General features: G+C 35.9%; 1 protein-coding gene and 1 pseudogene across 9 annotated transcripts; both read left to right on the top strand.

Annotated features, from left to right (window-relative positions):
* Positions 1-72802: 72802 nt before the first annotated feature.
* Positions 72803-213302, top strand: DMXL1 (Dmx like 1). 9 transcript variants are annotated; one of them, XM_057736948.1, is made up of 46 exons: positions 72803-73327; positions 90150-90275; positions 93459-93530; positions 94689-94767; positions 99195-99327; positions 104003-104069; positions 105544-105722; positions 109653-109842; positions 111144-111312; positions 114799-115011; positions 117126-117379; positions 117491-118175; positions 118266-118387; positions 121621-121710; positions 121791-121893; positions 123497-123616; positions 123910-124131; positions 126254-127939; positions 129186-129293; positions 135838-136007; positions 136500-136597; positions 137615-137780; positions 138593-138854; positions 140349-141442; positions 141910-142101; positions 144720-144796; positions 147346-147473; positions 147986-148234; positions 148619-148732; positions 154141-154319; positions 158919-159049; positions 165246-165331; positions 166488-166689; positions 167943-168060; positions 171193-171255; positions 182945-183031; positions 186355-186476; positions 187933-188074; positions 191046-191096; positions 191354-191414; positions 194566-194693; positions 198650-198742; positions 201136-201227; positions 206043-206095; positions 209093-209310; positions 211023-213302. In XM_057736948.1, the coding sequence occupies exons 1-46, from the start codon at positions 73241-73243 to the stop codon at positions 211245-211247; spliced, it is 9306 nt and encodes a 3101-aa protein (XP_057592931.1). In that variant the 5' UTR covers positions 72803-73240; the 3' UTR covers positions 211248-213302. The 9 variants fall into 9 exon arrangements, 7 of the variants coding, with proteins under 7 accessions (XP_057592931.1, XP_057592891.1, XP_057592904.1 ...); XM_057736908.1 differs by lacking the exon at positions 148619-148732; XM_057736921.1 differs by lacking the exons at positions 148619-148732; positions 171193-171255.
* A 2912-nt stretch (positions 213303-216214) lies between these two features.
* Positions 216215-217130, top strand: LOC130830958 (60S ribosomal protein L5-like; annotated as a pseudogene).
* The last annotated feature ends 5479 nt before the right edge of the window (positions 217131-222609 follow it).

The following is a 222609-nucleotide window of genomic DNA, read 5'->3' as shown; positions in this document are numbered from 1 at the left end:
TTGCTTTCCATGGCTTTAATCATACACAATGGCCTGCCTCAGGGAACCCTACCCACCTCTGAAATTAACTCATCCCTTCCCCAAGACTAGTCATTCTAGGAGATGTTTTGCAAGGCTGATAACACTTTTTACTTTACTTCCCCGCCTTTCCCCCTCTGATTCTATAAAAAAAACTGGCATCCAGACCCCGATAAGATGTTTTTTAGGAGACACTAGTCTGCCATCTTCTCAGTGTGCCGGCTTTCCAAATAAAGTCACAGTTCCTTGCCTCAGCACCTCCTCTCCGATCCATTGGCCTGTCGTGAGGTGAGCAGAGTGAGCTTGGACTTGGTAACAAATTTGGCTTAGCCAGCCAGAAGCCTTGCTGCTCCTGGCTAGCCAGCCCTGGTCAGGGAATATGGGGGCAAGGCCCTAGCAACTGCCAGGACCATTTGTCCTGAGGGTCTTCCCTTCAAAGTTCCCTGAAGCGGTACCGGCTACCCCAGTACTTGGCAATTGAAGCAAGGAATCAACTAACTTCTGTGAATTCATGGATGTGATTTTGTATGGTGAGTCTACCTAGTTCAGTAACCAGAACTTTGGTTACATTTAGGGAACTCTGGTTCCATCTGGGAACTTCAGTTCCACTTGGGGAACTTCGGTTCCATCTGAGGCTGTGAGTTGATGGACTCTATTAAATTCTGGAGGGTAAGTTACTCTGGTGTGCACACCAGGAACATAATCCCCCCCAATCTGAGTTTTTCTTTTACATGACAAGCCAATTTGGTTGGGGTACCCTTTTGGAGGTGTGAATTGTTGTTGGACTCTACCTGATTTGGTGAACCAGTTCGTTGGGAGCTCGTCGTTGGTTTTTTGGTTTGTTTTTTCTTTAAGAACTTTTATTGAGATACAATTGACATACAATAAACTGCATATATTTAAAGTGTACAATTTGATATTTTTTCTTATTAGTAATGTATATATATCAATCTGAGTTTGTTGGGTTTTGTAGGGTAAGTCTACCTGAGTTGGGAACTAGTTCATTGGTTTTCATCTTGGTTTTGTCTTGGTTTTGTGTGCATCGATGCTAAAATTTGTGCCTTTGTATTGGAATTTGTCTGCATCTTTTGTGTTCTGGTGTTATCAAACTTATAAAAATGGGAAATACTCCATCAATCCCAGAGAGCCCTTTAGGGCATATGTTAGGTAAATGGATATAACATAGCCATGAGCCTGTGACTAAGAAACATATAAATAGGGTGCGAGTCCAATATAGGTTAGAGGATCAGAAGAAAGATGGCCCCCAAATGGCTCACTAAATTGTTATACCATCTCACAGTTAAAAGTGTTTTGCAAAAGGACAGGGAAAAGAGATGAGATTCTGTATATAGGAACATTTATGCTATTCCATCAGGAGGATAAGGAATCAGAGGGCTTCCACCTTATGGTGCAGTGGTCTGAAAAGAAATCTAAGGGGAAACCTGTTCTACAAGGGAAGGGGGGAAAAATGAGAATGGGGACAAGTTATTTCGAAACTTTAATCCCCCATCAGCCTATTCCAGCTCCCTCAATGGCCAAGCAGGCTGCTCCGGCAGTTTTTCCAACTGCCCCCTCCATGCCGTCAGCATGTTCACCTCCTCCTGTTTCCCCTGCATGTGGGAATCAAATAGAGGTTTCTGTGTTAACCTTGGGGCACAGGGACTTGGTTTGGTATCACCATCTAAGACTGGGGAACAAGTTGACTGACTTTCTAATAGATACGGGTGCCACATATTCTGTGGTAAACACCAAGGTGACGCAGAAAACATCTCCGTCTATCCCAGTCATGGGAGTTTTTGGAGAAGTACAAAACTGTTTGTTCTTATAACCTCTAGAAGGCCAAACTAGGGGACCTCACCCTACAGGGCCATGAACCCCAAATGAATGTGGATCCCTCCTCCCCTGAGGGACAGGCCCTTTGGGCTAGGCAGTTCATAGTCCAGTATGCCCCAGACATCAGGCACAAAATTCAGAAAACAATTGCTGATCCTCAGATTCCAATGTTCTATCTGCTCTTCTCAGAAACCTTTATCTGCCATCTTTTTAAAATGCAAATTTTGGGGCTTTCCTGGTGGCACAGTAGTTAAGAATCCACCTGCCAATGCAGGGGACACGGGTTAAGCCCTGGTGTGGGAGGATGCCACATGCCGTGGAGCAACTAAGCCCATGCACCACAACTATTGAGCCCATGCGCTGCAGCTACTGAAGCCCCGCTTGCCTAGAGTCTGTGCCCCATGCTCCTGCAACAAGAGAAGCCACCACAAGAAGAAGCCCGTACACTGCAATGAAGAGTTGCCCCTGCTCTCTGCAACTACAGAAAGCCTGTGCACAGCAATGAAGACCCAATGCAGCCAATAAATAAAAAATAAAATAAATGAATAAATTTAATAAATAAATAAATAAAATGCAAATTTTGGAAAAGAGGGTACATTAATTTAGAACTTGATTTGTTTTCCATAGGTATTAGTAAAAAGGGTTTAGCTATCTAGACAAGTGAGCTTGATTTGTTTCATCTATCAAAACCCAATTTTAATCCAACCTTTTGTAAACTGATGAGTTTTTACATTGCTGCACCTGACTCAGGGCTAAAATTTTGATATGAGAACTGTGAGGTCTCCCTGTTTGTTTGTTTGTATGTGTATTTGTCTTTGGATAACACTGTTGAGGTTAATTTGTAAATGAACTCAATTTAATTGGCTTAAACAAAAGTAAGTGCTTACAAACCAAATAATTCTAAATACAAGAGAAATTAATTGAGCTTCTGGTTCACGTGAACTGGGAAATAGTATTAAATTAACACCTAATAATAATGTTTGTTTGTTGATCTAATTGTGGCTCCAAAGATAATCCAAAGCTCTCCAATTCTTTTACCACTCCCAAAACGTTCTCTGTGTATCTTAAGAGGCTTATAAGTATTAAACAAAGGGGAAACAAAGTCATCTAGGGAGGACCTTGCTTGTACCCTTGAGATGCAAGTGTCCTATCTGGTGTCTCAGGAACTCTTATCTCTGCTATCTTTTTAAATGCAAATTTGAAAAAAAAGAGGTAAATTAATTTAGAACTTGACTTGTCTAGGATAAATAGAAATCCTAAATGTCCTTTTTGTAAACAGTAGTAAAAAGGGTTTAGCCATCTACATAGGTAACCTGGATTTGTTCCATCTGTTAGAAGCCCAGTTTAAACCCAACCCCTTATAACTGATGGCTTTCGTGTTGTACCTGATTCAGTACTAAAATTTTGGAATGGGAGCTATGAGGCCTCTGTGTTTGTGTGTTCATATGTCTCTATATGTGTGTTGTAGGTGTATGGTATTGCCAAAAACGAATTCATGAAAGAGCTCTACTTAATCAGCTTTAAAAAAATTAATTAACCTCATATAAATACTCAGAAATAGAAAATAATCTGGCCAGAATGAGTTTCGGGTTTATGTCATCTGGAAAATGTTCAGTACTAAACTGATATCTGGTATTGAAGGTGGCTTAAGCTTGTTGGTTTGATTAATATAGACATGTTTTAGAGTCAGCAACATTAAGTGTAATACTTTTATTGTGCCTAGGTGTAATATAAGCTAAATAAAATCTTATGTCTGTTGCAAATTTATCAGCAAGAAAAATAACTTGATATGATGAAACTTTAAAGTAAATATAAGTGAGTTAGGAGCTTTTAGGTAAACTATAAGAATAATTATGTTTAAAAAATATCATCTAAAATAGTTTTTTTAGATTTTGGTAACTATTACTTGTCTCTCAGTTTTCACTAGAAATTAAGCTATTTTTAAGAGTCAGGGTCTAATTTAAATACATAATTAAAGCTACTGAAAATAATAAAACATTTCAGTATGGTAGAATGTGTGATTTCTGTGAGCCCAGCCTCTTGAATCTTACCATACGTAGAAAAATGCTAAATTCTTTAACTTGAGATGTAGCCTCCTGGGCTTGAAGCCCTCAAAATTCCTGATAACCCTCATCTTCTAGGTCGTGAATATTTTCAAATCTGCAGGTGGAAAGTAGACACTTCCAAAGTAGAACGAAAGACAAATCTCAACATTTGGAACACGGACACTGATGGCGGACACTCCCAGAAAGATCCATTAGAATGGATGTCACCTCCTTTTCCACAAGATTGTGGAATAGACATTGACAGTGGGAAATATTGTAACCGGGAAGAGCTAAATTGGACTCCGTGTTGGATCTGTTTCTTTGACTTTAACCTTTGCTTTACATGGCTTTAATCATACACAATGGCCTGCCTCAGGGAACCCTACCCACCTCTGAAATTAACTCATCCCTTCCCCAAGGCTAGTCATTCTAGGAGATGTTTTGCAAGGCTGATAACACTTTTTACTTTACTTCCCCACCTTTCCCCCTCTGATTCTATAAAAGAAACTGGCATCCAGACCCCATAAGATGTTTTTTAGGAGACACTAGTCTGCCATCTTCTCAGTTTGCCGGCTTTCCAAATAGTCATATTCCTTGCCTCAACACCTCGTCTCTGATCCATTGGCCTGTCGTGAGGTGAGTAGAGCGAGCTTGGGCTCGGTAACACATTTACCAAGGTGCATCTGGTGGCCAGTCAAATACACTGGGGTTCTGAGGCATGTAGTAACAAGCAGCACTCTCTTTGTCCGGCTGTGCCAGGTCTCAGAGGAGTTTGTCATAAGGAGCCCCAGTCCAAAAGCGGCCTTTGTCCTCTCAATTTTCATTGCTTGAAAAGTCCTATTCCAGTAGCGCCTGTCCGGTGCCATAAATTAGTGGGTTTATGACTGGAGGTGCATCATATTTTTTTGGGAAACCGAAGTCACCATTTTCACTACACCATTCTTACCACCTGTAGCAACAAAAGGCTTTTACTTCCATAGAATAACTCTAGGAATGAACTTTCTGAATCTTATTAAACTCTTTTGTGAGATGCCTCTCGAATCATTAGTTAAGAAGCCATAATAAAATGCTTACTGGTTTGAGTCACTATTTGAAATTAATAAAGGATTCTACTCGTCAATGGCCAGGTGATGGATCCTTTAAATTGACTGTCTTTTAAAAAGAAAAAAAAATTTTGAGAACTCTCATCATAAACAGCTGTCTCGTTGGTACTTATGGGAGAATCAAAAGGAAAAAAGATATAATGACTAGCCTTAAAGAATCTCCTATTAAGGTGAAAGAACAGAAATTAGACTTGAAACAAAAATCCAACATAAATTTCCCTTTTTTAAAAATTGCCCCATCTCCTCAGCAATTCTCCAGATCCTCCTACAAATAATCAGGAAATAAATCAGCTGGAGGCCAATATTCAAGGGCTAGTAGAAACAACTGTCTAAGACAGTTAGAATGGTAAAAGGAAGAAAGGAAGGACGAAAGGAAGCAAGCAAGCAAGAAAGCAAGGAAGGAAGGAAAGAAAGGAAGAAAGAACAAACGAACAAATGAAAGAAAGAGAAAGAAAGAAAGAAACAACTGTCTATGTCTTGTAAATATCTACAAAACCAGAAGTAAAACTCTAGAAGCAAGTCAAGGCCTACGTATCTTTATTCTTCCTAAGACCTCCCCTATTCCTCTTAAAATGCTTATAGACATTATAAAAGATGAGAATATTGGAGCCAAATTGTCCTGTACATAAGAAAAAAATTTTAACATGAGGGTAAGTCAAAAATTATCCACACTCCAATTATATTAAAACTTGTATAAATTCTACAGCCCTACTGTGGATAATTTTTTACTCTCCCTCATAATAATTACGCTAGGACTTATGATAATAGACAAATATACTCCAAAGGATTATAGGAGAAAAGGGATAATTGAAACAAGCAGGGCCTTATGGAGCCCTCCCGGGTACAAAAGCCTTTCCATGTCCCCTGTTTCTCTAATACTCCTCAGTCTCGTGGGAAACAGGTGTTGGACAAGACAGGGAAGAACTTTTTGGATAGAGAGGTAAAACAGAAACTCAGCAAAGGAACTTGGTTTTGGGGGACTCAGTTCCAAGACTAAGTATGTTGGGCTTTATTAGTAAATATATCTTGTGCTTTATGGAAAGATTGTACAATGAAGTAGCATATGTTTCTTTTTTTGTTGTTTGTTTTTTTGTTTTTTTGTTTTTTATTTTTATTTAGCATATGTTTCTAAAAATTAAAATGTAAGTTTGCCAAGCCACAAATGTATTCAGCTCACACGTGTTTACTTCTTTATTTTCACTTTAAAAATTAAGATTTCAAAGGATTAATAATTCTAATTAATATGTGTGGTTAAAGCTACCAGATATAATAATAGAAATAGGATGTGTTTGGGAGTCAGAAAATGTATAAGGTACGGAAATGTTTTTCTAAAGGAAAAAAAAGTAATTTTGTCTTAGTGCGATTATTTCTAAATGGGAAAGAAAACAAGAGACTAAAATGGACATAGAACATTTTAAAACATTTGTAAATAAAGGGATCTTTGGAAAGAAATTCTATATGTGGCAAGGACTGGATAAGATTGGAATGAATTTAATTAAGTAAATGTTTTTTAATAACAAAAGTAAATTGGTACAAAATTGGAATTTGGTTTTCTCTCTCTGTTAAAAAGACAAAGATTTTTCCCCCCATTGGTCTTATCTTGATACTAATAAGAGATTATGAAAGGTTTTTCATTACCTTTAAGTAATCTGCTTAGGAAAAAAATTGATCTTATGTCTTGTCAAAATAATCACTTATGTTCTGTGGTGTCTTTTTCAGGTCTTTGATTACTTAAGTATACCTAGTCCTCTCAATATTAAAAGGGCTAAGTTCTGCTCAGAACTATATAACCTTCTAAATTTGCCTATGAAATCTTTAATTCTTATTTTGGTTAAATGGATAACTAAGCATTGTTTCACAGAGGCCTGTCTGACTAAGCATATTAAAATATTTTTGATATTTTTGACAAACTTCCCAAAAATCAAATTCTAAATGAAGTCTTTTTGACTTAGAACTAACTTTGGAATATGAAATATTTTATAGGGCCCCTCAAATATCTCAAAAATTTGTTCTCTCTCCTTATAAGAAGAGAGGGATTAAACTAATTAGGTGTATTTGATATGGTAAATGACGTAGGAAGAGTGGTCAGATAAAAAGTAACATGAAGCCTTTTTTATGTTGTGTCTGTATAGATACGAATTAGAAGAGTTCCAAAAATCATGTGAAATTCCTGGAAGTTGTCTATGTCCTGGCATAAAATGTTGTCTGTCATCAAAATTGAGGCTCACACCAGCGGGACTGAACCCGGGTATCAGAGAAATGCCCTAACTGACTTTCACTCGAAGGCAGCGACGCTAGAATCTGTGAAGACTGTGACACATGTGAATGAAGTCAATTGTGCTTCTGGGAAAAAAAAAAATTGGCTGCTTATTGCCAGACTTTTGCCATGTTGATATCCTTGTACCATAGCAACAGTCTGCTCCTGAATCCGAGAAATTAAGATGGGTAAACAATAGCTATAAATTAAACAGAGTTGCATTATGGGAAACCCAAGACAGCCACTTGATTTTTCCTGGCTCCCTGGCAAACCTCAATTTTTTTTCTTGCATTTCTCACTCACCACAGTTCATTTAAAATGACCCAAATTGTAAATAGACATTGGTAGGAAGATTTCCATAAAACTGCAAAAACAGGGACTTCCCTGGCAGTCCAGTGGTTGAAACTGCGCTTCCACTGCTGGGGGCATGGTTTCAATCCCTGGTCAGGAAACTAAGATCCTGCATGTGGTGTGGTGGGGCCCAAAAACCAAAAATGGTCATTATAATAAGTAAAAAAGGTTTACACATAATATGTGAGAACTTGCAAAAATAATTTTTTTTAAATTCAAATAAAATTGCGAAAACAGTCTACCAGCAATGTCTGACAAGTTAGATCCCATAACCCTAGGAAAAACTATTTTTGTCCCCAGAGACCTCAGACCTCCTTTCTCTGGACATTTTGAACACCTACAACTGGACTTCATTCTGCCACTTCATATGGTTATCAAAATGTTCTTTTTACTATATGCATGTTTTCCCAATAGGTTGAAGACGTCCCTTGCTGCAAGGCTGATGCCCTCACATTGGCAAATAGACAGTTAAAAAGAAGAGTGTTTTCCACTTGGTGTTTTCCGCAGTCTCCAGTAATCAAGGTACCCACTTCAGTGGACAAATCACACAAGCCTTAACGAAAACCTGGCAAACTTCTTGGAATTATCACTGTCGCTGTCACTCTCAATGATCAGGCAACGACAACAGAACAAATGGAAAAACTGGACTCAAATAACAAGAATTAACTACATGGGATTGAATGAGCTCATGAATACAGTTACAACTTTTGTGACTTTTTGTCTAAAATATTACTGATTTTTAAGTCTTTTGTTTTCCAGATACAACGAATTGGGTTTTTTAAAGGTTTATAGTGGGACTTCCCCGGTGGCGCAGTGGTTAAGAATCCGCCTGCCAATGCAGGGGACCCGGGTTCGAGCCCTGCTCCAGAAAGATCCCACATGCTATGGAGCAACTAAGCCCGTGCACCACAAGTACTGAAGCCTATGTGCCTACAGCCCATGCTCTGCAACAAGAGAAGCCACAGCAATGAGAAGCCCACACACCACAATGAAGAGTAGCCCCCGCTCACCACAACTAGAGAAAACCAACATGCAGCAACAGACACAACGCAGCCAGTAAATAAGTAAACAAATTAATAATAATAAAAAAAAAGTTTATGGCAGTTTGGTAAATTATACCTTTGTAAGCAGAATTGAAACATTTATCTTTTTCTCTCTACCTGATCCCTCCAGAATTCAGAAACTCTCAGTGAGTATTCTTTCCTCCTGTTTTTAAGTGTCTTTTTTTTTTTAATTAATTGATTGATTGATTTTGGGCTGCATTGGGTCTTTGTTGCTGCACAAGGGCTTTCTCTAGTTGTGGCAAGTGGGGTCTACTCTTCATTGCAGTGTGCAGGCTTCTCAGTGTGGTGGCTTCTACCTGTTGCAGAGCATGGGATCTAGGCACACAGGCTTCAGTAGTTGTGGCTCACGGGCTCTAGAGAGTAGCCTCAGCAATTGTGGAGCACAGGCTTAGTTCAATAAGAATCTGTTCCGGGACTTCCCTGGTGGTACAGTGGTTAAGACTCCATGCTCCCAGTGCAGGGAGCCCAGGTTCGATCCCTAGTCAGGAAACTAGATCCCACATGTATGCCACAACTAAGGAGCCCACCTGTGGCAGCTAAAGAGCCCACATGCCGAAACTAAGGAGCCTGCAAGCTGCGATTAAGGAGCCCACCTGCCACAACAAAGATCCGGTGCAACCAAATAAATAAATTAAAAAAAAAAAAAAGAAACTGTTCTCCTTATAACAGAACACAATTGGAAATGTTGATTATATTACCAAGGCTTTGACTAGAATTTTTTTTTTTTTTTTGCCACAACTTGGAACTTGCAGGATCTTGGTTCCCCAACCACGGATCAAACCCAGGGCCCTGGCAGTGAGAGCTCAGAGTCCTAAGCACTGGACAACCAGGGAATTCCTAAGAATGGTCATATTTGAGAGAGACCCAAGTAGATTCAGATATGACCAGACAACTTAAAGGAACTAAAGTTAACTTTATGGAGCCAATAAAGCCCTTGTAAAAACAACCTTAATACCTTGCTTACAGGGGTCCCAGCAGCCTTACCAGGTGGCTGAGGAAGGTCACATCCTGGCAGGTGCAGGAAACTCAGGATATTGGGGGGACCTCAAGAAGGGAGGAATTCACTCAAATCTATAGATCTTACAGGCAAGTCTGATAAGCAAGTCTTTGGTGTGGCTTCCTAGCCTTGAAAGGCATTTAAAAGTTCAATCTGGAGATTCCTTATAAAAGTACAAGTAAAACAGATTTAAAGGATCCTACATGGTTAGTCACTATTCTTGCTAGACATATAAATAATCAGGTCAAGTTTATTAAATCTAGACTTACTTCGCAAACTAGTTTTAATTTAGCTATCTTTGGTAGAAGTTAGAGGGAGCGTTTAGAGAGAAAAGTTGTGTTTCAATTAAATTATAATACATACTTGTAGACACCAGATTTTTATTGCTATTAATTTTCCTTGAGGTTTTGTAATTTACCTAAAAACTAGACTGAATTTTTCAAGTTTCCTCCTGTATGTGGCTACAACTTTCTAAACTAACTTTTCCAGTTTCCTCCCATCATTTTGACTTGGAATCATTGAGACCTAAAACTTTTCCTGAAGCCCTGCAAACTGAAACTAAATGACTTGATATAAACTTTAGAGAAATTGCCACAACAGCTTGTATTTAAATAATACTTGTGCCTGTATAATTTACTCAGAAAGTTTACCTGAACACCCAATGACATTATCAGAGACATTTCACACTGCAAAAAATGCTTGGACACTGATATCTAGTAATCCTCTTGACTGTGCCCCCTGGGCTCAAAAACTGGTTTATAATCTAATCCAATTCTTAACCTTTTTTTTTCTTTTGTTTCCATAGAAGTGCCTCTTATTAAATAACTGCTTGCACCGTAGACCTAGCTTTGGGAGCCCATCTGCATCACTGCCTCCTGAAATGAGATACAACTGTTTAAATGAGCTGACCTCTTCTCAGAACTTAGAAACTGGTTCAATGAAATGGACCAGTTTCTAACCTGTTCTCTCTCTGCACAGTCACCAGCTCAGCTTTGACTATGAAACTTCCAGGGAAGTTTCAGAGGAGGGAACTGTTGGAGCCCAGAGTAGGCTGTCCAAAGTGTGCCTCAGTGACATATTGATTACTTTGAATTTAAGTTACTTAAGAAACAGCCAACACAAAAGGGACACTCTGACCTTCCTTTCTGTCTCCCTGAAAGCAGAAAATCAGTCTTTCATGTGAAAGGTGCACTCCCTGCATCTGGATGTAGAACCATACCCTGTCACCAAAGATAAGGAATTCCAACCTAAAAGCCTATATAAGCAAACATTGTAACTTCTTTAATTTGCTTCCTTGTGGGAAGACATTCAGAAGTCTTTCTGAAACCTTGTAAATGCTACTAAAAGTAATTAAAGTATGTGGGCCGAGTGACTGGATGCAGGATGTCCTGCTTGAGCAGTGGAGGAGCTAAGGGTGCTGGGCGTGGAGACCATGGGGGCATAGGCTACCGTGGAAACAGAACATTGACCCTCTCTGGGGGCGCAGCCCCTTTCTCTCTTGCACACCTCATATCACCCTGTTAGGCCCCGGAGGATGGCTGGTTAGCCAAAGACCGGTAAGATTCCTCAAGGGAGGAACAACCTAAGACAGGCACAGTGGCAGAGGGGCCAACAGGGGTGGGGCACAGACCCCTAATCCATCTGAGAGAGGTCTCCTGCCCCCAGGGCTGCTTTGCTCTCCACGCCCAGCTCAAATCCACACCCAGCTCAAATCGGACCCAGGAGGCAAACAAAGATCATTGCCCCCAGTCACGTGAGGCCTTTGTTTGTTTACTTCAAAGATAACTTTGTTTGTGGGACTAAAGTGGGAGTGTTAGACCCTTAGGCTATGCCAAGAACTCAATAAAAGCAACGTGGGATGAATCAGCGATGCTCTTGATCCTAGAGGTCTTGAGCCCCCCACCCCGGTCCCATCTTTCTCTTCAGTCTGTGTCTGTGTTTTCTTCAGTCTGTGTCTGTGTTTTCTTCAAGCTTGCGACACCCGTCACTCACCTCGAGTCGCCGAGCTGGTTGCGGCACTTCCTCAAGCCCAATTTCTGTTTAGATTCTTCACTAATTGGGCACCCAAAACCTACATTTCATTGTCCTGACAATTCCTCACATATTCACCTAACAATTGTAAAAAATTCCTGCTTTGGCCACTTCCTAGATCTCGTTTCTATGGGACCTCCATGAACATGAATTAAAATTGTTTCTTCTTCTCTGTAATCTGTCTGTGTCAATTTTATTATTAGTCCAGTCACAAAAATTCAAGAGGGATAGAAGGGGGAATATCCCCCTCCCCAACTGGTGCTTTTTGGCTGGGCCTGAGAATTAAATCAACATAAGACAGATCAAAATGAGAAAAGAATACAAATATATTTAATACAAGCTTTTTTATCATACGACACCCTGAATAAGGAATAAAGATCCAAATATATTGTGACACCAACTTGTTTTTATATTAGGTTGAACAAAGAGGCAGTTGTGCAGCATTTTTCACAGAACTAGAACAAGAAATCTTATGATTTGTATGGAAACGCAAAAGACCCCAAATAGCCAAAGCAATCTTGAGAAAGAAAGATGGAATTGGTGGAATTAGGCTTCCTGACTTCAAACTATACTACAATGTCACAGTGATCAAGACAGTATGGTACTGGCACAAAAATAGAAAGGAAGATCAATGGAACAGAACAGAGAACCCAGCAGTAAACCCACACACATATGGGCACCTTATCTTTGACAAAAAGGCAAGAATATACAATGGAAAAAAAGACAGCCTCTACAATAGGTGATGCTGGGAAAATTGGACAGCAACATGTAAAAGAATGAAATTAGAACACTTCCTAACACCATACCCAAAAACAAACTCAAAATGGATTAAACACCTAAATGTAAGGCCAGACACTATAAAACTCCTAGAGGAAAACATAGGCAGAACATTCTATGACATACAGCAAAGCAAGATCCTTTTTGACCCACCTCTTAGAATAATGGAAATAAAATCAAGAATAAACAAATAGGACCTAACGAGACTTAAAAGCTTTTGCACAGTGAAAGAAACCATAAATAAGACAAGAAGACAACCCTCAGAATGGGAGAAAATACTTGCCAACAAAGCAATGGACAAAGGATTAATCTCCAAAATATATAAGCAGCTCATGCAGCTTAATACCAAAAAAGCAAATAACCCAATCCACAAATGGGCAGAAGACCTAAATAGACATTTCTCCAGAGAAGACATGCAGATGGCCGACAGACACATGAAACGATGCTCAACATCACTAATCATCAGAGAAACACAAGTCAAAGCCACAATGAGGTATCACCTCACACCGGTCAGAATAGCTATCATCAAAACATCTGGCAAGAATAAATGTTGGCGAGGGTGTGGAGAAAAGGGAACTCTCCTGCACTATTGGTGGGAATGTAAGTTGGTATAGCCACTATGGAAAACAGTTTGGAGGTTCCTTAAAAAACTAAAAATAGGACTACCATATGATCCAGTAATCCCACTCCCAGGCATATACCCAGAGAAAACCATAATCCAAAAAGAAACATGTACCATAATGTTCACTGCAGCACTGTTTCCAATAGCCAGGACATGGAAGCAGCCTAAATGTCCATCAAGATATGAATGGATAAAGAAGATGTGGCACATATATACAATGGAATATTACTCAGCCATAAAAAGGAATGAAATGGAGCTATATGTAATGAGGTGGATAGACCTAGAGACTGTCATACAGAGCGAAGTGAGCCACAAAGAGAAAAACAAATACCATATATGCTAACTCATATATATGGAATCTAAAAAGATGGTATGGACGAACCCAGTGACAGGGCAAGAATAAGGATACAGATGCAGAGAATGGACTGGAGGACATGCAGTTGGGGTGCAGGGGGCAAAGGGGAAGCTGGGATGAAGTGAGAGAGTAGCATAGACATGTATACACTACCAACTGTAAGATAGATAGCTAGTGGGAAGTTGCTGTATAACAAAGGGAGATCAACTCGATGATGGGTAATGCCTTAGAGGGCCAGGACAGGGAGAGTGGGAGGGAGTTGCAGGAGGGAGGGGATATGGGGATATATGTATAAATACAGCTGATTGACTTTGGTGTACCTCAAAAACTGGTACAAGAGTGTAAATCAATTATATTCCAATAAAGAGCTTAAAAAAAAAAGAGGCAGTTGTGGAAAAGTGACTCACCTATGAGGGCAAGCTAAAGGAGAAGATAGGAATTATTTTAACAAGATCTGTTTGTATAGCATTCTCTTGATCTCAACTTCCTGTCCTTGATTAGAATGTACCTTCCTTCTGGTATAGGGAGGATATCTTTCATATAGGAATTTCAATTCCTGCTTTTAGGAAAAAAAATAAGTAAAAGTAAGTGTGGTTTTCTTTTATCTGCTGTTTTTCACTTGGCTTTAACTCAAAAGAGTGAGTATGCCAGAGAGGCATATATTTGGGGCAGAATGTTCTGAACTCATCCCCTTCTTCTATCTGCAAAGCCAGTAATGGCAGGTTTTAAGTCCCTTTCAGGAATTTGACTCTCTCCTGACTCTTATTCCATAGTCACATCTCTCTGACTCATTCTCTGCCTTCCTTTTCCACTTCCTTTTCCACCCAGAGAATGCACGATAATCTCCCTATTTAAAGTCAACTGATTAACTACTTAATTCCATCTGCAACCTTAATTCCCTTTTGCTGTGTAAAGTAACAGTTACAGACATAACACCAGGCAGTGCAGATCTTGAGGGCCAAAATCTTGCCTTCCATATTTGTACATCTAAATTTGTGCATGCAATTCCTGCAAACTTCACACAAAGAAGAAAAAGGAAATATATATACCAAAAGTATTATTGATATTTACATCAAGGTGCTGGGATTAGAGGTCTCTGTGTGTGTTTTTCCTCTATCTTACAAATGTTCTGCACAATGACCATGTAAACCGCATTTTTAGAAAGAAGAATTCAGAACATTAACAAGTAGATATCAGAATGTTAAATGCTATGATTAATGTCAAAGATGAATAGAAGTGGAAGATGGTTTATATTAATTCCATTCCTTGTGTTCCTTAGGTTACCTTTCCTTAAGAATGTATTTTGGGGTCTTTTTATGTGAATTAGTAGTGAGTCTAGTGATTCTTTTATTTAATGCAAGTTCCCTAAGAACACCTGTCATGATTATTTTGACATAAATTGTTCTTAAGTGACTCAGTTGATGATAGGGAGGTAATTGCCTTTCTCTCTGCCCCCAAGTTGCTGGATCCTTTGTTGCTCCCTCTAACTCCAGTGAAGGGGTTGAGATTCTTTTTTTTTTTAAGCTCTTTATTGGAATATAATTGATATAATTGCTTTACACTCTTGTACCAGCTTTTGAGGTACTCCAAAGTCAATCAGCTGTGTTTATACATATATCCCCATATTCCCTCCCTCCCGTGACTCCCTCCCACCCTCCCTGTCCTGGCCCTCTAAGGCATCACTCATCATTCAGTTGATCTCCCTTTGTTGTACAGCAACTTCCCACTAGCTATCTATCTTACAGTTGGTAGTGTATATATGTCTATGCTACTCTCTCACTTCATCCCAGCTTCCCCTTCACCGCGCCCCCCCCAACCGCATGTCCCCCAGTCCATTCTCTGCATCTGCATCCTTATTCTTGCCCTGTCAGTGGGTTTATCAGTACCATGAGATTCTTTTTCTCAGGGCAAGGACTTCCTTCACAGCTTCATACCTTTAACCCAGCTTCTCTCCCAGACCTCCTGCACCATGTCTTTATTAGTTGCGTCATTGGTATAATGCTTGTCTTTTTCCTTCTGTAATTTTCATGACTACAACTCTATATAAAGATATGCTTGTTTTTCTACCTGGTTTTCCTCAAAGATCTACTCTAATTTTTATATTTCCTGACTGTGCAGTTTTGTTTTCATATTTTCTAAAAATTCTAGGTTTAATTAACTTGGAAATTTATTATCCCTTATCTACACATATAATTTTGATCCTCTGCTCACAGTATTGTTTTTTAAAAGCATCTCATTTGCTTAGATCTGTTTGTTTTACCAATTAGTTTTGGAGACACTCATTTTTGCATTTTGAATTAAATATGCCTCCATAGAGTTAAGTGATTAAAATTTAAAGATCCAATTTAGATGACTGGCAAATTTTTTAATTTAACTATTTTTTATGACCAAGAATTACCTCTATTATTAGAAACTACTGAGTTTAGAGCAGGAAGAGAATTTGAAGATCATCTGACACAGTGCTTCTCCAGCCTGTCTTATATGAGAATCAGAAGAAGAGCCCCACCCTAAGCCAATTAAATCAGAACCTGGAGAGAAAGGGAACCCCAGGCATCAATAATCTTCTTGTAGCTTGAATTGAAAACCACTAATCCTAATATTCTACTCTTTACAGATGAGGAAGCTGAGGCCCAAAGAGAGGAAATGATCAGGTAGAAAATTTAAGATTCCTGACTTCGAACCTAGTGAGTTTTCCACTGCCCTTGTTCTCTATATTTGGGGTATCAGGGAGCAGAATTTGCCACCCTAAAATGTTTCTTTAGCATGCAGATTATTTCAAACTATAAAAATGATCCTCTGTGTCCCATTGACTCTGCATGGCCCAGCAAACATTTGTTTACCAAACATTTGCTTTTCTACCTAGAAGTCAATTGCCTTCCTCCCCTTTGAAACCCCAAACTACTATCTCCATTGTGTTTAGCTGAAAATGGTACTTAAGGTGAGGGTTTCGGCCATTAAGGCAAGTTACTCAGTTTTCCTGAGTCTCTCTCATGTATGCATGTTATTAAACTTTTGTTTGAGTTTTCTCCTATTAGAGTATTCATGTCAATTCTTAGATCAGCCAGAAGAACCTAGAAGGGTAGAGGAAAATCTCTTCCTCCCAGATAAGGATGACTAAAATTCTCTTTGAGGATTCATAATTACATGATAAAGCCCAAGTTTCTACCTCCAACCTAATGAAGCAGAATCTGTCATTCACTAGGTAGTCCAGATGAGCACCAAAGTTGCATTTTACCTAACACAGTGATTTTTCTCATAAGAAAGGAATAAAATGTAATCATGATTTTGAAATAGGAGGGAAGGGGGGCAGGGCACAACCTTTAAAAGAGTGACATAGCCATAGGACAGGACAACAACTGGTTAGAACCAGCTAGGTCCAAGATGGCAGAAGATTTGAATTCCAGTGGACCTTGAGCCTCATTATACACTCATTGTAATACATTAGCATAAGCTAAGTGACACACCAACCAGCACCATGACAGTTTCAAGGTTGACCATTAAAGATCAAAAAGTGGGCAGTAGACTGATTCCTGGAAATCTCAGCCCCTTCCCCAAAATAGTTGGAATAATCTTTCCCCTCATTAACCTATGAAATTACCCAGCCTATAAAAACTAACGATGCCATATTTCTGGGCCTCTTGCCTTGTGAGATGGCCCACACTCTATCTGTGGAGTGTGTTTCTCTCTAAATAAATCTGCTTCTTACCTATTACTTTGTCTCTCACTGAATTCTTTCTGCAATGAGATATCAAGAACCTGAGCTTCATTAAATCCTGAGACCAGGTATGTGATCTCAGTTAAAAGACCATGGGTTCAAGTCTCAATGTGCGTTTTGGCTGGGCTTGAGTTCCTGCTCATGGGTTTGAGTTCCTGCTCATGGGTTCAAGTTCCAGTCTGAGTTGTATGGTTTCAATTTATCTCCTCTATCTTTTAAAATCATCAGTCTTTACTTGTGTTGGCAGATATAGCTTTTTTTTTTTTTTCTTTTCTTTTTTTAAGTGTACTACAATCCTATTTAAGGGTACATTTTCACCACAGCAATAATTTGTTACTTCTGTCAGGGAGGGAGAAATTTTCTCTACCCTTCTTGAGTTCTTGTGGCTGGACTAATAATAAAATTGACACAAAACAGGCTAACAGGAGAAAAAGAAACAATTTTAATTAATGCACATGGAGGTCTTATTGAAATGGAACCTGGGTAGTGCCCAAAGCACACAGCTTTTATGCTTGTTAGATGAAGAAACAATAGATTTGTGAAGAATTGACAGAGTAAAGAAACTTAGGCTTTGGGTGCTTAATTAGTGAAGAACCTAAACAGTTTGGGCTTGGGGTAGTAAATTAAAGAAGTAACAGTGTTTGTTTATATAGGCTTCTGCACCTTGAATTCCCTATCTCTGATGATAAGCATGTCTTTCTACCTTCAGATTCAGGGAATGCACCTTCCGTATGAGAAATTTATTCTCTGTCTTCAGGGAGACATCCTGTATGTTAAACAATCTCACTAAGGGGATAAAATTCTCAACCTTGAAATTTCTTTAGGAAAAACACCTCCCTCCTTCCTGATAACTGAGCTGCAGGGCATCTTAATCTAACAACTCAGCTGGCAATTCTTCATTTGAGCCAATAACTAAAAGGCATATGCCCCAACCCTAGCTGTCCTTTTCATTCTCCCTGTCTTGAATTGAAGTATAGAGGGAAATATGAACTTTGCCTAAAAGCAACCTAGCAGTTATATTTCACTCTTCATCCTCAAATATCATCGAGGGAAAGTGTTGCAAAAGTAATTATTAAGTAACTTTTAGTTTTCAAAGTTGAAGTTCCAAAACCAGAATATAGAGTCACAATCCTTGAGCAGAGAGAGGGGAACCAGTTTCGCTCTCCTTCTTTACCCAAAGTGGCAACCCTGTATGTGCGACCCTATGGTAACCTACTAGGACCTTAAACTCAACAACTGTGCCTTTCATCACCCTATCCCTGATGTAGTGAGCCCATCCATTAACAAGGAACTTCAAAATTGTGCTAGAATTCATTCTGAGGTAAAAATATGGAAACATAAATCATCATAGAATTATGAAACTCTAGAGCTGCTGAGCTCCTTGGAGGTAATCATCTATAACCTATTTATTTTATAGCTAAGAAAACTGAGGACCATACATTTTAAGTTACCAATGAAAGATCTGACAGCAAGGCAATACTAGAGAGAGCCAAGTCCCTACTTCCTCTTTCATGTGTTTTCTTAAAGGTACTGTAGGGGAACAAAATATGGCACTCCAAGATGTCTCTTTGGCATGTGGATTATTTCCAAGCTGAAAACAATGAAAACCCAAAAGACTCAGGAAAAAATTTTGACCTTCCCCTTAACTGCCTAAAGAATGTATAGAACCTGTTCCAGGAAGGAAGCTATCATCATAGATAACTATAGTGTGAACTAGGTGTAGTAGACAGAGAGGAACCTAGCAAAGCCTAGTTATTAAATTTCCTCTCTGTGCTATCATCAAAAGACCACAAATAACAAATGTTGGCGAGGATGTGGAGAAAAGGGAACATTTTTACACTGTTGGTGGGAATGTAAATTGATGCAGCCACTATGAAAAACAGTCTGGAGGTTCCTCAAAAAACTAAAAATAGAGCTACCATATGATCCAGCAATCCCAGTCCTGGGTATCTACCCAAAGAAAAGGAAAACATCAATTTGAAAAGATATATGCACCCCAATGCTCATAGCAGCATTATTTACAATTTACAATTGCCAAGATACAGAAGCAACCTAAGTGTCCGTCAACAGATGAACATATAAAGATGTGGTACACACACACACACACACCCACATACACACACACGAATACTATTCAGCCATAAAAAAGAATGCAATTTTGCCTTTTGCAACAACATAGGTGTACTTGGAGGGCATTATGTTTAGTGAAATAAGTCAGAGAAAGACAAATAATCTATGATACCACTTATATGTGGAGTCTAAAAAATAAAACAAACTCACACACAAAAAAACAGCCTCACAGACATAGAAAACAAACTAGTGGTTATCCATGGGGAGAGAGAAGGGGGGAGTAGAAAGATAAGGGTAGGGGATTAAGAGGTACAAACTACTATGTATAAAATAAATAAGCTACAAGGATACACTCTACAGCACAGGGAATTTGGCCATATTTTATAATAACTATAAATAGAGCACAACCTTTAAAAATTGTGAATCATTATGCTGTACACCTGAAACTTATAAGACATTTTAAATGAACTATATGCCAATTTTTTTAAAAAAATTAAAATACTTCAAGACCTTAGAAAGTGCACACACACACACACACACACACACAAACAAATTCCTCTGTGTCGCACTGTCTCTGCATGGCCCAGCAAACATGTGGGGGGTTATTGATGGGAGTAACTGGGTGATAACGATGTCATCAATTGAGATAAGGAAGATTGAGGTGATGAACATGTTTGGGGTGAGATGGATACCAAAACAAGGTGCCAAGAATTCTGTTTTGTCCATGCCATGTTTCAAGTACCAACATTGAAATTAATATAGATATATCAAGTATGCAGTTGGGCATAAGAAACTGAACTGTGAGGGAGAAGACAGGGATAGAAACATTAAATGTGCTTTTTTTTTCCTTCCAGTTTTATTGAGATATAATTGACATACAGCACTGTGTAAGTAAGGTATACAGCATAATGAATTGACTTACATTATGAAATGATTATCATGATAAGTTTAGTGAACATTCATCATCTCAAATATATATTAAACTAAACAAATAGAAAAAAATTATTTTCTTGTGATGAGAACTCAGGATTTAGTCTCTTAACAATTGTTATATACAACATACAGCAGTGTTAACTATATTTATCATGTTATCAAATGTGCTTTTGATTAAAAAAAGAACAAACAGAGATTCATCCATACCCTAGAAATACCAGGGGTTTGTCTGATTTGAGAGGGGGCAGCAAATAAAACAAGCCATCACTGTACTATGTGTAACTTTTACTACAGCCAGCTCCATAGATCTTTTGCAGTCCCTTTGACTATATTATACATTTTCAAGAGGTCTGAAACATGAAGGTGACCATTTATGCTTCTATATATGTTTTTAGTTTATTGTTCATGGGAGTAGGACTGGTAGTAAAAGGGATGGAGAACACGTGAACAGGGGAAAATCTAATATTTCTCAAAACAAATATAAATCATTGAAATAGCATATATATGATTAAACAGAATGGAATTCTAAAATAAATATCTTTTGAATTTCATTATAATACCAACCTCAAAATTCCTGCAAAGATGAACATGATATAGCCTTGCCACTGACATAACCCTTTGAACAGTTTCAAATAGAGCAGCATTACATTGAATTGCATGCTGAAGCAGATGGTACTATAGCAAAGCCCTGGTGTTACTTCTGAAATTATAACTTACATTTATATACCACTTTACAATTTATAAAACTTTTTTGACCATCATTATTTCATTTTGTTTTTCCCTACAGCCTTACAGAATAATAAGATATTTACTATTATTTCTACTTGACAGATAATGAAAAATGACAGCATCTGAAAATGAAAAGTCTTGTCTATATTAAAATAGCTATTTTAAGTGACAAGACTGTGTTCAAAAACCAGATCTAACTGTGGGGCTGTTTCTTTCTGTGATACCATAAAACTTCTTTAATTTTTTCCATACTAAGTGGATATTTATTAATAGTTTCCCCAATTTCACAATAAACAAAATTGAGAAATGCTTTGACACCATGAAATTATATCAGAATTTATGTTTCCTAAATTGCTGTTTCTTAACGAATCCATTAAACATTCACTGATGGATTCAGCTAGAGATGTTTACCCCTGCAAATCATTTCTATTATGTAAATACCTTGAGCTAAAACCTACGAGCAGAATATACCTGGTATCAATTCTCTTAAGAATGCTTATAATTCAATATGTTACCACTTTTACTACATTTTTTTCAAGTTTTCAAAGGGATAATTCATGTTTTTAAAAGTCTCTTGCAGAAGGAAGTTTAAAAATCACAAAATTGCTGAAGCAGATGTGTCTATTGCCAAAAAAAAAAAAAAAAAGAGGAAGTTTAAAGAAAAACTAAATATACAAATAATGTTAGAATATCAGATGTTAGAATGATTTTTTGTTGTTTATTTTAGAAGAGATGTGAGTGCAGTTTAAGACGAGCCCAGAGAGTTACAAGTTGAAATTTTCTCCTCTAAGTATCATGTTTCTCTTCTAAAATCTCTCTTTTTTTCTTTTTTGGTACAAAATCATTGTCTTGCTTTCAGATAATAGCTTTTGAATACAAACTTCAGAATTAGAATTCAATACAGTAACATATCAGTTGACAATAATTAATTTTGATCTGAGTATATAATTATAGTCTCAATGACTTGTTACTTGCCCTGGAAGTACTCATACTAAAAACACATACATTGACCCATACCTATTACATAAAACAAGCCAATAGTTAAAGACCAAAAATGATTCATACTCTTCTATAAGTATATTTAGCCAAACCAAAATTATTCTAAGACAATATAATTCGATGATGTGAAGCATCAGTGGTGTATATAATCCAAAATAGTCCACAGTCTCCAAAAAAGAATTTAGGACATGCATTTTAGTAAGATATGAATATTTGCCCCTGAGAATTCACAACTCCTTAAAAAGGTTAAGTTATATTATGAATACTGAAAATCTAACGAGGCAGGAACTAGGATTTTTTGGGTTTTGGTTTTTTAATTTTTTTGGCCACATGCCATGCAGGGTCTTAGCTCTCCAGTTCCCCCGCCAGGGATCAAAGCCATGTCCCCTGCAGTGGAAGCATGGAGTCTTAATCACCAGGAAGTTCCAGAAGCCAGGTCTTATATTCTGGATCTTAATTACAATATTTTCAAACCAAAAATCATGATGAACTATCTGAAATAGTCTGAAATCAGTCCTGCTCTGATAACAGACGAAGGCTGGCCAGCCCATTTGTAACTCTTTACCCAGTTACCTGCCTCCATATCCCGCCTCCATATCCCAAAGTCCTCTTCCTAAACACAGAAACTCTTGATTCCCTGCCTGGCCCCATGCTTTGGAAACAGTGCTGCCTTCAGTGGGACAGTACAAAAGTTCTTCTTCATTGTGCTTTTCTGTATTTTCTAAATTCTCTATATAAGCAATTGAAAAAATCATTTCTTAAGAAGCAATAAAAATATTTTTAAGGGATTTGAGGATTACTAGTTCAACATGCAGGTGATTCAGTAGTAAGTGATACCTGGTCTTGCCATTTGTTGCATTCTAGTTCTGACTCCCAGTAATGGTAATCATTCTCGGACCCTAGGCCTTCCTGGTTGGGAGCTCTGTTTTGTTCCCTCCACTATCACAGAGGGCTTAGAGACCTTCACGGAGCCTACCTCTTGCCACTCTCATTCCTGAAACCTTTTAACTGCTGGCTTATTTTCCTCATACTGCTTGCCCTAACATCACTTTCAGGTCACTCCTTTTACATCTGGTTAAGCCTTCCTGATGGTGACCACATTTCTGACTCACCACAATTATCTGTTGTCACATCTCCTAGAGACTAAGTTCTGTAAGTCTTGGGTAGGTAACAAGGTGATGGTTCCTAGGACAAACATGGCCCACTAACGGTTGGTTTGGCATTATCAGTATTTGAAATTTTAAAAAGTGAATATCTTTAGGTCAAAAATATGTTCTCCAGTTTGCCACAGTCTCCAGCACTCCACTCCCCTTTATTAATTTGCTTATCTGCCTGAGACTTGAAGCCATTTGAGTTAGACCTCTAGAGAGAGAGCCACTCCAACAACCTAACAGAAATCTCATCATCATCCCAGATGGGTTCTATTGACCCAGTACCTCAACAGAATGTCTAATTACAAGTCTCAGTTTCTCTTAGTCGTTCTGGCTCCACTGATTCAGCAAATCCATTGTGTGAAATGACAACACCATCTCAGATGCCAAGAAAGTAGGGGATGGAAGGGGTATTATTTGAATGCTACTCTGGAATTAGACTTGTTTACTACTTGTTTACTTTGTAATCCCTCCAAAATACAGAAGCACTCTGGAAAAAAAAAAAAAAAAAAAACTAAAAAGAAACAGCAGAAGAAGGAAGCAAAGAACAGCCCAGATATCCATGAAAATGAAAATTCTCGCTACTGATGTGAGAATTAACTGCACTTTTTGGTGAGCTAAAAATGACTGTCACAGAGATGGAAGTCCGTTTGCTCAGCTCCTGCATGTGTAGTAGATCATGGGTCCCTCGAGAAGGTGCCCTCAGACCTATGCCCACATCAGCTAAGGATTCATGCCTGCATTCCATGCAGCATATTAGGAATTTGTGGAATGTGGAAAAGCATTTCGTATCAATCTGGGGGAGACTTGGAGGGGGAAAGAGTCAAGATAAGTGGAACAGAGGAGAAGTTGGAATGGCATAAGAAATAAGCAAGCATGTGTGGAAGTAAGGAGGAAGGGAGAAAGGGAGGCAGGGAAGCAGGAGGGTAAATTAACAATTTATTGAGCATGGACTAGGTACCAAGTGTGCTCAATCCTTTTATACACATCATATTTAATATTCACTCCCCCTTAAGTTCAGAGAGTTAAGGTCTTATTCAAGGTCACAAGGGCACAAAACAACAAAGTTAGAATATAAACCCAATTCTGACTCAAAAGTCCACTCCCTCTTCATGACACCACAACTCTCTCAATGGTGATTTGTTTTAATCAGTGCAGCAAGTGTTAAAAAATAAAATTCAACTGAATAAATTTGAAGATCTAATTGGCTTTATTAGGCCACTTAGCAATTGGGCAACATTCCATCTAGCAGCTAGAAGGGAGCTTGGAGGGTTGTATAGATGGGGCAAGGAAGCTATTAGCAAAAGAAAGAATTATTTTGGGGCCAGGACATCTTTTGGTGGGGGTGGGGGGAGAAGGGAAAGGCAAGAGCTTTATCATGCAAATTGCCTATTTCCCTAGGGGAGTGGCAAGGGGGATAAAGAGGTCTCATGTGGCAGATTACTTCATTGGTGCTAACCAGAAAATTCCAGATTGGTTTGTTCAGATTACATTTCTGGTGAAGGCTGAAACTGCAGTTAGGTTAGGTATTAAATCTAGGTTTGGTATCATGGGCTTTAGTACTAGTGACGCCATTTGGGGCCTGTGGTTTTTCTCTTTAACAAGAGCTAACTCAGTAGTGTTTTGGGAATGAGTTGAAAGACTAGATAAATTTAACTTTCAAAACAATCCTGTGAGATAAGTATTGTTTTTTCCTTTTTTCACAGATACGGAAACTAAAGGTCAAAGAAGTAAAATATCATCCCAAAGGCCAACCACTTTTGCAAACATCAGCAGTATCACTGGGTGTATGCCTTAGGCAGAAGGGTCCCCCGTTTTCTGTGCATCTTGCAAAGTGGTGAGATAGGTAGGGCCAGGGTGAAACCAGATGCACAACAGGACTGTGCTTCACGAGTGGGATCCCACCCCCTGTTGCTCTCTCTTTTATAGGGCAGGATGTGAGTGGACTTAGAAGCAAGGGACATAAAGTCTGGACTTGGGCACTAAATGGTCTGAGCTTAGGTGCCAGTTGTCTTTGAATGCTAGCTGCCAGCTCCTGTGGGAAGTTGGCTTGTGGTGCAGCTCTTCCCATGGGGAGGATGGAAACCACTGATGCCACAAGAAGTTGTTTCAGGCATAGCCCCTTCCACTGGTGAGAGCGGGGTCCCCTTCCCCAGCTAGTTCATCCAGACCACCCAGAGAGAACTTCTATGGTCATTTATTGGACAACCCAACTTCTCTACTCATTCACCAAAAATGGTGGCAGAGCAAAGACTTGAATCACGTTCTTCTGTTTTTAGAATCCAGGTAGAAGTTGGAAAGCTAAGCCTGATCCAGTGGCTATGGTAAGCTCAGAACCGTTTCACGACTTATTTGAGATTTCAGCTGTTCAAATGGCAGATGATAGTCAAATAGGTAAATGCCAGCATTCTGGTTCCGAGTGACGAAATCACTCATAACATCCTAGACATAGCTAAGAACTTGAGGAGGAAGATGTCTCCAACTGGACAAGAAAGGGCACCTCATTGACTGACAAAGAAGTCATAAGAAACTATTTCCATTAAACTCATTCATTGAATTAGAGCACAGCCTTATAAATAACTGTACTCTCTGTTCTTCCCACAAAGGCACTTTATGATAAAATTTTCTGTATAAACAAAATACAGAAGATCAAAGGACGTTTCTACTTTACAAGGGTTGGCTCTTTCCCACTAATTTATAATATCATTTTTGTTAGTAAAATGAAGTAGATTGTATATGAGTCCTTCTGTGAATATTTTTGTGAATAACTACCCCACAATTTGTTTAAATTTCCAATTCATTTTTTAACTATAATTAATTTTTCAATATAGTTTTCCTTATACTGAGTTTAGTTTTCTCTATTAGTTTTAATTTTATCTCTACAGTCGATTTAGAGTGAAAGACTTGCATTTTTCTTTATTCTCTATAAGGTTGTGAGATGTTTTGTTATATCATGTGAAGAACCATTCTTATTAAGCAAGTACTGTTCTGAGAATGCACCTGTGTTTATTCCTTTTTATTCTAAAACTGAACCAGAGATGACAGGCAAAAATAAGAGGGTTTTTTTTTTTTAAGTGAAGGTTTTTTTCCTTTTAACAAGTAGCTCATTGATGAAGTGATATTACCTCCTTTTTGTCTGAGATCAAAATTGGGGCTTCAGAGAACAAATTAGTGGTTACCAGGAGGAGAGGAAAGGGGGGAGGGGCAATCAATGTATGGGCAGGCGATTAATAAGTACAAACTATTCTGTATAAAATAAGCTACAAGGATATATTATATAGCAGAGGGAATATAGCCAATATTTTATAATAACTGTAAAGGGAGTATAACTTCTAAAGTTGTGAATCACTGTATTGTACACCTGTAGTATATATAATATTGTACATCAATTATACTTCAATAAAAACATTTTAAAATCAGGGTTTCAGTGTTCATTTACTCCTACACTTCTCCTTGGAGGCATGGATCTGTGGGTCAAATGACACATTGCTAATGTACATGATTCACAAAGGTCATTTAAAGATAGAACATTCACCTCGTAGATAGATTTTTTTTTCTCTTTTCCTGTCCTTTATTTCCTTCCTTCTTCCTTGTTAGCTTTCTTCCTTTTTCCCCCTCTTTATTTTAGCCTGTAAGTTAAATAAACCTAATATGAATAGTAAAATTCTATCTTATGATAAAAAGAAAGAACTGAGTGTTTAAACATAAATATGAGAAAGTAAAATTTTTCTTAATGAACATTTTACAAGATTTTACTTTCTACATACTGTTAACCGTATTATTAATGTAATACTGTGCTTTGAACCTATATACTGGTAGTTTTTGCAAGACCATTTCTTGGTACTTGGGTCAGTGGGTAGGTGGGTGGGGTGTGCCTCCAACTGGGTTTCCTCAGAGCAGAGCCTGAGACAAGGATTTAAGTGCACGTAGTTTACTTGGGAGGTGAATCTCAGGAGCACCAGTAGAGGAATGGGGAAGTAAGTCAGGGAAAGGGAAAAAGAGCAGTGAAAATTATTATTATTATTAAACAGATTACAACTGTGGGCAACTGAGACTCAGTCCTGCTGGATGACTCTGGCAGATAGGTAGAAATTGCTATTGAGTCATACCACTGAGAGCCGGGGCTCTCCCTGAGGGAAAAAGGAGATAGAAACATGGAATGAGGGAAGATAAGAAAGATCAGGTGACATTTAATTGGAACTATCAGTATTAGTAGAAACTCACTTTTTAGAAAGCATATGTAGGTGTGTGTGTATATGTACACATACACACAGAGTGATGGCATATGTAGTGGGAGAGTGAGGTTCTGTCTATAGGTTGACGAAACATTTTAAGAGAAAGAACCCATTCCTAAGGGAGATAAGACAAGTCCTAGTGACCTGAAATGATGTGAGAAATTCCCTAAGGGGAAACCCAGAGGGAAAGAATTTTCCCTTTCTTTTTGGACAGTATCCTTTTAAATTTCTTCTCTGCTATAAACTGGGCATATTTTGCATTTTTATTTAGTAAGGAAGTTGCTTCTTAGAAGTCGCTTTTCCCTTAAGCAGCTCAAGAAAGCTTTTCCCTTAAGCAGCTCAAGAAAGTAGGATAACATTTGCCATAAAATAAGCTTTTCTTCATTTTTATAAAATAAGCATAAGGGACTAAGTAGGCAAACTCAAAATTTGATACAAAAGGGTTGTAGAAGTAAGAGGAATAGCATTAAGTAAAAGATTAGATGCTTTGTTTAAAAAAGAGTGAGGTAGCTGATTCATAGTGGGAGATAAGGTAGTTCCCTTGGGCCTTTTTGCTGAGGACAACTACACCTGTGCAAGAAATAGAAAACATCTGTTCATGGACATCCGTGAGCTAACAAGTCAATAAAGAGGTACTGGGTCAAGATGCAGGCTAAGACGGAACTACAGGAAATGAATCTGAAATTTGGGAACACTTCTATTCTGGGTGTGTTTATCAGTTCCTGAAAGAAGTAGCTTGGAGTCTGAATATATTGGTATTCCTAAACATATACTTGCTCTCCTTTCTCCTCTTACCTTCTTAAAAATATATTAAAATTACATAAATTAATAATTATAACAATGTGTTGTGGTTTTTTGACACTTATAGATGTATAGATGAAATATGTGTAACAATAATAACACAAAAATGGGCAAGTGGAATAAACCTATGAAGAAATAACGTTTCTACATCTCACTGAAATTAAGTTAGTGTATGTCTGAAGCTGATTGATGCTGATAAATTAAGATGAACATGGTAAGCCCCGGAGTAACCACTAAGGAAACAGCAACCAAAATAGTGGAAAAAAATCATTAATGAAATTCAAATGCTACATTAGAAAATATTCACTTAATGAAAAGAAAGGAGAAATAGAGGAACAAATCAACATGATATATAGAAAACAAAAAATCAAATGGCAGATGTAAATCCAGCTATATCAATAGAGGCATTAAATGTGCATGGATTAAACAATCTAATCACATGTAGAGATTGTCAGACTGAATTTAAAAAAAAACAAGATCCAATTATATGATGACTACAGGAGATATACTTGGATTCAAATACACAAATAAGATTGAAAGTAAAAGGACAGCTACAGCTAGATGTTTAAATACTTCCACCTATGTTCAAAGTGATTCTCAAAACCCATGCTAGGCCCCTGAAAAAATTTTGGAACAAACATGTTTTGCCTATGGAAATTCTGATCATTCTTCAAAGTTCAGTTCAAGTTCAACCTCTTCTGTAAAGACTTCCTGACCACTTCCAGAGCCTTCTCCCACATTTATGAACATATTCAGTGAATATTCATATAGCATTTTTAGTAAAGAGTATTTCCAATGCATAAACTAGGATCCAAAAATAAACAAACAAAATTAACTTCCTTTATCTTTCTTGGTGTTCTACCCATATTTCAGATCATCCTTTGCTGGTTCTGTATACCAGCCCTCTTTCCCCTTCCACAATGCTTTTAACTGACCAGCACCTGCAGCACCTTTACCTCAATTTTTACTACAGTGTCTTAAGTTACTTCCCCTTTTTGCACACAAACTGAAAAATTATTTCCTTTGGGACATATAACAAGGCCTACTAAGCTTTATAAATATCATACTAGTTTATTCTAAGAGTAGTTCACTACCTCAATTTATTTTAAGTACTTAAAGTAAACTTAATAGTATTAAGTCTATGATTATGTATATGTGATTTGAGTTTCTTTTTAATCTTGGTAAGAAAAAATGATCAGACAATGCAGTAGATACTTTGGTGCCGCACCTAGATCTCCCCACAGGACCAAGGCACTCATTCCCCCAGCTGCGAGGTATGTGAGCTACTGATGGCTCACAGCTGAGTCCCTCGCTGGGAATTGTCTTCAGCTGAACAGACCTGGCTTGCCCAAGGTTTGATGCCCTCCATAGGGATGAGCAACTTCCAGTGAGCTGTCCATATGGGGATGCAAAGGCCCTGGCCCCAAACTCAGTTTAGCACAACTCAGAAGAACCATCCCAGACCCAGTTTCCCATAAATTCCATAGGAGGACTCTGTTGCAACTACAACAAAGTTCACCTTTTCTCACTGCCCAATCCTGCTCCAGTGTTTTTCCCAAGAGCATTCCTGATAGACCTCTTGAATGCAAATCTTTGTCTCAGAGTCTGTATCCCAAAGAACTGTCCTAAAACAAAAAAGGCATGCTTGGCATACATACCAGTTTCCTAGGGCTGCCAGAACAAAGTACCAGAAACTGAGTGCCTGAAACAACAGAAATTCATGATTTCACAGTTATGCAGCTAGAAGTCTGAGATCAGGCATTGGTAGGGCCCTGCTCCCTCTAAAAGCGCTAGGAAAAGATCTATTCCAGGCCTCTCTCCCAGCTTCCACTGGTTCTTTGTGGCAGCGTAACTCCAGTCTTCACCTGGCATTCTCTCTGTGTCTCTGTCTCTGTGTCCAAATTTCCCCTTGTTATAAGGCCACAATCATAATGGATTAGGGGTCACCCTAACGTGTTCATCTTACCTTGATCATCTGCAAAGACCCTATTTCCAAATAAAAGCATGTTCACAGATACTAGGGGTAAAGGTTTTAACATCTTTTGGGGAATATATAATTCAACCCACAGCAGCATATTATAAGACTTAACATGTAAAACATCCTTTTTAAATCGAAGGGCCTTTTAAAAACATAAAACATAAAAACTTACATAATCTATGCAGTTTCATCCTCATCAGCCTGGGGCTAACTGAGGGTCACAGTGCAACAACAGTACTTCTCTGTTTTGGCTCAAACAACTTTGAAGAACTCCAGTTCCTCAAGGAGTTCCCAGACCGTTTTGAGGTCCTCAGAGGGTGACTTTTTTGCACCCTGTGGACTACTCTGCTTGTTTTGTATGCACAATAGTATCCATTATTCTTCTGAATTACTGCTTCGGCTGCCTGAGATCATGTAATCTGCCCTTGCTGATACCCAAAGCTCCTGCCACTTTTCTCCTCAAAGTGTCAGCACTGCTAGTGGATATTGAATCCATCCTTGTTTACACAAACTACATAGTCTTAACAAATGCAGCTTTGTAATAAGTCTTACTACGTGATAGGGCAAAGTGCTTTCACAACAACTTACTTCTTTTTTTTCCACTTCTTCCTCAGGAATGTCTTGGCTGATCTTGGACCTTTGCTCTTCTTTATTACATATTGATGTATGTTAGAATTAGCTTGTCAGTTACAAGAAAAAAAAGGGTTATATTGAGGTTTGGATTAGAATGTCATTGAATCTATTGACTTTTCCATATACTGAATCTTCCTGCCATGTGGGAAATTACCTTGATGCAATGGTGGCTTCCAAGCATACTCCCTGGCAAGCTATCCCAGACATCATAGGATAGAAAGGCTCAAGGCTGAATTAAAATGCTCAAATCACATGGTTTTTTAAGCCACTTTAACACACAATGAGAAACAGGAGAAAGAGAGGAGTAAGTTAACACACCTAGGACAGGATCCAAGCTGGGTAGAAGGGCTGCAGTACCTGGCTCTGTTTCTCTCTCTATCACTGAAGGTGTGGTTACAAGACCCAGCGTTGAGGTCTGAGCCAAGCAGCCCAGACATAAGATGCCGTGGACCAATGATACATAATTACCCTATTGGAGAGACTCAGGGGCAAATATACTTGGTCACAGCTGTACCTTGACCTGTTGAACAATCTTGGATTTTACTTGTGTTCACTGTGTAGAGGATATATGGGGCCAGAATGGGCATCAAAAATGGATGGAAGTTGAATTAAGACCTCATGAATATTGAGTGCTCTCATATACTATGTATACTTAGTGTATCCTAAATATTAAGTGCCTCTTGCATATTTAGTATATCATGAATATTTAGGTATTTAGTGATTCATGAGAATTAAGTATCTCTTGGTCCTTCCATCCTACTGCGTACTAACTTCTTACCTATACTTAACATATCTAAAGGTTTTATTGATCTCATTTGTTTTCATTTCTTTTGTAGCAGAATTTAATATTCTCAAACAATACAATACACTAACTATCCAAGAACATTGTACATTTCATATGGTTTAATTTATTTAAATTTCCTTCAGTAGCTTTCAATAGTTTTCTTCCCCTCCTTAAAGGACTTATACAACATTTTTAAATGATTTATTCCAAAGTACCTTATATCTTTTGTAGATATTATAAATGGATCTTATAAATCTTTAATAACACCCCTACTGACATTCTCTCTATTCAGGCAAAGCGCTATAGTTGCAAGAGGATGATCTTTAGAGTCAGATACTTACTAGCTATGTGATCTTGGGTTTCACAACCTCTTAGAAGGTCAGTTTTCTGATTTATAAAATAAGGGTAAAAATACCTAACCGACAGACATTATAAATTTTGAGATGTTTTGTCATGTGCAGCTGTCCTGTGCATTGTAGGAAATTTAGTGGCATCCCTAACTTTTATTCACTGATACCAACAGCATATACCACTCCCTGCCCCATTAAAAAAAAAAATGAGAAAATGTATACAATGTACATAGAACTAGTAAGTTCTCAAACACTGGTATTTATTATTAATGAGCCATACTGGGCATCTAGATAACTGAGTTTTTATTTTTCACAAACCTAGAATCTTTTATTTTAATCAGATTTGACAAATATATTTCCAATATGTATTAAATATCTGCTTTCAAACAGAAAACACAGAACTAAATTTAACATTTTATTGATGTCTCGTTATGAATTATTGCAATTTCAGTAAAGGGGGAAGAAATATGACTTGAATGCTTGCAGTGCTATAGGCAATTTATGTCCATCATAAAATTTAATCCCCATAATAGCTCTTAGAAGCAGGTACTGTAATCCCTGTTTTATAAAGGAGGAAGTTGAATTGCAGAGAAGTTAATTTCTCTCATGTCAAATCACTGCTAAGTGACCAAGCCTGTTTGTTTTCAAAGTCCATGTCCTATTTGGTACCCCAGACAGCCACTTAATAAATCTCTCAAAATGAATAATGAATGTGGGGCTATTTGTCATTACATGAAATAGCCCAGGTCACTGTGCTTTTTGAGTTTGTGTCTTGTTTTGCTCTGCCATAGAACTGTGTATTAGGGCACAGTTGATTTTGATTTCCTAGGCCATCTTCTCTGCTGCCACCCTTCTCTATAGCCTACACCCCAGATTTGGTCCTTGCTAAGAGAACCCCTGCTTCCTCGGGTCTAGGGTAGCCTTGAGATTTAGGGCAGACTAGACCCCTCCCAGTGTTCTTAATTGGTGCCAGTTATTGTTGTTCCATTCCTATTGCCAACAACAGGTTTAGGCACGGGTGTGTGAAGCAATTTTAGCCAATGAGACATGACAGAAAGCCTACTAGGGGGTGTACAGCAGAGGTTTCTCCTGGCTGATAATAACAGACCCAAGGAAGAAAATGAGTCCTCTTCTTCAACTTGATGACATACGGGGACGTGCCTCAGAGCAAGAACCAACATGCCAAAGATGACAGAGTGAAAAACAGAAAAAGCCTGAGCCTTTAGTGATACCATGGAAATTAATACGTTGTACATTCCAACAAGGTAGAGCCTAGGTATGCAGCTGGTGTTTTTGTTTTGTTTTGAAGTTTAATATGCTGAACATCAGGTAATATCTCCTTTCTTATGTGCCTTCTTTCTAATAGATGAAAAACATTTGAAAAATAAAAATCAAAGTTAAGAAGGTAACAAAATGATTGAGAGAACCCTGCACCCTTTTCTTTGTTTTTACTCTGTAGTTATTTAGGAAATAGTCCTATCTCAAGACTATTCTAGACTTAAAAATGTTAGGGCTGACTTCTTCACTTCTATGGGAAAAACAGCAAGAAATGAGATAAGATGTCAGGTGTTTATTATTGTGCCAATTTTGTAGAACACTGAAAAACCATTTCCTTGTCCTTAAAGGAGAGTGTCACACAGGAGGCAGGTGGCAAAAATGTTTATCACGCTTTTAAATCTTTCCTGCAGTTCTGCCTATGTGGTACTTCAGAGGTATCACTATAATCAAGTCGAGTGGCCAAGCTGTCTTAAGCATTTTGGGTGCAGGATAACTTTACCACTACTGGTCATATTATTTTTCCTTTTCTCTCTTCTTCACCTTCTCTTGGGGACTCCTCAAAGCATTATTTTGTCTAAAAGTATGTTAATATGAGGCATTGTGAGAACTTTTGGCCTAGCTGTAATAGTTTGGGGTCTATTCATGGGTAACATAGAAGGACCTGTCCACTCTTACATTCTATTTATTTGTGCTCATACATTGGCATAGATACTCAACAAATTATGGTATAAGTGAATAAATGGATGCTAGTATAAAATAAATGTAAATAAATTTTGATTAATGAATTCATTCATTCTCCTTGCTGTTGTAAAGTTTTTATATAGTCATAACAAAGTAAACGGATAATTATAACAAAGAATCATAGGTATTATGCTAGAGGTATGCATAGGGTACCAGGAGTGAACAGAAGTGTGGCTTTCTAAAGCTGAGTATTTCAAGCAGAGAGAGCAGCACGTTCAAATGGACAGAGACTTGTACATTGTCTGTCGTGGCCATAGTGAAGAGCTGATGATGGCTGCTCACACCTCTCCTACTGACATTATTCCCAGATCTGCTATCTTGGTTATGTCAATCTTTGTGCCTTTGAAGTCTGCATTAGGCAATTTAGCTCCAGGAGCAAAATCAGAAAGATCATAAAGTAGAAAGATGATAAGATAGATGGGTAATAATGAACCATGAGTGAGCTGAAATGTTAACTTAATCTTTGGGGTAAAGAAAATATATGGGCGGAAAAGAGAAAAGAGTATGTGAAGCAGTTGGTAAGTGAAGGAGAAGCAAATAGACATCCTGAAACATTCAAAGAAAGTAGTAGAGATATGTTAAGAGGGAGCCCATAATAGTTCTAGACTTGAATTCCTGTGGTATCACTCTTTTCCTTATTGATAACTACCATCTTAAGAAAGTTAGTCTGAGTGAGTTTCTCTGTTCTTTACAACTCAGAGCACCTAATGAAAACCAACCCCTCCACTATGGATTCTCTCTGTTTATGTTAACTAGGATTCTTCCTTCATTTTTCCCACGAATATATCACTTTATTCTTGCCTGTCTTCCATCTTTTATGTCATTTACCTTAGATGAAGTTTATTATCTTTTCTCTAACTAGTCGTTCAGCTGACATTTTGAGCCTAAACAAAGTGCAAGACACTTTGCTAGATGCTGGGGCTACAGAGATAACTCACACATGGTCCTTACCTTCAAAGTTGGGAACAACCTAAATGCCCAAAGAGTCACAGTTAAAGTAACTATGGTATGCCTGACAAAACACACCACTCAACACCCCTTAAAATCATTCTACGAAGAACACTTAGTGACTTGGAGAAATTCACAAAATCTAACGGCAAATGACAAAGCAAGTCAGGGTAATAGTAGAGAATATAGGCTACAGGCTTTATTTTAGGCTTCATAGTCAGATCAGCCTACATTCTAGAGTTGGCTCAAATACTTTCTAAATGTATGATCTTGAACATGTTACTAAACATTTCTGAGCTTCAGTTTCCTTATCTATAAAATGGGGATAATTAATAGCATATATTTTCATAAGGGCCTGGTGATGATTAAACGAGATAATATGTGGTAAAGTACTTAGCATGGTGCCAGCTCATAGTAAGTGTTCAATAAATTCTACCCACTATTAGTATATCATAGTATGCTAAAAAAAAACCACATTAAATGTATGCATAAGAAAATGGACGGAAATGTTGTAAAATGTAAATATTGATATTATATCTGTCATATGACTACAGATGATTTTTGTTTTCTTCTTTATGCTTTTATGTGTTTTCTATATTTTCTACAATGGCAATGTTTTACCTTATAATAATAAAAAAGTTATTTGAAACAATTATTAATGTTCTTTAAAACATGTTAAATAGTTTCTAATTTGATATTTTTAAACAAGTCAAGTATTACAAATTTTTAATTAGTAAAATTAGAGTTAGATTCTATTACAGCTTAAATTGTCATATTTCCCTAAACAATATGCTTTTGTGTACATTAATTCTATTTTATGATTTAAGAAATAGCAGAAGTTAATGAAGGACACTGAACTTCCCTTAGAAAATAAAATACATGAAACATTGACTTAGATAGAAAGCCCTGCTTTAAATGAACAGTTTTAGATTTAAATTTGCTGAAATTATAGTGTGTGTGTATCACCATAGCAGCAGAAGCTGACTTAGCAAAATAAAACAAAATAAAAATAAAATGATATCAATGTTGTAAACACTGTACAAGAAGAGTCAGGAGAAAAAATATTGCTAGTCTTTTGGGCCAATGCCTCAGTATAGGCATTGATGGGTGCCTGTACTGAGGAATCACATGCTAACTATTCACAACTGAAGCATGGACTCAAAGATAAAAAGATATAGCCTCAGGAAATGTGGAATACCTAAACTATCCATGAATCTGGAGGCATCACACTTCCTGATTTCTTTTGGTTTTTTGTTTTTTTGTTTTTTTTGGCCATGCTGTGCTGCTTGCAGGATCTTAGTTCCCTGATCAGGGATTGAACCCAGGCCCACAGCAATGAACACACAGAGTCCTAACCACTGGATAGTGAGGAAATTCCCACACACTTCCTGATTTCAAACTATATTTTAAACTTACAGTAATCAAAACAGTATGGCGTTAGCATAAAAACAGATACATAGATCAATGGAGCAGAATGCAAATGAATGAAACTGGACTACTATGTTACAGCATACATAAAAATCAACTCAAGATGGATTCAAGACTTGAATGTAAGGTGAAAAACCTTAAAATTCCTAGAGGAAATTATAGGCAGTGAGCTCCTTGATATCAGTCTTGGCAATGTTTTTTTATTTTTATTTTTTAATTTTTTTTGGATTTGACAACAAAAGCAAAGGCAACAAAAACTAAAATAATCAAATGGGACTACATCAAACTAAAGCTTCTGCACAGCAAAGAAAACCATCAACAAAATGAAAAGGCAACCTTCAGAAGAGGAGAAAATATTTCACATCATACATCTGATAAGGGGTTAATATCTAAAATATATAAAGTATTCATATATCTCACAGACAAAAAGCATACCATTTGGCTAAAAAGTAAGCAGAAATGAATAGACATTTTTCCAAAGAGGACATATATATATAGCCAACAGGCATACGAAAAGGCATTCAACATCACTAATCATTAGAGAAATGCAAATTAAAACCACAATGAGTTATCACCTCACATCTGTTAGAATGGCTATCATCAAAAAGGCAAGCAATAAGTGTGGTGAGGATGTAGAGAAAGGGAATATCCTCACACACTTTTGGTGGGAATGTCAATTGGTGTAGCCACTATGGAAAACAGCATGCAGGCTCCACCAAAAATTAAAAATAGAACTATCATATGATCCAGCATTTCCATTTCTGTGTATGTACACAAAAGAAGTGAAAACAGGACGTCGAATAGATATCTGAATTCCCATGTTCATTGTAGCATTATTCACAATAGCCAAAAAAGGGAAACAACCTTAAGTGTCCATCAATGGGTGAGTGAATAAAGAAGATCTGATATGTATGTGTGCAATGCAATATTACTTAGCCATATTAAAGAAGGAAATCCTACCGTATGCAACAACAGGGGTGGACCTTAAGGTCATTGTGCTAAGTCAAATAAGCCAGACAGAGAAAGACAAATACTGCATGATATTATTTACATGTGGAACCTAAAAAAAAAAAAGGTCAAATTCATAAAAGTAAAGAGAGGAAAAGTGCTTGCCAGGGGGTTGACGGTGGGGGAAATAAGAAGAGGTTAGTAAGATGAATAAGGTCTGAGGATCTAATATAAAACATGGTGACCATAGTTGATAACAGTGTATTATATAATTGAAATTGCTAAGAGAGAAGAACTTAAGTGTTCTTACAAAGAAAAAAAATAAATAAATATGTGAGGTGATGGATGTGTTAATTAGCTAGATGGGGGAATCCTTTTATAATGTATCTGTGTATCAAATCACCACAATGTACAATTTAGGTAAAAAAAAACAAACAACCAAAATATGAATTTTACAATTCACTGACTATTATTAAATGATACAGGAAACTGCCTTAAAGATTTATACTTTTAAAATAAATGACTACTATATGCTATCTTTCAAAAGGGGATATATTACAGGAAATGAGTACAAAAATAAGAAACAGAAAGTGGAGGTGGTTTGCAATGGCTTCAATTTTGCTGCTTGCTTTCATACAGACAGAAACACCTGCAGAGAGCTTCAAATACTATGCATGTGCTGATGATTCCCAAATTTACAAATCCTGAAAAATTCTTTTCTTCTCTTCATCCTGCACCTCCTCTTGCTTGTTCTTCAGATATCAGCCTAAATGTCAATTTCCAGAGCTCCTTTTCCTGACTAAGACTAGGTCAATTTTCTCCAAGAGAGGAGTTTTTAATCCTTATGACTTTGACCCACAGTAAGAAATATGTTTCATCTAATAATCTGGTGCACGTATAGGGAACTACTCATTCTTGGATATCTCTATGTGCCAATCACTATAAAGCACTAGGGATACAGAGTGAATAAGACTATTAAAAACTCTTGCCCTGACAGAGCTTACATTCTCGTGTTCCTGCTTCTGCATTTGCCTCCCTTAAAAGTTTTTTCAACCTAGCCGCCAGAGTGATCCTATGAAAACATAAGTCAGGCCATGTTACTCTGTCGCTCCGCATCATCCAAAGGCTTCCCATATCACTCAGAGTCAAAACCAAAGACCCTTCTACGACTACAGGCCTTACGTGCTCCAGAAGCCTCACTGGCTCTTTTCCCTCATTGCCTGCTATGTCTCCCATTCACTCCCCTTTACTCAGTTTGGCCTTGCTTTTCTTCAGACTCAAATAGGCCAGGCACAATCAGCACCTTTGCACTGGCTATTCCTTCTGCCTGGAATGTTCCTCCTCCAAATATCCATATGACTTACTCCCCCAGTTCTTTGAGGTCTTTACCCAAAAGGTACCTTCCCATGGAAGTCTTCCTTGGCTACTGTTTCTAAAATTTCAACCCATACCCCTGACATTTTATATACCCCCTCTTGCCTTTTGTTTTTCAGTTTCATCACCTTCTAATATATTCTATACCTTACTACTTTATCTTATTATCTATCTTTCTCCTAGAAATCACACTCCCCATGGTTCTGGATTTTTGTCTGTTTACTCACTGACAATATAAACCGAAACAAAAAATTCACAAAATAATACTTATCTTATGTGTGACTTAATCTGATATTTTCTGTTATTTCCTTTGTTAAAATTACTGGTCTTAAACCACTATATTGGTTCATGAACCCCTCATGGGTCATGACCCACAGTTTATATTACTGGATACTGCCTTCATGTATGCTCTCATTGCATCATGTATGTTTGTTTCAAAACATATCTCCTCTTCCTCTTTCTCTCTCCCCTCCCATCCTCCGACTACTAGTCCCTGCCATACTGTGAGTCCCATGAGGGTCAGGGCTGTCTTACTCACTACCATATTTCCAGTACCTAGCGTAGTACTGTAACAAGTCCAAGTCACGCGCAAACAGAAAAGGAGCAGAAACCGTAAGCAGAAGTTAGCCACCAGGCAGATAATGAGCAGAAACAAAGAGGGAAGTAGAAACGATGAGCCATGAGAGAGAGACAGAGCTGTTCTAAGTCTGTAAGTATCTTTATAGCAAACTTCTTAACCCTCTTTCTTAATTAGGGTATGTTTTTTGTCTTTTATAAATAATGCTCCATAAATATCAGATGAATGAAACATCCTGATCGGAGCAAACAATCCAAACACTTTAATAAAAAAACATATCAATCATTTCTAAATTTCAGATGGGTGTTAATGGATAAACGAAAGAATTACTTTAAAGCCTGGAGATGAGAAAGGCAGGATAGTATGTTTGCTTCAGTCAGCCTCCATGTCCTTTTATTCCTTAGCCAACTTCCTTCTTTGCTCTGCTGCGTGGCTGTGCCCTGGCTGATCCCCTGCCCAGTAGAAGGATAAACGTTCTAGATTGTATGAGGAAGACACTTTCAAAGGTAAATAGAGTTTACAGGAGTAATCTCTCTCTGGGTATCCTCTCTTCTTAGAGGTTTAGGTGAAGCAGGCCTGATCCCCACCAGGGAAAGTATCCAGGTTAATAATTCAGGCCTGCTCAAGTGTATGTTCTCTGTCTTGCTCTTTTGTATTCTAGCACATTTCATTACTCCCCACTTCATTTTATACATGAGTTATGAAAGCTGAGTTTCAACTTTCACCATTTAAATGGTCCACTTAAACTCACTAGATTCTACCTTGAAGAAAGGAGATAAAATCCCAGACAGAAATAGTGTTCCTATGGCAGTGCTGTTTTTGGTTTTACACACACACACACACACACACTTTTTTGGAGTGGTATCTATTTCGAGATATATACATATGAATTTCCTTGGCAATGACAGATTTAACCATGAAATTAACAAAGCTTAAGCTTCAGTGCTTCTCATTTGCATGGGCCCCTTCTAAGAAATGAAGCTAATTTTGTCTATTCTTTTTAAGAGGGCCTTCAGAAATGTATCATTTTCATGCCCTATTAAAATCTGGATCTGCCTGTGCCTTCAGGAATGTTACTGGTAGTATAGACTGATTAAGGGTTGAGCTGTGTGTTTTAGGAATTGAGGTCTGCTCAGTAGTCCCGGCTCTCATGAGCCCCAACAGCAGTGTGCCAAGTTGAGGAGCTGCTGTGACGTTAAAAGAAAGGGAAAAAAAATATGGAGCAATTTTTGGTTTCTTCTTAGCCACTGAGGTCAGTAACTCAGGTCTTGTAGGAAAATATAAACAGAGATGAGAGACTGTAGCTTAGCAAATGAGTGTAGAAAGAAGTGCCAATAGCACAAGTACATTCTGAATAAGAAATATACTTTATAATCTTTATTTGTCTGTGATTAAAATGGATCTTTAGTTAATCTTGGTTGGAAAGGTTAAACTGGAGTTCTGGATAGAGAGGTATGAGATAAAGCTGGATATTCACATAGTTTTCAAGTATTGTTATAAAAGATGACATCAGAGGGACTTCCCCAGTGGTGCAGTGGTTAAGAATCCACCTGCCAATGCAGGGCACACGGGTTCGATCCCTGGTCCAGGAAGATCCCATGTGCAGCGGAGTAACTAAGCCCATGTGCCACAACTACTGAGCCTGTGATCCGCAACAAGAGAAGTCACTACAATGAAAGCCTGCACACCATAACGAAGAGTAGCCCCTGTGAGCAGCAACGAAGACCCAATACAGCGAAAAATAAACAAATCTATTAAAAAAAAAAAGATGACATGAGAAACATTTTTTAAAAGCAAAGGTGATTCTGGAGAGAGGAGGAAAACATCTTTCATAACTCCTTCCCTTTTAACCATGAGGCAAAGGAAATATCCCCAAAGGATTTGGGACCTACACAGGAGAACTGTTGGAGAGAGTTCGATTCTAATATGCCCTCAGGAATCAAATAGGATTGTCACTCCAAACCCACTGTATTTAACTGCTCCATAGGGTGGAAAATTGATTAGGATCAATTTTGACTGGAGAGAATCAGGCCTGAAAGGATTCTTAGAAACCTTAATCCTCTTTATTATATAAGGGTTTTCTTTAAAAGATCATTTGCCTGAAGTCACAAAACTAAGACTGAACCCCAGGACTTGTAATTCTCGGCCCAATGCACTTGGTAGGATATCTTACTGCTGCTCCATTTCAGAAAATCAAAATCCTCATGCATTAATTCTACTTGCCTGAAGCTTTTTACTTCCCAATTTAGAAGTCAATTTACTTTGCCTGAGGAAAAACAATCTCATTCCTCTTTTAGGAGTGTTAAGTGTGGCTGGTTGATGCTTTCATGTGACATTTGATTTAGTAATAATAAAAGTGTAAAGAGAAATACTAATTATTACTATAATTAAAATTGCCAAAAATTCCACAAGAGAGATGAAGTATTTTAAAATCTTCAGCATCTATACAACAATTTTTACTTTTTAAATGTTTACAGTTATTATATAACACATACAACTTATCTGGTCAGGCAAATGAAGGCTATCATACAATTCTTCTAGTCATTCTGAAATATAACATACTTTTAAAAAATTATCTTTTAGGGGAATACCCTAGTGGTCCAGTGGTTAGGACTCTGCGCTTTCACAGCCACGAACTAAGATCCTGCAAGCCACATTGCACGGCCAAAACAAAAAAAAAAAAAGAAACAAATAAATAAAAATACTTTCTGTTATTATTTCTTTCCATTTTTTCTTTTGCTTGCTTTTTTGGTCTCTTGTTTGATTTCCTTTAGTAATGACCTGATTTCTTTTAGAATTTCTTTGAGGATGTAGGCAGAGTACAGTTCAGTGTTTCTCAAACTTTATTCATTCACATTCATGATTTCTTCCACATTCTCATACCACCCACTTCAGTACTCAATTAATATTTTTATTTATATTGACTCGCTTTTATATTCAATGCCTAGTATACTCTCATCCTGAAATAATATCCATGATATCATAAGCTTGAGATGCTATTTGTATTTTTACATATTCAAATATTTGAAAAGTATTAATCTGTTTGCTACTTAAAATCTCCTCATTGTGGGAAACACTGATATAGTTCATGGAAAGAGTACTGAATTTGGAATAACAACAAAAAAATTCAGTTCTGATGTTTTTTTCTTTTGAATTTCTTTACTACTCTGAGCCTCTCTCCTAATATGTAAAATGAAAGATACCCATTCTGCTTTGCTCCTTGGGTTATTGTGAAGTGTAAATTGTATAAAGGCCATAACACTTTAAACTGTGAAAAACAGTTAAGAGACAAGAATAATTTTATATAGGATGTATATAAGAAATATAAAACAAAATATATAGGACAATAATAAAGTCAACTAATTTTATGCTTAATGTATTTAAATTCAGTTACTTTTTTTAAAAGTTAATTATTTATTTATTTTTGGCTACATTGCATCTTCATTGCTGTGCACAGGCTTTCTCTAGTTGAGGCGAGCGGGAGCTACTCTCCTTTGCGGTTCATGGGTTTCTCATTGTGGTAGATTCTCTTGTTGTGGATGGAGCATGGGCTCTAGGCACACGGGCTTCAGTAGTTGCAGCATGCGGGCTCAGTAATTGTGGCTCACGGGCTCTAGAGCGCAGGCTCAGTAGTTGTGGTGCACAGGCTTAGTTGCTACACGGCATGTGGGATCTTCCCGGACCAGGGATTGAACCCTTGTCCCCTGCATTCGTAGGAGGATTCTTAACCACTGAGCCACCAGGAAAGCCCAATACAGTTACTTTTTAATCTACAAGACTCTATCTTTCTTTATGAAAGCAAAAATTGGGGTATGATATAAGGTTGCTATCTATCCCATCAACAAAAAAATAGAGGGGGTGAGAAATCCTTGCCTTTTTCAGGAACAGAACCATTCTGTTCATTTGTTTGCTTTTAGCCACTGAAATCCTGTAGCCTTGTAAGGCGATCTGCAGGGAACAGCCCAGAAGAAGGCTGAGCAGTGTGTGACTCTAACAATGCACATAAATTGACATGAATGGTCACTGCAGAGCCAAAATAAGCCATGCTTTTTTATCAGTCAGTAAAACTTAAACAGTGGATTCTTACACTCTCTTGCTACCAGGAGTCAGCAGAAGAACTGCTCTCAGGCTTCACTCAGGGTCACCTAGGGACCCAGCAGCCTCTAGGAATCACTGACATCTGAACATCAAAGGGACCTGTCCAGGCCACATTCAGCCTTCTGAAGTCACATTAGGTATCCTTGAGAAAATAAAACATCTGTAGGCTAGCATGTGTCACAAGGCTTCACATTTATCTCTGGCCCTCCTTAGCCTGAATATTAAGGTTCAAACAAACATGTCAGCACTATGCTACATACTTTTGCTTGTATTAATACATTTAATATTGATTAATCTTGTCATTCGAGAGAACTCTAATGTTATCTTTGTTCTAAGTTATGAACGTGACTTATAGCCTAACAAATGTTCTGATTTACCCACATTCTTATAAACAAATTATTCAGCTTCCTTGGGTAAAATTCCAGTTATCTATGATGGTTGGACATTTGACTGTTTTATATATGATATCTGAACTGTTAATTTAAAAAAGATAGAATATCATAAACAGCATTAAAATCATTCTTAATACATTTAAATCTTAATCATCACTATAAATTCTATTATAATTATAATGCTATGTTACAGCTATAAAATTACAGAAAACAAAATCAAACTCATACTAACCTCACGATTAATTTCTTGTAATCTTAAATGCATGAAAAAATAGTTATTTGTAGTCTCTGACAGTTTGGCTGAGAGATAAATAAGAATTTATTATAATTGTCAATTGTCCTAATTAGCAAGAAATTCAAATATAGTTTTTTTAAGTTGTCAGCTATGCCCAGATAGGACCAGATCATCTCGTAGTGCCAGAAAGTAAGGAAATGCTAAAACAAACAAACAAAAAGCAATGATGTAGTGTATCAAAGCAACACAGGACCAGCTGAAAGAACTCCCAATGGCAAAAAGCTGGAACAATTTGAGCCACAAAATAAAGTAGCATGGGATTATAAACCAACATATAAAGTAAAAATCCATGAGTACATACTAATATAACAAATGATTAAATAATTAAATAAATGGGGGAGGAAAGACGAATCTTCTATGCAAAAGAATTAAGAAATAATTTATGTAGATACTCTACCCTGAAGGAGAGAGAGAGAGCGTAAGTCCTGACTTACAGAGTTAAGGGAACTTCATAAGTGTGGTCTGTGAATAGTGTCTTCCTTCCAAAGAGTACGATATGGGAAGGTGGGAAAAAGAATGAGAAACACTATATCAGCCAGGTGATCAAAGTCAACATCAACCGTGATCAATCAGGTAGACATATGTAGCCTTAATATGATGTGATGAAAATGGCGCTTCACCACTGTGATATTCTCCCCCAAACGCATAGGCCCAGTCTAATACTGAGATAAAAATCAGACAAATCCCAACAGAGGAACATCTTAACAAACTACTTGACTGGGAGTCCTCAAAACTTTCAAAGTCATCAAAAATTAAGAAATGTCTGAGAAAGTGTCACAGCCAAGAGAAGCCTAAGGACATAATGACTAAATGTAATGTGGTATCGTAATAGGATCTGGGACAGAAACAGGGCATTGGGTAAAATTAAGAAATCTAAGTAAACCACAGACTTTAATTAATAATAATATGTGTCAATATTAGTTCCTTAGTTATAGCAGGTGTACCATAATAATGCAAGATGTTGAAAATAGGGGAAACTAGGTACGAGATATATGGGAACTCTCTAAACTATCTTCTCAATTTTTCCATAAATCTAAAACTGTTCTAAAAAATGAAGCCTATTATAAAAAAAATGTTATTCTAATAAAAGCATATCATTTATATATTACATTGTACTTTTTGTTTAATGGTAATAGTATTAGGAGAATGACATTTGCTAATTTTTTAAAAATTATGCTGCAGACAGGTTTAATTCTACTTAACCAAAGTGTAATAAGCAACTGATTTAATTAATTTAATTTATGATAGGCTCTGAACATTGTGTGGATTTTTAAACTTAATTAGAAACATTTAAAATTAAATCCAGTACTGAATGTTTGTTTCTTTCAATTTATTTTATTTAACCTAATGACCAGAATCATAGAGAAGCTATAAAACTTTTAATGAGATATTTCATTTGGTGGGGAGGTGGGTTTTTTCCCCCCACATAAATAGGTTATCCCAGAACTGATCTCCAATGAAACTAAAACCTCTGTTTGAAGTTTTATAAAACTATATTTAAAAATAAGACTCTAACATTGTAATTTGCTACCACCTTTTATATGTGTATTCAAGCATTTCACAAGCACCTTATGGTACATTTATAGTGACATTTCCTAACTGAGAGAAGCAGATGGGTCAAATGACTTATACCAGACTCTGCATGAGTCAGAGGTGGAACTGTTTCATTGAGTCATTACCTGTCAGTCCTAAAGTAATTTTCAGGAGAGTTATTTAAACATAAACCATATGAAATCATAATAAGGAAATAAAATAAAAGCCACCTTCCTACTAGTTTTCAACAGTAGGTTGTTTGAGAACAAATTTGGGGGGTTCGAATATCTAAAGATACCACTCAACTGAAATACAAAGACACTGTTCTCACCTTTTAAAAAAACTTTACACTAATATCTGTTGCATTTATGCTAACCTTAGGGACAAATAGCCTAAGCCACCTAGAGCTTAAATCCTATTCTAAGGCCCTTTCTTTCTATTATAGTGTGTAAATAAGAAGTACATTAGACAAGTCAACAGCTGTCTATTAACCCTGTCATTACTATCTCAGTGTCCTGGCTTCTGAGCTAACCACCTTACAAGTAATGTAACTAATAACATTGTATCAGGAAACATAACTATGAAATTTTTGGATGCCATAAACGGGGTATCTGACCACAGAGCTGTCACTGCTCCTTCCTTTAGTGATGAAGATTCTTACGAGAATATATACCAGAAATAAAACATCAATATTTTATGTACATTTCTGAATTCTTATTAAAATTAGCTCTCACTGATACCTCAAAATAGTTTGGGCCCAGGTAAGCTTGTTTTCAACCTATCGTGTGCAAGCCTGTGCTGGTAAGAAACTGTATTTCAGGTAATCCATTTAAAGCAGTATGGTTTTTTTAAATGAGTATTAAGTAGAAAAATACTCAATCTGAAGCGCACTGGGAAAAAATATGTTAACAGAGATGATCTAATAATTCTTGAACTGCTTGCCATTGTCATAGGAGTCTCTAACCTTGTTGGTGGAAGCCTTGAGGGCAACGAGACCTGTTGTGTCACGCAAACAGCAGATTCTAATCAAATTCTTGGTTGCCTAGTTACAGTACTTGATAATGAAAAAATAAAAACACTGTTCCTGTCAGTTAGTACATGTTCTCTTAGTATAAATATACGGTGACATAACTAGTAAAATGCTGGGACCTTACCCAAAGTGTGTATATAGTTTTGTACAATATAAGGCCTTGTTGAATTCTAGGGAAGTAGGAATAATACCAAGAAATACCACAGAGCTCTCGTTAGAAAATCATCTATTGTGGACTCATAATATGTGCCCTGAGGAGACTGCTTTGCCTTATATCTTCATCATAATACCCTTCCCAGGACCCGGGATAGAGGACTCCTTTATGAGTGGGACCATATACCTCCCTTCATGATCACCTCATAAATAATTTCCTCCAGTGGAGTCTAATACAGACCTGTGTCATCAAGGAAAGTCCTATTTCACTAAATACCTGTTTAACTCAAACTCCTGTTTAATGAACCAATTCCCATATCCAAGCAAATGACTCATTAATAGTAAGGCAGGGGGTATAGTTCAACAAATTGCATTGAACAGAAAGCCCCACATAGAAATGCTGTTCCCAAACATGGGTATATCCAACCTGACTATTTTAGCATTAATTCTTTACCCTATAACTATTTTTACATGCTGGAACTTTGATGGTCTGCAGGAGAAAGGAGAAGGACAGGGAAGTGAAGCAAACATGGAGAGACCCACTGGGCAGCTCTAAAAAGGTGTAAAACTCAAATGTTGGCAGAGTAGAGGAGGGAGGCTAAGGACAAGTTTATCACGGAGGAAGAGGTAGAGATAAAACAGGGACACTGTAGTACTGGATTTGAAGCCTAACTTGACATTCTCCCACATGATACGATTCAACAACAACAAGAACAACAAAGAGTTCCCTAATATACAAGTCATCCACTTAACTGACAGGCAAACCCAAGAAAAGACACTAGTTTATTTTTTTTTAAAGGTCCATCTAGACTTTGTAACACTTGGTTTTCTTTAAAACATTCTTTAAATTAAACCCAGCAATTGTGACATTCTACGAAGTTCATTCAAATGGGAGTTTAATCAAACTGAATGTTATCATTTTGTGAATCAATTTATAGTAAAGGGCCAGCAGGGAGAAACGACTATTTGATGTTTAGAGGCTGAGCCAAACAGGTGCTTAGATTAAATGAGATGTGTCAAAATCAGTATGAGAATATGTCCGGAAGAGTACCCAAAACACAGTGATTACTTCCAGGAACGGGGTGGCCGGGAGACAAGGGCAGCAGAGGGACATCTAACTATATACCCTTTTGCACTGTCTATTCAAAGAAGGAAATACAATATTTTAAAAGTTAAATTAATGTGTTTCTCCTAAAATATTGAGAAGACCAATGACAACATAATCTATCAGGAAAACTGTATTCTTGAAACAGTAAGATATACAGCAAATGCCATTCTATCCCTCAGCTTAATGAGCTGTGCTGTCTTGTAATCATAAAGAATGCACTCAATCAAGTCTTTTGGTGTCAAAGAGCAGTACTCCCAAAAGCCATTTAAACAATTGTATTTCACTGAGTGTCATTATACATTATTTAATATACTCTTTAGGGCAAAAAATAAATGTGATTCCAAATTAATACTTTTAGCTCCTATAGATAAAAGAGAAAGTGTAGAGGGAAAGCAATGTTTAGTTTCTTTTCTTTTCTTTTCTTTTTTTTTTTGTCTCAGAAGCTTTTACTGATCCCAGGGCTGACAGAAACATAAATCAAACTTTGAAAAAGGATTATGGACAAGACCATAAATGATAGCTCTGTGAATTATTCAGCATAGCTCATGTTATATCCTATAATAAAAATATTTCTAATCAACTATATTATTACTGCTGATGGGTATTAAAATTACTGAATCCATTTGTGACAACAAAGAAAAGATCTTGGAATTACTTCTCTTTAAGGTTAGAATCATCGAGAAATTGAATAGAGACAGAAAAGAGCAGCCAACAGAATGGTATACAGAAGATGGGAGAGCATAATGGCAACAGTGTTTTCCTAGACCCACTTCCCTAACTCTAGCTCCATACTTGTACCCCTTCCTTCCTTCCCTCCCTCCCTCCTTCCCTCCTTTCCTCCTTCTTCCCAACAAGACATTATCCCAGGCAGCAGGAATTCTGAGAAGAAGCTTTTAGATGTATACACAAACAATAAAAAAAAAAAAATCACATACAGCCAATAAATGACTAATGCCATAAGCAGAGCTATGAACATACAAGAAGGTGCAGATTCTGGTATATTCTAACCTGGCCACATTCTAGCACCATGAGTCCCAGTGTTGCCACAACAACATTTTTGCAGATGAAGATAAAGTTTGGATTAAGAGCTGTGATAAGGGAAAGAGAATTTAATAAACCTATTGAACATATACTAATAGGTACACTCAACCCTGTGTCTTCTTGGCAATTATAGGCAGATATATTTCTGCTAAAATTTTTAACTAATTATTAAATTTTTTAAATGCTTATTTAAATGATCAATGGCAGTGCTTAGAATATTTGACAGCAACTCATAAGGTAAAACTTCTATTTTGCCTCTGAATGCATTTGAGGAAAAGTGGAGGTAAAGGTTTACCTTTCTTATTACATTTTGCTTGAGCTAATGTTAAAATTAATTTTAGTCTGTTAGGACAATAATGAGCTTTAAGCAGAGTAAACTGGATGAGGGCAAATGGTAACTAAAATTTTGCCAGAGTTAGTCCATAGAAAAGGTAATCCAAACTTCAATATACATGCAAGACATTTAAATCCAAGGAAATACTGACCGATTCTTTTCCTATTACTCTTATTTTATTATTTTTTTTTTTTTTTTTTGGCACACGGGCTTAGTTGCTCCGTGGCATGTGGGATCTTCCTGGAGCTGGGATCGAACCCGTGACCTCTGCATTGTCAGGCAAGTTCTTAACCACTGCGCCACCTAGGAAGCCCTTCCTATTACTCTTTAAAAATGTTTCTCCAAGCTCTTCATACGTTTCAGCTAATGCCAACTGGCTATGGCTTCTTTTAGCTGCTTCTAACAGATTCAGATCAAGACTAGATTAGATACTGCAAGGCTTAGTGATGGCATAAACAATCTCCTTCAGCTAAACTGACCTGAAATAGAAAGGTAAGACCAAGCAAAAATCTTAGCGACTGAGATGTGAGGTTCACAGAGGAAAGGAAAACATTCAGTGTACTCACAGGGCATTCATTTCATTTAACAGTATTTATATACATGTCTACCCTGGCCCAGACATGGGATTATTCTCAAATTGTTTCTATGTGTCTAAATCTACAGTGAGAACCTCACTTCTGAACACATTTAAATTTGTGATAATCACAGTTGAAACTAGGAATATCAGAAGGGGCTTATATGCATTATTATTTTATTTAAAACAGCAATAACCACCATGAACATTTATTATAAATGACATATTAAGTATTTACTGTTTGTCAAAACTATGCTAATCACTCTACTTGCATTATCTCATCTAAACCTCACAACCACTCTGTGCAGAAGATGCTATTTTAAACCATTTTACAGATTGGGAAATCAAGGTAACTGACACACAGTAAATGTCATGACTGACTTAAAAGCCCATATATATTATCCTCTGTGCTATACTAACTTTTGGAATTTTAGCAATGAGGAGAAAAGAACTGGCATTATTTATGTCACCACAAAGTGATTCACATTGGTATCTTGATGGTAACTGCTCATATATAAGTTATTTCAATTTAAGCCAACTTCATCCTCTAATTTTACTTTTTAGGTGAACCACATTCCAGTTAGGCATACAGTTTTGGCTATAAAACTAATTAGCTAATATTAATAGAGCCTTCAGTATGGTCCAGGTGCTGATTTGAGATAGGTGTTATTTTTGTCTTCCCTACTAAAGCCCTAAGGGGTTAAGTTTACACTGCTAGTGAGCACGAGGGCTAGGATTCAAACACATGCATTCTGACTCAAAGGCTCCAAGTCACCGCTCTATACAGCCCTTCAGTTAAAACAAGCTAATGAGCCAATAATGATAATGAATCTTGTGCCTTGAGATGTGAGGGTCAGAGCAGAGTACCTTAGGGGGCCCAGGAGTTCCAACATTTTACAGCATAACCTTTCCTCCTTTGGAGCTAAATCTAATGTCAGAATTAGGCATCGGAGAGGAGAGGAAGGGCCATAGCTATTCAAGTGGCCTAGGGACCCACAGGATCAGCTCCCACTTAGTGCCACCCACTTCCTAACAGAGCAGCTGGTAAGGTTCACTGAGGGCTTATTATTCACAGTTTGGGGATAAACATGAAAATGTTCAGGATTATAAACATAACTACAGATTTTAATGAGGTGGCATAAGTTATTAACATCTATTTAGTGCTTTAAATTTTCACAATCTTGATTACAATGCACAATTTGCAATGTCATTTCCATTTCTTAGTTGCAGAAGCAGAGTAACAGTTTGGCAAAGTGACTGCAGTATACCGATAGTGGATATTTCTAGCCTGGATAGCTCTGACCAAAAGTTCTTATGACACTGGTGATATAATAACAGTAGCAAAAACGTAACGAGCACCTTAACATGTACCAGATGCTATGCTAAGCACTCTAAGTACATAATCCAGTTCTCACAACAATCCTATGAGGAGGTTATTATTATTCCCATTTTACAGATGAAAAAATGGAGTCTCAGAGAGGTGAAATCATTTACCCAAGATTGCATGCTCATTAAGTGGCAAAGAATCAGGATCCAAACTCTAGTCTCTCTGACTCCTAGGACTTCCCTCTAAACCCTGGGGAATAAGAGTACATGTGTAGGGCTTCCTAGGTGGCACAGTGGTTGAGAATCCGCCTGCCAATGCAGGGGACACGGGTTCGATCCTTGCTCTAGGAAGATCCTGCATCTCACGGAGCAACTAAGCCTGTGCGTTACAACTATTGAGCCTGCGCTTTAGAGCCCGTGAGCCACAACTATTGAGCCCATGTGCTGAAGCCCACGTGCCTAGAGTCCATGCTCTGCAACAAGAGAAGCCACGGCAATGAGGAGCCTGTGCACCACAACGAAGAGTAGCCCCCACTCACCGCAACTAAAAAGAAAGCCCGTGCACAGCAAAAAAGACCCAACACAACCAATAAGATAAAATAAAATAAATAAATAAATTTATTAAAAAAAAGAGTACATGTGTAAAATATTCCCCTTACCTAAAATTTTTTAAAAAGTGAGAGGATAGTAGGAAGGGTTGCACATCTGTGCCATGAACAAGAAAGTATGGTTATTACCTTAATCCTGTAAACCTAAGGTCCAAAAAAGAAGAAAAGAAAACAAAGATATAACATGTTCCTGTGTCTATCATTAGGTTCTACTCTGCTTATGTTCTAAACAGAAACCTGCTGGGTTAAGGGCATTGAATTGTGGTTCAGCTGGTTTACTGTACACTCCATGTACTGTATTTACTAACAACAATGCTACACAGCAGTAATAATTAGGAAACCATTAAGTGACAACAAGTAAAGTCTATTTCAGGTTGTAAAATCGGAAATGATACTTGTGGGTACACACATACAGATATATGCACATATCAGACACACAAATGTATATTTGTTATTCACTTATAAGAATATTGTCCATGTCTAAAAACTGCTTTATGCCCTTGAATATCAGAATATGACTGCTTTGCAAATTGAATAACATCTGGTTAAAAGTAGGTACATTTTCACGAATGTGTGCTTATCCAGAATGAGGTTTCAAAAATTTGCAGCAACTAGATTGTGGTAAGAGAAGGTATATCAACAGAATTGAACATGTCACATAATTCTTTTCTTAATGCTAAGTCTTAGGGCAGTTAAAAAATATGTAAGACTATTAGGATCAAGATATATTTGTAATAGTGAAAACAGAGACTTTTCAGGTAAAACACCCAATTAATTAATCAAGAATTATGCCTTTACCAAATTACTTCCTTTCCTTTAAATTGCTTTCTTTGAGACAGGGATCAAGGTAACCACATGTCCCATGATAAACTCATCTCTTATTTGTCACCTAATTTTTCTAGCCACCTAAAATGCAAGTCCTGGGTAACAGGGAAGAGCCAAATCTGACTACATGTTAGATCTGTTTCTTTTACTTTAACCGTTACTTTTGTTCACTAAAAGGATACTGTTTATACACAATGGCCTGCCTCAGGGAACCCTGCTCCTCTGCCTGAATGTTAAACTAAAGTGCCTTTGTTCAGGGAAACATCCTGACCCTGTCCACCTGTGAATGGCTGCAAGAAAGAAGAAATTAACACATCCCTTTCCCGAGGCTGGCCATTCCAGGGGACCTTTGCAAATCTTATGGCCTTTTACTTCACTTCCTCATCTCCTCCCCCTCTCTATTCTATAGAAAAACTGGAATCCAAATCCTGATAAAATGGTTATTTTGAGACTGTAGTCTGCCATCTTATCCGTCTGCCAGCTTTCTGAATAAAGTTCTATTCCTTGCCTCAATACCTCGTCTCCAATTTATTGCCCTGTCGTGTGGTGGCAGAGTGAGCTTGGACCCGGTAACACTTGGACTGGTTAAGCTGTTTCATAACCTTTGCTTGAGCCCTTTTCCCTGCTCACCTTCACATTCCAAAGACTTACGTCCAAGATACCTTCCCCTAAGAAACTGTTCTAGATCCATTACTGCTCTCTTTCCCTGTTTAAGAAGTGACAGTTTCCTCCATATGGCACCTCCCTACATATTCCCCTTCGTTATTGTATTTACTACCTTACATGCTTCTCTCATCTGGCTAGATTGTAAACTCTGTTGAAAGCTGCCATTCTATAATAGACTCTGTGAACCCTTCCAAAGGTTTAGTTTTTTGACGTATCATGGAGTCTAGGACCTTAGTCGAGTGCCAGAGCATTTCCTTCAGCATTTTGTATGAGTTTCTACTTTTAAAATAGCTACCTCCTTAGGAAACAGAATATTCAAAATTCTTTAATTTGTCGGCCATGCTTAATTGGGTTTCTCCTGAGGTCAAGAAACCTCCTTGTCTCCAGAGCACTTCAACTTCACTGAACACCCCCCAAAGCATACCTGTTACCCCTGTGAATGTTAATGCTCTTATTTAGCTAACAATCTCTAGTGAACACAGTGAGTTCTGCCATCTGAGCAGATTTTTCCTTCTGCAAAGTGTTATATTCTAGGGGTGAAGTGAATTTTCTTAAACCTACTTTTAAAATTTTACCTATTTTCTGTTTTTGTTCTAAAATATGACCCATCAAGAAACAACATTAAGTCTGCATTTTCTAATGAGATTTTTAAAAAATCTATTTAGGGCCTGGATTTTATACAAGCAGAGGTTTAGAGTCATGAGTTTTCTTTTCTTCAGGAAGTAGAAGGAATGTTGCAGGATTTAAAGTATATATTATAACAATGATCAGAACTATGTAACAGAAAAGGTAATAAGATTCACAGAAGGTAAGTTTATTTACAGAGCTATGGTGTTTTCACATATATGTTTTCAGTGAAAATCAAAGATTTTACAGTATGAAGGAACATCAGATTTAAAGGAGGTCCCTCAAACAAGTTGTTGATGTTTCTACTAGCTTAGTTGCTGAGACTATTGTTGTTAGACAAATCACAGTGTGAACCTGATTATAACTCACAAAAGGCCTGTTCACGTTTAGGTTTCAAAAGAAGAGATTTCCTTACCAAAGACTTAGTTCATAAAGCTGCTTTTAACAGAACCTATGCAAAGATATTATTATTTCAGAAGAGTTGGGAATCCACTTTCTGAAAAAGTCAGTGCCATCTAGGACTCTTCTTCATTGTGTCTTAGTTACTGGCCTGGCAAAATTTTGAATAGCCTATAGTCTGTCAGAAGTAAAGGATTTATCTCCTCAGGATATGTGATGTCCAAGCTAATGAACTTTGTTAAAATTATAAATGCTCTTTGGGAAACCTATGGCCATTCTGAGCTAAAACAGTAAGTAGAGAGAATCAGTCTTAGGACTTAGGTCATCTTTAGAACACAACAAAAGGTCATCCACATTTTGGTTGCAGATAGAATAACTGAGAAATTTTCAGTCTATGAGGTCGTGGTTGTGGAATTGTGAAAAGCAAAGAGCATGCCTCTGAGGGCTTCCCTGGTGGTGCAGTGGTTGAGAATTCACCTGTCAATTCATGGGACATGGGTCAGAGTCCTGGTCCAGGAAGATCCCACATGCCATGGAGCGACTAAGCCCATGAGCTGCAACTACTGAGCTCACGTGCCGCAACTACTGAAGCTCACGTGCCTAGAGCCTGTGCTCTGCAACAAGAGAAGCCACTGCAATAAGAAGCCTGCGCACTGCAGAGTGGCCCCCACTCTCTGCAACTAGAGAAAGCCCATGTGCAGCAATGAAGACCCAACACAGCCAGTAAATAAAAAAAAAGAGTGTACCTCTGAAATTCTAAGCATAACTGTCCAGGATAATTATTGATTTTCCCAGGAAAAGGCAAACAAGCATTAACTATTTGATCTAGAGGAAAATGTCGAATGGTGGAATTTCCTGGGAGAACCATCAGCTCTTCAATAGAAGGTATCAAACAGCGGTTGCTGCGTCCACTAAGTCTAAAATATAACATCCATGTAATTCATATAGTGACCCACACAAAATCCCAATCAACACTCCTCCCACCTAGAGTTAAAACACCTGCCTGGAACCAAACTTCAAAATCTCAGTAAATATCCCAACTTTGTCCTTCTCACTCTGAGACACCATCAAGACACTTTTGTGGTAGTGTTCTCTCTTACCACAGTAAACAATAAACTCAGCTTTGTCTTATCCACACGTTTAGTTGGTGTCGGGGAGCCAGCATTTGACGGTCCCTGGAGATTAGGGATTATGTCTTATTTATTTCTGGTTTTTTACAATAGCTAATGAAGCTTAAGATATCTAGTAAACACTTTGAAATGTTGCATATCAATATTTGCTGAATGAATGAATGATTGCAAGATTTTTGAACTCTTGAATGTTAGGCAAGTTGGCAAGGCCCTTTCTGAGAGGAAGTAGTTCCCATGAGTGGTGGAACCACCTCTCTAAAGAGCCGTTGGGTTAGGATTGCCAGATTAAGTGTTTAAAAATACAGGGATTCTTTTGCTGTGCAAAAGCTTTTAAGTTTCATGAGGTCCCATTCGTTTATTCTTGATTTTATTTCCATGATTCTAGGAGGTGGGTCAAAAAGGATGTTGCTTTGATGGATGTCATAGAGTGTTCTGCCTATGTTTTCCTCTAGGAGTTTGATAGTGTCTGGCCTTACATGTAGGTCTTTAATCCATTTGTAGTTTATTTTTGTGTATGGTGTTAGGAAGTGTTCTAATTTCATTCTTTTACATGTTGCTGTCCAATTTTCCCAGCACCACTTATTGAAGAGGCTGTCTTTTTTCCATTGTATACTCGTGCCTCCTTTGTCAAAGATAAGGTGCCCATATGTGTTTGGGCTTACTTCTGAGTTCTCTATTCTGTTCCATTGATCTTCCTTTCTATTTTTGTGCCAGTACCATACTGTCTTGATCACTATGGCCTTGTAGTATAGTTTGAAGTCAGGAAGCCTGATTCCACCAACTCCATTTTTCCTTCTCAAGATGGCTTTGGCTATTCGGGGTCTTTTGCGTTTCCATACAAATCGTAAGATTTCTTGCTCTAGTTCTGTGAAAAATGCCATTGGTAATTTGATCGGGATTGCATTAAATCTGTAAATTGCTTTGGGTAGTACAGTCATTTTCACGATGTTGATTCTTCCAATCCAGGAACAGCAAAAGAAACCATAAACAAGACTAAAAGGCAACCCTCAGAATGGGAAAAAATAATTGCCTATGAAACAACGGACAAAGGATTAACCTCCAAAATATACAAGCAGCTCATGCAGCTTCATACCAAAAAAGCAAATAACCCAATCCACAAATGGGCAGAAGACCTAAATAGACATTTCTCCAAAGAAGACATACAGATGGCCAACAAACACATGAAAAGATGCTCAACATCACTCATCATCAGAGAAATGCAAGTCAAAGCCACAATGAGGTATCACCTCACACCAAACAGAATGGCCATCATCACAAAGTCTGGAAACAACAAATGTTGGAGAGGGTGTGGAGAAAAGGGAACTCTCCTGCACTGTTGGTGGGACTGTAAGTTGGTACAGCCACTATGGAAAACAATTTGGAGGTTCCTTAAAAAACTACAAATAGAACTACCATATGATCCAGTCATCCCACTCCTGGGCATATACCCAAAGAAAACCATAATCCCAAAAGAAACTTGTACCATAATGTTTATTGCAGCACTCTTTACAATAGCCAGGACATGGAAGCAACCTAAATGCCCAACAACAAATGAATGGATACAGAAGATGTGGCATATATATACAATGGAATATTACTCAGCTCTAAAAAGGGATGAGGTGGAGCTATATGTAATGAGGTGGATAGAACTACAATCTGTCATACAGAGTGAAGTAAGTCAGAAAGAGAAAGACAAATATTGTATGCTAACTCACATATACGGAATCTAAAAATGGTACTGATGAACTCAGTGACAAGAACAGGGAAGCAGATACAGAGAATGGACTGGAGAACTCGAGGTATGGGAGGGGGCGGGGGGTGAAGGGGAAACTGAGAAGAAGCGGGAGAGTAGCACAGACATATATATACTACCAAGTGTAAAATAGTCAGTGGGAAGTTGCTGTATAACAAAGGGAGTCCAACTCGAGGATGGAAGATGCCTTAGAGGACTGGGGCAGGGAGGGTGGGGGGGACTCGAGGGGGGGGGCGTCAAGGAAGGGAGGGAATATGGGGATATGTGTATAAAAACAGTTGATTGAACCTGGTATACCCCCCAAAAAAATAAAATAAAATAATTAAAAAAAAAAAAATACAGGGAGCTGGAGCACAGAGGTTTTTATGGCAATAAAACTACTCTGTAAGTTATTGTACTACTCAATACACGTCATTATATATTTGTCCAAATCCATAAAATGTGCAACCCCAAGAGTGAATGGTAATGTAAACTATGGTCTTGAAGTGATAATGATGTGTCAATGGAGGTACAGCAGTTGTAGGAAATGTAACTTTCTAGTAGGAGACATTGATAATGGGGAGGCTATGTATATGTGGAGGATGAGCACATATGGGAAATCTCTGTACTTCCCTCTTAATTTTGCTGTGTACCTAAAAGTGCTCTACAAGAAAAAAGTCTCTTAAAAAAAATACAGGAAGTCCAGTTAAATCTGAATTTCAGACAAGATCGGGCATGTTCAGGGTGGTATGGCCATAGACAAATCTGAATTTCAGACAAACAATAAATTAGTTTTAGTATAAGTGTATCCCATATAATATTTGGAACATTTATGTAAAAATAATTCTGAAGTGATATGAAATCCAAATGTTATCTGACAATCCTATTTAGGATATGTATAGGGTACGTTTAGTTGACACGTGAGCTGGAGGGGAGTGGGGTATCTGAGCACTGTTGGCAGAGGCCAAGAACACTTAATGTCCTGAAATTATGGTACAGTTCCTGGCAACAAAAAACTGCCCCACCAAATAGCAAGCACCATTTGTGAAAACTGGCAGACTTATTGGGCAGGAAAAAAACTTTTCCTCTACCCTCTTCTCCACATGGTTGGGGGCCTGCAAATTAAAGTGATAAAAAACAGATTAACAGGAGAAAAACAGTTTATTTGTATGCATAAGGGAACTAACAAAAGAAGTAGCCAGCTCATTAAATGGTTAAAGTTAGAGGTTTATATACCTGACTCAGTAAGGGAAGAGGAGAGAGGAGAAAAGACCTCTCTTGGGAAGAATTATAAGTTTATTTAAGAGAGACAACTGGGTTTTAGGGGAACAAAGGAGAGATAAAAATTTGTGATAATGTTTGCCTAAGTAGGTACTGGTGGTCTTTCCTCTTCAAGGTTATAAATTTCTCCAGAGAGGGGATTTATGATATACTTACGCTTGGCTTCCCTCCTGGGAGTAAAAACTGCCAGAAGAGGGAATTTATGGCAACCTCATTTCCCAAAAGTTTCTGCTTTTAATAAAGGAAGCTCCAAGGCAGCTTCTTTCTACATCTGTTGAATTCCAAATGTCTTTATACAGACTCTGGGGTTCTGAGTGGACCCCCATAGACTCGTATTTGTGAATTTTCTTTCTTCTTTAATATCTTTTGTGTACTATCTTTGGAAAGAATATTCTTAATGATAAGCAGAATTTGGTAATAATTTTTTTCTATTTATCCTTAGAGGGAGTCAGCTGTGACACACTGGAAAAGGCAGAAGTTGAAGCCTAAGTTTTGAATGTGTCTGAATAACTTCTTTTCTTCTATACTATAGACTCTCATAATAGTGCATAGGGTACTCTTTTTAATTAGTTCTGTATTTCCTTTTTTAAAAATAAAAATCTAAGGGTCAACGTAGTCAAAGTTGTTAAAGCTAGAATGTATGAACAATTTCTTCATTTATTAATAACATTGAAAAACCACTGTGATTCCGTTTCTCAATTTGTATAATAAAAAGGAACTATCAACTGAAAAATATTATACAACCTAAAACTTGAAAAAAATTATGTTTTATTTGGCAGACACTGAGGACTTAAGCCCGGAAGACACGCTCTCAGATGTATTTAAGGGACTGTTACAAAGAGGTAAGGGAGAAATCAGGCGATATATGAGTTTTGAGAAAAAAAAAAAATCAGAAAACAAAACACCAAAACAAATAGTTGGAACATGAAAAGATTACTGCTAATTAAAGAAAACCAGACATCTCAAGTTAATGAATTCAGCAATTTTCTATGTATGGGAAGATACAAGAGTCTGGGCTTATTGAAATTGTTCCTTTGAGATACACCTTAACTATCTAGGGCCAGTATCCTGTTTTTCTGCATCCTGAATGCCCTCAGGGTGCACAGTCAGGGGCACCTACAGTGGCTGATGCCTCAATGGCGCAACATCCTTTATTTACTGATATGGCAGACCCTCATCCACAGTACAATGGATATTCTTTGAGTTGAGAAGTTACTAATCAATAGAATTCCTTCACAACATATGACATGGCTGCATTCTGAACAGAAAACAGTTGTTTTGTTTTTCTAAGTTTTTGACTTTTGTAGGGATCCAAGGTCTAAAAATTTAGGTTGCATTTTTCCAAATGTCAGCACTTTTCTCCATCTTCTAGTACCGTATTTAGGATATGTAGTGTTTTACTTAAAACCTCATTGAGAAGTATAGAGACGCTAAATGTGACCCAATTCAAAATTGAATGAAAAGAAAAACAAATACCATAATTAGGAGTAGTTGTTAGAAACGTTCTCAGCTAACTTATTTGAGATAGAAACATCCTATGTTCCCCTAGGTATATATCGGGGGGTCACACAGGAGAATCCAGGAAAAGTTAGCTGGTACTACAAGAAATCTGTAGTGCTCCCAAACTGACTGGAATTCAAAACACAAAGCTATCTTAATCAGTTTCATTTTCATAACATATTTTCGTATGCTCATGTTTTGGTTTTTGAAGTTTTGTTTGCTATTCAAGCGTGCGATTTTTCTCAAATCTTAGTCCTCAGTTTTTGAGTTTTACCTCAGTTCAAATGAAATCTGCTTATATTGGAAGTTCCTCAAGCAAGTATTTTTTGGTTGTATTATGCTTTTTGCCAGGGAATTATGCAGCAGACCATTTGGTAGCCTACCTAAAAGCCATTTCTAGTCCCCTCCTTTCTTGTACTTCTTTTTCTAAGGCTAAAAAGCCAGCTATTCATTCACTTCTCCAGCCTCCCTTGAAGCTAGGTGTTTGCAATGTGACCAGTTTTGACCATGGAGACCCAGAAAGATTTTCCTCCCCTGTAAGAGAAAAGTAGAAAGTGAGGACAATGCCTCTTTCCTTCCCGATCTTTCCTGCTCTCCTACCTATTTTCTGGTGGGGAAAAATCTGGAGCTGCTATAGTCAATGTGTGCCCATCAGGAGAAATCCCACACTTTGTTGCTGCGCCATCCTGGAACTACTTTTATTGTATGACACACTCATATGTCTTTATTATTTAAGCCACCACTGGCTGCATAGTCTGTTAATGTATAACCTAAAACAGACTATATAAGAATTACTTATGTATTAGAATATTTACTATATCTGTCATGTTTACATTTGTTGATTAGGGAACATGTGGTTATGTTCCATTTGTTTCCCCCTGGAATGACTGCCAGAAAGTTGAAAAGGTTCTGTGGAAATCTTTGGAGCCAGCTAATATTTCAAAGAGAAAGGAAGAGAGAAACATACAGACAATTGCAATCACTCTATATAGAAACATCATTAAAGGGATCCATAACTAGAAACTGCCATGTTAATATGAATATGACTTTTAAAACTCAATACTTCTCTAATTCTATCCCATCTCATACATGCACTTCTTTTTTTAATAGCTTTATTGAGACACAATTCACATACTTTAAAATTCATACTCCCTCTTTGGAAAGGATTTGCATCTTACTTTGCAGAAAATATGAAGATTATTATGTTGAACCTTTCTTGCCCCATTTCTGTCCTCCCTAACCAAAGGTCTCTATTTCTACACTTACCATTGAGAAGTTCACTCCCTCCACCCTGGATTCCTTATAACCTTGGTTTTTAATTCCATCAAGTATGTTTAATGTCTTTCCATTTGTGTAAGGAGGTAGCTCTTAGATGGGCCTTTCCAAAGTAGGCATAAGCAGTAGGGTGTGGTCCAAATGGGGTTAGCTAACCAGTGTGGTCAGACACCAAGAGGCCTGGGCAGGGCAAGGTTGTTGACTAGACTGAGGCAGCAGGGCTTGGCAAGTTTAGGAGACTCGACAGGTTTTAAGACCTCTTCTAAAGGTAGCAATCAAGGTCAGAGAAGCAAACTAATTAGACTCTTCAGGACAGTGGTCCAGAGCCAGTGCTAGAAAGAACTTGTTCTCTGACTGAAGCCTAGGAAACCATTGCCCTTTTATCTATTGTAGTCTAAGTGTTCTCCGATCAGCAACTTTCCATGTCAGAGCCTTCTAGATATTGGGGAAATCCAAAACAAAATTTAAACAAAAATTAAAACAAAAAGATTTAAAAAAGAAGTATGGGGGGAAGGAAAGAAGGAAGGAAAGAAAAAAAAAAAGATATTGTCTTCATCTATTCTAGAGCTCTCAGTGTCCAAATCAGATTCAAGGCTTGGCTGGAGGACTGAGTCCCTCATGGTGGGCTGATTCTTCAGAGCCTTGAAATTTTCTTCATAGTTTCCCTTTCAGTACCCGCCTTGAGGAAAGAACAATGAATGAGTACAAAGGTAAAGGCAATTTATAGATACTGTTGCCAGTTGATGCCTCTTTATGGCCTTTTTGTGCATTTAGAAGGTCACCAGTGATCTAAAATCTTAAATTCAATGCTCTCTTCTTAGACTTTAATTATTTTCACACTCTCAGAAGCATACATTTTTCCCCCCAAGCAACATGCTTCTTAAAGTCCCTGCTACATTTCCTCAGTGCCTCTCCCATCCGCCTGACTACATCAGAGGAGCTGACTCCTGATTACTACTATTGGGTAGTCGCTAAGCTTTAGTTCTTGGTTCTTCATTCCTTGCTTTCTTCGCCTTCTCTCCTTAGGAACCAACTTTATTCCTGAGGGTCAACTCCTGATATGTTTAATGGCTTTCTCTTGGCTTTGTATTACTAGCTCTGTAATCATTTCTGAGCTCCAATCCTGTTTCTCCAACTATCTTCTACCATGAATGTCCTATGATGACTTCAAACTCAAACACTGAAATCAGTCTTAGCCGTTGCCTACCTTAAATAGTGTGTCCTGCTATGGTCTTACTCTTCACACATTAGTAAAATGCCAGTCATCTAATGCTGTCAGTGAGCAGCCTGTCTCCATTCCTAGCCTTCCATGAGAAACTTTCAAAATCTTATCCTCCTTCTTTTCCAGGATAAAACTTTCTAGGAAGAATATTAAGGAAACAAACGTACCATGTTAGACACCATATGTCATTATCAACAAGGGAAAGCTAGAAACAGGTAAAAAATAACATCTTATATATTTTTTTAATTTCATTTTTGAAAAACACAAACTTGAGGATGAGATGTTTTTTCAGAAATAAATACTGTTAAAGTGACTTTTTCATGTATAGCACAAGGGTGTTTCTTTTATCTACCTCTGGCTCTTAAGATTTAGAAAGCAAAAGAGTCCTATTTACTAAAAATCCATTATTAGTTCAGATAGAAGTGCTTTAATTGAAGCACTATTTACGACCCGGAACTCTCTCTCTATAGATGCATTTGATCCAGAAACTATAATTAAAAGCCTCTTCACTGAGCATATGACAATGTTCTTCAAGAACACAGGAAAACTGTGGCCATTTGAATTCCTAGCAATTTCTGCTACAGAAATAAGTTTTTTTAAGAAAGCTGCTTACTGAATTTCCCTCTTAAAAAGGTTCTCCTTTTCTTTCCTCTCTTGTATGGAAAAGAAAAATCAGCAGGTAAAATCAGAATAAGTAATTTATTCATTCTTCAACTCTGCCCTCTTTTACTTGCTCAGAGCTCTATTATATGTTTTCTGTGGAATTAGTTTTCTACATGGTGTCTATACTTTTATTTTCAAGAATTCTGCAGCAATTGAACCAAGTTATGTTGAATTATGTAAAAAGCACTTTTCAGCAATGGTATTCCTGCCTTTCTCCCACATCTAATGCTCTTCCCTCTGCTACTTCACATGCTAATATTTCCCAAAGATTCAGGAAAATTGGAACTCTCATGCTGGTTGGACTATAAGATACCATGTATTAGTCCTGTTATTGGAAGTGACAGAAACAGAATTAAAACACTAATTTAAGGGGGTGGACAATGAGGTATCACCTCACACCAGTCAGAATGGACATCATCAAAATATCTAGAAACAATAAATGTTGAAGAGGGTGTGGAAAAAAGGGAACTCTCCTGCACTGTTGGTGGGAATGTAAGCTGGTACAGCCACATGGAAAACAGTTTGGCGGTTCCTTAAAAAACTAAAAATGGAACTACCATATGACCCAGTAATCCCACTCCTGGGCATATACCCAGAGAAAACCATAATCCAAAAAGAAACATGTAGCATAATGTTCATTGCAGCACTATTTACAATAGCCAGGACATGGAAACAACCTAAATGCCCATCAACAGATGAACGGATAAAGAAGATGTGGCACGTATATACAATGGAATATTACTCAGCCATAAAAAGGAATGAAATGGAGCTATATGTAATGAGGTGGATAGACCTAGAGTCTGTCATACAGAGTGAAGTAAGCCAGAAAGAGAAAAACAAATACCGTATGCTAACACATATATATGGAATTTGAAGAAATGGTACTGATGAGCCCAGTGACAGGCAAGAGTGGAGATGCAGATGTAGAGAATGGACTTGAGGACATGGGGCTGGGGTGGGGGGCGAAGGGGAAGCTGGGACGAAGTGAGAGAGTAGCATAGACATATTTACACTACAAGCTGTAAAATAGCTAGCTAGTGGCAAGTTGCTGTATAACAAAAGGAGATCAACTTGATGATGAGAGATGCCTTAGAGGGCCAGGACAAGGAGGGTGGGAGGGAGTCGCGGGAGGGAGGGAATATAGGGATATATGTATAAATACAGCTGATTCACTTTGGTGTACCTCAAAAACTGGTACAAGAATGTAAAGCAAATATATCCAATAAAGAGCTTAAAAAAAATTTAAGGGGGTGAGGGAAGCAGGTGGGAAAGATTTTGGCCTCACAGAATTTGGTAAGGTGGACATTACACAAGACTGGACCAAAGGTTCAGGTGAGGTTGTTGTGATGTCCGCTTATTCCCAATCAAAAATGAACTTTACTTTTCTCTCTTTGTTCTTTCCTAAAACACTCAGACATCATCTATGTTCAGAGATGAGGGTCCTTTATTCCAAAAATGTAAGCATTCCCTACTAGCTACAGCAGAAAACCCCAGAGAAGGGTTCTGATTGACCCAGGGGCCCATCTCTGAGTCAGTTACTGTGGCCAGGGAACCTAAAATGAGCATATAGCCTAGAGGTTAAAAGCATGTACTCTGATGGAATTTTGTAGATTTATGTAATCTCCTTTTAATGTACTCTCTGATACTTGGCAGGCTCATGATCCCGTTTTCATGGGAATGACCACAGCCATTTTCCCAGTTCAGTGTAGAGCCTTGGAGCCTAAGCACTGACCAGTGAAAGGCAGCCCAGGTTGTGGTTGTTCATTTCTCTTTTCATCCATCCCTATATAGCAGCTATTTTCACTTCCCTAGGTAGAAGAGGAAAAAATTAAGCATATAGTCTCAGCCCACTTCTCTGTAAATTTGGGATTATTTGTGAGAATTCTAATGATTTTTAACTTTCAAGGATTGCTTCTGGGAAATACAAGTAGAGCCACACTAAGCTTCAGTAGAATCTTCCACTTGTGTATTGGCTATAACTTTTTCTGGTTTATCTCTGTTCCTTTCCTAACATGGTTGTTACTGACAAAATTTTGCTGGTAAAATATAATAATAATAAATATTTATTTATATATATTTTATTTTTATATAAATATATTTATATATATTACATATTATAAAATATATTTAATATATACAATAATATATATATTTATATATGTAATTTATAGAGAGTGTTACCTAGTTAGATATTGGTGGACAGGGTGTGTGACTCAACTCCACTCTCCCATCTTCATGCAGAATTAGCCTCGGCTTATACTGCATAATTAAAGGAGCTACTCAGGTGACTCTTACCTAGACATAGATCGCTTCAAGGGCACTTGCTATGTTGTCCTAGGCAGAAGAAAGCCTGGCAGTTTCTTTTGTTGGAAAATTTTGTGTTCTGCCTCATCAGTTATTCTATAATACATACACAAGTGAGTGCAAGCATAGTTCTGATAAGCTTTGTTTATAACCTAATTGGGTAAAAAACCTTTTTCCGCCTGCACATCCTTCTGTTTTCTTTGCTTTCAGAATATATCATTCTTTTGTAATTATTCCTTCCCATGCTCGAGAAACGTTCCCAAAATTTCTGTTCATTAATTTACCTCCCTATCTCATCTCACCATTTCAGCTAGGGGGAAGTGGTAGGCTCTGATGACTTACCAAATCACCGTCCCACTTTTTTTTTTTTTTAAGATTTTTTTTAGAGAAGTTTTAGGTTCACAAAAAAATTAAGAGGAAGAAGCAGAGATTTCCCAAGTACTCCTGTCCTCACACATGCATAGCCTCCCCTACTATCGACATCCCTAAACAGAGCAGTGCATTTGTTACAACCGAGGGACATACACTGACACATCATAATCACCTAAGTTCATGGTTTGGACAAATGGATAATGACATGTATCCATTTTGATAGTACAGAGTATTTTCACATCCTTTTAAAAAGCCTCCGTGCTCCACCTAGTCATCTCCCACCATCAACCCCTGGCAATGACTGATCTCTTTACTGTCTCCACAGCTTTGCTTCTATCAGAATGTCACACAGTTGGAATCATACAGTACGTAGCCTTTTCAGATTGATTTCTTTCACTTAATAATATGCATTTAAGTTTCCTCCATGACTCATCATGGTTTAACAGCTCATTTCTTTTTAGCAGTGAATGATATTCCATAGTCGTGATGTACCACAGTTTATTTACCCATTAACCTACTAACAGACATAGTGTTTACTTCTAAGTTTTGGCAAGCGTAAATAAAGCTGTTGTAAACATTTGTCTGCAGGTTTTTTTGTGGAAACAGTTTTCAACTCCTTTGGGTAAATTCTGAGGGGCATGATTGCTGGATCGTATGGTAAGTGTATACTTAGTTTTGTAAGAAACTGCCAAACTGTCTTCCAATGTGACTGTATCATTTTGTGTTCTCACCAGCAATGAATGAGAGTTCCTGTTGCTCCACATCCTCTCCAGCATCTGGTGTTGCCAGTGTTCCAGATTTTGGCCATTCTAATAGATACGTAGTAGTATCTCATTGCTGTTTTGTTTTGCATTGCCTCATGACATATGATGTGGAACATTTTTCATATGCTTATTTGACATATACATCTTCTTTGGTGAGGTGTCTGTTAAGGTCTTTGGCTCATTTTTTAATCAGGCTGTTTGTTTTCTTATTGTTGAGTTTTAAGTGTTCTTTGTGTATTTGTGATAACAATCATTTATTAGAAGTATCTTTTGCAAATATTTTTTTTCCGGTCTGTGATTTGTCTTCTCATTGTCTTGACATTGTCTTTCGCAGACCAGAAGTTTTTTATTTTACTGAAATTCAGCTCATCCATTATTTCCTTCATGGATCATGCCTTTGGTATTGTATCTAAGAAGTTGTCATCAGTCCAAAGGTCATCTACGTTTCTCCTCTGGTATCTGCTAGGAGTTTTATGGTTTTGTGTTTTAATTTTGGGTCTGTGGATCCATTTTAAGTTAGATTTTGTGACGGGTGTAAGGTCTGTGTCTAGATTAATTTTTTTTTGCACGTAGTTGTCCAGTTTTTCCAGCACCATCTTTGTTGCATTGTATTGCCTTTGCTCCTTTGTCAAAAATCAGTTGACTATAGATCAGGGTCTATTTCTGCATTCTCTATCCTGTTCCATTGATCTATTTGTCTGTTCTTTCACCAAAACCACACTGTCTTGATTACGGTAGCTTTGCAGTAAGTCTTGAAATTGGATAGCATCAGTCCTTCAACTTTGTTTTTCTCCTTCCATATCGTTTTGGCTATTCTGGGTATTTTGCTTCCCATAAAAATTTAGAGTCAACTTGTCAATATCCACAGAATAACTTGCTGGGATTTTGATTAGAATAGTCCCTCCACTTCATTACTGTCTCAGAGCCCAATGCTCTCAAGTTGCTCCTGGCTAAATAAAACTGCATGCTGCTGTCTTCCACATGGCCTCTCCTTTCGCTTTCAAAATTACATCTCTTGACTTCTGCTTCCCTTCCAATGAAAACTCTAATAGGTGTTAGAAGAGCCACAATCTGATGTATGTGACATAGGTAGTTCCAAAATATTCCTAGAAGTATTTGCCTTTAACCAAGTGAATAGCTATAATTGGCTGTATATCGGGGAGTTTTCTGGTTGGAGATGTTTACCTTTTTAATAAAAGCTGGTCTTTATAGTCTAGGTCTGGGTCAAGGTAAGGAGGTAAGTTTTCCTTCCATCTTGGGGAAGGGAAGGAGAAAAATGTTTGGGGAAGATGGTTCTTTTTACCAGAGAATCGCTGAAGACCCAACTTAAAGAAGTCCTGTCTCTTCTCACCTTGACACCTAAGGAGTAAATAGCAGGCCCTGATTGAATTTGCTTGGGATTCAGGGGGCTTCGGAGAACACTTAGAGGGCCTTTGCAGCCCAAAAGATCTGAGTTCAACTCTTTGGGTGGCAATATGACCTAAAACTAATATGACCGTGGGCAAGGTGTTTAATTTCTTTGAGTTTAGGTTTCTTAATTTGTAAAACAGAGATATTACCCTTAGGGGGCTGTTGAGATTTAAATGAGATAAACAAAATACCTATTACAGTGTAGAGTGGGTGTTTAATAAACAGTAGCTTTTATAAATAATTGCCCTTTAAATGTTTATGGGTGGAAAACCCTCCAGTTGAGCAAGTGAGGGTGAGCCAATAGTATTTAATGGCAATCTTAGAGGTATTGGAATTAATTTTTCTATAGTAACAATAATAATATTGTTATTATTATTATTAAAAATGATGGGGCTAGAGTCCTATCTCATTGCTCAAATATCTATTTAACCTATAATATTCCTAATGGATTTTTCTATAGTAAGGTTGCTGTTGGCAATACAGATAGGTTTCTGGGGCAGTCAATATCTTGGATGCACAGAGACCCTCTTTTTTTTTGGCTGCTTTGGGTCTTCATTGCTGCACATGGGCTTTTCTAGTTGTGGCTACTCTTTGTTGCAGTGTGCTGGCTTCTCAGTGCAGTGGCTTCTCTTGTGCAGCACCGGCTCTAGGTGCGTGGGCTTCAGCAGTTGCGGCGCGTGAGCTCAATAGTTGTAGGACGTGGGCTCTGTTGCTCCATGGCATGTGAGATCATCCCACACCAGGGCTCAAACCTGAGTCCCCTGCATTAGCATTGGCAGGTGGATTCTTAACCCACTGCACCACCAGGGAAGTCCCCCTTATATTATTTTTACAAGATAATGAGTTCAGAATGCTTATGTGAAATTCCAGCAACATAGTCCCCCTCATTCAGCCTTTGTTATAGGATTAGGCGCTCTTTTCTTCTAATCTCCCTCATCTATTGGATGTTGGCTGTGGGGATGGAAGCCCCTCTTGCTGGCTCACTGGGCACAGGCCCTAGGAGGAAAGGGATTTACATTAATGAGTTTAGGATAAGGGTGGCAGGAAGGAGGGTAATGACAGGGATTTTGGAAAATAAGCTAGTGAGAAAGAGGCATGATTACGTCTTCATCTGAGCTGACTTCCTATATGCTCCCCCCTCACCAAGAATCTCAGAGTTTAGCCTGTTTGCTTTTCTTTACACTGTCACCACCCCTCAAGTCTGATAAAAGTCCTCCTTCCCTTTAAGACTACCACTGAAGAGAGCATAAACTTCTCTTTGGCCTACCAGTCCCCAAAACCACACTACTTTGGTTTTCTAAGAGATTTTGCTGCTAGCCATAAGGCAAAATATACGGAATTTTAGTTTAAAAAAAGACTTCCTTTTTCAGAGTCATCCTTCCTCCTTTATTTCTCAGAAATAAAACTGAAGAAAAAAAACTAAAGAAATTACAGGGAAAAAAAGAATGAAAGAAACTAAAGGGAAAAAACCACAAAGGCACACACAGCCTTTGAGCATTCAAAGGACAGAATGACAAAATTCAATTATAGTTCAGGGAATAATTAGATTCATGAATTCTCCTGGACTTTTTGTGTTAGGAGGTGTATTTGTGGCCTCTGGGCAGAAGGGGACAGGGGAGGGAGCATGAAAGGCAGACGTACAATTTACCTTCATGGCCTTCATTTCCTTATCTTACTAATTTTACCACAAGGTCAGAGTTATGCCCAAGTTTCACAAGAAGTCAGAAATGGACTTAGGGTTGAATAGAACTTTGTTAATGGGAGATGAGTGACATTACAGGGTGATCTATGAAGAGCAGCAGTTTGAAAGCAAAGGGATTGTCTACAGCCACTTCTCCAAGGTAGTTCTTCAGGGACCCTTTATATATATATGTAAGTCAGGTCCTGTCTATATTCATTCTTCAGTTCAACTATTAGTATCTACTCTGTGCTATGATAAATACTGGGGAATCAGGGACACAGTAGATGCTTGTATAATCATCAACATGAAATGTTTTACTAATTAAGCTGAGTGGTCATGCAGTACAACCACTATTCTGCACAGTGAAAACTATTTCATAGATCATAGAGCAGTAGAAGATCCTTCCTATACATTAGGGGTCAGCAAACTTTTTCTCTAACGGGCCAAACAGTAAATATTTTGCTTTGCAGGATATACGGTCTCTGTTGAAACTACTCAACTCTGCAGTTGTAGTGTAAAAGCAGCCATAGACAATACCTAAATATCTATGCATTGCAGTGTTCCAATAAAATTTTAATTATGGACATAGGAATTTCATATAATTTTCACGTATCATGAAATATTTTTCTTCTATTGATTTTTTTCAACCATTTAAAAATGTAAAAATTATTCTCAAGGACTATATAAAACCAGACAGCAGGCTGTAGTTGTAATGGAATAAACAGATACAGTACAAGAATTTAGTTGTTTCATTGAAACAGTTCATCTGCTAAACATCAAAGATAGGTTAACAGGCAATTTTTTTTGGAATAAGAGGCAAAGGAATGCCCCTGCTTTTCATTAGTTGTTGTACTGTAGTTCCATAGCTTTGGATACAGACCAGGATGGCCTCAGAGCATCTGTGGCATCTCAACCATCACTGGAAAATTTGATATGGACTGAGGTTTAATACGATATGGAAAATTTTAGAAAGAATATGTCAAAGATTAGGTTTAATTTAATAATAATAGTAATAATGAGTAACTAATATCTATAGAATTCTGACTTTGCGCTAAACACTGTGCTCATTTAATCTTCATGATAATTGTATGAAAACAGTCTATTACTATTGCTACTTTATAGATAAGGAAAGTAAAGCACAGAGAGATTAAGTAACTTGTCTAAATGACTAATTAGGCCAGGAGTCAAACTCTGTCTATTTCAAGGATGAAAGAATTTAACAAAAACTAACGGATGTTTATCAGGAATAAAAATGCCAAGCAAAATGTTGTTGATAATCAGGTTAAACTTGTTAATTTTACAGATGAGGAAAACAGTCTTAAAGTTAACGAGACATTTTCCATGGTCATACAGCAAATGAGAGATCAGGAGTAGATCTCAGATTTCCCAATGACTAGGTCCCTTAGTTTCTTTTATTCTGCTATACAGTATGCCCTTCAAAACCAAAAGATAAGCAGAATAGAATCAGTAAACATGTTAAACTTTGGGCTAGATGCAGAATTTATGTGAAACACAGATAAATTTTGATTTAAGATCTAAAATATAAAATTAACTTAGTCATTTAAAGTAAAATCTGAATTAATAACTAAAACACAAGTTAAACCGTAAGTATGCTAGACCTCAGTAAAATAGTTTTTTTAAAGACAAGTTTTATATCCCTCATTTTTATGAGGAAACTGGGATAAATAATGGAATTCATTTACATCTTTCAAATTAAAAAAAGGGAGATGGCTCGAATTTATTTTAAAAAATTTTTATTAGCATATAGCTGTTTTACAATGCTGCATTAGTTTCTGCTGTACAGCAAAGTATATCAGTTATACATATACATATATCCACTCTTTTTTAGATTTTATTTATTTATTTATTGGCTTTTTCTAATTGCGGCAAGCAGGGGCTACTCTTCATTGTGGGTGCATGGATTCTCACTGCGGTGGCTTCTCTTCTTGCGGAGCATGGGCTCTAGGTGAGCTGGCTTCAGTAGTTGTGGCTCAAGGGCTCAACAGTGGCGGCTCACAGGCTCTAGAGCACAGGCTCAGTATTTGTGGCACACTAGGGCTTAGTTGCTCTGGGGCATAGGGGATCTTCCTGGAACAGGGATCAAACCCATGTCCCCTGCACTGGCAGGCAGATTCTTAACAACTGTGCCACTGGGGAAGTCCCTAGATTCTTTTCTTAAGCTTATTTTTAAAGTAGCTTTTTAAAAATTTGTATTGCAAAACAAAATATACATACATTGCAAAAAACTTAGGAATAGCACAAGGAAATAAAATTACTGGTACTCCTCCCATCCAAGTAATAGTGTGAAGGCTTTTTGGGGGGTTTTTTGTTTGTTTGATTTTTGGTTTTACAAGAAATGAGTATAAAATCAAAATGTTTAGTAATTTTTTAAAAAACTACTCTTTTTTTGGTGGTGAGCTCCTATTTACATTCACTCACTGAACACCTAGATTGGAAAGTGCACTGCGCTATACACTTGGGATACAAGACAGCTTGTCCCCGAGAGGGTACACGGGAGGAGACATAAACAGATGTTTATCAATAATAATACAAAACTTGTGTCAAAATACAAAGAGTTGAATCTCACAGTTGAGACTGCCACTAATCATTTTTGAATTCTAAGGTTTTTTCAAAACACCAGCTCAACGCAGGGCTGGTACAGTATTATTATCAGCACTACTTCAAAACGAATGTTAAGTTAAACTTTGGTGAAAACACTTCATTTTAGTACTTGTCAAATGTTCAGACCTTTCAGAAATTTCCTTTTTTGCGAACTGGAAACCCGCGTCCTCACAGAGTAACCGCTACGCGGGGACAGAGACGCCGCAGCGTCCACATTCTCTTGGAGTATTCACGGGCCGCCTACGGGAGCGGTGCTTGCTGGGACTTGTAGTCTCTACCAGGTCCGAGGTCTTCCCCCCCCCCCCCCGCCCCGCCCCGCCCCACTGCATTTATTGTGCAATGCACTTCTCGCTTTTAAGCTTTCTGGCCCAACAGCCAGATTAAGCCCTAACCTAAAGCATAATTTGACAACCCTCGCTTCATCCAAGGCTCTTTGTATGTTTTTATTAGGCTCCTTAAGTTCAACATTCAAATACACAGCTTCCCTCACAAGCCTCAAAGAGATTGGGCCGTCCTCAACAGTGGGCGGAGCCTCAGGTGGACTGGAACTCGGGATTGGCTAATATCTCACTCGAAGGGGCGTTTTTCATTTGCCTTTCTGTACACTGTGGTAAAAAAGGGAATCCTTTGCCGCAGTATTCCTTTCCGCCGCGAGAATCTCGCGATATTTCGGCCAAAGCGACCTAGCGACGCGTAGAGAGCCGCCGAGGGCAGTGGGGGTGGCAGGCACCGGAGCCGGGAAGGGCCAGGTCAGGTGGGGAGGGCGAGCGCGTGCTGCTTGCGCCGCTGGGGCTCGGTCGGGCCGGCCACCCAGAGCCCAAAGGAAGTGTTGCGGACGGCGTGGCCCTCCTGGCCGGTGAGTCGGCCCGGGGTTGACCCCGAGCTTCACCTGGGCCCGCCCGGGCTGTGACAGGTGCGCGGACGATCGCGGCGCTCCGCCCGCTCGCCGGCCCGCCCCTCCGGGCCTCGCCCGCGGGGGCTCGGGATGAGCTGCGGGCCGCAGCAGAGCGGCTCCAGCTCCTGGCTCCTGTCGCTGCCGCCGTCTCCTCCTAAGAGCGGCCGCCGCCCGTGAGGGAAGGAGGGAGGGACGCGGCCGCTGACCCCGGGCATGAGCCGGACGCGACGTCCGTTGCTGGACTGAGGCGCCGACATGAACCTGCACCAGGTGCTGACCGGGGCTGTGAACCCCGGCGACCACTGCTTCTCCGTGGGAAGCGTCGGCGACCAGCGCTTCACGGTGAGTGAGGGAGGCTCCCGTGTCGCCCGTGGCGAGTCCGCGCCCCTGAGTCAGCCGGGCTTGGCCCCGAGTGACGGGCAGAAGCCAGGAAAGCCTCGTCGCCCTCGCGGGGGTCCGCACGACCCCCGCGGAGGTCCCCGCCCCTTAGGGCCGGCGGACCTAGCCTTTGAGAACCAAGGAGGCAGTACGCTTCGGTCATCTGGGTACTCAGTGTACAAAGGCTGAACTCGGAAGTTAGAATGTTTTGTAAGGATTTTTAAAGTTTCTAATCCGACGTCCTTGGGCTGGGGAGGTTTACCAGAGTCGTTTATGCGAGAATCGTTGCTGTGTCATGTGTGTGTGGGCTTTTTATTGCCCTACTCCATAGGCTCTGATTATCAAGTTTAGGAATAGTTGGGATTGGTGTCGTTTCTTCCTCAAAGTTTAGGTCAAATATCTTTGTACTTAAAAAGAGGGGGTGTCTTAAAAACAATTAAAACAGTTACTGATTGCTGTCAACAACCAGCGCTGAGTAAAAATAGAGTGAAAACAGTGCTTTTCATTTATTTTTCTTTAAATTAACTGGGAATAACTTTGGAAAGAAAAAGCTATTTTTCATAAATGGTTCACTCCTGCCATCCTTTGAATTCCATATGTAACAGTTTAGTAGTCCTGGGAGACTTTCATTTATTTTAGACTGTTCACATTAATTACTGAAAGTTGCATGACTGTTTTTAAAGTAAAACTCCTCTTTGCTCTGTAGTGGTAATTCCAGGTTAAAGCTTAAATGAAAGTGTCTTTTGTTTTCCATTTGTTTTCCCCAGATAGTGAAAGGAGGAGGGCCCCCAATTTTTGCTCTTTACCAGTATATTGACATTTTCTGCATTAACTATAGGTTTTTTTTTTTTAGAATTAACTCTAGCTTTTATAATTTCAAGCTATAAGTCAGTATTGCACGATAGCCTATATCTGAATATATGTATAGTGTTCATGCTTTTTGCTACAACTTGAATAGCTATCTCTTAGTGTGACTGAACGTAAAGCTTAGTCTCTGTAAAAAAGTGAAACAAGATAAACAGCTTAATAGGTGCCCCAGGGTTTCCTCTCATCCACTTTTGACTTTTTTTTGGTCGTCTTTATCAGTTGGAATAAATAATAGAAAAAAATAATAGTCATTATTTAACATGGCGTCGGCATTTAATACCTGAATTGTGCTTTTAGATCTGTGCCAGCCAAGTACTTTGCTTTCGAATAGAGTCTGTACCTCCCCTGTAGAGTGACTTATACACACTTTAACTTGCACTTGATACTAGCAGTTTTAGAGATTCTAATTCTAAATGTTAACCTCACCTCAGGGCTCCAAGAGGAGAGTGAACTCTGAGGGTCTCAGTAGGCAAGTGTAGTCTCCCCACAGTTGAACATTGCTCACTGTCTTGCTATTTAGAAAGTAAAGATAATCCTAAAGAGATTTTGCTAGTGGGAGATTATAGGATGGTAACATTACATTCTCTGCCTTCTCCTAAAATTGTATGAGTGCTTCCTCCGATGTAAATTCTAACAACTTTTTCTGAGAAGGCATTCAGAATCTATGTAAACAGTGATGTGAACTTCAAAGCATATACAATATGCTGGCCTATTTATACACCTAGATGACTCTTCTAAGTGTATATAAAATCTTGGTGAATGCGTCTGTTATTTTAAAGGAGAGGTGAGTTATTGTGTCAAAGATAAGGGTATCCTACGCCATCATGTAGCTTGTTGCTCAGTTCTACTGAATTTTAAAGTCTGTTTCCACAGACCAGGCTTTAATCATCTCCCACCAAGCTACTGCAGATTACTCCCAGATCTCAAGAATCAGTCCAGTAAATAAGGTAAAAATGAACATTTTGTTATTGTTTTTTACTGTAAAGAGATCTCAGACCCCTATAATTTTCGTGGTAGTTGATTAATAATCATCTTGTTTCCTTTGCAGCTAATCCATCCCTGACTTTTTAAATAGTTCCGTTATAAACTAAATTTCTTGCCCTCAGTCTGCTGGACACTATATACATGTTAAATTTATCTCTCTTAAAGGTACCCTCTTTTCTAAAAAAGTAGAATCTGTTGTTTTACTTCTTGAATTTTGTTTTTAACCTCTTTTGATTTTGGCTTCTTTTTCTTTTCATAGGAAGAGAGCAGACATTAATGGTACATGGTATGTGCAGACTAAAAAACTCTAAATTCCAGTTTTACCTGAGCTAGAGACATGAAATCTTCCTCTTGCAGGCCCACTTGAAGAATTATTTTGTTTCTCCTGTTACATTATGCCTTCCTTAAAGACAGACTTACGATTGTAATTCCTGTCTCTAAATAAGATAACTTATTCTTGTTTTGAAAGATTACAAGAGATGAGATCCTGTTTTCTGAATACAGTCTGACAGGTTTTAAATTGAAATGAAATTGAGTGTCATTTCTCATGGATTCTAGATTTTAAAATATGAAATTACTAATATAGTTAGTATATGTATTAGATACTTTTTTACTACTTAAACTGGCATCAAACTATTTTGACTTTTCTCTTAATAAGAAAGCTTCTACTAGGCAGTGACCTTGTCTCTTATACTTTCAAAGCACTTTATTTGCACTTTCATTATTTTAGTAACCTGTTTTGCCTTGTGTATGTCTTCCACAGTTTCATTGTGAGTGCCTGGAACAGTGATTGAAGTACTGGTGTCACCTAACACAAGAGTCATTACCTGAATTTGATTCCAACCTAGTCCTTATAGTTTAGTTAGATATCCATGGGCAAGTTCTTTTATATCCTTTGAATTTCTTTTTTTCTCATCTGTAAAGTGGGGCTAAAGAAGAACTTATTCGTAAGGTTGTTACATGAAAAAGTGCTAAGTTCATTGCTTCGTACCTGTAAAACCCTTAAAAATGTGAATTATTATAAAGGCTAAACTCATTATTATGCCTAGCACATAAAAAGTGCTTGATAAATACTGGTTGAATTGATGAATAATAGATAAAGTCATCTTATTGCTATATAATTAAAAATTGTGGTTTTAAAAAATTTTTTAGTAATTTAGATTTGAGTCCAAATAAAATACCTCAATTAAAATTAAAAAATTTTTTTTCAAAGTCAGTTATTTACACATTTTACCATAAATATCAGATGAGTAACCAGGAGAGAGTTCAGGTGTACCAAGCAAAAGTTCTTTAATTTTTCTTTCTTTACATGAATTCTTCCCTCACTCCTTTTCCTTATTAATTTCATACTGTCTTTAGAGTGTAAGTATATGAGCAACCTGGTCCTGATCTGTTGACAACTTTTGTTTTTAGAATAAAAAATATTTTCTATATAAAACACAAATATAAGTTAAAAACAGGCATAGTTAGAATCTAGATTTTCTAGTATTTCTGTGCATGCTGGTGACTTGTGTTTTAAAAACAATAGATTATCCATACTTAGTGTTGACATTGTGTTTTTACTGAAATGGAAAGGGAGATAATTTCCAAGAGACAGGTTGTATTAATATTTAGGACTTCCTGTCTCTAGTATGGAATTTGAATGCCTTTGCTATACGAGGAACAGCAAACATGTAATAGCTCCACACTCCCTCTTGTATTAGACAATTCAGTGTTCCCAGCCAGGGGGACCCAGATTAGAAGTCAAAAGACCGACTGCAGCTCTCTGGGCGTTGGTAGAGATATGGAGGCTGAATTAGCATTCTCCTTCTTTCTGTAATAGTAAGCATCCTTCAGTTTAACTTTTTGTTTCGTTCACTGTAGGGAAGGCTTTATAGGAGGTTCTTTTTTTGGAGAAGCACGTTAATGTTTGTGGATGGAGAGAATACAAGAGGGGAAAGTTCGATATTGTTTGTTTGTAGAGAAAGAGAATGATTTTCGTGGTGCTCATATGACATTACGAGTACAAATTGGACTTCTTTTTAAATATTTGGCCTATTCTAAAATATTATGCTTTAAATAGTATTAAGGTATCTTTAAAATTATTGAATAGGAATTCTTAACATTGTGTTTTAAAAAAATGAGAATAATGTTAATTGCAACGTGCCAAACATAACTCATTTAACCAGGAAGTACACCAGGAAGAAATTCTTTGGGATATTTACCTGGTATAGTTGGTTAAAATGAAAGAGTGAAAACAGGAAATCTTAGTGTTGTACAGAAATCACAGGATTTCCAAATTAGAATGCTGACTATTGCAACCTTGGGTAATTTTTGAAATTTAGAATATTTGAAAAGGTCTGCCAAATTTAGAGTTAAAAATTATATTACAGTTATATGCTTCATAGCACACATATGAACTCAGTTCTTTCTTGCGCCTTGTTTAGTCTCAAAGTTAGTAATCTGAATATTACATATGCCTTATAAAAGGATTTTCATTTGTCAGTTTAATTTTCATTGCTTAGTAATAGGTTATTCTGATTACAGATCTTTTGGCAGAAGCAGCTAGTGTACCAGTTGCAATATATGCATATTAATTTTGAAATTTATGTAGCATGGCAAATTATTTGATAAACCAGTGCTGTTCTTATTGTTTTGATAATAACAAGGCACCTTGAAATGAATTTTTCAGAACAATTTATTTTGGGAAAAAATCTAAAATTCTGGTTTTAGATTTTGGTTTATAATGTTATGTATAGTATTACACCTTAGGTTTTTATTTAAAACCAGATAGATGAGTTATTTTTATTTAAGAATTTAGTAGAGATGGATTATTTAAAAATCATACACAGCCCATTTTATTTGTTTTTTCTTCCTTATTTTGTAATTCACATTAGTGTAAATTATGTTGATCGACTTTTTAAAATTGAAGTATAGTTGATTTACAATATTGTGTTAGTTTCAGGTGTACTGCAAAGTGATTTGGAGATATATATATGTGTGTGTGTATATATATGATTGTTTTCCATTGTAGGTTATTACAAGAATATTGTTCCCTGTATTATATAGTAAATCTGTGTTGCTTATCTGTTTTATGTCGTACTTTGTATCTTTAATCCCATACTTGTAATTTACCACTTGTATATAGATTCCACATATCAGTAATATCATATGATGTTTGTCTTTCTGTCCCTGACTTCACTTATTGTGATATTCTCTAGGTCCATTCATATTGCTGCAAATGGCAATATTTCATTCTCTTTTTATGGCCGAGTAATATTCCATTGTATATACGTACCACATCTTGTTTATCCATTCATCTGTCAATGGGCATTTAGGTTGCTTCCATGTCTTGGCTGTTGTAAATAGTGCTGCTATGAACTTTGGGTGCAGAGACCATTTTAAAGTTTGTTTTTCCGGTTTGGTTTGGTGTACTTCCATGCTTATTAACTCATCACGTTGTATAAACTCTAGAGATTTAATTAATTTTAATAATCTATTAAAAATATCCATAAGAAGATATGTCTGTTTCAAGTGATTTTTGCATGGTATCCAGTTTAGAATATCTGTACGGATTCATCTTTCTCTGCCCCCCCCCCCCCCCGCCAAACTTTATTGAGTTACAATTGACATTAATATTGTGTAAGTTTTAGGTGTACAGTCTGATGATTTGATACACATATATATTGTGAAATCTTTACCACAATAAGGTTAGTTAGTGTAGCAGTCCCCAGCCTTTTTGGCACTGGGGACTGGTTTCACGGAAGACAGTTTTTCCATGGACGGGCGTGTGAGTGTTGGTGGGGGGTGTTCAGGCCGTAATGCGAGCTGTGGGGAGCGATGGGGAGCGACAGATGAAACTTCACTTGCTTGCCCACCGCTCACCTCCTGCTGAGTGGCCTGGTTCCTAACAGGCAATAGACTGGTATGGTCCACAGCCCTGGGGCTTGGGGACCCCTGAGGTAAGGTACCCTTTAACTCACATAATTACCATTTTGTTGTTGTTATGATGAGAACATTAAAGCTTTCTTCTAATAGCAACTTTCAACTGTATAATACAATACTGTTAACTATAGTCACCATGCCCATACCTTAGATCCCTGGAACTCATTCATATTGTAACTGAAAGTTTGTATCCTTGACCAACATCTCCCATTTCCCCCACCCATAGCCCCTGGCAACCACCATTCTATTCTGTTAGTACAATGTTTCTATTAGTTCAGTTTTTAAAAAAATTTATTATTTATTTATTTATTGGCTGAGTTGGGTCTCCGTTGCTGTGCACGGGCTTTCTGTAGTTGCAGACAGGCAGTGGGGTGGGAGGGCTACTCTTCGTTGCGTTGCACCAGCTTCTCATTGAGGTGGCTTCTCTTGCTGCAGAGCACAGGCTCTAGGTGCTTGGGCTTCAGTAGTTGTGGCATGTGGGCTCAATAGTTGTAGCTCATGGGCTCCAGAGCACAGGCTCAGTAATTGTGGCACATGGGCTTAGTTGCTCTGTGGCATGTGGGATCTTCCCAGCCCAGGGATTGAACCTGTGTCCCCTGCTTTGGCAGGCAGATTCTTAACCACTGCACTACCAGGGAAGTCCTAGTTCAATGTTTTTATACTCCACATATAAGTGGAATACATATGTACAGTATTTGTCTTTCTCTGTCTGACAGCATAATGCCCTCAAAGTTGTCATAAGTGGCAGGATTTTCTTCTTTTTTATGACTGAATAATATTCTTTTGTGTTTGTGTTTGTACATGTGTATAAAACACTTTATCCATTCATTCACTGATGGACACTTAGGTTGCTTCCATATCTTGGCTATTGTGAACAATGCTGAAATGAATATGAGAGTGCAGATATTTCTTATACTGATTGCGTCATCTTTGGATATAATCCTAGAAGTTGGATCGGTGGAACATATGGTAGTTCTGCTTTTAATTTTTTCAGGACTCTTCTGTACTATTTTTCACAGTAGCTGTGCCAGTTTACATTCCCACCAAGAGTGTACAAGCATTCCCTTTCTTTACATCTTCACCAACACTTATCTTTTATTTTTCTGATGATAGCATCCTAATGGGTGTGAAGTGATATCTCATCTAGCTTTGATTGGCATTTCCCTGATGATTAACAATGTTGAACATCTGTTCATGTACCTGTTGGCTATTTGTACGTCTTCTTTGGAAAAATGTCTGTTTGAGTCTTTTGCTCTTTTATTTTTTTCCCTTGACTGTGTTGGGTCTTCATTGCTGTGTGTGGGCTTTCTCTAGTTGCAGCAAGCGGGGGCTACTCTTCTTTGCAGTATGTGGGCTTATCAGTGCAATGGCTTCTCTTGTTGTGGAGCATGGGCTCTAGGTGCGTGGGCTTCAGTATTTGCAGCACGAAGGCTCAGTAGTTGTAGCACGAGGGCCCTAGAGCACGAAGGCTTAAGTAGTTGTGGTGCGTGGGCTCAGTAGTTGTGGCTCGTAGGCTCTAGGGTGCATGCTTAGTAGTTGTAGCACGCGGGCTTAGTTGCTCAAAAGCATGTGAGATCTTCCTGGACCAGGGATCGAACCTATGTCCCCTACATTGGCAGGCAGATTCTTAACCACTGTGCCACCAGGGAAGTCCCTCTTCTGCCCATTTTTAATTGGATTGTTCTTTTTTGTTGCTGTAGAGTTATATGAGTTCCTTATATATTTTATTTTTTAATTTTTTAAAAATTTATTTATTTGCTGTGTTGGGTGTTCGTTGCTGTGTGCAGGCTTCCTCTAATTGCGATGAGTGAGGGCTACTCTTCTTTGTGGTGTGTGGGCTCCTCATTGCAGTGGCTTCCCTTGTTGCAGAGCATGGGCTCTAGGAGTGTGGGCTTCAGTAGTTGCAGCACAAGGGCTCAATAGTTGTGGCTTGCAGGCTCTAGAGTGCAGACTCAGTAGTTGTTGGCACACGGGCTTAGTTGCTCCTCGGCATGTGGGGTCTTCCTGGAGTGGGGATTGAACCCATGTCCCCTGCATTGGCAGGTAGATTCTTAACTGCTGTGCCACCAGGGAAGTCCCCTTATATATCAGATAAGGTTTGCAAATATTTTCTCCCATTTTGTAGGTTGCTTTTTCATTTTGTTGGTGGTTTCTTTTCTTGTGCAGAAGCTTTTCAGTTTAATGTAGTGTTACTTATTTATTACTGCCTTTGTTGCTTGTGCTTTTGGTATCCAAAAAATCATCACTAATTGTCAAGGGGCTTTTCCCTTATGTTTTCTTCTTCTTCTTCTTCTTCTTCTTTTTTTTTTTTTTTGTGGTTTCAGATTTTATGTTTAAGTTTTTAATCTGTTTTTGAGTTGATTTTTGTGTGTGATGTAAGACAAGGTTCCAGTTTCATTCTTTTGCATGTGGGTGGCCAGTTTTCCCAGGATCAATTTATTGAAGAAACTGTCTTTTCTCTGTTGTATATTCTTAGTGCCTTTGTCAAAGATTAGTTCACTCTATATGTGTAGGTTATGTCTGGGCTCATGATTCTGTTCTTTGGTCTATGTGTCTGCTTTTATGCCAGTACCATACTGTTTTGATTGTTACAGCTTTGTAAATATAGTTTCAAGTCATGAAATGTGACAGTTCTAGCTTAGTTCTTCCTTAAGATTGCTTTGGCTATTTGTGGTCTTTTGTGGTTCCATGTGAATTTTAGGATTTTTTTTTCCCCATGTGAAAAATGCCACTGAAATTTTGATAGACATTGCATTCAACCTGTAAATGGTCTTGTGTAGTATGGACATTTTAACAATATTATTCTTCCAGTCCAAGAACAGAAGATGTCTTTTCATTTTTTTGTGTCGTCTTCAGTTTTTTAAATCAATATCTTATAGTTTTTGGTATGCAAGACTTTTCACCTTGGTTACATTTGTTCTTGAGTATTTTATTCTTTTTGATGCTATTGTAAATTGGATTGTTTTCTTAATTTATTTTTCGAATAGTTTATTGTTAGTATATAAAAATACAGTTGATTTTTGTATGTTGATTTTGTATTCTGTAACTTTGCTGAGTTCATTTATTAGTTCTAACACTTTTTTGATGAAGTCTTTAGGGTTTCTATATATAATATCTTGTCTTCTGCAAACAGACAATTTTACATCTTCCTTTCTGATTCAAATACCTTTTATTTCTTTTTCTTGCCTAATTGCTCTGGCTAGGACTTCCACTATTATGTTGAATAAAATCAGTGAGAGGGTGTTCCTGATCTTAGAGGAAGGCTTTTAGCTTTTTATCATTATTAGCTGTAAGCTTATCATATATGGCCTTTATGGAACTATCCTTGCATCCCAGGGATAAATCCCACTTGATTATGGTGTATGATCTTTTTAATGTGCTGTTGAAATCAGTTTGCTAGTATTTTGTTGAAGATTTTGCATGTATATTCATCAGGGAAATTGGCCTGTAGTTTTCTTTTCTTGTGTCCTTTTGTAGCTTTGGTATCAGGGTAACGCTGGCCTTGTTAAATGGCCTCTTCAGTTTTTTTTGGAAGAGTTTGAGAAGGATTGGTGTTAATCATTCTTTAAATGATTGGTAGAATTTACTGGTAAAGACAATTGGTCCTGGGCTTTTATTTGTTGGAAAGTTTTGATTACTTAATCAATTGGTGTATTATATTTTCTAAGTTTTGTAAAAGCGTAAATATTGATAGTGATAACCCACACAAACTAAAGCTCTTCGGGGCGGGGAACCTGGAGTGATTATTCTCAATATTTTCTTAAGTGTGCAAAAGATTCCTGAGACCAGAGAGTTTGGGAACCATTGCTTTATAGTATTCCATTGTATGATTATACTATTTTTTTAAACTTTTTATTTTATATTGGAGTACACTTGATTAACAGTGTTGTGTTAGTTTCAGGTGTACAACAAAGTGATTCAGTTATACATGTATATGTATCTATTCTTTTTGTAATTCTTTTACCAATTAGGTTGTTACAGAATATTGAGCAGAGTTCCATGCACTATACAGTAGGTCCTTGTTGGTTATCCATTTTAAATATACATACTAGAGTTTATGTATACATTCCTTTATCTGTTTGAGTTGGTTCTACTTTGGAGCTTTTATGAATAGCTATGAATGTTCTTGTACATGTCTTTAGGTGTACATATGGACACATTTCTGTTGGGTATAAACTTAGAGGTAGAATTGCTGGATCATTGAGTGTGCCTGTGTTTAGCTTTCCAAAGTAGTGGTATACCATTTTATTTTACATTCATATCAGCAGTTTTAGGAATTCTGATTGCTTCACATCCAAAGAAGTCATTTTTAATTATACAAAGAAATTAGAGGACAGTTATTAAATTCATATCATGTTTGTTTATAAGGCATTGTATGGCAGCACAGCAGAAGGAGTAAGAGCATGTTCTTTCCCATTAGTTATAACTTGCTTTCAGTCTCATTTGTGTCTCATATTAGCTCTGAGACTTGAGCCAATTACTCAATCTAAGTTTGAGTTTCCTTATCAGTAAAATGGATTGATTATAGTAAATATCTCACAGGATTTGTTGTGAGGATTAAATGGGATTCCAATGAAAAGTACTTAGCATTTAGCCCTGCCAAAGAGAAAAAATAGGCTCAGATGACTACAGTAAATGAAAGATAGAGGAAAGCAGAAAAAAGTGACAACATTTTTTAACTTTTTGAAATAATTATTTGGGTTTGAGATGTTTTTCATTGCTACATGGAAAATATTTAAAAATAATTTCGTACCTAGAAAAAGTTGAAAAATGAAAATAGTATGAGAACATCTATATTCTCTTTACCTAGATTTAGCTATTGTTAATAGTTTACTCCCATTTTCTTTATCATTTGTGCACATTGTATGTGTGTGTGTCTACATATATTTTTTTAATGAACCACTTGAGGAAAAGTTCTGTGTGTCATGACTTTTTACCTTTAAATACTTTAGTTTATGTTTCATGGTAATAGGAATATCCTCTTACATAATCACAGTACAGTTATCAACTTCGTAACTCTGCATTACCGCTTTTATCTAATGTATTATCTGTGTTATCTATGTTCCAGTTTTACTAATTGATATAGCAACGTTCACTATAGCATTTTTACCCCTTCTAGTACAGGATTCAGTCCATGGGCAGATATTACATTTAGTTATCATGTCTCTTCAGCATGATTTTTCTTTATTCATTTTGACATTGACTTTTGAAGAATATAGTTGCCCCCTTCCTTTTAAAAAGCAAACATTTTTCTCATTTTGCATTTGTCTGATGTTTCCTTTAGATTAGGTTGAGGTTGTGCATTCTTGGCCAGAATTCTACATAGATGATGTTGTGTCCTTCTCTAGGTTTCACATGTGGAGGCACATGATATCTGTCATTAGTGATGTTAATTTTGATGACCCATCATGGTGTTGTCCAGTTTCTCCACTGTATAACTGTTTGTTTCTCCCCCTCCTTGCAACTAATAAGCAGTGTGTAAGAGACATTTTAACACCATGCAAATATTTTGATCCTCATCAAAATTTCCTTCTGAATTGAGCATCCACGGATGATGATTCTTGTCTGACATTTTTTTCTCTTTCCTTTTTTCTTTTTTTAAAGCACCTCATTTCTTTTTTTTTCTTTTTAATAAATAAATTTATAAAAAAATAAATATTTCTCCTTTGCCAGTTTGCATGATGCTAGGCTTCATCACTAGAGGGCCATGGAGAACCTTTGCAGGAGAAAGGGGGTTTCCTTCCTAGTTCTAGTGTCTCGCTCTTGGCAGACTCCTACAGCTTCCCAGCTCCTGGCTTCTGCAAGCATGGGCAGTTCCGGTGCGTGACACTCAGCAGCACCCAGCGGCCTTTCTCAGCACTCCTCTCAGGAAGTTTCATAGTGGGCTGTCCCGAGTGACATACCTCCTCATGCATGGCTTCCCCGGGCATCCTGGTTTCAGGACTTAATGAAGTTCAGGTTCTTGATGTCTCATTGCAGAGAGAATTCAGTGAGAGACAAAGTGATAGATAAGAAGTGGATTTATTCAGAGAGAAACACACTCCACAGAGTGTGGGCCATCTCAGAAGGTGAGAAAGGCTAGTACCTCATCTCTTCTTGGCATAACAAAGTGTTCTAGACTCTTATTGTAACTATCCTGCTTGGCCCTGAAATTAGCCATTTTTTTTGCAGAGCCCTGGGTTCTTTTCATAAGGAGTGATGTTAGAGACCAAGGTCTAGATGCTAAGTGATCTCATTGCTACTGGAGTATGTTCATTTCTTGGCCCTTTCAGTGGACAAAACTAGCAAATACACACATGTATATGCATATAACATACACATACATACACATATGCAAACATGTTTACATGTGTACGTGAAAATAGGTATACTTTGGAAAGCATGATTTTGTGCTAATATTTCTGATTCCAGTTCAACTTTACCTGATGTACTGTGTCTTCCCCATTTTACATCTCTTTCTTACACAGTGAGAGCCTTGACTTATTTGCTCATTCCTATAATGCATGTAAAATAGTTTCAGAATTGCATTGTCCATACAACTACAACTTAAAAAAAACCTACGAGAGAGTTCAGGATTTGTTTCTATTTCTTTTCTTCACCCTGCTGGGGAGATAGTAGAAAATATATGTATTGGTCTCAACCCCCCACCCGCATTTCTGCCACGGAGCTTCTGAAACCCTTGTAAATTCCCAAGTGATAGGGGCTGGAGGAGCACCTTTTGTTCTAGTGAGGCAACTCTGGGTGGGCTCCTGGATGTCAGCTGGTCACCAGAAAGGCCCAGCCATGATTAGAAACTTGGAATTTTTAGCCCCACCACCCATTCTCCAGAGGGGAGAACAGCTGGAAATGGAGTTAACAATTAATCATACCTCCATGAGGAAATCCTCATCAAATCCCAACAGTAAGGGCTTCGGGGAGCTTCCAGGTTGGTGAACACATCTGCGTGCCAGGAGGGTGTGCACCCCAATGCTGTGGGGACAGAAGCTCCTGCACTTGGGACCTCCCACACCTCACCTCATGTATCTCCTTATCTGGCTGTTTATCTGTACCCTTTATCATATCCTTTAGTAAGCTGGCAAACTTAAGTGTTTCCCTGAATTCTTCACACTGTTTTAGCAAATAATCAAATCCAAGAGGAAAGTGGTCATAGGAACCTTTGATTTATACGTAAGTTGTGGGTAATCTGGGGACCTACTACTTGTGATTAACATCTGAAATATGTGAAGCAGAGGGCAGTCTCAGTTAAGACTGAGCCTTAAATTGTAGGATCTGATGGTATCTCCAAGTAGATAGTGTCAGGACTGAGTTAAATTGTAGGACAGTCAGTTGGTGTCATAGAATTGCTTGGTGTGGTTAAAACCCTCACACATACGTTGTCAAAAGTGTTGTGGATGTGGTAATAATGTGAGAGTAAAGGAGAAACATGGGAGGAAGACTAGTTTTTTCCTTTTCATTTTCCAAGGGTGAAAATAGGTAGTCAAATTCTGTGTTCATAAGTTACTTAGTTCCTTCTTGCCTTCTTTCTTTCAGTGTACATATAGTATTTGTTTGAAATGCAGTTAGTTCCTTTGTTTCACCTCCTCCCCATTCTGTTTGATTTAATTTAATTTTTTGAATATGTATGGTGTTAATGTGCCTCAAACATTATAACCAGCATCCACTGGTAGATGAATGGATAAAGAAGATGTGTATGCATACACACACACACACACACACACACACACACACACACACACACAGAGGAATATTACACAGCCATAAAAAAAGAATGAATTCTTGCCATTTGTGGCAATATGCATGGACCTGGAGGTTATTATGCTAAGTGAAATAAGTTGGATAAAAATAAATATCATATGATTTCACTTATGTGTGGAATCTAAAAAACAAAACAGATGAACAAATGTAGCAAAACAGTAACAGACTGGTAGATACAGAGAACAAATGTGATTTCCAGAGGGGAGGGAGGTGGGGGAGATGAGTGAAATAGGTCTTCCTTAATCTCTCTTAAGGGAGATTAAGAAATAGAAACTTCCAGTTACAAGATACGTGAATCATGGGGATTAAATGTACAGCATGGGGAATATAGTCAATAATATTGTAATATGTTTGTGTGGTGACACATTATAATGTCTGGAAATATAGGATCATAGTGTTGTGCACCTGGAACTAACAGTGTTGTAGGTCAATTATACTGTACTTAAATTTAAAAAAGAAATCATAATTATATAAAAAGTTATACTTAGAAGTGTTATTCTTTGCTTCCACTCCATCTTCTCCCCCTTTGTAGGTAACCAACTTTATTTTTCCCTAGTTTTATTTTCCCTTTGTTCCTTTCTGTAGTAAGCCAAGTACATGTGTTTTCTTACTTTCCTTGTTCCTAACACACAAAAAATTGCCATATGTGCCCTTTTCTACTGTTTTTTTTTTCACTTTATGATAACCCCTAGAAATCACTCCAAGTCAATTCATAGATTTCTTCCTCATTCTTTTTTAGCTGTTTAATACTCTACTGTAGCTATGTACCATACTTTTATTCAACCAGTATTCTGTGCAGAGCAGGATTTTTAAGGATATATTTACATATTCTTGAAAATGGTTACGAAATGGAACAAAATGCAAATATAATTTGTCTTTAATGTATTTTATATTTAATTAATTATGCAATCAAATAAACTAAAAATTAAAATTCTATAGTCAAGGAGACCAGATTTTTTTATTGTAAGTCCCAAGGATAATGGTCAGCTCATGAAGTGTGAACTGCAGTTGGTTATAGTCTTTTTTTTTTTTTCCCATTTACCAGTTAATTGCCATCCATTAGTTATAACTCTGAAAGAAGAAAGTGAGGACTGAATGAGAGATATATTCCAGATGAAGATCAATAATTTTTATTTGATTTAAAGTTTACCAAAGCTAGGAATAGATAGCTTTGTACCTTCTAGTACTGTCACTAGGGAAAAATTAACTGACAGGCAGTGATAGTATAATACAGCAGCCGCAAATGAACAAGGGTAATCTAGAACTATTTAAGTCTTTGAATAATCAAGGTTTAATTGTATTATAAATTGGCATCTTTCTCTCTATAGGGTAGGTGTTTATTTCTGAGATAACTTTGCATTTATCAAGTCTGTAAATGTCTAATACTTGTATTAAATAGTTATTTTGTGAGGTGCTTCAGGATTAATGTAGACAATTCAGGAAAATTTAGAGTCGTGATTGACAAAAATAGGTGCAACACAGTATCTGAAGTAGATAATTGCAATTGCAGGTAAACAGAAAGAAGGCAAAGTTATGAACACATTTGTGTGTATATATAATATATATATATTCTAGTTAATTGGAACTGAAAACATTTTGTTTAGTGAGTAGGAAATCTAAATTGTAAACATTCTAAATTTAATACAGTGTTTTGGTAAACAGTGACAATCAATATTTTATCAAAATTTAGTATTCAGGAGAAGATCATGTTTCTAAAATATTAAGGTATTTTAGAGAATTGTTATGAAAGTTTTCTTAAAATAAATTATTTTTTGGAATTTTTTCTTGCTGTTAGTCTTGTGACAAAGCCTTATGATCCTATCATGGATATTTACACATAGGTGAGCAGACCATCATGAAGATTTTTTTGTTTGCTTACTGAGCCAATTTTTTCCACTATGTGGCACTAGTAGAACCAGACTTGATTTCCCCTAATTCCTTTTAGGAAAATTCCAGGCAAGCATGCTTACCTAGGGAATTTCCTGTGCTACCATCGAAATAGCACTAGATCAAAAATCGAGAGATCAGAGTTCTCAAGCCCATTCTGTCACTAAGAAGTTGTCAGCCAATTTGGGCCTCATTTTCTTGTTGATAATGTGAGGGCATTTATTTGTATGTTCTCTCAAGTCCCTTTTTAAATATTTTTTTGGAAGCTTGTACAGAACCATATTGGCTTTGGTAGGAATTATAGTTATAAAGTATATATTAAGTATAATATTTTTTACATTAAGTAAGGTGTATGTATGTGTGCAAAAGTGATGAGAAAGTAAAGAATCATTAAAATTTTGAGAACTTACCAGGATGGAAAATGGTCTATGATAGATATTTTATTTTCAGAATTATGCTGCAAGTAAATTCTAGGACGATAGCCATGTACTCTTAAATGGAAGGAACTCCTGTGATCTAAGAGCAGAGAACAAGATAAACTTGAACCCTATCTTTTTATCTTGGACCTTAACTTGAAGTAATGGAAATGGATAACAAGCAAGATATTTACAAATTGTGGTAAATGCTATGAAGAAGAAAAAGAGTAGTGTGATGGAAAGTAATCAGAGAGGGGAGGGGGGAAGAATATTGATCAGTATGACTATATTCAGGAACTGAGACATGAATGTTGAAAAGAAGCTAGTTAGACAAAGAGCAGGCAGATAAAAGGAAGGTAAACCACCTTGAGGTGGAAGAAGATTGATATGCCCAAGGAACAGAAAGAAGGGCAATGTAGGGGCAGGAGCCAATTGAGGGAATGAAAGAGTAGCTTGAAATGAATTTGGGGAATTAGGACAATCATTTAGGGCCTTGACATTGGTAAGAAGTTGGGATTTTATTCCAAGTGCAATGAGGAAACTATTGAAGGGACTTAAACAGGGAAAATTACTTGGTGTAATAGATATTTTTAAAAGATCACTCTTGTCTGTGTGTGGAAAGGAATTAGAGGGAAGCCAGAATGGAAGCAGTCAGAGTATAACCAATAATGCTGGAGAGAGATTATGGTAGTTTAGATAAGGGCAGTAGCATTCAGTGGAGATGGAAGAAGTGAAAGGAATTGGTATATATTTTGCAGATAGGACTGACTAATGGGACTATACATGGGAGGTAAGGGAAATATTCTCAAATAATAAAGATATATTTTAAAAAGAATATTTAAAATTAGTCTGTTAAAACATAATATTTAATGCCGGTGTTCTACATGATAAATATTTTCTTGACAGTTTTGTTGTTGTTATTTTACTTTTGTTTTGTTTTGTTTTGTTTCTAGGCTTATGCATCTGGATGTGACATTGTTATACTGGGAAGTGATTTTGAAAGACTGCAGATAATCCCAGGAGCTAAACATGGAAATATTCAAGTAGGATGTGTAGATTGTTCAATGCAACAAGGCAAGGTTTGTAATCTTGTGGTAATATGAGATTTGTTTTGAATATGGTTTTTGTCAGTGTGGTCTCTGAAGTATCTATTTCCTATAGAATTAGAGACTTGCTGTGTTTGCAAGACAATGCAGCTACAGATTTCTTTGGCTCTTTAAGATGCACTCTAGAGAACAAAATTCCTAACTTAGATATATCTTAGAGATTGTCAGGAATTCTGTTCTGATGTAATCTTGAAATATAGCGTAATTTTCTTCATGAATTGACAAACAAATGTAATATTTATTATCTGTAGAATAGGTGTAAAGCTTACTTACTTAAAAATGGATTGGATTGAGGGAAAGCAATGACAATAAGCTTCAGTCTATTTAGAAATAAACCCTGCAAAGAAATTATTGTTAGAGTCCTATTTTGTCTGTAAACAGGTAGTTATGTCCTTGTAACTTCTGGATAAATTTTGTACAAAAATGAACATAAACTCTATAAGTTTTTAAATAATTTATTCCAAGTCTGTAAGAAAAATGAAAAATTTAATCTGAACTTCTGTTTACACATGAAAAGCAAAAAAGTTACCTTGAAATTTAAAAAGCAACAAAAACAAAAGAAATAGGGCCTATGATTTTACATCAGGTTAAATACAGTACCAAAGTTGGGAGAGTTATAACTTATAGGCAGTATAGTATATAGCTTAATATAGCACTGTATAGGTGTAGATGATCAGGCCTAGGTACAGTTGTAGTTAGACTAGGCTGATCTTTGCAAATTTAATTTCTTTTTGCTAGGTATTTAGTAAAAGTATATTGTTTGACCCTGTGATTCCACCAGAACATTTTGTGCGAGAAATCAAAATGGACCCAACCTTATTTTAATCTAATCATTCCTAATAAACCCGCCATTCTGAAAAGTTACTTCTTGGGACCTAGTTTAAAGATACTCATGGTAAAGCAGTTTTAACTCTTGTAGTCTTTTCCTATTTTTTGGACTACTGTTCTTTTTGTTATTCCTGTGTTCCTTCATTTCAGTAGAGTTACAGGGATCTCATCTGTCTTGCTTTTGTTCATGCCTTTCATTCTCACTGTACTACAAAAATGATTTTTATTATGGAACGCTGAAAATCCTTGAGACTTTTTTTCCTTTCTCTTCATGTTTGTTTTATCTCCTAGCTCTGTAGTTCTGTAATTTTGATTGTTATAAAAACTCATTTGTACCATCTAGATTCACACAGGGATGGTTAATGTTGGAAATCTAATTTTAGTAATTTGCAATGTGATTTATCTTTTTGTGATAAGCTATATTACATGAAATCCAGGTTAGAATGAAGAGGTCATTTTGTTTTGTTTTGTTTTGTTTTTTAAAGCTCTTTATTGGAATATAATTGCTTTACCCTGTTGTGCCAGTTTTTGAGGTACACCAAAGTGAATCAGCTGTATTTATACATATATCCTCATATCCTCACCCTCCCACGACTCCCTTTTCATTTGGTTTTATAATCATTCTAATAAAGGATAAATTTCTTTGTTTCACAAATATCAGTATAATCAAATGATTCGTTAAGGTATCAAGATGAAAATTTGTAGGTTTTGGTACTCAGGACTTCTGTTTATCTTTTCAAAGGAAACGCTTCATGATACCATAGGCATCAATATTTTATCATTACTGTTTTTTTTCTTTCTAGTACTACTAGGTTAATTTTCTCAAGAAAATTCATCTGCATTTGACTTGTTATTCATTTGCTTAAAACCATTTTTAGTTTCCCATTACCTTAGAAGAGTTCAAATTGTTCACTTTGGTTTGAGACCTTATTTAACCCACTCACACCTGTCTTTTTGGCCTCATGTCCATTATTTTCTCTTCTAGCTGATCTGGTGGTCAGTCACCTCCCAATATGCTTCACCTCTTTTAATATTTACACTTGTGGGGACTTCCCTGGTGGTCCAGTGGTTAAGACTCTGCTCCCAATGCAGGGGTCCCGAGTTCAATCCCTGGCCAGGGAACTAGATCCTGCATGCTGCAACTAAAGATCCCGCATGCCACAACAAAGGTCCAGTGTGCTACAACTAAGACCTAATGCAGCCAAATAAATAAATAAATGCATACATACATGCATGCATATTTTAAAGTCTTTATTGAATTTGTTACAATATTGCTTCCGTTTTTATGTTTTGGTTTTTTGGCCATGAGGCATGTAGGATCTTAGCTTCCCAACCAGGGATTGAATCCTCACCCTCTGCATTGGAAGGCGAAATAGTTATTTTTAAAAAATATTTGCACTTCTGTTCATACTGTATCCTGTTTCTAAAATTGAACACTCACTGCAGTTTGAAATCTTATCCACACTTGAAGGCACAAACTAAACACTCCCAGATGAACTCAGTGCAGATGATTTCTACATTATGAGAACTCCTCAGAACACTTTAAAATATCCATTGAAAGTTTTTTTTTCCCATATGTATGTTATATCCTCATTTCTTTCCCTGTCTTCACTAGATTATATGTTCTTATGTTTATCCTTGATCATTCATTCTATCTGTATATCTATCTGATTTCTGATATTTTAATATTCTTCACTTGTGGCTCACTAAAGCTGTAGTAGTAGCTACCTAATAAAACATAGCCAGCATGGGATATGCTTCATTGATTTAAGAGTAATTTGAAAGATATTCAAATAAAATAGAATGTTGAAAAAATATACTCCTTAGAGAGTTCACAAAGGAATAGATCTAAGGTTTATTTCTAAAAAGTTAAATATACACTGACAGAACTGTGAACTTTGAGGACAGATAACCTAAAAACTGATTTTTAAGTCATGCCAGATTCTGTAGTTGACAGGGAATATGTCAATACATTTTTTTCTGTGAGGAAGGGAATTCATATTTACTGTGCATCTTATATAGATAATTCTTTACCAGACTCTTTACAGTTATTATCTCAACCCTCAAAATAATCCTACTAGGAAGAAAGAATTACACATATTGTAAATATAAATAGAGAAATTAAGGTTCAGAGAGATTAATTTGCCGGTACACAGTAAGTGACTACTGAAATTCTGAACCAGATATGGTAGTATCTGACATTCTTAAGTAGTGGTGAAAGGAATTTTGTGTTGGGTATGTTTTAAGTTATACTCATTTCTCTTGTTCTTTTGATTCATAAGTAAGTTAACATATCCATAAATTTTCTTTCTTTTTTCTTTTTAAAAGATTGCAGCATCCTATGGAAACGTTATCTCTGTTTTTGAACCAGTTAACCTACCGAAGCAAAAGAAAAATTTGGTCAGTAATTTATCTTTTTCTTTTAGAAATGGAAATATGTTGTGTATTAAAAGATACCATTTTTAGGAGTACAAAATTAGGAGCTTCGCTGGTGGCGCAGTGGTTAAGAATCTGCCTGCCAATGCTGGGGACACAGGTTTGATCCCTCGTCCCAGAAGATCCCCCATGCCGAGGAGCAACTATGCCCGTGTGCCACAACTACTAAGCCTGCGCTCTAATGCCTGCGAGCCACAACTACTGAGTCCACATGCCACAACTACTGAAGCCCACACGCCTAGAGCCCATGCTCCACAACAAGAGAAGCTACCACAATGAGGAGCCTGCGCACCACAAAGAAGAGTAGCCCCTGCTTGTTGCAGCTAGAGAAAAGCCCACACAGAGCAACGAAGACCCAACTCAGCCAATAAATTAATTAATTAAAAAAAAAGAGTGTTTATGGATCTCAATCTTTTAGAGGTTACAGAAGTCAACTTAGGAGGCCACAACCTGAATCTAGAAGAAAATGAAATAGAATAGAAAATGTTAGAGTGCATCACATGTAATAAGAGTAAACTTAGATTGCATTTGTGTGCGTGTGCGTGTGTTCTGGGATACAGTGCAACATGTATTTCTTACTGGTTTACAGATTGAAAAAATTTGAAAAGTATTGCTTTAAGGAATGAAAAGCCCTTAAATTATGTAATATAAGGGAAGTGTTAGCATCTTTTGTTCTGAATTTTCATGCATACCATATGCCTGCAGGTGAAGATGAAATATTAAAAGAGGAGGAATCCTCAAATAGTAGAGACACAGACACATTTAAAATTAAACCATTGTTAACTATAAGAATAATAAAAGTAATAATTATAACTTTCGAAGTCTGAGGTTAATACATATGTTGTCCTAGTTGGCAGATACTTGTTGGTTGTTTAAATATACTAAAGACAGACTTTCGGACTTCTGGGAATGGATATTCTTTCACTGATCTCCTCTATCACACATTCCTTATTTATCTTGACTAGACTGAACATTGTATTCTCTTTAAATATGACTGCATGGTCAATTATACCTAAAAAGAAATGAGTATATGTATTATTAAAAATGATTAGTATCAGTATATACATTTGACAGAAAAGATGCCAATAATAATTGACTGAATGACTTTTTTTTTAATTTTAGGAATTTTATAGTCAATGGCAGAAAAGTGGGCAATTTTTTCTGGACTCAATAGCACACAATATAACTTGGGATCCTACAGGTAAGAATATAAGAAGGATTAAGTGAAGTGAAATAACACTTGTCTAGTTTATTGCTTTTTTTTTTTTTTTTTTTTTTTTGCTTTCATGTATTTAAGTTCTGCTTTGTGTGAAATGGTGAACACAAAAGTAAGTAAAACAGGTTGTGCTATTTTAGAGCTTATACTGAAATGAGGAAAATATGCGCTATTATAGTGTCCAGCTATTGTAGGAATACCTTTTGTTTTGGGAAGGAGACACTAGTTCTCTCTGGAGAATCAAAGTTTCATTGAAGAGAAGCCTTTTGACATGAGAGTAGATAGATTTTGACAGTGAGGATGCGGGTAGGTTGAGAAGAGGTTAAGGGGTAGGTTAAGAAGAGATAACGTGTATGTGTATCATTTACCTATTTCTGCGTTGAAAAATCATCCTAAAGCCATTTTTACCAATCTACCAGAGTGAGCAAGGGAACAAAGAAAGAAAGCATAAGATATATTCTAATAATGGTTAGTACTTCATTGAGACTGGAGTGAATCTGGTGATGACATAAGAATATAACATATGGAAAACCTTTCCAGTCATGTACAGAATTAAATAATTTTAATTTAATTCTTTTTAATTGCATCAAATGTATAGGTTTTTGAAAATGCCTAGTGACAAGCTAACATTTATGGTTTTGCCACATTTTTCTAATAGCAGTAACTTAGAATGATCAGAGACAAGAACAGGAAGATAAATACTATATTGTCTATAATTACCTTTGGAAAGTATGCATTCACAGTAGTCTTAAGGAGAAATAAGAACTTGTTTCAGTGCTTTTATCTTAGGTGCTCAGTTAATATCGAGTGACTAATGAAAAGAATACATGGGTATGAAATGCATTTAGGTAGTCGAATTGACATCACTTGACAACTGGATTTCAGATTATTTCAGACAATTGTGTATTCAGATTTGAGAATATCTTTGATCACAAGAAGAAGAGTGATATGTAGTAGTAGAGATAGTGGAACAGAAGTTTTATTTGGATGTATGGAATTTGAGATGCATGTGTATCATATAGCAGTATTCACTATATCATTAAAAATTTGAATATAAATTTATGAAGTTATCTTTGGAACATAGAAGTCATCAATTAAGATAGATAAGATAAATTTTAGTATAGTAGATAAAATGGCTGAGGAAAAAATATTAATTTAGAACACAAAATTCAGAACCTTGGGAAATTATTTTAGAAGATAAAAGATTAGATTAAAAAAAGTCACATAATGTTTTAAAATTTTTTTCTCATGATATTGATGCTTACTAGCTGGTATCCTACATGTATATTTTATGCATAGAGTGAAAAGAGTGAAAATTTGACCTGGGTTCAAATTTGGCATTTAATACAGCTCTAGATAGGGTGTCTCATGTCCAGTTTACGCCTATTGTCCTCGTATGATTATTAGTAATGTCATCTTTTACTTTCACAAGTGTTCCTATTTGGATGATAAATTACATGGCTACTTTGTGATAGCACTACAATTTATTTATTTTTTTTTAGACGAGGGCCTGGATTCTATTTTATTCGGTATTTTATTTATCTTTAGGGGCCCATCATATATTACGCTCTCAATAAATGTTTACATATATAACTACAAGTTTTGTGATCAAGAGCAGATTACTTAACATCAAGAATTGTTAACTTAATTTAAATTAAGGTAATATCTACTTCACAAGATAGTTTTTTAATCAGATATGGTAGTATATATGAAAGTACTTGGTACTTTCTGTAAAAGGTATTTATATAGGTACTTACCTATAAAAATATTGTTAGCAAGTGTACTGGCTACTTGAAGTCTCATATGAATAACTGTAATAAAAAATTTATTATTTGACTTGAATGATATTTCTTTAGTAATGATATAGTAATTGGTTGGAATTTTTGTACCTGTGGTCTGTAAGTACTAATTCTTCAGAATTAGTAGTGTTGATGTTGTTATTGATATCAATAGTATTTTAGTTCCTCTAACATCATCATTACAGAGTAGTATTGAAAATAACTACTTATTTTCTAAACATGTCTAGTAGTGACTTGCCAATAGTTCATGACAATTATCTTCTAAATCATTATGTAGTTAAAATTCACATAAAAGTTTATTTTTCCTTTTTATAATCAAAAAGTTTAAAATTTAATGGTTTGGTTGAGAAATGGGTTATAACTGTAATTTATATTTGGGAGCTATTATTACTTTTGCAAAATGAACTTTGTAATTATTTACATAAACAGATTTGGAATATATTAAGTGAAATATTAGTATTTTGGTTTTAATGACTATTTACTAATTAGTATATGCCAGGTATTGGGATATAAAGAATATTTTTCAGATGGTGCTAGTAAACTGACTATAGTGCCTTTGTGTTGTCTCCAAACCCACTATTTCGTCTTGCTTAAATCATAAGATTTAGTATTTTGGCCTTAATGCTTTTTTTTCCTGCTTTAATATCCATACCTCTGCCTTTCTGTTCAAATCAATGTATTACTGCCATACTTTACTTACTTTTGTTTCATTCCATAACTGGGATGAATTATTTTGTGTTCTGTATTAATTTCTTAATCCTTCATGGGGTACCTTAGTTTCAACCTTAGCTTATGTTAAGGAAAAGAAAACTTGCCAAAACTGAACTCATGTATACAGAGAACAGATTGGTGGTTGTCAGAGGCAGTGAGGTGGAGTAGGATGGGGTGGGGTTGGGGAGAGTTGATGAAATAGGTGAAGGTATAAACTTTCATTTATGAAATAAATCTTGGGATGTAATGTATGACAGTGACTATGGTTAATAATTCTGTATTGTGTATTTGAAAGTTGCTAAGAGAGAGAGTAGATCTTAAAAGTTCTCATCACAGGAAAAAAATTGTAACCATGTGTGGTGATGAGTATTAACTAGACTTATTGTGGTGGTCATTTCACACCATATACAAATATTGAATCATTATTTTGTAACCTGAAACTAATATAATGGTACATGTCAATTATATCTCAGTAAAAAAAAGAAAATGTGTATGTTGATAAGCTAAACAGTGGAATAATAACCATATTTAAATGGAATGTCTCATTAGTATCAATACTTTCTGGGCTGTTTTCAATCTGTCTGTAAGACTTTCCACCTGGTTTGCTACTATTTATTGAGCTTCTGCTAAGTGCCTAGCCTGTGCTAGATACATTATATATATTATAGCTAATCCTTACAACTCTACACAAATTTCTCATTTTATAGGTGAGAAAATTGAGGCTCAGAGGTTGCCCAACTCGATCGAATTCACATAGCTAACTGAGTAACTTATTTGGGATTCAGACACAGAGATTTCTGATCTAAAAGTCAGTGTTTTGCCAAAGACTCAGTTTTTACATAAAGTGATCTTTCCAGAGAGATACAAATCCATAGTCTTTAATTGCCAAGGTGAATGTCTTTTATTGTCAACTTTTTGGCTGGGACAGTATTTTATTTTCTTTGTTTGATAGCACAATCTTCTACTCAGTTACCCAAGTCATAAAGTTGGAATCTGTCCTTGAAACCTCTTGTATCTCTGTTTTTCACTTGGTGTCACACCTTGAAAATTCTGGTTTTTTGAAATAGCTTTCAAATATGTGCTTATTACTTTAATATTTGATTCAGATCCTCATGATTTCCTATCTGTTTTTCCTGATTTTGTCTATCTTTACCCTTCTTTGTGTAGTGGAGTTTTTGAAAGTATGGTGATAATTATGGGTTATCTCTCTAGAAAAATGCACATAGTATACCTATAAACTTTTGCATATATGTCATTGGAAGGAGGATTATGGGTCTCTTCATGTCCATCTGTTCACACCCCCCTCCCAGTTGAGACCCCTTGTTCTAAAATAGAGATCCACTTATGTAAACTACACACCCCCAAATAAAACCTTTTAACTTCCAACTACCTATAACAAAGTCTAAACTCTTTATGAACCTCAAAAATGCTTCACAATATGATCCCTTTTTTTCCAACCTTATTTCTTTTTCTAGCTCTAGTATGCACCTTATCCCTTAACCATAATGAGATTATGATGCATTCTCTGGAATATATTTGAACTCGCATGTTTTCATGCTTCTGTTCATAATATTTCTCTACTGGAATGTGAACCCATTGTGAAAAGGGACAGTGTTTCATTTGTCATTGTATTGCCAGTGCCTAGCATGGTGCCTGTTACAAAAGAAGATGCTCATTAAATGTTTGTTGAATGAGGGATAAGATCTGTTCCCTTTTTTTCTAAGCTTCTTCAACAAAGTTAAAATATAGCCTTACTCCCCCATACCCTAAGTCTCTTTTTGTTATTTGACTTTAAGAAAAAACGTATTATCTTTATAGTATTATATGCAGCTCTTGAGCATGTACTTAACTCACTAATTAAATACCTAAATAATAATTGGTGAATGATATATATATTTTTAGGCAATCGTCTTTTAACTGGTTCTAGCTGTTTGCAACTCTGGTCCAGTGCTAACTTGGAGAAGCCAGCTGAAGATGAAAATCCAGATAAAACAGATCTTAACTTTGGGGATTGGAGATGCATTTGGCATTGCAAGTAAGCAATTAATTAGGGGGTTAATAATAACCAATAAACCTGTTCCCTGTGGTCTTATAAATGCATTTTAGTTTGTGTAAAGCCATACTAACGTAAAAAGTATTAATTTTTTTATTATGACATTCTTTTCTTATATACAGAGGATTCACCATTTCCCATGTTCTGCAGATCCCTTTCCTTTTTTTAAATGTTGAATAAAATAACTACGAAGAAACATAGAAATGTGTAAGGCCTATATGAGGATAATTAAAGAAGAACTTGCTAAATTATACAAAACGAGACAGAGACACCTTTCATGCTTTTGAATGAAAGCTTTCCTATTATGAAGTATATTTTTCCTGAATTAATCTGTATGTTGAACATCATCCTTATCAAAGTCTCATTGGAATTTCTACTTTGAACATAGTTCAGAAATTTATTTAAAAAGACAAATGTGGGCATAAAAACAGATGATTGAATTTGGTGTACCCCCAAAAATATAATAAATAAAAAAAAAAAGACAAATGTGGGAAAATCTGGAAAATTCAAGAAAGGAATGAAGATACACAGTATAGTAAAATGAATTCTAAAGCTACAATTGGTCAAGCAGTTTGTTGTTGTTACAGGAACAAATAGATTAGGGTCCAGGGTTAGATCCAATTATACATAGAGATTCAGTGTATAAGGTGGCATTTTACATCAGTGGGGCAACTTGCTAGTTCTGTGGAGGAGAAAACGAAGTTAGAATCCCTTTCAGGAGTTCCCTGGTGGCGCAGTGGTTAAGAATCCGCCTGCCAATGCAGGGGACCCGGGTTCAATCCCTGGTCCCAGAAGATCCCACATGCCGAGGAGCAACTAAGTCCATGTGCCACAACTACTGAGCCTGCGCTCTAGAGCCTGTGAACCACAACTTCTGAGCCTGTGTGCCACAACTACTGAAACCTGCATGCCTGGAGCCTGTGCTCCACAACAGGAGAAGCCACTGCAATGCGAAGCCTGTGCACCGCAGTGAGGAGTAGCCCCTGCTCGCCATAACTAGAGAAAGCCCATGTGCAGCAACGAAAACCCAACACAGCCAATAAAGAAATTAATTATTTTTAAAAGAGCAATAGCAACAGCCGTAAAAGACATTAAAAAAAAAAAATCTCTTTTATACTTGGCACCAAAATAAATTTCAAAGGAAAAGAAAGCAATATCTATACAATGAAAAAATTTTAGAAGAAAATATCAGTAAATTTTCATATTTTAATACTACCATGTCCAGTATGATAGCAACTAGTCATATTTCACTTGAGCACTTGAAATATGGCTAGACTGGATTGAGATGTCCTAAAAATGATATATTGGATTAAATAAAAATATAATTATTTCACCTGTTTCTTTTTACCTTTTTAAATGTTGCTACTAGGGAATTAAAAATTACATATTGGGCTAACATTTGTCATTTGTGTTCTATCACTGCTGGATAAGAAGTGCTGCTTTAAAGTTATGGAAAAAATTTTTAAGTATGATACCAAAACTAGAAACTGGAAGGAAAGAAAAAAAATTAATAGTTTTGTGTATCAATAAAAATTTTGTGTAAAGCAAAAAGACCGTAAGGTGGACTTCCCTGGTGGCACAGTGGTTGAGAATCCACCTGCCAATTCAGGGGACACAGGTTCGAGTCCTGGACTGGGAAGATCCCACATGCCGCGGAGCAACTAAGCCTGTGTGCCACAACTACTGAGCCCATGTGCTGCAACTGTTGAAGCCTGCTCACCTAGAGCCCGTGCTCTGGAACAAGGGAAGCCACCGCAATGAGAAACCCACGCACTGCAACGAAGAGTAGCCTCCGCTCGCCACAACTGGAGAAAGACTGCGCACAGCAACAAAGACCCAATGCAGCCAATAAATAAATACATTTCTTAAAAAAAAAAAAAAAAGACCATAAGGAAAAGAACCAAAACTTGATGGGAAATATGTGCAATTTGGGGTTAATGCCTTTTTTAAAAGGAAGTCTTAAAAATTAATTAGAAAATAACAGATATCTCAAAAGTAAACAAAAATGGACAATGAAGAGAAAATTTTTTTTGAGAAAGTTTTTAAACAGTAGTGCATATGAGCAATGAGTGTATTAAGAGTTAATTGATCTTACTCAAAATCAAGAAGTGTGAAATATCCATAAAGAAGAGAATGAATAATACCTATTACTAGTGAGTGAGTGGAGAAAAGGTATTCTTATACACTGTTAATAAGGGCATACAGTTGGTTTAGTCTTTCTAGAGAGCAATTTGGAAGTATGAATCAACAGGCTTAATTTTTCTTATGCCCTTTAGATAGCAAGTTTCATTCATTCAACAAATACTTGTTGAGTGCTAATCGTGTTCCAGGAAGTGGTAAAAGTGCTTAGAATATAGCTGTAAACAGATAAGGGGAGATAGTATACCAGTAAATCATTATGACAGCATGTTAGGAATGGCATTCTTCCTGAGTCAGTTTTATATGAATCAGTAATAGGGTATAAATCAGATACCAAAGTCAGAGTAAGGCAGACCTCCTGTTTATAGAATTTACAAAGGAGATTTCAAAGGAGCTGGTTCCATGTTTTTTTGCACCTCTCAGCCAGATAATGGCTTTAAAAAAGGTTTACATGTAGAGAGGAAATAGGATTTTGAAAAGATAGTTCTTTAGAAAGAGCTATGGCTTTGCTTTTGAGTCTTTCGTATAAGATTGGGGAGAGAAAAGCAAAGAAGTACTATAGTGCCTTCACTGCAGATCTAGTAACGGGCTACTTTGGGTTGAACTGAGAATCTGAAATGTGTTTCTTGCATTTGGGAGTGGGGAAGAATCTTAATTTAAATCATAATCAGAGTTATACAGTGGTAACTTGGACTAGACATACTAATTATTTATGTGACATGGTTTTGTTATTTAAGTAAGCAATAAAGCTTTGGACTAGAAACTGCAAGTTTTATTTTATGATCAACTGAAGATTACATTATTTGGAATACATTTAAAAGTTGAGTTAGATCATAGTCCATTTGTGGTGCATTTGAAACACTGCTCATACCTGAAGCAGTAGGTATGATAGAGAATAAGTAAATAGGGTAGGGGGAAGAAGAGGGAGTATGGACCTGAAGGAAGTGGGTAAGCCATGTGTGCGTATCTTTCGGAGAAGAGTGTTGTAGGAGGAGGGAACTAGTGCAAGACTGTGAGGTAAAAGTGTATGTTACCTTGTGCCTGGAGTAAAGTGAACAAAGTGAGGAGTGATAGGGGCAATGATCAGAGTCAGGAGTCAGCTTATGGGTTGCTGTGAGGCTTTTGCCTTTTATTTTGACTGACTTGGGAAGCTGTTGGGGGTTTTAAGCAGAGGGTGTGTTGAGATCTAATTCCCTTTTAAAAGAACTGCTTTAGCTCCTGTTTTAAGAAAAGACTGTAGGGGCAACAAGGTCACAGTCATGGAGACCAGGCACTTTTAATTATTTGTTTTATGATATCCTTAGGATTAACTAAATGCATAAAAATGTGTGTGCAAAATGTTCATTGTACTACTTAATGTTCATGACATATTTTAAAATAAATATTAGAGAGCAAATTGTAAATGTGACATCAGTTTCCATCTCCTTCCCCACACCCTCCCACAGGAAGTAGATGGAGAGGGAGAGTAGAAAGAGGTCTGAAAATTAGTGTATTAAAATGTTAACAGGGACTTTCCTGGTGCTCCAGTGGGTGGGAATCCATGCATCCAATGCAGGAGGCCCGGGTTTGATCCCTGGTTGGGGAATTAGATCCCATTGACATGCCGCAACTGTGTGTCCACATGCCGCAACTAAGAGTCCGCATGCTGCAACTAAGAAGCCCATATGCCACAGCTAAAGATTCCCATGCCGCAACTAAACATGCTACAAGGAAGATCTGCAACTAAGACCCGGCGCAGCCAAATAAAAAATTAAATAAATATTTTTTTTAAAAATCAGGGGAAAAAAGTTATTTTCATTTGGAATGAACTGTGACAGAATTCCTCTTTGGCCTGTTTTACAAATAAATTTAGGATGAATCTACTTAAGCATGAACTTGGGTAAAGAAAAGGAAAGCAGTGATAGTGAGAAGTGTCTTGAGATCGGTATATTCAGGTAGCCAGAAGGGAAGGTGATGAAGGGAAATGAGCCAAAGCTCCTTGGAGAAGAAAAGACAAGTATGCACCAAGTGTGTTGGTGAACCTGGAAGGCCAAATCCATGATGGTTCCAAGTCTCCCATTAAACCATACATAATCTTTAATTATGCAAATGCTGCCTTAAGGCAGAATTCATTTTAAAATACTGATTTATTGTCCTTGTAAGTGTATGTTGGAATATAAATATCTATGGCTCTGGAAATTAGATTTTCAGATTAAAAAAATGAAACCTATTGTTCTTACATCCTAAGGGAATGAGACCTATAACTCTTATGTCTTAACGATTTAAAGACTGACAAGTCATTCCTTACATGATTCTTATGCATAGATATTTTTACATAAAAATAATTTTTATATTTAATATTAAGTTTTCTGTTTTTAAATTTATTTTATATTTATGAGATATACTTAAAAGTGAATGTGAAACTTGTGTTATCACAAAGTTTTCTATTTGAAATGAACTGCTGAATATAGTTTAGAGAAGTAATGTTGCATTCTCTCATTTACTTTTCCTTGAAAATTACTCTTTGTTTAATTTACAGAACTGCTTCCCAAGTTCATTTAATGAAATTTTCACCAGATGGAGAATTTTTTGCTACTGCTGGGAAGGTAATTTGTGAAAATATTATTGTGAAGTTGTGTTATGGTGTATTTTGAAATGTCAGAAAAAATTAACTGGCTTCATTATTTAAGTTGAAAACATTTTATGTTAAAAATATTCAGTAGCAAAAATTGGCTAAATATTATTATGTTAAAAGGCAATGTGGTATAATTGAAACAGCATAGATCAAAGGTAGATCTGGGTATAAATTTGCCATTTACCAACTTTTTGATCTTGGGCAAGTAGTTAATCTCTTTGAGCCTTGGTTTTCTCATGTATAAATTGAGGATGATAATACCTGCCTCATAGGTCATTGATCATCAGATTAGACAATGTATGTAAAGTGACTGGCGTAGAGTCTTGGATGTAGCATACTGTCAGTAATCAACTATAACTACTATTTATGTTATCTTTTAGCTGACAGCTATATTAGGCTGTATTTATAGTAAAAGAATTTACAGACTTTCTAGAAGGACATATGTAACTTTTCTTTGTTAGCTCCTGTTGATTTCAGAATGATGTATTCCCTTGAATTTATTTTATTTTTAATCATTGGTTCGCAGAGTACTTTACATACAACTAATAGTCTGAAGTTATTGTCCCCATGGCTCAAAACCTGCAGATTAAGAATATGAGATATACCTTAAATCCTCAGTGAGGTTTTTTTAGGAGAAAAGTAGAGCTGTTTAATTCAGGGATCCCTAACCCCCGGGCTGCAGACTGGTACCAGTCCACGGCCTGTTAGGAACCGGACCACACAGCAGGAGGTGAGCTGTAGGCAAGCTAGTGAAGCTTCATCTGCCACTCCCCACGGCTTGAGTTACCACCTGAACCATTCACTTCCGTGAAACCGGTCCCTGGTGCCAAAAAAGTTGGGGACCACTGATCTAATTGATTTTACAGTCAGCATTGGAAATGCAATTAATAGCTTAAGAACAGTGTCTCTTCTTGCTTTCCTTCTCAAATTAGGGGATGCAGTTTTGATTGTGCATAGAATATTTTATATAGTAGTAGTTGCTAACTAGTTATCAACATTTTCTTTGAACATTTACATGATAATTTACTGTGTTTGTTTTCAAAAATTAAGTCTTTCGAAGTCTGTTAATGGTAACGCTTTCTTATTTGGTATTTGGCTAAGTGGGCAAATGAACCCTTAACTTCATCTTTAGGTCTTTCCTGAATGACTTTATTTTCCATACCAAATGGTAACTAACATTTTCCTTGAACCAACCCTTGTAAAATACACACATTCATGCACCTTAATTCTCAAAGAACAGTTAAGGAATGTTAGTAGAAAAGTATCAGAATGAGAGATTTTCTTCTTAACTTCTCCATGCCCAACCCCTCCTCACATCCCTAAGTTCCTTTAATTGGGGAAAAGAATCTTACTTTTGGTATTTGACTTAATCTTTAATTTAATTCTCATCTGGATGTTTTTTGTTTTTTGTTGTTTTTTGTTTTTGTTTTTGTTTTTCCCCTTAGGATGACTGTCTTTTAAAGGTATGGTATAATGTAGAAAACTGGCGGACATCTGTTACCTCTCCAGATAAAAGTTCAGAAAAACAATCCCATGGAGAAATTGACTTTTCTTTTGTATATCTGGCCCATCCTCGAGCTGTAAATGGATTTTCCTGGCGTAAAACAAGCAAATATATGCCTAGGTCAGTGGACTAGTCGTTTTTTCCATGTATTAAGAGAACATCATCCTTGTGACTTTGACTGCCTTTCTCACCTTGAGAATCATTGGTATAGGATTTTTGTCTATGGAGATTCAAGAAATACTAGATAGTTCTTGGACTGCAGACCTCTGGCCACGGGTCAGCTATGGTTGATGATTAAGAGGAGAGCCATGTGAAGGGATAATTTACCTCTAGATCAGATATCTTTAAGTGACAGAGTTGTGCATCTTTTTCTTCTCTATGTTATGTATCCAATTCTTCTTTTAATCATTCTCCAAGTTGCTATTTGCATCAACTTTTTCACATTTCTTTCCCTTATCTTGTCCCTTCTGTATCTCCTCTGGTTTCCTTTTTTTAAAAAATTAATTTTATTTATTTTTAAAAATTAATTTATTAATTTTAAAATTTCATTTATTAAGAGTGTATACCATAAGGCATCAAATATTTCTTTAACTGCACCGAACATCTTTGATGAAAAGTGCATGGGTTAATACATTATGATGCCCTAAACTAGGTATTAGTTTAACCTGCACATGCATGCACAAACACACCTGTTAGTAATTCTTTTCTTTCCTGTAGTCCTTGCAAGACTTGATATCCTGTAGAATTTTTGCCTATACTTAGTAAGTTACAGAGCTATTGTTTTACTTAAGTATAGGTAGAAATCCCTTTTTGTTCCACATGGCCATTTTCAGTTTGGCCACACTATGGATCAGTAGTTTTTCCTTTATCTTTTTGTCATCTGAGATGTCTTAAGTTGATCCATGGTAGCATACCTGGATCATTTGTTGATTTTAGCTTTGCTCTTCTGAGCCAGCAGAGTGTACCTAGATTTTAAAGAAATTAATTTATATTAGACAATTTTTAGAGCAGTTTAAGATTCACAGCAAAATTGAGGGGAAGGTACAGAGATTTCTCATACAACCCTTTCCCCCACATATGCACAGCCTCTTCCATTATCAACATCCTCCATCAGAGTGGTACATTTGTTACAGTTTACATCGAATCATTATTTTCACCTAAAGTTCATAGTTTACATTTTGGTTCACTCTTGGTGATATGCATTCTCTGGGTTTGGACAAGTGTAGAATGACTTATATCCATCATTGTTATACCTAGATTTTTTGAGCTACTTTGTAGTGCAGTAGTTACCATTCTTCCTACCTCAGTCCTCCAGTCTAACAAAGCATAGGAGTAAGACACTCTAGGTACAGTGATGGTTCTTTTGTCAGAAGTATGTTTCACAGTTTTTGGGCTAAGGGAGAGTGGTGTGGACAATCTATATTGTTAGCAAAAGCACCCTTACTGTAGCTTCACTTTGAGAACTGTTGCTCTAGTACCTCTGAGACAATTGCCCACACGTTTAAAAGCATGATTAGACTAGAATGAGCTATGACATATATAAAGTAAAAATAGCTGTCATCACAAACTGTTAACCTTTTAGAACTATCAGAAGATTACATTATTTCGAAGGCTGATTTCTTTTGATATTCCAGGTATTTTCATAAGCAGCCAGTTAGACCACCACAATGTTAAAGAAGAGACTTAAGAAATATTGTATCTTTTGAGAGAGGACGGTCACATCTGCTCCTACCTAGTTAACTTAGTGTTGGCAAAAGTGATCACAGTGTAGGCAGAGGCAGGTTCCTTAAACTGGGCATTATGAATGCCTGATGACAGCAAAACGGCATATTAGCTTTTATTTCCCCCCTGCTTATTTTATCTCTTATCAGCTAAATTCTACAACATAGAGAATTGTGATATAGAACTAGACTTTTCTGTTAGTTATGGCATCTTTTCAAGGTTTCCAGAATTTTACTTTTGGATCCATTTCATTAAAGAACCAGCTAATCTCCCTTAGTTCTTTTAGTTTTCATTTTTGTTTCACCAGCTGTCTGCAGATACATAGTAGAAAGGCTTACCTTTTCTCATGAGAGGGAAAGAGATCCCATCAAAGACCATTGTCTTTTCTGATATGGAATCTTAAAATTAAGATGCTCAACCAAATGGTAGTACTTTATACAAAGGGCCTGCTGACTTGAGAGAGAAGAGTGGGCAAGTGTCTGTAATGAACATGTACTTCTTTACAAATGAAAATTGATAAATGTAGGACAGGTTGAGAGGTTTGGTTATATCCCCCCCAAACCTCCAAAAGTTGGTTCTACATAGCTAGTTTTAAAACCATCTTAACCTGTTGTTGTATCAAGATAGGACAGCTGTTGCAGACACTTATCCATCACATGGTTGCCCTATATAAGGTCATTCATTTATATATATATATATTTTTGGGGTGGTGGGGGAGGGCTCAGACAGTACCTCAAATGTATCAAGGTATTTCTTCTATGCCATGCTTATATTACTGCCAGCTGTTTACACTCTTTGTGAGGCGTGGTGTCCTAAAGAGAGTCATGTGGGGTTGAAGCCCTGTCCATGCTTCTGAGTTGTGCACCTTTCTAGCTCGCTTTGTTGGTCTTGCCTAAGTTCTGTGCCTCTCCTCATTGCTATCTGTTCAGCCCTTTAATTTCCTATCTTCTGCTTTTTTATAAGCCTTCCCATTCTGCCATTTACTAATTGGCAGTATGAACCTTGAACTTTTCATATTGCCTTTTTGTATTTTATTTTGTTCCTGTTTACTTTTAATCTCATTGCCACTGACTGTGTGTATGTAAATGTACTAGAGAGAAACTAAGAGAAGGAAGGAGGGTAGGAAAAGTTCAGAGGGAGGTAGAGGAAAAAAAGAGGGAGAAAAATGAAGGAGGAAGAGGTGGGAGAGGCATAAGGATGGGGAAAGGAAGGAGAAACAGAAGGTTTGGAAAGGTAAGAAGAAGGAGGGGCCGTAGAAGGGGGATAGCAGTGAGAGGTAGGAGAGGTGGAAAGGGAGGGTGTCTTGGAGAGGCTGTGAAGCAGAGAATTGTAGGAGAAGGCAGAGGGAGGGAAGCCCAGAGAGTGGATGAAAAGGGAAGAAAGGTAGGGGAGTTGACAAGAGGGAGAGGGAAAGGGAGGGAGGTGTTAGAACAGAGGAGGGAACCTGAAGGAGAGAGCTACCAAGACAAAACATGCTGTTCTCCCTTTTCTTCCCCATTGCTATTGTTCTTTTAAAATCAGGTAGATAATGTTAGTTTTTAAAAGTGACTAATACAGAATATTGTTTATCAGTTATATATGTTTGAATACGTCTCTGTTACAGGATATTGCAACTTTTGTTTTTTAATTTGCTGAGTTATCCAATAGAAAGGTAGTCTTTGTTAATCGGATTTCAGCCTTTGAGCTCTTGATGCTTATGGGGTTTATTGACATGTATGTAATTGCTTTGTTATTATTTTGTGGGGTGGCAAGACAGTAAATTCACTGAAAGTCAAAAATGGCTAAGGAAGGAGGTGGCTAATACTTATCATGAATTTTTCTATTCTTGCACTTGACTGCTTTGTATATGTTAGGCAAAGAGAGAGTACACTTATTAGTGTACTAGTTACTGTAACTTATGTGACAATTGTGCATATACCTTTACAGAAAGTAAAAATGAAGCATTGTGAAATAATTAAAATAAGCATCCACTGAATAAATCGGGAAATTTTAATAGAATATGTCAGTTTTTTTCCTTGTTTGTTAACTGAAGGAGTGTGGTATGATCTCAGTTTCTGTTCCTTAGATATAGGAAGAATCTTAGATTACTGAAACAGGAACTACTGGGTTCTAGGCAGAAAAGAGATAGGTTAGCAAGCATTTGCTGTGATGACATCAAATACTGAACTCAGTTGTAATGGTTTTGACTAAATACATTGCATAAATGTATATTGACATTTTCTGCATTGATACCTTAGTTGTGTGCATTTAAATAATTATAGAAACATTGTAGAATGTGATACTGTGGGAACTTTATATTTTGGCCTCTAAAATCTTTTTATTCCCTAGGGCTTCTGTATGTAATGTACTGTTGACTTGCTGCAAAGATAACATATGTCGTCTTTGGGTAGAGACATTTTTACCAAATGATTGTTTGCTCTATGGAGGTGACTGCAGCCATTGGACAGAACCAATTACTTTAACAAATAACTTCAAGAGAAATGCTTCCAGTAAAGAACGAGTTCAAAATGCTTTAGATGTGAGTGTTTTTATTAGATGTTATTTCCTACAAGTTTTAAAATCTTTTATACATGGCCTTTTTTGCAACATTCATCTTAATTAATATTCAAAGTCATGGATAGTTAGGAAAAAATATACATGTCTTTGGAAAACAGTTCTCAGAAAATTTTCAGTTTTTTGGGGGTTCAGCAAGTATTCTTAAGAATTTTGTCTAGCATAAAACTGCCTATAATTACAGAGTTAACCTTAGGTTAACTGATGATAACAAAAGGATGATTATACTTATCTAAAATAACATAAAGGAAATTAAGATCTGAAAATGCAAAGATTTGACTGTAAAGATAATTTGTTATTTTTCTTTCTTTAGAGCTTGGGGTGTTTTTGTCATAATTGTAAGAATGACTGAAGTAGTTTATCAGATTCTGTTCTACACTTGTTATCTTTAAAATCTCCAAGAACTCAAATTATTTACCTTACTAATTACTATGGTATGGAAAGTAAAAGTCAGTTTTTGATGTTGGGGCTAATTAAACATAGACTTATAGCACGGATTCTTATGATTATTTTCTTCATATTGAAAACAAGAAAGTGACCTAAAAATGATTTATCTTTGAATGTTTTGTATCATTATGGAACCACTATTTCTCAAATGTAGATAGTATTCTAGTGGCACAGAATATAATTAAGTATATATTGTACAGAGACTCAACCACTGATAGAATGGTTATGTGTAATAATACTGGAAAGAAGTCCTTGACTAGGAATCTGAAGATTTTTGTTCCACTTTTAGGTGACCTTCGTTGGGTTCTGTATAAACTGTTTTATCATATGAAAGATGAGAATAACAGTATTTGCATTGTCTGCTTTATGGATCAAATGAGATGTTCTCTGTGAAAGTGCTTTGTAACTATGAAGTTATCATCCTAATGTATGATGGTAATTTTATTCAGTGCTTTGTGGTCATAGGAAGTCAGCTGAGGATACAAAGAGAACAGTATGCATAGGGACATCTTTTTTCACAGACACATTGTAAACTTTTTAAGTTCAGGAAATTAATCCTCAGAAAATATTAAATAGAAATTTAAAGTATTGTGTGATGGTTAAAAGAAGAGTCAGGCAGTTTAAATTCCATGCTTATTTTAGGTTTCAAGATTGCTGTACAAAAATACTGCAAGATACTTGTACATATAAACTCATCTGAAATAGAATATATATACTGTCTAACAATCATTATGTAACCTATACATTCATTTCTTGTGACAATATAAACATTAGTTTTACTTTATTTTGCACTATTTGACTTTGTTTTTGTTCTCACAGGTAAATCTGAAACATTTTCGTAGAGGTCGGAGGAGATCACTTGCACTTGTAGCACATACTGGATACCTGCCACATCAGCAAGATCCTCATCACGTTCACAGGAACACTCCACTGCATGCCAATGCACTTTGCCACTTTCATATTGCAGCCAGCATCAATCCAGCCACGGGTAATAAAGTACTGTTTAGCAAATGTTTTTCAAATTGAGTATTTTGATTTTTATAACCAATAAGTTATACTTTTACTTTTTGAGTAAGTAAAAACTTGTAGGTGACTTTCTTAGCTAACTTTTCATTTTAGCCAGCTCACTGATTATAGAAAAAGAAGTTTTTGTTTACTTGTTTACTTCTTAAGGCTGTGATTTGGTCTGTAATTTTAGATCTTGATAAGTCATTGAGATTCTGTATTAGTTTATTCAGAAGTTGAGATTTGAGCTAATACTTAACAAAGAGGTTTACACCTCAGGGTAGTATTTTATTTTTAGTGGTATTGTTTCATACTTGACCTTTGGAGCCGTTTCAGAAATAGGGCAGACATAAAAAGGAATGAAACTGAACTATATGTAATTAAGTGGATAGACCTAGAGACTGTCATACAGAGTGAAGTAAGCCAGAAAGAGAAAAATAAATACCGTATGCTAACTAATATATATGGAATCTAAAAAAATTGTACTGATGAACCCAGTGACAGGGCAAGAATAAAGATGTAGATGTGGAGAATGGACTTGAGGACACGGGGTTGGGGGTGGGGGGTGAAAGGGAAGCTAGGACAAAGTCAGAGAGTAGTGTAGACATAGATACACTACCAAATGTAAAATAGATAGCTAGTGGGAAGTTGCTGTATAACAAAGGGAGATCAACTCACTGATGGGTGGTGCTTTAGAAGGCCAGGACAGGGAGGGTGGGGGGGGAGTCGCGGGAGGGAGGGGATTTGGGGATATATGTATAAATACAGCTGATTCACTTTGGTGTACCTCAAAAACTGGTACAAGAGTGTAAAGCAATTATATTCCAATAAAGAGCTTAAAAAAAGAGAAAGAAATAGGGCAGAAATATGTAGCAGTTATAACTGAAAGAATTAAACTTATCCCTGTAGTCAAATATGTACTATGAGACAGAGTGAAAGATCTAGAATACCTGAATTTATCTATGAATTTGAAGACTGAAATGTTTATCATTTTCGTGAATATTTTCTGTGAGTTTAAAAACCAGGTGATCACAGTTGGGGCACTTAAAATGGAACCTTAGAATATTACTGGGAAAAAAGTTAAAAATAATAAATATTTATACATAAGTGCCACCTGTACAGGAAGTGTAAAGTAAAATCCTCCTTTCACCTGTATTCTACCCTGTTCTTCCTCCCCAGAAGATAACCATTATTGATGAGTTTTTATGTATTTTGAGATATTCTTAAACATAAATTAAGCATAATCTATTTCCATATAACTCGCTGGATTTGCAGTATTGCATTCTTCAAGAAACATAGCAATAAATACAGTCCATTAGTTACTTGAATCAAAGTGAGAAGTACTTTGATAAGTTAAAGTGCCGAGATCCCTGTGGTAGAAATAGAGAATATTTGCTGATTTTTTTAGTTTTATTTGGTTAACAACAGTCCCAGCTCTAAAAGAATCCATAATCCATGAGCCAAGAAGATGTAAATGGGAGAATATTGAATTATTTTTATTAAAAAATTATATTATTACCTTATCAAAAAACATACATTGTCAGTGCTTATAGTATCCAGAGGCAACTCTAAGGTCAGTGGAATAATTTTGAAAGTCTTTGCTGAATGAAGGACAATATTTTGAGAGTAAAGAAAGCTTGAATACTCATTTTAATGGAAAAGGCTGAGGTTTTATGGAAAAAGAAACCCTGAGTTCCAATGTAGCAGCTCCTTGACTATTTTCCACTAAGGAAAACTAAAACCTTTCTTTAGATTGTAGGTCCCTAAGAAAAATTCATACATGTAGGGCAAATCACAGTATTAGATCCTGTGGAGAATTCCTTTTCTTAAATTAGGTCTGTTAAAATGACTTTTCTGCAAGGCCAGAACTCAGATTTGACTTCACTTATTTGTCCATCAATAGAAATTGATGCAGGAGAGGAGTGCATTTTGGCATGTTTTCTTAGTTCTAGTTCTTATACCCTTTCCATGAAGATTTCTTATAAAAATGAATTTATCAAATTGTTTGAGTGAGGTCAGGAGGCAAAGGAAATGTGAGTTTCTTTTCAGCCACAATGCTTCTGCTAAAAGTCAGCATAAGGCCCTCCTTTTTGTGTACTTAACAGCTAGGCCTGTGATCTACTTCAGGCATTGCTTATCTCTTCTGGGTTCGTTGTAAATTGAAAATCAGAAAATCCTACCCATTTAGTTTCTTGGGGACACTCTTTCAATCCCTGACACTGTTGTGTATGCACCTAAAAACAGTGGGATTGGTGGTTCAGCCCCTCAAGGCTTTTATTGAGTGCTTAGTCTGTGCCAGTATTGGAACTGGAGATAAAGTAGTGATCAAAACAGTGTGATCCTTGAGCTTATGAAGCATATAACCAGGTAGGGGATAGATAAATGTTAATCAAATAATTATACTAATGAATATATAGTTATAAACAGAGCTCTTGGATTAGATAATAGCCATCAACTCTTAGAACCCACCTCCAATAGAAGGGACAGAAAAAAGATTCTTCTATCCATTCCTTTATCAGTCATCCCCTATAGTACTATTTCTGTTGGTGTCCAGCAATAGACAGTGTTTGAACAAATAATTCAAATTATTTATATTTTCTTTTTTAAAAAAATCAGATTTGCTCTGGAGAAAATTGTTTACCTTCCCTGAATCAGTTCAGCAGACTGTAGCATGATCCAGATTTGGATTTTATTTAATAATAATAGACAGATTTTTCTTTACCTGTATTAAGAATTGTCATTTTTCACAGTTTACTCTGAATTTGTACTTTAATATACTTAGCAGTGATTTCAAATGTAATACCAAGGAACAGGTTTTTTTTTTTTTTCTTAGCTGAGTTGGCTTGTCTTGAATGCTTTTCTTGAATATAAGAAGGAACCTCAGTTTCATACTTCCTAACTTCAATCTTGTTGCTAATAAATAAGCAGTATCTATCTTAGAATTAGGTAGGTAGGTCATGAAAAAAAGTAATGTCAGTCTGTTAAGTAAAAGAAAGTTGTTCTTGAGATAAACATATCACTGGTTCCTTTTACAACTTGATGGTGGCATTTTTAATGGTAGATCAGGTTAAAATAGGTTTCTAAAAATTACACAGTTTCTATACAAATTAAGAAGACTATCCCATTAACATGTCTACAAATTATAGACATATTTCTTAATGAGAATATTTTTTAGAATTATAAGAAAAATATATGTATTTGTCTGTGTAAATAAGTTATGGTATATGACCTAGAATGTATAATTTTATCTCCTTTACAGTAAGTATATTAAATTTACCATTTAAGTCTGTTTCCATTAATAATAATTGTGTGAACCACTGTATTGTGAGTCTTATTTATAGGTTAAATAAAATGTATGGCAGAGGTTTAAAGATAAATGTAAGAGTCAAGAATAAAAATAAAAGGTTTGGGTGTTTTGTATGCTAGCATGATAGATATTTTAATTTTGTTTTTTTGTTGTTCTTTATAGACATTCCACTTCTTCCTTCTATTACATCTCTGAGTCTAAGTGAAAATGAAGAGAAGAGTGGACCTTTTGTGGTACACTGGCTAAACAATAAAGAGTTGCATTTTTCTTTGTCCATGGAAGTCTTTTTACAACAACTTAGAAAAAGTTTTGAGCAACCATCTTCTGAGACCAGTGTAGAAGACTCTAATCAGGCAGATGTAAAATCTGATGAAGGTAAAACTTTAAGAAGGATAAAAATTACAAAGTTTTGTTTAAAATAACAAAGATTTTTATATTAGGGTACCACCAACTACTGTTAGAAATAACCTCCAAGTTGCAGTGGCATAATACAAATTTGGACTAGCTCATTTAATAATCTAGTGTAGATGTTCTTGTTCCAGATGGCTTTCTTCCTGATGATAATACAGGGACTTAGAATTCTCCATACTTATGCTTCTGTCAGCCACTAGAGTCTTGCTACTTTGAAGATTATCTGCAGACCAGTAGCATTAGCATTATTAGGAATGCACAGTCTCAGGCTCCACCTAGAGCTACTAAACAAGAATCTGCAATTTAATGAAATTCCCAGATAAGTTGTATGTATATTAAAGTTTGAGAAGCAGTACACTAGGGCCTTAAGCTCTGCATTCAGCCTCTATTCATTCAGCCTCAGTCAAGTAGAGAGAGAGAGAAATCAAAAATGTTTTTGTTTGTTTTAATTACAAGATTGCACATTCCCCTTAAAAAAAAAACAGTACAGGTATGTATAAAGTTTCCATATTTTTGAGTTTGATGAGTATCCTTCCAGATTTATCCTTTTCTGTGCTCACACAAATATATGTATAAAGGTAGTTTTTTTTTAAAGTTGTACTATGGGAGTTCATTTTTAATTTTTTTTTTTTTTTGGCACACGGGCTTAGTTACTCCATGGCATGTGGGATCTTCCTGGAGCAGGGATCGAACCCATGTCCTCTGCATTGGCAGGTGGATTCTTAACCACTGCGCCACCTAGGAAGCCCTTGGAGTTCATTTTTAAACGAAAATAGTGTGCTGGCAGCTTGCTTTTTAAATTCAGTAATGGGCACTTTTCTTTCTCATTATTTTTAACAGCTCCTGAGTCAAAAGGCTCGAGAAATTAAGCGTTTTCTCTATTGCTAGCCATTTAAATTGATTTAAATTGTTTTTCACTATATACTGATAATGGTACAATAACACAACTCTTCATCTTTGTGTGAATTTTTCTGTAAGGTAGGTTCTTAGGTAGGGAATTAGCATAGTTTATAAGCATTTTTAAATTTCAATAACTTCTTCCAAATTGCCCTGCAGTAGTGTTTAACCAGCTTATGCTCCTTCCAAGTGTATTCAGATCCTTTTTTCACAACCTTGCCAACACTGGATTTTTTATTATATTGCTTTTTAGCCAGTTGATATGGGCAGAATGTCGTCTTGTTTTACTTTGAATTTTCTTGAGTTAAATTGAACAGAATTTTGTTAGCGCTGTGGTTTGCCACTTTGTGCCTTTCGCCTAATTTTCTGTTATTTTTCTTTTTCTTAATGATTTGTATATCTTGACTAATTTTTAAAATCTGTAAACAGACCAACATTTTTTGAGAGTATCTTAAAAAAGGCTCTATATTCCTAACCAGGAATAGAGGCTGGGATATAGAGGCTGGAATGTACATATTTACCTGTATTAATAAGTTGGCATGCTGGTTTTTTTTTTTTTTTTAATTTAATTTTTTTTTTTGGGGGGGTACACCAAGTTCAATCATCTGTTTTCTGGTTTATTTTTAATTACCTATGTGTTGAAGGAAATCTGGAAATCAAGCACTATAAAATGTATTTCTTTAAAATAGTTTCTTTAAGATGTCTTATCAGTTATAAATGCTTACACCTAGAGGATAGCTAGTGTGGTAGACTTCGGTTTTATGAATCTGACATGAAGAAAGTACAAATTACATTCCAATAATATATTTTAAAAATTCAGCCTAATTTCAACTCCCTCATGTTAACATGAGCAAAACAGAGGTCCAGAGAAGTACTGTGTCTTACTTCTAAGTAGTTAATTGTGGTACATCTGGGTTTAGAAACCAGTTTACCTATTTTCCAGTCTAGTATTGGTCCTTCTACTAATAATCCACTGAATCAACCTTATAGGCTTTCTGATTACTGAGTTAATCCAGTGGCCTTATATTCCTGGAGCAAAGTTATTTTTTAAAGGGAACCCCATTTCTTGTTTATATGAAAACCTGTGTTTTTTATTTTGAAGGCATTTGTAAAGATCATTTCTTAATTTATAGTAGTAGCTTGATTATATTTATTTGGTTCATGAACCCTTTTGCTTATAGAGATCGATGATGGTGTTGATGATCTGAAAATAAATCATGAAAAGAAGGAATTGGGCGGTGATAAATTGGCACCAAATTCGAGTTTTGTACCATTACCATCAGCTACCATTGATCATCAGATTGAAGTACTTCTGTCTGAGTGGAGTAAAAATGCAGACATGCTATTCAGTATTCATCCCATGGATGGTTCTTTGCTGGTTTGGCATGTGGATTGGCTGGATGAATACCAGCCTGGTATGTTTCGTCAAGTACAGGTATTATTTTTATGATATCTGGAGAGCTACTTCTTGTTAAATGTAGGTACTGTTTTATAAAACCTCTTTATATAATTTCATGCATTCTAATGCTCACTTTCTTAATTCTAGGTGTCCTTTGTTTCCAGAATTCCTGTAGCTTTCCCCACAGGTGATGCAAACTCTCTCTGTAAAAGCATAGTGATGTATGCCTGTACCAAGAATGTTGACTTGGCTATTCAGCAAGGGAAACAAAAACCTTCCAGCCTGACACGTTCCACGTCCATGCTTATCTCTTCTGGTCACAGTAAATCAACTAATAGTTTAAAATTAAGTATTTTTACCCCTAATGTTATGATGATTTCAAAGCATGCTGATGGCTCCCTGAATCAATGGCTGGTCAGTTTTGCCGAGGAATCTGCCTTTTCTACAGTTCTCAGTATTTCCCACAAATCCAGATATTGTGGTCATCGCTTTCATCTTAATGATTTAGCTTGTCACTCAGTATTACCATTATTGCTGACAACATCACACCATAACGCATTAAGGACGCCAGATGTTGATAACCGAAAGCAACCTTATGATGCTGTGAATATTGAAGAATGTTCTTTGGCACAACAGAATAAAAGCACTATTGACATGGCCTGTCAGGATCCCAATGCAGTTTACAGTGAGCTTATTCTTTGGAGAGTTGATCCAGTTGGGCCATTGTCTTTTTCTGGAGGTGTTTCTGAGCTTGCCCGGATTAATTCTCTTCATGTTTCTGCATTTTCCAATGTGGCATGGCTGCCCACTCTTATACCCAGTTATTGTCTAGGTAAGCATTCTGATTTTTATTTAAAAACTTTAGATTTTCTGACATTATTGCTTGAGGGTTAAATTTCAAATGTTTTTAAAATACATCTAGGTGCATACTGCAACTCTCCTAGTGCATGCTTTGTAGCAAGTGATGGACAATATCTGAGATTATATGAAGCAGTTATTGATGCCAAGAAACTTCTGTATGAGCTTTCTAATCCTGAAATTTCTGTAAGTAAATGGCTTTTAAAACTAAGAATATAGTATATTGTTAGATACTTAATTTATACTTTTGAGCATGTACTAGAATTGTGACATACAATTTGTAATAAAATTTGTATATTTTTTAGTTTTTTTTTCACATTTGCATTATACTTTTACAGTGATTCTAACCTCATTTACAAAGAAACCATATCTTTCATTCATTCCAAAATTAGAGTCTAGTGTCCTACAATATGTGTTTCTGAGGTACTTCTTTGCTCAGAGATAAATGGGGACTACTGGCAGTACAATTTGGAATCATTTTGGTTCATCTGCAAGGTTTTTTCTAGGCAAGGGATGCTGAAATAACAGGAGTGGAATTTTAATCTTAACCGAGAGAAAAAAGCTTTCAGCTTGATTGCACTACTGGCAGTTCTTTCAACACCATTGCAAAGCTTTTGTTTTACGACAGAGGGCACCTTTCCTGTGCCCAACCAATAGCATCCCACCATCTGCATTGTCTCAGCACCTCCAGCAAGCCATTATTTCCATCTTTTTGATTTTGGTGTTTTTAAATATGCCCTGAGGTGATTTTCAGCCATACTGAACTTCCTGTTTAGGAGGTTCAAGCCATCTCCTCAACCATCAATTAGTGTCTTTGTTAATGCACTAGTTAAGGAAGGAATTGCTCCAATCTTGTTTTTTCTGTTATTTTTATTGCATGGTTTTACAGAATGCAAAGTTTTTCAAAGCATACATAATGTTACAGTGTTACTAAGTCCAGGGTTTCTCTGCTCGCCACAGGACAGGCCAGTGAATTGGGAGACTGAGATTTTGAGTCAAGGAATAGCAACTGTATTTGGAAAGCCTGCAGACTGAGAAGATGGTAGACTAATGTCTCAAAAAGACCATCTTATCAGGGTCTGAATACCAGTTTCTTTTATAGCAGCAGTCCCCAACCTTTTTAGCACCAGGGACTGGTTTCGTGGAAGACAATTTTTCCATGGACTTGGGGGAAGGAGGGGAGAGGTGGGATGTTTTCAAGATGATTCAAGAGCATTACATTTAATTGCACTTCATTTCTATTATTATTACATTGTAATATATAATGAAATAATTATACAACTCACCATAATGCTGACAGGAGGTGGAGCTCAGGCAGTAATGCGAGCTGTGGGGAGTGGCTGTAAATACAGATGAAGCTTCACTTACTCACCCACTGCTCACCTCCTGCTATGCAGCCCGGTTCCTAACAGGCCACGGACCAGTAGTGGTTTGGGGACCCCTGTTTTATAGAACAGAGAGGGTTTGGGTACCCCAGTTTTATAGGAGGAGGAGGTGAGGAAGTAAAGTAAAAAGACCATAAATTTTGCCCATATCTCCTGGAATGGCCAGCCTCGGGGAGGTGATGTGTTAATTTCTTCTTTCTTGCAGCCATTCACAGGTGGACAGGGTCAGGATGTTTCCCTGACAAAGGCACTTTGGTTTAACATTCTGGCAGAGGGGCAGGGTTCCCCAAGGCAGCCCATTATGTATAGACAGTATCCTTTTAGTGAACAAAAGCAATGGGAAGCAGAGGTTAAAGTAAAAGAAACAGATCCAACATGTAGTCAGATTTTTTTTCTCCTGTAACAACATAGAAACGTGTATTTCTTGAGGGCCTTCTACTTTTTAGGAATTGTTTTAAGTGCTGGGAATTTATATGTGAGCAAAACAGACAAAAATCTAAGCTTACATTCTAGTGAAAGAATATAGAAAAAAGGTAAAAATATATTAATAAATACTTTGGAGAGAAACGATGTTGCAGAAGTAGTAGGGAGTGCCAAATAAAGTGCTGGTCAGGGAAAGCCTCACACAAGTGGTGCTATTTGAGTTGAAGACCTGAAGGAGATGAAGGAGCTACCTATGTGGATATTTCGAGGGAAGAGTATTTCAGGAAGAGCCAGTGCAAAGATCCTGAGGCCGGAGCATGTCTGGTATGTAAGGAGCATCAAGGAAGCCATTGTAGCTGGTGCAGAATAAGTGAGGTGGAGAGTAGTCAAAAATAAAGTCAGAAAGCTAACCTGGCCAGATCATAAAAGGCCTCATAGGCCATTGTATTGATAATAACTTTGACTTTTTACTCTGAATGACATAGAAACTAGTGAAGAGAATGACAGTGATATAATCTGACTTAGGTTTTAAAAGGATCACTCTGGTTATTATATAGATTAGACATGGGAAGCAGAAGTGTTATCAGAGAGACCAATTCAGGAAGCTATTACAGTAGTCTAAGAAAGAATCAAAGGGGTTTAGAATGGTACCACGTGGTGGTGATAAAGATGATAAGAATTAGTCAAATCTGGATGTGTTTGAACACTGAATAGTAAGGATGGACTGGATGTGGGGGTTTGTGTGAGAAAGAGGATGACTCCCAAGGTTTGCCTTGAGATGAGAAGAATGCATAAATAGCATATTTTGAGGGGCAGGGGGATTCAAGAGCCTGGCTTTGGAAATGTTAACTTTGAAATGCCTGTTTGATATCCAAGAGATCTAGTAGGCTTGTCTCTGGAGTTTAGAGGGAGGCCTGGTCTGAAGATAGAAAATAAGTTGTTGTCAGAATATAAAGTTGTGTTGCTGAATGAGTTCATTGAGGGAGAGGCTATAGTTGGAAAGTAGAAATGATAGAAGGATTGAACCCTGGGGCATTCCATTGTTAAAAGTGGGGTGAGTGTGGTGTATCATGGAAGCCAAAATGAAGAAAATTATTTCCAGGAGGAAGGAGTAACCAAGAGAATCAAATGCTGCTGATAGATCAAGTATGATGAAGATTGAATTTAACAAGGTGACCTTGACTAGAGCAGTCAGGAGATAAGTGGCTCAAGAAATCAGCATGTGTAAATAGTATGTTAACTTGTTTCTTTAGCTTTGTTTGTCAAAACTAATGCTTAAAATTAAAAAGCCTTGATTCTTAAAACATTTCCATGAGATTGCGGTCAGTCTTTCACACTTAAAAATATAAAGTACTTTTTTTCCCCTTAACAATCACCAAGCATTGCTTTTGTTTTTCTCTGCATCAAGTGAGCTGTAACTGTGTTCATTCATGTGTAATTGCCTAGTAAAATCCTCGAATGTTTATAATGGAAGGGTCTTGTGAACTTATTTATTTAGTCTCACCTGAACTTATGTATTATTTGTCTGTTATGCCTGAAATTTTATGTCATTTGTTATTATTTTTTAATTTAAGTGTTTAATAAAGGAGCTATCCATTTTTTCAAAAACAGAAATATGTTGGTGAAGTGTTTAACATCGTAAGTCAACAGTCAACAGCCAGGCCAGGATGCATTATTGCATTAGATCCCATTACCAAACTTGTAAGTATTATTTTTCTGGCCACTTAGCATTAGATAAATAATATGTATGTCAACTTACGCTGGTATTTATCTACATTCAGCAAGGCAGAAAAACCCAGCTGCTTCATGTTTTTCAAGAAGAGTTCATTTTGAATAACCTTGAGAAGAAAAGACTGGGAAAAGACAGAGTATTATCTGATGCAGGTAAAGAAGAATTTTTTATGTAATGAGAAAATGCAGAGTATGTTAGCCAGTTAAAGGTAAATTTTTTTTATTTTTGGCAAATAGCAAGTCATAAGATTTTTTAAAATAATTTTATTTCTTTCTTTCTTTATTTATTGGCTTTGTTGAGTCTTCGTTGCTGCACGTGGGCTTTCTCTAGTTGTGTCAAGCAGGGGCTACTCTTCATTGCAGTGCTCTGGCTTCTCATTGCGATGGCTTCTTTTGTTGTGGAGCATGGGCTCTAGGCTCATGGCCTTCAGTAGTTGCAGCACGCGGGCTCAGCAGTTGTGGCTTGTGGGCTCTAACGTGCAGGCTCAGTAGTTGTGGCACATGGGCTTAGTTGCTCCTCGGCATGTGGGATCTTCCCGGACCAGGGATCGAACCCGTGTCCCCTGCATTGGCAGGCGGATTCTTAATCACTGTGCCACCAGGGAAGTCCCCAGTTAAAGATAAATTATTATAATGTTTCATATCTATTTGAGGTTAAAATTACCTTATGTACATTTGTGATAATATGTATCATAAATATCAGTACCTTTTTATTCTTAACAAAGCAATAACAATAAAAAAAATTAGCGGGGTTTGTTAGTTAAGTTAAATATTTAAAATATTTAATTAAATTAACTAATTTATTATTTATTTATTTTTGGCCACACTGCGCAGCATGCAAGATCTTAGTTCCCCAACTAGGGATCAAACCCAGGCCCTTGCAGTGAGAGCCCAGAGTCCTAACCACTGGACTGCCAGGGAATTCCCATCAATTATGTAGGCGTGTGCTTTATCATTAATGTGTGAGTGCTCCTTGCATGGGAGCTGTTCCTGCCCAACAATTTGGATAATATGAACACCTGACCTTTTAAAAATCTACAGTTTAAAGCATTAGCTTCAGACCTAAAGTTATAAAGGCTGAGTGTCTTAATTAATACTTTTATAATTAAACAGTTTTTAAAATATTAAACTCCTTTACCCATTATTAACTGTTATTTTGAATAAAGAAAAACAGCAAAATAAAAATCTTGGTTATCAGTTTCAGTTACAGAGCCAAACCAAACTCAAAAACAACTTTACTTACCAAGGAACTGCGCAGTGTGTGCCTGTTGCTTTAAAGTAACAAGCCTCAAGTTATAATAAATAATATCTGCATTCTGTGTTTGTTCCAGATGATTTTTCTTTTCTTGTACATTGTTTCTTTACTCCACCTTTTTTCCCATTTTTCTTCTCCTTTGAGAAGTACTTTTTTTGAGTTTGGCATTTTTATATTGAATATCTAATTTCTTACCACGGCTTTCTTAGTCTTCTATCATTTTCCCTCAGAATTCATGAACTGTGCCCAAAAGTGCTTGTAGTGCTTTTGTAACCTCTAAATACAGTGATGGAAAGATGCTAAAAATGAGAAATAAAGATGTCAGGTACAGGATAAAGGGTTGTTTATATCAACAAAATTCTTGATTTTTTCTTTCCTATATTAAAATATTAATAAGAATTCAATATTGTTAACAACCCAAATCTCTTGAAGACTTATTATATTTAATAAGTTATCTCAGTTATCCATGTTAATAGTGAAATATATCATTAATACCAACAGGCATCTCACCTAATGGATTTTCTGAAAAATTCTACCTAATTGTAATAGAGTACACCCAAGACAACCGTTCATTGTTACACATGTGGAATTTGCATTTAAAGTCCATTCCTGTCTCATTGGGTGAGTTTTTGTTTTTTTGTTTTGTTTTTTTTTTTAACTTGAAGTAGTCTTAGATTAACAAATTATATATGGTTAGGTAGTTCAGTGGATATTTTTTGAAGCTGTTTTTATTGAGACAGGATGATTGTAGTTTATTCTGTTTAGAAAAAAACAATTCTCTGATTTTCTTGCCATAAAGAATCATATTAATGTGTTTACTTTTTTTTATCTTTTATAAGGCAGTTTTGGATTATAAAATGTAGCAATTGTAAAGGGTTTCTCTCTCAGTTTGTGGTTCTTTTTTTGTTTTATAGATGAAAAGGTAGATACAAAAATATCTGAAGCAGTTTGGCAGCCAGAAGAACATTATTCTTCTTCTCCAGAGAAGATCCTATCCCCTTTTTCACAGAAGTATCAGGCTTGCAGAGCAAATCTCCAGAGCACCAGCAAGTTGACCCTGTCTTCAGAAATGGTTTATAGCCAAGAGTTGCATTTGCCAGAAGGAGTTGAGATAATAAGTGTTAAGCCATCAGCAGGTTTGTAAATTTTGTAAAAAGAGGCTAATCAAAGTTTATAATGCATGAGTGTTTACTGTGCTTTTTAAAAATAGGTGCATCTCCCACTTTTTAAATCGATACAGACGCAGAAGTGGAAAGAATATCTTTAAGTACCCTAAACTAAAAATTTTAATTCCTACTTATGTTTTCAGATTACTCTGACATTTGTCAGCCAGTTGTGGTTTTAAATATTGATTTCCAAAACAAATTTTTATTATCGTTTTGTGAAGACAAAGCGAAAGTTTCCAGGGCAGAGATAATAATGAGGTTGCACCTTACTTGCCAACTTTGATAATATTGGTAGTAGCTGCCTGGAGCTCTGTGCTGTGAAGGATTCTAAGTGTGTAGTTCCTGATACATATTTTTCATCCTTATCCTTAGGGCAGTGGTTCTTAAAATGTGGTCCCCAGACCAACAGCATCAGCATTGTTTAGGAAGTTGTTAGAAATAAAAATTCTTGGGCCACACCCTAGATTTACTGAATCACAAACTCTGGGGTGAGATCCAGCAGTCTTGTTTTGACAAGCCTTCCAGGTGATTCCAACGTACATAAAAGATCAGGGTATCAAGGGTATCATGAAAACCAAGACAAAAATCTATCTTTTTATCACCTAGTTCTTTCATTTTCATAGTCACAGTGTGAGTTTTTGTTCTTCTTGTCTATCACTTTTGACTAATTACTTTGAATGCTTTTCAGTTTGCCATTTTATCAGGTCCTTAATCTTTTCTAATTGGTGAAGTTAGCAGGAGTATTAACAGTGTCCTGATAACTTTTACATTCTGGGTTTTTTTTGTATATTTTAGTAAAAGAGGCATCAATGCAAGGAAAATTAAAGTTTGAAAAAAAATGACTTTTGTAGAGCTGTTATCCTTAACCAGAGCAGCATAATCTTCACTACTGAATTCTAATAAAAAAAATTATATGGCAGACGTAAGAGAAACCATGTTTCTAGAAGTAAATCCTTGGTGCAAGTAGAGTTTGGAAGAAAGAAGTCCTAGGGCAAGAGAAGAAATTTGTTTTGTTTGGCAAAAAGAGTAGCATATGATAAAAGCTTTTTTCCTAGTCTTGAGAATTTTTTTTTTTTTAAACAAGACTTTTGGGAAGGGTAAACTCTTTATTCTCATTAGAGAAACTAATGGATAATGTTAATTGTGTCTTTATGCAGTACTGCTAAGTCCTTGAGGACTTTAAAAAAAAACTTACTAAAATTATGTTGAAATATGCTTTTAAAATATAATAAATGTTCTGTATAACATTTCTATATTATGATTAGCAGCTTATGTTTAATAGTTTAGGATAGGGATTGGCAAACTATGGGTCACCTACCTGTTTTGTAAATAAGTTTGATTGGAACACAGCCACACCTATTTATTTACTTATGTGTATGCTTGCTTTTGTTCTTCGGTGGCCATGTTGAGTAGTTGCAACAGCTACTCTATGGCTGGCAAAGCCTAGTTATTACTTGTTGGCCCTTTAAGAAAAAGTTTGCCAACCCCTGATTTAGGAAATTAAGAGTATGTAATTACATTAAGCCCAAGCAAACATTACCTCCCACTTAGGAATCTGCTCAGCATCATTTATATGAAATACACTTCAATCGTGGAGGACCCTTTTAGTACTTAGGTAAGTGTGAGCCATTCACAAAATTGTATTAAAAATATCACAGAGAAGTAGCCAGTGAATATTGAAAAGTTTTTAAAAATGTATTGATATCTTAATAATGTATTGATATAATAATATATAATGCTAGCAAAGAGTTATGAAAAGAATGCTGGGTTGAAAACCAGGACTAGAATTTAATTCTGCCTTAGTATCTAGCTATTTGATTCAGGCATAAGATACTTACACATTTAGTCAAGAGTCATTATATATAAATTATCTCGGAGTTATCTTTCAGCTCTAGGTTTTGGTAATAATGTCCTTTTTATATACCTTTTTGATGTCATTAAAAGCTTCTTACTGATCTTGTTGATCCTTAAGCTAAATATTGACTGTCATGTTGTTAACACTAGTTCATGTAAAAGACTAAAACCTTTAGTACAAGAAAACATATATTTAAGCAAATTTGACATTTTGTCAATGGATTATTTTTTCTTCTAGGACATCTGAGTTCTTCTTCCATATATCCCGTATGCAGTGCTCCTTACTTACTGGCAACGTCATGCTCAGATGAGAAAGTAAGATTCTGGAGATGTAGAGTAACAGATGGAGAATCTGCCACATCAGAGAATGGAGAAATGGATCTTAAATACATTTGGGAAGAATGGCCGTTACTTATTGAAGATGGACTGCAGAACAATAGTAGTATAAATATACCTGGTAGGCCTATAGAAGTCAGCTGTGCACACACAAATCGTTTAGCAGTAGCGTATAAGCAGCCTACGTCTAATAGTAGATCTTCTCAGGACTTTGTGATGCATGTAAGTATTTTTGAATGTGAGTCTACAGGAGGTTCATGTTGGGTCCTTGAGCAGACAATTCATTTAGATGAGTTAAATACAGTGTTGGATTCTGGAATTAGTATTGATAGCAATTTAGTGGCCTATAATAAACAAGAGGTATATTTATCCAGTAAAGAGAGTGTCACATCAAACACAAAGCATTTAGTTCACTTAGATTGGATGTCTAGAGAAGATGGTTCTCATATTCTGACTGTAGGAATTGGATCAAAACTTTTTATGTATGGACCCCTGGCTGGCAAAGTACAAGAACAGACTGGGAAGGAAAGCCTGGCATTTCCTCTCTGGGAAAGTACTAAAGTTGTGTCTCTTTCTAAATTTGTACTGTTACGAAGTGTGGACTTGGTTTCTTCTGTAGAAGGCTCTCCACCTTTTCCTGTTTCTTTATCATGGGTCCGGGATGGCATTCTGGTGGTAGGAATGGATTGTGAAATGCATGTATATTCCCAATGGCAGCCATCTTCTAAACAAGAACCTGTTACAACAGATTCATACAGTGGGAGCACTCCATCTATAATAAGTTTAATAAAACAGAGTAACTCATCAAGTTCTGGATTACATCCTCCAAAGAAAACTCTGACTCGATCCATGACCAGTCTTGCCCAGAAAATCTGTGGAAAGAAAACTGCGCTTGATCCTTCTGTGGATATGGAAGATTCGGGTCTTTTTGAAGCTGCTCATGTTCTTTCCCCAACTTTACCTCAGTACCATCCTTTGCAGCTTTTGGAACTCATGGATCTTGGCAAAGTTCGGAGAGCAAAGGCCATCCTGTCACATCTTGTCAAGTGCATTGCTGGGGAAGTTGTGGCTCTGAATGAAGCTGAATCTAATCATGATCGCCGGCTTAGGTCTCTCACCATCAGTGCTAGTGGAAGTACTACTAGAGACCCCCAGGCATTCAACAAGAGTGAAAATACAGATTACACAGAAATCGATTCTGTCCCTCCACTTCCTTTATATGCCTTACTTGCAGCAGATGATGATAGCTGTTACTCATCCTTGGAGAAATCTAGTAATCAGAGTACCTTAAATAACTCAAACCAATTGTCAAAAGAAAGTTATGATGAGCTTTTTCAGATCTCAGCTTTAATGACTGATACTCATGTGTTAGAGACAGATGAAGAAAATACAAAGCCCAGGGTTATTGACCTTTCACAATACAGTCCAACTTACTTTGGTCCTGAGCATGCTCAGGTTCTTTCTGGCCACTTACTTCATTCTAGTTTACCAGGACTCAGCCGCATGGAGCAGATGTCTTTGATGGCTTTAGCAGATACAATTGCAACTACCAGCACAGATATTGGAGAAAGCAGAGACAGAAGCCAAGGTAAAACTAAATTGGGTTATAGGATTAGAGGGAAAATTGATGATAATATTTTTACTTATTTTTTCACAGAAAATAATCTTAAATATTTTTTGTAAGAATGATAGCCATGAAGTTTTTTAAATCATCATTGTTGCCTTCACAATAGTTTTAACTTGAATATATGTTATTTATCCCATAAATCATAGTACTCTGGCAAAGTGCACAAAGATTCATTATGCCAAGTCATTTTTACCTGTCTACTTAATAATGTTAAAAATCCAACTAATTGCTTTTGAGTTTAGCAAAAGTTAACTTTCTTAGTAAATAATTACTTTAGAAACCCCAAAATAAAAGGTGCTTTCTCCTTTATTTATTTTTCACATTGTAGTAATTCACTGTTAATTTGGGCTTTTGCATATTGAGGTTTTTAAAAAATTAACATTAATGTATACTCCTTGTTAGAAATAGCAGCAAACAAGCCTAATAAAATTAGGTCTTTTCCTCACCCAGAAAGCATTTTTGTCTTTAATCTCCTGAGTTATGAATAAATTTGTAGAATTCCCATCAGATTTCAAGTAGGGTCTGAAATTAAGTCTAGCCTTGTGCATCAGATATAGGTTAGTGGGATGTACCCCTTGAACTATGCTTGAAAGGAAAATGTGGGGTAAATTTAAGAAAAAAGAATAACAATAATAAAAATTAAAACTTTAAGAAAAAATACATTGGTCATGAATTGTGACATGAAATATTACTAGTAGATATTATTTTTTGATGTGGCTATAAGTGTTTTATGTTTTTATTCATTTAAATTAAAAATCAGTCCCCCCTACCATATAGCCATTTCTTCCAGTGTTAGCAGTTATTGGAATGGGTGTGTGACTTGAATCACTATGGAAAATATCATAACATACCACAGAGAAGGTTAAACTATTTTAAAATTCAGTCACATTTTAATTTAAATATTCATGTTACAGGAGATTATATTATTTAAAAAATGTCAGAGACCCTGAGTCAATTTATTCTCTTCTTTATTATTTTTTAAATTAAGTATACAGCTTTCTTCTGTAATGTATAATTGTATAGAAAAAAGAAACATTAGGTAATATTTAGACTGATAACATTTGTCAGTTTCACATTTTGTCTCTATAACCCTGTAATTGGTGCTGTGACATACCCTGCTTGCTAGAATTATTAGCATTTACTTGTATTTTGCTTATGAAATGGATTTTTACAAGTAAAAATGCTTTTTTTTTTTTCTTTTTTATAGGCGGAGAAACTCTCGATGAATGCGGCTTAAAATTTCTTTTGGCTGTTCGACTTCATACTTTTCTTACAACTTCTCTTCCAGCTTATCGAGCTCAGCTCCTTCACCAAGGTGATTTTGGTAGTAATCTATCTAGTAAAAGGAAGTAGGGCGAGTAGAAGAGAGGCTTAAGAACATTTAAGTTTGTTTTTGCCCTTATATGATAATGATGACAAGTTTGACACATTCTGAATTTCTTTAATTTATGTTAAAAATGTTTGCTTTCATCTCATCTTCTTTGCTTAAAAATACTGGAATTTTTTTTTTGGTAGGTGGAAAGAGCTAATGAAGAAATGGAAATTGGGCAACTGGGTATTATGTGCTTTGTTTTCAAATACATTATACATTAATGACCAATTAGTATTTATTGTTTCATTCTCTTTAATTTCTTTAAATTTTCTTTTTTCTCCTTTTTGATTGACATCTATCTAAATTCATTTCCCCCTCCCAATTTTTTTTTTAATTAGGGTATAGTTTTATAGTGTTGTTAGTTTCTACTCTACAGTGGAGTTCCCTGTGCTGTACAGCACGTTCTTATTAGTTATCTGTTTTATACATATTAATGTATGTATGTCAATCCCAGGCTCCCAATTCATCGTGTGCCCACTGCCCCCACCTCCCACTTTACCCCTTGGTGTCCATACCTTTGTTCTGTACATCTGTGTCTCTGTTTCTGCCTTGCAAACTGGTTCATCTGTACCATTTTTTTGGATTCCGCATATATGCATTTATATATGATATTTGTTTTTCTCTTTCTGACTTACTTCACACTGTATGACAGTCTGTAGGTCCATCCATGTCTCTACAAATGACCCAATTTTGCTCCGTTTTATAGCAGAGTAATATTCCATTGTATATATGTACCACATCTTCTTTATCCATTCATCTGTTGATGGACGTTTAGGACGTTCTGTGACCTGGCTATTGTAAGTAGGAATGCAGTGAACATTGGGGTGCATGTGCCTTTTTGAATTATGGTTTTCCCTGGGTATATGCCCAGTAGTGGGATTTTTGGGTCACATGATAATTCTGTTTTTATTTTTTTTAGGAACCTCCATAGTGTTCTCCATAGTGGCTGTATAAATTTACATTCCCACCAACAGTGAAAGGGGGTTTACTTTTCCCCACACCCTCTCCAGCATTTATTGTTTGTAGATTTTCTGGTGATGCCCATTCTGACTGATGTGAGGTGATACCTCATTGTAGTTTTGATTTACATTTCTCTAATAATGATATTAAGCAGCTTTTCATGTGCCTTTTGGCCATCTGTATGTCTTCTTTGAAGAAATGTCTATTTAGGTCTTCCGCCCATTTTCTAATTGGGTTGTTTTTTATTGTTTGATATTTAGCTGCATGAACTATTTGTATATTTCAGGGATTAATCCTTTGTCTGTTGATTCATTTGCAAAAATTTTCTCCCATTCTGAGGGTTGTCTTTTTGTCTTGTTTATGAATTCCTTTGCTGTGCAAAAACTTTTAAGTTTAATTAGGTCTCATTTGTTTGTTTATGTTTTTATTTCCTTTACTCTAGGAGGTGGGTCAAAATAGATCTTGCAGTGATTTATGTCAAAGAGTGTTCTTCCTATGTTTTCCTTTAAGAGTTTTATAGTATCTGGTTTTACATTTAGGTCTTAAATCCATTTCGAGTTTATTTTTATGTATGGTGTGTTAGGTAGTGTTCTAATTTCATTCTTTTACATATAGCTGTCCAGTTTTCCCAGCACCACTTATTGAAGAGACTGTCTTTTCTCCATTATATATCCTTGCCTCCTTTGTCATAGATTAGTTGACCATAGGTGTCTGCTGGGTTTATCTCTGGGCTTTCTGTCCTGTTGCATTGATCTGTATTTCTGTTTTTGTCTTGATTACTGTGGCTTTGTAGTATAGTCTGAAGCCAGTGCATCTGATTCCTCGAGCTCTGTTTTTTTTTCCCTCAAGATTGTTTTGGCTATTCAGGGTCTTTTGTGTCTCCATACAAATTTTAAGATTTTTTTCTTCTAGTTCTGTAAAAAATGCCGTTGGTAATTTGACAGGGATTGCATTGAATCTGTAGATTGCTTTGGGTAGGATAATCATTGTCACAATATTGATTCTTCCAATGCAAGAACATGGTATATCACTTCATTTGTTTGTGTCATCTTTGATTTCTTTTTTTTTTAATTTATTTATTTTATTTATTTATTATTTTTATCTATTTTTGGCTGCATTGGGTCTTCATTGCTGTGCACAGGCTTTCTCCAGTTGCGGCAAATGGGGGCCACTATTCATCGCAGTGCGTAGGCTTCTCAGTGTGGTGGTTTCTCTTGTTGCAGAGTGTGGGCTCTAGGCATACAAGCTTCAGTAGTTGCAGCGTACAGGCTCAGTAGTTGTAGAATATGGGCCCTAGAGCACATGGGCTTCAGTAGTTGTGGCCCAAGGGCTCTAGAGTGCAGGCTTAGTAGTTGTGGTGCACGGGCTTAGCTGCTCCAGGCATGTGGGATCTTCCCGGACCAGGGCTTGAACCTGTGTCCCCTGCATTGGCAGGCAGATTCTTAAACACTGTGCCACCAGGGAAGTCCCTCATCTTTGATTTCTCTCATCAGTGTCTCATAGTTTTCTGCGTACAGGTCTTCTACCTTCTGAGGTATGTTTATTCCTAGGTATTTTATTCTTTTTTTGCAATGGTGAATGAGATTGTTTTCTTAATTTCTTTCTGATCTTTCATTGTTAGTGTTTAGGAATGCAGGAGATTTCTGTGCATTAATTTTGTATCCTGCAACTTTACCAAATTCATTGATTAGCTCTGGTAGTTTTCGGGTGGCATCTTTAGGGTTATCTATGTAAAGTATCATGTCATCTGCAAACAGTGACAGTTTTACTTCTTTTCCAATTTGTATTCCTTTTATTTCTTTTTCTTTTCTGATTGCTGTGGCTAGGACTTCCAAAACTATGTTGAATAATAGTGGTGAGAGTGGACATCCTTGTCTTGTTCCTGATCTTAGAGGAAATGCTTTCAGTTTTTCACCATTGAGAATGATGTTTGCTGTGGGTTTGTCATATATGGCCTTATTATGTTGAGGTAGATTCCTTCTATGCCCACTTTTTGGAGAGTTTTTATTGTAAATCAGTGTTGAATTTGGTTTCAATCTATTGAGATGATCATATGGTTTTTGTTCTTCAGTTTGTTAATATAGTGTATCACATCGAAGAATTTAAGCATCCTTGCATCCCTGGGATAAATCCCACTTGATCGTGGTGTATTCTCCTTTTAATGTGTTGTTGGATTCTGTTTGCTAGTATTTTGTTGAGGATTTTTGCATCTTTATTCATCAGTGATACTGGTCTGTGATTTTCTTTTTTTGTAGTATCTTTGTCTGGTTTTGGTATCAGGGTGATGGTGGCCTCATAGAATGAGTTTGGGAGTGTTCCTTCCTCTGCAATTTTTTGGAAGAGTTTGAGAAGCACGGGTGTTAACTCTTCTCTGAATGTTTGATATAATTCACCTGTGAAGCCATCTGGTCCTGGACTTTTTTTGTTGGGAGATTTTTAATCACAGTGTCAATTTCATTCATTGTGATTGGTCTGTTCATATTTTCTATTTCTTCCTGGTTCAATCGTAGAAGGTTATACCTTTCTAAGAATTTGCCCATTTCTTCCGGGTTGTCCATTTTATTGGCATATATTTTGCTTGTAGTAGTTGCTTATGATGCTTTGTATTTCTGCGGTGTCCATTGTAACTTATCCTTTTTCATTTCTAATTTTATTGATTTTAGTCCTCTCTCTCTTTTTCTTGATGAGTCTGGCTAAAGATTATCAATTTTGTTTATCTTCTTAAAGAACCAGCTTTTAGTTTTATTGACCTTTGCTGTTGTTTTCTTTGTTCCTGTTTCATTTATTTCTGCTCTGATTTTTATGATTTCTTTCCTTCTACTAACTTTGGGTTTTGTTTGTTCATCTCTCTCTAGTTCCTTTAGGTGTAAGGTTAAATTGTTTATTTGAGATTTTTCTTGTTTCTTGAGGTAGGATTGTATTGCTATAAACTTCCCTCTTAGAACTGCTTTTTCTGCATCCCGTGGGTTTCGAATCATCATATTTTCTTTGTCATTTGTCTCTAGGTATTTTTTGATTTCCTCTTTGATTTTTTCAGTGTTCACTTGGTTATTTAGTACCGAATTGTTTAGCCTCTAGGTGTTTGTGTTTTTTACGTTTTTTTTTTTCCCATAATTGATTTTTAATCTCATAGCATTGTGATTGAACAAGATGCTTGTCACGATTTCAGTTTTCTTAAATTTACCGAGGCTTGATTTGTGATCCAAGATGTGATCTATCCTGGAGAATGTTCCATGTGCACTTGAGAAGAAAGTGTAATCTGCTGTTTTTGGGTGGAATGTCCTATAAATATCAATTAAATCTATCTGGTTTATTGTGTCATTTAAAACTTGTGTTTCCTTATTAATTTTCTATCTAGATAATCTCTCCATTGGTGTAAGTGAGGTGTTAAAGTTCCCTACTATTTATTGTGTTACTGTCGATTTCCTCTTTTAAAGCTGTTAGCATTTGCCTTATGTGTTAAGGTGCTCCTATGTTGGGTGTGTATCCCTAGATCGTTATGCAGTGTCCTTTCTTATCTCTTATAACATTCTTTATTTTAAAGTCTATTTTATCTGATATGAGTATTGCTACTCCAGGTTTCTTTTGATTTCCATTTGCATGGAATATCATTTTCCATCCCCTCCCCAAAATTTGAATACAATTTTTGTTATAGAAATAATACATACTCAATTTTGTTGTACAAAAACAGAGTACAGAACATAGAAAATAAAAATCCACCCTCCCCCAAAACTGCTGTAAACATTAATGTATATTTCAGATATCAGTTTAATAACATTTCAAGTTGTTTTATATTGTTAGTCAGAACTCCCAAAGTAATAGAAATACTTTACTTAAATTTAAGATAATTTAAGCAAAACAAGATATTTATTGGCTGAGTCCCCCCCAAGTTTAAGAGATAGAGCTCACTTCCAAGATTATTGGATTTAAAGGTTTAAACAGTGTTGTTGGGGGGACTCTACAGGTTAACCTCTGCTCATTAGTCTCTGTCTCTTTTCTCTGTTTCTATTTCGGCTTCCTCCTTCCTTTTATTTTGCATTTAGCTTTGGAAAAGAGATGCTAAAATTCTAAGTAAGATTATTTATTTATTTATTTATGAAAAATTATTAAACTTGGTTTAGAGATAATAGGAATCTAAAAATAATTTAGAATAACAGTTCATTCAACAGTGTAGTAGTTTGTTTTTTAATTACGGTTTATTTCCAAAGACTTTGGTATAATGGGCATTTCAGATTCCTTGGCACTGTATATTACGTTAAAAATTTGAGTTTGTATGTTCATATAAGTGAAAGCCACATCTTATAATTAATCATTTACTTAATTTGGTACTACTAAACAAAATGTAATATGAAGAGAGAAAATAGAAGCTGAACGATAAACACCACCACATGTGGGCCAGTAGGTTGAGAGACTTGCTGATGTGAGTGATGCTTTATAAATATAAAAGTATCTTATTAATATGGTGATTTGGGGGTAATAAAAGTTATTATGTGCTAGATACTATCCCAAATGCTTTGACTATATTATTTCTTCAATCCTTACAACAGTGTAATGAGGTAGCTGCCATGATCATTCACTTTTTGTAATATAAGGAAATTGAGGTATCAAGAGACTAAGTGACTTAGCCAGAATTATATAGTTAGTTAGGTTGGAGCTGGAATTTAATTTATACATTCTGATTCCAGAGTTTTTGCAGTCTTAAATTCTATTAAGTACCAGCTGGTACTGTCTCCCTGATGCTTTTTTAATTCCATGGAATTAGATCCACACAACAGATGTTGACCAGAGGAGGTCAGACATATTAGAGACTAGAAAGACTCAGCACAGTGGCATTTGCCCATAAGCATTTTTTTTCTTATCTTTTTTAAAAAATGTATTTTAATTGTAGAAAATATTTATGTGATCAAGTTATTTGGAGAAGCAAGGAAAAAAAACAACCCATATTCCCTTCAACCCCACACATTTACAACTCTGTGTGTCTTGTATAAACTTTTAGGCATTTTTATTGGAAATATGGAACACATTTCTGATCGTCATTATATGATCATATTTATATATATTTTTTAAAATTTGATATCCATTTTATTTTTTTTGACTTTTTTTTAAAGCTTTTTATTGGAATATAATTGCTTTACACTGTTCTGCCAGTTTTTGCTGTACATCAAAGTGAATCAGCTGTATTTATACATATATCCTCATATCCCCTCCCTCCCTTGACTCCCTCCTACCCTCCCTATCTCAGCCCTCTAAGTCATCACCCATCATCGAGTTGATTTCCCTGTGTTATACAGCAGCTTCCCACTAGCTATCTGTTTTACACTTGGTTGTGTATATATGTCAGTGCTATTCTCTCACTTCATCCCAGCTTCCCCTTCGCCCCCCACCCCATGTCCTCAAGTCTGTTCTCTACATCCGCATCTTTATTCTTGCCCTGTCACTAGGTTCATCAGTACCCTTTTTTTTAGATTCCATATATATGAGGTAGCATACGGTACTTGTTTTAACATTATTTTTGATATTTCTTTAGGCCTGTCTACTAGTCATTTTGCCTGGGCGTTTCATTCAGTAGCAGAAGAAGAGCTGCTGAACATGTTGCCAGCAATGCAGAAAGACAATCCCACATGGTCTGAACTTAGAGCTATGGGCATTGGATGGTGGGTCCGGAATACCCGCGTCTTACGAAAATGCATAGAAAAGGTGAGTGTTTTATTTTGGTGTAAAAATGAATTAATATGTATTGCATGTTTATTTAAATGGTATTCCATGTTTCCTTTCCTGTTACTCACTAAAATGCTTTTAAATATTCTTTATATTTCAAAATAGCATGTTAATATAATTTTTTAAATGCATATTCTAATTCTTAAATTGCTAGTTGATATATTTGTTTAGTAGTATATGTCTGGTTTTTACAAAATAATATATATGCATTTAGACAATACAGAAGAGCTTGTAATGAAAAGCATGGTCCTGTTTCCACATCTTTGTAATCTTGCAGGTCACCACAATGATTACTTTTGTAATTATAAAATAAATGAATAAATTAATAAATTTACATATACATGCATACATTCATGCACAGTTTTTTTAATTTATTGAACATTAGAGAATGTATGACAGTTGTGTATATGAAGAAAAGTGTTTACTTAAAACTGTTTCTGTGAAATTTTGACCAATATTTTCTAATTATAGGTGGCCAAAGCAGCCTTTTATAAAAAGAATGATCCTTTAGATGCTGCTATTTTTTACCTTGCAATGAAAAAGAAAGCTGTGATTTGGGGATTATATAGGTAGGTAAAAAAACTGCTTCAAAATGAAAAACTTTCTATAAAGAGTATGAAGTAAAGATTGGTTGTTCTTGTTAGTATGATTTATGTAGATTGTTAGTTATTTTTGTATTTAAGAGATTTCATGTGAAAGAAACCCAGGTGTCTTTCAGAGCAGAAGCATCTTGATGAGGTCACATTAGTTTTTTTAGGTTTATCAGTCCAGAAAAACATTTTTATTTTTTGCTTATTTTAATAACTTCTCATGACAGTCCTATAGGACAAAGAACTAAACCGGAAACTTTATCTGGAGTGGGGAAGAAGATGAATTGGTAGAGTTTTGAAAATGCATCTACCCTTTGTCCTATCAGGAGCTCTTGGACCAGGCTATCCTTCCAAACCACCCTCTTCCTAAGGATCCTGACCCCATTCTTGAGCTAGGGTCATTTAGAATTTGTCTCTTTTACTTGTCCTCTGCTAGATTTGGTGAATGTGATTGTCATAATTAGTTCACTATTCATCAGCTATTTGTTAGGGGTTCAGTTCTAGATATATCCATGTGAATAGCAACCTTTGGGGGAAAATCATGGTATCAGTCAGTTTTCTAAGAGACTAATTAAATCTTTTAGGATTGTTTTACTTGAGGACAAATTCCTTGGATTTTTATCATCAAAATCATCCTCAGGTGGCCAGGGGTGTTAAAGGTGATTAAGTTTAAATGGTAAGATAGCATAGAAGTTAATATAAATTATATATTTTGTATAGGTTTAAAAATAATTTCTCACAGTGCTGCTAATGCAGTTTTCTTTGTATTGATAGTTTGAAAGAATTTTTTTCAATAATCTCTGAAATTTATATGGAAAAGTACATGTTTACCATAAATGTTCTTTTCGCTCAGAAAAGAAGCAAATATATAGTAATTTATGAACTGGAAAATGTTTTCTTTTGAGTCTTAAGTTTTAACTGGCTAACTTCATAAAATTGGTTATGATGTAGAAACATTATGTTCCACAATTTTCATACTGTCTTTTTTCTTTATAGATCCCAAAATGATTCCAAGATGACACAGTTTTTTGGACACAATTTTGAGGATGAGAGATGGCGTAAAGCAGCTTTAAAGAATGCTTTTTCTTTGTTAGGAAAACAGAGATTTGAACATTCGGCAGCATTTTTTCTTTTAGCTGGTTGCCTCAGAGATGCAATTGAGGTAATGAATGAATTTTTTAAAAAAATAGCATTATCATCCTTTTAAGCTCTTTATGGTTTCAATTTTTATTTTTTAATTTCAACTCAAGTATAGTGGAACCGACACAAGGCTTAATGCCTAAAGTAACTGGTAATATTTAATAGCAACTTTAAAATTTTGTCATTTAGCTTGAATGCTGTTTATACAGAATTGAAATTAACCAGCTTGTGTTGGTTGATAGAGATAGGTAGTTGATCCAACTTTTAAGAATATTTATGAGCAGGTTAAAAAAAATAAAAAATTTGTCATCACTTTAAACGTATTTGGACTTATATTTGGCTCTGTGTTAGTTCACGAACCTTAGCAAATTTTTAACTGATTATTTCTAAGTAAACCTTACAAAAAGTTATAAATATTTAAAATATAATATTTCTATCTCAAATTGCCCTTTTGCTCATAGTTTCATACAAGTGATTCAAAACAGCTTCTTGATTTGGAAACATGATAGTCTGCTGAAGTGGATGGGGAAGAGTAAAAGCTCAAGAGTAAAACAAAATATGTCATTTGAATTGATGCTATTAGGAATTATTCAGTATTTTTTCATTAGGCTAATTATTTTTGTAAATATGTATTTAGTACTACCAGGTAAATTAACATAAATGTTGTCAAGTAGATTTGCTGAAGCAAGCAGCATATGTTTTGTTTTTCATCCTTGTTTACTAATTTTGGATATTAATAAAGCTTTGTGTTCGTCTAGTTATCAGTGAGTCAATTGCATTTACCTTAAAATGGGAGATACCCTTATTTATAAACAATATTTCTTGTTTTTGAAGGTATGTCTTGAGAAACTGAATGACATTCAGTTGGCTCTTGTAATAGCAAGACTCTATGAGTCTGAATTTGATACATCTGCAACATATAAATCTGTTTTACGTAAAAAAGTTTTGGGAATTGATTCTCCTGTCAATGAACTCAACTTGTTGAATATAAATATGCATTATGATCCTTTTCTTCGAAGTATGGCATATTGGATTTTAGAAGATTATAGTAGTTCTCTGGAAACATTAATAAAGCAACCGATCAGAGAGGATGATGGTAAGCTACACTTCTAAGATGTTAATGATTAAGAGTTCTATTAGTATTTGCCAGGTTCAGAACACACTGTTGGGTGCTAAGGGTAATGCACAGCAAATTTAAGACATACATGGTCTAAGACTTTATGGTTTAGCTGGGGGCACTGAGTTTGTATACAGTTCTTTTTTTTTCCCCCAAAAAAGCTAAATCCTTTGAAAACCAAGGACTTTGGCTTTTCTGTTTTTATGAAATCGATGTATTGAACATAGATGTTATCAATATTTGCATATAAATTTTTTTTACATATAAATTTATTTTATTGGCTGTGTAGGGTCTTTTTTGCTGTGAGCGGGCTTTGTTTAGTTGCGGTGAGTGGGGGCTACTCTTCGTTGTGGTGCGTGGGCTCCTCATTGCTGTGGCTTCTTTTGTTGCAGAGCATGGGCTCTAGACGTGTGGGCTTCAGTAGTTGCAGCACATGGGCTCAATAGTTGTGGCTCCTGGGGTCCAGAGTGCAGGCTCAATAATTGTGGCGCACGGGCTTAGTTGCTCCACAGCATGTGGGATCTTCCTGGAGCAGGGCTTGAACCCCGGTCCCCTGCATTGGCAGGCGGATTCTTAACCACTGCGCCACCTAGGAAGCCCTGCATATAAATGTTTTGAAGAAAATAGTGATATACCAGGAAAGAGAAGTGGTTGGATTTGGACTATAATTTTAAAGTGGACTAGGTAGGACTGAATTGGATATGGAATATGAAGGGAATGAGAATCAAGTTTAACTCCTGGGTTTTTAGTTTGAGCAGTAGATAAATGATAAGGGGAAGGCCAGGAGCAGATTTTGGAGAGTGTTGCTTTAGATAGAAAAGTCTTCTCAGGTAAGGTGACTGAATTGAAATGAGTGAGTAATCAGTCAGTGCAGATACCTAAGTAAAGAGAGGTTTTTAAGGTAAGTGCACAGTAAATAAAAAGGCCTTGAGGCAAGAATATGTACATGTAAATGGAAACATAATTTAGGCCTTTGGATATATATTCTTGATTTACAGGGTGAAGTTGGAACTAGAAATAGAGATGCACAAGTTATCATATATAGATAGTATTTAAAGCCATGGGACTGTAGGAGTTCACTTACGGAGTGTGGATAGAAAAGAAGTCAAGTACTGAACTCTGGGACACTCAGCATTTAAAAGTAGAGAAGATGAGGAAGATCTAGCAGAGCAGACGGACTGAGAAGGAGTGTCCAGGAAAGCAGGAGAAGAAGAACTAAGAGTGTGTAATGATGTTTTAAAATGTCTTAGATTGTTACCCGAGGAGATGTGAAATCAGCATAACCTTTGTTTTCCTGCTGTGTTAGAACACTTTCATTATAAGTGTATTCTTGTCTGTTCAGTGTTATGTATTAGTGTGGTCTCAAGTTTTTCTCCCAAGACCAGGTAGATAAAGGTGCCATGGTAGAGAAAAAGGACTACATTACAACCCTTGAAGAATTTTTCTTAGCTCATAAAATGAATTTACTTTCAGATCAAGTCATGATGTCAGCTTGCAATCCTGCAGTTTTTAATTTCTACAATTATCTAAGAACACATCCTCTTTTGCTGAGACGTCATTTTGGATCATCTGATGCATTTTCCACACACATGAGTTTAACAGGAAAAAGTGGACTGGCAGGAACAATTAATTTAAGTGAAAGAAGATTATTTTTTACTACTGCCAGTGCTCATTTAAAAGCTGGCTGCCCTATGTTGGCTTTGGAAGTATTATCAAAGATGCCAAAAGTCATCAAGAAAACGAAACCTTTTTGTAGAACATCTAGTTTTCTGGATACTAGTAAAGTCTGTTCTCCTTCTTCTCCATTAAAATCGGATGCAAGGGAAGATAAGTCTTCTGCTGTTGATTGGTCACAGTCACTGATGAATGGTTTTGGATCTTCTTCAGAGAGTTCCTCAGAGAAGCAGTCAAACTCTACTCTTTCTTTTGACTGGAGCCAGCCAAGCATTGTGTTTCAGGATGACTCTTTAGAACTGAAATGGGACAGTGAGGACGATGAAGAAAACGGGGATCTCCCTGTTTCAACCAAGGGGCTAAAACCTTCACAGAGAAAAGTAGGGGAAAAAATAGATGGAACAAGTTCTAATTACACAGACTCTCTCAGCACACTAGATGAAAATGACATTTTAAATCCATCAGAAGATGTAATTGCAGTTCAATTAAAATTTAGAGCATGTTTAAAGATTCTCACGGTGGAGCTTCGGACTTTATCTACTGGCTATGAAATAGATGGTGGAAAATTGCGATACCAGCTGTACCACTGGCTTGAAAAGGAGGTGATAGCCCTTCAGAGAACTTGTGACTATTGTTCAGATCCCGAAGAATTACAGCCTGCCTTTGACGAAAATGGAGATGCATTTGGATTAAGTGAAGATGCTGAAGATTTGCTTCATCAAACAAAAGTGAAAGAACTGAGAGAAAATTTTCAGGAAAAAAGACAGTGGCTTTTGAGATATCAGTCACTCTTGAGGATGTTCCTTAGTTACTGCATACTGCACGGATCCCATGGTGGGGGTCTTGCATCCGTGAGAATGGAATTGATTTTGCTTTTACAAGAATCTCAGCAGGTATGTAACTTACATGATAACCAGCCAAAATAGTACTTGCATGAAAAACAGTTTTTGAGATTGCTTTTTTAGTTTTTAAATATTAAAATTGTTGATTTTCTTAATTATGGTTGCTTTAAGGAATGCTGCTTTTTGTGTGGTGCTTCATATTATGAATTTCTAGAGTTGTGACTGTATTGTGGTTTAAAGACAGTTTGATATTAGACCCTGTGATCTTCTTAATTTATATTAAACATTCTTGTATGAATGCCTTGTGAGATCATGATACAAGGGTATTGCCCCATCATTTTTCATTATAATCGGTGGAAGGTTGACCTCCTCAGGTCCCTTCTAACTCTATAATAAAGTTTCTGTTATGCTTTTAATTTTTAATTGTTTTGAAGTTTTTCAAATAGACCCTTGAATTACTTAAGTAATGGATTATAACTGTAAATAGTTGATTAACCTTTTTTCCCTTTGTTTTTAAGGAAACAGCGGAACCAATATTTCCTAGCCCTCTTTCAGAACAAACTTCAGTACCTCTCCTTTTTGCTTGTACAGCCAGTGCCAAAACAGTAGTTGCCAATCCATTACTGCACCTTAGTAATCTCACACATGATATTCTACATGCCATAATAAATTTTGATTCACCACCCCATCCTGATATCCAAAGCAATAAAGTAAGTATGCTTAGTTTCAAATATTTAATTTACCTATTTACTATGATAAAACTAAAAAGTGTTAAGGCTTTTTATAAACAATTTTAAACATCACCTTATACATAGTGATTGTTACTTTGCCAAGTTTATATTGATTTTGATCAAAGAAAACTTTTGGTTGTAGACCAGGCTCATCATACTTGTATTACTTATACCCAATAGGATACTTCAGTTTTTAGCTTTTATTTCGTCTTCTTTAACCACTTCATTTAGGTATGAGTAATAGTGTGTATGCACATTTGTGAGTAATTCTTTAGCAGTACACTTAGCCAAAAAGCTGATTGTTTTTTTAGGGAAGGAAACTTAATATTATGTAAAAGTACTAGTATGTATCTTTTTTTTTTTCTCATAGTCTGTCATCCGATTCTCTCCCACCTCACAGGCTGTGATGTCATGCCATCCAATTTTCTTCTTGTCTAATGGTAGTCTCTCCTATAGTTTTACCTTCCTGGATAACCTTAACCGTTATAAATTAATTTTGCCACTTTATTGCCTGTAATGCTCAGTAGAATAAATGCCCACATTGCTTATTATACAATTAGGAATTTAATTTTCTTCAGATTGTGCTTATTGTAACCAAACTCTATTCCATATTTAACTCTTAATAATAAGCATAACCCTGGTGTATCAGCTTTTGCTGCTGAAGAACCACCCTAAAACATTAGTAGCTTAAAATAGCCATGATTTATTTTGCTTATGAGTCTGTGAGCCAGCTGGACTGATAGCTGGATACCTTCATTTGTCTTTGGTCAGCTGGCAGGTTGACTGGATTCTGGATGACCTAGGATGGCCTTATTTACGTTTCTGGTGGATGGCAGACAGTTTGCAAGGCTGACAGGAAACTTTGGGATGACCAAAGACTTTGGGATGTGTCTCATCCTCCAGGAAGCAAGCCTAGACTATTAGCCTGGGTTCTCTAAAGAAATACAACCAATAGGGTGTGTGCGTGTGTGTTTATAGAAAGAGCCTTATTATAAGCAATTGGCTGACTTAATTATGGAGGCCGAGAAGTCTCAAGATCTTGTCAGCCAGCTGGAGACCCAGAAAAATGGATTGTTTAGTTCCAGTCTAAGTCCAAAGGCCTGACAACCAGGATAGCTAATAGTGTAAGTTCCAGTCTGAACGCCAACAGGCCTGAGACCCAAGAAGAGCCAGTGTTTCAGTTCTAGTCCCAAGGTAGGAAAAGACCAGTGTCCCAGCTTAATGCAGCCAGGCAGAAGTTCCCTCATACTCAGCCTTTTTGTTTTATTCAGGTCTTCAATTCATTGGAAAAGGCCCACTCACAATCAGGAAGGCAACCATCTTTACTCATTCTACCAGTTCTACCAATGTTTGACCAAATGTCTGGGCACCCCCTTGGCCCAGTCAAATGGACACATAAAATTAACCATTTCACCTGGGTTATTTCACATAATGCTTCCAGGGGTTTAAGGAGCAAGAGTAGAATTTACAAGGCCTTTAGAGAACTAGGTTCAGAAATAACACATCACTTCTGCTGCATCCTCTTGCCCAAAGCAAGTCACAGAATCAGCCCAAATTCAGTAAGTGGAGAAATAGACTCCACCTTTTGATTGGAAAAGCTAGAGAATATCATTTTTACAGTCTCCTGTATGTGGTCTTTGCTGTCTTCATTTGTATGATGCTATCTTTTATTTTAATTCATATCACGTCTTGATAATTGAAGGAAAAATAGCAATTAGATTTTAATCTGCACAAGAGAGTATCATGCTTCATCATTAGATCAAGAACCTAGCCTTTTTTTTTTTTTAAGCTCTTTATTGGAGTGTAATTGCTTTACACTGTCGTGCCAGTTTCTGCTGTACGACAAAGTGAATCAGCTGTATTTATACGTATGTCCCCATATCCCCTCCCTCCCGTGACTCCTTCCCACCCTCCCTATCTCACCCCTCTAAGTCATCACCAATCATCAAGTTGATCTCCCTGTAAGAACCTGGTACTTTAATAGTCTAGCCTACTTTCTTACCTAGATTAAGCTTCTCCCTCATCCTCAGATCTACTTCTGTTACTTCTCTTGTCATGCCATGTTTAGAGCCCTGTCTTCAGTACAAGTATTTGCCTTTCAGTTGCTGTCTTTCATATCTTCTTTCTCTAAAATTTCACTCTCTTCAAATTGTTTTCTGTAGTAACTTGACTATGTGGTAGCACATTCTTCAGTAATCTGTTCATAAGTGAACTGTCATTTATCAGGCTGGGCTTCATATTTTGGTTGAGGAAGGTGTAAGTTGAGTCTTAGAGGGCTTGCTTTTAATGCATGGCTCATTGAGCTGCTGAATAGCTAACATCTGTTCTCATTTGCCCTTAAAACAGAAATTAGGTAGCAGGTATGTGTTTTATAATTTCCACCAAAGTCCTCAGGTTTTGTTTGTTTGTGTGTATATTTTTAGTTTGTTTGTAGCGAGACCTCTCTAGATAGAAATGAATATTAAGGAGAAAAAGGAAATAGTTTATAAGGGCAAAATAGTTTTTTCATCTTTTTTAGAATGCTGATTATATTAGGTCTTGAAAAAAGCTACATTTTTTAAAAGTTATAAAGTAACTTTCTGTTGTTTTTTTTCCAGGTATATGTCATGCATACTTTAGCAGCTTCACTTTCTGCTTGTATTTATCAGTGCCTTTGTGGTAGTCATAACTACAGGTAAATATCTTCTTGTGAAACTTAACAATGTTTGCAGTAACTGATGAGGTTTGAGAATTTGTATGTTCTTGCTTTAGCAATGCTGTATACAGCAGTCCACTTTAAATAATGAAAAAAGCATATGGCTGAAGTGTTGAGTCCTTTTTTTCATTTTTGAAATTTTAGCATGTATCTTTATGGTAAATGCATCTCAAGTAAACTCTTCACAATGTAACTTATTTAGCAGCCTTTTATTGATCACTGTCTAATGCTAGACATTGTGATATACACTGGAATAGGGTTTTCTTCCTTAAGGTCAGTCTAGTTAGAGACAAACATATGAACTGATAAGTGATATGTAACATGACATCATACTTAAATAATATGTCCTATAAGATGATAGCTAGTAAAAGGCTTAGGGAGCACAGAGGAAGGAGTGACTAACTTGGAACTGAGAAAAATTTTACAGAGTAGTTGTTGTTTATGATTTTTCTCTTTATGTCCTAAGGTTTCACTATAATATACCTAGGCTTTTAAAACATATTGTTTGACACTGTGGGGTTCTATATCTTTTAGTTCTTTGAAATTCCCTTACTCTATTTCTTCAAATATTTTTTCTTCTCACTTCTCTTTCCTTATGTGATACAGATATTGGAACTTGTAGGTCCCTCTTATTTTTCTTATATCTCTCCTCTCAAATGATCCTTTTCTTTATTTTTCTTTATTTCTTTGCTTCATTTCAGGAGAAATCCTAGCTTCATTTTCCAGACACTAATTCATTCTTCAGCAATGTCGTGTCTTTTATTTAGCCTATTTGAGTTTGTTTTAGAAATTCTATCTTTCAATTTTAATATCTCTTTATTGATTTTAATAGCCACTTTTTAAAAAATAACTTACTGTCTTTATTTTTTATTCTTTTTAACCTCTCTGAGTATAAACCACTTTCCTTCTGGTAAGTCTTTGCTTCCTCAGGTGTAGGTATGTCGCTGAGTTTGTTTTCTCTTACATGATGTCAGCCTTCCTTTGTGTTGATTTTCGATTATCTGTATATCTCATGTGTTTGAATACTCCCAGGGGTCACCTCAGCATACTACTCTGGTTATGTATTCCTGTGATAGCTTCAGCTTGATTTCTTTGATCTTGGTGCTCCAAAAGTTCACTTCCTCATTATTGAGTATGGCTTTGTTTTCATCAACATATTTTTATCTTTCTTATCATTTCCATAGGGTTACTTTAGCAGGGGAGTTTTTTTGTTGTTGTTACTCTGCCATCTTGAAAATGGAAAGTAAAGCAAGAGAAACTATTTCCATATGCGTCAAAATGTTATGACTAAGACGATTGCCAGTTAGAGCAGATCTAAACCAATAAGTGTGCTGTATTTAAAGATTATGTTCATTTACTTAACACAATATAGGAATTACTGACAGGATTTAACAAATTTTTCATACCATTTTTCGTTTTTTTTTTTTTTTTTTTTAAGATTTATTTTATTACTTATTATTTTTTAGGGGGCTACATTGGATCTCCATTGCTGCACGTGGCCTTTCTTGTTGTGGCGGGCAGGGGCTACTCTTCTTCGTTGTGGTGTGAGGGTTTCTCATTGTGGTGGCTTCTCTTGTTGTGGAGCACAGCTCTGTCGCGGGCTTCAGTAGTTGCAGCACGTGAGCTCAGTAGTTGTGGCTTGTGGGCTCAAGAGTGCAGGCTCAGTAGTTGTGCCCCACTGGCTTAGTTGCTCTGCGACATGTGGAATCTTCCCAGCCCAGGGATCGAACCTGTGTCCCCTGCATTGGCAGGCAAATTCTTAACCACTGTGCCACCAGGGAAGCCCCATACCATTTTTCTTCATACTTGTTTCATAGTTTATGTCAAGCTGTAATTTACTTTGTTTATTGATCAGTTTATTTAGTTTTAGCTTAAAGTGTCATTTACTTAGAGAAGCTTACCCTGAATTCCCAAATTGTGTGAACTACTCCTCCCTTTTGCTTTCATATCACTATATGCATAGGTTTTGTCTTTAATAACAGTATGATAAAATTATTTGTGTCTGATTCCCCTACCAGAATATAAATTTCATGAGGACGGAAACCATGTTTTTCATTAAACACCTCTGGTGCATATACCTGCTATAACCCACCCTGGTGTAGGATAGACTAGCCATTAAATATCAAATTGAACTTAAACTGACTTTGTTTTCAACTCAGTAACCTTGTTTTAAATTTTGATATATAAGCTTGCTACTTGTGGTCAATAATGATTTAATTTTCTCATTTATACATATTTTATGTCTTTCAGTAAATATATTTAAAAGCTATATCTGTTTTAATTTAGAAAATTTAAAAGACACTTTGTTTTATTATAGTACTAGACTATAAAGTATAGTACTTAGATGTAAAGCAGTATAACTAATACACAAAATGTTGTATTTAAGGTACCTTAGATCTTAGATCTAAAACTTGGAAATATTACATGTGAAATTCATTTTAGATTATTGTGTGTTATTATTATTGTTTTATTATATTGTTATTATTGTAGGTCATTATAGATTGTTATTTGAATTTTTTTTCTCTTAGTTCATTTCAAACAAATCAGTTTACTGGGATGGTGTATCAGACAATACTGCTTCCCCATCGACATTCTTTGAAAACAGGAAGCTTAGATGAAGCCATAACTCCCAATACATCACCAGCTCAGTGGCCAGGTATAAATAATTTATATATGTATAAGTTTTTTCTTATTGAACTTAATCAGTTGAGGAAAAAGTAGGTTTGGTTTGGTTTTGCTGTATGATAATCATTGTTAAGTATTGGTAGAATTGATACTAGTTCGTTATTCACCAATTGTTGCAAATTATCCAGTTATGTAACATTAGTTTGTTCTTTATCATCATACTAAAATAGCTCAAATGTTTTGTTATATCACTTTTTATACTTTTGCTTTTGTTGTAATAGAAAAACATTTGTTATGGCAATTAAGTTTTATCTATCAGATTTGAATCAGATTAGAGATTTCCAAATTTTGTCTATCTTAAACAAATAGCTCAACATTTATGCATTAACTGCAGTAAGCTCTACTAGTCTGTGAATCTGTGAAAGAAAATATTTTAATCCTGATGCTGTGATGTTTTTTCAAAAATTAGAAAATTCAATTTTTTATTTACTAAATTTATTGTCAGTGGTAGCTAATGGTAGCTATGTTTGTTGTCTCTCCTAGGAATAACTTCTTTAATTCGACTTCTGAATTCTTCTGGGGAGGAAGCCCAGTCAGGGCTTACAGTCTTGCTCTGTGAGATTCTCACAGCAGTGTATCTTAGTCTCTTCATCCATGGCTTGGCAACACATTCTAGTAATGAACTATTTCGGATTGTGGCCCACCCTCTAAATGAAAAAATGTGGTCTGCTGTATTTGGTGGAGGTGCACATGTTCCCAGCAAAGAACAGACACACTCAAAAGCTTTACCTGGTTAGTTTTTAATCTGTTTTATTTTATTTTATTTTATTTTATTTTATTTTATTTTATTTTATTTTATTTATTTTTTAAGGCTACAGTTTTATTTATTCATCTGAATGATAACTTTTTTAAATGTAATTACATTTTAATTTATTCACAGAAAGTTCTGTTGCAGACCGTTTTCTTAAAGCATGAACAAATAGTTTTATGGTAAATATACAATATAAAGTTTCTGGTGTAATTATCAAACTTTAGAATACTAATGCACCAGTGATTAGAACTATCTAATGTGATTTAAAATCTTTTACTATTGAAATTTTCATTTATTTTGAAATATACTGTAACATTGGTTTTTGTTCTATCCCAAATACAGATTCTCTCTTCTTTCTTTGGCAGGAAGGTACTTTGCTATGCCTAGCCCCCACCAGGTAGTGGTATTCTCCATGGAATGTGTGGGCTTTTCCAAAGCTCTTTCAAGCATCAGTTCTCATAGCCCTCCCAGTCTTGCAGGCAAGATATTAGCTTTAGAAATAGGCTTTTACAGTTCAGCTTGCTTTGTGTTGTTTTGGAGGGGTTGGGATACAGTGGGTCAGTTTTAATTTGTTTGGCATTTAGAAAATTGAAAAGTTTCCATTAATCAAGTCATATTTTTGATTTAAAACAATGATTAGCATTTTAGAAAACAATCCCTACTTTTTTTTATTATGCTCTAAGTTCTTTGTTTTGATGTTTTCTATTCCTTAGACTTTAACATATTTTTAAATGTTTAGAAATAAAGAAATGTCAGTGCTAATCATGATAAATCAGACTATGGCTTGAAATGACTGGAAAAACATTTCAAATAAGGCTGCTTTATGTTCTGCATATTATGATTCCAGCCATTAGGGGTTTTGGATTTCTAAGTGTTCATAATACCATATAAAGTAAATATTTTAAACAACTGTATTACGTTTTCTTAACTTTCTAATGTTGAAACTATATGTATGATATTTATTTAAAGATTGAAACAAACTCTTTGACCTGAAAAGAATCTTCATGATGCTTCCTGCCTTTCTTGTGTGTTTTTTTTATTAGCCCATATGTGATAATCTTGGCTTTCAAATTTTCATCAGTATTTTAATTCCTGTAACATCTCCTTTCTAATTTTTAAAGAGTTATTTCCTGTACTTTATTTTTTATATGGATAAAAATAGAAAAAGACTAACTTATGAAACTCATGTTGGAATATATACTTAACTTCAGATATTTGAATTCATTTAAAGAAAAACTTCCAAAGTCTAAGAGGGAATACAATTTATGGGTCTACTGAGATTAAGGACTGTGATCTTGTTAATTGTAAAATGTTATAAAGAGATAAATTGAAATAGAATATCCACACACTTGTAAAAATTTAAAAATACATTTTTACTAACCAGTCAGCAAGTCTCAACTTCAGCAATTCCTGGAGCAGTTATGAACACAGATACATAAACAGTCTTATTCAAGGTCTAGGTTGTTCTTTGTTTAACTGTTCAGATTTAGCTGTTTGTAGTTACAAATATCATATAATAAACTCTATTCTCTATTTATTGAATCCTAAATAAAGTGAAAAAAATTATCTGTATATATATGTTTAACCTCTTGGATTGGGACATGGTAACCAGATAGTACAGGGTACTTAAAACATGTGGTTTACTTAGTGATGGGGCTGGATGTAGCCACATACAGGTTATGTGATGCTCATCTGTGTATAAGAACCCAGAAACTATTCTGAATGCAATCAGTGATGGATGTAACTGAAGGAGCATTTACAGAAAGCATAAATGATACGATTCGTAAGTTTGCTAACCAGAAAAAAGGAGTATGCTCATTTAATGATGAAGCCAAAGGCCTTCTGTTTCTAAAGCTGATTTAGTTTGTGGAGGAGCAAGTAGAAAAAGAAAAAAATAAGAAAACATAAAAAAGGGAAGAAATGAAGATAGTAGATAGCAAAGGCAGTAATAGTAATTGGAAGTAGCAGTCCTGTGAGGCAGATAAACTGACGGTTGGAGAGACAAAATCTGAGAACAGGAAATCAGCCAAGACAAAGGGACAAAGAGGGATGGCTTTCAGTGAGAGGTAGAGTTCTGAAATCTCAGTTTTTGAAGGCATTATTATGTTCTTTTTTTTTTTTAATAATTTTATTTATTTATTTATTATTTTTTTGGGGGTACACCAAGTTCAGTCATCTGTTTTTGTACACATATCCCCGTATTCCCTCCCTCCCTTGACTCCCTCCCACCCTCCCCCGAGTCCCCCCCACCCTCCCCGTCCCAGTCCTCTAAGGCATCTTCCATCCTCCAGTCGAACTCCCTTTGTTATACAACAACTTCCCACTGGCTATCTATTTCACAGTTGGTAGTATATATATGTCTGTGCTACTCTCTCGCTTCATCTCAGCTTCCCCTTCACCCCCGCCCCCTCCCAAACCTCGAGTTCTCCAGTCCATTCTCTGTATGTTGTTCTGAAAGCAACACAGCAGCTTGATAAATTTTAGGTTGTAAATAAGCAGCCCTGCATGTTTGAATTACTGTTGAACATAATCATGATGTCCGAAGAGTGTAATCGTGTTAGATAATATACAGTATACATTGTTGATCAAGGGAACAAAATGATGTGTTTTACAAAAGTTGATCTGAATTCAGCCAAAATTAATATATAGATGTATATAGATATATACTTAGTTTTTAGTGTTTAAATATGGCCAAATGAAAACTGACAAGTCTAGAATATTTCATCTTTCTGACAGCTGTTCAGTGTCACTGCATTATATACTGAAGATGAAATACATGCTTAAAACCCATAAATATCTATCTTTTAAAAAGTGTTTTCATAAACTTAGTGCTATGAGAGGATTTTAAAAGTCACCATTTGTTTTCCTTGTTTTGGTACAAATTCTGATTTTAATTTTCTTTGCAATAATGGTCTTATGAACTAAATTATTTTTCTCTCTACATGTCTGTTATATATTTAATGTACTTTTAGTGACATAAAACTTAAATATGATTTATGCTTTGTAATATAAGAAAATGGTAGATGATTTTTATTAGACTTTAGCTTAGCAGGTCAAAATTCTTAACGAAGATGTTAAAGTACATAAATCAGTAATTTATTTTTTAATTGAATTTAATTTACTTTGTGATTTCTGCATATGTTAATGAGGGATTTATTTTTTCTAATTAATTAAAACTATAATGTGGGTGTACGTTTATGGAGTTCTGAATTATTTTGTTATTATGGTTAATTTTTAAAGTAGACAATTAGCTAAGCAATAGCAATTTTTGAAAAGTTACTTTTTTTTCTGCTAACAGAAATCCATACTTTTGCTTTTTTATTGCATATTGTAAAGCAATACAAAATCTTTTATTTTAAGAATTTTTGTTGTGTTTCATAATATTTGTAGATATAAGAATTGTCATTATTCCTATGCATACTTTAGTTTTTCTTTACCTACTTTCTAGCTTCTTCATGCCCCTTATAATTCATAAGCTCTACCTATATCCAAGTTCCTTTTCATTTCTTTTTAATGGTGACTTTTTTCTTTTATTACTAGAACTTTCTTTTATTACTAGTAAAGTAGCCATTTATTACCGTAGTAATAGAACAGTAGAATCAGTCTGTATACAAGGAGTGGCACAGTTCTTGATATTTTATTATTAGCTTTTTTCAAAAACAAATGGTTAAGCACCCAGCAGCTATACAGTTTCTACTGGTGCCCCTAAGCTTCATGACCAGTTGAACTCAACATAATTTAAGCATAAAATTGCCTTAGGTCTTGCTGCAATTTGAGGCAAAAGAAGAGGGAGCATCTACCCTAATGACAAGCTTCAAACCATTTCTTGTTTGCTAGGAGCTATCACTGAGGTCTTTTTATTTGTAGCATTTCAGGTAACATAACATTCAGTACTGCGAACCTGTTTGCCATTTTTCCCCTATTGTCCTTGTTCATCAGAAATGTTTTGATAAGAAGTTTTATACTTCTGGAATTGAGTCTGTAATTTTAAACATTTCCCTTCAGTGTGGTTAATTCTTATTTTCATGTCATGTATCTGGGTTCACACATTGTACTTTCCAGTGTTTTTCTCTCTTAAAAAAGCTTTCTTATGTTTTGCTTTCAAAACTCTACTTTTTTATGACATAGCAAACTTGGTAAAGTCTATGAATTTAGCGTTATAAGTTTTATTTTTCCCTAACCGTCTGTGTTCACATCACATGCCTTCTAATAATCTAAAAACAAAACAAGCGGAATAGTAACAATGAAGTCAAATGATAGATTTATTTTAAAATATAGCATTACTTTTTTTTTTAATTAGCTGTGTTGGGTCTTTGTTGCTCTGCACATGGGCTTTCTCTGGTTGCTGAGAGTGGGGGCTACTCTTCATTGTGGTGCGTGGGCTCCTCATTGAGGTGGCTTGTCTTGTTGCTGAGCACGGGCTCTAGGCGCATGGGCTTCAGTAGTTGCAACACATGGGCTCGGTAGTTGTGGCTCATGGGCTCTAGAGCACAGGTTCAATAGTTGTGGCGCACAGGCTTAGTTGCTCCGAGGCATGTGGTATCTTCCTGGGGCAGGGCTCGAACCCATATCCCCTGCCTTGGCAGGCAGATTTTTAACCACTGTGCCACCTAGGAAGTCCCAGCATTAATTTTTTGACAGATAAAAAAATAACTTTATATTCTAAATTTTTTACTCATTGAGAATTTGGTTAAACCACTGTTTAAGTTTTAGAATGTATGTAAGTGTATGCAACAGATATATTAGGAATATGATTATTGATTCTCAATTGCTTATAAGATCAGAGAGAAAAAATTAAACATTGAATATGATGGTTCTTTTTAAAGTCATTTGAAAGATTACGTAGTAATCATACCACTTTTTAGCAGTCTCTTAGTATACTAATTTTACTCATCTTTATTTCATTTTTTCTGAAATAATTAAATTATTCTGTTAGACTCACCTTGGCTGTAGCTTGATATAATGCATGAGCATGCTGTCTATGCAAGCTGAGTAGCTTCAAGCAATAAAACAAAATTGTATTACAGCACAAATATTTGTATTCCTTTGGAAGGTAAGTAGCTTCTTGCTGGAACCATTGAAGGAAGGGTATTGGTGTTCTTTAATGTGGAGTTTTTTACCTATCTATTAGACTATGCCTATGTCCAGGAGATCCTTGTTTTTCTACTGGTGATTTGCATCTTGTGACTTAGTGTTGATTAAAGATTTGTATAACTTGTTTTTCTTTGCTGATGCCTTTAATATTCTAAGGTAAAATATTTAGAGAATATTGGCTAAGTGTTTAGAAGTTAAAACAATAAAGATTGCATTTTCTCTCTCTTCTTTGTTATTCCGTTGACTAGAAAATTCTATCTCCAAGCCATTTCTAAAAGTCTGAATCAATTTAGTAAGTAGTTGTGGTGGTTGAATTTTTTAATATTTTCAGTAAAAAATTAATAGTAGTTTTTAGTAGGTAAAAGGCCAAGTGGTTACTGAAGAACCTGATAAATGAGTTATTGCCTTTAATTACCATTGACGTCCCATGTTACTCTTCCCCTCCATGATATTCTTAAAAAACAAAATAAAAAGATGTAGATAATTTTCTGTCATGGTCTTAGCTAAATTATGAACTCATTTATAGGCAGATATTACATCCTATTACCTACATATTTCATAGGTAACTCAGCATTCACAGAGTAAGGGACAAGATGAGATAAAAACAAAGATTGCTATACGAGATGATTTTTGTCTCACTTCCTCCACTATTTTCTTACCTTTCTATCATAATAATCTCAGTTTTGTGTGTGTACTTATTTGTAGTTAACCTTAGGCCGTATGTAAAAATAGGTGAAATCAGTACAATGAAAATTGTGCTCCTTTTAGTAATACCTTATTTTGTTCCTATTAGTTTCTTCACTAGTGGAAGAAGGAGAGAAACAGAACAAACGTTTTAGGCCATCAAAAATGTCTTGCAGAGAATCTGCCTCAGTAACTTCTTCCTTACCACCAGTAAGCCAGGAGTCACTGATAGTTAAAGAGAAGTTTATTCCACCTGAGCTCAGTATCTGGGACTATTTCATTGCCAAGGTAATATAAGTGTTATCCAGATAATTATTTGTATAGTTAAAGAGAAATGAAAATGCTTAAAATAAGTGTAATTGTTGGTGTTTCCAAATGTTTTTTCACACTGGTTTAGAAAATTTTCATTTTATCAGGGTACATTATCACAAAATATACTGAAAATATTTTGGGCATATTTCAACCAGTTTTTAAGGCAATTCTTTTATAAATTATGACTTCTGCATCTTAAAACAATGTTCTTAGTAAGATGAAAAGATAGATTGGTTAGCACCTTAATGCTAATGTACTTGATAGTAATTCAGGAATCAAAACTGCCAGAAATCAAAGTGCCATGCATTTTCTAATTGCTTTTCTATACTCCAGGCAGTCCTGCGTTGTCCTGATATACACAGATTTCAGTTTTTAGTTAAATAACATCAGTCCCTCAACAACAATGTTCAGGTTTAAAGTTACCACAGTTTATTAAATGAGTAATCACGTACGGTACAAACTCATCTGCTAGCTCTTCAGTCCACAAATCACGTTGTAAATAACAGATGCACCTCATGATCAGTGACCAATCACAATAGTTCTTTCAAAGTCTGTCAGTGATTGATCATTTGGTACCTGTTTTTCAGTGTTCAGTTTATAGCAGACAGAAAAGCATGTAGTTGTCTTGCCTCCTTACCTCTCATAATAAATACAAGTGTCATTTTATAAAACCGGCTAATCAGAAGAGGGAATTGGCTGACAAAGATGAAAGTGCAACTGTGAAATGTAAAGTGACACTCCTGGAAGTAAAATTCAAATCAAATATAAATAAAGTTATAGAAAAATAGTTAGCTTTGGGAATATTGACATTGCTATCATTTGAGAGACTTTGGATGTATAGACAGAGGAGCTTAGTGAAGGCCAGTTTATCAACATAAATGAGGAAGGTGTGACAAAAGGAAGAAGATGTCCCAGAGATAGTGAAACTGGCAAAAAAAACTTTGCATTAAAAGAACTCTGGGTAATATTTCACAACATTGAAAGTCCAGAGTAAAAAGTTGGATACTGATACAGACTTAGAAAGGAGTATGACAATTTGCTAACGATTAGAAAAAATGCTTGCTTTGTATCTTGAGTTACAAAATTAGAAGAAGGCCAGCACTATTCAAAGTACTCTTGATAAATGTCTTACAAAGAAATAAAATACTTTAATTCTGACTGTTTCTAATTTTTTAATTACAGTATACTAAATAAATATTTTTACTTTTTTTTTTCATTTTCCTATACATTTATAGCTAAGAGTTTTTAGTGTTTTGACAAATTTTTTTAATGGTCACAGAATATTTGTAATTTTTCCGTTGGTTATTAAGATTGCTTTGCATGGTTTCAGCTTGCATCATCATTTTTATATTCCTGCACTACCATGCCAAGCAAGAACTGCCTATATCACCTGCTTCTCCTGTGATCAGCCAAATCCCTCACATTCTGAACTTCTGGATTTTCTCCTTATTTCCTTGTATTTGACACCTCACTGTTTCCTTATGACACCAATCTCTGAGTCCTCTTAAGCAGTGGATTTTATTTTTCTCATATTCTGCATGCTTCAGGGTAAAGGGCATTTATATCACCTTGTTTCACATTGTCTTTTGCAATCATTGATTCATTCAACAGATGTTTATTATGTACTTATATTGGAATGTCTTTATTTCATCTTCATTTTTAAAGCATAGTTACTTTTGCTGTGTATATGATTCTTGATTAGCAAGGTCTTCTTTAGTTTTCTTGTTCCTGAATCTGGTTAAAATTCTGGATGGTCTTCCCTTGCTCCAATATGTATCACAACCTCAGGGTAGTTGAGGTGTTAGCCTTCCCTCATTGTTTGCTGCTGAGAGTTCTTGTTTTTTACAATGCTGCTGGGCATGTAATTCTTTTTTTTTTTTAATTGAAGTTTAGCTGATTTACGTTGCGTTAATTTCTACTCCACAGCAGAATGATTCTGTTATATGTATATATACATTCATTTTCATATTTTTTCATTATGATTTATCACAGGATATTGAATATAGTCCCCTGTGCTATACAGTAGGACCTTGTTGTGTATCCATTCTCTATAGAATAGTTTGCATCTGCTAATCCCAAACTCCCAATCCCTACCCCACATCCCTCTTGGTGACCACAAGTCTGTTCTCTGTGTCTGTGAGTCTATTTCTGTTTTGTAGATAACGTTCATTTGTGTCATATTTTAGACTCCACGTATAAGTGATATCATATGGTATTTGTCTTTATCTTTCTGATTTACTACACTTCTTATGATAATCTCTAGGTCCATCCATGTTGCCACAAATGGCATTATTTCATTCTTTTTTATGGCTGAGTAGTAGTCCATTATATGTATTTACCACATCTTCTTTATCCATTCATCTGTTGATGGATAATTTAGGTTGTTTCCATGTCTCGGCTATTGTAAATGGTGCTGCAGTGAACATTGAGGTGCATGTATCTTTTTGAATTACAGTTTTCTCTGGATTTATGGGCGTGGAATTCTTATTAAAGTCAGCCCCCTCTGGCCAGGCAGCAGAGTTCTTTGTCCTCACAAACTGCTGACCCTGATAGAACAAATGGGCCACAGAGGGCAGGGGTTGGGCTAGGAGTAGCTCCTGGCCAAAATGCCAGATGCTCACTTTTACCAGAGATTCACTAGTTTTTCTTGAATAAATACTTGTCTATATGTTGTATGTATTTGATCATTTTCCAGTATCTTTTAATGGTTGTTTTTGACAACTTTTTCCAGTTTTATTACTGCTTTTGGGGAAGAGGACTTACCAAATTCCTCGCTCAGCTTTTCCAGAAGTTCTACCCTCCCTGCTATGTTTCTTTATTGGGCTTCTTTGGACCCAAAATTTTATGTTTCCTTTTCAAATTTCCCACACCTCTTTTCACCCTTGCTCTTAACTGATGACCTCATCTTATAAGTTGTTAAAAAAAAATAGAACCAGACAGAACTCTTTTGTCATTCTGTCATGAAGCCCTCATCTTATTCTCTCCTCTTGTTATTATCAAGGAAGCAGCCTTCCTATCAAAGACTCTAGTGCTATTCTGAATCCTGTCTTTGCTTTTCTTGTCTACTGTTCTCTCTTGGCTCTTCCCATCAGAACAGAAATGTGCTCTACTGTCTCCCAGCCTAAATCCTGCTTTGACCTCAAAGCTTTTTCCAACTCTTGTCCCATTTCTCTGCTTCCCGTCCTCATTCAGCTTTTCAAAACTGTAAACACATTATCTTTCTATTACCACAGGTCCCTTTCGTATTTACCCATTGTATGACTTCTGACACAACTACCCCACTGAAACTGCTGTTGTTGACATCAAAGGTTGAGATCAAGGTGGTATCTGGGTTATCAAATATAAGAAACTTCTTTATCATCATCTTATTTGACCTTTTAGCAGTATTCAACCCATGTGACCATTTCCTCCTTTTTGAATTACTTTTCTCTCTTATTATCTTGATACCAGTCTCTTCTAGTTTATTTCCTAACCTTACTATTTATTCCTTCATAGTCTTTTCTCTTCATCCTTCCTTTTCTACCTGATCTGTCAGTTTTAATCTTCTTCAAGATTTGGGCTTTTGGTATTTATTTTCTTCAATACTTCCCTCATCACAATCAAAGTCCTCCGGTTTTAGTAAATGGCATCTTCTTCCTTATAGTTGCTCAAGCCAGAAACCCAGAAATCATCTTTTCCCTCTCTTTCCCTTGCTCTCCAGATTGATCAGTAAATCTGTCAATGCTTTCCCCCAAATGTACTGTGAATGTATTATATCTCTCCATCTCCATCACTAACACCAAATCTAGACTGCCAGCTCTTGCCTTAGTTACTGATGTCTCCATTTCTACTCTTGCCATTTGAGTTTTCTCTCATAAGGCTGTGGTCATAGTAATATTCCTAAAGTATAAATCTCAATAACTGTCCTCTACTTAAAACTCATTAGTAGCATTCCATTATACTCTGTTGTACAAAAACCCTACCTGATCTGTCATCTGCTATTCTCTTCAACTTTTCTCCCAACCTTCAGCCAAACTTTTTTTTTTCATACCAAACTCTTTTCCCTTATTAAAGCCTTTTAACATACTATTTCTACTACCTAAAATACTTTTCTTCCCACTTGTTAGATGGCTTATTCCTTCTTGTCCTTCAGGTCTCACATAAATGACACTTTTCAAAGAGGCCTTTCATGATCAGCTTATCTCAACTCTTGTTAATATTTTTATCCCAGTGCTATTTTTTTCTTTATAACACAACTAAGTGCAATTTATATTTAGTTTTCTATTATTTGTTCTTTTTTTTCCACTAAAATAGAAGTTCTATAAGGGCAGTGACTATGTACATGTCATAAAATTTCTTATATTGGGTATACTTTTGACACATAGTGGATACTTAATAAATTTTTGTTGATTGGATGACTAAATAAGGGCATTGTGTAAAGTGATGTTGAAGGCATAGAAGCAGCCAAGTACTGGTTACTTTACTTTCTTATAATGAAGTACCCAAAAATGGGATAAATTGCTAATATTAGATTATATAATTGACTGTATTAAATCAGATAGTTGGATGATAAATTCTGTAACTTTCTTATTTTAGCCTTTTCTACCTGCTTCCCAAAGTAAAGCAGAATATGATTCAGAGGAGAGTCTGGAAAGTGATGATGAAGATGATGATGTTTTAGCTTCAGACTTCCATCTTCAAGAGCATTCTAATTCAAATTCATATAGGTATGGAATATTAAAAAAATTCAGGATGAATTTTGAAAATAATACATATGAAATTAATAGGCTGGTGAATTATAATCCAGTTTTCTTTAGTTGATATTGTTAAATTCCCTTCCTTAACAATAATTCCACAGCTACTTTTTGATTGTCTGTGAATGGACAATCTATACTTTTTTTCTTTTTTCTTTTTTAATTTATTTATTGACTGTGTTGGGTCTTCATTGCTGCATGTGGGCTTTCTCTAGTTGTGGCGAGTGGGGGCTACTCTTTGTTGTGGTGCATGGGTTTCTCATTGCGGTGGCTTCTCTTGTTGCAGAGCATGGGCTCTAGAGCACTATGGGCTCAGTAGTTGTGGCTCACTGGCTCTAGAGCACAGGCTCAGTAGTTGTGCATGGGCTTAGTTGCTCTGTGTCATGTGGGATCTTCCTGGACCAGGGCTCAAACCTGTGTCCCCTGCATTGGCGGGTGCATTCTTAACCACTGCGCCACCAGGGAAGTCCCTATAATTTTTTTCAGTTCTCATAAATCTTGCTATCAGATCATTCTGTGTCCTTTGCGCCCTATAATAAACAAACCCCATTGTTTTAGCCTAAAAGATCTAATGTCTTTTCAGTACACGAGTACTCAAAGATGTCAGTGATTACAGTCTTAAAAATGAATTCCACATATAAAAATCATAAATGTTCAAAACATTCACTCTCAAAGTTCCAACGATGCATTATTTTCCTTAGATGCATAAGTGATAATATGATAATGTTGTTTATATCGGAAAGGTGTATATATTTTATTATGACATGGTATGTTAATTGTGTGATAGGAAAATATAAATTTTCCGAAAAAAAACAAGTATACTAGGGAAAATGAAGTATTCCTTTATTGTAAAGAAGTATGTTTATGAGATTTTTTAAAATTAATTTTTATTGGAGAATAGTTGATTTAAAATGTTGTGTTTCTGCTGTACAGCAAAGGGAATCAGTTATACGTATACATATATCCACTCTATTTTAGAATCTTTTCCCATATAGGTCATTACAGAGTATTGAGTAGAGTTCCCTGTGCTAAACAGTAGGTTCTTATTAGCTATCTATTTTATATATAGTAGTGTGTATATGTCAATTTCAGTCTCCCAGTTTATCTATCCTCCCCTTTCCCCCTTGGTAACTTTTTTTTTCTTTTACATCTGTACCTTATTTCTGTTTTGTAAATAAGTTCATTTGTACCATTGTTTTAAATTCCACATATAAACAATATCATGATACTTGTCTTTCTCTGACTTACTTCACTCAGTATGAGAATCTCTAGATCCACACATGTTGCTGCAAATGGTATTATTTCATTCTTTTTTGTGGCTGAGTAATATTCCATTGTAGATATGTACCACATCTTCTTTATCCATTCTTCTGTTGATGGACATTGAGGTTGCTTCCATGTCCTGACTATTGTAAATAGTGCTGCAGTGAACATTAGGGTGCATGTATCTTTTAAAATGATGGTTTCCTCTGGATATATGCTCAGGAGTGGGATTGCAGGATCATATGGTAGCTCTGTTTTTGGTTTTTTAAGGAACCTCCATATTGTTCTCCATAGTGGCTGTACAAGTTTACATTCCCACCAACAGTGTAGGAGGGTTCCCTTTTCTCCATGCCCTCTTCAGCATTTGTTTGTAGTTTTTTTGATGATGGCTATTTTGACTGGTGTGAGATGATACCTCATTGTAGTTTTGATTTGCATTTCTCTAATAATTAGTGATGTTGAGCATCTTCTCATGTGCTTTTTGATCATCTGTATGTCATCTTTGGAGTAATGTCAATTTAGATCTTCCACCCATTTTTTGATTGGGTTGTTTTTTGTTTGATATTGAGCTGCATGGGCTCTTTATATATTTTGGATGTTAATCCCTTCTCCGTCACTTAGTTTGCAGATATTTTCTCCCATTCCTTGGGTTATCTTTTTGTTTTGTTTATGGTTTCCTTTGCTGTGCAAAAGCTTTTAAGTTTAATTAGGTCCCATTTGCTCATTTTGCTTTTATTTTCACTACTCTTAGAGGTGGATCAAAAAGATCTTCCTGTGATTTATGTCAGTGTCCTGCCTATGTTTTCCTCTAAGAGTTTTATAGTAACCGGTGTTACATTTAGGTCTTTAATTGATTTTGAGTTTATTTTTGTGCATGGTGTTAGGGAGTGTTCTAATTTCTTTCTTTTACATTTAGCTGTCCAGTTTTCCCAGTACCATTTATTGAGGAGACTGTCTTTTGTCCATTGTATATCTTTGCCTCCTTTGTCATAGATTAGGTGACCATAGGTATGTGGGTTTATCTCTGGGCTTTCTGTCCTGTTGCATTGATCTATATTTCTGTCTCTGTGCCAGTACCATACTGTTTTGGTTACTGTAGCTTTGTAGTACAGTCTGAAGTCAGGGAGCATGATGCCTCCAGCTCCATTTTTCTTTCTCAAGATTGCTCTGGCTATTCGAGGTCTTTTGTGTTTCCATACAAGTTGTAAAAAATTTTTTTTCTAATTCTATGAAAAATGCTGTTGGTAATTTGAAAGGATTGCATTGAATCAGTAGATTACTTTGGGTAGTATAGTCATTTTGACAATATTGATTCTTCCAATCCAAGAACATGGTGTATCTCTCCATCTGTTTGGGTCATCTTTGATTTTTTTTCATCAGTATCCTATAGCTTTCTGAGTACACATCTTTTGCCTCCTTAGGTAGGCTTATTCCTAGGTATTTTATTCTCTTTGATGCGATGGTAAATGGGATTGTTTCCTTAATTTCTCTTTCTGATCTTTCATTGCTAGTGTATAGGAATGCAAGAGATTTCTTTGTATTAATTTTCTATCCTGCAACTTTACCACATTCATTGATGAGCTCTATTAGTTTTCTGGTGGCATCTTTAGGATTTTCTATGTATAGTATCATGTCATCTGCAGACAGTGACACTTTTACTTCTTTTCCAATTTGTATTCCTTTTATTTCTTTGTCTTCTCTGATTGCCATGGCTAGAACTTCCAAAACTGTTGAATAAAAGTCATGAGAATGGACATCCTTGTCTTGTTCCTGATCTTAGAGGAAATGCTTTCAGTTTTTCACCATTGAGTATGATGTTAGCTGTGGGTTTGTCATATATGACCTTTATTATGTCGAGGTATGTTCCCTCTATGCCCCTTTCTGGAGAGTTTTGTTTCGTTTTTTGTTTTTTTAATTAATTTATTTCTTTATTTATTGACTGCATTGAGTTTTTGTTGCTGCACACAGGCTTTTTCTAGTTGTGGCGAGCGGGGGCTACTCTTCATTGTGGTGCACAGGCTCCCCATTGCAGTGGCTTTTCTTGTTATGGTGCACAGGCTCTAGGCACGTGGGCTTCAGTAGTTGTGGCACATGACCTCAACAGTTGTGGCTCACGGGTCCTAGAGCGCAGGCTCAATAGTGTGGGGCACAAGCTTAGTTGCTCTGCAGCATGTGGGATCTTCCTGGAGTAGGACTCAAACCCGTGTCCTCTGCAGTGGCAGGCAGATCCTTAACCACTGCACCACCTAGGAAGTCCCTGGAGAATTTTTGTCATAAATCAGTGTTGAATTATTTTATCAAAAGATTTTTCTGCATCTATTGAGATGATCATATGGTTTTTATTTTTCACTTTGTTGATGTGGTGTATCACATTGATTGATTTACATATATTGAAGAATCCTTGCATCCCTGACATAAATCCCACTTGACCGTGGTGTATGAGCCTTTTAATGTGTTGTTGGATTCGATTTGCTAGTATTTTGTTGAGGATTTTTGCATTTGTGCTCATCAGTGATATTGGCCTGTAATTTTATTTTTTTGTGATATCTTGTCTGGTGTTGGTATCGGTATGAGATTTTTACTTGCTGGTGTACTGTGTTTTTTTCCCCTGATTTTGTTTTTTGAATATATGAAATGTTTACATGGCTCAAAAGTCAATCTGTGTAACTCAACAACAAAATAACCCAGATAACCCAATTAAAAAATAGGCAAATGCATTGAACAGACATATTTTTCAAATAAGCACATGAAAAGATACTCACTATCACAAATTATTAAGGAAATGCTAATCAAAACCACAATGACAGATCCCCTCACACCCATTAGATTGGCTGCTATCAAAAAAAAGAGAAAATAACGATGTTGGCAAGGATGTAGAGAAATTGAAATCCTTGTGTACTGTTGGTAGGAGTGCAAACTGGTGCAACCACTGTGGAAAACAGTATGACAGTTCCTCAGAAATTAAAAGCAGAACCGTGGGCGACTATCCTGGTGGCATAGTGGTTAAGGATCCACCTGCCAGTGCAGGGGACACAGGTTCGATTCCTGATCTGGGAAGATCCCACATGCTGCAGAGCAACTAAGCCTGCGTGCCGCAACAACTGAGCCTGCGCTCTAGAGCCTGCGAGCCACAACTACTGAGCCCACATGCCACAACTACTAAAGCCCACACGCCTAAACCCATGCTCCACAACAAGAGAAGCCACTGGAATGAGAAGCCCATGCACTACAATGAGGAGTAGCCCCCACTTGCCACAACTAGGGAAAGCCTGTGCATAGCAACGAAGACCCAGTGCAGCCAAAAAATAATAATGATAATAATAAAATAAATAAAATAAAATAATTAAAAAAACAAACAAATAGTAGAACCATGAGACCCAGCAATTTCCCTTTTGGATATATACCACAAGAAATTGAAAGCGGGGTGTTGAACTGGTAATAGTACACTCATATTCATAATAGTCAAGGGATAATTGCAACCCAGGTATCTGTTAACAGATTGAATGCAGTAAACAATGTGGTATATACATAGAGTAAAACATTATTTGGCCTTTAAAAGGATGGAAATTCTAACATATGCTACAGTATGGATGAATCTTGAGGACATTTTGCTGGGTAAAATAAACCAGGCACAGAAAGACAAATACTTGTATGATGCCACTTATGTAAGATACCTAGAGTAGTCAAATTTATAGAGACAGAAAGTAGAATGGTGGTTGCCTCGTGCTGGGAGAAGGGGGAAATGGGGAGTTATTGTTGAATGGTTATAGAGTTTCAGTTTTTGAAGATGAAAAGAATTCTGGAAGTAGATGGTAGTGATGGCTGCACAACAATATGAATATACTTAATGTCACTGAACTGTACACTTAAAAGTAGTTAAGATGTTATGTGTATTTTACCACAATTAAGAGTAATAAAAAACCAGTACTCTAAGAAATAAGTTTTTTGCTTGAAAAAAGAAGCCAAAATATCTTTTTTTAAATCAGAAAAGGAGGGACTTGGGCTTCCTAGGTGGCGCAGTGGTTGAGAATCTGCCTGCCAATGCAGGAGACACGGGTTCGATCCCTGCTCCAGGAAGATCCCACATGCCGCGGAGCAACTAAGCCTGTATGCCACAACTATTGAGCCAGTGCTTTAGAGCCTGTGATCCACAACTATTGAGCCCATGTGCTGCAACTACTGAAGCCCACGTGTCTAGAGCCCGTGCTCCACAACAAGAGAAGCCACCGCAATGGGGAGCCCGTGCACCACAATGAAGAGTAGCCTCCACTCGCCACAACTAGAGAAAGCCTGGGTGCAGCAATGAGGACCCAGTGCAGCCAGCCAATCAATCAATCAATCAATCAATCAATAAAGGAAATCTGTATTAAAATATAAAATCTGAAGTCTCATGTCTCTTCCACCCAAGTTCTCCTCTACACCCTCTACAAATACTTATTTTTATTAGTCTCTGGTTTATCCTTCTGTTTTCAAAAGTAAGAGTGTGTGTGTGTGTCTTTTTTTGTGTGTAAAATCTTATTTCCACTGCCTTCTTACACAGAAGGTAGCAGGTAGCATACTATATACAATGTTTATAACTTTCTACTTGTTAATATATGCTGGGGTTCACTCCATTTCAACATTTACAGATCTCTTTTTATTCTCTTTTATGGCTACCCTAAGATATTCCACGATTCGAAGTTAGTTATTCACCCATTACTCTCCTAGTGGGTAATTGGGTTGTTTCTGCTCTTTTGCTATTGTATATAATGCTGACATAAGTAACTGCATGCACATCTTGTTTTGTTTTTGTGGAGATATATCTTCAGGGTAGATTCCTAGTAGTGAGTTGTTGGGACAAAGAGTGGTGTAGTCGTCTCAATCCCTAAGTTAATTTTTAACAGATCTACTGTTGCTTCATTTTTAGTTGGTCATTGATGCGTTTGGCAATGGTGCAGTTGGTGCTCAACAATTTGAAGACTTTCTATCCCTTTGCAGGTCATGATCTTGCAGGTAATAAATAGCTTAACATGAACTTAGATTGCCATTGCTTTTGATTGATTTATTTTGTATTTTTTTTTCAAGTAGTGGAGAAAAAGTTTAGTAACTTTTATTGTAGAAGATTGGATTCTTTTAACCAAAGCAACCATCTATAAATGGGTCTATCATATTGTTAGGTGCTCTTAGGAGGACAGGGTCCAAGAAAGCAGGGAAGTTGAAGCTGATGTGATTGACTGTGTAGAGACTGCATTTATAGCTCTAGCCAAGGTGTTGGGGATTTAATAGTTGTAGACACATAGGAAACTAAACAAAAGCAAAAATTTAGTAATTATTAACTACGAGGGAGGAGAAGTTGTATAGGAAAGAAAGGGGCATGATAGTATACCAAGTAATTCAGCTGTGATCTGTATCTGTATATATATAACAAGGTAGACACTAAAATACCAATTTAACTAAAAAGTATTATGGACTATATTGGGATGATGGAGAGAGGGGAAGTTTATTCTCATATTTCAAAGTAGTAAATCAGTAGATCATTTCTAAAAGTGAAAAAAATCGAAAATTCACAATAAACATATTGTGTAGATTTTTGAAGGTAAATAGCAGGAAGAGCTAAAAGTTGAAAGTGGGATCAGGATTCAGGAGAAGGGAAGTATAGAACTGGAAAGTGCAACACTTTCCAGTTTTGTAATAAGTATTTTACTTTTTTTACCTTGTGTATTTTAATTTTCAAAAGAAGTCTATTTATATGCTGTACATAAATTGGGCTGCTACAGAAGTTTAAAGCAATTAATTTTCCTCCCAGACATATTTTTATAATATTCAGGTACATTTTTTCATGTGAAATTAAAGACAAAAGAAGTAATTGCTATAGCAGTTATTTCAATCACAAGTCACAAATGTTATTTCAAGTTCTAGAAGTAAAGGTATGATGTAATTTTGACCTAGATTGTCCTTTTTTCTGTTGTCCTAGACCAGTAATTACGTTGAAATGCTGTACAGATTTATGACATTCTTCTTTTCAGTCCTCTAGATTTCTTTTCCCACCTCTCCTTCACATCTCCTCTGCCAGAATGTGTGTTTATTTCTTATTTCGGTCATTCTTAACATTGATATAGCATTTTACTTTGGAGGATAAATGTGGGTCAATTTTATTTTCTCTTTTTAGAGCTTCCAGTTAGTTCACCACTTTGTCATGCCATTCTAAAAACTCTTCAGTGTTGGGAACAAGTTCTTCTCCGACGACTTGAAATCCATGGGGGGCCACCGCAAAACTATATCGCAAGTCATACCTCTGAAGAGAGTGTGTCTGCAGGTCCTGCAATTCTCCGCCACAAAGCTTTACTGGAACCTACAAACACTCCTTTCAAGTAGGTTTTTATATGAACACTGTTCTAATAAGAGTTTTACTAAATCAGAATGTTGTCAGGTGGTGTTTAAGAAAAATATTTTAGTACTTCTGTGTTTAATATGATGTTATAGGCTCATATCTGTGTCTCTGTGTGATGCATATTATAGTCCAGATGTTAGCAAACATTTCTTGCAAAGGTTCATATAGAAAATATTTTAGGCTTTGCTGGCCCTACAATCCTTGTTGCAGCTGTTCTGTTTTGCCATTGTAGAGTGAAAGCAACCATAAACAGTAAATGAGTGGGCATGGCTGTGATCCAATAAACTTTTTTTTATTTTATATTGGAATATAGTTGATTAACAATGATGTGTTAGTTATAGGTGTACAGCAAAGTGATTCACTTATACCCATACAAGTCTCCATTCTTTCTAAAATTCTTTTCCTATTTAGGTTATTACAGAATATTGAGACAGGTTCCCTTAGCTATACAGTAGGTCCTTGTTGATTATCTATTCTAAATATAGTAATGTCAGTAAACTTTATTTTTGAATATGAAAGGTAGGCTGGATTTGAGCTGTGGGCCAGTGTTTCCCGACACCTGCTCTGGAGCAGAGCTATTTGGAACAGCTACTTAGCAAACTGTTTTGCTGTACGTGAGGAGATAAAGCATTTGCACCAAAATGTAAATCAATTCAGTGCTTGCTTCGTTAAGAAAGTTTTACTACCAAAAATATTAAGTGAACTAAACAGTGTATTTTGTGGCTTAGTGACATAGTTGATTTACATTCTTTCACAGGCTCTTGCCTCATTGCACATAAGTAACAGACTTCATGGTCCATTATGTGTTCACAAACACTTTGAGTAACTTTGCTTCTAGATCTTTTCTAGGAAGCATACCTCTTTTGTTAGATCTCATGTTCTTAGGTTCAGGTCAGCAAACTGCAACCCGTGAGGCCAAATCCACCCCTCCTGCATTGTAAATAAAGCTTTATGTGTTACAGCCACACCCTTTCATTTTAATATTACCTATGGTTGCTTTCCCACTTCAGTGGTGAAGTTAAATGGTTGTGGGAAGGAGACCATACGGGCTACAAAGCCTGAAATATTTACCATCTCTTCTTTTAAGAAAGAGTTTGCTGATTGCTACCCTAGATGCTGTGGTCTGATTCTAGTTAATTTATTATTATAAACGTTCATATAGCAGCAAGGAAATATAGTCAGATTAACCAGAAATCTCTGAAGTGTATGATGAAATATATTTTCTCTCTGTAGATCTAAACACCATCTGGCACTGTCTGTGAAGAGACTTTGGCAGTACTTGGTGAAGCAGGAAGAAATTCAGGAAACCTTTATCAGAAATATATTCACAAAGAAAAGGTGTCTAAATGAGGTCTGTATAAATTAAAACTTGTTTGCTATTTTATCATTAGTCTTTTGTATTTTCAACTCTAAAGAATAACTTGCATTTTAGAGACTTTTAAAAAACGGATTTTTTATATCAGAAACATGTATTATGTGGTTAATGCATAGAAAAGGGATAGAGAGGGTCAGTATTTTCCTAGCCAGTTTAATTTAAAGTAACTAATTCATATGTATTTGGGACTTTTTCTTTCCCAAAAAGATATCATTGGACTTAAAATTCTGTATCTTGTTCCCTGGTTTTGAGTTATCATGATTACCATTTTAAGAGACAAAGTGGAAATTTCTCATCATTTTCCTGTGATAAAGTTTATCTTAGAAGTTTCATTGAAACTGAAAACATTTCAAATACGTACATTTTCTTTTTTTTTTGTATTGATTATACTTCTTAGTAAAATTTTACAAACTCAAATTAATTTATAATTGTACTGCAATTGGTTGATTTTACCTGATGTTATCATCATATTATCATCTCATTTAGTTCAGTGCTAGTAATAAGTCCAGTTTGATGATAAGGGGAACTTGCACTGGAATATAAATTAACATATTGCTTCCTTCTTTGAAATACTTTTGCTATTAAAAAGTATTGGATGAGCTAAACAGTGGGCTTAGTGATGTAGTTAATTCCTTATCTTCTCATGGATCAGTAATAAAGAGTTCAAGACTGGTGGCTGGTTTGTGGATCACACTTTGACAAGCACTGAACTGATCTAAAAGCAAGCTTTGTAGTTTTTGAAGTGGGAGGAAAAAAGGAAGATATTTCAGTTGGAAAAATAAGGAAATAGAATGGCTTCTTAATAGACAAGTTAGCAAAAAGCAAGATGGCACCTAACCTTATTGAAAAAGGAAAATTACATATATCTCGACTCTCAGTTTAAGAACTAATTTATAAGAGGCAACTGCATGTGTTGTTATTTACTATTAGCCTCATTATGTAAATATATTTGAATTAGCCAAGTCAGGAAACAAAACATAGCGTTCTTGCTAACTTCGAAGATTTTTGACACGTGTACCTTATAAAACATTGAAATCTAGGCAAACAGTAGATACAAATAGATATAATACATATTAGTATATTTCTTTTTAACCTTATGTGAGATATATCTTAAATATTTAGCATATGAGTTACCTTTAAAACAATTTAAGAAAATTTCTGGATAAATAAAATTAAAAATGAATGTGCTGGATAAGAGTGTCAGAGTAATTAGAATATGTTTACTGGTGAGGTAATTGTTTCTTATTTTAAGTATACCTTTGCCTAAAATAATTTATTACAAGTTAAAGCATCCTGATAATGGTATGTAAAGCACTGCTGCATTCTGTATAAAAAGCATGTTTACTGTGCTTGTTATTACTTCTTTGATTTCTTTGATGCAATTGTATGAATTGGCATAGTAACTTCAAGTACAAAATCATTTATTAAAAACCATTTCCATATTTGATTAATATAGTTGTGAAAATAAAAAATTTCTCCACTGCTGATATATTTAGTGCATTTGGGAAATGAAATCATTCTCAAAACAAACAAAACAAAAAACTAGTTTACCACTAGGTCATCTAGTTGAATCAGGAAATAGAATCATTGAGGGAATAGAGAAGCATAACCAAGCCAGAATGCATAAGGAAGGATAATGGATAAATGAGTACAACTATACCTGTTAAATTCCTCTGCTGTTTTATTTTCAGTTTTCTTAGGAATTTCATTATATCTTAAAATTTTAGTTATTTTTGTATTGTAATTATTTTAATCAAAAGAATGAATATGAATATTGGACTAAAAGGTTTATAGCTATCATTAAGCTAAATATTTTCTCTGATTTTAGTTGGTCTTTTTTTTTCTTTCCAAAATGAATATGATATACCTTGCAATACCTTGATTAGCAGATTTAACTTGTTTAAAACCTGGCATGATTAATGGTAGTTGTTAGAAATTTATTGTAACTGCTTTGTTTTATTCTTGATGGTGAGGGTGACATTTTGAAAAAGGAAATATGAAAAGAAAAATTTTATGTAGTAAAACATAGATTAGATGGAATCAAATATTAACTTTATAGAGTTGATACAAAATTATTTAATCTTTACTGGAAAGTTGACTAGCCTTTTTGTGTTGTTAACATTACCTTCCATCTCCCTGTTTTATGACGTGATTACACTTAAATAGTTGAGCCCAAGTCACTGTGACTTTTCAGATGGTTAGGAAATGTTAATAGATACATGGCAGGCCCTGTATTTTCGATGGGAGATGTTGGAGAGTATTTTGAGACTGCTGCTGTTTCTTTATTCCTTTACATGTGGAAGTGAAATTTTCTTCATCTGACATTAAAATTCTGGTGTATCCTCAGATCTTTTCTTTTCCTATATAATGTAATTTGCTGGCACATGCATTTTTAAAATAGAAGTTCTTCCCTATTTGTGCTTATTTGGAAGTAAAGTTTAGATAGCTGCAAATAGACTGTATCTGAATCATTCCCAAGAAGAATGCTTGACAGCTGTCATCTTTGCCTTTTTCTGTTTTCTTTCATTTTCTGAAAACTAAAGGTCTTGAACCATCTCTTTCTTTAACAAGTGCTAACATCTCCTTTTAAAAAGGATATGTGCCTCCAGGCATTTTATTGACTATTTCTGGCTAAATCAAGAGAAGGAAAGAATTAGAAACCTAGGAATTAAACATTTTCTAATCAGGAGGTTTTCCTTTAGGAATGAGATATCATAACGGAGACAAGACGTAATAGTGTGTAAGAGAACAATTTGACTTTAATTTTCAGTTGGTAGTACTCTGGCACTAGTAGCTCTGAAATCTGTGGTATAAAGTACTCTGGGCTCAATCTTGCTTTAGTGTCAACATTTTAAATGAGTGAAGTGAGTAAAAATTTCTTAGGAAATAGAATAAAATTTATAGCGATGGTTAATGAGTTCCATGGGATTAAGTTTTCCCCCACACATGCTTCTTTTAAAATATATGAAATTTAAAATATAATGTCAGTCCAGTGTTGTTTTTTTAGTAAATTTGGTTAAAAATAAAATTTAAAAAAATATCCCCAGTATTTTGCATGTTACATCTCATCTTTACTCTTTGTCATGTGGTTATTCTTTCTTGATGAAGTCATTAGAGGACAACTGTGAAACCATCAAAAATTCTATGATGGAGGAGCCAAACATCAATAAGGTACAAAATATCATTCAACTGAAATTAGAAATTGCATTCTTTAACAAGAAAAACAGTGTTTGCATTTTAGTTTTGGACTGGACTTTGTTTCCAATGCAATTAAGTTACTGTTTTCTCAAATTACTCTTTTTTTTTAACAAGTTAAATATTGCAATCATAAAAATTGTTTCTGTTTTGTTATTAAGAGAGTGCAATTTTAAAGGGAGTTGAATGTATCGTGTTTTGGCTACAGATTTTTCTGAGTAAATAAAACAAAAGTTCTTAATAAAATATAATTACAGAAAGTATTATAGAAGTATAGAAGTATTATTCTGTTTCTGCAGGTATCACTTTTGAAGTTAAAATTCTCTCCTATGATGTTAATTACTTAAAATATATCAGATGCTATTATGTATTTGTTTTACTGGTGCTAGTAGCACACAGCACATTGCCTTATGCATAGTAAGCACTCAGAGTACTTGAGAACAAGAGCAGAAAGGATGGGAATTTGTACAGTCATAAAATAACTCCCAAATGTTCTGTGATTGCACATTCAAATACAACTTTTAGTCGGTTGGTATTTAACTCATATGTTTCATATTCTTATTTTAAGACAATCTCAGAGTAATTTTTAGGGGAAAAACATCTCAAAATATTTTTTTAAGGCTACTAATTCCCACTTCTTTTTCTTTCCCAAGGGATTCTATGCAATTAATTTAAAAAGACTGATTTGATATAAAGTGTATATTATAACTAAAACTTTGGCAGAGTAAATATATGCTATCTGTATGTAACTTTGGAAATTTCTGACGGCCTTTGGAAGTTTTGAGAGTGTAATTCAGGCTTTTAATCAGTTAATAATACTCTTTGCCCGGGTAATCATTAATTCTTATAGTCTATACATTATCATGAATTCTTATCCTAAGACTTTTCTTTTGACAGAATTTATAAAATGTTAATGATCAGAATGTTGTATTTCTGTAGTCATCACACTATATCAAAAGGCAGTCATTCTGTTTGGTTAACATCATAACCATTTTTGGCCAGAATTTTCCAAGCCATCTGCTACACTTTTTTTTAAACAGATTTGTAGATATACCTGACATAAAGTAACTACACGTATTTATTAAAGTGCAGAGTTTGTCCAGCTTTGGCATAGCATACATTGGTGAAGCCATCATCACAATCAAGATAATGATTATATCCATCACCCTCAAAACTTTAACTCCTTCCTTGCTTCTCCTTTCCTACCTTTGCCCTCTTTCTCTCAGGCAACTACCAATCTGCTTCCTGACATTATTGATTAGCTTGCATATTCTTGAATTTTATGTAAATAAAATCATACAATATGTCTTTTTTTCCCATATCCTTTCTCTTAGCATAATTATTTTGAGATTCCTCCATAGTGTGTATTTCAGTAGTTCATTCCTTTTTATTGCTGAAGTATATTCCTTGTATGACTGTACCACAATTTGTCCACTTGTCTATCGATGAGCACTTGAGCTGTTTCCATTTTGGGGCTGTTTCAAATAAGACTAGTTACCATATTCATGCATAAGTTTCTTTGTATGGGCATATGCTGTCTTTCCCTTGTATAGATGCCTAGGAATGAAACAACTGGATCATATTGTAAGTGTATGGTTAACTTTTTAAGGAACTGCTTAAGTATTTTTCTGTGTACCATTTTACATTCTCAGCAACAGTGTACGAAATCAGTTGCTTAATGTTCTCACCAACACTTAGGTTGGTCAGCCTTTTTATTTTAGCCACTCTAGTAGATGTGTAGTGGTAGTTCATTATGGATTTAATTTGCATTGAGCATCTTAATGATGTGCTTATTTGCCATTTGTGTAACTTTTTGCTTGAAGTATCTTTTCAAATATCGTGTCTATTTTTTATACGGTTGTATGTTTTCTTGAGTTTCAGCAGTTCCTTAGGTATTTTAAATACAGATGAAATATGTGATTTTAAAATATTTCCTCCTAGTTGATTTCTTGTTTTTTCATTCCCTTTACAATTTCTTTTAAACCGCAGAAGTTCTTTTTTTTTTTTAATCTCTTTATTGGAGTTTAATTGCTTTACACTGTTGTGCCAGTTTCTGCTGTACATCAAAGTGAATCAGCTGTATTTATACATATGTCCCCATATCACCTCCCTACCATGGCTACTTTCCACCCTCCCTATCCCACCCTTCTAAGTCATCACCCATCATCGAGTTGATCTCTCTGTGTTATACAGCAGCTTCCCACTAGCTAGCTGTTTTACATTTGGTAGTGTATGTATGTCAGTGCTACTCTCTCACTTCGTGCCAGCTTCCCCTTCACCCACCACCCCATGTCCTCAAGTCCGTTCTCTACATCTTCATCTTTATTGTTGCCCTGTCACTGGGTTCACCTGTACCGTATTTTTAGATTCCATGTATATGTGTTAGCATGTGGTATTTGTTTTTCTCTTTCTGGCTTACTTCATTCTATGACAGACTCTAGGTCCATCCACCTCACTACAGATAACTTGATTTCATTCCTTTTTATGGCTGATATTCCATTGTATATATGTGCCACATCTTCTTTATCCATTCATCTGTTGATGGGCATTTAGGTTGCTTCCATGTCCTGGCTATTGTAAATAGTGCTGCAGTGAACATTGTGGTACATGTTTCTTTTTGGATTATGGTTTTCTTCTTTTCCAATTTGGATTCCTTTTATTTTGTTTTCTTCTCTGATTGCTGTGGCTAAAACTTCCAAAACTATGTTGAATAATAGTGATGAGAATGGGCACCCTTGCCTTGTTCCTGTTCTTAGAGGGAATGCTTTCAGTTTTTCACCATTTAAGAATGATATTTGCTTCTCATATATGGCTTTTATTATGTTGGGGCAATTTCCTTCTGTGCCCACTTTCTGGAGAGTTTTTATCATAAATGGATGTTGAATTTTGTCAAAAGCTTTTTCTGCATCTATTGACATTATCATATGAATTTTATCCTTCAATTTGTTAACATGACATATCACAGATTGATTTGCATATATTGAAGAATCCTTGCATTCCAGGGATAAACCCCACTTGATCATGGTGTATGATCTTTTTAATGTGCTGTTGGACTCTGTTTGCTAGTATTTTGTTGAAGATTTTTGCATCCATATTCATCAGTGATATTGGCCTGTAATTTTCTTTTTTTGTGACATCTTTATCTGGTTTTGGTATCAGGGTGATGGTGGCCTTGTAGAATGAGTTTGGAAGTGTTCCTCCTTCTGCTATATTTTGGAAGAGTTTGAGAAGGATAGGTGTTAGCATTTCTCTAAATGTTTGATAGAATTTACCTGTGAAGCCATCTGGCCCTGGGCTTTTGTTTGTTGGGAGATTTTTAGTCACAGTCTCAATTTAAGTGCTTGTGATTGATCTGTTCATATTTTCTATTTCTTCCTGGTTCAGTCTTGGAAGATTGTAGTTTTCTAAGAATTTATCCATTTCTTTCAGGTTATCCAATTTATTGGCATATAGTTGCTTGTAGTAGTCTCTCATGATCTTTTGTATTTCTGTGGTGTTGGTTGTTACTTCTCCTTTTTCATTTCTAATTCTGTTGATTTGCATCTTCTCCATTTTTTTCCTGAGTCTGGCTAATGGTTTATCAATTTTGTTTATCTTCTCAAAGAACCAGCTTTTAGTTTTATTGATCTTTGCTATTGTTTCCTTCATTTCTTTTTCATTTATTTATGATCTGATCTTTATGATTTCTTTCTTTCTGCTCACTTTGGGGTTTCTTTGTTCTTCTTTCTCTAATTGTTTTAGATGTAAGTTTAGGTTGTTGATTTGAGATTTTTCTTGTTCCTTGAGTAGGATTGTATTGCTATAAACTTCCCTCTTAGAACTGTTTTTGCTGCACCCCATAGGTTTTGGGTCATTGTGTTGCATTGTCATTTGTTTCTAGGCAGTTTTTTATTTCCTGTTCGATTTCTTCAGTGATTTCTTGGTTGTTTAATAGCATACTGTTTAGCCTTCGTGTGTGTGTATTGTTTACAGTTTTTTTCCTGTAATTGATATCTCGTCTCATGGTGTTATGGTTGGAGAAGATGCTTGATACAATTTCAGTTTTCTTGAATTTACTGAGGCTTGATTTGTGATCCAAGATGTGATCTATCCTGGAGAATGTTCCATGTGCACTTGAGAAGAAAGTGTATTCTGTAGTTTTGGGATGGAATGTCCTATAAATATCAATGAAGTCAAGATGGTCCAGTGTGTCATTTAAAGATTGTGTTTCCTTATTTATTTTCTGTTTGGATGATCTGTCCATTGATGTAAGTGGGGCGTTAAAGTCTCCTATTATTGTGTTCCTGTCGATTTCCCCTTTTATGGCTGTTAGCATTTGCCTTATGTATTGGGGTGCTCCTATGTTGGGTGCATAGATATTTACAATTGTTATATTTTCTTCTTGGATTGATCCCTTAATCATTATGTAGTGTCCTTCCTTGTCTCTTGTAATAGTCTTTACTTTGAAGTCTAATGTGTCTGATATGAGTATTGCTGCTCCAGCTTTCTTTTGACTTCCATTTGCATGGAATATCTTTTTCTGTCCCTTTACTTTCAGTCTGTATGTGTCCCTAGGTCTGAAGTGGATTTCTTGTGAACAGCATATATAAGGGTCTTGTTTTTATATCCATTCAGCCAGTCTGTCTTTTGGTTGGAGCATTTAATCCATTTACATTCAAGGTAATTATTGATATGTATGTTCCTGTTACTATTTTCTTAATTGTTTTGGGTTTGTTTTTGTAGGTCTTTTCCTTCTCTTGTGTTTCCTGCCTAGAGAAGTTCCTTTAGCAATTGTTGTAAGGCTGGTTTGGTGGTGCTGAATTCTCTTAACTTTTGCTTGTCTGTAAAGCTTTTGATTTCTCTGTCGAATCTAAATAAGATTCTTGCTGGGTAAAGTATTCTTGGCTATAGGTTTTTCTCTTTCAAGACTTTAAGTATATCCTGCCACTCCCTTCTGGCCTGCAGAGTTTCTGCAGAAAGGTCAGCTGTTGTCCTTATGGGTTTTCCCTTATATGTTATTTGTTGCTTTTCTCTTGCTGCTTTTAATATCTTTTCTTTGTGTTTAATTTTCATTGGTTTGATTAATGTGTGTCTCAGTGTGTTTCTCCTTGGGTTTATTCTGTATGGGACTCTGTGCTTCTTGGACTTGATTGACTATTTCCTTTTCCATGCTGTGCAAGTTTTCAGCTATAATCTCTTCAAATATTTTCTCAGACCCTTTCTTTTTTTCTTGTTCTTCTGTATTCGAATGTTGCTGTGCTTAATGTTGTCCCTGAGGTCTCTGAGACTGTCTTCCATTCTTCTTATTCTTTTTTCTTTTTCCTGCTCTGTGGTTAAACTGCAGAAGTTCTTAATTGATATATCGGACCTCATCAAAATTTGTTCTGTGTATGGATTTTCTTTCTACAAAAATCTTTGCCTAACCTAACCTGCTTTGTTGATATTTTATAGTTTTAGTTTTACAGTTAGGCCTATGACCCAGTTTCAGTAAATTTTTTAATGTGGTGTTAAGTGTGGTTTGCAGATACTTTTTTTTTATCTGTGTATCAGTTGTTCCAATACTTTTTGATTATCCTTTCCTCCACTGCATTGCCTTTCTTTTAAAAAGTCAGTTGACCTATATCTGGAAGTTTATTTCTGTACTCTATTTTGAACCATTGATCTATTTGTTTATCTTTATGCTAATACCCTATTGTCTTATTGCACTGACTAGAACTTCTGGTCCAGCATTTAATAGAAATGGTGAAAGCAGACATTTTTATCTTGTTCCTGATCTTGGGGGGAAAGCATTCACTCTTTTGTCATCATGTATGATGTTATCTGTAAGGTTTTTTAGATGCCCTTCATAAGATTTTTTTTTTTTTTTTTTTTTTTGCTGCTTTGGGTTTTCATTGCTGCATGTACGCTTTCTCTAGATGTGGTAATGGGCTACTCTTCATTGTGGTGCACAAGCTTCTCATTGTGGTGGCTTCTCTTGTTATGGAGCATGGGCTCTAGGCACAGCATGCAGTAGTTGCAGCATGAGGGGTCGGTAGTTGTGGCGCACTAGGGCTTAGTTGCTCTGTGGCATGTGGGATCTTCCCAGACCAGGGATCCAACCCATGTCCCCTGCTCTGGCAGGCAGATTCTTAACCACTGTGCCACCAGGGAAGTACTCCCTTCATAAGATTGAAGAAGTTTCTTTTCTTAGGTTGTTGAGAGTTTTTAATCAGGCATGGATGTGGATTTTGGCAAATGCTTTATTGGGGGGTGGGGGGGTGGGGAGGGCTACTGTTAAGATGATCATATGGTTTTTCTTTTTTTATTCTGTTAATATGGCCTACATAGATTGATGGATTTGTTTGATGTTAAATCAACCTTGCATTCCCAGGATAAGAACCGTTTGGTCATGATATATTATCTGTTTTATATATCAGATTTGATTTGTTAAAAATTTTGTTGAGAATTTTTGTATTATATTTATGAAAGATATTGGTTTGTAGTTCCTCATAGTGTTTTGGGGTTTTTTGTGTTATCTTTTTTTGTTTGCTTGTTTTTTCTTTGTGTGTGTGTGTGTGTGTGTGTGTGTGTGTGTGTGTGTGTGTGTGTTTAAGAAATGCTGGCCCCATAGAGTGAGTTGGAAAATGTTCTCTCCTTTTTAATTTTTTGGAAGAATTTGTGTAGAATTAGTATTGTTTCTTTCTTAAGTGTTTGGTAGAATTCACCAGAAAAATTATCTGGGCCTGGAGTTTTTAAATCTACAACTTCACTTTCTTTAACAGACATAGGGCAATTCAGATTTTCTGTTTCCTCTTGAGTGAGCTTTGGCAGTCCATACCTTTCAGGAAATTTGCTTCATTTCAGTTGTCATATTTATTGGTGTAATGTTATTCATAATATCCCCTTATCCTTTTAATACATCATAGAATCTCTGCTGATATTACCTCTCATTTCTCTGCAATAATCTTTTGAAAACAAAATTATTTCTTTCTTAATATTTATATTCCCTAATACTCTGGGTATTGGTGTTATTTTATATTCATCCAATTGCCTCCCAATTCCTTCTAGTATGCCTTTGATATTCTTTAGATCTCATCTTCATGTTTGTTTTATTATATCATTAAAGTTATGCTGAAGTACTCCAGGCATGCAGCTTTACATTGTGGAAGGTTAGAGTAACTGAAAACCACTAATGAAACCTAGAGTACAGCTTTTCTGTAGATCTGTTGTGTGACATTGAACTCATTCCACCCTTGAAACTTCATTTACTAATATGTAAAATGAGGGTTGATAGTTTTAAACATGCTGCTGCTTTAATTGAAATAGTAGTAGAGTCCTGGAGTTAGTCTGTTAGAATGTTTCCCTTCTCCACTTCCTAAGGGAAGCTCTGTGGAACCCAAACACTATTCAGATCAGTTTCTACACAAAATTTCTTTTTTAAAAAATTGTGATAAAGTATATATATAAAATTTACCATTTTAATCGTTTTAAGTATACAGTTCAGTGACATTAAGTACATTCACATGGTTGTGCAACCATCCCTACCATCCATCCCCAGAACTTTTTCATCTTCCTGAATTGAAACTCTTTACCCGTTAGTTCTCCCTTTCCTCCACCCCTCCCCCCAGGACCAGCCAATTACCATTTTACTTTCTGTCTATGAATTTTACTACCCTAGGTACCTATATAAGTGGAATAGTACAATGTTTGTCCTTTTGTGACTGGCTTATTTCATTTAGTGTAACATCTTCAAAGTTCATTGATGTTGTAGCATGTATCACAATTTCCTTTCTTTTCAAAGTTAAATAATATTCTGTAATGTAGATATATTTCATTTATCCATTCATCTGTTAATGGGCACCTGGGTTGTATCTATCTTTTGGCTATTGTTGGTAGTACTGCTGTGAAAATTGATATACACTATCTGTTCCAGTCTCTGCTTTCAGTTCTTTGTGTGTATACCAAGAAGTGCAATTGCTGAATCATATGATAATTCTTTGTTTACTTTTTTATCTGCATAATCTCATAAGATCTCTTTTAGTGTTAATACTTGGATTTTTTTCCTTCATGTATCCAGCCCAATCATATTTTATAAGCATGGCTTGAAACCTTATATTAAGAAGACCTTTAAGACCATATTCATTGTGATTTTTTTTACTCTGATTTTATGTTGCATGACTTTTAATGTTTATAGCACATGCAAGTTATATATTTTTATTTGCCCATATCATGTCCCCACTTCCTTCCTTTCCCAGCTTAGATTCCATGATCCATCATTATGATCAATCCCTTGCAAACCTCCTCAACCTTTTTGCCCTGTTCTCTCTACACTGTACTTGCTTTGAAAATTCCCAAAGCTGTTTAAACCTAGCTCTCTGTCTACTCTGTGTCTGCACCCAAATAGCTGAATATGGATGAAGAAAAAGGACAAACCAGGGGCTTGCCTTATTTAAAATTATAGCCACAAATCCCAAATTAAACTACTCTACCATCATAATTGTTTCTTCATTCTCTTTTCCGTTCTGGCTAGTTTTTCCCTCTTACCTCAGCCTTCCAATTATTTCTTCACTACTTTCCATGAATGACTTCGTTTTGCTGTCAAAATAAGTACAGTCAGCAGAGATTTAGCCCATCATAGTGTCCCACCACAGAATCTAACTTCTGCTCTATATGCAGATATTTTGTTCTGCCTTCTCTCACAGTAGATGAACTGTCACTCTTTTTTCCAAGGCTGAATCTTCCACTTGTGCACTGATGCTGTCTGCTGTTACTTCCCCAAGGACTTTGGTTCAATATTTATCCCTCATCTCACCTCCATGATAAATTTTTACCTCTCTTAAATTACTCTCCTCAACATAAACAAGTATATTGTATTGTCTTACTTTAAAATGAAAACCAAAAAATCTGCCTTTGAATCACCCCATTTCTCTAAGCCTTTATCTAGGAAAATTCAGTTACAGAGTTGCATATAAAGTCATTCAAGAAGACTTAAAGAGTAATATTGCAAATAGCATGTAGGAACTACCCGGCTTCAGAAATAAAACATTATCAACTTAGGTGAATGCCCCCTGAACCTTCCCCAGTAGGCTTCCTTCCTTATTAACCAGATGTCACATGTTTTTGTAACCTAGCTAGGGATTATCACCAGCCTGCTCCACTGAGATTGTCCTAGTGTATGACCACTAATTTAAATAGTCAATTGTCCATCTTTTTTAAATTCAGCTTTTCAGTGTTGTTTGATAGTGTTGATCCCAGCTACTTTTTTGAAACTCTTGCTACACTTGATTCCCGTAACATCATCTTTGATTATTAAGTATTCATAGTTGGAGAATGTTTCCTGTTCTGTCAGTTTATTCAGTGTCAGTATTTCTCTTTCCCAGTGCTATTTCCCACTCCTGAAATGACCGATCTTTTTTTCCTATCTTTGAAATGTTGGGTGCTCCAGGACTTAGTTCTCTAACCTTTTCTCTTCCTATCTTTATTTTCTCTTTGAGTTATCTGATGGCTTAAATATCATCCATTGGCTAATAATTCTTAATTCTCCTTAGCCCCACTCATTTCATGAAGTCCTGACTTGCAGATGTAATCTAATAGTTACCTCCCCCTGAATGTCAAAACATAGAATTTTCTGTCTTCCCCTAACCCCAACCTAAACCCACTCTTTCCTTCACTTTCATCTCAGTACCATTCATTGAGAAAGGTCAGAAAACTGGGTGTCATTCTTGCTTCCTCTCTTTTACTCTTACTGCAATTTCGGCCCATTGGCAAAATTTATCCTAATTCTAACCACTGAATCACTACTACCATTCCTACTACCCCAATCAAATCCACCACTGCCTCTTACTTCAGCTACTATAGTAGCCTCTTAACTAGTTACTTGGCAGCCAGTCTCACAGCCTTTATGTTTTGCCCCACAACATCCAGAATTATCAAAACCATCCAGTGGTTTTCTAACCTTAAAATAAAATCTGAATTCTTTATTATGGCTTTTAAGACCCTGTGCAAACTAAACTCTGCCTACTTCTCCAGACTCATTTCCCACAACTCATGATTGTTCTCAAAATTAAATATGCATGAAATCTTGATGCTAAACATCATTTCTCCTACCCCACCCCACCCTCATTGATTCTCATGCAGATCATCTTGGGACCACACTATTAAAAAACAATGTTTTAGTAAATCTAGATAATGAGAGGACAGGAATGTATTCCCACATTGAAGAAGCTTTTTTGAAGTTCATGCTTTCCTCTCCATGAGTGTAAAGTTTGAAGTGCTGCAGGTGAAACTTCAATTTTCCACCCACCCACCCATTCATTACCAGCAAATAGCATATCCCTCTATTCCATGGAAATATTATTTATTTCTACTTTCTTCAAAACCCAATAGTGGATACTTAGTATGCTTTAGATACCAGGTAGATAGGTGGTTAAATTGGGATTTTGGTCATGAAATTACAGAATTTGACTTAGACATTCTTACTGGATGATGGGCCTCAGCCAGATCTAAGACTTTATTTAGAGGAGAAGTTGACCCTTAAATCAACCAAAATGCTGGTATGAGCAGTGAAATTCTCTTATGTTTGTTATCAAGTTGCATTTAAGTTTAGAGTATATTTGACATCTTTACATCCAGTGACTATGAGTTTTGATTGCATATAGTTATTTTGGTTTGGTTATAAGTCTCTTTCAACTTTGCGAATAAACTGGTGTCTTAGTTGCCATTTTTAAAAATACTGCTAAGCCTACTGAGTTCTGTGGTCAAACAGTGGATGGGGATTGGTGATATTTTTTCTAAATTTTCCAGGAAGTAACTTTGTTTTCTAATTTCAAATTAATAATGTTTGCACTGTACAATGAGTTGTGAAACATTTTATAATAATTCATTTTAAAGATTGACTTTTAGGGAGGATAAAATAAAATGAAACAAAATAGTACATTAAGTAACATCTCCAACTCTTAACAATTGCCTCTTCATTTTACCTCTGTTTATTTTAGTAAATGTTGGTTTTATACAGTACTCTCTTCTGAGTTGAAAGGTGTATATGTCTTCTGTGGGGTAAGCAAAAGGTCAAATATATTTCCCTTGTCTAAAGTATATTGAATTACGGTTTATTCAGCTATTAAAATGATTGCTAGTTTGGGCAAATTACTATGCCTTTCAGGGTTTCAGGTTTCTTTTATAAATTAAGTGTTATTTTAGACAAGGAGTCAGCAGAGTGTATTCAGCTGGCTATGTCCTACTTGTTCTTCTGTAGGCCATGAGCTAAGAATGGTTTTTATATTTTTGAAAGGTTGTTTAAAAAAAGAATATGCAACATGACTCTTCATTGGTCTGCAAAACCTAAGATATTTACTTTCTGATCTTTTAATAGTTATAAAATATTATCAAAGGATTATAATACTAAGAAACGTGGTGAACTTATTTTACATTAGAATGTCTTAAAATTAACTTATTGCAGCTTAAGAACATAAGCAGTTAATGAAGTTGTATATCAATTATCTTTTTATATGTGAAAAAGCAAATTTGAAAAGATGTAAATTCCTTTTGCCAAATTTTGCTTTAGAAATCATCAGCATGTAAAATAGTACCTTTGGATTGGAAACATCTGAAAAGTTTCTTAATTTATGGAAGTGTTAAATGAAAGACTGACATATTTTTTTTCTATTACTAAAATTGCTGTATTTTTGTTTTCTTTCCTTCCGTTTAGATAGAAGCAGATTTGGGATATCCTGGAGGTAAAGCAAGAATTATTCATAAGGAATCTGATATCATTACTGCCTTTGCTGTTAATAAGGTAAGTACATAGACCTTTTTTTTTTCTTTGATTAAGTATTCATAGTTGGAGAATGTCTCCTGTCCTGTCAGTTTGTTCCGTAGCAGTGTTTCCCTTTCCCAGAGTTACTTTCTATTCCAGTAACAGTGTTTCCCTTTCCCAGAGCTAGTTTCTACTCCTTAAATTGCAGTCTGAGTAAATTTTTTATTTTATAAAATGATTGTTGTTTGATAATTTATTTGAAGTGTCAGAAAGAGAAAAACAAATATCGTATATTAACACATATATGCAGAATATAGAAAAATGGTACAAATCAACTGGTTTGCAAGGCAGAAATAGAGACACAGATGTAGTGAACAAACATATGGGCACCAAGTGGGGAAAGCAAGGCGGGGTGGGGGTTGTTGGATGAATTGGGAGATTGGGATTGCCATTTATACATTACTAATAAGAAAAAAAAATCAAATTGTACACTGTAAATATATGCAGTTTATTGTATATCAATGGTATCTCAAAAGTTCTTAAAATAAAATGATTATATTGCTTGATAACTTTATTCGATCTTGGATATATAGCAGATAAAACATTATATTACTACACAGAAGTCTCAAGTATTTATACATACAGTTGCCTTTAGAATTTTTTATTTATTTAATTTTTTAAATATAATTTATTTTTATTTTATTTTGTTTATTTTTTTATTTTTTGGCATGCGGGATCTTAGTTCCTGGAGCAGGGATCAAACCCACATCCCCTGCAGTGGAAGCACAGAGTCTTAACCACTGAACCATCAGGGAGATCCCTGCCTTTTGAATTATACAACACATGCAGTTAATCCAAGGAAGATGTTTCCTATTTTCGTTATGTGAATATGTTGAATGTGGTTCTTAGTATAGATCAAAATTAAGCTTACATGTGACTCACAGAAATTCTCCCTCTTTGACTTTCATCTATAATAGCTGGCCAACTAGAGTGTTTTCTTTGTATTCCTTAACCTTCTACTCAACATCCTCCTTAGAGGTATCTATAAGCTGCTTACCGAAGAGGTAGCCTTAGGTGCAGTGGTTCAAGGTTGAAATTTGTCTTAGTCATTTCCCCTCCTATCTTACCTAATTGCCTTACTGCAAAATGTATAGGGACTTCTAGTTACTCATTTCCTTTTATTTCCATTAAGCTATATATATATATCCTTTTTCATTTAGTCCTAATTTTAAAATAATTTAAAAATATTACTTAGGTGTATATCCTATGGAATTACCCATTCAATACTCATTTCATCAGTTGGTTCTTCATCTTCCTATGCTATGTCTGTCTTTTCTTTCTTTTTTCTTTTTTTTTTTATGTCCACACCGTACAGCTTGTGAGATCTTAATTCCCCGACCAGGGATCAAACCCACGCCCTCAGCAATGAAAGTGTGAAGTCTTAACCACTGGACCGCTGGGGAATTCCCTATGTCTGTCTTTTCTTTGATTTCACCTAGATAGTTCTTTTGTCATTCTGTCCTCATCTTTCCCTCATTTTCCTCACAGACACTGCTGAACAGTGACTAGTTCTGTTCAAAGCAGGCAAGTTTGGAATTAGCCCCTTAGCCAGGCAGCTCTCATGATGTAATATGTATATAATATATATACATGTGAAATACAAATATAAAATTATCTACACCCAGCAAGTACCTTCCTTCCCCTGAAGAAAATAGGATTTTAATATTTTGTGCTGTAAAACAAACTAGCTTTTTTCTCTTACTCAGTTGTATTACATAAGTAACTAGTAATGAATAGGCATCCACATATACAGAGTCTCCTGTTGACTGTGTAAGAGTGTACTTGTTTAATTTTTATTTCTCCAGATGTATTGTTTTTACATCTTTGCTAAATTTGTAGCTAAGAAATGTCTTTTGCTTTAAATTGCAGTAATTTAAAATGCTGATGAGATTGAACTTTCCCCCATTTGTTTAGTTGTGAATTATCTGTGTCAAGAACTGTGAAGGATCTGAAATTTTTCCCTGCTTTCAGTCGAACAAGTTAGCTTTCACAGTTTAATGGATACTGTTAGAAGACATGAGACTCTAGGACCAGAGACAAAGGACAGTTTATTACTAATAGCAAAAGCAAAAGCTAGAATGTTAGCATTTTTTGCTCTGGTTCCCTGAGCCGCAGTTCCCACAGAGTGACAGCAAGAGGGCCAGATGATACCCAGATCTTTTCTAATGTACAGTAAGCATAACTGCCTTTTGATCTGGAGGTAGAGACTATAGCTATATAGACATCCTGGCAATAATACTGTGAAACAAAGGCAGTCATTGACTAACTCACAAGACATGCAAAAGTGGGGAGTCCCATGGAGAATTACCTTCCAGCAGGCTAGTTAATATCCTTTTCCCATGTATCTCTGGGGTCTCAGTTTTTTCTTATTAGTTTGTATTAGTATTTTATATAAGGGAAATATTAATCCTATTTTCTCTTTGCTGTCAATATCTTTCCATTTTCTGTTTTAGAGATACATGTTCTCAATTTGTAGATGTTTAAAATTTTCTATCATTTAGTCTGACCAACTTTTCATTTATGATTTTTTCTGACATACTTCCCTCACTCTTCTTCACCTTTTCTTTGTGACTGTTTCCCAAATTCTGTTTGTCTTGCCTAAGATTGAAAGGCTTTAGGTGAAAGTGACCATCTTATTTGAATAATTCACCATTATTTCTTTAGTTTGGAGTTCCTTATCTCCCTTACCTTTCTTTACCTCCCAGGACTCCTATATTCTTCAACATCTCCCTCCACATGTCTGAACTGTACAAACCGTAGGTAGATTGTACCATTCTAGTAGACTAGAGAGACAGTGCTGGGAGAAGAAATGAAGTGGCACATGCATTTCCATTTATAGCTGGCCTTTCTGTTGGATACTCTGAAATTCTTTACTTTTTAAAATTTTTTTTTTTAATTTATTTGGCTGCATCGGGTCTTAGTTGTGGCATGCAGGATCTTCATTGTGGCATGCGGGATCTTAAGTTGTGATGCGTGGGCTCTTCTTTGTGGTACACAGATTCCAGAGCACACGAGCTCAGTAAGTTGCCCTGTGGCCTGTGGGATCTTAGTTCCCCGACCAGGGATCCAGCCCCTACATTGGAATGTGAACTCTTAACCACTGGACCACCAGGGAAGTCCCTGGAATTCTTCAAATATAAACATATCTCCAAGCTCAAGCTAATGATTATTTCACTCACAGTTTATTCCATATCTTAAAGTTATCATTTCTAGAGGCTGTTTTGTAGTCTCCATTTTCAAAAGTAGCCTTTATACACGTTAGGCTTTTTCATTTAAAAGTTACTGTATGATTTATTTTTCAGGCGAATAGAAACTGCATAGCAATTGCTTCGAGCCATGATGTTCAAGAACTAGATGTTTCTGGAATTCTGGCTACACAGATCTACACTTGGGTAGATGATGATATAGAAATGGAAACCAAAGGGTACCTTTGTACTTTGTTTTTATTTGGTGACGTAGTAAGAATGATGATATCCACAGAACTATACCTTGCAAATGATTTTTTAAATGAATATTTCTAGATTGTAAGCAGAGTGGAAATTGATATGCAAAAGAGTAAAGAAGGAGTGGCTGGAGCTTTAAAGAAGGGAGTCAAGGGTTAGAAGAGAATAAGTGAAGGGATCTGAAATTGTTCATGTAGGAAATTATTGTCTATGAGTTAGGAGTTAAGAGCTGAAGAAAATTAATTTTAAAGGGAAATACACTGTGAATCACATGAATCACACGCTCTCCTAGATACACCAGTGAAAAAAGAATAAACAAAATGGTGAGAGAGAGAGAGAAATGGAATATCAAACAGATTCAAAAGACTGAACACACAGGTTCTGAAGAAAACGCAGCAGCAAGAGGCTGGAGAGTTTACAAAATTTGCCTGTGCCACCCTGTTTCTTCAACTATTTTTTTTCCCTAGCTCATCTAATTGGGATATTGTCAATAAGGATAATTTTCATTGGATTTTTATAATGCATGCAGTATTCATTTAAATGAATAATGATTATCTGTGAGTGCATAGATTGCAAAGCCGGAAAACACAGAGTGCAGCATTTATAAACCACTCATCATGTGGGAAAAGCAGGCACCCTGGAGGATGGAAGCAGTTGCATCTGACCCTGATAACTGAATGGGTCACATGTACCCAAACCTTGCTTTTTAAATCAGAATAATAGAAATATGCTTCAGAGGAGATAAATGACTCCCCAGAGAGGGACAAAAGACATATTGCTCTGTGAGCTCTAAAAACATTAGTTATAAAGGAGAAAGATTCTTACCCCTATAATCCCCCAAGGAGGAAAGGCACTGGGAGTAGAGAAAACAGGCACAGCATGAATTCAGAGAACATTTTCATTTTGGTGAGCATCTGCTGACAGACAGTAAATCCAGTGGTAAGTGTCATGTAGTGTTGGGGCCTTTTTTTCTAGTAAGCATGGTGAGAGTACCTTATCCCGCCTGGCATAATTGTTCTTTGTTCCAGTTGAACATAATGGAGATTTAAAAACTGTAAGAGAACCTAAACGGCAAATAAAAATGGAACTCTATTGAAAATGAAACTCTATTACTAACAAACCTATTTTCTTTTGATGCAAGTAACCCTTAGCATTTTGTAATATCACAGTGTTGTATAAACTATCTTATCAATGATTATGAAATTTCTTATTATAAATCCAGATGTCTACTTTGTGTGTGTACTGTTAACTTTCAAAAGGGAGAATTGAAAAACTTAAAAAGCAGTAGTGACAATAAAGATGTTGCTTTGGCTTCCAAAAAATAAATAAATAAATAAATAAAGGGAAATACAAAGTTATATGTTAGAGCTTTCAGGTATAACAGTAGAAGTAAAGAACTGATGGGTTGCTTTCATTCTGACTGACATTCCTTTGTAGGTCAGAAGATTTCTTGGTTATACATGCTCGTGATGATTTAACAGCTGTGCAAGGTACAACCCCATATACACATAGTAATCCTGGTACTCCAATTAACATGCCATGGCTTGGTAGTACACAGACTGGCAGAGGAGCATCTGTGGTATGTAAAATTTAAACTGTGTATAAATGTCCTGTTTTTCCCTCTAACTTAATAGATAAAGGATGATGTAAACACTTTTTTAATTCTTAATTTTTTTTAGTAAGTCATACGTGTTGGAAGTTATAAATTTTGATTTGAAGAATACTGTTTTCTTTTGAAAATGATAACAGAAATTATTTAAAATAAATAATTGAAAATAGGAGCTGTATTTTAAGTAATAATTATTTGGCACTTACTGGTCCAAATTAGGCCTTAGCAAACTATGGCCTGTGTGTCACATCCTGCCTACTACCTGTTTTTGTATCGACAGTATGCTAAGAATGGTGTTTATATTTTCCAGCCATTGAAGAAAAATCAAAAGAAGAATGGTATTTTGTGACACATGAAAATTATGTGAAATTCAGATTTTGTTGTCTATAAATATTTATTGGAACATAGCCACACTTATTTTTTAATATTTTGTTTATGGATGCTTTCACAATACAATGGTAGAATTGAGTATCTGAGACAGAGACTATATGCCCATAAAGTCCAAAACATTTATTATCTAGTTCTTTACAAAAAAGGTTTGCCAGCTCCTAGACTAGATAATATTTTTAAATGGTTATCAACTAACAACTGTTAATTGATGCTGAGACAAATATATTTTTCTTTTTTTGAACAAATAAAAATGATATAAAATTTTTTTTAATTTAACCAAAATATAATATGCAGATGAACTGAAACAGAATTTTTCTGTAGTAATGGAGGATCTTCTTGAGCCCTGATTACCTAAGATGTGATCCATGTTTATACCTACATGAGATTCCTTTGTTGACACATAGGGTATAGGAATTGATACACAGAACCAAAGAAACCCAGCATCAGCAATTCTTTAGGTGGCTTTCTGGCTTTTTGTAAGGGTTATTATTTAAATAAAGGCTCAGTCATCTTTAATAATACCTTGTAATATTTTATCACTCATATAACCTTATTATTGTTTGAGATATCTATTGTAGCTGTTATAATTACTCCTACTTACCATTCTTTAGATGAAGCTTGAGATCCAGAAAGGTCAAGGAATTTAACTCAGGTCACTATCTCAAATTTGTGGTAGAGCTTGTGTTAAAGCCCTCCACTCTCCTTCACTCATTGATTTCAGGTAGGAGTGTTTTAAGTATTAAATTGAAGAATTTGAAAAGCAATCTATTGATTATTCAAAAGAAAAGACTTGGTCATTAATAGTTAATTGTTTTCCAGTGGACAGATATATATTAAAATTCATTTGTAAAACCTACTGATATTATTATCTTTTAAAGGAGAACTTAAAGAGAATATACAAAATATATGAAAAGAAATAAGCACTTTTTCCAACTCCATTTTCAGAGAATATGATACAATTCTTTCTGTAACAGCTTTCTTTCTGGTCTCTCTGCTTGTGTACCGCTCCCTCTGTTTTGTACACAACAGGCAAAGTTGCTGTTTTCTAAAACATCATTCAGGTTATCACTGCCATGCTTAAAACTTTAAGATTTCCCAGTATAGCTTTAAAACAAGTCCTTAACATGGCCTCTAAGGCTGTATGTCATTTGAACTCTGCCAGCCTCTGCAGAAGCATCTCTCTTTTCCACATCTGATTCTCTTTGCTCTAGTCACTGTGGCCTTCTCTCTGTCACTTGAACACATCAAGCTCAGAGCCTTTGCCTTGTTTTCTACTTAAAATACTCTTCTCCTGTTTACCATTCATATCTCAACTCAAATTCCCAGAGATTTCCCTTGCTTCCCTAGCAAAGGTATCTGTTCCTCCCTACTCTATTCCCAGTACCCTGTTATCTCATTTGATTGTCATATTATCCCATTTTGTCATCTTTATAACTTTTACCAGTTTGGAAATTATCTATTCATTATTTGGTTGTCTTTTTTTATACCCTCTGGAATGTAAGCTCTTTGAGAGATTATGTTATGCCTACCTTATACACTGATGATCTCTAAGTAGAATGGTGCTTAACATGTAGTAGATGCTCAGAAAATATTTGCTTATTCTCCAAAGTATTATAATATTTAAATTTACTCTTAGGACTGAATTTTTTTCCTATTTAAATGTTAAATAGGACATCTTTTTAGTTGGGGTCATTGTGGCTTGTAAATATAAGCATTGGGATTACCCCACTCCATCCTCAGGAAAGACACCAATGTAACAAGATGGTTCCTTTTTATATGGATCTTCTAAAATGATTAATGATTTCTTTCCTTTATAATATTCTACATCTCTTTTCAGAAACTTATTTAACTCTCTGTTTTTATTTTTTTTTTACTCATGATTTTCCTTTGATACTCTTACTAGAAAAAAATGATAATTAAAAGAAAGAATAGGAATCTTTAAGCTTTTTTTAAATTAAGAGGGGCAAGAGATTTAAACATGAAGTTTACTAAATAGAATTAACATTCAGCAGGTTTTCATTTTTTCTGTGGGGAATTTGATCAAATAGTTTCTTAATCCCATTATTAAATTATAAATACTAAAGAAAAGGAATACTAGTTATAACCAATTTCTTCTGTTTCAGAGTATAACTGCATCTATATATATCTTTCAGTGTTTCTATCCCTCACTGGTTCTGCTGGCCTAGTTCCTTCCCTCCCTACCAAATCCGTACTTTACTTATAGCTTTGAGCTTATTGAACAATTTAAAATCCAAAAGAACAATAACAACAAAAAATGTTCATGAGACTGGTGCTACAAACTTAGGATAACCTGTAACTGTAGTTACAGTGTATAAGTAGGAAATATTCTATAAATTAAAATTATCCCTTTAATTTCACATATTTAGTTTACTCTTATTTGACAGGCTTCTTAAATTGTTCAAAGCATAATTTTTAAATGAGTAAATACATAGTTCCAAACTATCAGTTAAAAATTTATAGTTTTCTGTTTACCTCTTTTTTTTTTTTTTTCACATGCTTCTGCCTGTCTTTTTAACCTTATACTATTCAGGATTATTCCAATAAATTTAATGGGATCAGAAAAGAATTGGCAAGAAAGGAGGTAAGACTAAATTCTTGAGGTGAATTTGTTCTTAGATCCTAGGCAATGATACAGAAAGTATATATACACTTAAATTTTAGAGAGCTGAACTATTAAATTTCATTTCTGTTACCATGTTTAGTATTTTTAGCACCCATTATGATAGTTATGGAATCACGTAAAAATAAATAAATGCTACCTGAATTTCCCATCACAATTTAAATTTTTAATACTACTTTTATTGTAACTGTAAAAGAATGATTTTTCCTTGTTAACAGATGATTAAGAAAGCCATTAATAATGTCAGAAGAATGACTTCTCATCCAACTCTTCCTTACTGTAAGTTGTTAATAATTAGCCATTATTTTAAGGAATTTAATGGAAACTTTTAGTTTCAGTTGAAAGATAGTCAACATTTAATTTATTTATTTTCTGCAGAGAATGTTTGATATCAAATAAAATCACTTCAAAATTGGTTAAAAATAGGAAAAGTAATTCTTCTGAATTAATAGAGAAGGCTGACTTAACATACATTTTTAGCATTTTGACTGCATATTTCTCAGCGCATTTTATTTTTGAACATTTCTGGACTCTTTACAGTGTTAAATTGTAGTTGATAATTATTGTTTTAATAATTAGATCACTCCCATCTTTTATTACATAGACCAGAACCATACCTTGGTCACTTACAGCCTCATTGTAATCAGCTTGTATTTTATTAATATTTTGTCAGTTTGTCTTTTATCAGATACACTAATAGTAAGTATAGGAAATGGTTATTAGTACATTCTTACATTCTAAGACAGGATATATTTATTTTCAGTTAATTTCCTAGGAATCTCAGAAAGTTTTTCTTCCTTTAACAAAGAACTTAATTAATGGGGAATTTATTGGAAGTGTTGAAGCAGAGAAAAAATAATAGAGACAACTTTAAAATTATCTGGTGGGTTGGAATCAGTATTCATATTGGCATGTGAGTATTCCAAGTTTTTTTAATATGATTTTTAAGTTGTGCCCTTCATCAAGTTGCCCTACCACACAGTAACAAAAATAGTGAAAATAGTACATGTTAATTAAAAGGTACTCATGTCCCTCCAAATTAATAACCAATAAAAAAAATTGTACCACCTTTTATATGCTACTCTAATAAAATACAAGTGACAAAACCAGTGTTCTTTTTTACATAATTATCATTAAGTGCTGTAAGCATCTGTTATCAAAGTTGTATACCAATGTCTAATGAAAGGATTCAAGAGAACCATATAATTAAGATGAAGAGGGTAACTTCTGTTACTTATGCTAGAGGTATAAAATAATATTGAAAATTAGTCTGTTTTCACTGCATTGAATTTATTTAACCCTAGAAGTATATGTTTTCTATCCACAAGTCTAATGTAAAGTAAGAACTAAAAACAATCTTGAAGCATATAGAGGAAGGAGTCAAAGGTGTTTTATATACAAAGCTTAAATAATATTAATTCCACAGCAAGAAAATTTGGCATTGTTTAAAATCTGTCCTTACTCTATACAATAGGGTTTAGAAGTTTCCTGAAATATTGAAGGTATTTCATTATTTCTCAGCCCCAAACGATGTATCATGACAGGTGACTAGTTTATAAATAGGCTCTACCTCAAGCCCATAAATTTAAATAAAATAATCCCTAGCTTCAGAGACAATTAATGGATTTATTTTCAGAGTTATTACATAACATCATGTAACTTTTGTCTTGGGGTAAGTACTTTCTCTGTTCAGAGAACTACTATAACTGGCAGATAAGAGACTTGAAAAATTAAATGCTAACTAAATTAATCACTGAAATTTTTTTACAGTGTATTTTTTCATGTCATAAACAAGTCTCACAGTAATTTAGTTCAATAATAGGCTCCTTTCATGTACTGGAAATGTTTTAAAACAGGTTTTTTAAAAATTTTACTCTGAAGTACAGGTACCTCAAAATAGTTTCTTTCTTCCTTTGGAGTAGATTTTTTAAAAATCTTGGTCATTATAAAGCAATACTTTTGGACTTCTACTCTGGGGAAATTTTTTAGAAGTTAATCTAACGGGTTGAATTGAAATAGAAATGTAAGTCTTAAAAGGAAAGCCCCATTTCAAAAAAAAAAAGAAATATATTAAGATTTTTAAGGTTGCAGTCAACTCTTTCTTTACCTATAGTTACAAAGGAGGAATATTTACTCAGACAACCTGCTTTTTTAAATTTTAGTTTATAAGGCTTTAAGAGAGTATTTCATTTTACATGTGAGCTACTAATAGGGGTTTTTTTCAGATAAATAAACCATAAATAATAGAAAAATTTGAGTAGTTTTAAATGCATCGAGTCCGATTTATTTATTTTTTTGATTAAGCTAGGCAAGACTACAGAGGAGGGGGGACAGAGTAAGCATCCCTAGTCTCAAGAAGTTCTACACACCCTTCCATCCCAGCCCAGTGGTAAAAACACATCAGAACGATTGACGCTCCTTTATTTTAAATACTTGGAAAGGAATGAGGGAAAGTTGACTAATCTATGACTAGCAATGTACTAGATAGTTTATATACATTAATATAATTTCTCACTACCTCTGTACCACATTAATACTGATAACTATTCTTAATGTAAATTTAGCTTAGGCATATATCTGAATGGTTTATATGAATTATCTCATTTCCTTCTCAGAACTGTCCAGTGACTTATATATCGTTAATGATATGTATTATTATTATAGTGACTTATATACCTTTTACAAGAAGGAAATAGGTTCCAGAAGATTGTTTCCTACCAATTAGTAAATGGTAAAGTGAAGAATTTAATAATTATTTAGTTTGTTCATGTTCTTTAATGAAACAGATAACATATATTTGAGATATCAGATCAACCACAATAACTATTAGAAATTTTTTTTTAGCATGACTTTCAAGACCTTCTGCAATCTTTTTTTCAGAGAAAAATGCATAAATTTAAACATTAATATTAGGACTGATAGGAATTGGCTGTTAGTAATCCCAAGTTTTTTTTTTTTTAAATACAATTTACTTAAAGTATTGTATTCATCTCAGGTGTACGACATAGTGATTCAGTATTTTCATACATTACAAAATGATCACCCTGATAAGTCTAGTTACCATTTGTCACCATACAAAGTTAAGTAATCCCAAGAATTTGACTCATTATAAACATTATCTAATAAAGGCTATTAAAACATAATTGAGATAATTTCAAAAGGAAATAAAGTTTATAGAGATCTGATTTAATTGCTTCTTTTCTTTTGTGGGAGAGTATGTTCTCAGTCAGATGAAGGAACATCATGTAATTATCTGTTTTTAAGACTGAGAATATTCAAGTGAAATTTCATACGAAGGTAAATTCATGTAAATTGACTGTGATTCATTTCTTAGGTATTTCTTCCATGAAGATTTTCACATTGAATTAAAAAATAAGTTTGCCAAAGATTCCTGAAATAAATTTGCAGTTTTTTCCCTCTTATAATGCAGATCTGACAGGAGCTCAAGATGGAAGTGTCAGAATGTTCGAATGGGGCCATTCTCAACAAATAACCTGTTTCCGATCTGGTGGCAACTCAAGAATTACAAGAATGAGATTTAACTATCAAGGAAATAAGGTAATATATGAAAGTGTAAATAGGGAAAATGGTTTGATTTCATTAAAGATTTATGAATATTACTCATTTGGGTTTCTGAAGAGAACAGCTCAGTGAGCCAATGGTGAAGTATTAATCCATTTATATGAATTCTTTTTAAAGAAATTCCTCTCAAAACTTAAATTCACTTGGTTCTTCCTGGAAAGGCATTATATACATGTCCATTAAAATTCTTTCATATGATGCTTAAGGACCAAATGGATTATAGGACCATCTTATATTACACATTTTTCATTAAATACTTCTGCTTTCTTTATCCTCTGGAACCTACTCAAAGTATGGTCAAGTAACAAGCAGTAAGTAACATCTGGGAGCTTATTAGTAATACAGATTATTGACTCTACTCCAGACTTATCAAATAGCCATTTGCATTTTAGCCAGATACTCCTGTGATTTGTACACAACATTGAAGTTTTGAGAAGCACGGCTTTAGAACAGGGTGTTAGCAAACTATGGCCTAGCCACCTATTTTGTAAATAAAGTTATATTGGAACACAGCTAACCCATTCATTATTTGTTTCCTATGATTATTTTCCCAGTACAGCAAGAGTTCAGGAGAACAAAGACTATAGGAGACTATACTCTTTGTTCTGGCAAGCCTAAAATATTTACTATATGGGCCTTTTAATAGAAGTTTGCCAACCCGGCTCTTACTGTATTCACCTCCCATAATCCTCCTTTCCTCAAACTGCCTCTCTCTGCTCCTCCTATCTTACTAGCACTTTAAATAACTACTGAAGGGGAAATCAACCTGTTCTTTGTCTTCAGGGCCATGCTTCATTAAAAACATTCACATAGGCCCTAGCTGATGGAACATCTTGCCTTTCGTTTTCCCTCAACCTCCAAACTTTCCACCCTCCTCACATGTTACTTGTATCATGATGTGCTGTGACCTTTTTGCCTACCACATTTATCAGATGGCTCTTAGCATTCACAAAAGTCAGTGGTAATTTTTCATGTATTTATGAAAAAAATTGAGAGCATATAATTTCTTAATACCAATTAGCAACATTCTTTGTTCCTTAATAGGAAATTAAGGGGAATTTAATCTACAAACTTTTAGAATTTTACTATACTTAAAGCTGTATAACCTATCAATATCACTTATGTGCTCATGCTGTTCTACTTTGGTTGTCAGTATTATATTGTTCCTAACTAATCTCTGGACTTCATGTTGCCAACAGAGTTATATAACAAATAGCATAGGCCATTCCGTGGCAGTCCAGTGGTTAGGACTCTGCACTTTCATTCCTGAGTGTGTGGGTTCCATCCCTGGTCAGGGAGCTAAGATCCCACAAGCCGTGCGGCGAGGGAAAAAGAGACACAAATACCATAATTATATAACTACACTATAGGTGAGATCATATTCTCCTTTTCAAGAATCTGCAGCCTCTTCATTGTATCTAAAAGCCCATATTCTTTAGTGTGGCATTCAAGTCCTACACTCAGAGTTATTTTATAGATTTTGCACTCACTATAACCTTCTATATAGGCTATTTTAGGACACAACAAACTCTTCTTTATTGCCTGCCCAGGTATCTTTGACAGGCATTCAGCTTACTGTTGATTCACCTTAGTCATGATGGTGCCCAAGAGCACAACACCTAAGCATGCTAGCTCCCTTAGTAGGAAAGCTACTGGAGTGAATGGAACAGATAACTCATACTACAATATATCACAATAATACTGATCATTTTGTCAGAAGTCATTGGACATTGCAGAAAAACCACGAGGTTAAAAGGGAGCATTTAGCAGGAAAAATGACCTGTGAGGAATAATTCCTCAGATTCAGGAAGATTCTGCATTGTAAAACAAGAAGAGGGTTCCATGAAGCGAAGGCAGTAGAACAGTAAAGAATTTTTGGAAATTAAAAACATATGATTCCCAAAAATTAGAGTGGAGGAACTACTAATTACAAGGGCTGAATAGCAGAATGGAAGTATTTGAAAATCAAGTTTGTGACTGGGAAGTACAGATTAGGAATTTATCCCATGATGAAAATACCCCAAGAAGTAAATTGATTTTTGGTGTTTGTTTGTTTTTTATTGAAGGATAAAGAGAGCTTCTAGGAAGGAGCAGGGGTAAAAATGATTACTTAAAACCTCTCTACCCCCACACCTAAAATTAATGGCATTGGCCTCCTCAAAAATAGAAGTTACAAATAGGCAATAGGAAAATATTCACAGACTTCTGATGGATAAGGAATGGGGTCGATGTCTATCAAAACTGTCATTCAAATTTGATGGCAAAATAAACACATTTTTAATACAGAGAATTAGCACATTCCGTAATATCCTTTCTGAAGAACGTACCTAAACTTACTCCAGAAAACATAAGATAAACCCCAGAAAAATATCTGGAACAAATATAGTAAACATTCCTGCTCTTAGCCCTATCGATCAATTTGTAAAAAGACAATGAAGAATATGGCAAAAAGTCAGTTTACCAAAAAACAAACAAATAAAACCCTATGCATGGCCAATAACCCTCACTAATAACTGAAGAAATCCACTTTAAAATGAGACTTTTTTTCTGTTAATTGACAAATATTAAAATTTTGTAGTATTCAGTGTTGACTAATGTGTGAGAAAAATGGGTGTGTAGATTGATATTACCACTTAGAATTTAATTTTGGCTTCACCTACCAATTTTATTATTAATTAATTTTATTTATTTATGGCTATGTAGGGTGTTTGTTGCTGTGTGGGCTTTCTCTAGTTGCCGTGAGCTGGAGCTACTCTTCTTGCAGTGTGTGGGCTTCTCATTGCGGTGGCTTCTCTTGTGGAACACTAGCTCTAGGTGCTCAGGCTTCAGTAGTTGCAGTGCGTGGTTTCAGTAGTTATGGCTCACAGGGTCTAGAGTGCACGCTAAGTAGTAGAGGCACACGGGCTTAGTTGCTCCACGGCATGTGGGATCTTCCCGGCCCAGGGCTTGAACCTGTGTCCCGTGCATTGGCAGGTGGATTCTTAACCACTGAGCCACCAGGAAAGCCCTTCACCTACCAGTTTTAAATGATGCCCTTTGACAAAGCTTTTTCTTTTCTAGATGTCTATTATATATAAATACTCAGGAGTGTGTACACAAAAATGTTCCAAGCAGCACTTTTTATTATAGGAAAAATTGGAAATTCTGTAGGGAAAAACATACAGTGTGATACTGCACAGCACAAGAATGAGGTAGATTTATACGTACCAATGTGGAAAAATGACTATGATAAGTAAAAAACGTAATTGTAGAACTGTATATTATTATAATTTTTTTAAAAAAGTTTATGTATGAATGTTGAATATTCACAGAACAAATCTGAAAGGGAACACATCAAATTGTTAATAGTTGTTATATCTGTAGATGGGAGAGGACAGGAGTCCAAATTAGACATTTATTTTAATATCATATTTTAGTATCATATACTCCCTTACGGGACTATTTTTTCATCTTTCCAGTTAAAATGCTCTGAGTTTCCATGGTAGAATTCTTTTACTGTGATAAACTTTGTTTTATTTTACTTTCTCCTGTTGTTTACATCTTTTCCTTGTTGTGTATCTCTGAAAGTCCTTATTTTGTCTTTTTCCAAGATGAACAGTTTTTTATCTTATATATGCTAAAACTTTTTCATATGTCCTAATGTGTAGATCCAGTATCCTGTGTTTGGAGTACTTACAGAGAATTTACATACTATACTGTCGATTAGTATAATAAATTGTCTGATGTTAGTTTCCTTTATATCCACCCTGGAATTTTTTAAAGCAATAGCTAAATGTTTTTCTGGACGAGATCCATTTATAGGTAAAGTGAAGAGTCAAACAATTTATCAGCCAAATGTTTGAGTTAAAATATGAGATTCACAGTGAGGGTAGGGGTAAATATGTGCTTTTTTACTTGTATTAAACACTTTTAAATATTTTTTTTCCCCTAAGTTTGGAATAGTTGATGCTGATGGATATTTAAGTTTGTATCAGACAAACTGGAAATGTTGTCCAGTTACTGGAAGTATGCCTAAGCCATACCTGGTAAGCCAAGAATTCCTACCTTTAAAATTTTTTGAATTTTTATTTTATTCTTGAAAGAACCAAGAATATGTACTTGAGGCGAGAAATATCAAAGCCAAAATATAAAATCTGTCTAGTCCTATGTATTCGATCACTTTACTATAAGTTTCTGTCCTTGTATTATGTGAAAATAACACTGTGAGTTGTAAAAATCCTTAGTCTCTGGTAAGTTGGATAATAAACCTGTATAAATAAAGTTGCCTCATTCTGATGGCAAGGGGAGATCAGATTTGTGGTTATTAGAGGCAGGGATGGGGGAGGAGAAATTGGGTGCAGGCAGTCAAAAGGCATAAACTTCCAGTTATAAGTAAGTACTAGGGATATATAATGTACAACATGATTCAATTATTAACACTGCTACATATTCTTATATATGAAAGTTGTTAAGAGAATAAATTGTATGAGTTCTCATCACAAGGAAAAGTATTTTTTCTTTTTCTTTCATTTTTTATCTGTGTGAGGTGATGGATGGTACTAAACTTATTGTGGTAATCATTTCATGATGTATATAAGCCAAAACATTATGCTATACTCTTAAACTTATACACTGCTGCATGTCAGTCATTTCTAAAAACTGAAAGAAAAGGAAAAGACATAGAAAAGTAGAAAAATCTCACCAGAAAATGTAAATAATAAAGGTAGTGGATTAGTCACTTGAAAAAGACCAAAGTAGTAAAATTAATTTAAAATGTAATAATTAATCAAGGGATAAATAAAATAAAAAATGTTAAGAAAAGAAAAGAAACCTGTATAAAATCAACATGGTACCTCTGGAGACCCATGCAACCCATGCAAGCCCTTTTCTAGCCTCACTAAAGTGCGGTGGCTGTGATATCTAAAAAGAGTGACCAGTGCATCTCTTTGTTTTTCTGAAGTTATTATCCCTTATGAACAAAGTAGAAAGGATATCCTATAACTAGTGCTATTTTCTTGCCCATCTCTTTAAAAAAAAGAAAAAATGATAGGCTTAATGAACCTTCCATAGTTTCATAGAACACTAAATTTATATTTGATGGATTCTTTAGTGAAGCCCATTATAGCATTAAGCAATATCTATCAAGAAAAAAATTAAGAATATGGGTTAAGATTCTGGTATTTCACCCAAGGTTAAATGCTAGAATAAAGTACTGGTCTAAGTGAAAGCACACAAGGGAGTATTGGTGAGGGTACCTTGAAAGAATATTTATTTTTCCTCATATTTTCATTCAGCCAACAGATTAAATGTACAGGTGGCCCTTGAACAACATAGGGGTTAGGGACACTGAACACCCCTGCCCCTCAAGTTGAAAATCTGCATATAACTTTGCAGTCAGCCCTACATATTCATGGTCCTGCATCCACAGTTTCAACTAACCTTGGATCGTGTAGTGCTGTAGTATGTATTTATTGAAAAAAATCTTTGTATAAGTGGACCTATGCAGTTCCATCCCATGTTGTTCAAGGGTCAGCTGTACAAGTTTATGTTCCTTAGAGGACTGCCTTTTTTAAAAAAACTTCTAAAAAGATAAATTGGCTTTAAAATAAACATTATTTGCTTTGGGGGATTAAAGTAGGTTTTGTTTTAAAGGCACATCATCTAGCCCAGCTGCAATGGTGGTTGGGGGCAATGGGGAAGTGACTCAAAGGAAAATTTTTTTGTGTGATGATTTTGACATATTTTAAAAATTCATTTTTTATTAAAGAAAAACATCTGTACAGACATAACTTGGAAGCCTAATTGACTAAACCTCTCATAATAGTTTGTTATTGTTTGATGAAATGTTGAGAAACATTGTAAGTTTTCTAATTTGTTGACATATATTTTTATTCACATATTTGAAAAATTATTTAACAGTTTAAATATTTCTGAAAATAAATAATTCAGTCTGAGATCATCTAAAATTCTAGTTTTTGTCTTCTAAAACAAAAATTTTCACAAGTATTTTAAGAAAAATATTTGAAGTTAACTTTCTTTTGTTTCCCTTTGAATTTTTTGGTTGAACAAAAGCAGAGGGCTTTGAACTTTTGGTGGAACAAAAGTAGAGGTCATGAAGGGTTATCATAAGCATCTTATTTAAATGGTTCAGGAAAAGTGTGTGTGTGTGTGTGTGTGTGTGTGTGTGTGTGTGTGTGTGTGTGTATGAAAGGGAAAAAGAGGTAAAACGAATGTGCCAAAATGGTAAACTTTGGTGAATTGGGGTAAAGGGTATATGAGAGTTGTCTGTATTACTCTTGCAACTTTTCTAAGATTTGTGGGGAAAGAACACAAGGATTTAAGTAAGTCACAAGTTACATGATCGCTTTTTGATTAATGAATCTATCTGCTTATAAAATTGTTTGTGACAGGAGTAACGTGTTGTTTATAACCATTCCAGACTTGGCAGTGTCATAACAAAACAGCCAATGATTTTGTCTTCGTTAGTTCCTCCTCTCTGATAGCTACAGCTGGTCTTTCAACTGACAGTAGGTAAGAGATTATAACTGAAACTGAAGTCTGTGTATATATAGCTAAGCCTTATTTTTTAATCGCTTCATGTCCTTATATCTCAGTAATGTTTTCATAATTACACCATTAAATATTTTTATTACAGAGACTTGTTTCTTAGAGCTTTTTTAGTGTGTTAATTGTAAAACTAAAGAAATTCTGGTGACATTAAAAACAGAATCCATTCCTTCTGGATTTTTAGTATCTAATGTTAAGACTTTAGTGTAGGAGGAAAGAATTTGATTGTTGGTAGAGTTTCTCCATATTATTTATGTGTTAAGAAAGCTCGAGGCCAAAAAAAAAGAAAATGTTATTTAGTGGCCATGCTATTTAGTTAAACCCTCAGCATAGCTTTATTAGAGCGATATTATCACTGTTTCACAATAAGAACACAAGAAACTCAGAAAGACGTGTTAGTTGTATAACTTGTGACAGCTCATCCCCATGTCCCCAAAAAGGTTAAATATGCAAAAAAAAAAAGTCTTCTTTTGTTTCCATGTCCATGCACACTTTTTACTTCCCTCATTCACCTGAGTTCTGAGATAAAGGCCTTCTGAGGTTACTGAGCTTTTTTTTTGTATTTGTCTTGAGGCCTCACTTTGCACTCAAAGTGGGAATTTTAGGAATAAGGAATTTTCAGCCCCTCTTTCGTAGAAATTCTTATATATATTTGTGCCTCCTTTGTAACTCATAGAATGGAGTAGAAGCTGCTCCCTATTGTGGTAGGAGTAAGTTTTCTTTGTGCTCAAGAAAATTTGGTGTGTCTTACTATCTATGTATGCCAGTGGAACTGTTAGATTAGAAAATCAGTGAATACAAAAAGTAGTTTCTGTATTCAGACTTCATATAGTATTCTTTGTAATTACATGTTAATCTAAAATTGTTCAATTTTGGAAGCTTTTTTTTTTTTAATTTTTGTCTAAAAATTAATCATACATAAATATATTGGTTACTTGTATTTGGTGCTTTATAAATTTAAGAGCTTTCTACGTGAGCAAGGTTCAAATGAGCTATAATGAGACGTACTGGTTTTTTTAATTGAAGTATATTTGATTTACAGCATTATTTTAGTTACAGGTATACAGCATGGTGATTCAGTAAATTGCCCATTTTACTTCATTATAGGTTATTACAAGATAATTGTTATAATTCCGTGTGCTACACAGTATATCCTTGTTGCTTATCTATTTTATATGTAGTAGTTTGTATCTATTAATTTCATATTCCTAATATGTCATTCGCCAGTCTTCTCCTTTTTGGTAATCACAAGTTTGTCTTCTGTATCTGTGAGTCTGTTTCTGTTTTGTTTGTATATATTATTTTTTAGATTCCACATGTAAGTTATATCATATAGTATTTGTCTTTTTCTGTCTGAATTAGTTCACTAAGCATGATATTCTCTAGGTCCGTCCACATTGATGCAAATGGCAGTATTTCATTCTTTTTTATGGCTGAGTAATATTTGTGTGTGTGTATCTCACATCTTCTTAATCTAATCATCTGTTGATGGGCACTTGGGTTGCTTCCATGTCTTGGCTATTGTAAATAGTGCTGCTGTGAACATTGGGGTGCATGTATCTTTCAAATTAGTATTTTCGTTTTTTCCATATATATACCCAGGAGTAGAATTGCTGGATCATATAGCAGCTCTATTTTTATTTTTTTGAGGAACCTCCATACTGTTTTCCATAGTGGCTGTACCAAATTACATTTCCACCAACAGTGTACAGGAGTTCCCTTTTCTCCATATCCTCTCCAACATTTTTTATTGGAGACTTTTTGATGATAGCCACTCTCTAACAGGGATGAGGTGATAACTCGTTTTGATTTTCATTTCTCTAATAATTAGTGATGTTGAGCATCTTTTCATGTGCCTGTTGGGCATCTGTATATCTTCTTTGGGAAATTGCCCATTTTTTTATTGGGATTTTTGTTTTTTTTTTTTCATATTGAGTTGTATGAACTGTATATATATTTTAGGCATTAACCCCTTGTTGGTCACATTCTTTGCAAATATTTTCTCCCATTCAGTAAGCTGTCTTTTTTTGTTGATGATTTCCTTTGCTGTGCAAAAGCTTATGTTTAATTAGGTCCCATTTGTTTATTTTTGCTTTCATTTCCTTTGCCTTCTTTTATTTCTTACATTTAGGTCTTTAAATCATTGTGAGTTTATTTTTGTATATGGTGAACAGGAATGTTCTAATCTCATTATTTTACGTGTGGCTGTCCAGTTTTTCCACAACCACTTGTTGAAGAGACTCTCTTTTTCTCCATTGTATATTCTTGCCTTCTTCATCATAGATTAATTGACCATAAATGCTTGGGTTTATTTCTGGGGTCTCTGTTCTGTTCCACCACTCTGTGTGTCTGTTTTTGTGCCAGTACCACACTGTTTTGATTACTGTAGTTTTGTAGTATAATCTGAAGTCAGAGTGTGTGATTCCTCCAGCTCTTTTCTTCTTTCTCAAGATTGCTTTGGGAATTCATGGTCTTTTGTGGTTCCATATGAATTTTAGGATTATTTTGTTCTAGTTCTGTGAAAAATGTCATGGGTATTTTGATAAGGATTGCATGAAATCTGTAGATTGCTTTGAATAGTGTGGCCAATTTAACAATATTAATTCTTCCAATCTGAGAGCATGGGATATCTTTCCATTTCTTGGTATCATCTTCAGTTTCCTTTATCAGTGTTTTATAGTTTTCAGAGTATAGGTCTTTCACCTCCTTGGTTAAGTTTATTCCTAGGTATTTATTCTTGTTGATGTGATCTTAAACAGCATTGTGTTTTATTTTCTTTTTCTGCTATTTCATTATTAGTGTATAAAAATGCAGCAGATTTTTTAATATTAATCTTGTATCCTGCAACCTTGCTGAATTCATGTATTAGTTCTAACTTTGGGGGGTGCAGACTTTAGGGTTTTCTACATAAAGTATCATGTCATCTGCATATAGTGACAGTTTTACCTCTTCCCTTCCAATTTGGATACCCTTATTTCTTTTACTTGTCTGATTGCTGTGGCTAGGACATCCAGTACCATGTTAAATAAAGTGGAGAGAGTGCATATCCTTGTCTTGTTTCTAAATTTAGTGGGCCGGCTTTCAGCTTTTCACTGTTGAGTATGATGTTGGCTGTGGATTTGTCTTAAATGGCCTTTATTATGTTGAGAAATGTTGCCTCTTTACACCCTTTGATGAAAGTTTTTGTCATGAATGGACATCTCACTCATCAGTTTTTCTGAGTCTTTTGAGATGATCATGTGATTTTGATCTTTCCTTTTGTTAATGTGATGCATTACATTTATTGATTTGCAAATGTTGAACCATCCTTGTGACCCTGGAATGAATCCAACTTTATCATACTGTATAATTCTTTTTATATATTGTTGGATTTGGTTTGCTAATACATTTTTTTTTGAGTATTTTTGTATGTGTAGTTATCAAAGATATTGGCCTGTAATTTTCTTTTTTTTTTTGTAATGTCTTTGTCTGGTTTTGGTATCAGGGTAATGGTGGCCTCATAGAATGAATTTGGGAGTGTTCCCTACTATTCAGTTTTTTAGGATCGTTTAAGAAGGATGGGTATTTGTTCTTCTTTATATGTTTGGTACAGTTCCCCTGTCTGGTCCTGGACTTTTGTTTCTTGGCATTTTTTTTTCCCTTACATATTCATTTTCACTTCTAGTAATCAGTCTGTTCAAATTTTCTGTTTCTTCTTGACTCATTCTTGGCAGGCTGTATGTTTCTCAAAACTTGTCCATTTCTTCTAGGTTGTCCAATTTGTTGGCATATAACTGTTAATAGTATTATAATTCTTTGTATCTCTGTGGTATTGGTTGTTATTTCTCCTCTTTCATTTCTTATATTGTTTATTTGGGTCTTCTCTCTTCTTGATGAGCCTGGATAAAGGTTTGTCAATTTTGTTTTCTTTTCAAAAAAATCAGCTCTTGCTTTCATTGATTGTTTCTGTTGCTCTTTTTAATCTCTATTTTGTTTATTTCCTCTCTGATCTTAATTATTTCCTTCCTTCTACTGACTTTGGGCTTTGTTTGTTCTCTTTCTAATACTTTTAGGTGGTAGATGGTAGGTTGTGTTGTTTATTTGAAAAGGCCTGTATTGCTCTGAACTTCTCTTCGAATTGCTTTTGCTGCATCCCACAGATTCTGGGATGTTGTGTTTCCATTTGCATTGGCCTCAGGGTCTTTTTTTATTTACTCTTTGATTACGTTATTGACCCATTGGTCTTTTAGTAGCGTGTTGTTTAGTCTCCATGTGTTATTTTTTTTTTACATTTTTCTTTCTGGGGTTAAGTTTTAGCTTCATACCATTATGGTCAGAAAAAATGCTTGATACAATTTTTGTCCTCTTAAATTTGTTGAGGCTTTTTTTGTGACCCAATATGTGATATATTCTCAAGAACATTCCATGTGTGCTTAAAAAGAATGTGCATTCTGCTGTTTTTGTTAATATCCTGTACATATCATTTAAGTTCAGCTGGTCTTTTGTGTCATTTAACACCATTACTGCCTTAATTACTTTCTCTCTGGATGATCTGTTCATTGATGTTAGTGGGGTGTTAAAGTTCCTACTATTACTGTGTTATTGTCGATTTTTCCCTTTATGTCTATTAATATTTGCTTTATATATTTAGGTGCTCCTGTATTGGGTGCATATATGGTAATGAGTGTAATATTCTCTTTTTGTATTGATCCCTTTATCATTATATAATGTGAGACATACTTATTTTTATTCTGTTGTTAACTTTTTATGTTGCTCAAGAAGTAATTTTTTTTTTTCCAGAAACATATGTTTGTGGGACACTCTTGTAGCACCTGCTAATAGCTTAGTCCATGGTAAGTTTTGAAAGCATTTTATGAATCACAAGTTCATAAAGTAAAAGTGATTTTTAAATGGATTTTTTTTGACACACTTAATAGCCTGTGAGGTTGATTTTGCCCATGATGGCAAAATTTGAAAGCAGAAAAATGCAATATATGTAATTAACTCTTCCCTGTACTTTAGTGAAGGACAGTGGAACATTGATAATATAAAAACCATTTGTTTTTACTTTGAATCTGATAGCCACAGGTCATCATTGTGAACACCAGTTATTATATCCCCTCACACCACTCTTACTCAGCTTTGTACTTGAAGTTCTAAATAAAGCAATAAGACAAGAAAAGGAAATAAAGTTATTTATACTGGAAGGGAAGAAATAAAACTGTGTTTATTCACAGATTACATAGTGGTGTAGAAAATCCCAAAGAACACAGAAAAAAACTGCTGAAACTAATGTGTGAGTAAAGCATAGTCACAGGATACCAGGTCAATATACTAAAATTAGTTGCTTTTCTTTATCAACAATGAACATTTGGAATTTGAAATTTAAAAAAAAAGTTGTCATTTAAAATAGCACCCAAAATAATGAAATACTGAAGCGTAAATATAAATTGTACAGCATCTATTGAGAAAAAGCTACAAAAAAGGTAAAAGAAAAAAAGATCTAAATAAATGGAGAGATAGTTGATGTTCACAGATTGTAAAACTTGGTATTGTTAGGATGTTACTTCCTTCCAACTTTATAGATTCAGTGAAATTCTAATTAAACCCCCAGCAATCTATTTTGTATATATCAACATACTAGTTCTAAAGTTTATGCAGAGAGGCAACAGAACTAGAATACTGTATACTGAATAAAAACAAACTTGGAGAACTGACATTATCCAATTTCAGGACTCACTATAAAACTACAGTAACCAAGCCATTTTGGTATTGACTTAAGAACAGACACAGATTAGAGAGCCCAGAAATAGACCTACACATAAGTAGTGGACTCATTGTTAATAATGGCACAAAGATAATTCAGTGGAGGAAGATAGTCTTTTCAACAAAAAGTGCTATAAACAAATGGGTGCTTATATGTGGAATAATGAACATAGGTACAGACCTTACCCCTTTCACAAAAATTTACTCAGAATGAATCGTAGAACAGTGTAAAAACAAAACTAAAACTTCTAGAAGGAAATATAGGAGAAAATCTAGGTGACCTTGGGTTTAATGAGATTTAGATAGAATACCAACAGCACAATCCATTAAAAAAAAGGATATAGTCAAGATTTTTCAAAATTACCCTTTTCCTCAATATTTGAATGGCAATAAGCATATAAAAGATGCTCAACATCAGTAGTCATCAAGAAAATGCAAACTAAATCCACTGTAATTTATCATACTACCCTATGTACTGAAATAGCCAGCATTGAAGATTCTAGAATACCAAGTGTTGGTGAGGACATGGAGAAACTGGAACCCTCATGATTTGCTGATAGAAGTATAAAACAGTACAACTGCTTTGGAAAACTGTTTAGCAATTTATTAATAAAATTAAACAATGCACCTAGCATGACCCAGCAGTATATATTTTTGTATATATACCCAAGAAAAATGAAAACATATGTCTACAAATAGGCTGGTATAGAATGTTCTTAGCAGCTTTATTTATAATAGCCAAAAACTGGAAACTACACAAATGTCCAGCAGGATAACACAGTATATTTATGTAATAGAATACTATTCAGAATTAAAAAGCATAACCTACTGTTACATGGGACAACATGGATTAATGGCTAAAACATGTTAAAGAAAAAAGATGCAGGCTCAATGGAGTATATAATATAAAATTTCATTCATGTGAAGTTCAAGAACTGGCAGAACCAATTGTATAGAAATCAGAATAGTGATTGCCTTTGATGGAGAGGCATGAGGAAACCTTCTGGGATGATGAAAACATTCTTTGTTTTGATCTGAGTGATAATTACACAGATGTATCCATTTGTCAAAACTCATCAAGGGTGTACAGTTAGAATTTTTGCATTTTACTCTATGCAAGTTTATATCTCAAAGTGCAGGAAAAGTGAAAAAAGACTTCTGTAGTTAGTTTTATTTAGATTCTTACAATAATAACAGCATTGTATTGAGTACTTAGTACATACCAGGTACTGTGCATGGTTTAAATATATTAATTAGTTTCATCCTCACACACACCTGTTAGGCAGGTGGTCTTATCTTTTACAAATGATGAAACTGAGACTTAGGTTAAATAATTCACCTAATGTATACATTTAAATACAAAAAAACCCCCAAGATTTGGGGAATACACTTATAATGACTTTTAATTTCCTTATTTACTACTTCTATCATGTGTCATTTCTGGGTTAGTTTCAGTTGATGGATTTTCTTGTCCTTATGGGTGCTTTCTGCTTCTTTCTGCTTTTTGCCTGGTAATTTTTTACTAGATGCCAAGCATTGTGAATTTTTCCTTGTTAGATGCTAATTATTTTTGTATTGTGTAAATATTTTTGAGCTTTGCTCTGGGACTGGGTTACTTGGTAACAGATTTTGGGAGGCAGGGGGTGGCTGTGTTAAATAGGACCAAAGCCGCATTTGGTGCAGGGCTAATTTTTGCCCCCCATTGAGTCAGTACCCTTCTCAGTACTCTATACAATGCCATGTGAATTACGAGGGTTTTTTTTTTCCAGTATGGCTGGTAGAAACAGGAACCCAGATCTGTTTGGGTTCCCCTTTCTTATGCCATGGCCAGAAAATACTGTATAGGCAGTAAGCTGGGGCAGTTATATGGCTCACCAAGTTTGTTTTCCATTTTGCAGAGATCATTCTTCTTCGTTGCTTAGTGTCCAGTGTCTCAAACCATTGTTTCCTATATATCATTTGATATTTTAATTGTTTTAGGTGGGAGGGCACATCTAGTCTGGCATTCCACCTTGGCCAAAAGCCAGAAGTCTGTTTCCTATGCTATTAAATAGTTTTTACTTTTTTTTTTTTTTAATTTTCAGCTTTTACTTGTCATGATAGTGGAGCCACTGTTTTAGCATATGCTCCAAAACATCAGCTACTAATATCAGGGGGCAGAAAAGGCTATACATGTGTATTTGACCTTCGGCAGCGACAACAGAGGCAGCTTTTCCAGAGCCATGATTCTCCTGTTAAAGCCATTGCAGTTGATCCAACTGAAGAATACTTTGTTACAGGATCTGCTGAAGGCAACATAAAGGTAAATATAGTAATGCCACAATATCTATTACAATATGAAATCTTTAGAAACCTTAGATCTTTAATCTTATTGATGACACCAGTCTCTTTAAATAATAGAAATATTAACTTCTTTGTAGTCAACAAGGTTGTTATTTAATACATCTTTTAATGAATGAAATAAAATAATATTTAACTTGAAAATTGCCTTTTTTCAGTTGTTTTTAAATATGCTTGATTAATGCATGCAAAACAACTGGATTTTTCATGGATATGAACATATTTCAGACATTAGAATTAGTCTTGACTCCATGTTCAGAGATACTGAATTCAATTTCAGGGGCTGTGAAATATACTGACATTTCCCTTATCCCAAATTTGTCCCCATTTTATCATTCATAGTATCAACATCCAACTACTCAGTGCCTGTTTCAAGAATTCTGTTGTACCTGGATAAACTCTGCCTGTAACAGACCTTCTCAAACTCCAACTGTGTTTTAAACTTAGACGTTTGAATGTTAAGCAGCTTTTTAAAAATGCACCCCACTCCAGAAATACCGTTGCTAGGTCCTATCCCCAAAATACTCAGTTGGTAAGTCCAAGGCTCAGGAATGTGCATTTTTAGAACACTGACATAGCAGTTTTGATGGAGGGTTCTCTGGCTACCCTTGGAAGGATCCACAGGGATAAGACTAGTCCCTAAGTTATTCTGATGGTCAGCAACCCATTCGAGGAGTCTATTTTCTTAGAATCCATCAAAGTGCTAGTGAGACTACTTAGTACAAAGAAGTTGGACTACCTCGTTAGAACTTCCATATTGTTTTCATAATTCTCAGCCAGAAAAAAATTAACTAGAATTGTAGAATTTCGAAAAGGCATTTCTTAAAATCAAATATATATACCAACTTCCATACAGAAATCTTTTTTTTTTTCCAGTTTGAAGCTAGTTTCTTATTTGAACTGCCCTCAGTTTAGAATAAGTCATACTACGTTTTAGATTAGTTCTTTAGATTAGTTTGTGCTTTCACTCTAAGGTTTATTATTTAATCAAGTTAAAAGATTTCGTAGTATACCAGGTAGTGTTCAGGAGTTACAATTTAATAATCATGTCTAGAGTAGTATGAATTAATGAATTTCTTAGGGAAAAGAAAGAAATATTTTTTAAAAATGTGATGTCAAAACATCAGAAAGTTGTAATAATTTATCTTGTAGCGGGAATATAGTTTTGCGTGGTCTGAAGAACTCTAGGTGTTTGGCACTTTCCTCTTTCCAGTGGTTCTTATCCCCTGATGGGTACTGTATATCATGGAGAAAGGATTACCCCACTGTACAACTACACAGCGGAAACTTTGCTGAGAGATAGGAAATCTTGATTGTAGTTCCTATAATATTACAAGTTTCTGTTGCATTGTACACCTAACCTACTTGTACCTAAGTTTCCTCATCTCCAACGAAGGGTTTTTAAATACCTTCCTCTTACTGGATTGATTTTTGAAGAATGTAATAATATCAGAGAGATTTGGAAAATTGCAACACCCTATGCAGAATCAAAATGTTATGACTGTAGGCCTACACAGATTTTTCTCTATTTTTGTTTTAGAAATTCCTTATTTGTTTTAGAAATTCCTTATTTAGAATTCCTAAATTCCTTAGGAAAACAGGCCTAAATCTTCTGTTTGGATTTTTAAGGTAATCGTCAGCTCCAATTTTTATTTTGTTCTTGATGTATTTCAGATTTGGAGTCTCTCTACCTTTAGTCTTCTCCACACTTTTATCAATGAACATGCTCGGCAGTCCATTTTCAGAAATATTGGAACCGGAGTGATGCAGATTGAGACAGGGCCTGCAAATCACATTTTTTCATGTGGAGCTGATGGAACAATGAAAATGAGAATACTGCCAGATCAGTTTAGCCCATTAAATGAAGTATTGAAAAATGATGTGAAATTTATGCTGTAACATTTTGACAATAAGATATATAATTTATTACCTATCCCATGAAGTGGCCAACACATATGATGTACAGTGATCACTCTCTATGCCACAAATAAGCTAATGCTTTCTTGTTTTCATATTTATTTTATGGAGCTTTGCCCTTGATGCACTGATGCCTTAAAAATTAACAAGGTCATTCAGAATTAGACTGTGTTGCCTAAAGTAGAATGTATAAGTAATGCTGTAATAATACATATTTATAGTATGTTATAGTGAGTATATCATATTGTTAAAGGAGTTTTGTTTTCTTGTTGATAAATTCTTCTGCAGATATCTCTGCATGAATTTGTTTCACAGTAAAAACACCCTTTATGTAAAGGCAGTTGCACATCAGTCATCACTTAATTCACCATACTCTCACTTCCTTTTTCAAACTTACACATCTCACACTCCTTTCTTAATTAATGATAGATTGATATTTGGGTAAGAATAAAAAAATAATGGACATCTCCATTAACATAGTCATTGGGACTTTAATGATAAATGAGCCAAATGGCTCGTTATGTAAAGTTTTAATCAGTTTCCCCTCTGGAGCCCAAGTTGTGTGTGTGGTTGTGTGTATATATGTAATATATTTGTGTGTGTGTGTGTGTGTGTATATATATACACACACACACATATATATGAGAAAACTATGTCTTTTCATTTGTTTTGTGCCATAACAACTACTGCCACCAGAATAACAACTTTTTTTGCAACTGTTTTTTTTCTTTTTTTTTTCCATTTTTGAATTCCCATCCTAATTTTCAAATAAATTTTAGGAAAACTTCCAAGATTATTATTTTAAAGATTACATTGAGTCAGATAAGACTTAGCAGGCAATAATGATTCTCTGTTGGCATATATGAGACACTTAAGCTTATAAATTTGTCAAAGGATTTTTGGGAACCATACATTTTACTTAAATTTTACTTTATTTCTTATTTTTTAGGTGCTTTTAGTCTCAAAGTTCTGAAAACCTTATAGCAGTGTTTTTAGAAGCAAATGTGAAAACAGTCAAATTAGATAGTATTTACAAATGTAAAATACTTGCCAGATCTACCATTAATAGATAATAAACTAAACCTTATATTTTATTATTTTTTGCCAAAATATATTATTTTATTATAAAATATGACCAAAATATTAAAAATGCACAATGCTTTTAACTTAAATGTGCTAACCCTATTTCTGTCTGTTTTGTGCTATACCTTTTCTGATTCAGAATTATAGAAAACTTGATAATACTTGATTTTAACCAAGGAGACTGGAGGCAGATGGGACTAAGTGTTTAAGGGACAAACTATATACTGTTTAGCTTAAATATATTTTGTTAATATAAACATTAATAGAACATTTTTATGTAACAAAATATGGACAGCTATTATCTTGGAAGTTAAAGAGTCAAATGAAGCAAAGAAATGAAGGGCTGGTGAAATGAATTTTGTAATATCCTCAGGATACTTTTAAAAGTATATTGTTAAAAGATTTTGTAAATTGTAGTCATAATTTTAAATGTGTTGAGCAAGTTGCAGTGAAGACACTGTTATTATGTAGAGAGTTTATGTGCACATAATAACCTGTACCTATAAATTGTGCAATAACTATATGTGACTATTTTGCCATGGAGAAATGTGACAGCATTGCAAACAATACTATTGTTTGATGTAGTTAATCTTAAGTTATTCTTCAGTAACTTCTTCATGAATCAAGATTCAAAAGGCTTTAAACACTTTCAATGAGATAGAAAATTTATTATTATGCTTATTAGGAAAAAGACATTGTGGATGAAGAATTAAGCATTTTAATTGAGGGTTTATATGAATAATAAATTATGTAAGCCCATATGTATTTACATCGAGTCATATTTTAAATAAACAATCATGCAGTGACTTTTTTTTAGCATGCTATTGTTTTAAGTAGTATTTATGCCACTTGAATTGAACTGAGTATATGTGACATTTTAAATTGGAGAATTTCTGTGTTTGTGTTTGGGTAATATAGGAAGAACTGCATAATTTTCCCAGATACCCTGTTCTTCCTTTTCTATAGTCATTAACTTATTGAGTAAGCATTATTCAAAAAAGTGAGAAGAAAAGTAGTTGGAATGTATGTTTAAGTATAAAATGATGTACATATGTGTAAAATTTCATCCACACTAATGGAGTGTATATATCAAAATACTTTTTTAAAATTGTGTGCTTTCTGAGAATGAGGCTTTGTAGTGATGGAAGAATTCACAACATTGTGAGTCTCCTTTTCTAAAATATAGGATTTTTCTTATGTAGAATCGTGGAACAGTCAGTTCCATCCTCCTTTGTTACTCTCTTTGTCTTGCCCAAATTCATTTCTTCTCTTTAAAAAATTTTTAAAAAACAATTGCAGAATTCCTCAAACTGGTTTCAACAATTGGAAAAAAATACAGATATATATCTACTTAAAGAAAATCCTTATACAAGCTTAGAGTGACAGTGATCTTTTCATAGCAGTGTTAGGAACCCAGAAAGACATATTTTACTAAACAAAAAGTTTAAATGTGATGTGGCAAGAGACCACAGTCAAAAGAACAGGTAGGGGAGAAGAAATATGTGTATAGGAATAGGAAAGAGTTAATGTCCCTAATACAAAGAGAATTTCAAAATGATAATGGAGAGATCAGCACACAGTTCACAGAACAGGACATTGAAAAAGTCAGCAAGCACAAAGTATGTTTATCCTCACTAGTAGTTAAAAGAATGCCTTTAAGAAAACAAACAAACAGGGACTTCCCTGGTGGCACAGTGGTTAAGAACTTGAGTGCCAATGCAGGAGACTTGGGTTCGATCCCTGGGCCAGGAAGATTCCACATGCTGCAGAGCAACTAAGCCTGTGCACCACAACTAGTGAACCTGCACTCTAGAGCCTATGAGCCACAACTGCTGAGCCCATGTGCTGCTACTGAACCCCGTGTGCCTAGAGCTCTGCTCTGCAACAAGAGAAGCCACCGCAATGAGAAGCTGGGGCACCACAACAAAGAGTAGCCCTCGCTCACCACAACTAGAGACAGCCTGCACGCGGCCATGAAGACCCCAACGCAGCCAATAAATAAATAAATATTAAAAACACACAAAACAAAACACACCACCACAATGTGCTACCACTGTTTATCCATCACATTAGTATAAAGTTAAAACAGTGCCGTAAGTTTGGTGAAGATGCAAGGAAGTGGGCACAGTGAAACATTGCTGGCAGAACTAAACTGCTACCAAGTTACCTAGATACATATTAAAACTGAAAAACATACTTTCACTGAGAAATCTTTGAGAGATTCTCATTTAAGATAAAAACGCTTATGCATAAAAATATATGTATACAGTTATTTATTGACATCTGGTGGAGCAAGAAAACTGGAAATCTAAATGTTAATTAGTAAATTGTGGCATAAATTTTGGTACATCCATACAATGGAATATTCTCTCAATGCTAAAAGAATGTTAGATTTGTATCTTCATCTGAAAAGAGGTTGGTGAGATAAGATTTCGAAGTAAAAGGTGTTATATCCCATGTTGTTTAAGGTTTTTTTAGTCTTTAGTTTTAGTATATATGAAGGAACATAGAAATATGTGTGGAAGAATACACATGAAACAAACCTTTAACATGGGAGAAGGGAAGAAGGAGGTAATACTTTTCTAAACTCTTTTAAACCCCACTTGGTAACATGATACCAGAAATAGTTGTGTATGTGTTGGTGAAGAAAAGCTGTATTTTCATACCAAATACGACTTTGGCAACTGCTCTGTTGAGTGAAGCAGTCTTGGGTCAGGAATATTACTCCTTGAATTGTTGAGATATTTTTTGTGTTTAATATTACTTAAGTAGAAAGTTTAAGATGTTACCCTTCAGGGTACTTGGAAAGAGTTGAACATATATTACTTAAATGTACCTATCAGCCTTAGAAATGTGTATGGCTTTTGCTACAGTTATTTTCAAAGCTAAATCTGTTTTGAGTTTTTCATGACTTTTTTTCCCTTCTGTATACTTGGTTGTCTCCTGTATGTCTGTGGCCTGTAATTCGGGGAGCTAATGCAGAGTTGGAGTATGACATTATTTCGCAAGTCTCCTTGGAATAAGAAAATTTTTTTAATGTTCTCCCACTGCAATTATAGATGGGTGATAAAAACAATTTGGTATTACAACCCATTTCTTTCCACAGTGGAAAGGCCTTATTCCTGTAGAATTGATTTTCTACTCAATGTATAGGCATGACCTTTGTAACAGAATCTAAGTAGTACAGTATATTAGCCCATGATATGTGTTTTAAAAGTTTTAAAATCTATATTCCTCCCACATGCAAAACACTCACTCCCCCCCCCCCAAAAAAAAAAAAAAAAACTCCAGTGTTTTCATCCTATTATCGCATCAGGGTTGGGCTTTTGAACCCCAGGGTCCCGATGTCTAAATCAGGTTCAGGTGTATATGTGGCTCCTTAAATGAGGTTCCTTAAATATAGTACTTCTCAGTTTAAAGATTCATGAGCTAATGAGCCAAGTTATGCGCCTCCCACATGTGAAGCGTACAGTGGTGAGACAGAGGATAGCTATCTCCCGTTCTAAAAGAGGGAAAGTAAGAGTCACATGGTAGTCCCTGGTCCAGAAGGATTCTGAAATTTAGCTGGGTACATGTCACCAGTTCCTTGAGTAATCCTGTTCCCTGCAAGTAGTTCTCCAGAGCTCTTGGCTCTACCTTCTGAGCTGCCTTTTTCTATCTTTAAGTCATTCTTTTTCCATAAAAGTGGCCCACGTTTTTAACTAGTTTTGTCAGCCTGTTTTCCTGGCCAGAGAAGTTTGAGCGTTCAAAGACCTCTTTACATTTTGTACTGTGCCTGTCTCTTATGATTCAGTCTAGTAAAATTGCTTTTTAAAATGTTGTGGGTGCTTCTCCCCACTCCCACCCCCACCGCAAGCGATGCTGGTTCTGCCGCTCAGTGGTGGCTAAGTCCTCTGTTCCACAGAATGGGGTTTGTTAAAGTTGTCAAGAATACGGTCTGCTTCATGAGATACCAAGTGAAATTTAGAAGACGGCAAGAGGGCAAAACTGACTACCATGCTCAGAAATGATAGGTAATCCAAGATAAAAATAAGTACAACACACCCAAATACAGAATGATAGTTCAGGTAACAACAGAGATATCATTTGTCAGATTGCCTATGCCCGTGTAGAAGGAGATATGATAGTTAGTGCAGCTTATGCTCACAAACTCCCAAAGTATGGTGTGAAGGCTGGCCTGACAAACTATGCTGCAGCGTATTGCACTGGCCTGCAGCTGGCCCGCAGGCTTTTTAGTAGGTTTGGTATGGACACAATATATGAAGGCCAAGTCGAGGTGACTGGAGATGAATACAATGTGGAAAGCACTGATGGTCAACCTGGTGCCTTCACCTGTTACTTGCATGCAGGGCTTGCCAGGACTACTACTGGGAATAAAGTCAAGGGAGCTGTCGATGGAGGCTTGTCTAACCCTTATAGTACCAGATGGTTCCCTGGTTATGATTCAGAAAGCAAAGAATTCAAAGCTGAGGTACACCAAAAGCACGTCATGGGGCAGGACGCTGCAGATTATATGCGTTTCCTGATTGAAGAAGATGAAGATGCTTACCAAAAACCGTTCTCTCAATACATAAAGAACAACGTAACTCCAGACATGATGGAGGAGATGTATAAGAAACCTCATGCTGCAATATGAGAGAATCCAGTGTATGAGAAGAAGCCTAAGAAGTTAAAAAGAAGAGGTGGAACTGTCCCAAAATGTCATGTGTCCAGAAGAAAGATCGAGTAGCTCAGAAGAAGGCAAGCTTCCTTAGAGCTCAGGAATGGGCTACTGAGAGTTAATAAACCAAACCACAATTTCTATGAAGATTTTTCAGATAAAGAAAATAACTTATTTACTAAGTAAAAAAAACAAAAAACAAAAAAACATTGTGGGTTTCTTGTATATTAAATTATAATCCACTCATTAGACAAAAGCCACACCCATATTTTACTTCTGGAACAGGCTCTTCTCTACCTTGGGCCCCCTGTGAGGTTGCTGTGGTGTACCACCTTAAGATTCTTAGAAATCTTAGTGTCTCTCAAAAAGGGTATACATGGCACACCCTAAAATCTCTCTGAGATCTTAACAAAAGGACTTAAAACCATAACCTTGGCTGTGTCTTTACTCTGAGACCACTTGTAATCCACCACAATATTGAATAAGTTTTCTAAAAATCCATGTGGCCATTTTTATGCAGAGAGAGACAGATGAATATACCCATGTACACACACACACACAGAGGAAGAACTCATAGGTGGAAGTAACTAGAGCACCAACTCTACTCCAAAGGTTGATAATGAGAGGAAAAGAAGTGAGGCTATTGAAGGAGGACAGTGGGGGAGTCAGAACCCACTAGGTGAGGGTGCTCTGCTTCGAGTATTCTGGGACTAAGGTGGGAGCCCTTTTTGTTTAAAATCAAGTAATGCCTTGCCAACGTGGACTAGCATTTCATGGGTAAAGGTATAGAAGAGAACTCTTATCAACAGAGCCAGGAATTTAGACCCATATGTATAGAAAAAAGCCTTTCAGAGTAGAATTATGCAGCCAAAGACAAAACAAAAATAGACTGTGTAGTATTGGAGAGTCTCAAGTAAGATTTGAGATGGTCAAAAAGGAGAAAATAGGCCAGGTATGGAAGAACCCACGTAGATGAAGAATCCAGTGCTGCAATCACAGAAAAATAAGGGTTCTGCCTACGGGTAGCACTATACGTTCTATAGAGGAATGGCTTAAGGGATGAAAATCTGGAAATATGCAAAGAACTTGGTTTCATGTAGAGAGTGGCTGATCGAATTGGCTAAGATTGTGGCTGAATTCACCTTTGGATGCAGGCAACAGTTCTAGCAAAGTTTCTTAGGAAGAAGTGTAACTGTTATCATAGGTAAGTAATTCTGAATAAGAAGTGGAAAAGTGCTCTGCAATGAAGGTATAATCACTACTGGTATATAATAGTTAGGAGTGGAAGTTGAGGTTTATGGAAGTAATAGGAAAAGATCGCTGACCCCAAAAATCTTGATTTTTGTTCTATCCCCGAGTTTCTAGTTTGCATGACATTGAATAATTCTCCCACCTTACCCAATCTGCACTTTGACTTCTATTAGGAAAAATGTACTCTTCACCATACTCATATTGTTACTTTAAGAACGAGATTACATGTTATGATAAAGCTCTGAAAAGAAATAGGACTGGAAAGATGAAGCAGTAGACAATCAGATAATGATCTTGAAGGATGGTGAAGTTATAGCCATGTTTTCAATCAGGCATGTTCATTGATATACTCCCATGAAAATGTAGTTAAAGCACAAAGGCCACATAGATATTTCGGTGGGCTGTGTTTAAGGTGCACATCCTTGCTTCAGTGCTTTTAGCCTGCCAGAAAATATTAGACTGTATCTTTCGTCTCTCTCCACGATGCCCAGAATGCCCTTCTCTCTGCCTGGCAAGCTCGTGTTCATCCTTTTCGACTTGGTTGGATGGAACCTCCTTTGTGAAATCTTCTCCATTCCCCCAAGGAATGTGAGTCACTTCCACTCTCCTCCCAGAGTATTTGTGCATACATTTTTATTGCACATTTCACATGCCATGTAGTTATTTCCTTACACTCAAAAAGAGGAGGCTGGCACTGAGTAAGCAGAGTAGAGGCTTGAAGCAAAAGAAGAGTCCAAGAGAAAGCTGGGTCAGATTTTTTAAAACTTTAAACTGTCTGATGTTAGTTCCTGTACCTTCAACTGGGCAGAAGTAAAAATAGAAGGTATGCACAGAAGTATTTTTGGCATGCAGCTCTAGTTACAGCTATCTCCAGTTTGAGTGATTTATAAGGTTTGGGGTTTTTGGGGGAATGGGGGTCAGTCTGAGAGAATTCAATTAATCCAGCTGCAATTATCTTAAAATATAATTAGCCATTGAATAATGGACTAGTTATTAGGAGCTTCCTAGATTCTAATATGTTTTTTACAACTCCAAATTGGAAATATGCAAGTACTAGTTTGAAAGTGAAATGATCGAGGTATCTTTTGGCCCAAGTAAGATAGGAAATGTAATTATCTTGTTAATTTCTAAATATTATCACACTGTGAAGTAAGGTGGAGTCTTACATCATTATTAAAGAAAAGAAAGACTGGTTGTTCTTTGATAACAGTGATACAAGTTGCCTGGGATTGTAGAAGCCCCTTCCCAGGCCTCCTAAGGTAAGTGCTGAGGCATTGGCCACTCTGTATTGTTTCTGCTATCAGCTCCTGTGGTCACGCAGGTCTAGGTGGCCCTTGTAAAAAGGGTTGTGGTGAGAGAAGGTGGTAGGATTCATAGAGATTTTTAAATTTTAATATTTTAACATTTTAGCATTTTTTAATATTTTGTGGGGAAAGTATAGAAATTGAGAGGTTGAAAATGAAAAAGAAGGGATATTCAACAGAATTCAGCCCCTGTAGATAGAAGGGAGGGCTCATTGGGGACCCAGAGAACTGGTGAATGGGTTTGCTCTGATCCACTGGGATGAGAGGAAAGGAAGTCAAGGTGACTGTGGATGTAGATGGCATTTTTGGTAGCTGGGGGAGGAAGCAGAGAAAATTCTCTATTGATGATCTGTATATTTTCTTTGAAATAGGAGGTGAGATTGTATATTGAGCAGGGGGGGCTAGGGGTGCAAAAGATGTCTTGAGGAAAGGAATAAAGATTGAACCCACTTCTCCTTTCCATCCATGATGCAGGAGAAAATCCAGGCTGCTTGAGGATTTAGCTGAGATCAGAGATCATGAATCTGCAGAGCACCAGGTTTCACTTTTTTGGTTCTTCTTAAGTAGCACATATGAATAATGTGAATGGCTAGAAAGAATTGCCAGGTGAATAGAAGGATAGGAGGATGGAGTAAAGCAATAGGAGGCACCAGCAGTGAGTGACTGAGGTATTGGCTCTTGGGGTTAGGCTGGGTAGGAAAGGAAGCCAACTGGGAGAAATGCAAGTCTGCATGAGGCTAAAAAATGAATGTGAGGACCAAGGATGAGAGGCTGTGGTAGGGGTGTAGAACGATGGAGATGAAGATTAAAGAATCTTTATCCTGTAAGGGAGAAATATCTCTGGGGATTGCTGCTCCAGGGTGCAGCTTGACACAAGGGAGACTGAAATGAAGCAATGGTGAAATGATGAGGTTACAGACCATGACATCCCGGCTGACTCTCCCAGCAATCACACAGATGGGGCTCCTATCTCACACAGTAGAAGAAGCCAAGTTTCGTTAAGGCTTTGTGTTTTGTCCAAAGTCAGCCAGCTTACACTGAGCAGATCCATTACTAGAATTCTCAGTTGGTGGTGACAAATATCACTGCCCATGGGCTTTCAGGGATCGTTTCTAATGATTTTGAGGAGTAGGGGAGGCCTAAGAGTGTACAAACCTTTTTAATCCTAAAAGGACCTGACTTCAGCTCCCCTCCCTGCACTGGTGGTACCACCAAAGACTGAGCCTGGCAATCCAGAAACTGTATGAATCAACCTAGATTACTCTCCTTCCCCCTCAGCCCCCACATCCCATCAATCTCCAGTGCCTGTGTAAGTCTTCAGTCCGTCTTCTTTCCACCAATTTAGTTTAAGCATTCAGCATCTGCAATTATTTCCTATGACTGCCACAACAAATTAACACCAATTTAGGGGTTTAAAATAACATACATTTATTATTTTACAATTCTACAGGTCAGAAGTCCAGTATGAGTCTCACCAGGATACGCTCAGTGTCAGTAGAGCCGAGTTCCTTTCTGGAGGCTCCAAAGGAGAATCCACTTCCTGTGGTGGTAGAACTGCGATTCCCATTTTTGTGTGGGGGGGTGCTGAGGTCCATTCCCAGCTTCTAGAGGCCACCCACACTCCTTGGCTGCTGATCCAGGTCGAGCCCTTCTCATACTCTGAATTTCTTTGACTCATCCTTCCACTTCAGGGGAATCATATGATTAGACTAGATCCACCCAAATAATCCAGGATAATCTCCCCATCTCATTGTCTTTAACCTTAAGCATAGCTGCCAAGTCCCTTTTGACATGTAAGGTAACATATTCACAGGTTCTGGGGATTCCGGCGTGGACATCTTTCTTGGAGTTCTTATTCTGCCTACTGTTGTATCCCAACCTGACTTATTTCAATAACTCCATAAGCAAGTTTCCTGGCTCTGGTATTCTCTGTGCTGTTTTCAGATGACCTTTCTAGAACATCTGACATGTGTCCCATGCTTAAAATCCTTCTGATTTTTTACTAAGGGTCAAATTAATGTTTTTCAGCTCCTATAGGAAGAAAGCACTTAGATTTGGTCCTTTTCTATTGTTTTAGCTTCATTCCAGTCTCCACTTCTTCCCCAACCCTTCTGAATGCTTGAAAAATGTTTACTGTGCCCTTTCTCCACCTATAGGTGCTGTGAAGCTCCCATTCCCTCTTCCAAATTGAGCTCAGACATCACCTCCTTCAGAAAAATCTTCCTGACACTCTCCTCCCCATAGTTATAACCAGAGGGCAGTGTCTTAAACATCTCTGAATCTTCTGTATATTTCTATTTGGGGCATTAAATCCAAATGTGTTGTGATTTTAGTCTACTTCACCTATCGAGTGTTTACTTTCCTGTGTCCCAACCATACTCTTCCACTTCCTAAACGTGTAACTTTAGCTAAGCTATTTTACTTCCCTATGTCCCCGTTTCCCTTTGTAAAACTAAGGTAGCTATAGAATCTACATTTATAAGTTGTTGTGAGGATTATAAGTGACCTGCACATACTAAGTTTTGCTAATTAAGTTTCCCAGCCCTCTGCACAGAACCACCGTATAGTAGATGCTTCGTGGAGCATGGATTCATCACACTCCCATGAAGGTCCAACACCGTCGCCCTTGAAAATGGCTACCCCGGGTCAGGGCTCCTCACCAGAAGGAAGGCCCAGATTCTGCCCCATTCCGATGAATAGCCAGCCTCCGGCTCCGCGGTCAAGGGCAGCCACTTAAGTCCACGCGGGTGGCTCAGACCAGACTGGTTTCCCGGGAGCCAATGAACCTTTAACTCTGAGAGGAAGCCCTGCATCCCCCGCGAATAGAAACTAGGAGTCACTAGGGCGTCAGGTATCACCGGGAAGACTTGAGGCCAGTAGAGCCTGAAAACCAAAAAAAAAAAAAAAGAAGAGCAGGTGGGATTTAGGGGCTTATACGGAAAATGATGATACTGATCACGGCAACAGATAACAGATAATAAAATTCATGCGTACGTGTTAGGTACCAGGCATGAGCTCACTTAACCGACTCAACACACTACGAGCT

This window comes from Hippopotamus amphibius, chromosome 1 (genome assembly GCF_030028045.1).
Source record: "Hippopotamus amphibius kiboko isolate mHipAmp2 chromosome 1, mHipAmp2.hap2, whole genome shotgun sequence".
In the NCBI taxonomy this organism is placed as follows: Eukaryota; Metazoa; Chordata; class Mammalia; order Artiodactyla; family Hippopotamidae; genus Hippopotamus; species Hippopotamus amphibius.
Note: the sequence above shows the minus strand (reverse complement) of the source record. Positions and strands in the feature narration are given on the sequence as shown.

Coding starts and splice junctions, on each gene's coding strand:
- DMXL1 (XM_057736948.1), top strand. CDS start 73,241: ATGAACCTGCACCAGGTGCTGACCGGGGCTGTGAACCCCGGCGACCAC. Junction 191,097..191,353: donor AAGAATTGGCAAGAAAGGAG/GTAAGACTAAAT, acceptor CCTTGTTAACAG/ATGATTAAGAAAGCCATTAA. Junction 198,743..201,135: donor GTATGCCTAAGCCATACCTG/GTAAGCCAAGAA, acceptor TAACCATTCCAG/ACTTGGCAGTGTCATAACAA.